The 288358-nt window shown below is 41.3% G+C and overlaps 14 protein-coding genes across 22 annotated transcripts; 7 read left to right on the forward strand and 7 right to left on the reverse strand.

Annotated features, from left to right (window-relative positions):
* Positions 1–28273: 28273 nt before the first annotated feature.
* On the reverse strand, positions 28274–58498 carry LOC113136552 (eukaryotic translation initiation factor 4 gamma 1-like). Its single transcript, XM_026317464.1, has 31 exons — positions 58424–58498; positions 57878–57964; positions 57104–57136; positions 55209–55229; positions 54411–54605; positions 53961–54063; positions 48598–48737; positions 43131–43223; positions 42666–42756; positions 40839–41834; positions 40560–40648; positions 40099–40291; positions 39446–39579; positions 39153–39278; positions 38625–39035; positions 38184–38330; positions 37659–37895; positions 37423–37527; positions 35779–36069; positions 35493–35604; positions 35261–35375; positions 32042–32289; positions 31698–31825; positions 31241–31413; positions 30192–30317; positions 30002–30083; positions 29707–29805; positions 29237–29368; positions 29018–29099; positions 28696–28836; positions 28274–28455 (listed from the first exon to the last, which is right to left on the reverse strand). Exons 1-31 carry the CDS (start codon positions 58496–58498, stop codon positions 28274–28276), a joined length of 5187 nt encoding a protein of 1728 aa, XP_026173249.1.
* A 6148-nt stretch (positions 58499–64646) lies between these two features.
* psmd2 (proteasome 26S subunit ubiquitin receptor, non-ATPase 2) lies at positions 64647–72824 on the reverse strand. The gene is made up of 21 exons (XM_026298807.2): positions 72618–72824; positions 71749–71805; positions 71486–71650; positions 71240–71361; positions 70763–70987; positions 70503–70661; positions 70246–70390; positions 69533–69593; positions 69225–69371; positions 68921–69027; positions 68275–68402; positions 67968–68055; positions 67725–67887; positions 67439–67540; positions 67089–67240; positions 66922–67005; positions 66215–66383; positions 65845–65939; positions 65626–65752; positions 65358–65476; positions 64647–65162 (listed from the first exon to the last, which is right to left on the reverse strand). Exons 1-21 carry the CDS (start codon positions 72738–72740, stop codon positions 64980–64982), a joined length of 2721 nt encoding a protein of 906 aa, XP_026154592.1. The 5' UTR covers positions 72741–72824; the 3' UTR covers positions 64647–64979.
* A 953-nt stretch (positions 72825–73777) lies between these two features.
* prss59 (serine protease 59, putative) lies at positions 73778–82936 on the forward strand. The gene is made up of 9 exons (XM_026299047.2): positions 73778–74012; positions 74217–74398; positions 75108–75340; positions 76484–76619; positions 79289–79403; positions 80781–80982; positions 81841–81931; positions 82088–82290; positions 82639–82936. Exons 1-9 carry the CDS (start codon positions 73821–73823, stop codon positions 82746–82748), a joined length of 1464 nt encoding a protein of 487 aa, XP_026154832.1. The 5' UTR covers positions 73778–73820; the 3' UTR covers positions 82749–82936.
* Positions 82937–84937: 2001 nt separating this feature from the next.
* Positions 84938–92233, forward strand: serpine2 (serpin peptidase inhibitor, clade E (nexin, plasminogen activator inhibitor type 1), member 2). Its single transcript, XM_026299041.2, has 9 exons — positions 84938–85136; positions 87049–87327; positions 87540–87767; positions 88375–88572; positions 89480–89678; positions 90036–90133; positions 91181–91267; positions 91444–91527; positions 91697–92233. The coding sequence occupies exons 2-9, from the start codon at positions 87066–87068 to the stop codon at positions 91732–91734; spliced, it is 1194 nt and encodes a 397-aa protein (XP_026154826.1). The 5' UTR covers positions 84938–85136; positions 87049–87065; the 3' UTR covers positions 91735–92233.
* Positions 92234–93235: 1002 nt separating this feature from the next.
* wdfy1 (WD repeat and FYVE domain containing 1) lies at positions 93236–106855 on the forward strand. 2 transcript variants are annotated; one of them, XM_026318760.1, is made up of 12 exons: positions 93236–93434; positions 94572–94639; positions 94769–94842; positions 95035–95089; positions 97568–97718; positions 97820–97932; positions 99919–100045; positions 101369–101474; positions 101782–101883; positions 101964–102094; positions 102225–102333; positions 103448–106855. In XM_026318760.1, the coding sequence occupies exons 1-12, from the start codon at positions 93298–93300 to the stop codon at positions 103505–103507; spliced, it is 1233 nt and encodes a 410-aa protein (XP_026174545.1). In that variant the 5' UTR covers positions 93236–93297; the 3' UTR covers positions 103508–106855. The 2 variants fall into 2 exon arrangements, with proteins under 2 accessions (XP_026174545.1, XP_026174552.1); XM_026318767.1 differs by lacking the exons at positions 101369–101474; positions 101782–101883; positions 101964–102094; positions 102225–102333; positions 103448–106855 and adding an exon at positions 100214–101361.
* A 52-nt stretch (positions 106856–106907) lies between these two features.
* Positions 106908–114420, reverse strand: dhrs12la (dehydrogenase/reductase 12-like a). Its single transcript, XM_026318779.2, has 10 exons — positions 114280–114420; positions 112366–112499; positions 111668–111750; positions 111474–111569; positions 111243–111324; positions 111080–111141; positions 110507–110611; positions 109890–109980; positions 109634–109771; positions 106908–107859 (listed from the first exon to the last, which is right to left on the reverse strand). The coding sequence occupies exons 1-10, from the start codon at positions 114333–114335 to the stop codon at positions 107744–107746; spliced, it is 963 nt and encodes a 320-aa protein (XP_026174564.1). The 5' UTR covers positions 114336–114420; the 3' UTR covers positions 106908–107743.
* An 802-nt stretch (positions 114421–115222) lies between these two features.
* Positions 115223–131445, forward strand: ap1s3a (adaptor related protein complex 1 subunit sigma 3a). 3 transcript variants are annotated; one of them, XM_026318800.1, is made up of 6 exons: positions 115223–115358; positions 116346–116524; positions 116657–116765; positions 118040–118177; positions 118266–118340; positions 131400–131445. In XM_026318800.1, exons 1-5 carry the CDS (start codon positions 115356–115358, stop codon positions 118299–118301), a joined length of 465 nt encoding a protein of 154 aa, XP_026174585.1. In that variant the 5' UTR covers positions 115223–115355; the 3' UTR covers positions 118302–118340; positions 131400–131445. The 3 variants fall into 3 exon arrangements, with proteins under 3 accessions (XP_026174585.1, XP_026174575.1, XP_026174594.1); XM_026318809.1 differs by lacking the exon at positions 131400–131445 and adding an exon at positions 115915–115997 and having other exon boundaries at positions 115243–115358; positions 118266–118554; XM_026318790.1 differs by lacking the exon at positions 131400–131445 and having other exon boundaries at positions 118266–118554.
* scg2a (secretogranin II a) lies at positions 119025–122201 on the reverse strand. Its single transcript, XM_026318749.1, has 2 exons — positions 122157–122201; positions 119025–120925 (listed from the first exon to the last, which is right to left on the reverse strand). The coding sequence occupies exon 2, from the start codon at positions 120915–120917 to the stop codon at positions 119025–119027; it is 1893 nt and encodes a 630-aa protein (XP_026174534.1). The 5' UTR covers positions 120918–120925; positions 122157–122201.
* A 22473-nt stretch (positions 131446–153918) lies between the features above and the next one.
* kcne4 (potassium voltage-gated channel, Isk-related family, member 4) lies at positions 153919–155885 on the reverse strand. The gene is made up of 2 exons (XM_026312349.1): positions 155824–155885; positions 153919–155413 (listed from the first exon to the last, which is right to left on the reverse strand). Exon 2 carries the CDS (start codon positions 155386–155388, stop codon positions 154864–154866), a length of 525 nt encoding a protein of 174 aa, XP_026168134.1. The 5' UTR covers positions 155389–155413; positions 155824–155885; the 3' UTR covers positions 153919–154863.
* A 1416-nt stretch (positions 155886–157301) lies between these two features.
* On the reverse strand, positions 157302–179780 carry acsl3a (acyl-CoA synthetase long chain family member 3a). 3 transcript variants are annotated; one of them, XM_026298893.1, is made up of 15 exons: positions 179659–179780; positions 175289–175804; positions 172730–172907; positions 169601–169710; positions 168952–169090; positions 167232–167379; positions 166268–166391; positions 165978–166049; positions 163500–163639; positions 163180–163352; positions 162048–162122; positions 161324–161515; positions 160799–160913; positions 159069–159226; positions 157302–158962 (listed from the first exon to the last, which is right to left on the reverse strand). In XM_026298893.1, the coding sequence occupies exons 2-15, from the start codon at positions 175661–175663 to the stop codon at positions 158805–158807; spliced, it is 2157 nt and encodes a 718-aa protein (XP_026154678.1). In that variant the 5' UTR covers positions 175664–175804; positions 179659–179780; the 3' UTR covers positions 157302–158804. The 3 variants fall into 3 exon arrangements, with proteins under 3 accessions (XP_026154678.1, XP_026154677.1, XP_026154679.1); XM_026298892.1 differs by having other exon boundaries at positions 167232–167382; XM_026298894.1 differs by lacking the exons at positions 157302–158962; positions 159069–159226 and adding an exon at positions 161043–161165 and having other exon boundaries at positions 160828–160913; positions 167232–167382.
* A 1400-nt stretch (positions 179781–181180) lies between these two features.
* Positions 181181–194346, forward strand: farsb (phenylalanyl-tRNA synthetase subunit beta). Its single transcript, XM_026296565.1, has 18 exons — positions 181181–181317; positions 181695–181750; positions 181912–182066; positions 182356–182428; positions 182560–182675; positions 183133–183283; positions 183380–183488; positions 183745–183815; positions 183899–183960; positions 184424–184475; positions 184608–184669; positions 185104–185311; positions 185439–185519; positions 185608–185700; positions 186276–186393; positions 186683–186835; positions 192334–192481; positions 193348–194346. The coding sequence occupies exons 1-18, from the start codon at positions 181260–181262 to the stop codon at positions 194129–194131; spliced, it is 2550 nt and encodes an 849-aa protein (XP_026152350.1). The 5' UTR covers positions 181181–181259; the 3' UTR covers positions 194132–194346.
* Positions 194347–194934: 588 nt separating this feature from the next.
* On the reverse strand, positions 194935–204236 carry sgpp2 (sphingosine-1-phosphate phosphatase 2). The gene is made up of 5 exons (XM_026296981.1): positions 203909–204236; positions 202969–203130; positions 198052–198231; positions 196149–196238; positions 194935–195494 (listed from the first exon to the last, which is right to left on the reverse strand). The coding sequence occupies exons 1-5, from the start codon at positions 204134–204136 to the stop codon at positions 194949–194951; spliced, it is 1206 nt and encodes a 401-aa protein (XP_026152766.1). The 5' UTR covers positions 204137–204236; the 3' UTR covers positions 194935–194948.
* A 5323-nt stretch (positions 204237–209559) lies between these two features.
* On the forward strand, positions 209560–210330 carry rnf228 (ring finger protein 228). Its single transcript, XM_026299170.1, has one exon. It carries the CDS (start codon positions 209560–209562, stop codon positions 210328–210330), a length of 771 nt encoding a protein of 256 aa, XP_026154955.1.
* A 5957-nt stretch (positions 210331–216287) lies between these two features.
* On the forward strand, positions 216288–239726 carry pax3b (paired box 3b). Of its 4 annotated transcripts, none has more exons than XM_026296451.2 (9): positions 216288–216386; positions 217116–217351; positions 217587–217716; positions 218089–218232; positions 230110–230309; positions 230910–231075; positions 231805–232013; positions 234875–235154; positions 238043–239726. In XM_026296451.2, the coding sequence occupies exons 2-9, from the start codon at positions 217214–217216 to the stop codon at positions 238075–238077; spliced, it is 1302 nt and encodes a 433-aa protein (XP_026152236.1). In that variant the 5' UTR covers positions 216288–216386; positions 217116–217213; the 3' UTR covers positions 238078–239726. The 4 variants fall into 4 exon arrangements, with proteins under 4 accessions (XP_026152236.1, XP_026152228.1, XP_026152209.1 ...); XM_026296443.2 differs by having other exon boundaries at positions 216297–216724; positions 234875–235159; XM_026296424.2 differs by having other exon boundaries at positions 216297–216724.
* Positions 239727–288358: the final 48632 nt, after the last annotated feature.

A 288358-nucleotide genomic window follows, 5' to 3' on the forward strand; every position in this document is an offset into this window, starting at 1 on the left:
ATTCTTTAACCACACATTTTAACCCATTTATCTACCATCATTTAGCACTGGGGCTGGTGCTTACATTTTCATTGGGCTTATAACACACACACAAGAGTTCTCATTCACACTGATCTTCCCATTTCATTGTATGGTCAGATCTTATCAGACAAACACCAACTTTGGGTAACTTTCTTCAGCCAGGTAGTTTGTATGACACTTTCGTTCCGAGCAACGTACCCTTATTGTACACACATTGTGCATACAAGACACTGAAGGAGTCACCACAAAGCTTATAAAATTATCACCTCATTCATATGCCCAGTTCATGATATGGAACAAATTCTAAGGTGGTTCTTATAGACAATAATAGTTCACTTCTTATAGACAATAACATCTTACTCCTCATAGACAATAGCATACTTCTCATTTAACAGCTTAGTTCACATTAACAACATTATCGAACTTCTCATTAACAATGAGAGCTTACTTCTTCAGTACTGTCTTAATTTTTCATGTTTTCCACGTACGGGTCAGTTCCTTAACCCTCTGGGGTCGACGCACGCGCCGGCGCGTTTTGACGCATCTTTTTCTGATAAGGCCGAAACAAACTTAAATTACTCCGTCAATTCTGATCGTACAGATAAAAGAAGCATATCATTCGAATCTGTAAAGGGTCTAGTTTTAGTGGTATACCATCATAATAACAACAAAACCTTGTGCTTTTTTTAAATAAAGAAAGCCGACAGGGTGCGCTCTCGGACTTTTCTGTCTCTGCCATTTCTCTTCACAGACGTGTAAATAAAACAACCCGAATCTCAGCGAATACTTGGCTCCTAAAAATAAGAATTATATGGCTAGAAAGCTTTAAATGTTTTCTTTTGAGTGAAACAATTCAAGTCAAAAACAAATCATCACTTTTTATTTAATCCGTATGAATGTAAGGAGAAGTCCGTTTTTTCCCGTCTCACCTCATTACAGGTAATGCGGTCCCGCCTTGTACACTGTCCACATGTAAATAATCTCAGGTGAACCAGGTAAATATGTGCACGCCCCCGAGAAATGACACAAAATATCAAACTTCATCATAGAATTTACTCACTTTTTCGATGCGTTTGGATGATGGCACGTTACGCACGTGAAGCGGCGCTCCTTACATTCCACACAGAGACAAACAGTTTAGCTTGTCCTCAGAGTAAAAACACTGATTTTAACTCAAATGAGGATCGTTTGCTCCTCATTGTGTTGTATTGTACAGCACTAATCCGTCCCATCTACATTGAGTGAAAGGCTCATTATGCGCGCCTTTGTCTGGACGTTCAGTGCATCTTTTGTGTTCTCAGGTAAATCACATGACTATTCATCCTCAGACACACCCTCTTGCATATGGCCTTTCTGGACAAAAAGTGTCTTAGAAAATTTAAATCAGTGTATTGTTTTCTGTGAATGTGTGAACAAGATGACATTCACAGCACTCTGAAGTAAACACTTTAGCCTACAACATGCTGGTCTCCAAAGTCTTGTGAACCAATGTTCTGTTTGTGTTTTATGGTCTTATTTCAGTGAGTAAAAAATTGTAGTTTTTCACTAGCCATGCATAAACACTTTTTTCTCAAAAACACAATCATGTATAAACTTGAAGCTCACATATTATTGTAGCCAATTTTGTGCTGATTACAGTGTTATCAGACTTTAGACATTAATATGTTTAAAAAACACTGAAAAAAGCACAAATGTCAGGACATGTCAAAATTTGTCCAGGCCCCAAAAACCCCCTCAGACCCCAGAGGGTTAATAAACCATATGGCTTCCCAAAGGAAGACTTACGTTTGTAATCCTCAGCCAGTGGGGTTTTCTCGTTGTTTCTTTTTTTTTTTTTCTTCTTTTTTGTTTTTTAGGATTATTTTTTCATCATCTGGCGTCTGTCCCTCAGACACACTGGTCTCATTACCAGGAGGGATTACAAAGATCACGTGATTACCAAACACACACACCTAGGGTTTTTCATTTTGACGCAGACCAAAAACATAAATCAACACTTAACAGACATATACAAAAAATGATTCATAACACTGTACTCACTTATCAAATGAATGGAGCATCCACTGTCCGCCACCCGTTCTGACCTCAGGCGGGATTCCAGCCCTCTGTTTGTCAGAGCGGAACTTTCCCTTCATTTTTAAATTTTACCACCGGTGGTTCCTTCGGTCCAGAACAGGCGCCGGTCAGTGGCCTGTCCATCCCATCCTCGTCGCCAAATTGTGGTAGAAATTTCTTTAAGTTTGAGAGTTGCTAATCCTCAGAAAACAACCACAAGTGTGATGAATCATCTCAGGTTTAATCACGGGCCCGGAGAGGACGTCCTTGCAGAAAGTCCTCTCCCGTCTGTGTTAAAAGACCAGTTTATATACATTTTGACAAGAAAGGGGTGGACTAATCTTGAACAGACTCCACGTTTGTTCAAGTACTATATCCAGTCTTCTTACCATCAAAGAAACAAATTGTTGGCAGTTATTTACAACTTCCTACCCTAAAACACTAAACCAATAAAACAGACAGAACCACATACCATGAAAGGGTCAAGCAAACATTCAGCCCCCACATTGGTTTAAGTTATTGACCATTTGCTCTGTTGTAAAATCCTCACATTTGCCAGAATTTCTTTGGGGCCGACAGATAGTCCTTCTCCATGGCCTCACCGAACTCCTCCCATACCTGAGATTTTGCTGCCGTCACCACCTGGGCTGCAGCACACTTGGCCCTGCGGTACATGTCAGCTGCTTCGGGAGTCCCACAATCCAACCAAGCTCAGTAAGACCCCTTCAGCTTGACGGCATCCCTTACCACCGGGTTCGGGGATTGCCGCCACGACAGGCACCCAAAACCTTACGGCCACAGCTCCTAGCCATCGCATTGACAATGGGAATGCAAAACATGGTCCATTTGGACTCAATGTCCACAGCCTCCCCCAGGAAATAGATAAAAGCTTTCTCAGAAGTGTGAGTTAACGTCCTCCCTGACAGTGGGTTTAGCCAAACATTCCCAACAAACCCTCACAGGATGTTTGGGCCTGCCAAGTCTATCCCGCTAAATCCTCCGTCAGTGGATCCAACTCACCATCAGGTGGTGATCAGTTGACAGCTCTGCCCCTCTACACCCGAATGTCCAAAACATACAGCCAAGGGTCAGATGACACAACTACAAAGTTGATCATTGACCTGAGGCTGGATTTAGGGTGTCCTTGTGCCATGTGTGCTGATGGACACCCTTATGCTTGAACATGGTGTTTGTTACGGACAAACTGTGACTAGCACAGAAGCCCAGCAACACAACACCACTCAGGTTTGTATTGGGGAGGCCGTTCCTCCCAATCACGCCCCTCCAGGTTTCACTGTCACTGCCCCACGTGAGCGTTGAAGTCCCCAAACAGAATTATGGAGTCCCCAGTAGGAGCACCTTTCAGCACCCCCCTCAAGAGACTCAAAAAAGGGCAGGTACTCTGCACTGTTGTTCAGCCATAAGCATTACTATTGCAACAACATATCATCAGTAGAATAAAACTAACCTGTCTCATGATGGTCTAATTCCAGCTCACGTTCCCTATTATGGCCATAGGAAACTACTAATTCCCTTATGAATAGTCAAAATGATTACTGTGAAAAAGATGTACTGAATGAAATCATCAGCTTTTATCTAATCCACCTCTTCTTTACATTTTCATTTCATGACTCACAATCCGGAAATCCGATTTCCGACTGCCAAATTCCAATTTGCCATTTACAAAACTACAATCTGGAACTTCCAATTACTGCTTCAGAATTGCATATTTTCATTTCATAACTTACAATCTGGAAATTCAAAATACAGCTACCAAATTCCAAATTATTGTTTAATAAATCACAATCTGGAACTTACAATGACTACTGCCAGATTCCACACTTTTGTTTTAATAACCCAATCTGAAAATTCTAATTATAGCTACCAGATTCCACACTTTCATTTAATAACTTACAATCTAGATCTTACAACGACTGCTACCAGATTCCATATTTTCATTTCATAACTTACAGTCTGGAAATCACAATTACTGCTACCAAATTCCACATTTTTATTTCATAACTCACAATCTGAAAATTCAAATTACAGCTGCCAAATTCCACATTTTCATTTAATCACTCACAATCTGGAAATTCCAATTACCACTACCAAATTCTACATTTTCATTTCATAAGTTAAAATACATAACTTACAATTAACATTTCAATGTTACGTTTGCTTATGTCATTCATGTCAAACTGGAAATTTTTTGACATCCCTTTTCACTATATATATATATATATATATATATATATATATGTGTGTCTCTCATTTCTATTAACACTAATGCTAATGCTCTCTATTTATCAAACAATCTACAACCTTACATTTTTTCCAGGAATTACACTCTCACCTCAAATTATTCTTCACCTATAAGCTGTTCTTAGTTGCTTGCCTTATAGTTCCTCATTACTTGAATGTACACTGATGCAACTGCCCTGCGTTGATTCAACAACAAATAAGCTTTCATCTGGTCCTGAAATCACCCACACACCTCACACCCTTGTTGAAATACGAGCCCTTTTCTTAGTTTACTTATAGATCCTCATTATTTGTATCTACAGTGATGTAACTGCCCTGTGTTAATTCAACAACCAATAAGCTTTCATCTGGTGCTCACCTGGGTGTGCATGTAGCATAATGAATATTTGTGTCCTTATTAACTTAGAAATACAGGCAAATTGTGGATGAGTGACCATGGGTCTGTAGGCTTCTTGTTGCTGTTGTGCACAAGGCTGATAATGGATGTTTGTACCTGAGTGACCATTAGTCCAAAGATTGTTTGTTGCTGCTGTGTACAAAAATGCTAATGGATGTTTGTACTGCATAACCATTACTCCATAGGCTGATTGTTGTCGCTGTTTAAAAGTCTGGTAATGGATGCTTGAACTTCTGTGATTATTTGTCCATAAGTTGATAGTTGATGCTGTGAACTAGGATGGTAATGGATCTTTGTATGTTACTCACCATGGGTCCATAGGCTCACTGATGCTACTATTTAAAAGCCTGGTAATGGATCTTTGTACCTGAGTGAGCATTAATCTATAACATAACTGTTGCTGCTGTATACAAAGCTTGTACCTTAGTGAGCATTAATATATAGATTGCTGCTGCTGTGCATGAGGCTGGTATTGGGTGTTTATATCAGAGTGACTATGGGTCTATAGATTGATCGGTCCTGCTGTGTACAAGGCTGGTAATAGATGTTTCTACTTGAGTGCCCAATACTCCAAAGACTGATTGTGGCTGCTGTAAATAAGGCTGGTAATGAATTTCTGTATCTGAGTGACCATTATGGCATAGATTGATACTGATGTGTACAGAACTGATAATAGATCCTTGCATTTGACTGATTATTAGTGTACAAAAAGATTATTTCTGTTGTGTACAGGGATGGTAATGAATGTTTGTAGTTTATTGAACATTAATCCATAGGTTGATTGTTTCTAGTGAGTTCAAAGCTGGTAATATATGTTTGTGCTTGACTCACTATTAATCCATAGGCTGCTTGTTGCTGCTGTGAAGAAGGCTGGTAATGGATGTATTTATTTGACTATCACCCTGTATGTTAATTGTTGCTGCTGTATACAAAACTGATAATGTACATTTTTACTTGATTAACTACTACATAGTTTGTTGCTACTGAGTACAAGGCTGGTAATGGGTGTTTGTGCATGACTCAACATTAGTCCATAGGCTGCATGTTGCTGCTGTGTACAAGACTGTTACTTGATGTTTTTACTTGAGTATTACTCCATAGATTAATTGTTGCTGCTGAGTACAAGGCTGGTAATTGATGATTGTACTTTACTCACTGTTAGTCCATAGGCTGCTTGTTGCTGCTGACTACAAGGCGGGTAACAGATGTTTTTGCTTGACTCACCATTAATCCATAGGCTGCTTGTTGTAAATGTGTACAAGACTGGTAATGAATGATTGTAGCTGACTGACTATTACTTGATTATTGCTGCTGTGTATAAGACAGGTAATGAGTGCTTGTATCTGAGTGATAATCCATAGAATGTTCGGTACTGCCATGTACAAGATAGGTAATGAATATTTTATGCTTGACTGACTATTACTCCATACGTTCATTTTTACTGTTGTATATGAGGTTAAACTTGAATATTTTTATTTTGCTGGTACTACATAGTTTCATAGTTGCTGCTGAATACAAGGCTGGTAATGGATGTTTGTACCTGAGTGACCGTGGATCCATAGGTTGCTTGTTGCTGCTTAGTACAAGGCTGGTAATGGATGTTTGTGCTTCACTTAACATTAGTCCATAAGTTGATTATTGCTGCTGAATACAAAGCTGGTAAAAGACGTTTATATCAGAAAGAACATGAGCTTGTAGACTAACTGCTGCTGCTGCTGTATACAAGGCTGGTAATAGATGCTTTTACTTGACTGACTACTACTCCATTGGTTTTGCTGCTGCTGATTATAAAAGTGACAATGGATGTATGTACTTCAGTTATTACTCCAACCATTGATTATTGCTTTAGGGTACACGGCTGGAAGTGCATGTTAGTACCCGAGTAACCATTAGTCTAAAGACTGATTGTTGCCGCTGAGTACAACGCTGGTAATGGATATTTGTACCTGAGTGACCATGGTTTTATAAACTGCTTATTACTGCTTTGCACAAGGCTGGCATTGGACATTTTAGCTTGACTGGCTGTCATTTAATAAGTTTATTTTTGCTGCTGAATACAAGGCTGGTAATGAATGCTTGAATCTGAGTGATTATTATATCATAGGTTGAATGTTGCTGATGTGTACAAGGATGAGAATGAACATTTGTATCTCAGCCAACATGGGTCCATAGGCTCATAGGCTGCTTGTTACTGCTGTGTACAAGGCTGGTAATGGATGTTTGTGCTTGACTCACCATTAGTCCAAAAACTGATTGCTGCTGCTCTGTACAAGGCTGGAAATGGGTGCTTGACTGACTGCCAATCCACAGTTTGATTGTTGCTCTTCTGTACAAGTCTGGTAATGTTTATGCTTGACTGACTATTGCTCCGTAGATTGGTTGTTGCTGCTGAATACAAGACTGGTAATGGATGTTTCGGCTTGACTCACCATTAGTCCAAAAACTGATTGCTGCTGCTCTGTACAAGGCTGGAAATGGGTGCTTGACTGACTGCCAGTCCACAGTTTGATTGTTGCTCCTCTGTACAAGTCTGGTAATGTTTAAAGCTTGACTAACTGTTAGTCCATAGGTTGGTTGTTGCTGTTGAATATAAGGCTGGTAATGGATGTTTCTGCTTGACTCACCATTAGACAATAGACATTTCTGGTAGGTTAACTGTTGCTGGTGTGTACAAGGCTGGTAGAAGTTTTTATTTGACTGAGTATAACTCCTTTGGTTGGATGTTGCTGCTGAGTACAAAGCTGGTAATTGATGTTTGTACCTGAGTAACCATAGATCCATAAGCTTATTGTTGCTGCCGTATTCAAGACTGGTAGTGTATTTTTATGCTTGACTGATTGTTATATCATAGGTTGATTGTTGATGCTGTGTACAAGGCTGGTAATGGATGTTTTGGCCTTAGTGACCATTACTCAGTAGGCTGCTCGTTGCTGCTGAATACAAGGCTGTAATGGATGTTAGTACCTCAGCCACCATGGGTCCACAGGCTGATTGTTGCTGCTGTATACAAGGCTGGTAATAGATGTTTGAATCTAAGTGTCCATGGTTCCATTAGCTGATTGTTGCTGCTGTGTACAAGGCTGGTAACAGACGTTTGTACTTGAGTGAACATTAGTGCATACTGATTCTTGCTGCTGAGTACAATGCTGATAATGGATGTTTGTAGCTGAGTAACCATAACTCCATAGGCTGCTTGTTGCTGCTGAGTAGAAAGGCTGGTAATTGATGTTAGTACCTCAGTCACCATTAGTACAAACACTGACTGTTGCCTCTTGAATACAAGGCTGGTGAGGGACAGGGTGGTAATAAACGGTTGTATAGTATGACAGCTGTCTATATGAAGATGGAGCTTCAAGCACTTTTTGACTTGTGGATGAGTGACATTAGGTCAATAGGCTGATTGTTGCTGCTACATAAAAAACTGGTAATTGATGTTTGTAACTGAGTGACCATTAGTACAAATACTGACTTGCTATTAAATACAAGTCTGGTAAGAAACTTTTGTATCTGAGTAATCACTAGTACATAAGTTTATTGTTGCTGCTGAGTACAAGGCAGGTAATGGGTTTGCACCAGAGTGTCCAAGGTTCCATAAGCTGATTGTTGCTGCTGTGTATAAAAATGGTAATGGGTGTTTGTACCTGAGTATTCATTAGGCCAAACAGTGACTGTTGCTGCTGAATACAAGGCTGATAATGAACATTTGCACCTGACTGATCATTAGTCCACAAGTCAATTGTTGCTGCTGTGTATGACGTTGGTAATAAATTTTTCTACTTGACTGAGAATTACTCCATTGCTTGTTTCTGACTGCTGACTGCTGGGTAAGCCTGCCTGTGGAGGCCTGCTGCCGGTTGAGCATTGGGCTGTGGACTGGTTGGTGCTGCTGTCTACAAGGCTGGTAATGAATGCTTGTACCTGATTGGCAATGGTGCTCTGATAATGAATGCTTGTACCTGAGTGACCATGGTGCTCTAGGATGAAGATTGCTGCTCTGCAAGGGTGGCTGTGGATGCTTCTGGCTGGGTGAGCGTGGAACAGTGGACCGGGGGCCGCTGGGTAAGCCTGCCTGTGGAGGCCTGCTGCTGGTTGAGCATTTGGCTGTAGGTTGCTTGTTGCTGCTGTGTAAGGCTGGCTGTGGATGCTTGTGGCTGGGTGAGCATGGAGCAGTGGGTTGGTGGCTGCTGGGTGAGCCTGGTTGTGGAGATCTGCTACTGGGTGAGCACAGATCTCTTGGCTGCTTGTTGCTGCTGTGTATGTGTGATAATGGATACTTGTGTCTCTATGAAGATTGAAATCCAAGCAACTTCTGACTTGTGGAGGAGTAACCATGGGTCCATAGGCTGATTGTTGCTGCTGTGTAAAAGGCTGGTAATGAATGCTTGTACTTCAGTGTCCATGGTTCCATAAAGGGCTTGTTTCTGCTGTGTACTAGTTTAGTACAAGGCTTGTAATGGATGTTTGTACCTGAGTGAAATTAGGTCCATAGGCTGCTTGTTGCTGCTCTGTACAAGACTTGTAAGGAATATTTGTACCTGAGTAAATATTAGTCCAAAGGCTGAATTGCTGCTGAGTAAAAGGCTTGTAATGGATGTTTGCACCTGAGTGACCATTAGTACATAGGTTGCATGTTGCTGCTGAGTACAAAGCTGGTAATTGGTGTTTTTGCTTGACTGACTATTACTCCATAGATTAACTGTTGCTGGTGTGTACAACACTGGTAAAAATTGTTTTTGAGTGACTATTACTACATTGGTTGATTGTTGCTTCTGAGTGCAAGGCTGCCAATGTATATTTGTACTTGAATGATTTACTCCATTAGTTGATTGTTGCTGCTGAGTATGAAGCTGTTAATGGATGTTTGTATCACAGTGACCATTACTCCAATCACTGATTGTTGCTTCTGTGTACAAGGCTGGAAGTGAATGTTCGTACCTGAGTAATCATTACTCCAAAGACTGATTGTTGCGGCTGAATAAAAGGCTGGTAATAGATGTTTGTAACTGACCATAGGTCCATAGGCTGCTTGTTGCTGCTGTGTACAAGGCTGGAAATGGAAGGTTTTACTTGACTGGCTGTTACTCAATAGATTGATTGTTGATGATCAGTACAAGGCTGGTAATGGATATTTGTACCTGAGTGACAATGGTGATCTTGGATGAAGATTGCTGCTCTGTAAGGGTGGCTGTCAATGCTTGTGGCTGGGTGAGCATGGAGCATAATGGATTCTTCTGTCTATGAACATAGAACTCCAAGCAACTTGTGGATGAGTGACAATGGGTCCATAGGGTTCTTGTTGCTGCTCTGTACAAGGATGGTAATGAATGTTTGTACTTCAGTCACCATGGGTGCATAGGCTGATTGTTGCTGCTGTCTACAGGCTGGTAATGGATGCTCAAATCTGAGTGATTATTAGTCCATAAATTGATCATTGCTGCTGTGTACAAGGATGGGAATGGATGTTTGTACCTCAGTCACCATGGATCCATAGGCTCATTGTTGCTGCTGTGTAAAACACTGGTAATGGATATTTATACCTGAGTGACCATTACTGCATAGACTGTTGCTGTTATATAAAAGCCTGGTTATAGTTGTTTGTACTTCAGTGACCATTACTCCATAGGTTGATTGGTTCTAATGTGTATAAGGCTGGTAATGGATGATTGTACCTGAGTGACAATGGTGATCTTGGATGAAGATTGCTGCTCTGTAAGGCTGGCTGTCGATGCTTGTGGCTGGGTGAGCATGGAGCATAATGGATACTTCTGTATATGAACATAGAACTCCAGGCAACTTGTGGACGAGTGACCATGGATCCATAGGCTTCTTGTTGCTGCTCTGTACAAGGATGGTAATGAATGTTTCTACTTGAGTGCACAATACTCCACAGGCTGATTGTTGCTGCTGTAGACAAGGCTGGTAATGGATGTTTGTAACAGAGTGACTATTATGACATAAGTTGTTACTTATGTGCAAAATTGGTAATATGTCCTTGTAATTGACTGACCATTAGTGTACAAATGGATTGTTTCTGTTGTGTACAACGCAGGTAAAGGATGTTGGTACTTGAATGAACATTAGTCAATAGGTTGATTGTTGCTGCTGTGTAGAAGGATGGGAATGGATGTTTGTACCTCAGTCACCACGGGTCCATAGGCTGATTATTCCTGCTGTACAAAAGACTGGTAATGGATGTTTGTACCTGAATGACCATAGTGCTCTAGGATCAAGATTACTGCTGTGGATGCTTGTGGCTGGGAAAGCGTGGAGCAGTGGACTGCTGACTGTTGGGTAAGCCTGCCTGTGGAGGCCTGCTGCCAGTTGAGCTTTGGGCTGTAGACTGGTTGGTGCTGCTGTCTACAAGACTGGTAATGTCTGCTTGTAACTGAGTGACCATGGTGCTCTAAGATGAAGTTTGCAGCTGTGCAATGATGGCTGTAGATGCTTCTGACTGGGTGAGCGCAGAACAGTGGACTGCTGACTGCTGGCTGCTAAGTAAGCCTGACTGTGGAGGCCTGCTACAGGTTGAGCATTGGGCCATACAGTGGTTGGTGGTTCTGTCTAAAAGGCTGATAATGAATGCATGTACTTGAGTGGCCATGGTACTCTGGTATTGGATGCTTATACCTGAGAGGCCGTAGTGCTATAGAATGAAGATTGCTACTCTGTAAAACTGGCTGTTGATTCTTGTAGCTAGGTGAGCATGCTGCTGTGTAAAGCTGGCTGTGGATGCTTGGGGCTGGGAGAGCGTGGAGCAGTGGACTGCTGACTGCTGGGTAAGCCTGCCTGTGGAGGCCTGCTGAAGGTTGAGCATTGGGCTGTAGACTGGTTGGTGCTGCTGTCGACAAGTCTGGTAATGACTACTTGTACCTGAGTGACCATGATGCTCTGGTAATGGATGCTTATATCTGAGTGCCCATAGTGCTCTAGGATGAAGATTGCTACTGTGGAATGCTGGCTGTGGATGCTTGTGGCTAGGAGAGCGTGGAGCAGTGGACTGCTGACTGCTGGGTAAGCCTGCTGCCGGTTGAACATTGGGCTGTAGGTTTGTTGGTTGTGCTGTCTACAAGGCTGGTAATAAATGCTTGTACCTGAGTGACCATGGTGCTATAGAATGTAGATTGCTACTGTGGAAAGCTGGCTGTGGATGCTTGGGGCTGGGAGAGCGTGGAGCAGTGGACTGCTGACTGCTGGGTATGCCTGCCTGTGGAGGCCTGCTGCAGGTTGAGCATTGGGCAAAAGAGTGGCTGGTGCTGCTGTCTACAAGGCTGATAATGAATGCCTGAGTGGCCATGGTGCTCTGGTAATGGATGCTTGTACCTGAGTGGCTATAGTGCCATAGGATGAAGATTGTTACTGTGTAAAGCTGGCTGTGGATTCTTGTGGCTGGGTGACCGTGGAGCAGTGAACTGCTGGCTGCTGGGTAAGCCTGTGCCTGTGGACGCCTGCTGCCGGTTGAGCATTAGGCTATAGAATGGTTGGTGCTGCTGTCTACAAGGCTGGTAATGAATGCTTGTACCTGAGTGACCATGGTGCTCTGGTAATAGATGCTTGTAGCTACGTGCCCATAGTGCTCTAGAATGAAGACATCTAATGTGTAAAGTTGACTGTGGATAACGGGCTGAGAGAGCGTGGAGCAGTGGACTGCTGACTGCTGTGTAAGCCTGCCTGTGGAGGCCTGCTGAAGGTTGAGCATTGGGCTGTAGACTGGTTGGTGTTGCTTTCTACAAGGTTGGTAAAGACTGATGGTACCTGAGTGGCCATGGTGCTCTAGGATGAAGATTGCCGCTGTGCAAGGGTGGCTGTAGATGCTTCTGGCTGGGTGAGCGCAGAGCAGTGGACTGCTGACTGCTGGGTAAGCCTGCCTGTGGAGGCCTGCTGCAGGTTGAGCATTGGGCTGTAGAGTGGTTGGTACTGCTGTCTAACAGGCTGGTAATGAATGCTTGTACCTGAGTGACCATGGTACTATAGGAAGAAGATTGCTGCTGTGCAAGGCTGACTGTGGATGCTTGTGGCTGAGAAAGCGTGAAGCACTAGACTGCTGACTGCTGGGCAAGCCTGCCTGTGGAAGCCTGCTGCCGTTGAGCATTGCACTGTAGACTAGTTGGTGCTGCTGTCTACAAGGCTGATAATGAATGCTAGGATGTGAGTGGCCATGGTGCTCTGGTAACGGATGCTTGTACCTGAGTGGCCATAATGATGTAGGATGAAGATTGCAACTCTGTAAAGCTGGCTGTGGATGCTTGGGGCTGGGAGAGCGTGGAGCAGTGGACTGCTGACTGCTGGGTAAGCCTGCCTGTGGAGACCTGCTGCAGGTTGAGCATTGGGCTGTAGACTGGTTGGTGCTGCTGTCTACAAAGCTGTTAATGAATGCTTGTACCTGAGTGACCACGGCACTCTAGGATGAAGATTGCTGCTGTGCAAGGCTGGCTGTGGATTCTTGTGGCTGGGTGAGCACGGAGCAATGGACTGCTGACTGCTGGCTGCTGGGTAAGCCTGCCTGTGGAGGCCTGCTGCCGGTTGAACATTGGGCTGTACAGTGGTTGGTGCTGCTGTCTACAAGGCTGATAATGAATGCTTGTACCTGAGTGGCCATGGTGCTCTAGATTGAAGATTGCTACTGTGTAAAGCTGTCTGTCGATGCTTGTGGCTGGGAGAGCGTGGAGCAGTGGACTGGTGACTGCTGGGTAAGCCTGCCTGTGGAGGCCTGCTGCCGGTTGAACATTGGGCTGTAGACTGGTTGGTGCTGCTGTCTATAAGGCTGATAATGAATGCTTGTACCTGAGTGACCATGGTGTTCTTAGATGAAGATTGCTGCTGTGCAAGGCTGGCTGTGGATGCTTGTGGCTGGGTGAGCACGGAGTAATGGACTGCTGACTGCTGGGTAAGCCTGCCTGTGGACGCCTGCTGCCGGTTGAGCATTGGGCTGTACAGTGGTTGGTACTGCTGTCAACACAGCTGGTAATGAATTCTTGTACCTAGGTGACCATGGTGTTCTAGGATGAAGATTGCTACTGTGTAAAGCTGGCTGTCGATGCTTGTGGCTGGGTGAGCACGGAGCAATGGACTGCTGACTGCTGGCTGCTGGGTAAGCCTGCCTGTGGAGGCCTGCTGCCGGTTGAACATTGGGCTGTACAGTGGTTGGTGCTGCTGTCTACAAGGCTGATAATGAATGCTTGTACCTGAGTGGCCATGGTGCTCTGGTAATGGATGCTTGTACCTGAGTGGCCATGGTGCTCTAGGATGAAGATTGCAACTCTGTAAAGCTGGCTGTGGATGCTTGGGGCTGGGAGAGCATGGAGCAGAGGACTGCTGACTGCTGGGTAAGCCTGCCTGTGGAGGCCTGATGCAGGTTGAACATTGGGCTGTAGGTTGATTGGTGCTGCTGTCTAAAAGGCTGGTAAGGAATGCTTGTACCTGAGTGACCATGGTGCTCTGGAAATTGATGTATGTACATGAGTGCCATGGTGTTCTAATATGAAGATTACTACTATGTAAGGCTGGCTGCTGATTCTTGTGGTTTGGTGAGCATGCTGCTGTGTAAAGCTGGCTGTGGATTCTTGTGGCTGGGTGAGCGTGGAGCAGTGGACTGCTGGCTGCTGGGTAAGCCTGCCTGTGGAGGCCTGCTGCAGGTTGAACATTGGGCTGTACAGTGGTTGGTGCTGCTGTCTACAAGGCTGATAATGAATGCTTGTACCTGAGTGGCTATGGTGCTCTAGAATTAAGATTGCTACTGTGTAAAGCTGGCTGTTGATGCTTGTAGCTGAGAGAGCGTGGAGCAGTAGACTGCTGGCTGCTGGGTAAGCCTGCCTGTGGAGGCCTGCTGCCGGTTGAACATTGGGCTGTAGACTGGTTGGTGCTGCTGTCTATAAGGCTGATAATGAATGCTTGTACCTGAGTGACCATGGTGTTCTTAGATGAAGATTGCTGCTGTGCAAGGCTGGCTGTGGATGCTTGTGGCTGGGTGAGCACGGAGTAATGGACTGCTGACTGCTGGCTGCTGGGTAAGCCTGCCTGTGGACACCTGCTGCCGGTTGAGCATTGGGCTGTACAGTGGTTGGTACTGCTGTCAACACAGCTGGTAATGAATTCTTGTACCTAGGTGACCATGGTGTTCTAGGATGAAGATTGCTACTGTGTAAAGCTGGCTGTCGATGCTTGTGGATGGGTGAGCGTGGAGCAGTGGACTGCTGACTGCTGGGTAAGCCTGCCTGTGGAGGCCTGCTGCAGGTTGAGCATTGGGCTGTAGGGTGATTGGTGCTGCTGTTTACAAGGCTGATAATGAATGCTTGTACCTGAGTGGCCATGGTGCTCTGGTAATGGATGCTTGTACTTGAGTGGCCATAGTACTCTAGGATGAATATTGCTACTGTGTAAAGCTGGCTATTCATTCTTGTGGCTAGGTGAGCATGCTGCTGTGTAAAGCTGGCTGTGGATTCTTGTGGCTGGGTGAGCGTGGAGCAGTGGACTGCTGGCTGCTGGGTAAGCCTGTGCCTGTGGAGACCTGCTGCAGGTTGAGCATTGGGCTGTAGACTGGTTGGTGCTGCTGTCGACAAGCCTGTTAATGAATGCTTGTACCTGAGTGACCATAGCGCTCTAGGATGAAGATTGCTGCTGTGCAAGGCTGGCTGTGGATTCTTGTGGTTGGGTGAGCGTGGAGCAGTGGACTGCTGGCTGCTGGGTAAGCCTGCCTGTGGAGGTCTGCTGCCGGTTGAACATTGGGCTGCAGACTGGTTGGTGCTGCTGTCTACAAGGCTGATAATGAATGCTTGTACCTGAGTGACCATGGTCCTCTGGTAATGGATGCTTATACCTGAGTGCCCATGGTATTCTAGTATGAAGATTACTACTATGTTACGCTGGCTGTTGATTCTTGTGGCTAGATGAGTGTGCTGCTGTGTAAAGTTGGCTGTGGATTCTTGTGGTTGGGTGAGCATGGAGCAGTGGACTGCTGGCTGCTGGGTAAGCCTGCCTGTGGAGGTCTGCTGCCGGTTGAACATTGGGCACTAGTACTGGTTGTTCCTGTTGTCTACAAGAATGCTAATGAATGCTTGTACGAGTACACATAGTGCTCTAGTATGAGGATTGCTACTATGTAAAACTGGCTGTTGATTGCTGTGGTTAAGTGAGTGTGCTGCTGTATAAAGCTGGCTGTGGTTTCTTGTGGCTCGGTGAGCGTGGAACAGTGGATTGCTGACTGCTGGCTGCTGGGTAAGCCTGCCTGTGGAGGCCTGCTGAAGGTTGAGCATTGGGCTGTACAGTGGTTGGTGATGCTGTCTATAAAGCTGTTAATGAATGCTTGTACATGAGTGCCCATGGTGTTCTAGGATGAAGATTGCTCCTGTGCAAGGGTGGCTGTGGATGCTTCTGGCTGGGTGAGCGTGGAGCAGTGGACTACTGGCTGCCGGGTAAGCCTGTGCCTGTGGAGACCTGTTGCAGGTTGAGCATTGGGCTGTAGGCTAATTGGTGCTGCTGTCTACAAGGCTGATAATGAATGCTTGTACCTGAGTGGCCATGGTGCTCTGGTAACGGATGCTTGTACCTGAGTGGCCATAATGATCTAGGATGAAGATTGCTGCTGTGTAAAGCTGGCTGTGGATACTTGTGGGTGGGTGAGCGTAGAGCAGTGGACTGCTGGCTGCTGGTTAAGCCTGTGCCTGTGGAGACCTGCTGCAGGTTGAGCATTGGGCTGTAGACTGGTTGGTGCTGCTGTCTACAAAGCTGTTAATGAATGCTTGTACCTGAGTGACCACGGCACTCTAGGATGAAGATTGCTGCTGTGCAAGGCTGGCTGTGGATTCTTGTGACTGGGTGAGCACGGAGCAATGGACTGCTGACTGCTGGGTAAGCCTGCCTGTGGAGGCCTGCTGCCGGTTGAACATTGGGCTGTACAGTGGTTGGTGCTGCTGTCTACAAGGCTGGTAATGAATGCTTGTACCTGAGTGACCATGGTGCTTGGGCAATGGATGTTTCTACATAAGTGCTCATGGTGATCTAGGATGTAGATTGCTACTGTGTAAAGCTGGCTGTGGATGCTTGTGGCTAGGTGAGCGTGGAGCAGTGGACTGCTGGCTGCTGGGTAAGTCTGCCTGTAGAGGACTCCTGCTGGGTGATCATGGAGCTCCAGGATGGTTGTGGCTGGAGGTATGGCTGGTTGTTGATGCTGTTTAAGTCTGGCTGTGGACGCTTGTGCCTGGGTGAGCATGGAACTCCAGGCTGGTTGTGGCTGCTGTGTAAACTTGGCTGTGGATTCTTGTGGATGGGTGAGCACAGGGCTGTAGGCTGGTTGTTGCTGCTGTATAAGGCTGGCTGTGGATGCTTGTGCCTGGGTGAGCATGGAGCACCAGGCTGGTTGTGTCTGCTCTGTACTTTCAAGGCTAGACTTAAAACCTTCTTCTTTAACAAAGCATATAGCTATGGCTGGCTTCAGGTAATCCTGAACCATCCGCAGTTATGCTGCTATAGGCCTAGACTGCCTAAGGACCATCAGTCCACCAAGCTCCCTTCCCCTCCTTTTTGTTTCTGTAAAGTGCCTTGAGATTATTTTTATTGTGATTTGGTGCTATACAAATAAAAGCTGGCTGTGGACGCTTGTGTCTGGGTGAGCATGATTGTGGAGACCTGCTGCTGGGTGAACCTGGATCTCTGGGCTGCTGGCTGCTGGCTGCTGGCTGCTGCGTGAGCCTGGTTGTAGAGGCATGCTCCTGGGTGAACCTGGAGCTCTAGGCTGCTGGGTGAACCTGGTTGTGGAAGCCTGCTGCTGGATGAGCATACAGTGGAGTTAATCAAAATTCACAGAAATCAAAATACTTGCACAATATCTATTAATCCTAATTTTTCATTTGAGGTCACCACACTTAAATGCCAAAGAATGAAATACCAACAGAAATAGCACAAAACCAAACTACAGTGGATGTTCTTTCATCCACTTATGTCAATCAGAAATACCTTTGGCTCCCGTGGATCATGTCCTTCGCCAGTACCTTTCTATCTGAGAGACACTTTGCTTAAACTGCACAAGAGATAAATTTCCATTAAAATAAAAAATTGAACAGTAAATAAGAATTTTTAATTTCATGGGTCAGTTTATTTAGGTGTGCTGAAACAAAATTTAGGTGTGTTTGAGCACACCCCCTGGCGGTTTTCTGTTTAAATTTGCACTCTTATATACTGTATATACTTTATATATTCTATATTTTTAAATAACTTTTTATAGTTTTCTTTTTCTTGTGAAATTTGTGTTTATGTCAAGTGCCTGTAAATTAGTGCTGCAACAGTGGAATTTCCCAGTTTGGGATGAATAAAGTATTTCTATCTACATCTAAAAAGGGTCTAAAATCACCCCTGCTAAGAAACTGTAGTCACTGTGATAATTCAATCCTATATAGCTTTATACCATTCGAATCATGAGACTTTAAGGTTATATTTGGTTTTGTCAGATGTTATTCAAATTATCCAGACGATCTTTGGTGATTTATCTGGAAATACAATTATTGGTTTGAAGCATAATGTTTCATCTCATATTTTTCTAAAGTTAGTTAGCCTCCACTTGTCATTTTACAATGTGATTGTCAAGGGGCAGCATCCCACAGGTCCCACAACAACACTGGGCTGCCCACACATGAGCCTGTCTGTTAATCAGCTTAATATGCTCAGCAATAGGCTGATCCATGTTAAAAATGGCTATCAGCCAATTGATTAATCAGTCAACATCTGCTTGTGAACATGCTCAAATACCTAAAAGTTCATAAAGCTACTGAATGTTATTAGTTTGAGTAAAACAGTAATTCAGTTTGTCTTGTCAGTGTACATCATATGTATGACTACTTTTTATAGTACCTGTTCATCAAGTCACTCAAGGTAAAACGTCCTGTGCCCCCCAATAATGCCTTCATTTAAATGCTGCTGCTTAAACTCAACTATAGTAATACATTTTATTTATACTGCACTTTTTTGATACCAAAATCTCAAAGAGCTACAACTTGATTAAAACCACACATACAGTAAAACAATACAGCATTCAAACTAAAATGCTTTTTGAAGTAAAAGCGTTTTAAGATGCTTTTTGAAAGATTCCATGGTCTGACACATTTCCATCCTGCTTCACTGCTAGTACCCATTCAATTTTCATCATACAACACGTGGTTTGGGACAAAAACTTCAACATAACTTTGAAGAATATTTATTGGGGGGAAAATATTCTATAGTTTTCCACTTACTGGTTTGTGCTATAAGCAACATGACGTTGCTGATGTCCAGGCTGGTGCTACTACACAGGCTAAAAGCTATTATATTTTTAAAAAACAGCTTTTCTACCAGCTCTACTCGGCTCGACCAGACTGTTTATCTTTGGTTTTCCATTATGGGACAGTACCTGGGAGCAGGTACGTCACCAGACTGCGGGTCACCGATTGGGCAGGGAGTGACGTCACTGGACGAGTCCTGAACGCGACGCCCGAGTCAAACCCGCCATTTTAAAAACTAGCGTTTGTTTTCCATTTAGCGTTGTTAGCAAATGGCTAACGCTGCTCCAAAAACACCGTGGCCCTAAAGGAAGCACCGCACCGCCTCGCTATGACGGTCCAGTACTCAATTGTACTGGAAAATGATCTAACACGAGTCGAGCTGAGAAGGGCTAAACCTGAGTATTGGAAAAGCGGCATAAAATAAATAATAGGACACTGATGATGTGCCAAATGAATTTGGTGACAACACAGGATAAAAGGTGACTCAATAAAGGCTGAACTATAAAAATTCACAAAAGTTAGGAAACCAAACGAACATTATTACTACTGAATCACAATTAATTTAACAATAGCTGCGTGTCTTACTTTACTGCAGCTGGAAACAGGCGCCGTCAGTGCTTTGAAGTGTCGCTTCGGACTTATTGATGCTAACCCGGCCACATTAGCCTGTCCCGCTTCAGACACGATACTAATGCTTGTAAAAATGTCCAACAACACGGAAACTTCCACAAACACGACACTAACCTTCTTACAAATGTCCAAACACAGCATCTTCTCGGCAAACAGCAAACTTCTCTTCCGAACGTCAGCGTCTCTGCCCCAGCGTCTCCGTCACTCAAAGTGTCACAGCGTTGCGCTGTGATTGGCTGGAACCAACCAGACTACTGTCACTCACTGTTGCCTGTCAATAGACACTCACCTCTCCCAATCTATTGCAATCAGTAATGCAAACAAAACATTTCTGAACAAGTATTTGCTTAACTAAAGACTGAGGCTCTCTAATAAAAATTCTTTGCCCCCAGAACAAGGTTGCACATGGTTGCAATGGTGTTCCTTTTTTTTCATTTCGGTGAATTAGCACAAAATTAAAATGCACCAAAAACATTAATACATTATTTATGGTATTTCTCATGCACATTGACAGTTCTGTAAATTACAAAAAGCAATAAAAAGTGCAGGCCATGGAGGTTAATCATCTCTGACTCAGTGGCGGCTCCTGACAAATCTCTCTGATTACCATGATGGCTAAGATGACCCATTAAATGGGTAAATGAACAGCTAGCAAACTACGCATTGTCACCACGCACTGAACAATTAGTTTTTCTGATCCCTGCATATATGAATACAACCAGACAAACCACTAGATGGAATCAACGCAAAATTTTCACCATCAGCTACACAGTCTACAGTATTTTGTGGACAGCTACATCCTGGAGTTCATTGTCAATGTCTTGAATAATAATTCGGCTCTACAATGAATGAACATACCAGTGATCATCTGCAGTGGGTTGCCATTTATTGGTTCACCCTCAGAGACATGTTTGGATGTAAAAGCAACACACACCTGTCGTTGTCCATGTGGTGTCCGTGCCGGTGCCTCCATCAGGATGAAACAGAATGCAGGGGTAGCAAAACAAAGCGTTAGCTACTTCACAGCCCGCTAGCCATGTTTTCCGCTCATAACAGCTCCGCGAAAAACCCCGATTATACATTTCCCCCCTTTATAGATACTTGTTTTGGGTTTAAATTTGGTCGGGGTGGTCCTGATTCTTTAGTTGCCAATTTATCCCGATTACTACAACGACTGAATGGTATTTCTCTTAACGATTTGATTGTGTTGCTCTGAGATGAGGTGATGTTAGCTATGTTGACCGTGAACCCCGCTAGCTTGCTACTCCCGCGAATTGTAACACCGGGTTACGTATGACGAAAGCACGTTAGTGCAAGCCCTTCCGGAATCCATACAGAATACATTGCAGCGTCTAACGTTGGAAAACAAATTAATATGACAGTCTATGAGAACTATCTCGGCGATTTTCACCCTGACTGAAAGCAGCACTGCACGGAACAAGCCTTGGCGCTGATTGATGTGATTAAAAACAATGTAATTTTTTTAAAATCCTCTCTTTAACCCTTTGGTGGTGCGTCGCCCAATCGCCCTTAGGAACAAACCGCCCATGCTCTGACTCCTCATTGCTTCAGTCAGCAGCTGTCTGACATTGAAATGCTGCTGACCAACAACAAATGCACTGTGAACGGCCATTCGTTGACCACACCTTTTGATTGGTTTTGACGAGCGTGAGATGGGGGGAAAATGACATACACAGAGAGAAAAAGAAATTTGGTGCAACAATGGGACCAAGGAAAATACTTAGTCACAGTTTAATTTTCAGTCACACTCTGGAGCTCTGTATTAGTAGAATTAAAAGTGTGATATTACAAGTCTGTGACAATTATCCACAACTTTGTATGAAAATAATGTAAAGACCCTGCATCATGTTACATTGATATTTGGTGAGAATGCTCTTTTGGATCTGTTGCATCCCCCTAATGATGAAAGCATCGCTAATACGGTATGAAAAATTAAACAAAAATGGCTCTTACACTCCTTCTTGCACTATTTCATTGATTACATTACATATACTAAAATATTCGTCAAGAATATTGTACATATCAAGCCTATTTTTTTTTTGCATACCTTCTATTTTTAAAAATTTACTTTTATGTTAAGATTTGTACATAGAGAGCTTTGAATCAAATTCCTTATTTGTGTCCACAAACTTGGCCATAAATTTGATTCTGATCCGTAGGATTCACTATGAAGGACCAACAAGATGAGATAAGGGTTTAAGGATTTCTGAAAGTACACAAAAATACTGTTTTGGGTGGGGCTTGGCCTTTTAGGCACAGCATTTGGGATGGAGATGGGTATTTCTTTTGGGCTACACAGAAGGTTCCTAGCAATATTGTGCAAATGAACACTACAGAAATGAAAACTAGAGCCTTTATAAACATGCTGCCAAAAAAGTATGGTCCAATAACAGGGGGTACATATATTATTAATATTATACTGTACTTAAATTGTCTGAAAAGAACATGTCCACCAACAAATCAAAATCCAAATCTTAAGTTTATTACTACTTGTTTTGGTGTTATTTCAATAAGGCACATTCAGAAAATCTTAAAACATTCAAATGTCAAAAAATGGTGACAGATGAATAAAATGACTTCTAAGCGGTGTTGATATCTTTTCTGCTCATGTCAGCCACTCAGACACTCAAAGATCCTGCTTCACTGCCAATTGCTGAATAGATCTGTGTATAACCAGCCAAAGACAGCAGACTCATTGGACAAGAGCGCTGAAAATAAGCATTCAGTTAATGGTGAAAAATATGGCAGAAACACAACAAAAGGTCAACATCATCAAGGTCAGCTGAAACTCAAGCAGTAAGCTTTCTCAAACAAACATATTTTATGATAAATAAACCATGTGAAGTGGGCAGTCAATTTAAAAAAATGTGAAGATTATACAGTTTGTATTATTACTCAAGTATGGTATATTGCAGTTGTCTTAAATATTATTATAATATTAACTCCCTCAAAACAGTGGAGATGATTGTGGACTTCAGGAAGGACCCAGCCCCCCTCCAACCCATCACCCTCTATGATTTAACACTCTTAAAATGCACTATACTTCATGCACTCTTAATTTTTCTGTATATACCATAGTATTTATTTTATTGTTATTCTTTATTCTTTCTAGTTTATTATAAAACTATGTACATACTCCTGCATATATGCTTGCTCTAGACACCAAGACAAATTCCTAGTACTGTAAAGTGTTCTTTGCTGTACCTGCCAATAAAACCGATTCTGATTCTGATTACCCTAACTCTTGCAATGCCCAATGCTACCACAGGAGGACATATATCCACTGTCAGCACAGCATGACTTGCAACCACATCTGACCTGTAGCCATCCATCCATATTTGGCTTCTTTATGACACACACAGCCACTATTTTCATTTCAAAAGAAAACAGATTCACTCTTGTGAGATACTAGTCAAAATGCAGGTCTGAAATAGATGGAATTTATATACGACAAGCTTACACATTTTTTAAACTTTTCTTTTTCATCTGATATACTTTGATTCCCTCTCATATATATTTTTTAATTCATTTTTTCTTCAGTACATAATGTTCTTTTGCTTGCTTTTCAATTCACACAGTGCCTCCTATTCACATGCAACTCCGCCTGCCTGTCCTCTGCGCTCCCTGTCTGCTGATTTTCAAACTTCCTTCTGACCAATCACAGCCACTATGCAAATGAGAGTCATTCTAATGAGAGTCATCGTGACTTTCACCCTCTATACCTAGCTGCTGAGCTGGGGTTAACCCTCAGCCCTCATCCCTTAACTCCAACCCTGGCTCTCACACAGCAATGACTACAGTCTGCTTCTCTCATCATTCAAACTCACTTCTGCCCATTTTCACACACTAGGCACTCAGTCTACTCACAGTCACTCACACACACATTATCAGCCACTAACCCTCAGCCCTAACCCTTACAATGCCCAATGCTGCCACGGGGGGTGCAGATATACTTGTCAGATCTTGCTAGAATCTGCAGATTATAGCAGGATCTGACAAATGGGCCTGCCACCACAGCATCACCTTCAAAAACCTATTTTATTACATATCTCACCTCTCGCCATCCTTCACGTGCACACCACTTCATGTCTCTTCATATTTTGCTTCACTATCACATGCTCACACACTTCAACACTAACTTTTCATGCATTTCTCTCTGCAGGAAAATCAAACTCACCCCTCCAATGAGTGGAGTCTCCCTCTCTCACACACACACAACAATCAATGCAGCCAGTCTGTCGCTCACACAATCAGTGTAGTCTGTCTCTCTCATTCAAATACAACTATGACAGACAGCAACCTCTCGGTGCATGTCCAAACTCACTTCTGACCAATCACAGCCACTGTGCAGTCAGACTACTCACAGTCAAATCCATTTTCAGCCACTAACCCTGATCGTGATCTTCATACTAACCATAACCACTCCATATCAGTGCATAATATTTTACCTTGTCTCCTTATTTCATTGCTCCACGTTCAACCCACAAGGCCTTCGGCTCTGCTCCACACGCCGTGATGAATCTTATCCCAAAGCTGCTGCTGCTTCTGCTCTCACCACCCAGGACGCTGCTGCCACATTTATCCCACCGCAAGTAAGTCCCTCACCTTACCTGCCGTCCACCCCCCCCCAAAAAAAATCCCTCCACATGCATTCCGCCTTGACGTGGCGTGGAGGCTTCCCACTAAAGAATGCGCATTGAATCTTATCTGGCCCATAACTCCGGAACGGAAGCTCCTATCGAAATGGGAGTGGGTGGCGCCTGCCCTAATTCGGGCACGCCCTTTCCCTAACCCTAAGTCAAAATCATCACTCTATGACCTTCCTATCAAAAGTTATACGCAAATGACACATTCCTGAATAAGCCACGCCCACTTTTTCTAATCTTTGCACTTAAAACGCTGTAACTTTTGATCTAAACTAGTAAAACCATTAAATGATATATCATTCGATCATTAACGATCTCTACTATCCATTGGCATCATAAACAATTTTTTTTTTAAAATCTGTACCATGACTGACATTTCTCTTTTTACATGTACTGTTATACATGTATATGAGACTATAAGTCTTGCTTTCACTTCCTTTCCAGAGGATTATCAAATGATAATCGTGGCTATAGCCCTAACCCTAACCCACTCGTGAAGTGAACTCAAGTGTGAAAATGTCATCTGAAAACCAGGTCCAACTGACTGTGGTACTGTGAAGTGAAAGTAGGTTAAAGATAATGTGATTCCCCCCTGAGGCTCTGTGTGTCAGCAGTGAGAGACCAGACCTTTCAACTACTGAGATAAGCTGATAAGGACTATTTAAAATGGCCTGATTCTAAGTTACTCTGGTTTAGGGTTAAACCGAGGTGGAATTACAGTCTGCAAAGCCTTCTGGAAGGAAGTGCTGCTGAGCAGAGAACACCTCAGTTTGAGTGTTCAGAAAATGTATGGCATGCCTCCAGAAGGCTGTGGACTGTGATGTAGAGCTCTAAACTTAAAAAGAAAAACTGCAAACATGGCAACACTGAGGTCCTGTCCTTTTTTTTTTATTTGTACAAGCAATGTTTGCTCAGCATGCATGCTCTTTTGGACCAAGTTCCATGTAGAAACTGTACAGCACAACCAGTTTCTATTTCTGGCTGGTGTTGAGGGCTGAGCGGTCAAACTAAGAGCCAGGTAGTGAAGCCCACTCTTTCCAGCACTGATACTGCTGTTACAGTCTTGGAGACTTGAACTGGCAACTTCCTGCCAGTGTGTTTGCCTCTGTGCCATAAGTATAAAGTATGGTCCTACTCACAGACATGGATTATGCGTAGTCCTTGTAATCAAATACAAAGAGCAGCTTACTGAAACCGAGCAGATGTGCCAAACCAGTGGTTTCAGTGTTGCTGCTTCAGATAGTGGTTTATTTCCAGGAGAGTCTCTGTCTAACTTGACCTGCGTGTTTTAGGACTGAGAAAGGCAACTGGAGCATCCATAGGGGGCCCACATGAATGCAATTCTGCACACTGGATATTCAATATCGTTCTTTGAATTTAGACATCTGTTTGGCACAACACTGGTACAATACATGTTTTATACATTTAGGCTACGCATATTTATTTTTACTGCAGCCATGTAAATCTGCACTTATGTCAACAGAGGGTAAACTGAAGAGTCTTGGTAGTAGGAAGCTATTTTAGGATTTTTGACATTAATCTCTTTGACCTTATCGCCAACATTGAATATCATGACCAAGTTGAATTTGATTCTCCTTTAAATATGAGAGTTGATAAAAACAGTTGTACTTCCAATTAGAGGAACATTTCCATTGTGTTAAAGGTTCTTTAATAATTTGCACTCTGGTTTCTAAATGTCGATATTTCTTGTATATGTAGTAAAAATGTTTATATATTTAAAGGTGCAATATGTAAAAAAATTGAAAAAAATTTGCTTTAAAACAAAATGTAATCCCCAGTCTAAAGTTAGTGTTATTTGTCTGTTCTGGGCTACTGCAGAAACATGGTAGAAAACATCCATGAATGGAGATCCAATTCCTATGTAGAATATTCATTCTAAGATTAGGAAAATACAAAAGTTTGTATTTTATGGTAATGACACACTGACAACACATTTATAAATACTATCCACTTCTGTTAAAAGATCGCTCTAAACATTACATTTTGAAACTTTTAAACCTTAAAATGTGTATATGTTTACATACAAATAAAGAGCCCACACCTTAAATTATTGCATTATACTGCTTTGTGGCAATTCGCCCTTACAACTTACAGCTTTTAAGAGGAAAATGTGTTAAAACTAGTACAAAATGCACTATGATGGTGTTTATTGCACCATTAAAAAGAATAACTAGTGATTAAATATAAAAAATTATATGTATTGGAACTTTTGAGAGGATGGAAATAAAGAAAACAACCTAGAGCTTTGCAGAATCAGTTTCTTGGACTTTTATCATCTAATAATCCTGTAACTAACTTTAATGATGGCCACGTCTCATTTTTCTGGAGTTCCCCAAAAAGTCCACTACAACATTGCTGTGTGAAATCTAGTCTGTGAATAACAATAACTTTAGAAATATGGGAGTGACATCATATGGTCTTTGCTACAGTCTACTGCTGTCCCAGCTACCACTCACGTTTTCTCTCAATGAGCCCTCACACCTCTTTTTCGTGGGTGACTGAACAGCGGCAGTTTTAAACAACAATTTTTTTTTACCTTGGTTGAAAGCCCAGCCCAGAAGTTCTGTTTAAGCTTTTCAGACTGATAACAGAATATGGATAAAGGACTGGTCCTGACCTGCTCAGGCCGTGTCTGTATAAATGGAACTATAACAGAGTTTTTCTTGTATTTGCAATGGTCTTTATTATCTCTTCCAGTTTGGATGTGAAAAGAGGCATTAATTTCCTTTAATTAAATATCTTTTTAATAAAGTAAAGCAAAAAAGTATGTACACATTTCAGTTAAATTGTAATCAATGAATTGGGTTGGATAATTATAAGCACCTTCTGCCAGCCAAGGAGAGAAAAATATAAATACAAGGAAAAACTGCCACTTCGTTTCAGAAGAGAGGAAATTACATTAGCATTTAAAAACAAACGGAAAAAAAAAAAAAACCCTATCCATCATATATTTACAGAACTCTCCTGAAATGCATTTCCACTCATGGAAGCAGAAAAGGCCTTAGGATTCGTACTGTTAAAATTTAAATTTTTAAAGTCCTTTTTCACTAAAGTAATTTGTCTGTATACTTCTTTTCTTTCAAGTTTGAATAATGATATCTAATCTTTTAAAATCCTACAACAGACTCTGTAGGAGCGTGCAGCCATGAGCCCTCGCTCATGCTGTCCCTTTTCTCAGTCCAGAGTTGGTTTTTTGAAGCACGAGACATGAGTAAAACAGACACATGGGAGTTTGGGGTGTCAGGATGAGTGGTGTCAGGAAATAATCATCACCCCTTCAGCAGCAAAACAGTCAATGTTCATTGCCCATGTCCTCTGCATGAAATCCTCAGAAGTCCACAACCGCTACTGTAACTTCTGTCTGAAATGTCAATTCGACAGCTCTCATCTGCTTTCTTTGTAGTTTTCTATTTTATTATAAAACACACTCCAATCATCCAACACTGGAGAAATGAAACAAAAGCTAGTTGTTGACATAAGTGCGTCATGTAGTTTAAACACCATACATGCAATGTAGCTGTCGTCTCCACATAATAAAAGATGAATTCATCAAAAATATAGATGTGAACAGCCTTTTAAAGTATTTCATGTCATTAAGCAAAGTTTCTTGAATAGTGTTGCCGTGGCGAGGAAAAGCCATTTGGGATAAAAAAAAAAAAAAAAACTGAAGTAAACAGCATTATCTCCCACTGCTTGCAACTGCTTAGCATTCTCTCTCATACCTACTCTGTATTTCATTGTGTATTCTGATTTATTCCAAAAAAGACATTCAGTTGAGCAAGGAAAACTCAAAAAGCCCCCCCCCCCCCCCCCAAAAAAAAACATGATCGAACGTTCGATCCGTAATACAATCTTCCCAGTTGAAGAATTTGTGTCTTGCTTTTTTTCTGTTTATGCAGAAGGATTTTGCTGATTCAGACTGGTCTGAATTAGCCACATTATCCCACAAATCCTCTGAACTCCCACCAGTTCTCCTAGCTGTTATCAGACTCGTCCTCGGCCTCACGCAGCCAAGTGAAGAAGGCGGTGACGGACTTGAGGGCCACACCCTTTCCCTGCTGCTCAGCGGGGTCTTTGCTAGACTCCCACTTATAGAAGGCCTCTTCTTTGATCACGTCCTCGTCGTAAAGGGCGTCAAAGAACATCCGCAGCAGATCTAATGGAGGGAAGAGAAACAGGAAATGTTCACAGATAAATAATAAATTCTAAACATAATACTAAATTAAACTATATAATCAGGAACGTGACAAAACAACAACCATTTATTGGAATTTATTTTATTTTGTCGGTATTATTTTTGCAGGTAACTAATACAAAGAAATTTGGGGCATCTAAAAACAACAAATGTCATGTCAGTGGTGACAAAGGAAAACATGAACTTGAATGAGCCACTCACTGGCAGGTTGCTCCATCTGCACCATTAGGGCCTGCAGGGCGTACAGAGCCTGCAGCTCCTTCTGCTCATCCTTCAGGTATTTCTGCAGCAGTATGGCCCTTTGTTTGATTAGCTCATTGTCCACCTTGTAGGGATTTTCACCTAGAGGCAAATGTTATAAAATTTAATTTAACAGCAATCAATTGGTGTAGTCTGTGATCAAGAGCTAACATGACATGCTGCAACAGCCAATGTCACATATTTTACTCTAGACTAACAATTTTCTCTTTCATATGTCTGGACCATTCTTTACTGACAAATGTAAAGAGAAAAAGTGACTCACAGATGATTGCTGACTGGCAGATGGAGGTCATCAGGGCTCTGACAAACATGGTAGATGAGGTCTGTTGCTCATCTAGGCAGTTCTACACAGAGAGATTTATTAACTATGGGCAATCTGAGTTTCAAAATAGCATACAGAAAACAAAATTGAACAACATAATAATAGAACCTGCAACTTCAAAAACCTGATGAAGTGGAAAACAAAAGCAAGAATACAAACCTCAATCCAATCAAAGATCCTCTGGTTGTCAGCCTTGTCCTGGATCAGTCTGTCCAGGTGTTTGGTTAACTCTGCAGAGCTCAGCTGCTTTTTGCTCTTCTCTGACTCATCACCCAGTGTGAACTCCACATTCTATAAACACAGAGAGGTGTCACTCATATATTCACCATAAACCTCTCTCAATAAGCAGATGAAAATACCTTTCACATTATCTTTTTATGACAGTATGAATAGGCTAAGAGGCTACAGACCTGACCTTCTGATCTGTTATTTCTGTTACACAGGAATTGAAGCTTATTGTAATGTCGCATTTCTGCTTCAGTCTACACTTGCCAGCAAATCTTCTTGCTCTATCTGTCCTATACTGAAGCATGCTATAAAACAAGCTAAAAGTATGACTAGGTGATTGATTAGACACAAATTATGCATGGATTTCTCAGTTAATGATGGACTAGTGAGTGACCTCTTACCTTTTCTGTCACAAACTTGTTGACATCTATATCTTCAGGGAGGAAGTCTTTCCACTGAAGATTAGCCTCCCTCCACATAGTACCTGCCTTTTTATGACTCTGACGGGGGTGAGACAAATAGTTATAGACTGACGGACAAACACATTTACTGATCACACTCACATAAATGGATTGACATTTACACATTTCTTTAGTGCTGCATGTTTCACACATACATGTTTTTGCCCCCACCCAGCCAAGAACATACTCAGTGCAAAGTACTGGGTATATAAAATGGATTGTAACTTTCTCTCACCATTTCTTTGCAAAGTAAAGTTAGAATGTGAACCAGCAGGACTCCTGCTTTGCCCAGGGGCACCAAAGGCTTAGAAATCTCCCTAGAGACCAAAAGTTTCAGGATTAAAAATCAAACAAATTAAAAACACCTCCTCTTGCTGATTTCCTATTTTAGCTTGGTCAGGTTCCAAGTGAGGCCCAGGACTAACCTGAAGAGTTCTCCCATTGGGATGCCTCCCTCATGAAGCATGGGAGTCATCAGCTCTGCCAGGTACAACCAAATGTGGGGTATGTCTATCGCCATGTCTTCAGCTACCTCCAGGATTTCCTGGAGCCTGAAAACACATTGCACCAAGATCAAAGTTTATTCAAGGAAACAAGAATAAAAAAATGAAATTTACTCAAGAGAAGAGGAAATTAAGGGTATTTCAAATCTACAGTTAGTTTGCTCTTGTCAAAATCAGTGGATCAGTTTGTAAACTTTGTATATTTTCACTTCGGTTCAGATTCTTTTCACACTGGAAAATCCAAGCAAATCAAAATGTATCACTACAGGTCATGTGAATGTTCATAGACTGCTCATTTGCTAAACAAGTCCAAGGCAGGAACAAGAAAGTAAACACAGGAAGAAGATCTTGTTCTGGACTAGTGAAGATTGCTAGGAGACATTATCTGGCAACATAGTATAGAAAACCATGCCAGCAGAAGGCAGAATACACAAAACATCTTGAAAACACAGCATTGCCTCACATTTTGCAAAAAAAAAAAAAAAAAAAAAGATCTGTTGTCTGCTGGCAACTTTTCATCTCGGATCATGTTTCCACCACAAATGGATCACTCCAGAGTAATCTGGCATGAAAACTGACACTATTTGTTGTTTATTGTTGCTGTTCTTTTCTCTCTCCTCTATCCATTCACCCCGAACAGTCGAGGCAGGTGGCCGCCTGGTTCTGCTGGAGGTTTCTTCTGTTAGCAAGTGCTGCTCATAAGGGATTTGTTGGGTTCTTTTGTTTTTTGTAAAGTGCGTTGAGATGATTGTATTGTGATTTGGTACAAATAAAACTGAATTGAATTGAAACATATGGAAAATGATTTTTTTTTTTTTTTCTTGTCAGCTGACACTAAAATCTACAAAACGCATCTCACAGCAGCTGGGTCTATTTGAATTTACTCTTGGCTTCATATATTTACCTGTATGTAATTTTTGATAGTTTTACATGTGCTGTATGAAAACATCTCACTTGGACTCAATACTGACCCTTTATAGTACTGCTGTATTGGAAGAATGTTGGTCTTAATGAGTTGATGCAGCAGCAGGCCCATGTGTTCCCTGGCAATTCTGCTGCGCTCCAGCGTTGACTCCAGCCCATTTCGTACAAACACAAAAAGTAGCTCAGTACTGTTCATCTCCTGCACACACTGCACAGCCTCCTGTTGAGAGGGACACAGACAGTGATTGTCAGTGTATGCCAGCAGATGTCAGTAATGATGTACACATACCAATCATATATAAATACAAACAAGGAATTCATAATTTTTTAATTTTATCTCATGACAGCCTAACTTGTTACTGCTAATACAAAGTGAACATTTTCACCTGCTGCTTCACATTAAATTGTTCAACAAACAGAATCACGGGAAGTACAGGTAAACTATCATACAATTGAACATGGTTTGAATTTATGTTTTTAAAACATTGCAATACCACTGCATACCTTCATGTCATTGATATGGAGGTACTCCTCGATGATAGCTGTGGACTTCTTGTCCAGCTCTTCCTCGGTCAAGGCAGGCCTGGTCTGGATCTGGGTAGGTGGAGGGGTGGCAGATGTCTCTCGCTTCACTGTTTTCACATGCACACACGCGCGTGCGCGCGCAAACACACACACACACACACACACACACACACACACACACACACACACACAATATATATATACATATATTCTAGAAATCTGAAATAAATCTCCAAGTTTGAGTTTTCAAAATATAGTGGTGGTTGATTTTTTTTTTTTTTTTCTTTCACTGGATGGATTTGCTGCTACATCATGCCACCAACCATTCTCCTTGCTCCTAGCTCGTTCTCTGCTGCCTCGGTCTCTGTCGTCTGTCATGCTTGCTACCCGGCGGACAGGATCGGCCAATCCGCGCTGTTCTCTCTCCCTGCTCCTTTCTTCATTCTCCCGACTGAAGCTGCGCTTGGTAACCTGCAGCCGGCTTCGATCGCGGTCATCCCTTCTGTCAAATCGGTCACTGCCACGATCAGAGCGGTCGAAGCGGTCACTGCGCTCTCGACTCGAGCTGTTTCTGCAGAAGGACAAAGGGAATGGCAGATTCAGGGAGAGGTACACTGCACTGAGCCCAATTTAATGTATACACCATCAAAAAAATGGTAAAAATGATCTCTGCATTGTTAAGGCAACGCAAGTTTATTTACATAGCACAATTCATACACAGAGTAATTCAAAGTGCTTTACAGAAAAAAAAAGACGTTTAAAAGTACATAGGCAAGAATCAAAATAAGAAACAGCAAATAGTGAAATTAAAATGAAAGGAAACTGGGTGCAGATAAATCACTGTCAGTTGTCTCATGTTATATACCACGTTAAAAAGAAAGGTTTTTAGCTTGGACTTAAACATTGCCAGAGATGAGGCTTGTCTAACATAATCAGGAAGACTATTCCAGGTTTTAGCTGCATAGAACTGAAACGCTGCTTCTCCCTGTTTAGTCCTGACTCTGGGCATGAGCAGAAGGCCTGTCCCTGATGTTCTCAGAGTTTGAGGTGGTTCATATGGCATCAACATGTCAGAGATGTAATGTGGTGCTGAGCCATGAAGGGACTTATACACAAGCAGTGCTGTTTTAAAGTCTATTCTCTGAGAGACAGGAAGCCAGTGCAGAGATCTGAGAACAGGAGTAATGTGGTTATACTTTCTAGTTCTATTCAGGACCCGAGCAGCAGTGTTCTGAATGTACGGCAACTGCCTTACAGCTCTTTTTGAGAGCCCTGTGAACAGGCCGTTAGAGTAATCTAACCTGCTAGAGATAAATGCATGGATGTCTTTCCAAGTCTGGTTTAGACATGATCCCCTTGACTCTGACAATGTTTTTGAGATGATAAAATGCTGACAATGTTATCAATTTAATGTGGCTGTTAAAACTCATATCTGAGTCCATGATTACTCCTAGATTTCGAACTTGATTTTTAAATTTTAGAGAAAGAGACTCGAGGTGACTGCTGACACTTTCTCTTTGTTTCTGTGGCCCAAAGATGATTATTTCAGTCTTGTCACTGTTTATTTGGAGAGAGTTGTTTTGCGTCCACAGAGTGATCTGTTCAATACAGTGACACAATGAATTGACTGGTCCATATTAACCAGCTGTGAGTGAAATGTAAATCTGAGTGTCATCTGCATAGTCATGGTAGGACACATTATTTCTGCGTATTAACTGGCCTAAAGGAAACATGTAAAGATTGAACAAAAGGGGTCCCATGATGGACCCCTGGGGGACCCCACATGTCAACGCCATTTGGTCTGAGACACAGTTACTAACTTCAATGAAATACTTCCTGTCTTCAAGATAGGACTTAAACCAGTTAAGGGCAGTACCAGAGATGCCTATCCAGTCCTCTAACCTTTGTAACAGGATCATATGGTCCACTGTGTCAAAAGCAGCACTTAGATCCAGCAGTACTAAGACAGAGACTCTGCCAGCGTCTGTGTTCAGACGAATGTCATTTGTCACCTTGATGAGCGCAGTTTCAGTGCTGTGATGGGGCCTAAAACCTGACTGAAAATCATCAAAGCAGTCCTTTAGCATGAGAAAGTCGGTAAGTTGTTGGTAAACAACTCTTTCAAGGATTTTACCTAAAAATGGCAGGTTTGATATGGGCCGGTAGTTGTTCAGTGTTCAAGACTGCTCTTCTTCAGGAGAGGCTTGATGACAGCAATTTTCAGGGCCCTTGGGAATGTTCCAGACTGTAATGAGTTATTAACTAATTGAGTGAGTTGTGGTAAACTGCTTAGTGCTGATTTCAGAAATCTAGTGGGTAAAACATCGAGGCAACAGGTGGATGAACTCAGACTGGAGATGGTCTCTTCAACTGTTATGTCATTTACAGGTGTAAAGTGTGTCAGTTCTACCAAGTGTCTCCTGGATGGCTGCAGAGTTGTTATCTACCCTGTGGAATTTATTGCTTGTTTAATACCCTAAATCTTGTCATTAATACATAATACAAATTCATTACCTTTAGATGTTGAAATTAGTTCCAATGGCAATGGAGACGGAGGGTTTGTTAACCTACTCACTGTAGCAAACAGGACACGTGAGTTGTTACTACTGTTGTTGATGATGTCAGAAAAATACATTTCTCTCTTTCTACGTAGAGTTTCATTGAACACACACATCATCTGCTAACAAATATCATAATGAACCTGGAGCTTTGATTTACGCCATCTTCGTTCGGCCTTCCGGCACTCCCTTTTCTGTGCCCTGACCAAGTCATCATTTCTCCACAGTGGCTTTTGCCTGTTCCTGATTAATTGATCTTTAACAGGAGCAATCACATCCATGACATTTAGAACACTTGAAGTATATGAATTCAACAAATCTTCAACATGAGAAAAAGTGGTATTTTCAAACCTAATCATCTCCATAAACAGTGTCCTGGTGTTATCATTTATGTGTCTTTTCTGAACAAGTGTAGGTCCAGTTGCATCTTTGGGAATTATGGACAAATCAAAAAAGACACAAAAATGATCAGACAAAGCAACATCAGTCACAGTGACATTAGAAACGTTAACACCCTTAGTAATGACAATGTCCAGAGTGTGACCTCTGGTCTGGGTTGGCTCACTAACATGCCGACTAAGGCCGTACGTTTCAAGGACAGAAAGTTCTTTGGCATATCTGTCACAGGCCTTATCCACGTGAACATTAAAATCACCTGTAATAACCAAACAGTCAAACTCTGTGAGAACAACTGAAAGCATCTCAGTAAAATCATCAATAAATTTTTGACAGCATTGGGGAGGTTTGTAAATGATTATAAAATGTACAGAGGGAGATAATTTTTGCTCAATTTTTAAAGATATATATTCAAATGATAAAAACTCCCCAAATGACAGCCTGTGGGTAACCACATTATCCCTAAAAAAAAGGCACAGATGCCACCACCCTTTTTGTTTTCTCGTGTTTCTGATAGAAATGTAAAACTAGGTCGGCTGGATTGGTAACTGTATTGGCTGCCTCATTAAGGTGTGTCCTGATGCTCACCTCTGAGGAACTCGTCTGTCTGTGTCCAGTGGGGAGCCTGAGGAGGATGAAGGCTGCTGCAGGGCTGAGAACCTGTTCAGAGTGCTGGTGGTTGAACGGCTGCCTGACTCTGAGCCTGGGGGAGAAATAACACACATATAGCACAGACTAAGCATTAGTTTTTAGGTGTATACCTGGATTTTTTATTTTGATGTACATGACCTCATCACCACCATCAGTCTAGGAAACCTACCAGAATCTGCTGGTTTGGCACTAGTGCCACCACTGCTGCCCTTACCCCAGCTCCCCCATGTCCCTTTACCTCCAGGGGCAAGTAACTGATTGTTGAAGTCAAGAACAGGAGTCTGAAAGAAGAGTGTCTGTTAAAAACACAGCTGCTAAAATGGAAAGGAAACATATTTAATATATAACAGATGTCTCATCTGAAAACATGATGTTCTGATGTGAAACAAGTGAGATGGGAGATAAAATCAAAATATCTTAGCCGCACTATGTGAAAATTTGTCTCCCTCTCCTACCTTAGTGATTTTGCTAAGGCGTGAGGTGTCAATGGGTCGGTTCTTGGAGATGGGCACTGTGTTCCAGCCCTCGTCCTGGGGAGGAGCACCGCGACCTGGTGTGTGAGGGCCCCCACGTCCCCCAGGTCCTCCACTACCCATCCTGCCCCCTGGACCTCCACCTGACTCCTTCTTGGAGATAAGGGCTTGCTGCACTTTCATCTGCTCCCTGTGCTCCTCCAACTCAGCCTCTTTGTGGATCTGGTCGATGGTCTTGGGCCCCTGGTCGCCCCGTCGAGGAACCCAGTTGTTCTATGATGGGGGTTGGGTAATGGGGGAGAGCTTGTGAGTACATGGTTGATGTGAGTGATGGCAAAATAATTAACTGACAGCTGCAGTTTCATTCATCAGTTTTGTAGAACGTTTTTAATGTTAAGATACATATTTATCTGAGATATGAGATAAAATTATGTATTAAAAAAAAATCTCTCAATTCTTCTCTTTCATTTTTGCTTAGATAGAAAAGAACAGAAGATACATTCTGTGTTTCAGTTAAATTGGGCCAATGTGCTGACTTGGAGCAGCAGATTTTTGTTTGCAAAAATACTGAAGACAGCAGGTTTTGTAACACTGTGTGGGTGGGACTGGGAGTCTAACTACAGGACTGCAGCATTCCTTCAGAAAAATAAATTTTGAAACAACTACACTCAACCGGCTTTACAAAGCAGCACTGAAGTAAGATGGAGGAAGTAACTAAAACAACTTAACAACCAATGAAAACATTGAGCCAAAAGTAGATGGAATTAACTGGTTGCTAGAATTGACTCTGCTACTTGAAGATATGGTGGAAGTTAGTGTTGGACATCCTGTTGTCTCAGCCTATGGCACAGAGCAGCTCTTTGTTTGGGAGCTGCCCTGCATTAAAGAGCTGAGGAAGACACTTCTTTCTTAGCCCATATATGAGACTCACACAGGCCAGGGCTAGAGGACCAATGTGAGCGCCACTGGGGCTTTAGGTAGCACCATGCAGTCTCGGACTATGTGCACTATAAGGCATGTACCCTGGGAAAGGTTCTCTGTTCACATTTAACTACTAAAAAAAAAATAAAATGAGGGAAATGTAATAAATTATAGGAAATATGCTTTTTCAAGTTTAGCTGGCTTACAACAGACAGTCAAAAACTCACATTTTGTACTCCAAAAAACAATAAATTTGCACTACAACGTATGGCAACTAATATGCTGATTAAACCCTTGGGTCAGTGCTCCTTTAGCAAACAGGACAGAGTTTAGTTATCATACTTAAACAAGTATTTCCAAGTAATATAGTGCAATAGTTTGTTAAATTCTACTGAACTCATACAGGGTTGCTAAAACACTTTGCTGTTAAGAGTCCAGAATAAAAATGCCACATATTCCAGTCAGTGTTTATCTTTGATATGGAGTTGTTTTGATAATTTTTTTATATCTGAAATCTCACAAGAGACATTTTGACAACACAGTTTGACAGCTCTGGAACATTGTCAACAAGTTCATGTGTTTTGATTGGCTCTCATGTAACTGTGGAAAAGCTAAAAAAAACAAAACAAAAAAGAAAACGCTTTGTCATGGCCATATGGTATAACACGTGTCAATTAATGTATTTTTGTTGCATTTATGAATTACCCGCCGAAGGTCCAGCACATCCTGCAACATAAAACGGATCCTAGAGGTGGTTTTTCTCTCCTTGATTATTTTCTCCATCTGATTAAAGTACTGGTCCATACGAGGCTGAAGACACACACAACAGGTGGGTGAGTGCATTGTATAACTACCGCACATTTATCAGCATGCATATGTGCATCCACTTATGAATACTATTCTTCCTCATCACGAGTATGTGTGTGTATTTGTTTTTTTACCTTGGCCTTCTCAAAGTCCAGGTCCTTGCCGATAGTGGACAACAGTCTACATAGGCACTCCAGGGACTCTTCGTCATGGTTTTTGAGCAGCTTTACAATGCAGTCATGCATTATGACCTCTGTCAGCATTTTAAGCTTAAACAGCTCACCAATGAACTTGATATTGCCCAATGAGCGCCTCCTGGCCTTGTCTTTAGCCTCTTCCAGCTCCTCAATGAGTTGCTGCTTCTCCTCCTCCTGTCAGGGAAATGATGTCACATCAGAAAGATGAAGCAGGGCAAACTGTTGACAAAGGTGTGCTACTTCACAGTGAATATCGACATAACTGTTCAGATATTCTGAAGCAAACGTAATATTTCTTTTATTTTTTATATGCTATTTGTCTCAACTGAGGGACAAATAAGGGTTCATCTTATCCTATGTCTTCCTTCCATAAAATGAGCACATTCAAACTACCCTGAGACAAAACATTGGCATTACCATGACTTCTTCTACATAAAATTATTTTTTTAAGAAGTATTATACCCCAGATGCAGCCTCAAGCTCTTTCTGCTTTTTCTCAAAGACCTCATCATCATCTTTATCCTTTTCAAACTCTTTCTGGCATCGATTTAGTAGCAGCTTGCGAAAATTCACAGTGGCTCCCGGCTTATCGGTGGTTTGGACTCGAAGCTAAAAAGGAAGAGAAGATTTTTGTTAGCAAAGAGCAGAAAAAAAACGTATGTCAGCTTTTGTACTGTAAGTGGCTCTGTAGTTCCTCACTCCATTCATTTAGATCAGTGGCTCAGACCCAAGCTTGTGTACATTCATTTTAAATTAATAGCCAAATATATTCTTTTAACAAAAAGAAGTTTAAAAACATCAAGCATGTTTATGCTATTTATATGAAAAAATAAATTTAATCAATTATAACAACAGCAAGAATTCCACATATTATTTCTATAATATGTGTTTAGCATCACTTACCCCCATAAGGCAGCGGCACATGTTGGCATAGGCCACCGAAAAATCTGGCTCAGAGATGGCCTTTTCAAAAGTGAGGTCTATGACTCCTTTCAACCTCTCTTCTGTGTCAATAGTCAGTTCCGTCACCTGTTTCATTAGCTGTTGAAACTTTTGGGGGGTCAGTTTGTTCAGGATGCTGCGAACTCGTTTAAACAGCTCCTGGGTCTTAATCTGCTCTACATCATTCTCCTCGTTGTCTTCTACTCCACGGCTGCGAACAGGTTTCTTCACTGAAGGCTTCCAAGCCTTCTCAGCCTTGTTCAGCTGCACATCATCGCTGAGTGACATGCTGGTGATGATTTTCCTTTGGTCTTTCCTCTGGACCTGCTGAGAGCGGCGTGGACCACCAACCCCAATGCCCATCCCTGGAGGCTGTAAAGAGAGAAAGGAAGAAAGATTGGAGGAAGGGGAAAAGATGTAATATCATTCTTAGGATATATACTCTTAAGTGCAGATCACTTAAAACTTGTTAATAAAACGTTAACATACCGGTCCTCTGCTTCCTCCTCCCATGCCAGGCCTGCCGAGGTTAGCAAAGGCAGGTGTGAAGTCAGGGCCACAGTTCATCCCTGGTAGACGACTGGGGTCCAGCTGACGTAGAGGGATCTTATTAGCCTAAACAGAACAAAGCAAAGACTAACAAACTGATGATAAAACAAAAGTGAACAATATAGAACTATTTTCGTTGTAATCAAAACCCTAACAAAAATATGACTCAAAATACATTAAAAATACATTTTCTAAACATATACTACATATATTACAAGTGTACATGGCTGCACCTTGTCTAAGACAACATCACTGATGGCTGGTAGACCCTCGGGCTTGTTCATGCTAGCTGAGATGAATTGGAAGCCCAAAAGGAACTCCCTGTCATATTTCTTCTTCTCTTCCGTATTGATTGGTTTCCATTGTTCTGAAACAGAAACCTGAAAATGACTCGGGTTCTTCAAAGTAAGACATGGGATGAGATAAACTTTATTAATCCCCAAATTGAAATTCATGAACATTTGACAGCATTTAAGTAGTTTTTGTAATGAATATCAAAACAAGCATAATGAAGTCATGGTGTCACTCTCCCTACACAACTGAGCAGTACTGCAGAATAACGATCTGGGTTTAACTACAGATATTGCCATGCCTCATTAAATGAATGAATACATATCAAATAGGTATGATGAGGCATATGTAATCTGTGTACAAAAAGCACATCTATGGATACATATGCAACCTGACCTGTTTATTAATCACTACTTTAATGTGGCTTAGTGTTTCTCACTGAACAATCATATCAACAGAAGCCACATCTGGTAAAATACCACTCACTCACTTTCAGTGAAGCAAACCATAAACACAGAATGAGCAAGATAAGACCATTGTTTACACTGACTCGAACATGGGCCATTGAAAAGGATCAAGGTATAGAGAGACGCACCCTCTTTGTACTGGTACTTTTTGTCAGTGGTTGTCGGCTTGGGAGAATCTGGCTGAATGTTCTCGGCATCCAGCTTGTCCTCCTTGTCCTCCCAAGTCAGGTCTGCTTCCTCTGAGGCTGGAGGGGAAGCAGCAAGGGGCTGGGTCTCTGGTGCTGGCGCAGGCTCTGGCTCTGGTGGGGCCACAACCTGGTCCTGGGTCAGAGATGGAATGGGGATTAGCACAATCAGAACAGTTAAAAATTTATAAATAAATTTAATTAACCCCAAGAAGCTAGATTAAGCCTGAGTGAGTACTTATTACTGGATTGAGAATTTAAGGGGTTGATTTGAACTCTACACTGAGGAAAAGACTATATCTGTCACCCCAATATCAGGAGGTATTATGTAACTGTTAAATTAAAACAGATAAGAAAAGCATGGGAAATAACATATAAATGCATTACTGGCCAGCCATACAGACCTCTTTAAATGCATCCAGGAGGTCTCCCACTGCCTCTTTTTTGTTCAGATCCTTCATCTTCCTCTTTTTCTTTGGCACAGACACAGCAGCTACAGAAAGGAGAGACCAATACCATCAGCCTCAGATAAGTTCAAACATATCTGACCATCTTGCCAAAATAGAATATTTTCTTTAGATGATAAAAATGGAGCATTACATACTTAATCATACTTAAAAGATTTGTGATAACTTGTAGAAAGCAGAGATGGAACAAAAGTCAAATGTAGGTAAGTGAATGACCTTGCATAGTAGTTTCTACATGGGCAGGGGCGACAGTCAGCGGAAAAGAGAAGTCCTCCCTCTCCTCTGCTGTGGGAGGAGTGGGCACTATTTCTGGGGCACTGTCAGCTATGGAAACGGTCTCTGCAGGAGATGGTGCTTCTTCCTTGGCAGTGGATTGGGGAACTGGGGTATCTTCCTTGATTTCAAGGACAAGTGGAGTAATCGTTTCTTGTACCTCAGTCTGGGATGGTGCTGCCTGCATGATTGGTTCACTATCAGTCTCCTGAACAGCAGCGGCAGACATAGGCTTGTCAACAGTTGCAGTTGTGGCTTGGACAACTGGTGTAGGCTCTGCCAGTTCGATGACTGTGTAGGTCGGTATGACAGACTGGCTGACGTCAGGCTCAGCGATGGGACTGTCATCACACTCAGCTGTACTGATGGCATGGGCCTCAGGGTCTTGTGGAGCTGGCAGCGGCAGGCCATTTGGAAGGCAAAGCTCCTCAGGCTGTGCAATGGGAGACTCCAGCGGGGCCTCAGGGTGACTTGATGGCAAAATGACAGACAAACCTTCCAGCTTCCCTTCTGCCACTCCATTAGCAGTAGAGGGAAGAGCAATAGGTGTGTCCAGAGAAGGAGTTGTGTCCTCTGCTTTAGTCTCCACATCTTTTTCCAGCTCTTCTGTTGCCTCTGTGGCTTTCATGTCTGTTTTGTCCTGTGAAAATGAGGTGGGGACAGGGTCAGGAAGGGGTGCAGGGTAGGCAGGCACCTCAGGAGCAGTTTGGGGGGTTGGAGTGGGTTCTCTTGGAGGTGAAGGAGCATCCATCATGTCTGCAACAGGAGCACTGGATGCAAGGGAGGAAATAGTGTTGAGAGGGGTGTCCTCTGCTTCTGATAAAGGGGGTCCAGAGGGTTTAGTGTTCGTATCAGAGATAGTCTCTGTGGGGCTGGGGTCACCCTTAGCAAGTTCAGGATTGTTTGATGAAGGAAGAGATGTTGGTTTCCCTCTGTCATCTGGAAGGTCAGAGAGAAAAACGTTATTAAAACTACTTTCAATACGTGGGCCTCACACTTTCAATAACTTTCTGAAAACAGACATTTTGACATTCAAACAACTACTGGCCAGCTGTGGGGAGGTGAGAAAACAAGCAGGCCAAATTCATTCAATCATTCTCTTGTTTTACAATCTTTATATATCTATTTATGCCCATATTAAACAATTAGTGTCTTTTGATTGTTTTTACAACTACTGGCTTTTACTCTGCTTAAAAGTTTTTCAAAACAGCTATGAACACATGATTGGACATGCCACATGAAAATTTCTTGTCCAGCCTGACCTGAGTTCTTCCACATTCCCCACCTATTGCCTGTAAACAACTTTAAAACTACAAAAACTACATATACTCTGCTAAATTTCCTCTTGATTTTCACAGACACTAAGAAAACAAGCTACAGCCTGATATAATTGCTGCCAAAGATGCACAGCATGTCCAAATTACACAATGCATTTGTCAACAAGAAATGTAATACCCATAAGCAAATAGCTACAATATTCTTGATCTTGTCCAGGTTCAACTCATTAGCGCAAAATAATCTAGAGGTGCCATTCCTGTATGCATGTTTCTTGCTTCTGTATAGGTACCCGCATCAAAATAAAAAGGAAAAAATAAAACATCTAACAGCTAACAACAGCTAAATACGAACAATATCAAAATGCGTGTGAAAAGTTTTCTGCTCAACTGCATTACGTTTTGTATTCTGCACATCATGTTCATGAGATCCGACAGTCGAGCACAAGGAGTTACCTGGCTGAGACTGTCCTTACGTTCTGTTCATAGCACTTACCTGGTCTAACCAGTGCTGGTGTAGCAGCAGCTATGACACTTTCACCATTGGGCTGAGCCACTGCTGTACTTTCTGATCCAGATATGGCTGTCTGTTAGGAGGATACACACCAAACAATGAGGTATGACCTTTGGAGTCAGAACAACACTTTTGTTAGTTGATGAGGGAAAGAGTGGCTTTATGTTAGGCAAATCATAGATCAGTTTGATTTTGACAGATTGCTGTGTAACAGATGTAAGCAGATATAGGGTATCTAGTCAATACATATCAAACAAACTGTCATTATCTATGGTATTAGCTAATAGTACTCAAAAAGAAAAACTAAACATGACGCCAAAAAAAACATCTTAGTGACGTCAGTTAAATGGTTTGTCTAACGTGTCTAAAAACTAAATTGAAAATGTGACAGTGTGCTACTACGTTTGCTGTATCGACTGTGCTTGGTGGGAAAATTATGTAGCTCACTTGTGGTGGGGTTGGGGTAGAGCCACTGCGGCCTCCTGACATAATCTCTTCTGTAATGTCTCGACCTCCTTGGTTAGGGTCTCTTATTCTGATCTAGGGAAGAAAGAAGGCAGGTGAGTTGTCAAGGTGAAACATCAGGTTGGTCAAACAAAAAAAATGACAGAACTAAGACAGTGCTGGGGGGGAAAAGTACATGAGGAATGAAACTAGACTATTTTTCTTACCTCACAAGAGCATTTTCAGGGTCAGGAGTGTAATGCAAATTAGGAGATGCCTTGCAATGATGTAATACCTATAGTCACCAGCCCTTTCTGTGCTTTCTCTTTGGCTATGACTCGCTAGCTGTCTCTCATTCAATGAAAGCGACATTTCTCACATTCTGAACAGAGGCACACCAAATCCAAACACCAACTGCCTTGCAAATTCTTCTGCTGCACAACTGAACGCACTTCAATCTCTTAGTCACCAGTAATGTTGCGTGACTAAGACAGAACCAAGTTAACTAAATTGAATCCATATTATCAAACAAATTTCACTGCTGCTTTACATTGTGACACACAAAGCACAATCAGGCTTGACAACCGAAGACTTTTCTGTGAACACGCACAACGAAGGCTCATACTATACATTGCAAACATGTTATTTTTATTCAGAACACATTTCTCTCACTCACACTCTACATTATTAACTTCAGGAAGTCAGAGCTGGCATTAAAGTGGACCAGAATGTTACTAAATAAACTGAGTCCCTAGAATTAAATGTCAAAAGTCAAAATGAACTGGAACAAGAATCTTGTTCTCTGGCTCTACTTTTGACCAAAAAAAACATTTGCTCATTTTTATTGACTTTTACCTGGTTATGTCTGTCAGCACCTCCTCTCCTCGTGCCTTACAAACGCTTGCAGGCCTCATCCTGGAGCTGGAGTAGCTGTTCCAGCTGCTTCGAGCTGGACCTTAAACCCCACAAAGCAGGATGGTGGATAGATGTAACCAGCGTAGCTGATATTCGCTTAACTCACACACATCCAGGGTGAGCAACTTGGAGGCAAAACACGACAGACCAGGGCTGGGTCTGACTGTAACTAAGCTAGCTAGCAACTTGACTCACTCTGTCCTTCTTGCATACACTGAACACAACAAGGAGGGGGGAAAACGAGGATAAAGCGACTGGCCTTGTAAAGCTATGGTACTGGAATGCAAACCCCCACCCACAGAGACTAACAGACAGTTAAAGGGGCCAGGGAGTGAAGGAGAGGCAGGGAAGGGGGAATGAGAGTTTCCAGGGAAAAAAAAAAAAAAACTTATCAAATGAGCTGCAGCTACCATGAGAAACTCCCCCGTCTGTCTCTGCTCTGTCATTCTGTATGTAAATTTTTTTTTTTTTCCAGGCCTACTCCGTCTGAGAGCAGAGGAAACCAGCACAGGAGGAGGAGACAGAGGAGGTGGGGTGTGCCACAACAGAAGAGGAAAACTGGTTGGTTAGCCCTTCCGGCTTAGAAGGGGGGTGGAGACCAGTGGCCACGTGGAGCTGAGTTATGTGCTGACACGTCCTTTACCTCCCCTCTGGATTTTCTTTTTGAAACACACAGCCAGAGCGAGAGTGTAGAGAAAGAAAATAAGGCAGTTCACAGAGTTACTGTTTCTGCCTGTCACTAGATAGAAAATGGATTAAAAAAAAAAGAAGCTGAAAACAGAATATCACCTTAAAATCATTGACCCAAGGGAGGGTAGCTGATGATCATGCCCATTCTCACCATCTGTTTGCTGACAACAAAACCGTAAAATTAAAAGGCATACAATATACTAACTCAACATAATTTAATCTTTATTATACGTAGGATCCCTACAATCCACTACAAGAAACTTTTAACATTACTAATGCATTCTCCAAGAATGTATTAGTAATATTGTATTGAACCACACAATAAACTAGTACATGTCCACCATAGTACCACTCCAACTCCACATACAACAGTAAATACTTAAGTTTTATCATATCCCCACACTGTCAAAGTCCTTAAACCTCAATTACACCCCTGTTAAAAAAAAAGATGTATGATTTCAAACATTCGTCCAAACTCCCACTGTCTCTCATTGGCTGAATCGTTACAGTTAAAATGAAAGCTCTCAATGCTTCCCACAACATCTCAGATGAATGATTTAAACCACTTGATTTATTAATTTCATAGTCTTACTGGAAAAATAAGAAACCCCAAATCTCTCTATCAATACTTGAAAAGAAAAAAAAAAAGAATATCACAATCTCCTCAACTGACAACCTGCTGGACAGCAAAACAAAAACAAACAAACAAAAAAAAACAACAACAAAATCATCACTAACAGCATGTAGGTACACTCCAATCTGGTACAACCCTTGTTTTCAACTACACAACACTGTCCAATTCCCCAGCAGAACAGAATCAACCACCTTGTTAAAAATAACCAGTTTGTTTCATTCTATATACTAGTTCCTAAGTACAACGTTGGTGGTGCACCAACACCAAAAATTCACAATTAAATCACAGATGAATATAATCAGCAACACACATTATATGAAGAAATAACTTAACTTTTAATAACTTAAAACAATAATATCCATACCCTGCAAACTCATCTCAAATAATACAGCAGTAACATTACCACAGCCCAGTGTTGTTAAGGAATCTGTGTGACACTGCCCCTTGTGTCAATCAAATTGTTACTCTGAAAGACCTCAGTGGATGTGGACAAGTAGGGGCCAACCAACTTTTAGAAGAGTGAAAAGAACATCATGGAAGAAAACAACAGTTTAAATTGTTATTTTTCAAAGCCATATATATTTATTTAGATATTAAATGGGGGCACTTTTAGACCCTTTTAAATTTAATCTCAGCAAATTTAAAAAATAATAAATAATAATAATATTACCTGTCTTGATACTAGTATAGTGTGCTTTGTGTTGTAATAGGTGCATCATTCATTAAAAAAAACAAAGCAAAGCTTTTTGTGTATTTACGCACACACAAATGCCTTTAAAGCTGAAGCACAATCAGCAGACCCAAGCAGTGGATATTTCAGTGTCTATCTTAAATTTACTATGGGAGTTTCATATGTTGTTTCGGAGTATGTGACCCAGGCAGTGAGTGAACATGGACCTTAAAAGCCACTGTTTTAGCATGGCCAGGGCTCATGGGAACAGGCCAAAGTCCACCGCAGGCGACTACGTCCGCTTCTCAACGGCGGAGAGGGACCCCCAGCAATAAGGACCCAGTCATCACACCTTGATGCAAAAGTCCTAGTCGCATTGAATACTTGGAGCTTGTTCATGTTAATACTGATAATACATTACAGGATTCATACTTTACAAATATATGAATCATTCCAACGAATAATAAAAACTAAAAAATATATTTCTTTTAGCAATTTTTGGAACACTAACCAGATGAAGACAAAAAAAGGTTTAAGTTCCAGTTTCCATGAAGTGAAAGAAACTTCACTCAGCCAAGCCAAAAGTTGAACAATGAAAAAGCTTCAAACTAGCCAGAACCAGTTTCAAAAGAGACTGATGCAGCTCATTATTGAAAATGCAGCCCCCTTGATAAACCTGTTCACATAGCAGGCTTATGCCTCTCATGTATTCATCAGCTTTTCCACTTGAGACCTTAATGTAATGATTTGGAGAATACGTTTGTTTTGCCTCAAAGAAAAATCTAGGGAATGACCTTTCAGAATTCACAAAGACCTATATATAAAAATAAAAAAGTATGTGTTGGGCTGCAATCTGTGGTTGCACAAAAAAAACAGATATTCTAACTAGACTGAAGAGCCACTGAGGAATCAAAAATGAGTCATTTCTTGTAACCATCAAAGTCTCAAAAATAAAAATGATACGATGAGAGGTACAAACTGGGGCTTCAGTTCACAGAGAGCTAACACATACCACATGAAGGCATTTTAAATGGGAAAAATGTCTTACAGCAAGTTAAGGCAAAGCTCACCGCTTTTTCAAACACTATTTCCTGTCAACAATGACTCACTGGATATTATTACTTGTTAACATTTCTGCACTGGTAATTGTCTTTACACTAAAAAGGTCCATCCAAAATATCTATCCACCCAACATTTTTTACTTTTCACTTTTCTATTTTGGTCTACATTGACAGTACTCAGAAAACTGACCATTTATTACCTTTGGTTAGCTTGGACACATGTTATATGAGTATTTAGTATTACTCTGATGTGGCATCAAAATTCAAATTGAATTTTCAAACAAACCCAGCATTATTTAGCATTGCAGTCCTGTAACACTGCTAGACTGACAGTTAAAAAAGGGCCACGAGCAATGCAGCAACACAGTAAATGCAGTTTTGGTTTTTTTTTTTGGACCGTTTTTTTTTGCCATGCATGTTCTCCCTGTGCTTGCGTGGGTTTTCTCCAGGTACTCTGGTTTCCTCTCACAGTCCAAAAACATGTATGTCAGGTTGATTGGTGACTCTAAATTGCCCATAGGAGTGAGTGTGAGTGTGTGAGGTTGTTTGTCTCTATGTGGCCCTGTGATGGACTGGTGACCTGTCCAGGGTGGACCCCTGCCTTTCACCCAGAGAGAGCTGTGATAGGCTCCAGCAGATCCCTGGGACCCTGGTTAAGGAATAAGCGAACGTAGCCTCAAACCACTAGCCTGAAGCAGAGATGAGGGGTGGGGCCTGGAGATGTCTGGTATGCTCACTTCTTTATTGTAATAACCAAGTTCATGCTCATCTAATAAAACTTGCTGGTAGCCTTGAAATACAAACACCAAGTATGTTTTGACAGACAAAAAGGTGGGTATTTCATAGCTGTATTCAGAGGGGATAATTTACAACAACTAACCCAAATGTATCTCCTTATCTACTATCTCCTTGACTTCAGTCGGTGGAAAGTATGACTATTGGCTGTATTAACTCTCATATATGGTCACGCAATCAAGCAAATTTAAGCAACCATAAGGCTGCTGTATTATCACAAAATACTGTGCAGAACAGCAATGAAACCTTTTTTCTATAATTCAAGAGCCAAACATTATTTGGCTTTTAATATGCTATATCAGTAAGTTGTATATTCAGATGTCTACACTGACACAGGCAAAAGTTATCAGAGGAACCCTGAGTTTATCTCGTAGTAGCTGTTTGTGGCTGGAATTTTCTCATGAGTACAAAACACGTACGATATATTCACATAACATAAAAGAACTGTGCATGTTAAAGTACCTGACCTACCTCGATAAAATGATGCTATCCAAAAAAGAGACATTTTCCATTTTATGTGAACTGTTATTATAAGTCTGTGTTACTTTCTGATTAGCATTTCCAACATTTTTAACAATATGAAAGGCCTATTCTAGCTTTAGAAATGGTTCATTCTGCTTGGTACTTCTGAACCAAATATATATTCTCAAAAAGCCTGTCATTTTAAAGTGTAACATGTTTTATGTTGTGGAATACTGACTCTACCTGTTTGCGTTCCCGTTTGGTGGGGATATGCTGGGGAGGTTGAGGTGGAGGTTGCTGCTGTTGAGGGGCAGGGTTCATAATCACGGGTGCTGCCTGCACCGATTGGGTGAACTGAGGCTGGGCGGGGTAGTAAGCCCCTGCTGTGAATCAGACAGAGAGAAGAAGGTTAAATACCACAATATGACTTTCTCCTGTAGCCATAAACACATCTATCTGATGTAAATACACAGGATGTAGACAGAGGACATAAGCTGTTTACGTAATGAAAGAATACTGATGTTTAAAACATTCTGCTAATCTAAGTTTGAAAATGAGGTCTGGTTTGCAGAAGAACAGCTGCAGTTTTATGTTCACTGCAAAGTTATGAGTTATGTCATTACAATGACGTAATTGCAGCTTAAGTACTTAAGTCTTCTCACTGCCAGCTGATGATATGTTTGGCTTACTTTTAGATTTTAGGCATTAATCTAATGTTCTTAAAAAACAAAAACAATGTACCTTGTAGGTGTAAACACACCTGATTCAGTTCCTAGATTTAAAAAATATACTCTAAATTAATGTTGAGTCGGTGTGTAACTTTGCCAAAACAATGTCAAACTCCATAATTTTCTCTGGGCTTCTCCCCAGTCTGACCGACAATGACATGTTTAGCTGCATGTCGTTGTTCTATTAGGGAATGTCTAGGTGGTGTCCAGCAAACAATGTGGGCTTCATAGACAATTAGGCCACTTCTGGGGAAAACCTGGTCTGATAGCAAGGGACAACATCTATCCCACTTTGAATGGTGCGACTCTCCTCTAGAAAAAATCCGAAAAAATCCCAGGTTTCTTTTCAGCACTGTAGCCAGGCTGACAAAAAGTTACAGCTCTGTAGAGCCCAGTGTTCCCTTAGCTCTCAGCAGTGATGATCTTGAGTTTCCTTACAAATAAAATCACAAACATTAGAGATAAATTTCATCAGATGCTTCCGATAGCTGCCATAAATGAAGCTTCTACTAGAGTTGCTCTTGAATCATCTGTAAGACTACAGTTACGTTTAGACTGCTTCTCTCCCATAGATCTCTCTGAATTCACGTTAGCAGGTGCTTCATCTAAATCATCAACATGTCACTTAGACCCCATCCCAACTAGACTGCTTAAAGACACCCTGCCATTAGTTGGCTCATCTCTATTAGACTTAGACCACTTACACAAAAATCGACTATGTGAAGATTTTCAATCAGGATTTAGAGCACCAACAACCTTCTCTTAGACTCAGATAATGGACTCGTTTCTATACTTGTCCTGGTAGACCTTAGTGCTGCATTTAATGCTATCGACCACATGATTGGAATCAATGGAACAGCGTTAAAGTGGTTCCAATTTCATTTATCGGACAGATTCCAATTTGTTCATGATCATGATGAACCTTCCACAAGCACAAAAGTTTGTTATGGAGTTCCACAAGGTATTGTGTTAGGACCGATTCTGTTCACCTTGTACATGCCTCCTTTAGGCAATGTTATTAGCAAGCACTCTACTAATTACCACAGCTATGCAGATGACACTGAGCTCTATCTATCTATGAAAAATGATAACACAAACCGGTTAGCCAGACTTCAGGCGTCTCTAAAGGACATAAAGGCCTGGATGACCAGTAACTTTGCACTTTTAAAGAGTTTTTCCTCTCTACTGTTGCCAAGTGCTGCTCATAAAGGATTTGTTGGGTTTCTATCTAAAGTGACTTGAGATGATTATATTGTGTTTTGGTGCTATACAAATAAATTAAAATGAAGCTTGAGAAAAATTTGAAAATTCACATTCTTAATGTTACTATCCTTTCATTTATTCTATTTTATTACATTAATGACTGAATAAACAATTAAATGAAGGTGATAAAGTGAGATGTCAGATGCAAGTTGAATTTCCTCTTTTACTTGAGTAAATTTGACCACCTGTAAAAGGCAACAACAAAATATTTTCATTGTGTCTTTTGCCATTTTGTCTCTAAGATGTCAAAAGACCATTTCTCAGAACCAAATGTAGCATACCAATTCCTTGAATTGCTATCTAAAAAAAAAAAAAGTTTGCTATCACGTTTGAAATCCAAACTCTCACATTTCATGAGCTGGAAATGGCTAGCATTTCCCCTTTTTAGCATTTTAGCCTAAAAACTTTGTGAAATTACTATTTATCACAATAGTTGCGAATCTTTTCTGTGAACTGACTAATTGTTTCGGTTCTACACTTCTTTGGTTTTGCAGCCCATGCTTGCATTCTGATTAAAGGTGATGATAAACCTCTAAAAAAATACCTCAAAACTTTTCTTATTGCCTGTCTAAATATTAGTGCAGTGAAGTAATAAATCTTAAACCGCAACTATCAACTTCTCAAACATGATAATTTCAGAACTAAGCAGATATCCTCTTGAACAGAGAAGATTGCATAAAATCCACATTGCTCTTTGTACTCTTCTTCTCGTCTTCTCTAAACCTCACTTCATGTTATATCTGAATGAACAACTTAGAGGCAGACATGGCATCGGGAAGGTCCAACAGGTAGGCCTTCATACTATGACACAGCAGTCTCCCACTTTGCCCAGCCCTGCATTGGTGCCAATTATTTAAGGCCATAAATATTTTTTACATTCACACATCTATGTGCTGCCAAACTGACCAAGTTTAAAAAAAAGGAATTTCTATACACCTACTGGTCAATAATTTCAGTTAGACATCCAACCATCCTGTGATATTACCTGGCCTTGTAACTGGCCTCAGCTACAGTTCAGAACCAGTTGTAGCCCACTTTCAAAGACCTGGGTTAAAAAAAATCCTCAGATTGAAGAGGCTCTCTTTCAGCTCGGCGGTAACTAGCTCCTGCTCTGCCTCTCTCGTCCTCTGCATGCATTTCAGTCTAACTCACATTACTGAGTCTGCATTGTTGATCAGCAGCACAGACTAAATATAGTCAAAAACCCACACCGGCTGGCGGAGAGAGTGAGCGAGGGAAAGGGAGGGAAGACAGAAAGAGAGAGAAGGGCAGAGAGAGGGACAAGGGGAGCATGCTGGGAACCAGCAAGCCAGAAGGTAGAATGAAACTTTTCTTGGACAGCGTCCTAATACTGTAAATAACAGACTTAAGATATGACTCACAAATTGAGTGAGGAGATTGAAACAGCAATGAGAGAGAGGGTGCTGCAAAGAGGCACACTGTCTAGACAACACCTACCCTCAGTGTCCTGCTTCTCTTGGGACCCATGATTCCCCATTCTGAATGCAAAACTGCGTTATGGACAAAAAAAAAAAAAAAGGAGAGGGGCGGGTTTCTGTTCAGACCCCCTCTCAGACTTCTTGTTCTCTCAATGAGTGCCCTCTCAGAATGACTTCTTTTAATGCTCTTCCTTCCTCTTGCAGTGTGTCCATTTTGCTCCTCCCTCTGACCTTCCTGATTCCTCCCTGCCTTTCACTTTTTTTCTACCTTCCTCCCCCCTCCAGAGTGAACTAGCAGGCAGGCTAAACTCTTCAGTTACGTCATTCAGAGTCTCTCTGACAACTCCCCTATCTCTCCACCCGGAACAAGTGATTTGATCCATGCTGGTGAAGACTTCACAGCCCACTACAAAGAGGGTGGGCTGTGTATATGTGCATGGGATGAGTGAAGCAAATCACTCAACTTGGGGGGCAGCAGCCTTAAAAATAGTCACCAGTTATGTATGTGTTTTCTCCCGACTACTAGAAAAGGAATTAGTGGTCAGACAGAAGGCACCACTGAGAAGACTGGAGGGGACAGACATACTGTGTATTTGTAACACTTTCCTGCCTCTGCACAAAGAAGATGGTAATGCAACACATCAAAGGCAGGAGTTTCAGAGAGCTATGTCTCACTGTCACATGACCTAGCTGGTCAGGGTGATATGCTAACTTGACATCATAACATGTGACTTCCAGCATGACTGACGTGACAACAAACCTTCTGATACAAACACATTGGGAATTAGAGAGACGCTCACTTCATACAACTGGTGAACAACAAGATGTCCGAAGTAAATTCAAAACTCGCAGACTGGGTCAAATTATTTTCAATATGCTGTCAGTCACCCTTAAACAGCTTCCAAATGCACTGTCAGTGTTAAACTGGGGCTGCCAGTCATACACAACACAGTCCCCTTCAAGGGAAACACTTATTTGAAAAGCTTCATAAAGATTTTTCCTACATTACTGTTTCTTACCACACAGAGAGCAATTAAAAAAATCTGAAAATACTGACCAGAGATTTGAATATGGAAAAAAAACTCTGCAAATAATAAACAATAAATTAACTTAATATTTGCCACTATTTTATTTCTATTTTAAAAACGGGCAGATCCAGGTGCAAAAATATGTGTAGGTATTTCAACTGCGATGCGCATCATTAAGTGCATGACAGCCTAAGAGAAAGAACTGAAGAATTGTTTTTACAGTCCTGTGTATTCTATTGCTGATAAGGTCCACTTTAAACAAAGGCAACACATAGTTTGGATGCCTGATGTGGGGGGTCAACAAGTTTGTTGAACAGCTTTGTGACTTCTTGTGATGTACTGACACTTAGCCACCTCTAGAGGGTGGGAAAACACATGAAATCAACAGCAAACGTTGTAGTGTTACTGTATTTAGCAGATGTGATGAATTTATGACAACAGAGTTTGACAAATTAAGAAACAGGAAGCAAAAAAACTGAAATATGTTAGAACTTTGTAATAGCTAGATTATTGTATATGACATATATGATGGACACAGACCGACCTAACGTCATAAATACAGATGCTATTTATGCTCACATAGTAACTTCTAACACTTTCCAGAATTTAGCCCATTACTGACAACATATCTGCAATTCATTATAGCCATCTGGTGAATGTTGGTTGAGAAAAAGTAATCGCTGCTGATTTCTCCCTGTGTGACTGCTCAATGTCAGTGCAAGATAGACAAAATACATTCTGCCACCTCATCTGGCTTAAAACAGAACAGTTCTGTGTGCACAAATTGATAAAGCTGCTGCAATGACGGATAATTGCCCAAATCTAAACCTACTGATCTATTTCTTAAAATTTCATGTTAACCAGAACTGTCCTGAGCAACCACCCGTGTCCATGTACATTATTCTGGGGTTTAGTAACTTACAGTATGTCAGCTTCCCATACTATTTGCCCTTTGTTGAAACATTTGCCTTAAATTCCATTAAGTGAAATGTCATGTGTGCCCTGTGACAGCACAATAATTTACTTTCTGAAATGTTTCGCAGAATTATTTCTTGAACCAGTGCCTGCTTTTGTGTCAGTGTAAAGTCATGCTGAGGGTTTTACTATGTGTGAGTGGCTCAGGTGAGGCCCCAGGTAGAGCCTCTTACCATAAGTACCATATTCAGCAGGACTGGTGCCTGGGTAGAAGCCTGGGGTGCCTGTTGGGACTGGGTATTGCTGGGGTGTGGGCACATAGGTTGCTGACCGGTACTAAAGAAACAAAGGGAAAGGAAAGCGGAAGAAAGGAAGAGAGGAGAGACAAAAAAAATTGTTAGGCATAAAAGATACATAAGTGTAAAAGAATTGAACAACAAGATAGACTTCCTTCTCTTCACCATAAACAATACAGTCATGGTTCAAACAGAAATAAAACATAAGAACTTTCAATTTGTAAACAGCTTTTCAGTTCTAACATAAATGCAGAGCATGGCAAATTTTCCGTATTTGTATTAGCATGGGGGTGCCATGCCAGCTCAATTATTTATACCATCTGCTTCGTGCATAAAGACAATCTGGCAATGCCACTCAAGGACAACACCCCAGTCTGTGGCTCCTACCTGTCCTGATATGAAGTACGCAGGTCCCTGTGGTGAGCTGGGGAAGGGCAACTGTTGCCCAGGGATCATCATCATCTGGGAGCCAGGGCCTGGCTGGTAGACGTGGGTGGGCGTCACAGGGCGAGGAGCGGTACTGGGAGGGACACCCCGAGGCCCGCTGCTGGGAGGCAGGCTGGCCCTGTTGGTGTAGTAGGGCTACAGAGGAGGCAAGGAAGTATATCAAGGATGCAGATGACAGACGTGTGGAGGGTGACAAAGAAGATCAGGAAGGTGATGAGACGCCAACGAATGAACAACGATTGAGGGGAAAGAAAAATGTAAATTATTGTGGGAAAAACAAAAGAGGAGGCAGGAATGCATGGAAAGAGGGATAGGATGGAAATAAGGGTAAAAGAGAGAGACAAATGAGGACATTATTAGTTACCTTTTTGAAACCTCTGACATACAAAACACCACCCATGACCTTGTATGATTTTATCTCAAGGACCAAGTGGAGCTAGCTTGTCCAGCCTATTAGCTAGACTCATAGTTTGTCCATGAATCTGTGGCTAGACTCCAATTGGAAGCATATTGGCCGTGCCTGCCAGAAGAGATAAAGCAGCGACTACAGGTTCATTCAGAGCCTCCTCATTGACATTCTGGTGCTGGCCTGGAAGCTAACTGCCATAGCCAGCAAAATGACACCAAGCCAACAAAGCACAATACTGCCAAATATTAGACACACACAGATATGCACTCCTCAAGATGGTGAGAAAAAAGAAAAGGGGATAAACTGGAAGAAGGAGGAAATTCAATTACCTGCAGTGACCTGAAGCTTCCCTTCAGCAGCGCAAACATAGATCACACACACAGACACATCAAATGGGAGCAACAAGAGGATGGGAAGAGAAAAATTCAGAAAGAGAGAGCACCACAATCAGTTAGAGCAAAGTGCCCAGGAACTGTCTGTTCTGAACCAGACAATGAATTAACAAGCAGCATGCAGAGAATAAGCAGAACGGTGAATCTTAATAAACTAGATTGAGTTACTTGTAGATAAGATGTAGACTAACATTTTAATGGAGGTTAGTGAAACTACTAAGTATACCTTTACATATGACATTCAAATGCTCATCTTTGCATTTAGCTACAGCTACACTGAAGTAGACTATGGGGTGTTCACTTGCACTAAATTAAATACTAAATGAAATACGTTATATAGTATAATGTTAAATATTTACTACTGTAAAAACACTAAAACAAATACTCAGTATTTGTCTCCGACACAGTGTTCTTATATTACTTATATTGCTTTTAGACTTTATGACTAATAATCCTGTATTTGAACATTTCCAGTCTGGTTTGAGAACCCAGGATAGCACTGAGACTGCCCTACTAACGGTGGCAAATGATGTCCTTTCAGTACAAGCCAGATGTCTGTCTATTCCAGTCATTTTAGACCTCAGTGCGGCATTTGACACAGCTGAACGCTCCACTTGTATTAACCTACCCTGAGGAGTGGGAGAGAGGTCAGAGGTACAGCTCTAGGTTTAAGTCATACCTCCAAGATTGAGCTTTTTAAGTAGACTGGAGAGCACAGGTTCACTAATTTAAAACCACTTTGAGAGGCTCATCAGGGTCCAGTGCTCTGAGCTATTTTATTTTCAATCTACATGTTACCTGTACGACATCTTAAGTAAATTTAACACCAGTTTCTTTTTTTATACACATAAGAGTCCAATCTATTGTACCTGAGATCCCCAACAATTTTAATGAGATTTTTTGCTTTTAAGCTGCCTAGAACACATGGACAACTCCTACAACTACTAATTTTGAAAAATTAAACCCAAAAAACCTGAAATATTTTTAATCAGTGCAGCTGTTGCTAACCCAAAAATGATTTGACAGCAACTTCAACCTCATCAGTCAGATGCCAAAGCTTAATCCATTTTTATTTACCATAAACCTAGCAAGGGCTGTACATGCCTGAACTTCACTATGCCTTGATTACTCAAAGGTTAATCTCTTCTTTCTGTCTCTAACAAATAAATAAAACCTTCTTACACTGGAAATTGGTGCAAAGAACAGCTGCCAGATTTTAACAAACAAAAAAAGAGCACACCTCACCTATTGTAACATGTTGGAATGACAATAAATGAACCCTGAACCATATTTGCGCTGGCTTCCAGTTACTTTTAGGATTGTTTTTGTAATTTTACTTATTACTTTTAAAGCCAGGATAGGGCTGTCCCCTAGCTACATCGCACATCTTCTAATCCCACTCCTTTAGATCCACAAATGCAAACTAAGACTAAACTAAAAAAAAAAAAAACAAGGTTTTTAAGGTTTTGCTATCAGAGCTGAAAGACTACATAACAGCCTCTCAGAATTAAACAGGTTGGCTGAGATTATCATCTTTTAAAATGCATCTTAAAACTTTTTACAAGCTAGGCATTCAGTCATCTTTTATCATAATTTTTGAATTTCTGTTTCTAATTCTCCTTTTAATTGTGGTTTTATTTTGTCCTAAGGTTTGTGCTGTTTCTCTGACATGTCTTCATTGTACAATTTTATTGGTAATCTTTGTGAAGCACTTTGTAAACCCTGTTTTAGAATGGTGTCTATGAATGAAAGTTATTATTATTATGTGCATTACAAAATAAGAAATGCACCAAGTCATCCCCTCTCACATTAGTCATTTGTGCTGTTAGTACCTGTTGGTGTATAGGCCGGGGCCCTGGGGCAAACTATAGGAGAGGCAGACAAGACAGAGGTTAAAGAAAAAAAGCTCAAGATCTATGCTTCACTCTCCACTGCCAGGCTCCTTCCAGTTCTGCACCTTTAGAACACCAGTTTAAGCCCCATATAAAACTGTAGTAAAAATAGTAGAAAATAAATGCAGCTTACATTTCCTCATTGAGTAGTCATTCAGCAGCATTAAGGAATAATAAATAAATCATGCATAAGGGCTGTGTTTGGTGTGGTATGTTGCCCACTGTTATAGTTTATGTGGTAGAGTACAAAGAACAGGCTGACAGAGACATTTGAAAATGGTACAGAACTGGTGAGAAGAAGGCAAAGAGACATGCAGGCATTCAAAAAATTTCACAGATGGATTCGGGAGACTGTGCACTCTGTTTTCCACTGGGAAGATTTCAGATAGCCACAGTGAGCAGCAATTATGCCAAACTTGTACACAGGGACATTTGCAGCAGGAAGACAAAACCTTGGCGCTCTACTGAAATCTTTTACCCTGACTGAATTGTGACTCCACAGTCCGAAGTGAGAGTTAAGAATAAAAACAAAACTTAGATTTATGATGTGCCACAAGGTATCACCTCAACCTGTGTGAAAGGAGATGATTACCTGTACAATTCACATGCTGGTTAGTTGACTGCTTTAAATATTTGAGAACTACTGTCTGAGATGTAACGGAAGAAGGAAAGAACCAATGCAGGTGTGCTGAAGAGTGAATGAGCTGGGCCTACCTGTCGGGGCTGTGGTGTTGGGTTCATTTGTGGAGGCGCTGGGGTGGCAAACACAACAGAAGGCGGCTGCCCAGGGGGAAATGAGGGCTGCAAGAGACCGGAAGTGATATCAACAACAGATGACTGGCACACAGGAGGAAAAGGGAATGAGTGAGATGAACGATACAAAAGTAGTCAACAAGTGCACTGATATTCAAAGGTAATGAGGAGCAGACAAAGGGCACAGAAATCGGGTCTTTAGAATACACAGTATGCAATGTAGGGTTTTGATTATACTCATTTCAAAGTAGATTATGGGGTATCAACCAGCATTTTTGTGGACCTTATAAAAAATGGTTTGCAGGACTTTACGTTACAAAGTTGAGAGTTGTACCAAAGAAAAGTTTGTGGATACTGCAACCATTTTCCACCAGGAAAAATGCATTATTGTGTTATCTACTTGATATTATATCCACAAAAATTCAGTCCTTTTTTTCTGACAAACAAAGCTGAACAGAGCAATCAGAGCTTAAAGAGCATAGAAAGCTAAATTATTGGGTTCCTTACCTGTGAAAGACCAGGGGAGGGGGCAGGATGGGGGGTGGAAGGGGGTCCTGTTATAGGCTGTGGTGCTTTATTCATTTCATGGAGTGCTGCATGGGGAGGCAGATATGGACCTGTGTACAAATCTGTAGAAAGACAGAATAGACAACAGCATAATACAATGTGTAGCTAAAACAGTGTGGGATGTGTATCATTTTATTTTCAGAAATGTTGACTTGAATAAGTAAAAAAATAATGAATAGAGTAAATTTATATAAATTATAGTAACATAAATTAGTTAGGTTCAGATTTAACTGGAAGATTAAACTCAAAGTTGACATTTCCTATAAACCGTCAAAGATTATCGGTATACTTACATTTATAAATCTTTTTAGGTCCTAAGTATGGTTACACTGACAACAGTTTGTCCTACATGGCGGAGAAAAAAGAAAAAAAATGTTATAACAAAGAGCCTGAACTAACTAATAGCATATTTCCAAAACTTTACAGCATCCATCATACTCTGATTTAATTTTTTTCCTTTAAATCAGAAGCTTTAATATGTGTCACACCAGACAGGAAGGGTAAAGGCTAGTATTCTATTGAGAAGAGAGCTTAACAGTTTCTGATGATACAAGTCCATAGTTTTATGGTGCAATATCTTATGATGATGTTAAGACCATGTTAAAGAGAGAATAAAGGATCATACAATAAATGGCACAAAAAATAAGCTTCAAAAGTGTTTTAACCAACCTTTTATCAACAGTAAGCCTAGAAATATCTATTTATATTGGTATAATTAATTACAAGAGTAGAGCAGCATCATAACTGATATACTGATATTGGGTATTTAAAGGACGATGAAACAATGATTCATTTTGTTGAAGGGAAGAAAGGAGACAAAGTTTAGGTATGTTCCTTTTACCTGAATATGTGAAAAAAAGGGGGGGGGGGGGGGGGGGGGGTGTAATGGCTTGTCTGGTAAATCGGCACAAAGAAATGCATTCATCTTGTGATGTCCCCTAAGCACTCAGAGGATCTATATCGCATTTGCTTATCACAAGACTAGTGGATAAGTCAAGGTTTTCTCATTTAATCCTATCACATTCACAACACAATCCATGTCTAAACAGCTGCATGACACTGTCTGTCACGTATAATGCTCCTTTAAAAACTAAACTTTGTCTGCATGGGGTCAAAATGGTCAGTTCTGCATTAGTAACCCGACAGTTTTGTCAAAGTGGCTGCAACTGGAAAGAGAATTTTTACACAATATTGGGTAATTTCCTGATTCCAATGTAATCATCTTCTTTAGATTATATAGACCTTGCAGCACTAGTGACACACTTGGTATTTATAGCTGAAGCCAACGTTATTTGCCACTGATACACACATACACCCCCTTTCCCTGACAACACAGAAAAGCGGCAGTGTAAAAGCCTTAGTCATGATGAATCAGCTTGTTTTTTTCCTTTTTCACAGAAGAGGAAATCACGCTGCAGAAATGGTTGTAATCACCATTGTTACCATGACTATTTCAACACACAAATAGAAAGAGACAAAAAGACAATGGATTTTAACTGAGGGAGGGTTTCCATACAGCCAGATAAAATCTGGAAAAACATCAACTAGCATTGATCGTAGGCTCATATCCAGTGCACTGGAGTCTTGGAGCTTAGAGAATGGCGGCAATATAAGTCAGGGTAAGGACAGACTGAAGAGAGGTGACAGGAAGCAGTTCAAAGGCTCATCCACAGGCACAAAGATTGTTAGGCTGACTGGGATGAAATGCTAAGCAAACAATCTCAGGGCTAAAACAGGCTCTCAGACAAACAACCTTACAGACTTTGTTCATCTTACTCTGGAACACACTAACAATAAACTTTAGGAAGTTGAATGAATACATTGCCCTGAAGTAGTGAGACATGGTCTGTCTCTTAATCATCTACTGTGTCAGTGACAATTGCTGTCAACACCACATAGGCTAGTCTGCAGAATTTATAAAAACAAAAAATTTGTACAAATCCAAGGTTCAGCCTGCAGCACTTCAGAAAAAGAAGGGTGTCCCAGAGACCCTAATTTTTGCACAATTCTGTAATTTGGAGGAGGAACGCAAGCTAATGCAATGTACTCCAGTCCCATAATCACACACAGTCCAGTCATTAGAACTGGTCTGACAAACAGTACCATGGAGAACCAGCTACCAGGACCACAACAGGTTAAGCATGCTCCTTCAACTGTTACATAAACCTCTCACTCCCAGCATCCACTAAGGAAAGAGGGAGAAAATCTGCAAAAGTTTGCTAGAAAAAAAATAAACTGGCTATATGTCATTACAGTGCAGCTTTCTTGTTACATGTGTGCTTGTTGCTTCTACCAATATTATCTATGATGAAAACCACACAAATTTTACTATCTGATTACATCAGTGAGTCTGTAGCTTGGTGAGTTCATTGCCTGTAGATTGCAAAATAATAAAAAAATACATTTAAAAAATCTTAACCATGGTAACCATGCATTGGACATGGTTAACATTAAGTACTACTTTTTTGCACATTGACACCTTAGCTTTTGCTAAAAGTATTATGTTAAAAGCTTATGTTTTAAGTAACATCTGTCATATACAGTTCTCTGGCCTGCAGAATGAGCTGGCAGTCTGTACCTGCCATAGCCACACTGTTGGCTGTGCTAGTAACAGTGACACAAAAAGCTCCAGTTATGGAAGGCTTCACTTAACTCAGCTGGATCACTTTAACTGTGGAAAACCATAATTTAAATGGTCCTGCAAGCCAGAAAAGGGGAAGCAACATGCCTGTTATGTAAAACTGAGTATTTTGGTCCACCGTTCATAGACAGAACCAACACATTTTGAACAAATAAGGCCCATATTCAACTCTATTGACCTAAGATGAAAGGAGTCAGATTTATCAATACTAGTGGTTAGGATGCTGCAGTATCATTCTGTTTCTTAAAGGGGTAGTCCACCGATATAATAATTAGAGATCTCTCAAAAGACAAATTCTTTATCATTTTCCACAACACTGCATATTAATGTAACTTAATAGCACCTGACATTCCTCTCTGGTAAAGGCCCACATCTTTTGAACACAACACTCCTGTTTGAATATGCAAAGTGTGTGACAAATCTGAAGTGTTAAGCCCAACATAACTCGTCATATTTAAGTATAATATGTAATTATATATTTTTTCAAACTTTAGAAAAGTCTCTTCAGAAGCACAGAAGGCACTCTAACAGTTTTTTAAGATGACAAATTTTCATGACAAGTAATCCTAAAATTTAAAATGAGTGAAGCATCATTTCAAGATAAAATTACATCAACGTAAATGCAAAACATGTTTTAAAGAGAGAATTAACAGTACAGGTTTTACAACATTGCTGTCTACTACTGACACTAATACTTCAAAATTAAATGGTATTTTTAATATCATATTTCCAGCCACCTGAACAGCATTTGTAACTTCAATCAGACATTTGAAGCTGAGAAGGATGTAAAGGCAGTGAAAGTGTAGATCCACTGACACAGCATCACAACAGCACAGTCTGTTCTGCCCAACACTGTGCCAGAACCTACACATGCCCAGACCATAGGCTTTCAAGTTTCACAACAGGAAGCTCAGCAGTGTACTTATGTCAGGCAAACTGTGACCGCCTGGCTCTGACACGTCATGCATTTATCCTGCATTTGCACTTCTGCTTTTAGTTTCATTCATTTCCTGTGGCTAAGGCATGTTTGAGGTCACTGCATAATATTCTCCAGTACTTAAAGATGGTACACCAAAGAATACTTGCAGACAAATGGGATAAACATCTGCCTATATCAGCTATATGGTGTCCCTGAGACATACTAAGGTTGCATATCTGCAGTCCGCACCATCTGCCCCACGCCTGCTGCAGCAAACCGGATGAAGTGATCGACAAAAGGTTTTGCTAAACGTGAACATACAAGTAAACCCGCCCTCGCGAGAAACGAGATTATAAAACTTCACTGTTAGAAAACAACTCGAGCTAACTCTCCAGCGGGACATTAACACATGTGTTTAGGTGACACTTTTGCTACGACATAGGGGTGTGTCTGCCTGTCAGACACAACATACAGAGCACGACCCAGACAGCTATTTGTTATGACAATGTAATGAATACACGCGGACACAACGCTCGGTTTGCCCAGTACACCTACACATATGGAGCGAAGGTGTGGTGCTGCATGTTGTGCTATTAGCCATGTTGCTAACCGTCCTAGGCCCAACCTGGATTTACCACGTGGTTTCCTTGCTATTGGCGCGATGCACGTCCCAGCTGCCGGCTTCATGCCAGCCACACCTCAGCCGGTGTCAGCCCACAGAGCCTCCATCAATTTCATGTACATCACGGCGCACACACGACGTTAGTTTGTGAAGTGCACGCGTCAATGAATGGGAGCACCAAGCAGCCACGCGCGTAACCAACATGCTGCGTTAACTAAAGTTGTCTTTGGCTGGACACGCACAGACGATGTCGTGACGATGACAAGCACAGGAACCAGCCAGAATTAGTCAGACAATACCCGTTCGTTTCGCAGCCAAAATATTTCGCCCAGTTTAACTGCAACATCAACACCGCGATAACACACGTTTTCCTGGTCTGTTACACAGCTCGCTGTTTGGTGCTGGGAAATCCCGTATTTACAAACTTCGTAGCACCTCGGGCTGAAGGACAGCGACCCGTCAGCTTAGTCCGTGGGGCCCCAGTAAAAGTGTCACAGGCTTCAAAACAGCTGTCCTGTCAAATCCGTCTCCGACCCCCGATTCATTAACCTGTTACATATAGGAGCTAGCCTAGCGAGCTAGCAAAGCGTTGGACAGCTAACAGCGTAAATTACGATAACCGGCGAAAACAACAACACAGTGACGAGACAGTCTGTTTACCGCTTATCACATTTCACACAGTCGAACACGTTTCTAATCGCAACCTCAGCGAAGGCTCCTCTTGGCAGCATTATCGCAGTGTTAGCCTGCTAGCTGGACAGCTAAAGTGAAGAAAGAACACCCACGTCGTCTTAGCATGGGATGCTAGCAGCCAGCTAGCTAGCTAATCCCTGAAAACACAGCAGGAGCACCAGTCAGCACAAACCACCACAGAAAGTCACCGCAGCCACGTCTGTGTTCAGGCTAAACTCTGAAACGCATATTTGAATGTTCATCCAGAGTCTCCGTGTAACGGCCACTTGACACTCGTCGGGAAAACAAATGATTTTAATAAAAATTTCGCTGAGGACCGCATTACCTTTCTCTCCTTGAGTCCGCAGAGCCGGACGGACGGAAAGTCTTTCCGGAAGCCGGTAGCAAGGTAATTCCGGCAAAATCCCATCACGTGAAACTTTCCTAGTAATCGTGTTCTTCTGGGCTGTAAATACTGTATTGTTGTCTGGCGACGTTTCGATATATTCATATCATCCAATGCATTTAAACGTTGTTCTAAAACTATATCAGAATATCAATTTCCAATACCCATCAGAAACATTTGATTTCACTGAAGTTTATATTAGTCACAACAACCCCAGCTCCACGAGGACTGAAAGGCCAAAAAAGTGAGTTGACTAAGGCTTCTAGATATTTCATCTGTACACGTGTGCTGACTAATGGAGGACCAGGATATCTTTAGATAGGCAACTGTCCATTAGCACATTTAACTAAAATAAGATGAACCGCATCAATTTGCTGAAATACATATTTAAGTCTTGCTAAAACGCTACAGCTCCACTGATATACATTTATATTTATTAACTATTGCTGCATGTGCATACATGTGAACGTAAAGAATACACATACGTGTCCATAGTACTTAACCTTTTCTCCCTCGGTGGCTCCCCCGTGTGGAGAACCTGCAGACAGCTTAATTTGTATAATTGCTTGCGAGTTGGGAGTAAATTATAACCAAGATGAAGACGTGCTCTGACAGACTAAATCACCACAACACAGAATTTACATTTCCACCATGTGGATATGAGCTTTTAATTTTGATTCAACCTTATACAGTACTTTAACAAAAACATCAAAAAAAAAAAACATGAGAAAAATGTGATGAATACATACTTTTAAATGCTGTAATTACAAAACATGACCAAGTATGTAAGTAGTTGGGTAAAAGCACACTTGAAGCACTGATGTGGACCTGACTGTTATTTATTTACTGACGACTGAGATGACATCTAGGAGGGTGGTGAACAGATCCCATTTTTGAACTGGCCTGGGGTCAGTCAAACAGCTAGTTCAGTAATGTGGGAGAGGTGGATCAAAATTAGAGCAATGAAGAAACCCTCTATGTAGAGTAGATGAGGTCCCAGGTTAACCCTCCCTGTATCATACTCGCCAAATGAACCAGATTCCAACAGTCCATTTTTGACAGCTGGAGCTGGGCCACAGGTGACAGTGAGAAGACACAGTAAGGAAGAAGGATAGGCCTGCCTTGCTCTTTTCAGTAATGCAATAAACAACTAAATATAACAACTGCAAAGAGCAATGGGCAATACCCTTACAAACAGAGGGAGATACCAGTAAGAATGTGCTTCGTGGGCATAGTCTAGGTTTCATAATTGGGGTTCTTGCGAAGGATAACAAAGCCCTCCAGGATTGGGGTGACAGGAAGGTATTCCTCCGTGGCCAGCTCAGCCCTCTCTCCATGAGCCAGCAACACCGGCGTGGTGTGAGTCTGGAAACCTGTGATGGCCTTCGGTTTGCCTGCCTGGCCCACAACATCCACAGCCTAGATCACACAAACAAACTCATGAGATTAGGAGTTATTTTTCTTTCAGCCATTATTTCAAAATTGTGCTTATTGTAAGCTTGAAAAAAAAAAAAAATGTTTTCCTGATCTTTACTGGAATTCCAACACCAGAACACTAACTTTCACTAATATTCTGGCCTTTATGTTTGTCAGAAAAATTATGCTCAGTTTTACCTGACCAACTCTGACAGATATGGGCAGTGGTCGCAGTTCCTCATCAAATGTGACCAGCATACGTGGCTGCATGGCTGCTACCAGGCCATAAAGAATGTAGTGAGATTTCCCCAGGATTACTGTAATGCACACAGGGAACGGGTGGCAATATTAACACCGGGAAATCATGACTGAATACAACCTTTGTTTGACAAAGCAATAATGGACAATGTCAAGTGTGTGGAAACAGAGAGATAAGGCAACTATAGAAGGAGGAAAATTAACTGACTGTTCTTGACGTCAAGGAAGGAAACAAGCACGGTGAGCAGTCCAGCCACAGCGACCTGACTCATCAGCTGCCTATCGCTATGGTAGGGACAGAGTGTCAGTGTACCTTTGCCCAGGTGAGTCAGACCCTGTGGAGGCACAGAGTCAATAATCACATTTGCGCACACAAACACACAAAGAATTTTCAAATAGCTCACTTGTGTCTCATACAGTCACCCACCTGAGCCAGTCGGACCATGAAAAGATTGTTGGGATCTTTGGCGTGATACTGTGCCAGCTGCCGCAGCATTGCAGCCAGACGGGCATTATTTGTGCCTGAGGAAATGGAAAAAACAAAAGAGCCAGTTTAAAATGTTAAAGATGTTGACACTAGAAGTACTTCCAGAGGAGATGGCTCTGTGCATCACTGAAAATGGCAAACATGTACCATGCAGCCTCAAGTCCTCAAGTATGCAACCATTTCCAGTGAAAAACTACAATGGGATCATAACCTAGAACATTAATGTATCTTTATGCTTTAATAAATCTTATGCTTTAGTCATTAACACACTGTTAACATTTTTCTATTGAAAAACTAAAACCCAGCTTACCACTGCCCACCATGCCCATAGCGAAGATGGAGTTGTGGGAGACTTCTGGGTCAGCATCATGGGAAAACTTGCTCAGGGTGTCCAAGATGTTCAGACGAGGGTTGGACACTGAAATAAGAGCCAGTGCTAGGGGAACCGCTCGCCTCAGTGTGGGCTCACCATAACGCAGCTTATGAATACAGAGAAAATAGAGACCTCATGAGAATATGAATTCTTCACCAAACTGCAAAGCTCAAGACAGAAACAAAAATGTGGCTCTAATTATTTTAATTGCCTTCCTAAGCTGTCATACCCCACTACACATACTTGATACATGACAGAAAAGAACTCTTTATGCTGTGTTCTTAGTCTGCTTCATTAATAGTTTTTGTGCAAGAACAGGGTAATGAGTGACAGATCACAACACAGTAAAAACGTAGTGAGAAATCTATGGAGAGGGATCTAGCAATCTTGCAAGGGATAATGTGCATCACGAGGGGGAAAAAAAAAAAAAAAAAAAAAAAAAAAGGGAGAAATGGCAAGGCCTGGAAATACGAAAGTGCTCTTTAGTCAACAAAACCAAATAAAGAACCTTTCTTAATAAGACTCAAAGGAAGGAAATGTGATATAGAATAAGAAAAGAGGAGGTGAGATGGGGAAAGTATACCATGTTCAGGAAATGTAAACAAAGATAAAAGTAGAATCAAAAACTGAGCGGTACTACTGACCAGATGTCCAAATGTTCGCAGTGCCATTTCAGAGCCAATCTCCTCCCCCATGGCAATCAGGGCAATACCAAGGACAGCTACTCCCTTCAGGAACAACATTAGAATAAGCTGTTTGTTGCCTAAAATTATTAACACGAGGATAATCCCAATAGTAAATTATCCCTTACCTGGTGGGAGCCCATGTCAGCAGCAGTCTCCTTCTTGTCTTTGTCCTTCTTATCCTTCTTGTCTTTGTCATCCTCTTTTTCTTTCTCCTTAGCTTCATAGTGCTCACTGCAGATATGCAGAAGTTGTTGCACTTTCAGGACATTACCAGAACCTGGGACAGAGGGGGCAACAAATTATTACAGTGAGCTGTGGGGTAATGGACAATCCAAGATTAAATCACTAGGTATGGCAATGTAGGTAGGGCTGTATAACACCATCTGAAGGAAGGGGACTTGAAGGATATCAAGTGATCAATCAATAAAAAGTTGTTTTTTTTTTTAAAAATCACTGGATTGTCTCAAAGACTGACCTGCATATGCACAGATATCAACTAGGGTATTGGCAAAACTGCGGAAAGGTTCAGGCACAACCTGTAGAGCTGCCAGGGTTGTCTCAATTGCTTCTCCTTTACCTAAGAAAAACAAAATAATTATCACCGCAGCCACAGCACAAGGTAAAAAAATGAAGGCAATGGATTTGACCTGTTCAATCAAAAGATTCTGTCACACACTACACCTCAGTTTATTTTACTGTTCTGAACAGTCTCTAGTTTTTATTATAGTTATGAACTATAGCATGTGACTACCCATGCTTACCCAAGTGGTTGAGTCCCAGACCTAGCGGCAACCAGCGGGCATATGTGTCCTTCAATTCCTGTTCGTTCTTCTCCATGATGGTCTGGACAATGGTGGAGGTGACGTCACCGTTGCAAGATCCTACTGCAATCATACCGCATGCCAGCGCTGTCACTCCAACCACCTGGTGATCAAACACACATGTTTAGATGCATCTAAAATGACTATAGGTGCAGACATTTAACACTACTTACGCATCCATACCTCCATGCTGGATTTGGAGTCTCCCATTACAGGAAGAAGTAGAGAAAGGACATCTTCTCTGTTGGAGCCAGAATAAGCCAGCCCCAGTCTGAAAACAAGACAACAAGGACCAGGACACAACCATTATCTACCTTCTTAAGATATTTTAGGGCAAGATATTACTTTATCTCCATAAGAGAAAATATTTGGGTGCTACAACAGCACAAACAACAGATCAAAGAAGAAGGCACGGGCACTTTAGCTTGCGACAGCAGAACAAATATTCAACTCTGATATTTAACTTTCTACACAAGAACATTCTCCTCACCCAAAGATGGCTCCTATCCTCATGACATTGCTGTTGTGAAGGACATAGTCAGAGAGCAGAGCCAGGGCTGGGTCACATTCATTCCTCACACCTGAGTTTACAATACCACAGGCCAAGAGAGCACCAGACTGTATAGACAGAAAAAACACAGGTTTAAGAAAAACAAGGAAGATTTTTTTTTTTTTTTTTAATAATTTTGCTTTTATTATAGAGGACAGTGGAGAGATGACAGGAAATATAGAAGGGAGAGTAAGGGAAGGGAGCTAGCACAAAGGATGCCTGGTCTGAGAGTCAAACCAGCATCTGCACATTCATGGTCGGGCAGGCTAACCACCACACCACACATAATCCCAGAAAGAACTCATTTTTATAGATTTAAATTTAGATTTAGGGATATAGATTATCCCCAATAATGAGTCTAAAAAATAGCTGACATACAGATCATCAAAGTCACAGTTAAATTAGAGGTGCACTCCAGTCAAATTAATACATTTGGTTGACTGGAAGATAATGCATTCTAGTAATTTTCTTAAGAACTTCAGATATTTGGGGTGTTTAACATTTAAAAAGAGAAATGAGACTGACAGCGCTAACGGCTAATGACTTTTCATAGTGACTGTAAAAAGGTCAGTTATATACACTTTACCTTGATGTAATCCTCAGAGGAATAGAGGTATTTGTCGATCTGAGTCAGACCACCATCCACATCCCACAGCAGGATCATGCCCAGGGAGGCTGCAGCACTCAACATGCCTGAGGTTTAATTTATACCATTGTTAGTCAACCCAAAATCAAATAAAATTCAAGTCCAAGATCACAAAATAAATCATCATGAATGTAAGCATGTTAATAAATCAGTAAGGTCAGAACTAATCTAAAACTGGTACAGTGGCCGGTATGGCAACAAAGCCTATTGACTATTACATTGGTAATTATAACTGTATAAATACCATGGTCTTTATTCTTGTATAGCCACTTGTTGCCATCGTCAGTAAGCAGCTTGTCTTGTCCAAAAGCTGCATTGACAAAGCCGTTCACAAAGGAAGAAGCCAGGTTCATACGAGCAGAGTCCACCTGGGAGCCGCTGCCTCCAAACCCTGTCACACACAGCATAAACACCAATGCCACATGGCTAAATTTTCACCATCAGTGCAAAGGGGTGGGGGTTGACCAGTAGCTCACAAAATACAGTATCCAAGTTCATTTCACAACAGGTAATGCACCTATCTAGATTAAAAACTACTGTATATGAACTCACTGTTATTTTCCAAGTGTGTTTTGTAGATGTCATCTGGGACTTTAGGTTCCATGATGTCCAACTGGGGAGGAGAGGATGAATATGTTATTAATGAAGTGGAAATCTGTTGCATTGTACCAAGAAACTGAATTAAAGGCTGTTTGAAAGTGACCAGCCAAATTTATAATCCCTCATCTGATGCTGTTGTTTATAGATCATTATTCTTTCAGTGAAAAACAGTAATTTCCTTTTCTCAGTTTCAATGGTAAAAGTGGTCTTCATTCATTTTCTACATCCATAATCTTATGACAACCTTACAATTCTACTGCTCCTTCCCATATTATCTTTGTTTCTATAATAGAACTAACAATATATTAACAACTAACTATATAGTATTCTCCTAGAGTGTTGTTTCTATAACATCAATATTTGCTTTTCTATCTAAAAATTGATTTTGATTAGTAAATCTAAAGCCAGATACATTTGCCTCAATAATAATAACTTTACAGGAAGGAATTCATTCAATTAAGGTCCATTTGATATAGTGTTGTAACTTAGTAATGATGAAAATATATCATCAGTTTGTTCGTGGTTTGAAAACATGACACTGAAAATTAACATTCTTTGATGTCAAATCTACACCACTGAAGTCCATGGCTTTACAACTAAGCAGCTGAAATTTTCAGCTTATCCAAAACTATTATATTTGTTTACCCACTCCTATTTTCCCATACCTCTCTGGCCAGGGCCAAAAAGTTGCTGTTGAGCTGTACGTTGGACATGATCTCTGTCAGGTCCTCGTAGTCCTCCACGTCCTCATTAAGCTCCAGGAACATGCCATGGCGCCCCAGCATGAAGGCCATCTGCTTCTGGATGACTCTGCAAGGAAAAAAAAAAAAAAAATACAAAAATTCTGCCTTTCATGGAAACCATCCACTAGGACACACCCAGTTGAATTCCCAACATAAGCAGGGGGAAAAAAAGTACTCACATGTCTTTGCAGGATGTGAAGATGTTTTCTACTAGCTCCACATCGTTGAGCATTAAGGCCAGTCGCAGGGCCTCTGGATAACGGTTAAATTTTCTGAAGATGTTCAGGGCACATCTCAGAAGTGCTGAGTTTTCTGGCTCAGGAACATAACTTACACAACTAGAGGAATGATAATTGAGATGACAAATTTAAGTGCTTTTTGAGGGTGCTCAAAAGTCAGATTTGTTTTTTTAGTTTTTGTATATGAAACCTGAACATACCTGGTCAGGTAGAGGCAGACTTTGCCATAAGCATTTTCATCAATGTAATCCTCCAACATATCTAGCCTCTCAATCTCCATCAGCAGGTCACATGCCTCATGCTCAGCATTGTGTGCCATGTTGTACGGCACAATCTCCTTCACTAGTTTAAGGAGTGTCTCTTGCTGTGTCTTATCATTCTCCTCGACCTCCTGCCACTCTTTAGCCACCTCACCTGCCAAGTGCCTGAAAGATGATGGGCAGAAAAATATCTGTCACCAAGAAAAGAAGTAAACAACAAATGATACAAAACTTTGCTGTTCCAATGAAAAGACAACTCCAGCTTCTTTATTTATTTTTTTTAAATTTAACACCATAAAACACAGCATGTAAGAAAAAAACACACACACACATCAAACATACCAATTTCCCTTTGTTTATGTTGCAGCTTCACCAATAATCACAGGACTTCTACATATGTTGTTTGTAGCTTTGTACCTGACATATTCATGTCCCCATGAGGCCAGTTCCTCCTGTGACCCCAGCAGACGGTACTTCAGACACTCCCTCTCACCACTCATGGTCATGGCCAGCACTGACACCACATCAGCACAGAAACGCTACAAATACAAATGCCACCAACAGTTTCAACATGACTTCTTTCATTTTAGCATCATTGTTTGAAAAGTAACAAGTTCAACATTTACACTGATAGTTTTTGTTAATAGCATGCCAGAGCCTTACCTTGTTCTCTCCAGGTGCCATGCCCTCATAGATCTCTTTGAGCTTGGCATAGTGTGGGCGCAGGAATTTGAGAGGTTTGGGCACTGAGGTCATGGAGGTGGTTGAAGAGCGGATTTGTCTGCGCAGTTCTTCCAATGCAGGACGGTAAAGGGTTTCATTCTTCTCCTACCAACAAGCAGAAATATGAGTTATTGAAGTTGTTTTCCCACCTTCGTTAATGGCTTTAACTCTTGATAGACAGAGGAGTTATATCTAATACTCACACTCAATCTCTCCACCATCATCTCCAAGTCCTCTTGCAACTGCTTGTCTTCCTCTGACTGAAGTTGTGAATGAGAGTAACTTTATTATATAACAGATGCTTAAAATTTAAACCAAGATTCATATTTTGGCCCCAAAAACTAAAGGGATGACCATTATTTCAACTAGCTAATAATGTGGTGATGGCAATAATTATATACATTATCTTAAACTGTGCATTAACAGTTTTAATTTGTGTAAAACTACCTGACTACTGGCTGGTGCAATAAGAGCCACTGTAACCTAAGACTTAATTAATATTATACTGGAAATTACTGCAATTATTTCAAATTCAACCATGCAACTGGTTTACTCATCTATGATTAAATTCAATATAATGCATTTTGTGAACTATGATATGTAAATGCTGGCATGAATCGTTTATCTCTACATACACAATGTCATGAGCCAGTATGAACAGTGAGTTAATGTTTTTGTGTAATGTTATTTCACATTAGCTGCTGTGTCGTATCATAACCCTAACTAGGTGTATGTTTTGAATATGATAGCAATATTCAGGGAACAAGGCTAACACTAATGACAGTGAAGACAGGAGCTAAAAGCTAACGCTAGCTTACCGGCTAGGCTAGGCTAGGCTAGGCTAGGCTAGGCTAAAAGGAGCTAGCGGAGGAGTACGCTGCAGGTTTTTAAAAGAATCACAACACATAAGTCAGAAGGGTTGCGTTTCATGTGAGTAATTTTCAAAGTTAAATAAAAATTAATTTCTGTGTATCTTGACAGTGACTAAGGCCTGCTCGACCATGTTGTCAAAGCGGCAGTGACTAAGGCAAAATATCGCTTAGCATCTGAATGAGACAAAAGTTCCAGTTACCAGCTCCTGCTCCTCTTTCTTCTCCTTATCCTTGGCCTGCTGGCCCTTTTCCTTGTCCTTCTCCTTCTCCTTCTCATCAGTCTTTTCGGGCTGCTTATTCTCTTTGTTTTTTGCCTCCTCCATAGTTACGGCTCTGAATTATCTGCTAACAGACGGAACTGAGGAAAACTGTTGTTGGGCCGGTTCTTCTTCCTCGGCACAGAAATGTGCTGCTGTTTGTCTTTCGCGCCCCTGCTGGCGGGCAGTTGTTATGGTTGTTTGTGGGTAGTTCAGGCCCCATGGGAAACCTGAATAGCGTCGCGTTATAACAGTAAACCTGGTTTGCTTGTTTTTAAGTAGTTTGCATAAACACATATGACTGTTTTAATTTAACTTAAAAGTTATGTCTGACAACTCCCTAAATGTGGGTATATGTGCAAATTATATACTTAAGTAGGAGTACAGATACCTGCGTGAAATAAGACTGGTAAAAGTAGAAGTACTGACTCAACTCCTTTACTCAATTAAAAGTAAGAAAGTACAGGGTCTGAAATTTGCTTAAGTAAAAAAGTAAAAATGATTTTTTGCCGTGAATGATACACAATATATCCTTTGATATCACAAAGAAGGAAATCACACTTCTTTTATTAACAAACTGCATAGTGTTGGTACAGGGAACAAAACACAAATCATTCACCTTTAATCATTCTTGAACAGTTATTTTAAAAACAGCCATGGCTGGGGAATGTCTTGCTTTTCTGAATCTGCTGCATCATCGACAACACTACCTGGATCCATTTCTTCCTCCATCTCGCACTGCAAGTTAGTCTGTATCATAACTTGTGAACACCTGTACATTTCTCTCCCTAATTAGTTACGTCTTTTACGTTGTGTCATCATCCACAGAGACTGAAAAGGTAACGAGCCTGTTTTGATATTGTAAGGAGTAGAAAGTAGAGATATTTGTGTTGAAATGTAGGGATTAAAAGTAAAAAGTCGTCAGAAAAATAAATATGTATGTACACATACCTGAAAAATCTACTTAAGTACAGTAACAAAGTACTCGTACTTAGTTACTTCACACCTCTGCATACGTGTGAACTGCACATTAATGAGGAAACTCATATTTCCCACACTTTGTGTGTCATTTAAAGTAGCACAAGAACTTGTCATATGACCAGATTGAACTTAATCACATGTCCTTGTTTCCTTGTTTGTAAAATCATGTCTTCTCAAATGTGGAAAGTCCTCTCGGTTTTATGGATTTCGCTCCTTACCTTTGGAGAGGGGTACTATAAGAGCTTTGGGAGGTTTAATCATGTGCAGGATGTCACGCACAGAGCTGCTTTTGATGAGCTGTGGTTCACTCAGAAATTGGATCACTTCAATGGTGCAGATAGGAGAGTGTGGAAGCAAGTAAGTGTGTTTGAAAAAGTGTGTTTGAAATGTGGTTTTACCAATCAACACCAGAGTGATCATATATGGGTTTAATGTAAGATGTGAAAGAATTTATGTAGTCAGTCAACCTAAATGTCTCTATGTGTGTGGACACAAACCTACTAGACCGTGTAATTATTGATTTCCCAGTCTAAGTAACACTTTCTTCTTATTTCCACTCAGAGGTACTTTTTAAATGAAGCCTTCTACAAGCCAGGTGGTCCAGTGTTTCTGATGATAGGAGGGGAGGGTCCAGCAAATCCAGCATGGATGCAGTATGGTACCTGGCTCTCCTATGCCGAGAAACTGGGAGCACTCTGCTTCATGCTGGAACATCGCTTCTATGGAAAGAGTCACCCAACAGCGTATGTTTTACCTTGCTGATTTCATTTATTCTCTTGTATGAGGGTGGATTCTGCCCAAGCTTCTTTAGGGCACTTTATACAAACCTGGGACTACTTTTCCTGTGGCAGGTTAATATAGTGTTTATGTGTAGACAGTAGAATTTTGATAATCATGTTTAAAACCCAACAGAACTAAAAAGCCTTAAATGATCTCTGTGTATTCTGAACTAAAGTGAACACCAGCAAAGAGCAATTCATTCTTAATTCATCATTCATCTAAGTTGCATTGATTCCTTCATTTTTTGTTTGTGTGGAGTTAGTGTAAGCTAAAATAAACCAAATGCTCAAGTATAATAATTGAGTTATGTTTGGAAGCTGAAAATGGTCTTAAAATAGGTTTCAGTCTGCTACAATGAAAGACAGAGCAGTAAAAGTGGCTCTTAGTCAATCTTATTATAAAGTTGACTCAGTGAGTATGACTTTATAGGATATCCCGTGGCAAACAGCACTCATCATGTTTGTACAGCACAGCTGCACAAAAAGCATCAGCCCACCAGATTCAAGTGCAGTTTGTTGATGCTATTGATGCTGCTGTACCATTAGATGGCAGCTGTGTATCAGAAAAGACAGTCCTGAACTTAGCTCGTGTAGGACTGTATAGAATGGATGATGATTTTTAACTCAGGCTACTATATAACTTGAGCTTTTGTCTTCTTGTCTTCCATTCCAGTGATCTCAGCACAGATAACCTACGTTTCCTCAGCAGTCGACAGGCGTTAGCTGACCTGGCTCACTTTCGCACTGTGATAGCCGAGGACCGAGGTCTGAGCAACAGGAAATGGGTGGCATTTGGTGGGTCGTACCCGGGCTCTCTCGCTGCTTGGTTCAGACTGAAGTATCCTCACCTGGTCCATGCTTCAGTGGCTACAAGTGCACCTGTTCATGCCACAGTCAACTTTCCAGGTATACACATACTCACACTTACTGACTTTGCCCTTCATTTCACTTCAAGATGGTCAAACTCTTTTCAGAATTGAGGAACTTAAGTTTGATTGCAACACGGTACAGGAAACAAACTGAAAACATCAAATAAAATATTACTTATTTCACAAATAAATTCAGCACTAAACCACACTAATTTAAAAATCTGAATTATTATTTATTGACCAAGAATGTTTGGCGCACAAGGAATATGAATCCAGTAGAGCAGCTCCCAATGTGCTTTATAGGCAACAAGAAAATGAATTTAAATAAGAAAACAAAAGAGACAAAACAAGTTGCAGTGCAACTGAAAAGTGAGGACACAAACAAAGCACTAGAGAGAAGTGCCATCTCTGGAATTAATTTTGTCTGGATTTCCCTACAGCATGCTCAGAATCAACACCTTTGGTAAACACGTGAAGTTTTAAATTGCACTACAACAGATTTTCTGTTTTGTTCAGTGTAGTGGGTATAAGAGTCCCAGACAAATCACAGATAAAGAAGGGTTCATTCTGTATCTGTGTTGTGTTTCACAGAGCCTATTGTTTTCCTCCAAAAGGTTGTAGGCTGGAGTCAAGGGCAGAGCTGAAATTCAGCTGTTCCACCTACACACTCCTGCTGTCTTAAAGACACTATTGCACACACTTGGGACATATTCTTGTTGACGTTGGGAAGATATCTGAGACAAAACACACAGTTTGCTGACATTGGGTATCTTGTTTTTCCGTCAACCCTGTGGCACCACAAAGTTCTTTCCCAAAACAACAGTGCACTTTGTCAGCATTATTACCATTGATCCTGGCTTTCATTTTAGGTGAAAATGGTCCACTATTTTGGAATGGAAGACTTTGTCCCCTGAGAGCCTGCTTTTAGAGTTTCATAAACTGTGAAAGTCACTCTTCATTTCACTTCCAACCTCACTGATACCTTTGGAAATAAATACTTTCCCAAGCACTTGAATAAAAGATGATTCACATGCTTTTTTGAAGATGAGTTGCTGCTCCTGTGGTGCCTCAAAATAGTCCTGTCTGCTTAACTGGGTTTTGTGTATTATTGTGTATCATTTTATAGGTTTTATATTTTATATAAGTGTCCACTCCTCCCTCTGACTTTTTGTTTCATCAGAGTATTTGGAAGTTGTGTGGCGTTCACTGGCATCAGAAAATGCAGAGTGCCCACTACTGGTGAAAAAGGCTTCAGATACCCTTCTAGAACGCCTGAAGGACCCCAAGACCTACGACAACCTCACAAAAGACTTCAAGTACACCATATTTACTCTTTGCAATAATTCCTGCATTATCCTGTTACTTCCTGTAACATTTGTACATCATCCCAAAATATGGGATTACAAGATCTCTTTCACATATTAAAATCTAAGTCCAACCAGATAAAAGGTCATAATAATTTATCCCAAGTCAGCTAGTGTAAGATGGAGATGGGAATTTGACATGATAACAAATTATACTGCAATATATGATGTATTTCATGGTAATAGTGTAACCGACACATCCCTGAATTGGAAAATTATTACCAAACTTCAAACTGCATTTGTAAAAACTAAAATTCCACATTTCCTCCACAATAATCCACCGCTTATCACTAGTAAATCCAGGGTCACACGGGACTGGAGCCAATCCCAGCTGGCACTGGGCTGCCCAGGGTATGCCAGACTATCTCAGGGCTGACGCATAGAGACACTCAAGAAAGGAGTTCAACCAGGTTTTGAACCCAGAACATCTGAGGATACAGCGCCAACCACTGTATCATGGTGCTGCTGCATTGTACATTTCATATTCAGTTTTTTTTTTTTTTTTATCTCAGCCTGTAACTTTTCTGGATACTGCTAGCAGCTAGTTAGCATAGAGATCTAAATGCTGGGAGCCACCAGCACCTCTGGAATTAGATGTCAATTATTCCATTCAATAACAGAACTGTTTGTATCCATGTGAATACCAGGCTTTTTTTCATAGTCTCTGTTGGCTGCCTGTAAGCTCCACAATGATAATATTAGCTATTCTTATGCTATGCTAAGCTAAGCTAATTGCCTTCTGGTTCCTAACTTCACATTTAGCATGCAAACATATGAGTGGCATTGATATTCCCACCTAACTGTGTCTTCACTGGAGAATGAGTATGTTTCCCAAAATGTCAGACTATTCCTTTATACTTGCTCATTTTACACTGTGAGCAGTGATGTGTGTGTGAAAAGCATTGTAGTGATGTTTTGAGCTATGTGAGGTTCAAAGGGCAGGAGGGCTGTCTCAAGTTATGGTTAGAGTCAGGTCCTGTTAGAGGTTTGTGAGGGTCCCTAAAGCCTTTTCGGCTAGAGTTTGGGGTTGGACATGCTCTGTGCTTCAGTCTTTGTAATACAGCAGGAGGATTTATGAGTGACAAGTAATGACATACCCATAGAGAATTATCATCCCAAGCTACAGCCTCCCTCAGCTGGACAGTCATTTTTTTAGCTAATTTAGATCATTTGTTTTTCTGGCTGCGAAATTTACCCCAGTTTATTTTGGTTTCTGCTGGGCCAAGCAACTATTTTCAGCATAACTTCACTGATAGACTGACATTACCTGTCCAGCATCAAATTGCAATCAAATGAAGTTAGCAACTAGCTGGAGAACAGTAGCATTTTAGCATTTAGCTGCTAAAGACACAGATATTCTCCTTAGGAGCTGATGAATTCCAAACCTGATCTAAAATAAGCAATGATATTGGATTTGCATGCTTCTAGTGGCTGGAAACCTGAATATTGAATTGTTTGCTAACATGGCCAGCTGTAATAAGGCCAAAACATACCACCATGTGACAGTTTTAGTAATGAATTGTCTTGTATGCCTTTTAACTTTTATAATTTGGGGGAATAACTTTTAAAAGGCTGCTGGCCTAGACGTCAGCCAATATGATATAACAGTTTCTCATTCCCTTTTTGCATTACTCTCGTTCCCTTTTCTTTTATTGTTTTTTTTTATTTTAGGTTGTTATAGTGACTGTAACGTCAGCCCACATGATGAACAAGCGGGCTTAAGTTGTTTTGTTAAAATGTGGTTAGTCTTACAGAACTAATAATGTCATGGAGACATGCTAAAGCCTTGCCTTTATGTCTGCACTTCCCTGACCACATTGGAAATATTTTATTTTAGCTTGCAGATGATGCAGGCCATAGATGTAGACATGTGCTCATGCAGGCTGAAACACACAGAGGTCACACAGGTGGTTTGGTGGCTTGTCCAGCTTCCAAACCGCAATGTCTCAGAGAATGCAGGACTTGCGTCACAATTTCATCATGAAGGAAGCATTGTTCACTGCACACAGGCTCACATATACAGATGAGTTCTTTCTGAATAAGCATTTCATTCCTATAGCATATTACCTAAATTTACCAGTGCAGACAACAAACAGATGCTTAATTAAGGAAGCTGTAATTTTACTACCTCAAACTTTATCACAAACACATGTAAGTTTTTCAACATTTATATAAGCTCTTTGGAAAATATAAAAAAACATTTCTACCTTGATGTTGCCCTTCATTACTATAAAAGTGACAGATGACCCTAATCAGTATGTGTGTATTATTGAATGAATAGCTATTCCACTAAGAAGTGGAATTTTCTATTCATGTCCCAAATGCTTGTGGAAAAAACAGCTTCATGAAAAGCTGTTAACACAACTTCACCAGCCACTGCTGTGAAGAACTGTAACTGTTTTGTCTGCTATAGCTGGTTATCACAGATAGGAACAAGCTCTACATTTTTCCTAAGAGTGGTGTGTGTACTTTCAGTGAGTTGGAGTTCTTACCTAAGTACACAAGAAATGAAAAATGTGTCAAGATGCACTGTGTTATTGCCAAAACATGTTCTTGTCTAACTTTCTTCCCATTGTCATCTGTCTCTGTCCTCCTTCTTCTTTTGTTATTTCCCTCTCAAGCTTGTGTTCCAAACTACAGATCCAGACAGAGATGGACTCTGCCTACTTTTTGGAAACGTTAGCTGGCACCTTCATGGATGTGGTCCAGTACAATGAAGACAACAGGGGGTTTGAGGTGAGAGAGTAGATACATACCATCACGCACCAGTCGTTTTCAGATTTTTGTAGTCACACACAACTGACTCGATTCATCAGTAGCATTCTACCCTCTGAAGACACAGTGTTTTATCCAGCTTTTTTCACATATGCAGAAATGCTTCTCAACACCTTTAAACAGACTTTGACATATATTATCTCTGGAGTTTATTGTTGAATATATTCCTGGTTAACTAATGGGGGACAAAAGGTAGTTGTATCCAAAGCAGTTTCATCCTTCAGGAGTTAAAAGAAGATTGAATCTTAAACTGTGTATCACACTTCACATCATAAAAAATGTAATACAATTCTACAGCCTCAATTCAATTGAGCTGGGCTAGTACCAAACTTTTGGAAAATATTTAAGTTCTCTCAAAGAAGTTCCCATTTTGGTAATATACTAATCACACTTACAATATCCCTGTCCTTTTTCTTTTCATATCATCTGTTACTGTACATTTGCCCCATTTTATGTTTTTTTTCTCTGCACTCTTTCTTAGCAGTTACCCCTCTTTTCCTTTCCCCTTTTTTTCATCCCTTTCTGTCCTCCTGGTGCCTCGAGGAGACGTGAGTCCGGTTACCAATAAGCTGATGTGAAAAGTAACAAAAGACTCTTTGGTCTCTCTGGTTTCCTGTCGCCCCAAGCTAAAGAGACTCATAAAAGAACTGAGAAGAGTGGTGGGCCACTGGGTCCACAACACTAACAGACAAATCCAGCCAACAGCTGCCTCTCTGACACAAAAGACTGGGTATAAAGCAAACTACCAGGTTTTAGATACCACTGAGGAATCTGGGTAAGAACTAGGAGGATGTAACCCAATCAGAAGAGTCAGTGGCTTCACAGTTGAGGGGTTATCAATGGGGTTCTTTATAAAATACAGAAGAACATTATATAATGGTACAATGTGTACTGCAAGTGCTAACACCTCCACTTTCACACATGGAATTGTAGATATGAGGAGCACTGTGCATTAAAGTGATGTCAGTGTTGCCAAACTGCCAAAAAGATTTCAAACATATTTTCTGGTAACTTCTGAATGAGTGTTCAGTCTTGTTACTGGATGATTATATTATGCATTATATAATTAGTGCTTTTAGGCAATTTCATTATATAAGATTGTGCATGATACCATTTCTGATGCAGCGTATTTTTATGCTTATCAAAACCCACCCTGTCTTATTCATGTCATTGTGTTGTAGTCATGGAAAGCATTCATAAATTGTGAATGGAAAATGGAAAATGGAGATCCAGATGTTTGTCATGAATATGCTTCAAACTGACATATGAGAAGGTAGTAAAAAAAATTAAAAAGTTCATTCATACTTTTTTTGACTTGTTGCTGCTCATTAAATGTAGGGAGCGACAGGTACCAACATCACCATCAAAGTGCTATGCAGTGTGATGGGTGACGCATCACTGGGAGAGCCATATGCCCGCTATGCTGCTGTGGCGCACCTCATGATGGACACCTTCTCAATGAAATGCCTGGATGCCAGCTTCAGTACCTACCTCAGAGACATGACTAACACATCCTGGGAAGGCCCAGCAGCAGGGGGAGGTGAGCATGCTGTGGAGAGTGGCTTCTTGCTTGTATAACTAAGGTTATTTTAGTTGGTTCTTGTCTTAATAACTTTGCAAAACATCTGTTTTTACATTGCTTGTATTTTTGGGTCCATTTTGTGGCTGGGTTTTCTGGTAGTGTGTTTTTGCTCTTGTGACAGAGGAAAACACAGACAATCTAATGTCTTTGAAATTTTCCACTGTCACCCACCAGTAATCAACTACAGTAGACACAGAAACCCCTATTTTTCCACCACAGCCACAAGACAGGCTATGGGTTGAATTGTTATACTGTGTTCGCGGATGTTATTGTAATGTAAGAAACCAATTTTGGGTGCTGCTGGAAGGCTTTTTGTGAAATGTAGGTTATTACTAACTTAAATATAATTAGATTAGACAGTATCTGCCAAACAATGTGCACCAAAAAATGTCATTCTGTCACTTTACAACTTCATAATGTCTGGAATCATGTGAATATCCTTAAATAATGTTCTCCTCTTTTTGCTTCTTCTTTTTAAATCAAAGTTTAAAGCATCCAAGGCCTATATACATCAACATTTTACAGTGGAAACTGACTAGTTTTCAGCTTTAATTTCACAAGTAGGGGCCTGGAGGGGGCTCACTGAAGTGATTTTTAAAAGCCACTAGAATGCATCTGAATAAACATCTCCATTTTGGGTTTTGTACTGTACTCTTTCCTCTTTTAATTGGAGCTGAAATCTGACAGTGAATTTTTTTTTGGGAGTAAAGCCATATTAAATAAACTGTTAGTGTCGCCTGTCCTGTTTTGTAGATTTAGTTTGTATGAACCAAATGAATATGCTGGTTTAAAATGTCTGTTTTTGTGTGTTGTCAGAGAGACAGTGGGTCTATCAAACCTGCACTGAGTTTGGATTCTACCAGAGCACTGATTCCCCCAACCAACCATTCACTGGCTTCCCTCTTGTGTGAGAACAATAAACCTTGCCTTTCTGCTTAATAGGCTCACAATTATGCTTTTCCCCCTTTACCCGTTCCCTCTTTACCCTGTCTTATTATTTTTATTTTTTAAATTTGCAATCAGTTTCATTGAATGCTGCATTGCATTGTGTTTTGTGATCTAGATATCATGTAAAACAGTGTGCAGACTTCTACAATGTCAGTGCTGAGCAGCTGGCAATGGCTGTTGTCCAGACCAATGAATATTATGGAAGCTATGACATTGGCTCTTCTAGAATAGTTTTCCCCAATGGCTCCATTGACCCCTGGCATGCCTTAGGAATCACACTGGACATCACCCCTGACCTCCCTGCAGTTTTCATCAATGGTGAGAAAAAATATTCATTATACGAACAACCACACTTGTAGACAGTCAATGAGCTTTCTGTTTGAAAGCCAAGCATTTCAGGCCATAATCTTAAGGATGAGTGTATCTACAAACTGTGTTTTCAGCTGTAACCTCTTCTCACTATATAACAAGCTGGCTGGGTAACTAAATAACATGTTTGACTTTATTCCAGTGTAGTAGGTCCTAAGCATGTGTTGAAGCTTCATCAAAACCATGCTTGTTGAGTTGTGCTGCTTAGTTCAGTATATTTCTAGTGTTAAAGTCATTTTTTACCACTTTTTACCATCCCTGCCATGTCCATTATACATAAACGTCTCTCTTGTTCAGGAACAGCCCACTGTGCCAACATGTACCCTGCTAGGAGTGAGGATCTCCCCCAGCTGGCTCTGGCCCGTGACCACATCTTCTTACTCCTCCAACAGTGGCTGAAGCAGTGATTGACAGATGAGTAGACCAATCAGTGGCCTAAGGAATTTGACGCAGAAATATTATTTTTGGTAGCTTCTTTTGTTGACTTTATAAGGAAACAGCTTATTTTACTGTCACTTTGATACAAGCATGAATAAGTACAATGTTCAGTTATTTTAAAGTGATTTACATGAATGAATAAAAATGTTTATATTGACACTGTATATTTTCTTTTATTCTGAGCTAACACAGAAGAGGTAAACCATGTAATACACATGCACAGTATATATTTAAAGGAGATATTGCATTTTTAGCCATTGTTCAATTCAACTTTTTAAATAAGAGGTTTCTCCACAAATCTTCACATTATTTCTATCAGTGACTTGTTTCAAAAATGGATTTGTCTCCTAACAAATCCATTTCATATTGAATAACGGTCTTTACAGCAACCTTTGGAAAATTTGGAGCTTTCAAAACTAGGATTACCAATAAGTTTATCAAATTAGGTCTGTACAAATTCCTCTGTCACTGTAACATCTGATGGTTCCATAACACACTGAAACTCAGGTTTAAACAGATAGTCAGCACAAAACAACAACTTGTCAACAGGTTTTTCTAAGTAAGTGTCTTTACATGCACACATCTGGTCTTGTGCAGCGCAGGTTTTGTCTTGTTTGATGATAAGAGATTACCTAAGATGTTTTCTGCTCAGCCTGAGCAGGACAATATCTCTAGTAGAACATCTACTGCCTTTACAAAAGCGTCTTTGTCACAACACAAACTTCATCCAGATGTTATCTGGACTACATATTGCAATACTCTCTTGTCTTGAGATGCATAGATAGTTTAAAGCAGAATCTGAAAAAGAAAAACAGTAGTTGCCTTGCATGGCATAATTAGAGAACACAGCTGTGTGTTCTTTCACTCCTTCCTAAAACTCTTAAAACAGACATACACAATGACTGTCCATACTTGAATTAGCAGTGTTTGTTTTCACAACACACCCATCTCTGTATGGACATTCACGTTCCCCACTCTAAGCAAAAACCACACACAATCCACAAAGACTGTTGACTAAACTTTGTCCTGAGTTCATTCTCACTCTGTGTCCCATGCTGTGACATCGACTTCTTGAAACCTCCACATGGGTTTTGAGTCAGAGGCTATGTGGATCTAATCTGTTAAAGTGGAGTTTCACAAGATGACAAATTATATATTTATTTGCACAAACCATAATCCACTTTTTGCTGTGATAGATTTTGTCATAATTACTTGTGCATTCTCACTTAATTCCTGGTAATTCAAACCGTAATGCACCTACTCATAATCCCCTCTTTGGCAGCAGGAGGGCTGTAATTGAATCTCAGTTGTATGTGTGTGTGTGTGTGTGTGTGTGTGTGTGTGTGAGGGTGTGTGTGCGTGTGTGTGTGTGTGTGTGTGTGTGTGTATTTCTGTGTCACCACCCAACAACACCTTACTGCATACAAAAGCATGGGCCTACATTTCAGGCAAGCTAAACAAAAGTTTACCTGTGTACTTTTTATCACATGACAGTTATAGTTTTAAAATCTATATATATATATAATATAAAATCACATTAAACACGCCTCAAACACTCACCTTAAACACGGTATAACAAGTTTGATGTTGATATTTTACCTATGCTTATTATGTTTAGAAAAGAGGCCATTAGACTTTTAAAATGAAAGGAAAGGAAACCAACTGCTAATTTTGCTGGTGAACGTCATCAGTCATTTTCTATTGAGTGTAACACAACATAAGTAAGATGATTGCTCTCAAATAGTGTTTCTTAACATTCCCTTGATTGCCATTTCCTGTTGTAAACCTACAATCAAGTTGGCTGGAAAACAAAACAAACAAACGTTGACATAAACTTTCCTGTTCTTAGAAAATCGACATCAGAAGGAGAAGCAACAAAATTATATCAGAATATCAAGTAAAGTTATACATTACAAAGGATGTGAAACTATATTTGTGTTATGGACAAGATCCATCCATCCATCATCTATACCCCCTTATTCCTTAGCCAGGGTCCCAGGGATCTGCTGGAGCCTATCCCAGCTCTCTTTGGGTGAAAGGCAGGGGTCCACCCTGGACAGGTCACCAGTCCATCACAGGGCTTTATGGATACCAATGGGTAGGCCACTGTATTTTATTTTGGAAGGGTACCGGAAACTCTGCTCTGAGCCCAACAGAGAGACTGGCTTCATGCTCGGGTGTTGGGTTTGAAGGCGGAGTTCAGTTCAATAAATTCTCCAGTCAAGTTGTTTCTCTTTCACGGGAATAAAGAGTTTTTTTCTTTAATTGACATTGCGGACAGAGTTTCGTTTTGGACGTAGAGACACAGTTTCGCCTGCGGGATAACGTTACCTGACACTAACGGCTCCCAGCGATAGGTAGGACCGTTTGTTTTTAACGTTTATATGCACAATAAACTCGCTATTTTCAGTATTTCCAAGCATTATACCCCCCTTAGCATTTAGCACCATACTGCACTGAAAAAAGAAAAGGCTTTTAAATAAGCTAGCTAGCTAAATAACGTTAGCTAACATCAAATAATGATAGCATTTCTGTCAGGTGGGTTTTTGATAAATTAGCTAGCTCACTGTTAGAGTTAGTGTGTATTGGGTTGAGCTGCTGTTATAGGGTTAACTGGATTAGTTAATGTTGGACTGAAAACAAGATTCATTGCCAGTGCGAAATGTTGAGACGCTCATTTAAAGGAATACACTCTACAGTATGCAGTCATCACGAGTTGTTTACACTGAGAGTAATGAAGGTGCTGGGAAAAGGAGTAACTCCAGGATTAACCTTTGAACCTATGAGGGGACAGAACAGTGGAAACTGTAGGAGACTGGGAGATGTGGAGATAACAAGTCTAAGGGAAATGTTCTGTGGGTTAGTAATAGTCCAAGTCAGGGTGATGGATCATGAAACTATTAATAAACCTGAAATTAAACGACCTCATTGTCCCAGGATGTTAGGGAGGAGTAGGATGGTTGGCGACTGATGAGTAAAAGAGACTTCAGGGCCTGAGAGCTGGAGAACATTACCTGATAACCTGATAGGAAGATTAATGCAGCTGTCCCATCAGGGGCAGAGGGTATAAAGGTATAAAACCATCCTGAAGTCCAGTTGTTGGCAGTTGCTCTTGAAACAGTTTAATGTGTCATATTGCGTCTTGATTAAGCATTCCACTTCTCTGAATATTTATTTTAACTTTCTAACGTGTATTGAAGTCAGATTGGTGTAGAGACTCAAAAAAATCAAGCACACTGGTCAATATAAAGGATGTTTTTTATGTGAGTGGTCTTAACTTGGAGATCTGACAGTATAATAAACTGTAAAAACTGTTGCTATAATTTATACATTTATTTACTTTTTAATATATCAACAATGTGAATTTTCATAATTTGGTCAGGTTTCCTGCACATTTTGCATCAAAGAAAGCTACACTATAGATTATTTGCCTGCCAGTTTTTATTAAATCCAATACTGGTCGATCATATTATGCCAAACTCCTTGAAACACTATTATTCATACTGGGATCGCAAATCACTATGACATAAGACTAAATGCAGCTTTATTCACCTTAAAACACACCGGGTGTTGAGGCAGTTTCACTGTGTTTCCCAGAGGTTTTGAGAACAATCTCATATCCTGAATTTCGCTTCAGGGATTAGTGAAGTTTCTTATCTTAGATTTAATCAACTCTAATCAGTGAATAAACCATGAGGGCTTTAGCCAATAACCTAAACACATGCACAGTTTGTACTTTCTTTGGAAAAATAAAGCCTGATTACCAGTAATTCCATGTACCAGTAATTCATACATTTCACATAGATGTTCTGTGTCCCTTCAAACAAGCTAGCAGGCATTCTGGCTCTATTCATTCTGCTTCACTGAGTAAGGAGCAGGATGAATCATTTTCCTAAAATGGCTTGAAAGGTTATTTTAGTCTAAAATGAAAATGAATAAAGAGAGAAGTTTCAGTAGGATGGTTAAATATTTAGACAGTGTGAGTGAGTGTTAATCAGACCCTGTAGCACTGGATGAAAGGATTTGTTGAGAAAAGACATCAAAGATTCATGTGATTAATGTGTTTAGCTATAGTGAGTCACATGAATGACATATCCAACTGTTTGGAAGTAATTCTAAGGACAGTTACTGGCTGTAGATGAATGTTTACTTAAATTAGTAGCTGTTGAGGTTTCAGGGCTCATAAATAAATAAATATTCTCTAATGAAACCAAATCGAGACACTTCAAGGTTCATCCAACATGTGTGTGCCATTCTTTTTCTCACTAGATGCTGTGTAGATCATAATGAAGCACCTCTCCGTGTTGTGCCTCTATGCCCTGGTGACCTTTTATGGCCATAAGAGTGTACTATCCCATCCTCAGTCCTATGGTGAAAGGGGCTCAGATCTTGGCATAAAGGTGTTTCAGCAAGTAGTTCAGTCCAAGCCCTTTGAAAATGTGGTGCTGTCACCTCATGGAGTGGCATCCGTCTTAGGCATGCTGCTGCTTGGAGCCAGTGGAGAAACACGGAAGCAGATGACCAGTGCTCTCCGTTACAAGAAAAATGGTAAGGGCAATTTCAGGCAGCAGAAATTAAGACACTAGTTGGAGTTCTGCCGTTGAACCTTATATGTATTTGTGTCTCAGGATTCTTTGGTAGGTTTTTTTCTCATTAATTAAAGTCACTGAGACCAAATGAGCCTCTCCAGGTGAGTTTTTTTCATTTAAACTCAAAAGCATGTGTGGTGAGAGAATTCAAAGTGAACTTGGTCTGCACAGGCCCTTACAGGATGTTGAAGAAGCTGCACAGGAACTTGACAGCTAAATCCAACCAGGACATTGTGCTGATTGCCAATGCCATATTCAGCCAGGATGGCTTCCCCATGGATGCAGCCTTTGTGGCCAGCAACAAAGAAAACTTCCAATGTGAGGCCAAGAGCTTGGACTTCAGAAACCCTGATGTGGCAGCTAATGATATCAATCAGTGGGTCAACAAAAAGACCAAAGGTGGGAATCGTGAATGAATGTTTGTATACACAGTATAAACAGGCAGTGAAAAGGCAGGTAAGAATCACAAATGTGAGCAGAAATTTGTTGCAGAAACCTGAAATTCCAGCAATGAGTTAATACGTGAGAGACTAAAACATAGAGAGATTTCGTTGCATGTGAATTATGGGCAAAATTATTTATTGAAAGATTTAACTGTGGTCCTGGTCCAACTTCCTAAATGCATGTGAAAGTTGAAAGTAGCCTGTGACGGACTGGTGAAAGAGAGCTGGGATAGGCTCCAGCAGATCCCTGTGACCGAGGTTAGGAATAAGGGCGTATAGATGATGGATGGATGGAAATTGAAAGTAGCCCATAGTGCTTAATCCCTTAATTGCAAGTTTAGTTTAAATTGTGATCATACAACAACAGCAAACACATATTAAAACTATGAACCTGCGACTTTGGAATGGAGTCAGTTTTTCTGTTGCATAGGTTGGTGTGTCCTGATGTGATTCAGCATAAATACATCCTTATCTCTACTAGAAAGAAAATGAAAGAGATATTTTTGTTTTTTTAATCAAACCTTGTTGACTGAATAATATCCTCATGCTGCAACGTTATGCAGGTCACATCCCTAGCTTGATCAAACCAGACATGCTGGACCCAGCTCTGACTCGTCTAGTTGTCGTCAACTCGATCTACTTCAAAGGCTTATGGATGTCCCGCTTCCAACCTGAGAACACCAAGATGAGACCCTTTAAAGGGGGCGATGGAAATGTACATACAGTCCCAATGATGTCTCAGCTATCTGTCTTCAATATAAGTGAGTGATGATCTGTGAGAGGTTTGTACTGATGACCATCTGTGTGACACTAACCATTTGTACATTTCTAATTCAAGCTAAAATTCACTATTCATGATTTTTATTTAATAGGAATGACTTGTTTACATACAAAGACTGAATACAAGATACTTTTTGTTACATGTCATCATCAAATTATATGTATAGATATTTTGTACTGTAATCAATCAGAGATAGTTGTGTTATTGGATTCAATGTGGTTGAAATAAATTGGACCAATAGTATTTTGTATCAGTGATCACTGCATGACTCAACTGTTTTGGTTTGCTTGAACCATAACCAATACAAGTTTGGACATATACAATAAGAGCTATGATGCAATCCAAGCCATAAAAATTTTATACGTCAGCTTGTGTTAATATTCTGAGGAACCACAGGTATGGACATGCCACGTGTGTAAGATATTATTTAGTCCTGTGTGAAATAGAATTGTATAAAAGTCAGCCATCTATATTTAGATGAGTTGTCAGAGATGTGTTACCGCAGTGTGGCTAGACTAGCACAGCATTAGGCACAGGCCATGCTATGAGAGAACCACAGATGTGTGTTCTTTCTTCAGTACCCTGCTACGTGTTTTGTGTCTGTGACCTGTTGCTTGGATTCTTGCATCCAAATGACTACGCTTAAATCTTAAGGAGGACCCAAATGTAAAAAAGTGAAAAAATCTAATTTCTTTTTTTTTAGAAGTCAAAGGACCCATGTATTCCAGTGCACATGCTGCCATCTGAACCTTCAAGCTATATTGATAACATATTTAAATGAAGAGAAAAGCTCTTTTGGAAGGCTCCATAACCTTAAGTTTTTTTTCCTTAGCCAGATGTATGATAAGCAAACACGTGTACTTACAGTATCTCTCTTCTTATACCAGACACAACCGCCACACCTGATGGGCTGAAATATAAGGTGATTGAGATGCCCTATCATGGCAACGCCATCAGCATGCTGATTGTTCTTCCCTCTGAAGAGGACACATCTCTGTCTCGTATTATCCCACACATCAGCACAGCCACAGTAGGGAGCTGGGCAAAACTAATGCACACAAGGAAATTCAACCTGGCTATCCCCAAGTAAGACACACACAACAGATGCTCTTAAACCATCCATCCATCCATTATCTATACCTGCTTAGTCCTAACCAGGGTCCCAGGGATCTGCTGGAGCCTATCCCAGCTCTCCCAGGGTCCCAGGGATCTGCTGGAGCCTATCCCAGCTCTCTTTGGGTGAAAGGCAGGGGTCCACCCTGGACAGGTCCCCAGTCCATCACAGGGCCACATAGAGACAAACAACCTCACACACTCACCCTCACTCCTATGGGCAATTTAGAGTCACCAATCAACCTGACATACATGTTTTTGGACTGTGGGAGGAAACCAGAGTACCTGGAGAAAACCCACAAAAATTAACATAATCCATGTTGTTTTTAGGTTTACTGCTGATGCAGAGGTAGATTTGGAAGCTCCCCTTTCAGCTCTGGGAATAACAGACATGTTCAGTGAGGGCAAAGCTGACTTCAGCCTCATCAGTAAGTGAACGCAGAGTCAAACCAAATCCAAAAGTGACACACTGCCACTGTAAAGTATTCACAGCTTATTTTAAAACAGGGCACAACTTGAAAAGATTGCTTGCTGTTTACTGCTAAAGGCTAGTTAGAAGTATGAACTGTGGCTAACTGTTCAGTGTGAAAAGCTGAATCACTGCAGTTTCCTTCATCTTTTCCCTGACTGATGGATAGAATGGAGCTCTGAAGGAAGTGTTCTACTGCCATCATGTGGTGTACTGTAGAAACCAGTTATTACTTTTGTAGTCTTAGTTATCAAACAATCTTTGACAACTTAGAATAACATTTTCTAGTGAAACTCATTGTCATTTTACTGTATCTGCATGCAGGTGAATTAAAGCAAAATGTCGTTAACTTAGGCCTTAAGATATGAGATTTTGACGCATCTCACGAAAAGATTAAAAATTAATGATGACTGGATCTCATTCAGCTTTTAGTATTATCTGTGCTAGCTCTCACTTCGATGCTGTTGTATTTATTCTTCTAAAGGTGCATGAAATCCCACTTCATGTCTGTTTAAAGTGCAGTGAGAAGGAAAGATGCTTTTTGGCTGTATTGATTGTGAAGGCAGCAACATAGATTAATGACAGGAAAGTAGTCACTACTTTAAATTTAGCCAGGTGAATTTTGGCTGCACCGTGATTTGAACTGTAATTATCAGGATAATAAGTGAAAACTGTCATGAAGGAGAACCACAGGTGTTTTAGGGCCTTTATGCATTTATCATAAGTAGATGATAGATAGATAGATAGATAGATAGATAGATAGATAGATAGATAGATAGATGCTTTATTCATCCCCCCATGGGGGAAATTCAGAAATATCAGATAATGTAGGTTTGTTCACTGATACTATTAATTACTAACATGGAAACCCATCATATCTATCACGTTAGATGTGAACTGCATTGGCTGCTCAATATCAGATAAAAGTTAATAGCGGCAATGATGACATGGCATACCCATAAACTAATGTGTCTAAAGCCTGAATTAACACTCGGTGTTTCCTCAGGTGATGAGGGTTTGCATGTATCTAAGGCATTACAGAAAGCTAAAATTGTGGTGGATGAAGATGGAACCAAAGCAACAGCTGCCACTAGTGAGTATTTGTTCAGTAAATATTGCCTTGGACTTTTAGCAGTAAGCTAAAAGTCACTTTTTTAATGAGAATGTTCTATACAATGGTTGGACTTAAGAATGCATTAATTCTGTAACAGTAATCCATGCTGTTATTTACTGAAATGTTTTTGTGATGTGTGTGGTTGTTCTGCTTAGCTGCCGTCCTGATGGCTCGGTCCTCTCCGCCTTGGGTTGTGGTGGACAGACCTTTCCTCTTCCTCATCAGACATAAGCCAACAGGTACAGTTTTCTATTAGCAGTTAAAGCTGTATAGAAGTTCTGACAATCCTGCACCTACATGAAGAAGGAAGAGACGTGCCAATTTGAAGAATCGCAATTTATCACTAGTATCAGACTTCCTGAAAGAAAGTGCCTGACCACGCTGAGCTCTTCTCATCTTTCTCTTCAGGTACCATTCTATTTTTGGGTCAGATCAACCGCCCTTGAGCCCAGCCGTCATTGGCCAGCCCAGGAAATGCTTATACACTGCTACGCATCAGTACACATGTGCAGATAAACACATACAAACACACATACTTTGCTGTAGACCTCTGTACAATGTGGAAATATATTGTTTCAAATACTGCTTTTTATGTCATCCATTTTCTGCCTTGCATAACATTCTTTATACAGTGTTTTTGAAGACTTCATTTTTTCAGCTGTTTTACTTTTTGTATACTTTTTAATACAATTGATTGAAATTTTTTACAGTGTTGAATGTCAGTTGTGTTTTTTCTCAACTGGGGTAGGGTAGTCACTTTATGATGTCACTTTTCGCTCAAAGGCTCTCCATCTCAAGCCATGACCCACTTGTAAGTATGGCGGCATACATTCTAAGTTAGCTCCTTCAGCTACCTTAAAATGTTTGTTTCCTTTTTCACTGAGGAAGCCTTCTGTTATCATACTTGCTTGATATTTGATATAATAAATACACATATTTATAACAGTGCTGGTTTTGCCTTACTTATTTTCCTGACACTATTTCTGACAAGGGAATGTTTGTCTACATGTGACATTCTGTCATACAGTGTTTGTATTCTCAGTTATGTTTGTCATAAAAGAAACTTGGAATCATGCTTCTTACTTCATTCAATTATTAAGCAGCTATGAAAATATATTTTCTAAACCACCCCAACCCTAGTGAGGCTCTTGAATTTAATTATACAAGAAGCAGACGACTGTATGTCCTGGATAGGTTGCCAGACTGTCACAAGGCTTAAACGTAAACTGGTGTTGAGCTAAAGAACAACCCAAATAAATAATGCATTTTTTTGTTCTGCTGTACTCCTGAAAATGTGAAGCTTCACTTAATACTAATTGGTATGTCCAATTCCATGACATTTCTAGCATGGGGTGTGCAATAGGGGGCTGTGTGTGACCTGCAATTCATTATTCATGTGTGAAATGGACATTGGGCATTTTCTTGGTAATGGCTGTTTCCTGCGGGTATGTTATGTTAATGTTGAGAATCTAGATTTTAATTCCTTAGTGTGAAGTTATAGTTCTAGACCTGAGACTTGAGATCTTGACTTTGACATACGATTCTTTAATTATTGGTACCAAATCTGCACCCTTTCTATTCTGCACGTTTCTATTGATGTGCAAATCTGGTTCTAGAACTGTAATTTTACAATTCCAGAATATTTAGTTTCGGTTCTAGAATCGTGCATTTTGTGTTTTCTCTGGCGCTCTTTTCGTAATTCCCTTTTCTACACAGGGTCTTTGCTGAATCTTTCACGAACTTTTGAGCTGATTTATTCTCTTCTCACCCACTGGGTAATTTCTGGTATGCAGTGAAACTGACATGAGCCGTTTCATCCATCCATCCGTTATCTAGACCCGCTTATTCCTGTTTAGGGTCACGAGCCATTTCACTTGTTTCCAGTGCGAGTTTGTTGGTCGAGTGTCTCACCGTTATTACGGTAATGCCGTCTCCGGGAGTCAGCTGACCTGCGCTGGCGAGTGAGGACGAGAAGCAGCCGAAGAAGAAGCTACTGGTTTGATCGGACCATGGCTGCGGAGATCCATTCCAGGCCCCAGACCGCTCGGCCCGTCCTTCTCAACAAGATCGAGGGACACTCAGACGCTGTGAATGCAGCCGTTTTAATACCAAAAGAAGACGGAGTGATCACGGTCAGCGAGGACAGGTGGGATTGGCAGCAGGCTAATGGTAGCAGTAGCTAGCGGGCTCGGTCTATTTGCTGGTTGTTGCACTCGATTCGAGTTAAAGGACGAGTGGAATGAAATTTAAAGTGTTTTCTTTGTGATGTTCCTTACCGAGCAGAGGTTGGAGTGGGAGGGTGGGGAGAAGACTGGGTTATTCCCATAAAATATCGAGAACAGCAACAGCAAATAGGGGCATAGCATTTGGTTTGGTTATGGTTTGTTGGGCTGTATTACCTAAACTGCTGCCTTCAGGTACCGCTCCGACTCGGTATTTGTCCCAGGGCTATTAATGAAACACTTTTAATACATTTGCATTGTGGATTTCTTTTATGTGGACGTTGCTTTATAACGCGTGCTGTCAGAAATAGCTGTTTGTTGACAGATTGACTGTATCGACAATAGAGTCAGTAGCACATTTTGGACAGAGCCTGAAGGCAGCAGGACCTTTTCACCTTTTCACAATCTCGGTAAGATGCAGTAATCAAACAGTCCCGTTGGGCAGTTGCTGCTTCAAAAATCATTTTTGCTGTTACTTTGCAGACATTTTACTGGAACAGTGGTTAAACCTTAAACCAAAGGCCCACAGAAATGTCAACAAGTTTAAATACATTAAAGCACAGCCATTACTGAAATAATAATTATGAAATAAGCATTCCAAGTGGTTTATTGATGTGCTGGAGTTTCGTATAGGCCAAAGGTACAGTTTCAAAAGAAGTTCAGTGTTGAGTCATCACTTCTGTAATGTGGTTTTAATAGCAATGTTTACAAAGCCCATGTGCCATGCTAATACATTTTCACCAAGTGAAATTGTTTAAACATTTCGTTAATACATTTTTTTATCCGACCCCTTTCATTGGATTTTATGAACAGAATCAAGCTTTCTGTGCAAAGGGAATTAGAGCTGGTTTCCCAAATGAGGATTAGCCTACTCCTAGATTAGGAAACTCTTGTATAGGTATTTCACTTGACTAAGCCTCTTTCTTACACCACGTTTTTGTCTAATTGCATGGTAAGACTATATAAAAGTAAAAGATTACATTAGAAATGCAGAATTAAACCTGAGCGACATGCAGTTTAGGAGATTACTGTGTATGTAACATTTTGACTTTTTCCTTCAGAACTATCCGAGTGTGGCTGAAGCGAGACAGCGGTCAGTACTGGCCAAGCATCTACCACACCGTGTCCTGTAAGTAAGATTCTTCTGCAACTGCAATAATGAATATCTGTGTGGTACATGCTACAAACCTCTTTGCATCATTGCATGTGTATAGGGATTTCCCTGCTCATGGTGATTGTTTATTTCCTTGTCCTTTAGCTCCATGCTCTTGCATGTCGTACCATCATGACAGCAGACGTATCTTCATCGGACAGGACAATGGTGCTGTTGTGGTGAGTGAAGTGAACTCCAACAAATGCTCTCATGTTCCTGCTGCAGGCTCAATCTTTTGGTTGTTCAAACAGTATAGCTTTTTTTTTAACCTTTAAAAACAGCCACAATTTCACTATGCAGACTCCACCAAATGCCCATGGGGGCAGGATAGTTATTTGATTAGAAACTTCATGTATTTGCTTACCTTCTAGGAGTTTCTCATCTCTGAAGATTTCAACAAGATGAACCATGTCAAAACATATCCAGGTGAGAAAGTGAGACACTTTACACACAACTGTCAAGTTCATGGAACAGCTGATAAAACAATGTTGTTTCATGTATTATATGTTATCATATTATAGCATCCTGACAGAAGCTCCCTTTATTGACAAGTCAGGTGTGTTCATTTGTGTGTAGGTCTCTGTTTGCGGTTCTTACATAACACTGGGGGAAAAAAATTGGGATTTAGGATCTGAGCAGATCAGTCAGTGGAATAGTGTACAATATAATGGTCTATAAAAATAGTTTGAGCATAACATTACATTTACATTAACAGAGATAAGTAAACTGACTGGAAGAAGTGTTTTTTGTCAATATGTGGTCACATTTTGTATTCTCAGTCTTACATTAATACCTAACCTCCCTTAAAAGTGCCCTGTCGAGGTTTCTTAAATAAAGGTATGTTTCTCACTACTCTACAAAACTCACTGTGTATATTCATGACACCTGACAAATGTGTGAAATGTGTTTCCTTTTTTATACTTTGCAAAGCAGATGTTTTTAAGCTTTTCAGCCATGTGCTGATTACATCGACATTTGCTAGTTTACAGTCTTTGTGTCTTTGTTTTTTGTGCCACAAACTCTCGAACAGTGTGATACCACCGGCAGAACAGAGTATTGGAATTGTAATGCATGATAGAAACAAAACAAGGACCTATTCATAAAATCATTTCTTTATAGAAAGTGGTCAAAACTCATCAGGGTTCCATGAAACATTAGTAGGTGTAAGACATTTCTTAATTATTCTTACTTATTGTTGGTTTTTGATGTTGGCAGTGATTTAGCAACAGCTCGAGCAGGCAGCCATTACATACCCATCATTACATACTGATTTCATAAGTCATATTAACCTAATTGGATGATTATGAGGAGAACACCGTTTCTGTGACTGCATCAGCAACAATTTATTATCCTCAGTGGAAAAACTAAGCTCCAATGAAAGATGGCCAGGCCTTTCCTTTACTTGACAAAACTCCACGTCAGCACTCAAATGCTCTGTCTGGTTTCTACTACTTGTGGCCAAATTTGGCAGCACAGCCCTATTGGTAAAACTGTGACTCATAATCAGACCAAACAGGAATTAAAGCTTGTCCATGCACTTCAAAGATACACATTTGGCTTTTGGAAGTTACTTTTCTCAGAGCTGCCATGAAGGAAAGCAGCCAGTGATTAAAAATGACTTGTGTTCATTCTAGTTATAAATTCATTAGACGGAATAATGAAAATCATTTTTGAAAATCTTTTCTCTCTGCAGTTCAGATTAATTACTAAGAAAAGTCTGTTTCATTACTATATGAACATGTTCATGGTGACCTGATGCCGACAAAATGTCTTTTGCAAAGACTGTACAAGGAACAAAAGTTATTGCTCCCTCAAACGCCAAAGACAGCAACAGATTACAGAACACATCATAGAAAATTGGGGGGATTTAGCTGAAAAAGTGTTTCTCAAGCCTGTTTTGCACTGAAAATGGAAACAGGACCAAGAGCACAGGGGAAAAGGAGAGAAGTGATTAGGGTTTAAGCCTCAGATACCCAACCCATGGGCTTGGTTTGGTGATGACACAGTAAAATACGAGGACAAAAATGAAAAGTTTTTTTCTCGCTGATTAAAATGACCACACGGTAACATAGGAAATACAAATAACTTTGTGTGGCATTAAATTGAACATGATGATGAAGTTATTTTGGCTTCAGTTCATTTTACAAATATCTTGTGCACTTGACAAGTACAGTGGTGACTCTTTTTATCTGTGCTTGACAGTTTGATTTACCCAATGGAGCACTTTGCAATGAAGTGTTACACAGTCATACTGACTGTCCCATTTGCATGTAGTGTTATTTGTTACACTGTGCCCCAATAGCTTGGTCCTTACATTTATGTAGGTGGCCACAAGCACAAGTCTTTATAAATGCAAATGTATGTCTGTTTCATGCAAAAAAAAAAAAAAAAAGCCATAGTTTACATAGTTTTGCAGCAAATTTCAGCTTTATAAATGTGTTAACAGCTTAATGTTCTTTCCCACACTGGCCAGAAAATCAATTCATGCAACTTTAAACACCATACAGTAAACTGTATAAATGGCATGTGTATTGACTGCCAGCACGTGGTATTGATTTTGTATTACATCAGTATTTTAACAAAGCAGGGCTTCAAGAGGAGTTAAAACTGTCTGTAAAAGTAAAATCATTGAATATTTGACAAGAAACGTTTGCACATTAGAGGTAATGCCAATACGAACCTTAAAGGCTGATGGGAGCACACATCTTTTGAAGGGATTCATTTGTCTTAGTCTGGATTACTGTGACACTAAGCAGATCAGCACAGGCAAAGGGCAAACGTGTGGTGCTCATCCAAGATGGCTTGGCTATAAAGGTCAAAGGAAGATATGAGGGATTGTTTAATGTTTATCCCACATGATTTGTATCGGATAAACTTTGTGTGTACATTTTTTTTGTTTTTCAGCCCACCAGAACCGTGTGTCAGACATGATATTCTCCCTGGAAAGTGAGTGGGTGGTGAGTACTGGCCATGACAAGAGTGTGAGCTGGATGTGCACCCAGAGTGGCAGCATGCTGGGAAGACACTACTTCACTGCCTGGGCCTCCTGCCTACAGTATCCTCCATTCATACACTGTGCATACTAATACATACAGGTATCTCACCGGTAAGTGGTTTAAAATATACAGCCTGTTAAAGCCCTGACTCTACGCTCAGATATGATCATGAGACGCAGCATGCCTTTGTTGGCGATTACTCAGGACAGATCACATTGCTGAAACTGGAAAAGCAGACATATTCCACCATCACTACACTGAAGGGTCATGAAGGTAAAGACACGTTGCAAACACACCTGCCTAGCTACCTACAATCATGTCCGTCACTAGCACAAAAGTGTTTTCTAACTAGGGTAGTTTCACTTCATTTCACTAGTATTACAATCAGCTCATTAGAATTTCAAAGGTAGCATCATAATGAAATATGCTCGGTACTGTTTCTTTAGTTACTTAATGGAGTTTTAATGCTAAAATTGTGGAGTGATTTGTCAATTTTGTTGAAGCTGCATTTATATGCTAAAATCAAGGTCTAAATTTAAAATGTACTTGCATTAGCTGAACTATGAAAATTCTTGTGAAGCACCATCCATCTGTGTCGAATTCAGATTTTCATTCAGTCACTAGGTGAACAGATCTGAAAGATTCTCATTATAGGTAGCAAACAAAATGGAGTTAGCAAAGAAGTAACATTGCCAAGTAGTGATGTTTCACAATGTCAGGCAGTGAATTTCACAATGAGGAGGTCAGAGGAGAAAATGGTTGCACATAGAATATCAGCTGCGCTGCTGTATTACCAGAGTAAACAATTTGAGCCCTGTGTTGGAGTGCCATCAATGTGGAAAACTCTCTCTCATCAGGACAGAAAAATGTCCAGAGAGGATAAAAGCATTACTGTGATGGGATATGTATAAATGGATCCCACCTCAAAAATGAGCCGCCAGGATTCACTGTGTGACACAAACACTTCCCTCTGTTCTTCTTTGGGCATTTATCAGACATGAGTTCATGAGCCTGTTGAGAACAGGGTGAGACTGAGTCATCTGTCCATGACGACAAAATGTGTGTTTTCGACCACAGCCAAATTGTTTACAGGTTGGTCAGTGGAAACTAATGCTGAATGGAAAGGTTAGACTAAATATCAGCATTTTTCATTTGCTGTTTTCTTTTTTGCCAAACTGTCCTTTAGAAAGTTGCTCCCAAGAATGACCTCCTGTGCATGTAATTAGCAGACTTGAATCACCCTAACACTATAATAACATCCCTGATGATGAGTCTGACTCAGTTTGCATTTCACTCAAAATTTCCTGTTACAGATAGTGACCAAAACAGATTTAAAGCAGGGGAATGTGAAACCAATATTGTTGTTTTTCCACATTTTACTCAAAACATTTCCAGGAAAGGGCATGAATGAAGAATTGTCTGTCTCACATTTTTTCTCTCTCTGAATGTTGTGTGTTTCCCTGTGCATGTGGAGAAAATGATTTTACATGTTGGCTTATCTGGAAAATATGACCCAACAACATCAGAAATGCTGTTAAAGCATTTCACATGATCAAGTGTGAGGTTTAAAATGGTTATGTGCTGTTTTTGAATACAGCCAGAGAAGAATAGTGAGTGTTTAGTCTCTGAGAAGAAATGGCAGATGTTGTGTGGTTGATCAGTTCCCTGCTGAATTAAGGCCAAGGGCCAAGAACAGAACAAAATCTTCCTTTACTCCCCAATGGCAGCATGTTGTTGGCCTCCACTATGCTCAGTGAGATATGCAAGTTATCTTTTTTCTTGTTTATCTAATGGTGCTTCAGCTTTACAATTAGCCATCATTTGCAATGTGCACTGGGTATTTTGATATTCAAATCAATATTTCAAACAATTATTGAGGTTACTTGCCACTACATTTTTCAAATAAATTCAATTAAATTCAGTTCAGTTTTATTTGTATAGTGCCAAATCACAATACAATTATCTCAAGGCACTTTACAAAAAACCCCAATAAATCCCTTATGAGCAGTACTTGGTCAAGACAAACCTTTTACTGTAGAAGATGATGAGATATTGGTATAATTACATTAATAGGCTGTTCAACAATGGAAAAATAGGGCTCAGTCAAAAATTGCCATGTTTGTGCTTGAAAGAGTGATTGTTGTAGCTAGTCTTCTTTATGGCGTTTATTTGGACCTACCTGTTGTTCTCCCAGCATGCACCAGGTGGAGCCAACAGACCAGACCATAACACGAGTGTTTTTTCCCTTGCTCTCTCCAGGCAGTGTGGGAGCCCTGTGGTGGGACCCCATCCAGAGGCTGTTGTTCTCAGGGGCCTCTGACCACAGCGTCATTATGTGGGACATTGGGGGTCGTAAAGGACGGACATTATTGTTACAGGGACACCAGTAAGTCCTTCAGCCTTTAGTATATGCACTGATGCTAAATTTGCTTTAGGGACATTGGGTTCTAATGAAATGGCATTCAGTTGTTGATTTCTCAGAAATACTCACATGTCTGTGGTGTGTCAGTCCTTTTCTCTCTCTGTGACGCTCATCCCTGCACTCTTGTCAAAGGCAGGTCTCAGTGGTATCAGTACCAGCTGTCCCTAGGCATCGACTCTGTTTTCCTCTTGACTTCTCAGGCTTCATACACATTTCACCACCTCCTAGTCCCCTCCACTGTCTCAGGAGTAATCTGCAAGGCACCCGTACAATGATGCATGTCAGCGTAAACCCATATCCTGCAGCAAGATCTACAGTGATCTACAACCAGACTCTTAATCCTGTTTTGACCCATTCTTTACCTCAGGTCTTCTTAGTGTCAGTGTTTCTTTTTTTTTTTTTTTTTTTCTCCTTCTAGCCTCCATTTTACTAATTTATTCAAATGTATTTAATAGAATTATTTCTGAGGGGATTTAACCATTCTATGGACGTGATCTTGTAAAATATTGCATGTCATAGTATGTGTCTTTAATGAACATTGTGTCAGCTCCTTAAAAATTAATACAACTACTGTAATGATCTTTTTATATTGTGATTATTTGTTTTCCGTCTCATTCTAACAAGCTGACTGATCACCGCTGTTGCAGTAAATTCTGATGATATTATAGCTACATGTTAGGACACTATTCTCTAGGCATCAAGCTGACGTGAAATTAGAATTAGTCTGAAGCTGTGTTTCTGTTCTCCTGATGAATCCGGGGGCAATATTCACTCACCATGAAGAACATGTTTTGAGTGCTGTGCAAGGACTAACAGTGTTGTAAAATATAGTTTTACTCCTTTTTCACTGCAGCAGCTACAGGTAGCAACAGCTGCATTATCCAAAACTGATATGAGAACTAAGACTGAACCAGAACAGTAAAGCTGTTTCAGTTTAACACAAGTGACCCTTTAACATTACGCACAGGCATTTCAGCCAATGTTATTCTCCATCCATCCATCCATTATCTATACCTGCTTATTCCAATTTAGGGTCATGAGGGATCTGCTGGAGCCTACGCTGTTATAATATAATAGAAAAATATAAATTAAAGGGGCTTTAAATTAAACCAGTTGTATAGTCTTTGTTTTAGTTTTCACCAGCATTTAAAAAGATGATGGAGCTGCTGAATTAGTTGTTGATCATTTGTGGTTTCTCTGTGATGATATATTGCTTAATACAAGTTTAAAACAGGAGTTGACTCTTCTCCCATTTTGCTCATTCTGTCTAATCTTTGAATCCCTCAGCGAACGTGTTCAGGCCCTGCGTTACCTCCAGTTGACGCGGCAGCTGGTGACGTGCTCAGCTGATGGAGGCATCGCAGTGTGGAACATGGACACACAGAGAGAAGAGGTTTGCATTGTTATTATTATGTTGCTGCACAGCTATGGTTTAGAGATGGATACACTCTTATACATTTTTATCATTTAGATTTTTTTCCTGATGATTTATGTCATTGAAGTTAATATAAAACACAAAGAATAGCCGTCAAAGCAGCTGTTTCTTCCATATCTTTTGCTCTGTTTGGATTTGAATGGCTTTTGCATGGGTAGAGATGATCCTCCTGCACTTTTTTCATTTGGGGAGTTACTATAGTGGGCATCCTTGTGGTGTTTCTGCATGTTTAATAACAACCTTTAACTGTATTGTGTCTTTGCAGGCACCTCAGTGGTTAGACAGTGACTCATGTCAAAAGTGTGAGCAACCATTCTTCTGGAACATCAAGCAGATGTGGGACACTAAGACACTTGGGCTCAGACAGGTACAGAGGTGTCATCAGTGTCCTCAACAGTTGTCATTTCCTTATTCAATCATGTTAATTTCATGGGTTTGTTTCTACAGCACCACTGCAGGAAGTGTGGCAAGGCTGTGTGTGGAAAATGTAGTTCCAAACGCTCCACGTTTCCAGTCATGGGCTTTGAGTTCCCCGTTCGGATTTGTGATGCCTGCTTTGAAACTATTAAAGAAGAAGAGTGAGTGAAAGATTGCTCTAAATGTTCCTTGTTTATTGCTGTCTTCTGTCACCTTTGCTCCACATTATACACTTGTTATCAGTATTGAGTGCAACTCTGATAAAATGCTGTCATTGTGTGTGTGGTACAGTCGAACGCCATTGGCCACGTTCCATGAGGGGAAGCACAACATCGCCCACATGGACATGGACCCTTCCAGAGGCCTGATGGTCACTTGTGGAAGCGACCGCATTGTTAAGGTCAACAACAGCCCTTTGATACCAGATAACTTGTGTGTGTTCAGGCCGTGTCAAACAAATCTTCTGAAGCAAATTCAATTAGTTATGTTAGAATTACATTCTGGGCATGAAATTGGGATTTCTACAATCCTGAATTCAAAGCATTACAAGAATAGAAACTGGTTTAGTCAATTTATGGATCATGTATGATATTAAATATAACAGTCCAGAGCAACGGAGAGTGTGGAAAAGAAGTGAAGAGACGTGTGCAAGCAGGTTGGAACGGGTGGAGGAAAGTGTCAGGTGTGATGTGTGACAAAAGAGTGTCAGCAAGAATGAAAGGAAAGGTGGACAAGACAGTGGTGAGACCAGCAATGTTGTCTGGTTTAGAGACAGTGGCACTGAGACAAAGACAGGAGGCAGAGCTGGAGGTAGCAGAGCTGAAGATGTTGAGGTTCTCTCTGGGAGTGACGAGGATGGATAGGATCAGGAATGAGGACATCAGAGGGACGGCTCATGTTAGATGGTTTGGAGAAAAAGCCAGGGAAGCCAGATTGAGATGGTTTGGACATGTTCAGAGGAGGGACAGTGAATACATTGGTAAAAGGATGCTGAGGTTAGAGCTGCCAGGAAGGAGGCCTAGAGGAAGACCAAAGAGGAGGTTCTTGGATGTAGTGAAGGAGGACATGAGGATAGTTGGTGTGGGTGAGGAGGATACAGAGGATAGGGTTAAATGGAGGCAGATGATTGGCTGTGGCGACCCCTGAAGGGAGCAGCCCAAAGGAAAAGAAGAAGTATGATGTTAAATATCATTATTTAGCTGAGTTGGTAAACATGACCAAGTAAACTCATCAATATTTTTGGATGATCTTTTTTTTTTTTCAGCCGGCTACCTTCACTTGAATAATTTCCCATTGGGCTTATTTGTCTGAAATGGCTGTATTTCATTTAATCTATATTTATTTCAATTGCATATTTTGGTGTAAATTGACTATGAAATTCTTAAATCTGGCAGGATAGTAATGGAAACGTACAGTAACAGACTAACATCCTGTTCATGAGTCCTTTTAGCAATAATGCAGGATCATTAATGCCGCTTTGCATCGGTCCTGTTATTGGCTGTTTATCTCCACAGATCTGGGATATGACACAGGTGGTTGGCTGTAGCTTAGCAACAGGCTTCTCTCCACGCTGATTGGCCCATCCCATTACATGGTCTACCGTGCTCTGCCCACTCCTCCAGTGTCATGGAAACCCCTCTGTACAGTTCATCTCCCCATCACGCCTGGGCTCTTCAGCTGCAACAGGCCTGCTCTTGGTGAATGTGTGTGTGTGTGTGTGTGTGTGTGTGTGTGTGTGTGTGTGTGTGTGTGTGTGTGCGCGCACGCGTGCACGTGTGCACGTGTGTGTGTGTGTGTGTGTCCTTAGTGTTGCCCATTACTTTCCTTTTGCTTTGCTTCTCTTACAAAAAATCCTACTTTAATTTCATTGTCACATGAAAGTGTCTGTGACTTTTGACTTTTAGCTCTGATCCGAAACAGAATCCTAAGCACAACGGTGTATGTGGGTACGTGCGTGCGTGCCTATATGTGTATATAAGTGTGCATGTATCGTAATAGTTTCTCCTATGGGAGAAATGATATTAGTGTTTACATTGAATATCACTGATGCTTCTTTTGACAAAGGCCATTTTTTGTCGCCCTTCGACTGTAAATTTTGGTTTCTTTCAATCTCTGACCTGACCTATTTCTGTAGAAATATTTACTTATTTAGTGCTTATTACTATGGCCCACTAACTGCATATTACTTAATTACCATAACATGTACTAATACACCTAATCATGTGTATATACCCCTGCATTTTATGTATAACATCGAACTGATCAGTCTTTTCTTTCTTTTCTTCCTCTCTTTTTCAGTTTTTTCTCTTTCACCAGTTGGCCTTATATCACTCTCAGGTGGTTTTACATCAGTAGGTAGTAAGTGGGCGGGGGCTCTTCATGTCAGTCGTAACTATTGCTAATGTTTGAAAAAAAAAAAAAAAATCAATAGAGCACTCTCTTTCTTGATAAAGGGAATCGCTTGATACACTTAAAGATGTCATAGAAATTTGTCATCAGATGTTTGCATGACTGACCCAGCCGACATCTTTTAATCCCAGGTGAAGGATCAGAAATTGCAATATGTTGCTATGGTAACAAGTGCTGACATGAGACGTCCTGTCAGTCATCCTGAGGTGGATCAGTGGAATTACAAGAAGATTTGATCAGTGTGACTTGGGATCATTTCAGTTTGTGGCTTCTTCACATCTTCAAGTTTAAAAAGCAGCACAGCATTACAAGTCCTACATATTTATCACTGTCACTAGAAAACTTTAGTTTTGTGAGTTGATACTGTAAAGAGCACTGATGGTGTGAACCTAAGACTTCAATGACTCATGAGTATTACTTTTCATTTGTAACTTAAAAAATATACAAATATAATTTTTTTTTGGTGCAGAATTTGATTTCCTTCCACCAGAAAGGCACTTAAGGTACTGGACAGGTACTTTAAATGTAGCATTAAATGCTGATATGATGAATCTTCCCCAGGTGAATCAGGGCTTGGATCAGGGCTGCTTGTGTTCCTTCAAACGCCTTAAAGAGAGAAGGACACACTCACAAAGCCTTTTGTAGTGGTTTGCCAGTGCGGACGACTGTTCATTCATGCTCATTCATTCTCGTGCACTCACCTCACCATAAAGCTCTTGATGCCTCCTTCCAAATTCTGTTCTAAGCTCTCCTCTTTCCTCTACACATCTGTCTCATAATACTCTCACCACTGCACTGAATTGCACAGCTCGTGGACGTGTTGTTAGATCAAACGGAACATTTTTGTAAATTCAGGTTTAGGAGAAAGAATATCTGTACTCCACGTAGCTTCCTTGTAAATAGCAGCTAATATCTTATAATGTTAAACTAAAGCTTGCCTTATTGTAAGTGGGGAAAAATGACCATTATCATGTTGGAATTCTTGATTTCAAAATGTAGTCACATTCCAGTTTTTTGATCATTTAGTGATTATTTATATTTGTAGTAAAGTATTTATGTTATCACTGTAAATGGTTTTATTTTCTTGTGTCCATCTAGTGATCTTTACTTCATTGTAGTAACAGACTAAAACATGTTAAACACACTGTAAAGAAGCACAGGAGAGTTATATAATGTTGAGATTGACCGGTCAAACTAGTCACAGCATTTGTCATATGGCCGCTGTTTTCCATCATCAAAACCGATATTTAGATCACACAATGTCATACTTGGGGTTGGACTGAAACCTGGCACTGCTTCAGTTTGTCAGTAGTTGGTATTTTACAGTAATGTTCATTATTTTTTCAGTTTTCCCATTGCAAAGGAAAAAATCTGAAAGCAGCTAAATTGTCCACTGTGTTCACACTAATTCTGTCATTATAAGAACTGAAAATACACAGAGAATAGAGTTTGCAGCCAAAAGAAGCTAAAAAGTAGAACTGCATATAGCTCCAGAATTGGGTGATTATGATGTGCATTTGTCACTTTTTTCAGGCTTTTGGCCACAAGTTGTTATGTCAAGCATGAAAGAAAGCCACACATTCTGAGAGAAACTGGCTCTTTAGCTGCAAATGCTTATATGTTTACCAGATAGTTTCTGACTTTTTGTCTACCATGTGTTGCTGAATAGGCAGTGTGTGGGAGATTTATTAGTATTTATTATTAAATGCTTTAAAATCCTTGCACATTACACATAAGCCTCATACTGTAGCTGAATTCCTGCCATATTAGAAATGGCTTCGGCCGTTTGATCAGATTTCACTCAAACATCAGTACTGGCAAACTGATCCATCAGTCCAATCACAAATATCATTGAAAACTTGCATCACAAAGCACCTGGGAAGTACAGGGTTTACGACAATGCTACAGTACAATCAGCAGCCAAAAACTCTCCTTTTTCAATAGTCAACATAATTTCTTCCAGTCATTACTTCTTAACCTTCTTCTTGTCCTTCTGACAGATGGGCTTTGGTGATAAAAGGCTTTATGGCTCTGGAGGCTTAACTCCATGTTGTTAAAGATGTTACAGATGTGATGTATGGCAGGCTTTGCTGTTTGCAGAAACCAGTAGTGGAATAAATTTTGAGATTGCTAGTTCGTTGCAGGATTTTGTCATAATGTAAATGGATTATTTCCTTTTTTACTAGCTGCAGCAGTTATAGGAGTCATTGTATTTTTGTCATCTTGAGTTGATGAAAGACTAGAACGGATAGGCTTCATGTTGATGACCAGCCATGTCAACGCCGAAGATGACCCATGGCCCATAAGCTCAAAGTTTTTCTGTTCAGTTGGACTGTTTCTTTTGAAACTGCTTGTACAGGACACATGCTGTTCCAACATGATGTTAATGTATATCTCAAAATAACTGTATTTTTTAAAAACTCTTGATAATACAGTACTGACTTTAGTCTGCGCCCTCAAACCGGGACGCAGGGAGAAAGAATTTATGCTTAATAAACCTATTCTGATATGTTCATTTGACTTTTTTTTTCTGGAGAATTTCAACTGCATACTGAGACACAAAAACTCAGGCATTTTCTTTATTCAAGCATGCATTTAAAAGTTAAACTAAAGCCAAAGTTACAGTCAGTAAAAAGTTTTTAAAGGTGCTGGGCAGATAAATACATATGCTTTATTGCACATGTCAAGTGATGCTGCTGTGTGGTAGATTTAAGGCACATTGCTCAGAAATAACTCCTCATCCCCAGCCTGGGCTCAGCCTCTACAGTACAGTCACTGGACTACAATACAACACGTCAATTAGTTACTCACATAACTGTTAAACAGACTTCACTTGGCACGTTTATTAGACAACAGATATGAGATTGAACCCATCGCTGGTGTGTGAATAAAGATGGTGTGTGAGTGACTTTGGTCACATCAGATTCCCATCTGATTGACAACTTCCATAAAGTCACAGTAACAGAGTGGGTTGTGTGGGGGTGGGGGGTATAAAGGTGCTCTCTATCCACAGGATAACATCATTTGGAAAGTAATTTAAAGGCAGCATCACTATTAAACACTTCTATAGTAAAATTTTTAGTCCTTATAAAGTTGAGCCCACAAATAAGAAAATTTGTTATCATATACAGTAGATGGTTATAAAACACTACAAATCTTCTAATCCTCAATTACAGGTGAGTTTCATCTGTCATTGTAAGGCTGGGTTTCCTCAAATCTTAAAACTATGACTTTTTATTTGCCCCATTTTAAATCAGTCAGGTGGTGTTATCCTCCAAATAGTTTGGATAAGTTGGGGCGAGGTCTGTCACCTGGAGTATATTTTCAACAGGGAGACATACTGAGCGCAGTCTTGATCAGTATAAACCTGGTGGTGTTAGTGAGGCTGGTGTACTGGCATCTCAGTGTGGCTGAAATGTCTTGGCCAAGTCCTCCAACAGGGACATTAACTTCTGCTCCTCCAGGGCAGAGCTGTGGGTCCAGGCCAGTGGCAGGTGGGTGGACACCATCTTTCGGTCTGTAGACAAATACACACACTGATGTTAATGTGGAGGTGTAGCTTTTTTCCAATGTCCTCTTGCAGTTTTCGGTCCCTATCCTGGTCCTAATGTTAGGGAATACTTATTTGCAGAAGGGTTGGGAGACACACAGTATTGTGTCAGAGGGTCAGTTCTGAAATGGCGCTTGGTGGAAAGGCAATAAAGGCTGTGCATGTGTTCAAACATCAACCTGTTTAAAAGGTGAATGGATGTACAAATGCAAACACTGGATTAATCTTCAACCCTCATCTGCAGACACATACGTCTGCTGATGCTGTAACAAAATTCAAGCAGCGGAGTGTCTGGAAGATTCACCAAGGTATATTGAAGGTTTTTAAGATTTCTAAATATCAACTGTATTAAAGTATTAATGTATGACTGAAAAACAGAATATATCCTAGAATTATTTGTTATATTTTTAGTACTTCCCAGCAGTAAATAACAATAATTTCTAATTTGCTTGATTAACCAATAAAAACAATTAATGTATTGTATAGATGTGTAAATTTTACATACAGCTGGTAATTGGATGCAAAAACATTTTGTAACTATCAATATTGTGAAAATATTTTTATTTTTATTATATTTCAATCTTTGCAAAAGCTTCTATTGTCTTCTGTTGTAAAGAGTTTTCAACAGCTCCAGACACCTTAAAACACAGATGAGTGAGACGTGCAGGTGCTGCAGGTCTGGTTGTGTTAAGCTTCTAATCAATAATTATGACCCTTGTCACTTAATGTGTTAAATGTAACCATGCAACCTTTTTCATATGTACTGCTGTGATTGTACAAGGCCACCCAGTGATATAATGTCAAAAATGTCAATAGCTGCGAGGCCTGAATTAAATTGAACAAAACAAGTAAACACACAGCGCATGTCTGCACAAGAAGTGTCTATATGCTTTCATATTATATTACTATGTTATATATTGTATTTTTGACAGTGTATTTTGCATGTGAAGCCATTATTGGATAATGCATATTCATCTCAAAGAACAGCTAAATAAAAAGTATTTTATATTTTTTACTTGCATGTGAATGCAAAAAATGTCAAAATGTGTCAGCATCACCTTGTTGACAGCTGCCATGGTTTTGTCACCTGTAGCAACATGAGATAAAGCAATGAAAAAAGCCAAATAAATGGTGTGACTGGTATTCAGAGAGACACTGCTTATCCTGCAGCAAAATCCAAACAGACATGATGTCTTTAGTTAGATGTGATGTTCTCTGAAGCATGTGGCCTCCACATCACTGTCACTTCATATTGGTTTAATATAAGCAACAAAGTGGATCAATCTGCCTAAAATAAAAAAATGGGGACACCAGATGTGACTCCCTCATTTGCATCATTGTTAAAAGATGAGTGCAGTATGTTTATGTCTCTGTTGAAGTCTTTTCCTGTAGGCTACACAGCGTCCCTCTTCAGACCACTGGGGTCATTGTGCATGTTTGTGCGTGTGTTCATAGAGGCACTGTACTCTCTGGCAGTATCTGGCACCAAAAGCAGCCCACTCCAGCTGCAATGGACACAGGCCAAATCCTCACACACACTCCCCATGTCTCTCAGCCCACCCACAACTGACAAACACATAATTCAGCTGCCAGTCATCGCCTCCCGTTTTCACTGTGCTGCGCAGTCTTGAAGCATTAAGATTGTATTTTTGTCTTTTCAACCTTTTATAACACATTGATCTCTGATATAGGAGATGAATGGGTAAATGAAAACAATAATTGTTTTACTTTTGCATCATACCCTGATAGAAGCGTCCACTGGGGTTTGTGGTTGCAGCCTCAGAGATAGCCAGCCACACTACGGTGTCAGCCCCCTGCTCTGGGGTCCGCAGACTATCCTTCATAGAGCGATGGAAGTCTGGCATGGCATTGGCCACCGCTGGGACAGACAAAGACGGAAAGAGAGAGAGTGAAACAAATTTTGATTGGTGTTAGGACGAAGTGTGTCTAATAAACGGTTTTGTTAAATTTATCCAAAAAGTGGAAGCAGTTAGTACCTGGAGTGTCCACCCAGCCAGGCTGCATGACAGAGAAGTGGATATTTGTGTGAGCCTTTGCCAGCTGCTCTGTCATCACCACCTGCTGCCTCTGGAGCACACACACACATGAACATGAATACACATTCTGTGGGGTGAGGGGAAGAGTTAGTGCTTCCTATGTGAAAACCACACCTAATAGACAGAGATTTGAGGCATCCAGACTGTGGTGTCATTATAAACTACAGTTCTCTATGATTGTGACGCTGCACTGAAAGTTTCCATTTGCCAATATTTTGTTTCGTATGCAACATGTGGTGCTTCTGAATCTGGTCAGTTAGACCAGAAGAGTAACTTTCATGGAGATTTCTGTGGAATTTGTGTGACCCCATATGAAGTCCTGTGTAGTATTAATTCTGCTGCCATTTGTTTACCAGATAAACAAAATATATTGATTTGTAAATGATATTAGAAAATAACAAATGATCCAAATCAGCTGCAACATCTACTGCAATCTCCAAATATCTGCTCTGTGTTACAGGTTTTCTGTCTCTAATTAATTTGAATGAACTCGTTGTATGATCTGTAAAATCTGCTGTGTCTTAACCCTGATCAGCAGGCCCAGGCTCAGGTCTAACCTTGTGCTGGGCAAAGACCATAGTGCCGTCATAGCGTCCTCTCTCAGACTGCAGGTTTCCCGTCCGGAGCTTCTGCACCAACATTCCCCCTGATGACACAGTGATCTGGTCATGGGGGAATAAAAACAACAGTGAGGGACAGTTTCTTGATACATTATGTGTATGTGCTGTACACTTTATTCAAGTGCTTCAATACAGCAGGTACAACTTTGAGGTGCTGTACTTAGCTTAACCATCAATGGGTTTATCTCAGATATCTTAAGAAATTGTTTACATGTACAGTAACTTTGATGAATATCTATTGGTTAGTTTAGCTTGAATGCAGAAATGCATGTTCTGGGGTATTTTTGTGTTGTGCCTATGGTGCCCCTTGACGTTTAGACATGACTTGAACACGTCTGCCATTAGGTGTCTCAGCCCAGTATCCCAAACCCATTAACTGTTCATTACAGTGATGGATAATGATGACCAGTGCAGCAGTATCTAAAGGTTTTAAAGACAATTACAGTCTATAACAAAATGTGAGCCCAGGCAAAGCTACAGTAGAGCAGACAACAGGAGATTCTGACTCACCACTCTGGGATCTGGGCTCTTCTCCAGCAAGGGAATAAGACTCTTGGTGAGGATGTAAACCCCTAAGAGACAGACAAGGAGGGAAAAAAACACTTTTCATAACCATCCTCATCTTTCCTTCTTTGCGTTTGCCTTACTTCAGCTCCTTACCCTTTTAACTCACCAAGGACGTTAGTGGCAAAGCTCTTCTCAAGCCCCTCAGTGTTCACATCCCTTTGACTCATGATGGAGCCTGCATTATTGATCTGCACAGACATTTTTTATTACTCACATTGAAACAATATTGATCAAAACATGTTACAGAAGAAAATTAAAAAATGTGGAGCTAATATTCTGATACCACACTGTGATATATTTTCATACGACAGTCTTGTAGGTAACTCATGTCACTCACCAGAACATTGAGAGACTTGTACTTCCTCTTGAAAGACTCAGCAAACTCCCAAACCTTCTTGGTCTCAGAGAGGTCCAGGATGTGGACATAGATTTCCTAAAATGACACCAAGCATTTAGACTAATGTCACATCTGGGAGACGAGGCTGTCCCTGTGTTTTTTTTACATCATCTGGGATGTGAGTCATACTGTACTTTATTTCCAGTCTCCTTGACAATATCAGCCCTCGCCTCTTCGGCCTTGTCCTTGTTCCTGCACACCATATGGACTATTCCACCTGTGACAATGACAGAATAAACATGAAATAAATACTAATACATATAATGCATTTGTGTTTAATTGCAGTCTTTTAGTTTAGTTTATATACTAAAAGACCTAAATTGAATATATATGAGCGTGTGTGTGCATGCATGTGCATCATGTCTACATAATTTGCAATATGACAACTATCAACTATTTATTGTTTTTCTATTTTTAATTATATTAATATTTATTTATTATTTTACAATATTATTTAATTAATTTGTGTGTTTCTATATCCATGCTTCTATTTATTCTTTTCTCTTTTTACCTCATTTTTGTAGCCTTGCCATAACATCTATGTATCAGTTCAGTTTGTGTTTATTACTGAAATCACAATTAAAGACAGTCTTGCATTGGACTGGATTATATTCAGAGATATTCCTGATATTCCGACATCCTTATGACTATAAATAAATTAGGAAAAACGAGGAAAACTCTAAAATGTGCTATGATTTGTATTAATTTGAGCAACTGCTACTCTGGTTACTGTGAAAACACCTGACAATGATGTTAATTTTCAATCTCATCATATTTGTTTGTCTTCATATATGAGATGATTAGCTGCCAGATCAGGTACTAGGATTGATACCTCTTTTAGCGATGGCTATGGCGGTGGCTTTCCCAATGCCACTGTTGGCTCCTGTTATCATGAAGGTGCGTCCAGCCACGCACACCTCCAGGTCCTTCTCCACAAACCGCTTAGAGGCTGACAGGAAGCCATTCCTGCAAGATAATCCCATTCACTGCATTATATCCATACCTGTTTATTTGCTCTAGATGCATGGAAGCTATGCATCTACTGCATATCTCTGTTCCTGTGTCTGTGTGTATGTTGAGGTTGTAATGGGTCGGTGTTTGAGGTCAGCTTGCTTAATGTATGTTGCTGCACAGCTTTACTGTACAGATAAAATAAAGGAGAGACTGTGCCTGGCATCGTCTCTGAGGAGAAAGGGTTTGGGTTGAGACTACTGATGGTGACAACACCATTAGTGTGTGTGTGTGTGTGTGTGTGTGTGTGTGTGTGTGTGTGTGTGTGTGTGTGTCTGTATGAGTGAGCCACTAAAGACCTCAATTCTCCCCATTGTCCCGGATGCCATTGTTGAGGGCGGCTGAAGGGGGGGTGATAAAAGGAACAGGGAGGGGGTTAATGCTGCAGCTAAATGATCGCTCTGTTCGTTGGTGTCATGCAGAGAGCTATTAGTGCAGGGTCAGGGCGGGTTTCCAGGCAGCTCTCTGGGAGAAAAGATAACGTAGAACAAAAGAGAGAAGGGAAACAATCACAAAAGCACCTCTTCAGACAATCTTGGCTTGTTGTATACTGATGGACAGCCACATTAGGGCTGCAATAGATCAGATTGGACTGCTCCAACATTTAGAGCCATTTTATGTTAAACAACTGAATTGCATTGTTACATGTCTCTTCCTGAATCATTATCAACTTTGTGTGATTCATAAATCAGTGATATTGTAGGATGCTCTCTGTTTGCACCCTGTTCAGTGATGCAGTAGCAATTAAGGGTTGATAAACTTCAGCTTCTAATAAATACAAGAATTCACCATCAGGGAGAAAAGATCAGCTGAAGTATCACCACTTTCAAAGATCCAGCCCTCATGCAACCACAGCCCTAACCCAACCTTGTATGACTAATAGGCATGGCCTGCTCTGTATTTATTTAGTATTTTACATTACAAATGCAAATCATAACTTTCATTATAGATTAAAGATTGATCTGGCAATTATTTCCTTGACTGATAGTGTAATTGTTGTGTCTATTCAATATCAGTCCAACAGCAGCAGTTCCTCTCATTGGAGAGTTTGGCATTATCAAATATTTGTCATTGAAAAATGACTTAAAGGTCCATTTTAAAACCGGATGGTTATTTACTTTCTGTTGAGCAACTAACAGTCGCTAGCTAGTTTAAACATCAGAAAGTTCTTTAAAATGTTGAATAAAATATTTAAATAAAAAGGCCTGAGACATAATCTTCATTTCAAATAAATGAAAATTCAGTGCAGGACATTAGACAGAATACAGTGGTAAAATCTGCTTATATTAATACATGTGTATGATGTATTTTTCACTAGAAAAACTAAATCCATTTTCAAGTTAAAATTGAGACCTATTTAAATAGCATTCATTGTAAAGATAGAAATGTCACATTAGATGATTTAGTATTAAAGTGCTGCCTGTAAAAGTTAGATGTGGTAACGCTTTACTTGAAGTGCTCTGTGATATTTACTCCCATTAGATTCAGAAGTGCAGTAAAACTTATAACTAAACTAATAAAATCATGAGGCAAAAAAGCAGAAAATTACATTTAGTTGAAACTGCATTACATTTCCTAAATTATACTATGATGAGTTTATGATGCATCTCTTCAGCAAAGTTGTGCCCGTGAAACGACCTAAGATAATTGTTTCTGCACACACAGACACACACTCAGCCCCCAAACTCCACAGCGATGTGCCAGCGTGTAAACTGCAGACCAGGCTTCATCTTACCTGGTGAACTGGGTCAGTCCCTTCAGGAACCAGGCGGAGTTGCGGTACAGAGACATGGTGCTGCTCTGGAAGCCTCTCGCTGAGCTCAGCTGTCTCCTCAGCTTTTACTCTGGACCGAAACCACGTGTGGCACCGCTCAACCAGCACCAGAGGACAGGTCCCCCGGCCCCCCAGCGGCGGAAAGGAAGGATGCATCGTTTCAGGTTACTTGACCAACAGATGAACGTGAACATAAGACAACATCCTGTTTGTTCTAGTTTCTTATAGTGTGCGTTTGGCGAAATGGAAATGGACGGAACACGTTCGTCTATGTTAGAGTTTACCTGACCTTTAGGCAGGGAAAATTAATAACACGCCTCATAATGATAATATTAACGTTACACAGCAAGTGTTGATGCAGGACTCTGCGTTGTATATGGACGGGAGAAGACAGGCTTTGGAGAAAACAAACATATAAGCAAATACTCTGAACCACTGTTGACTTAAAAATGCCACCCATCCCTCCTATGATGAAAAAAAGATTTTAAAAAATTAATAATAAATCGACAAATATAATAATATTTAAAAACATTTCCCATATGAGAATGTTCCTGATTGAACTATTTCATATTTTTTTTAACTGACTCAAGGTTTTGACTTTTTAAATCTCCTAATTAGCCTGATACTTAAACTTTGTCAAAGCAGCATGTAGGATTTATTTTTCTTTTAAATCTACGACACAGAAAAAAGGGAAGAAACGTTATGGGCATTTGAACATTTAATATCACAAAAATAAATCCTACTTAACTTCATGAGTGATTTTTATGATGAGCAGCTCTGCCTTCCCCTTCACCTGTTCGTTTACAGCTGCGCCAGGTGGTGTCCCAGCAGCCAATCAGCGGCTGAAGCGCAGCAGGGCGCGGCTGTGACTGGAGAAGGTGTAAGCGCACTGACTTCTGGGAAAGGTAACAATGTCTCCGCATCTTAAAACGCACAGCGCACTGTAGGTCTGCGGTGCTCTGGGATCCTGGGGAACGCGTAGTTGTAAACGTGCCGGATTTGAGTTTGGGTGACTTCTCTCGGGCGGCTGAGACAAAATGGTGAGTATCCGAGCTCCCTGCTAAGTGCTGAGTTTTGTCCTTATGCAATAAAATATGTCCAAAGATGTAACAAAGTTGCAGTTACATTGCAGTTACTATAGTTAGTCTAAATTAGTGTTGTTAAGATGTGGGAACTGCGCCAGCTAAAAGGGGAATATTTGGCTTTTATAGCTGCACATCAGTTTAGGGGAGGGACTTGATCAAAGGTCATTGAGTTGGAACTGGAGTGGCATTATTCTAACTTGTGTTATGACCCTGAAATTATCTAAACATTTTTTAACACATGGGAACTGTTATGTTTCTGATTGCTACTCTTTTATTGAGAAACCAGAGTGAAAAGCTTACCAAGAGTTGACAGTTCCAGCGTAACAACAATCTCTGAAAGGCAAATGAATGCAAAACTGTGATGGTGTGTCTCATGTAAAATGAGATTTTTACATTTATTTATATATTGCACATTGTAATTCACAGAAAACAATCACATTATCTTAAAAAAGGTACTAGAGGGTACAGCTGATATATTTTACTCCACATGTCTTGCTTTATCTTGTTGCAGAAGCAGTGCTGCACCTATGGGCCAAGAACTAATTACCCTTGCTCAATACAACCACTATATTTAGTGTGTCATTGCATTCAAAGGTGATATTGATGTGTCATGTTTCCATGATGGTCTAGTTGTGAAATCTAATTGCTGCTTGGTGCAACCCTCACAGTGGTGCTTTTGTTTTAATTGCACATTTGTCTGTAGTAGAGGGTAGCACTGTATGCATGGGTGTATCTGCACCTGCATCTGTATGTGATTGCATCATTGTATGTTGACACTCTAAACATTAAGCACATTTTAGTTATATGTGTCTAACTCTCTCAACAGAAGATTGTTCTTCTTGGCTTTTTTATACAATTTTCTGTAGCTGTCTTTACCACTGCACTACAGAAATATCATAAGTCTGAGTTTTCTACTCTTTTTCCACCTCCTGTCCTTTTCAGATGCGCTTTTTGTTACTGTTCAGTCGTCAGGGGAAGCTGCGACTGCAGAAATGGTACACACCATTGTCAGACCGGGACAAGAAGAAGGTGATCCGGGACATGATGATGTTAGTGTTGCCCCGTCCACCACGTTCTTGCAACTTCCTTCAATGGAGGGACCTAAAGATCGTTTACAAAAGGTGCCTCCAAGAGACACAGCTATGTTTCTTTTCTGTTTTCATTAACAGCTATCGTGCTTGCAATATTTTTTGGATTTTTGACAACGTTGTGTCAGCTACTGCTCTAACATTTGACCTCCTCTTCAATGTCAGGTATGCCAGTCTGTATTTCTGTGCTGGTCTGGAGAGCCAGGATAATGAGCTGCTGGCCCTAGAAGTGGTGCACAGATACGTTGAGTTGTTGGATAAATACTTTGGCAACGTAAGTAGTCCTGAATGTCTTGGTGCAAGCAGAATTCACTAGTGATTGAAAATCTGTTTCGTAGTATTTGTATACGATTGTAGTGTTTTCAGGCTAACTAGAATTCTGCTCAGGTTGACTCAGGTTGGAGCTATATGTCTAGATTTGTGTGAGCTTGCTAAAACAAAGCAGCAGCATGAGACAGATGTTGCTAACGTACAGTCTGCACATGCTCACAGCAGTCCTGAGAAGAAGTGATATTGAGCAAAGCGATAACATCTGTGTTGTCACTGTCACTGTGTAGGAGCTCTGAAGTAATTCATTTAACAGAGATGATCTGTGCTCTCAAACATATAATCTCTGACAATTTACAGGCCCCAAAGTCTGTACATTATATTGTGCAGTAGAAATAAGCTTTATTGGTTCATCAGACTGATACACACATGACAATACCAGACATAAGCTATAGCCTACTAATATCCTCCACATGGCAATACACAGATACAAGCTAAAAGCCATTGCCATTAATCTGCTGCTGTCAGCCTCCTCTTTTCTGAAAAAAAAAGTCTACTGGATTTTGAAACCTGATTTAAGGGATTTGCTCCTGTACAACCATATGTGAGGTCCAGCATTGACACTGGGTGGCTCATAGTTCATCCCCACAGGTTCGGGGCTGAGGTCAAGATCAATCATGTTCTTGCACAATGAACTCAGAAATACCTTTTTTTAGGAACCAGGCATTGTGTACAAGAATCATCATCAAAGAGGATCATTCTACTCCCAAAAATGTCACTGTAATATTAAGTTTACCTTTAGCTGGAACTCCATGACAGCTTTTAGCAATATTTGCTTATATAAGTCAGTGTCATAAAGTAACTTACCGTCTCACAGTGCAGATCCATCATTTTCATAAAAAGCAACGAGCACTGCAGTGATGAAAATCAAAGGTTATACAGGTAAGTCTGAAGTTCAACATCTCTGTGTTATACTGTGCAGAAGCAAAATTCCTTTTGTCTCTGCACATCATCATTTACCAGTCAGACTCCCCCTGGTGCCCATAGATTGCCACTGCACCAAAACCACTTTTCTTTCTTGTCATCTTTATTTTTTTTCTTCAACTTGCCATTCCTGTATTCTTTATAATATTCAGTTAGGGCCTGGTCATCCATAGTAGTACAACAAAATAGCTTATCATTTTTACTCATGGCTGAAATCACCTCCCATACCATTTATCAAGGAAGTGTAAGTTACCTCCAGCTTAAATGATGGTTTATTGTTCTGTGTTCCTGTGTCAGGTGTGTGAGCTGGACATCATTTTCAACTTCGAGAAGGCTTACTTCATCCTGGATGAATTTCTGATGGGAGGAGAAATCTTAGAAACTTCCAAAGTGGCTGTGGGTGTATCTTTGGAGGAGGCTGATACGCTCCAGGAGGTATATTAAGCTTTTACAAACCTTTAGTTAATGTTTTCTTGTTATTAGTCATATGAAATGTGCTTCCATACCTCCTCTCTCACCACAGACAATGGAGGAGTACATGACCAAGCCTGCCTACTGAGCCAAGAGATGAGGATGTTTCGAATTTCAGGACCAAAAGGTTCATTATTCTGGAAATATCTGTGACTACAACTTATTTGGCACATTGCTGCAGCCACACAAAAACCACAGTCCAAGTGATTTTTTATGCTTATACTTAAGTTTTAAGAATTGTAATTATATTTGCCTCTCTTCAGTGCCTTTTATGCCTAATATTTATTAATCAGTCTCAGGGTTTGTGTCTTTTCCCCAGGTGTTTTTAATATTTAAATATGTTTTTGAAGTCCCAGTAAGACATGGTAGAAAGTTGTTTCAGTAGATTGTTTGATGATCAATAAAAGAAGAAACACTACACAATAAGGAAAAATAAAGTCAATGCTTTATTAACATCAGGTATGTTACATATGACCACATTTAAGAAAGAATTACCAAAAAACACAAGTGCATCTAATGGATCCAACACTGATTTTGGTTGTGTGTGTGCATTGAAATGTGAGGCTGGTGAGTCACATGTACTGGTGTTAAATGTTGTTGAGCAACATATAAAAAAAGCATCAACTGAATGTCAAAACACTTAGATTTCTGCTAATAAATAGGACTTTTGTAAACTTACAGAATAACTAAAGTTAGGTATATGTTTTGTTCTTCAAAATATTTTATTTTCACCCTTCCTTTCCAAATATCTATATCTATAGATATAGATATACATCTATCTATAGATATAGATATATATCTAAAGCCTTATTTATATTCCTTGGGCAGTTTTGGCATCAGTATCATTTTCTTCAGTTTCTGGGTTTAAATAGCTCAGCAATTTTATCACTGCCTCATTATCAAAGCCTTGCATTTGTGTCTCACTGCCCTTATCATCATCCTCTGGCTGTCTCTTCTCATTTGAATTTTTATCTGAGTCCATTTGATAAAAATAATCCTGTATGGCCTGTTCGAAAGAGCCTGTCATGCTCGGTCCAGCTTCATCACGCTTTTGGCTTGCCTTGTTGCTGTACATGGTGTTTGGATACTGTGCCAGCATCTGAGCTGCTAAATATGCTGCCAATTCATCCTCATCCATGGTGTCGTCATAGTTGTCCTTTAATGAGCTGGGAAGGCGCCGTTGCGTGGGAGTGGATTCCCCCAAATGCCCCATAGGCTGAGTGTGAAGTCGTGACAGCAAGCTTTTGTGCTGCTTCTGCTTCCTGACAGGAGCTTGATCCTCCACACTCCCTAGCCCGAGGATGTTAAGGATTTCTTCTGTCCTCAGCTCTTCTGGGGACTTTTGTCTGTCAGGCAGGCGTCTGTTGTAGAATTCAACTTGAGGAATTTTCTGTGTCTTCTTTAGGGAAATCTGAGAGACCTTATTTTGTGTGCTGGCCATTTTGTTGGTTTTTGGTGACTTGTCTTGATTTATTGTTTCTCCAGTTCTGAGCATGTCCATCAGGTCTTCAGGTGGGATTTGGTATTTTTGTGAGATTTGAATGAGTTGGTAGATGGCCCGTGGATCTATATTACCTCTGTGCTGTGTCTGAGCCACTCTCCTCTCAGCTCTCTTCTTCTCCTCTTCCTCTATCTCTCGTTTCTGCTCTTCTTCCTCACTTTTTTCCAGCACTTTCAGGAGGTAATAGTCCACTAGGTTGGCAACATCATCTGGGTGTTTTGACCTCTTGATTAGGTAGTTTTCATCATCTTCCTCTTCATCATCCTCATCAGCTTCTTCATCATTGCCATCAACATAATCAAGCCCTCGATCAACCTCACGTTTGTTGTCCCTCTCCTTCTCCTCCTCTTCCTCTTCCTCCTCCTGTTCTTGTAGCGGACCCCAGTCTGCAAGGTCCCCACCTATGTCATCGTATGCCACATTCCTCATATTAGGCATATGATCATCTTCTCCTTCATCCTCCTCTTCCATGTCATCCTCCTCATCTTCGCGTTTCTCCATGTTCTTTATGTTAGTCAGCTTGTCCAGTTCGTCAAACACAGACTGCAGTGTTGCCAGGTTCTGTGGTGTATACTTCTCCTCCACGTTCTCATTGGTGCGTTTGAAGGGGTTCTCATGTTCCATATTTGGCCCTTCGTCCTCCTCTTGCACATCTCCCTCACCTTCCTCCTCATCCTCAAACATTAATGGCAGCTTTTTGTGAGGTATAATGCCATGTTGCTTCTGCTTCATGGCTATGCCTTCCGTGCTGGGCTGCAGTGAATCTGGCTTGGAGGCCTTCTCCGTCTGTTGGAGGGTGCTGAGCACGGCCTGTAGCAGCTCCTCACTCTTATCTTCTCTTCCCTTCTCCTCTTCCTCATCCTCATCTTTGCTCTGCATAGGGTTAGAAGCTAGCCTCAGCATGGCACGCAGCTTCTCAGCATCATCCATGTGACTGGCAGAGAGGGGGGCGTGCTGCTGGTAGTCTGGGCCGGTTCTCTGACGGAGGCTCTCGATGTACTCCAAGGCTTTGAGCATGTCAGTATTAGGAGCGTGGTGGACATTTCCACTCTGGGAGTCTGGTTCGCTTCCTCTCAGTCTGTGCTCTCTGAGTGATGCTGCATGAATGGCAGACGAACTGAAGAAGAGGAGGATTAGGAGGAGATTGGCAAAACAGATGAGGAAGGGTTTGTCTTTTGTGAAGATCTCGAGGAGAGATGGCATGGTGGCGCCTGCAGAGGAAAGACAAGAAGGCACAGGTCAGCTCTGACCTTTACACATTAAGGTAACCATTACCGCTCTGGCATTTCTTAAATGCCTTTTCCTTCTATGATCATTTTATATGTCTGCCCTGATGATGAACATCACAGACCATAGAGCCATGTGCAGTGATTTGAAGACCTAAAATAGGTCAAACACCTCATAAATAACAAAATACAGAAACATTGTAAATATATATTTTTATTGAATGTCTGAACTGCCTGAAAAGATCCATTATAGTGATGTATTTTCCAGCTCTCTAAACGACTTTATAGTTTTTTTTTCAACTTGAATTATGTTATTTTTGTTTTAATTTTAGTCATTTGTATATTTCAATTCATTTAATTTTAATTTATTGCGTAGTAGGCTACCTTTTTGTCAAAAAACAAAAAGTTTTTTTGTTTGTTAGATTAGTCATAACACTAACATGGATGCGCTATATTCTGGATTTGTACTGTGAAATATAAGCCACAGTGTTCCCGCTTTCATTTTCCTGCCAGTTGCTGTTGTCTGGGGATCATACTGGGATCTCTCCGCCTGTGTGCCAGCAGCTGTAATAACATTCAGCTCCCGTGCAAACTTCATTAGTCGTCAGTTCGCTGCTCTCCTGTTGTCAAGGTAACCCGGTAAGGCTGATTTTCGCAAGGTTTCTCTAATTTAACCGATGAAAACATCTAAACTCCAACTAGTGTGTTCCAAGCTTAAAAGTCAAATTTAAGGTTTTTTAAAACCAACTCGCCTCCGGTGGGATAAACCGCTGACGGGCTTTAAATGGATGTAAAATGTTTTATATGTTTCATAGGAATTCGTTCAAAGTGAGGTCAAGTTGATGAAGAAGGCAAATACGGACAATGCATCACAGAACAGCAGCGACGAATTGCGGTCATTTTGTTTGTTTACCTTTTCGTTCATTTTTCCAACATGCTTTTAAATTCCTTGAGCCCAGTTATTCATTTTTATGTGTGGCAGACAAGTAGCACATTTCAGCGGCAAGAAATTCTCAACAAAGCAAAAACGAGAACAAAGACCCTGCGAGCGACACAACGCAACCTCTTCGCCTCAACATCTGTGGCGGTGCATCAGGTTGGCAAACAGGAGGCAGCTGAACTAACTTTGAAAGCTTCTATTCATACCAGCTGTGACAGGAATCGTCCTAATAGCAGCGCAATGTGGCTCATGCTCTTAATAACAAGCCGCTCTTACCTTCTCTAACCAGTTTGCTGGGAGGGCGGTCGGTGCGCTGAGGGTCTGAGCTCGGTCTGGTTTCAGCACCGCGGACAGCTCCTCGCGCTATTAGAGGAACCACCTGACTCGTGCGTCAGAGAGCGAGGACATACGCAACACGTGCACGCCCACGCGTGCACGTACAAACACACACACGCACAGTCGTGCTACTATCTCTGTGAGGACATTCATTGACATAATGCACTTCGTACTCGTTATACCCGAACCACAACAACTAAACGTCTACCGCCAAGCCAACCCTAAACCTAATTCTAACCTGAACTACAAAACCAAGTCTTAACCCTGAAATGAGGGTTTCAGAAAGTGAGGACCAGCTCAATTGCCCTCACTTTCCCCTTGACTTCCATTTATTATCTGAAGACACATCCTAAGCTTAACAATAATACTCTTTGCCTAACCAAGTCATCCTCCTATAATTCGGTTGGCCTTGTCCCCACAAGTAGGTCAAGTCTGCACAATGTGAGTAATGCCAGGCATACACAAACACAGAAACACACACAAACACAGAAACATACATCACACACATGCATGCAGTGGATTTGAGTCAGCCAAACAAAACAGCTTCTTTCTTTGAATATGAGCTGAAACTAGTTTTGACCCAGTACATTTCAGTGTCAGTCTTTTGTTGCAGTGTCTGGTGAAATGAATGAATTTATAATGGAGCTATATTTAGGAGCTTTGAGTGAATGAATGATGGGTAAGACTGTTCTGTGAATTTAATATGACAGTGGTGTTCATGAGGTTATTTAACATGAAGGCATGTTGTGGACGTTGTGGTAAAAAATAACTCCTCATGTGGTAGCACAAGACAAGGTGCTTAAACTAAATTAATTCAACCTTTAAACATTTTTTACTATGCTGCTGTGCTTATAAATGCTCAAATCATAGTATTTTCATTTCTTTACTGACCTCATTGTAGGCTTACAGTATCAAAACATTTTCCCACTATAATAGTTCAGTCTGTTCAGTGTCTGCTGGCTGCTGTCTCTGCTGCGGCACCGAGGGGCAGAGACAGTTAAAGTCCACCGATGACTCACATACGGACTCCGCCAAAGCCTGAGACGGGCGGGGTGACAGAGGGACTGCAGAGGGATGCGTGTGTGTGTGTGTGTGTGTGTGTGTGTGTGTGTGTGTGAGGGTGTGTGTGTGTGTGTGTGTGTGTGTGTGTGTGAGTGAGAGAGACAGAGAGAAAGACTTTTGATGCCAACCAGTGCACACTGTGCTCTCCAGTTTTGGCTGCCTGTCAAACCTTGCTCAGTGTGTGTGTGTGTGTTTGCAGTTTCATTCATAAATCCCCCTCATTGCTGTGTTTGATGTGAGCTCAGGTCTCCTCCACTGACCTGCTTGTCTGATATTTTAAGGGGAGCTTTCTTGTTTTCAGCTTCGTCACAGTGGCAACCTATAAATAGTTGTTTTTATGAAGAAAAATTAGTCTTCTTCAGTTTGTGATTTTTAATGAGGCTCAGAAATCATATGATTGTCTAAATACAGTGGAAACAATAAGATCTGAATAGAAAAGCAAGTGTTTTTGGTAATATGTGCATCACTATCTCTGGTTTGGAGCATTATACATTTTTGAACCTATCATAAAATTTCTTTATATGCTAGAAAATGTTCTGAAAAGAATAACTTTCTGATGGTTCAAAAACTGCTGTGTTCAAAAAGACTGTTGAGTCACCCAAGAACATCCTTTCAAACTCATTAGGGAACTTTAAAGGCTCAGTCATGTCACATTCACAGCTTCTGGATATAGATTGAGTCACATAAAATTGTTTGTATTGATGTTTTTTTCCCAAAGGACTGCCGTGAGAGTAACCTTAATTAGAATGAAGACTACCTTCTGATTTTGTTATACCACACATTTAAAGACAGGGAGAACAAGGGAAAACAGGACAAAAGAGCTAATTTTAATCTCATGTCACCATCAGCCTAATTACATTCTCCCTTATGACTAACACCCATACACATACATACACACAGTGCCAGTTTTGTACTGACAAAGCCTGCGCTATCTGGCTAATTGCTCGTGGTTGTGTCTGTGGTAGGATTACTGGTAAACAGAAACCAATTACAGCTCAGTTACACCCCCATTTCCACTGCCTGTCCACCTTTTTTCTCAGGTCAAATGAGAAGTTTCTTACTGGCAATTAGTAGTCTTCCTCTTGTTGTCTAGTGGCATGGTGTGACTGTTTGGGATCAAATTTTTTTTAAGATAGAAAATCTAAAAGTTTTTCCAGTTAGTGATACAGTTACTTTCCTATCAGTTTATAGACTATTTTTAAGATATGTAAAAGGGCTGGTGTGATAATTTGTCTTTCTTACAAGACTGAGATAAGTTTAAAAATAAAAAACCAATGCCAACTATTTTGGAAGGGACATTCTTTCTGTGACCTTGAATGGAGAAGGAAATGATTTGCCATTATTTCTACTGGCAATAATGAAAAGGTTTTTTTAAGTATCCAAGTTCAACCTTGAACTTGGAAAAAGTAGTGTACTATTTCTATTAAGGTCCACCTAAAAGCTTTGTCTGAAACATTATTAGGCTACACAAACTTCAATATAAAAAATCAAGAGTTAAATGTATTATCAGTATTATAAACACTGCTAGCTAATTTAAAATGGTTGAATTCAATAAAATCCTGCAAGTGGAGTTTTAATGCTTAACTTTAGAACCAAGATGGATAAGGAAACCCTAAAAGCACTATGCATGAAAATAACGGTTGCTGAGCGTGAATTCATACTCAGTTTGCAGATGAAGACCTATTGAAACATTTGTTTCGAACACGTGTTCGTAGGCAAAGAGAGAAGAGGAAGGGCAGGAGTGTAGGACTTAGAGTAGAGACTTGTCAGGGAAAACTAGAGGGTTGGCTAATATGATGGAGAGAAGAAAGGTGGATATCTTGTGTGTTCAGGAGACCAGGTGGATTTGTACAGGTTGGCGAGGCAGAGAGACAGAGATGGGAAGGATGTGCAGCAGGTTAGGGTGATCAAGGACAGGGATGGAAATGTGTTGACAGGTGCCACAAGTGTGATGGAAAGATGGAAGGAATACTTTGAAGAGTTGATGAATGAGGAAAATGTTAGAGAGCACAGGGTAGAAGAGGTGACTGTTGTGGAGCAGGAAGTAGCAAAGCTCAGTAAGGATGAAGTGAGGAAGGCGTTGAAGGGGATGAAGAGTGGAAAGGCAGTTTGTCCGGATGACATACCTGTGGAGGTATGGAAGTGTTTAGGAGAGGTGGCAGTAGAGTTTTTCACTGGGCTACTTAACAAGATCTTGGACAGTGAGAGGATGCCTGAGGAATGGAGGAGACTTGTACTGGTGCCCATCTTTAAGAACAAGGGAGGTGTGCAGAGTTGTGGAAACTACAGAGGAATAAAGCTGATGAGTCACACAATGAAGTTATGGGAAAGCGTAGTGAAGGCTAGGCTGAGGTCAGAAGTGAGCATTTGTGAGCAACAGTATGGTTTCATGCCAAGAAAGAGAACAGATGCTATATTTGCTTTGAGAATGCTGATGGAGAAGTACAGAGAAGGCCAGAAGGAGCTGCATTGTGTCTTTGTAGATTTGGAAAAAGCATATGACAGGGTGCTGAGATCGGCTTTGAGCCCCTTCTTGTTTGCTGTGGTGATGGACAGGCTGACAGATGAGGTTAGACAGGAATCTCCGTGGACCATGATGTTTGCAGATGACATTGTCATCTTTAGTGAGAGCAGAGAGCAGGTGGAGGAAAATCTAGAGAGGTGGAGGTTTGCTCTGGAAAGGAGAGGAATGAAGCTGAGCCGCAGTAAAACAGAGTACATGTGTGTAAATGAGAGGGATTCAAGTAGAACGGTGAGGTTACAGGGAGTAGAGGTGAAGAAGGTGGAGGATTTTAAGTACCTAGGGTCAACAGTCCAGAGGAATGGAGAGTGTGGAAAAGAAGTGAAGAGACGTGTGCAAGCAGGTTGGAATGGGTGGAGGAAAGTGTCAGGTGTGATGTGTGACAAAAGAGTGTCAGCAAGAATGAAAGGAAAGGTGGAGAAGACAGTGGTGAGACCAGCAATGTTGTCTGGTTTAGAGACAGTGGCACTGAGACAAAGACAGGAGGCAGAGCTGGAGGTAGCAGAGCTGAAGATGTTGAGGTTCTCTCTGGGAGTGATGAGGATGGATAGGATCAGGAATGAGGACATCAGAGGGACAGCTCATGTTAGATGTTTTGGAGAAAAAGCCAGGGAAGCCAGATTGAGATGGTTTGGACATGTTCAGAGGAGGGACAGTGAATACATTGGTAAAAGGATGCTGAGGTTAGAGCTGCCAGGAAGGAGGCCTAGAGGAAGACCAAAGAAGAGGTTCTTGGATGTAGTGAAGGAGGACATGAGGATAGTTGGTGTGGGTGAGGAGGATACAGAGGATAGGGTTAAATGGAGGCAGATGATTGGCTGTGGCGACCCCTGAAGGGAGCAGCCCAAAGGAAAAGAAGATGGTTTAACATAAGTTGCATCGATGCACATAATTGAGTATTTACAAGTCAGGAAACTCAGGTTAAAATGTACAGTAGGTTGTGTGTGTTGGAACTCCTCAAAACCAGGTTTCAATTCTGAAGTCACATTTTCCAACTGAACTCTGCCCACTTCAGACCAGTGAGAATCGCACAGAGAAAAAACAAAAAAGTGTTCATGTAGGATCTTATTGTATAAAAAGGGAGCTTGATAAACTATGTTTCTGTAACCATGAGTACCCTTTGCACACAAACACTCATGGGGCATCACCTTTTCTCCCATTTTTAGCTTTTCTCTGGTTTGTCCCCTGGCAACTGACCAGCTGCTCCCTATTCAATAATGCTGGACAGCAATAATTCTGCTCCTTAATTCAAGCTGTCCGAGGCTTGGCAGGCACAATGTACAGCAAGAGGTAGACAGAGCAAGAAGGAGAGGTTGTGAATGGGTCTACGCTGTTTGACGTCATCCTCTTTTCTCTAGTCGATTATGTGTGTGTTTATGTGTGTCTGGGAATAAGTGCAATGCATCTTTTTTTTGCTCATTTGTGAAATATGAGATGTGGCACCAGGCTGTGTCACAAACTGTGGCATTTATAGCACACAGGGATAGATATTTTAAATGTTCCCCAACACATTTGTCACCTTTGCCAGAAATGAAAACAATGAAGTCATTCGGTTCTGAAAACTGTGTTTACAGCCCTCACATCTGTCTCGGAGGTTTACACATGACTACGGGAGACTGAATGTGTGATACTGACATTAATAAAATCTTGTTTTTTCTAAGACACCCATTAGAAATTTCCACTGTGCTCATTTTGAAGTGGATTACCCAAAAAATAAAGCTTATATACATTTTCATGTTGTGTTAGGTCCAAATTATTTGTGTACCCACAGGAGCATGAGTCACCAGCTTTTACAGATGCTTTGAGGAGAATTGAGCAGAAACAATCACACCACTCTGGCTGTTTATGAAAACCCAAATGAAATTGGCAGGGTGCTTTGCACGTAGCATGTTAAAACTGGGAGTAAAAGAAACGAGAGGGGAATGGAATATATTATTGTAAAGGTAGAACTGAGATTTGTCGCATTATACAGATAACAGTTTTATTTGAGTCAATGTTATAACAACCATTATTATCAAACAATATTAAATGAATTAAAAATATTGAAATGAGTGGGGGCAGCATGATGGCTTAGTGCTCATGTTTGTTGCTGTCATGTTTGTTCTTGCAGTAAAATGACATGTTTGCAGCACTGTGGGATTAGCTATTCCTTATTAGTTATTCGCATTGATGCCTAATTTGAAATGCGGACCGCTATGCTAGATGGCTAAGGTTGTACTTTATTTTTATATGTTTGGGTCCACTAGCTAGCCCGGTTCGATAGCCTGGCTCGATAGTCCGGTTCGTTAGCCTGGTTCGTTAGCCTGGTTCGATAACCCAGTAATGGTCCTTCTCTGATGTACCTCAAGTCTCTTCTCTCCTGCTTTTCTTGCCCAAGGCAGCTGGTCACACTGAAACAATGGAATAAAGGCAGATATGCAGGATTATAAATAAAGAAGCACATGTTCCCTCGGTTGTTGGCTTAGAGTCCTGTGCATCTTTTCTCCTGTTATTGCTGCTAGATTGCACTGTACGGCCACTGAATTTTGTTTGTGACCAATCTTAAAAGGAAAAAGCAGTCAGCCTCCTCTCCTTTTCATGGCCCTGGGCTTTGATGTTGCTGTTTTGAACAAGGCCTGTGCCTTGGTCCTTCATCTTAAAGTTACAGAGCAGATGTTGTGTTGTCGGCACATAAGGGAGAATTTGTTGTTTACTTCCTCCTGAGAAGGACGAAAATAAACCTGCCCCTCCCTGCTCTGCTACCCCCTGGCTTATCCGTGCTGTGATACACGAGAAAGCAGCAGGGATACTTGTAAAGGAGCAGGGGACTAGATTTGAGGTTCCCCAAATAAACCATATACTGCATTATTATTCATCAGATGATATAATATCATTGTCAACTGTTCAGTGTATCTGTAGGGATAACATGAAAGCTCCAATTTAAGCGTCAGGGTCTCCAGGGTTAAGGTGGATACCGATCAGACCCTGGGAAACCCACAGTCCATGTGCTGTCATACTGAAACTACAGTAGGATGTATTTTGATGTGACGAAAACAGAATCTACGGAATGTGTGAAGGATTTGACATTGCACTGCTTTGGTCTATAATTCAATGTCAGCATTCAAGGAGGAGCACAGTGTAAGCGTCAAATGAGTAATACTGACTCACTTTCTGAAGAGGATTTTTGAGAAATGACTTACCTTTCTTCTTTAGCATCATCAAATGTTTTGTCATTGATGGTGGCAGCAGGGTAATAGGGATGGCACTATTTGTTTGCAGGTCAGTTGGTTTGTTTGTCTGCCACTTTGGTCCTGATGCAGAAAACAGTGACTTTTTTGGGTTTACTTGTGGTCACCCCCTGTGTAACCTCTACTTCTTTAGTCACAAAAAAAAATGGGAATCATGAAAAAGTCAATCTTTATTGGCTTCACATAACCTGTGATTCGTCTATTTTCTAAGCAGCAATTAGTATGTGAAGCAGGCACGAAAGAAATTGGATATGACCTTTCCTTTTCAACCTTGTTGCACTTTTGTAACCTGCAGCTGCTACAGCATTCCTATTTTAGTCGACTTTATAAATTTGCCTCGGATCTGGTCTCTGTTTCTTCTGGTTATTGATTCTCCTCTCTGTCCCAGAGCTGCACAGATCTCTTGAATCATTTATCATCAGCTGTTTCCTTTCTTAGGTCAGAAAAGATATCATCAGCTCCCACTTTCTGGCCTACTACCTGTGGTGCAGATCATCGTCACACCCAGAGGAACTGCACAAATGCAATACTTCAAGTCCTTGTCATTGACATTTATATGTATATATATATATATGTATATATATATATATATATATGTTGTGTTGTGTAGTATATATTGTATATATATATAAATGTTGATGATGATTGGATTGCTGCTTTACTATCTGAGATGCTAAGAAGGATATTGGTTATTATGTCATGCTATATGACTGTCATCTTTAGATAACAAATTTATAACCACTAATCTCCATTCATTTTTTTTCTTAGATGGTGATTTATAATTGACCACAAATTTCAATTATTTTGTCACTTTAGATATAGTACTTTTAAAAGTAGACAGTATAGGTCATTTTCTGAGTGTGTTTCCTTGGTTGCGTTTCTATGCTATTTGTTTTCATTCAGGTCATGGATACTAGCCAACTCTGTAATCAGTGCAATGAGCTTCACGCTGCAACAACTACAAATTATTCCAGCTTTGCAGGGGCGATGTTAGGTGTGTAATTTGTTTACTTTTAACTGGGAATTAGATCTGTGGAAAAGCCAAGTCAAGTTATTATGCAAAAACATCTGCAGCCGTTGTTGCAGTTGATTCTAAATGACTTCTATCAAATTCATACAGAACAAATTAGTCGGGCATTTAGGATTATATCAATAACCTCTGTGTATTTGGTAGCAAGGTGTAATAAGAACAAAGGCTACCTCAGTTTAGATTTGATATACAGGGGTATATGATCTTTCTGCAGGTATTTGATAAGTTTGTTCAATGAAAGTCAGACTGTTGTGTCATGTGGTGCTGGCCTGAAATTCTCTTTATGGTGGCATCTGAACAGACAAAGCAGCTGCTGAAGCTGGAACAGTAACATTAACTGGTTGAAGATGCCATTTCCTTATGACTTTTTAATGTTTCCAGCTTATTGAAGGAATTCCTAAATGGGCAGACTTCTTCTGATACGTGTTAAAAGACCCAGTTCTGCATATTTTGCTGGTAAGCCTACATACTTGAAAAATGCTTTTTGCAAATGTACATTAACACTCAGGTAACATTTGTTGGAGTGAAACTTCCCGAAATAGAATTAAGATTATGACAAAGCTGCTAATGTTGCCCTGAACTCTGATAATGTGGCATTTAAGTCTGTCTGTTATGCTGGGTTAGGTTACAGAAAGTACTGCTGGTTAGCCAGACATGCTAATGATTGCAGCTCACATTAGAGCAGATAAAGGTTTTCATGCAAACCATGGACTCCATCTACTCCCTCACTGTCCCCATATCAGAAGAATAAATAAAGCTTCATCAGGCACTTCATGACAATAGCACACGTTTCATGAAGGTCAAATGCCTCTTTGAATAAGCATAGTTAATGCTTTTTGGTTCTCAGGCTGGCAGGTGTGTCTTCTCACAATGCAGACCCAAAACAGAGTACTCAATACACCGCAGGTACACAAAATGGTCAACTGTTAGAATAAGGGCATTGTAAATTGCTAACTGTGTTATGAGAATTGTCATTTTGCAGACAGATTTATGCAAAGGGGGCAACCAGACATTCCTCAGTTAAGGATGTTCTCTGTTTTTCTGTGCAAATCACCAAGACATGTGAATATATGGATGTGAACTCTGTATGAACTTTGAAGATAGCCTATGTTTCAACTCTCCCCTATTGTGTAAAGTGAGACGGTGCCTGGAAGTCATGTAACCACATCACATATAAATTAAAGTGTGCTAGATTGGACTCTTTGCTGCAGCCGGGGATAACACCGAGTGTGCATCTCCTAAAGTCACGAGCTCAACCTAGAACAAAGAAAAGAAAGTCTCTGTGTAAATGTTTGATTAGAACCAACATTTATTGGTGTTTTTCCGCCCGGTTTCCAATACAGCATCAACGGTGAAGAGGAAGACGAGGACGCTGGAAAACTGTGCACAGTCGGTCCCATAGGGGGTCGGGAAAAATCCACCCTCGTGAATTCGACGGGAGGTCGGTGTCTACTCGCCTGAAATGATCCTCTTCACTTCTGCTGCTTGACGGAAGCCGGACAAGAGACGTATCTGCAGAAATAGGTGAGCTGCGTTGACTTCTATGTCAGGGACATAGCAGTGTCAGGGACACTAGAAAGCAGCTGTAGAATTCGTCAGGGACGAAACCTATGTCAGGGACATAGTAGTGTCAGGGACACTTGAAAAGTAAAAGCGCTATTCGTCAGGGACGAAAAGAAAGTATCAGGGATACTGAAACACGTGTGAGTGAATGAGAACGTGTGACTGATGGTAGTTGACTATTGTCGGCTGAATAGAGCAGTGTCACTACCTTTTAAAAACTGTGTATTTTGTTGGGCACAAGTAAAAATTGAAAAGTTGAGTGTGGTGGACGGCTGTATCCGCAGGTAATTAGTACCTGTAGAAGCTTGATACAGTGGACGATCCCCGCGCTGTTGTGACTGATCGTTTGCTTGTGCCAAAGTTGCAACTATGGGAAAGGGGAACAGTAAACCCCAATTAATGGGGGATCCTAAATTTATGAACACTTATTCTCCTGGATCAGCGAGATATTTAGGAGAATGGAAGAAAAAGTATGAGTTTCCTGGAAAATTGGAAACCTGCGCATGCGATAAATTGGTAACTCAGTTAAAAGCAGAAATGGCCTTAGCAGAACCTAAGAAAATTGATAAATTTAAATTGCAGCTCATTGAGGCAGTAAAATGGCAAGAGCAAGCTCAGAAGAGAAGGCAGAAGAGAAGAGATAAAAAGTCCCTCATAGCAGCCCTCCAAGAGGACCCAGCTGATTTTGTAGGGCGCCCACAAGCATTAATCCAACAAGAAGAAGCAGCGGCTGCTGCAGCTGCTGCGGCTGCCGCACCTGTGACGGGGGCAGCGAAGGCAGCCGTGACCCCGCCTCCTACGGCTGGACCTGCCCTAACTAGTCCTAGCCACACTAGATCAGGAAATCTGTATGGTCCTTTAGTTGATGAGGTCCAAGGACTGGCAGAGGCTATGTCAAAATTAAGTCCGTTTAGGGACCTCCAGGGCGATGGGTCAAGGATGGGGCCCCGTCCTGATCCGCCGCCCTGGCCACCATTGATTGACCCAGCCAGCATCTTTCCAGCCATAGAAGTGCCTAACCCCCATTTTGGAGTAGGGAATGATAACAGGCCCCTTCTCCTGGTAAGGAGACCGTGGTCTTGTAAGGAGCTGGAGGATGCAGTAAAAGGGCTAGGGGACCCCCTCGCTAATGTTCGTCAATGGATTGAAAATTTGCAACAACTTAGACAAACTTACAATTTGGACAGGCAGGAAATTGACTCAGTGTGCAGGAAAGCTTTAGGACACAGATATGGAGGAGTGAGGGGAGGATATACAGGGCGGACTCCAGCGGGGGAGGTTTTGCCCCCTGGAGACCCAGCCTTAGACAACCAAGTTACATTGTTGACAGATAGAGTAAAAAATGCATTTGTTAAACCTCCTGATTACCAAGCTATTGCCCAATGTAAACAGAAAGAAGGTGAGGATGTGCAGGACTATAGAGGACGGCTAGAGGAAGTGTTCAAGGCAAACAGTGGTTTGGACCCCTCTGACACTGTCGCTTCCCCCTATCAGCAACAACTGAAACAGGCTTTGCTGAGTGGGTTTCTTCCGTCCATCACTCACCACATCCGAAAGCTAAATATTAATACACCCACAGATGGAGTGACTCAAATAATGAATTATGCACAGCATGCCCAAGACTTACAGAAACATAAATCAGAACAACAATCAAAAGCTGCAGTGTTTGCACTACTGGATGTCATGGGTGACAGGGGGAGAGGAGGTCCTTCACAGTACAACAGGAGAGGTTTCAGAGGAAGAGGCAGAGGTAGAGGGAGCTCAGGAAGAGGCTTTGGAAATAGGAAATGGAAGGATGATGTATGCTATAATTGCGGTAGACCAGGACACTTTGCCCGTGATTGTGATGAGCAGAACCAGAGCTCAGGGAGAGATGAAGGCAGACGACCAGAAGAGTATAGGAGGCCGGGACCCTTTAACCTCCAAGCATGACTAGGCCCCACTGTAGACGAAATGTTGGACCTTGAAGAAATAGTAGAAACTTATTATAATGCAGAAGGGAATAAGGTAATGCCCATTAGAATGTTAAAAATTAATTGAGTGAAAATAAAGTTTTTGTGTGACACAGGAGCAGACAGAACAGTCTTGAGGGATAAAATTCCTGGAGTGACAAGAGGTGATAAAAATATTTTTGTAAGGTCAGCAAATGGACAGGTCACCCCTTGCAGTTTCTCCCAAAGTTTTGTGATTTTGCAGGGATCCCAGATTATAGTAAACCCTTTGTCCAAACAGTAGATTGTAAAGGGAAGTTCATGACCTCGGTGCTAACTCAGTTGTCAGGAGGAAAGCAGAAGCCAGTAGCCTATTATTCTAAGAGGCTGGATCCTGTGGCTTGTGCTTTGCCTGCCTGTGTCAGAGCTGTGTGTGCAGCTGCAATGGCAGTACAAGCCTCAGCAGAAGTAGTACTTTTTCATCCACTTACACTGCTGGTCCCACACTCAGTTGACTTACTTCTGACAGAAACTAAAATGTCATTTTTGTCACCAGCCAGACATCTGTCAGTCATGGCGCTCCTAATGTCCCAGCCACATTTGACTATAAAAAGATGCTCTACACTCAATCCATCTACATTATTACCCACAGCTGAGGAAGGCACACCACACTGTTGTATTACAAACACTGAGGAGACATGTAAACCCCGTAGTGATTTGAAGGATGTAGCCTTAGCTGAAGGGGACGTGTGGTTTGTAGATGGTTCTTGTTTTAAAAATGACAAAGGAGAAAATATGTGTGGGTTCGCAGTAGTGTCACTACAGGATGTCTGTGCGGCAGGGCAACTTCCTTCACATTTCTCAGCACAGGCTGCAGAAATAATAGCCTTAACGCAAGCATGCAGGCTAGCAGAGGGGAAGAGTGTTACAATTTACACAGACAGCCAGTATGCTTTTTCAACTCTTCATTTCTTTGCTGCACAATGGGCTCGCAGAGGAATGAAGACAGCTGGAGGACAGTCAGTTAGACATGCCCCATTCTTGAAGGAATTATTACAAGCTGTCATGTTACCAAAACGACTTGCTGTCTGTAAATGTGCCGCCCATACGAGGAAACTAGATCCAGTATCCCAAGGAAACAATAGAGCAGATGCTATAGCAAAAGCAGCAGCGCAAGGACAGTTTGGAAAATGTAACCTGTACCTCATGGAAGAAGTGAAACAGCCTATAGACCATGAAGTACTTTCAGACATGCAGAAAAGAGCTCCACCGGCTGAACAGCAACTCTGGCTCAAAGAAGCAGCCATAATAGAGCAAGATCTTTTTAAAATTAAAGACAAACTTTGTCTGCCTAGAAGTCTCTATCATACGGCAGCTATTTTGATGCATGGGCCTTGCCATGTGTCAACAGGAGGGATGGTATATGCAGTGGAAAAGTATTTCCATGCACCAGGTTTTAATAACTACTCAAAAAATTTTTGTAAATCCTGTTTGACTTGCTGTAAGCACAATCCACAGGGAAATCTCAGACCAAAGAGAGGGAGATTCCCCAATCCGGACTATCCATTCCAAGTTATTCACATGGATTTCATAGAGTTGTCACAATGTCAGACATACAAGTACTGTCTTGTTTTGATAGATGCATACTCTAAGTGGGTTGAGATTGTGCCCAGCAAAAGTGCTGATGCACTGACAGTGGCCAAAGCGCTGTGCAAAAGTATAATCCCAGATCATGGGATTCCACAGTGAGTTTACAGTGATAATGGTCCACATTTTGTAAATGAAGTAGTTACGCAGATGTCTAAACATCTGGGTTTTGAGTTGAAAAACCACTGTTCATACCATCCCCAAAGTGCAGGCCTGGTAGAAAGAGCTAATGGCACTATAAAGATGAGACTGAGGAAAACTATGGAGCAAACGGGAAGGACATGGGTGGAATGCCTCCCCCTGGTAAAAATGTATATGAGGGTCACGCCAACAGACAGAGGCCTGACCCCGTTTGAAATCCTTTATGGAAGACCTTTTACACTTCCCATTTGTGAAAATGTGTGTAAAAAACCTCAAGGAGAAACTACTCTAGCTGAATGGATGAGCAAGATGTTGCAAACCAGAGAAGTCATGAGTGCAAATAATCTGCCAAGAGATGTTTTGTCTCCACAGGTGCAGAGAGTCAAACCTGGTGACCAAGACCCGATAAAGGTCATCAAGAGGAAGACCTGGTCCACTCCCAAGTGGGAGGGGCCCTATACAGTGATCCTGACCACTCCCACTGCAGTAAAGATTCAGGAGAGACCCACGTGGATTCACCAGAGCCACTGTAAGATACTACAGCCACTAGGGGCCGAGTAAGGTGGAAGTCGGCCGGTATCAAAACCCTTGGCTGCTGAAGAGACCATCTGATCCTTACTCCCAGCTATGGCTCTCCATTGGCTGATTCTGTGTCTTGGGACACTAAGTATTGTCTGTTATGCAAGCACAGAGGTGTTCGGAAAATACAAAGCTCTGGTGATTTCAGTTCTGACCTCCGTAGCAGTGTTCTGTGCTGTTTTGGTCTTGTGTGGGTGTTGCTGTATCCCCTGCATCCGCTCCCTGGTCGAACGCCTAATACAGCGAGTGTTGGGCCCGGTGGAGCAACAGGTGGATCAGCTGTACCCTCTCCTCACAGCCATGGACCACTCTGATGAAGATGATAATGAACAGTTTGTGTAAATACTGATTATGTGTAACTGATTGTGCTCTGACAGAGGACCAGAGGTGGTCGCCCAGGAGCCTGGGGGCCGGTTGGGAATTTTTCCTTTACAGAAGGTTTTCACCCAACCCCTCACAGAGCCTTGCTTCTCTAAATCTTGTTTAGTCATAATGACGAGTTTCCAGAAAATCCCAAAAGGAAGATGGAAAACTCTGATACTAGGGTGAAAATGACAAACAGGAGGGAAATGTTAGAATAAGGGCATTGTAAATTGCTAACTGTGTTATGAGAATTGTCATTTTGCAGACAGATTTATGCAAAGGGGGCAACCAGACATTCCTCAGTTAAGGATGTTCTCTGTTTTTCTGTGCAAATCACCAAGACATGTGAATATATGGATGTGAACGCTGTATGAACTTTGAAGATAGCCTATGTTTCAACTCTCCCCTATTGTGTAAAGTGAGACGGTGCCTGGAAGTCATGTAACCACATCACATATAAATTAAAGTGTGCTAGGTTGGACTCTTTGCTGCAGCCGGGGATAGCACCGAGTGTGCATCTCCTAAAGTCACGAGCTCAACCTAGAACAAAGAAAAGAAAGTCTCTGTGTAAATGTTTGATTAGAACCAACATCAACAAATTGCTCTGCAAAATCTTGCTACAGCACTAGAAAATCAAAAGTTCTTCAGTCAGAGTTCTTAGTGACTGATGTTCAACCCTGCTGGTCTCCAAACAGCGAGAGGTTCATGAATGATGATGTGAAGGAGATTCTCCTACCTCTTCTGATAAATAAATTATTTTAAATTTGGTTAGCATTGCCACAATACTAAAAATAAGGGTGTTTTTCATTGAAAAATAAATAAATAAATACAACAGTATTATTTTTTGCAGGGGTAATGTAATGGATTACATTACATATAATAGCAATTATCTAAGATGCAAGTTGTCTCAGTCTCAGCTGTTTTGGTGCTGGTTATGCCACCATTATTCCAGTGTACCTGTGGTTTAGTGTCTGAGGTTCACAGTGGTATTTCTTGTTCTCTCTTTTCTGTCTGTGACTTAAACCAAAAATGCTCAAAAAATCATTCTTTAAAAGTACAAAGGTTTGTAGGGTGAGTCTACAGCGCTTTTCGTCATCAACTTAATCTTCCCTCAAGATGGACTATGACCAACAACCTGCCATACCATGTTACATTCACAGCTGTAGCACTTCCTGTTTAGAAGTCAGTATGTGATGCTGCATTCAGCTGCACTGTCCTGACACCTAAGTGTTTACATTGTCTGGCTGAATGAAGGGTGTTAAGATGCTACACTATTGCATAGTTGGCTTAAAGGACTTAAGGTGGCACTTCGATGGCTTTATCATGCTGTTTTTTGTGTTGTTATGAGAAATTAATGTAATAATGAGTATAGACAGCAGCAGTGATATCACACTGTGGGCACAGTGGTGACAGTTAATGTCAGTCATAGTAGAGACTGTTTAGTGCAGGAAGGTAAAAAATCACTAAATTACTAAAAACAGGTAAATAGAATTGATTGAGGATTAATGATTTTAAAGCTACAGGTTGGATATATTTTGCAGTGCCTGATATATAAAAATAATTTTAAATAAAGTTAATTTTACTTTATGTCAGTGTTTTATTTGGGCTTTTTGAATCTTCCATGGAGTGCTACAGCAGAGCTTACATTAAGCTGATGTATTTATAAGTTATGGGACCAGAGGCATGCAAAGAGGGGCTGTTTTCTTTTCAACTTGCAGTTAGCATTAACCTTACCACAGGAGATCAATTCAGGAAACAGCCTCACCAATTTCAAATTCCCATAAAGCCATGAGTCATTCTGACCAAAGAGTCTGCAGGTTTTAATTCCAGCTGAACACTTCTGCAGCTGATTTCCCACATTAGTCCCTCCTTTTGGGCTGGAAATATGGTTGATTGAATTCCACTGGGACATTCACTGTGTCTGTGTAATTTTTCAAAGCTTTTGTTTTGGACTATCTAACCCTGCACTGTTCCTATCATGGTGAGCGATGACGAATTGCACCTTTAATTGCTGGTTAAACTCGTCCTGAGCCTAGCGGTTGCTAAGTGCCTGGAGAGAGACAGGAAGCAGCATTAAGGCTGCGGCTGTCTGCTGCATCCATCTGTGACATCCAGTGGGTTAGGGAGGGAGAAAGAGGGGGGCATCTGAAGTACAGCCAGAATGACTCATAGGTCAGGTCTGTGTGAGTGAAAGAGAGCGTAGATGTGTATATGTGTGGGTGTACCCTTGTGTGCATGAGAAGGCACATCTCTTCCTTTGCACATTATGAAAAGTTGTTCCTCAGTGATAATTTGAGGGAGAACAGGAAGAATTCAGGTCCTTCTGCCCTCTACTCTCGTCTTCAGTCAGTAGAAATTTCACCTACTGTGATTTTACAACACTGATTATAAAAGACATTTCTCTGTAGTGGAGTAATATGTGTCGTTTCAGTTCGTCCATCTCAGTTCACTTCATTCACACTGTTAAGGCATTTAATTTACACACAGAGGGAGGCTTCACTGTAAAACTTGTGGGGGGAGTTCCTTCTGCATATCAGTCTTTATTACTAACTACCCTGATGAACCTGAATTACTGCTACTGAGATATATTTTCCAAAGGTCCCATAGTAAGACATGGGGCAAGAGCATGGATCACAATAGATCAGTGTGCTACCATGGGTGATATCTTGCAGAGGCTTGATTTCTTCCTTTAAACCACGAGGACTCTGTTCCCAATATGCAAGACACATTTTGTTCTCGTAGGTCGAGCTAGGATGACCACGGGCAGAGTGTCTTATTCTCCAACCAGAATGGTTGTTGCAAGGTTAAAATGTCCAAAACTCCTTTCTGATGTCTGACGTTTCCCTCCACCTGGAGGGGTGGTGAAACGTTTCGACTTAAAAACTGAAAGTCCAGTTGCCATGACTCAACCGTTAGACTCTTGATTCTGATCATTTTCTGAAACAATCTGAAATTGAGGAGAGCTTCATGCAGCAGTTGGAACTTATTTCAAGATCTCTTTTTAAAAAAATTTTTACAGTATGATGATACAGTTAGTGTAGAGGAAATAAAAATATTTAAGACTGTGGATCTCAGGTATCTAATTCTGCAGTTCTTTTGGAACATATGTTAAGTATTTAAGTTAGAAAAAAAAACATGATTATTTACATCCAATTGTCATTGTAGTATTATGTGCTGCTTTTGCAGCATATGTGCCTTATTGTGCTATGAGGCAAGATTTTACGCGCATTTTAATGTGATAATGGCACTGAACCCATCCATCCATCATCTATACCCCTTTAGTCCTAACCAGGGTCCCAGGGATCAGCTGGAGCCTATCCCAGCTCTCTCTGGGTGAAAGGCAGGGGTCCTCCCTGGACAGGTCCCCAGTCCATCACAGGGCCACATAGAGACAAACAACCTCACACACTCACACTCACTCCTATGGGCAATTTAGAGTCACCAATCAACCTGACATACATGTTTTTGGACTGTGGGAGGAAACCAGAGTACCTGGAGAAAACCCACACAAGCACAGGGAGAACATGCAAACTCCACACAGAAAGGCCCCTGATGGGTTTCAAACCAGGAACCTTCTTGCAGTGAGGCAACACTGCTAACCACTCACCCACCGTGCTGTCCCATAATGGCACTATGGCACAGTTATTTTTGTAAGTCATACTGGGGAGATCATGAAGTCCTATGGTAAATTTCATGGGACCATTCAATAATTGTTAAGATAGTATATTAAAATCCGAGATTCAACCAGGTGCTGAGGAAAAGTCACAGGAACAGCAAAGGCAGTGGGATTCATCCTCCTGTGACGATGACCGTTTGTACAAAACTTCATTGCAATCGGTGCAGTAGTTGTTGAGATATATTAGTCTGGAGTAGTGTGGTACATCGATCTCCTGACATTGCAATCCACAGAGCCATTCAGCATGATGAAATAAATTCAGTAGTTTGTGTGATTGGTCCCAGAGGGCTCAGGCAGAATCACACAGGATGTCTGTGCTCTGAGTCTGACCCGCATCACGACTAGTTGACACACATACTGTTGTCTCTTCATGCTTCTCTAATCTTTCTCCTCAGGATATTTGGACTTGCTAATCATTTAGCTAACAAACCACCCCCAGCACACCAACAAATTAGTTCTATCTCGGTCACGTCAATTAGTACGCATATCCGTTTCCTCTCCCTTGTCACACATCAGTCGGCTTACAGGCACCAACAGCTGAAAGTTGATATCTCTCTTCATTAGCTGCTTCACCTTTTCATTTTATGTCTCCCTTACGCCAGACAGCACTACTGCAAGAATAATACACACACACATTTTGGTGGAAGGAATTCATAGTGGAAAGTGTCAAAACAACTACATTATCTGAGGTTGTTTCATTGTCAATTTAATTAGCTTCCCTGGCATTAGAGAAAGGGAACTGAGACCCTGTACTTTTTGTGTCACATCATGCTGAGACCCACTCAAAGAGTTCGATTACTGGGAGAAAAATGACTGCAATTATCCTGAGTCAGTGAAGGGAGATGGAGCCGAGAGGGGCAGGTGTGTGTACTCGTCTGCAGTTGTGTGAAAACATGTTAATTGGACAACCCTGTGAGGACATTTCCACATGGTGAGGATAGAACAGAATCAGGTTTATGTTAGGGTAATAGTTAGGAGTAAGCATTAAGTCAATGAGTATCTTCACAACTATAGTCTAACCTCAACCCTTAGTCTAACCCTACCCTAATTCTAACCTTAAGCCTTAAACCAAGTCTTCACCCTCAAACAGCCTGTTGAAGGTGTGCGGACTGGCCACACCTGGAAGGTATCAAAGTACTGTTTGTCCACACAGCAACATAAAGACATGCACACCTGCTAATGTCATCTCCAGGATGAATTTCACTCTCCTCCAACAGTTTATTCCATTTTGTTCAGGTGCACAGCTGGTATCCATGGAGACCAAAGATGGTGCTTCTAGGGAGGAGGGGCTTACATGTAATGTTATTGGATTGGCTGTGAGTCTCACGGGAGGCACAACACACACACACACATACTTACACTAAGGCCTAGAGATGTTTTCACACTCCTACAAATGATTGTGTTAATGCCAAGGAGATAATTAATGTGGTATCAGCATATAATGTAACAGGACAAAACACATACGTTACCCACTATAAGGCAATTTCAGACATTACATGTCAAGTTGTTTTCAGCAGTACCACATCTGCTACTGCTAAATGCGCCACTGTGTTCACAAGCTAGATCCCTTCTTTGTGTATCCACTGTTTGGTGTTGCTCGTGGCTGAAAACAATGCTGATGAGGGCACGGAGAGTGAATAAAGATAGTAAAGTTTTAGGCTTTAAACCAACCAACCAAACCTATGAGCTGAGAGACGCTAAAGTGCTTGTGGTGGATAATTCTTTACACGTTTGTTGCTACAAGTGATTCCTATTATTTTCACAGGGTCATTGTCAATATTATTGAACAGAGTAGCTTTAAAAGGGCATGATGTAAAAATGATGAACAGGCAGTAATCAATCATAGATGATAAAGAAGCCCAGTAAGCATTCTAATAATAAATTACATACTTCAGAGTATGACCCCATTTAAGTCATATAAATGGCATTGGCATTAATTTTTGTCACAAGAATGGTGCTAAAAGTTTAATTTTACTATGCATTTAAAACTATTTCAAGGATATTGCACTTATTCCTGTAGTCATGAGATTTCTGTAAAATGTACCAACGACAAAAAGGGCTGCTTTATACTGACACTTAATGAGCACTGTGGTTATGCAATAATTAAAAAATGATGAATCAGACTATACTTTAAAAGAGAAAGGTGGATAAGAGGCCTTTTCTCCTGCAGGTTAGAGAGCATTAAACACAAAAATGAATGTGAAGAGCAATTGTAATGAAACACTGCAGGATCTGCTGCCCTGCCAATACAGAGACACATACACAATCCAGTAGTTAAACAGTTTTTATTGACATTTTAGTTACTGATTTGGTGTCAAGCTGGCAGCTCCTCCTCCAGTTGCTCATCCAGCAGTTGTTCTGCCCATTGTCCTCTGGCTGCAGCCGATGTCACTGGCCTATTTAGTCCACCCTGGTTCTGTTCCTCCGGTCCCATAGGAGCAGTCAGTGGCATCTTCTCTGCCGCTTGCCCTGATGACAGTGGACACTTCTTCAGGCCGTTTCCTCTGCCGCCTGCTTTGTCCCCTCCAGCTCCTCTCAGTCGCTGGTACCTGTTGTCACTTTGGTCACCGAGTGTAAACCTCACTCATGCCTCTCTGCCATTTGCTGCCACTCGCTGAGGGAGGCTTCGACTGACTCCCCGTGATGTGGGCTGTTGGCTCCTCCCATTAGGTAGTCTGATAATCATGGGGTAATCAGCCTCCGCTGTGGCCATTAAGTCCCCAGACCATCTCCACTGCCACAATGTGAAAATCAGTTCTTGTTGCCTGTGTGTGTGTCAGATATGTGAGTGGTGAAGGTAATTCTGTCTATATAGCACTCTTAAAACCTGCTCTCCTTGTAGTGAACCAGACTGCAAAACTGAGGAACTAAATCTAAGAGAAATGCTGAATTGAACTGGGAACACTTTTGGAAGCAAAAAGTAGTTTTATTTACTACTAAACTGTTGAGAGGATAAAGCAGGAGGATTTGAAGGGTCATAGTCCACCTTGTCAGGGGTCACTGTCAGTAAACTTGTCAGGGAGGAAGTGGATTTCGATTTCTCAAATAGGGGAAAATGCCAACCTACTGAGGGCATCACAACTTATGTTGTTTGGATGCCAGAAACAATGTCATGTAAGTTCTTTTTTATAGTAGAAAGAAATAATGTGTAGGTGTGTTTCCAGGAAGATGCAGTAGAGTCACCAATGATGGTTTGGGTGCTGTCAGTCATAGCGTTAAAGCGATTCTGCATCCAAAGTTTGAATCTTTTGACTACCAAATGCTCATTCATGGTAGACTTCAAAGGTGTCTTTAAAGAATCAGTTCATCCACATAAAGAGAGATGAAGCGGCATGTCCACCTCCTCTCTCAGGTTAATGCCGATGCTCACTCTAATCTTTGATCTGCCTGCAGACTTTATTACCTGCAGCTTGAAATCTGCAGTAGAGCTCTTTCTTCTGAGTGGCATTTTCACTATTGTTACACTAGGAGTTAGACTTTAGTGTGGGCATAAGTGTACTTACTTTTTCGGCGCTATAATATTGAGTCAAGTGTGCATTGTAACAGTCTTGTAATTACTTGACAACTCACTGTAAATTAACACATATAAGCTGATTTGTTATATAAGTCATACTACAAGCCAGAGTAGTTTGTTAGTCTGTAACATATGTTATTTGTAGGAATCATGAGTAGAGTACAGGATGAAATCGGTTGATGTTTTTATTATAGAGAAACAAAATTAGTAGGATTGAAGGGACAACAAACTATCAGTCATTTACACTGGAGAATACTGTTTCATTTTTCCTTCTGACAGTTGATGTTTGTTTACTCACACACATAATCATATCGCCATAACCTATCCAAACCGTTGAATTGTCACGTCAGAAAATGTATATGTTCTGCAATAGTTATTTGTAATTGTTTTGGAAAATAGAAACAAGTAACCCTGCTGAAAATAAGAAAATGCTTCTGTTTGATGCTGGGGCTTGGCTTAACAACATATTTTGTCATTTATTTTGAAGGGCTTGTTCCTCATCCTAAACTCTGAGCTAAGACTACAAGGACAATGTCACATGTGAATTGTCCAGAAGAGATTGGATTAAAGTGCACTTTTACTGTTTACTGTAGTGTCATACAATATCCTGTTTGCATATCATCTGCTACCAACAATCAACAATGGTTGCTCTTAATGGCCGCAAGCTTTCAATAACCTTAACCATAGCAGGGCACAGCAAATACTCATGCGTCATTTTGGAATTTTAATGATTTATTTTAATTATATTTATATTTAATGATCTAATCTCCTCTCTGAAGGCAGGATATTGAATAAAACTGTGTTTCCATGCAACTTATCATTTTATGACATCCGCTCCTCATGATTATCTGTTTTGTCCCACTGTCTATAAATACCCTGAGGGGATGAGTCATAATTTGCTTCTTTCATTGTTTCACTCTATACTGCATCTCGCTCTCTTGTAACATAGATCAGAGTAATCATGTAAACCAAAACTAATAAAACAAATTCATATCTGTGATAGCAACAATAATGTAAGAAGCTTTTTTCACTATTCACTAATTGAGACTCCTGTGATTTCTCTGACCTTGTGTCTCTTTTTAACTTGGTGTTCCAAAACACAAACAGAGTGACAAACACAGGGCTGATCAATTATCTGTCCAGACACATGATAGCAGCCACTGGGAGAATCCACTAAAGATCTGTCCAGAGGCACAGACTGATGAGACAGCAGCCCACACAAACTGCTGTATGTGTATGTTAGATTTACAGTGTTAGTGCTGGGATTTTTACAGAGATTTATCACATTTTATTATGTGTTCACATATATATGTGTTGCACTAGTAAGAATGAAAGCAGAACTTATGTTATCATTCTGTTGCTTCAGTGTTTGTTTTTTGTGCTGCTTTGTTATATTGTGACATTTCTGATATTGAACTTGGTCACCTCCTCTGTTGACCTTTTGCTGCCTGCCCATTTTTGTTTTGTTTTATTTATTTCTATTTTATGTCTTTTAACTTCTGTCAACTAATGCTGGATTATGTTCTCATCAGTTCATGCAGCCTTGTATATATACACTTCTCAATTTATTTTTAAGGAGCTCCTATGTCCTGACACCATCATGTCTGTGTAAGATACTGAAATAAAAATATATTTGGTGCAAAGGTATCAACAGCACACTTTGTGTTGCAGTATATTGAAAAAAATGTCCTTATACTTAATGTGTCAGTCTGATGAAGCATGAAGTTAATAATCTCCTTTACATTTATCATGAAAAAGAACTAAAACTGGAAAATCTGTGCCTGTTTAGGAGAGTTTGAGCTGGACAGCCAGTATAATGACCATGAAATAGTTCCCTGTAGCGTTGAGGGGAACAGCACAATAATAGCTCAGACAGATAATTCTCAGTTGGTTGTCAGAGACACTCTTCACATTACACATAGAGATTAATTGTTAATATATTGTGTATATCACAGTGCAGTGCTTTAAATCTGAATGTGTTCTACCTAAACATAAGGTGAAATGCTTCTGCAGTCCTGACAATGGATAAGACAAAGAATATTTAGAGGAAGAAAACAATGTGTAACTTGGGCATTGTGAATCGATGTGCAAACAGCACAGCTCCTTTGTTGTCTTCATGGGGGAGGAGCAGGTTGATGTACTCCTGCTTCGATTCAATCTCAGTTCCCAGTTCAGCTGAATTAATCTGTATGAGAACAGCCAAGGTTTAATAACAAGGCTGGTTTGTGCTCTTTCTCCTTTATGTTTCACATCTTTAGATTGTTACACTCTTTAATTCTGCTCTTTCTGTCCCCTGTGTTGTCCCGTCACCCCCACACCTCTGCGCTCCCCTTGTTCATTAGTATAAATAACTGCTCTGCAGACCCATCCAGGCACATAAACAACCTGCTTCCACTCAGTCACCACACATACGGTTGTTATGCAGTTAGCCCCCCAAACATCAGCAGCTCACTGTTGAAGGCTGCTAATGAGGGACATGACATTACATCAACTTCATCCCAATTCCCTACATTTTTTGTAATAAATGGATCTTGTACATAAGATTACTGTTTTCTGTAACACCTACTCTTCATTTTTAGTGACTAACATGGCTGTTTTGTCTTTTTGTACTTGTGTAAAAGGGGGTTTACAAGATTTAATGCTTGCATATTGTGCTGTGTTTGTGCTGCATACACATAAATGCATGGTCAGTGTTTATTCTCCCTGCAGGTTGGGTGGCCGGACCACAGTGGTTGATGGGGAACACCTTGTGGTCCTGGCTTATCCTGCCCTGACTGGTCTGTTAGTCTGATTGCTTGTGAATGTCTCTAGGATTACAGGGTCCGTTGTGCTTATATGGTGCTTTGAGGGAAGTCAAAGCACATACAGAGAATTTAAATTTCGTTACTCTCTGACTCTTGCATACAGATAAAAAATGTGTGTGTGGGGCAGTTTTCTTTCTGACTATACATAGGTGACATAATCTTTTGAAAGGCCTGTATGCAAACCAAGTAACAAGCTCAATTTCCAATTCACATGAGTGTTATTGATCCTGTGGAAACAATGGTGTGATGTCTGTGGCTTTCCAGGATATCTTTTAGCTGAAGCACATGTCACATGTTGGAATTTGGAGTTTGAAATACATCGACATTTACTGGACATGCAGGGTTTAGCAAAGAAATGCTATCAAGATACATTGGAAAGAAATGTAGGATGCAGTATTTTTGGAGCTTCAGGGTGTCTTGGCTTCTGTTGCTTCTATTAAGAGTGTTAAGAATCCTTTAATATGAGCAGTGACATTTAACATGAGGAATTAAGTAGCACCTGTCCAGGGTGTACTCCGGTTTCCTCCCACAGTCCAAAAACATGTATGTCAGGTTGATTGGTGACTCTAAATTGCCCATAGGAGTGAGTGTGAGTGTGTGAGGTTGTTTGTCTCTATGTGGCCCTGTGATGGACTGGGGACCTGTCCAGGGTGGACCCCTGCCTTTCACCCAGAGAGAGCTGGGATAGGCTCCAGCTGATCCCTGGGACCCTGGTTAAGGAATAAGGGGGTCTAGATGATGGATGGATGGATGGATGGATGGATGGAATTAACTTCCAACCAAATAGGCATATAATTGAAATAAACTAGAAACAGAAAGAAACCCAAACTGAAGCAGAGACAAAAATGCTGTCAGTATTGAAGGGAGAGCAATAAAAACATATGAGAGGACTGTTGTGCTGACTTTAAAAAGATGCATGGAAAGAAATCACAAAAAATTGTCTGCAGCTTTACTTTTCTTGGTGATTTCTTTTCATTTGCACTCTGGTGGATCATCCCATCAAAAGTGCATTTAGAGACTTTAGCCTGTTGGAAAGAAGCATCTATGGTTATTAGGGCCAGGTTATGATGCATTCTGAATTATACATGATGTTTTAGACAAAGTATTCATTATGGCACTGATTTTTATTGCACATTCTTACCAAACTACAGTACAAGTTTCTAGGGCTTTCGATCATACCAAATGGTCCTCATAAGATTTGAAACCTTTCTAGCATGAAAAGTCCTGAAAGTGCAATAGTGCTGATTGTTGTCAACAGATCGATGACAACTGAGCAATCTGATGAGGACCTAGTGATGTATCTGAAAGCCCGAGAACATTAAGTGCAACATGAGTTTGGATCATTTTGCCAACAAGTGTTTCTAAGGTCAGAAATTTTATTTTTACCCTGAACCAATGGAAGAAAAAAATGCTTTTCCTTCAGTATGAGATTAAAAGTTGTTTTTTTTCCTCTTTCCATTTAGTTCAGAGTTTTTCTTCTAGCGATAAATACGACCCCGACAAAACTGTTGGACAAGTGTTTAATGGACTCAGGCAGTTGTGGAGGTTTAGTTTCAGCTCCACAGTCATCCAGAACAATTGACTGAAAATGCTTCAGGGCAGGAAAACAAACACTCGTGTGCAGAATGCTACTTACTGAACCTTTAAAGGCCAACTGTACATTTAACAGAGCACTTCAATTAAACAACAGGAGCTTTCCTAGGAAATCTGATTATATCATACTGTGATTATTTAATACCTTCCCAAATCTGTCTGTACTAGTCATGTGACTGATATTTTGGGCTAATAAAATGCTTATCACCCATTCATGACATATATTATGTGCATCATTCAAGATGTTGGGTCATTGTATCTTTTGGTAATTAGATTTTCTGTTCAAAAGCAGATATTAAAAAATAAAAAACGAGTGGTTATTTGATTTTCATTTTAAAATACAAAAATTAAAATTGAAATACAAGACATCAAAAAATCAATCATAATAATCATAATAATAAAATAAAATGTGTAGAATAGTGAATAGCACTTCCATTAACTTAACAGGTGAACTAAGGCTAATGTTAGCCAATGAGGACCCAGCAGCAAGACTAGCTGCATTGTGGAGTCTACTTCAAATTACTTTTCTTTAACTGAGAGATCACTCAGGTCTTCCTCCCTAACACACTTTATTGTTACGAAAAACGGTGTATTGCACCATGGCCATACGTCAACAAAAACCGGAAGTGCCTGCCGAAACTACAATGACGTCACATCCGCAGGAACCACTGTAGTTAAAGAACAGCAGAATGCTGCGGCCGGAAACAAGAAGAAGAAGAAGAAATGACAACATCTGGTCTCTGTAGATGAAAAAAATGGCCCTTTTTTAGTTTTTGCCTCTTTGTTATTGTGTATTTTGTTATGATACACAGAGAAAGGAACTCAAACCAGTTTTTAAATTTCATTTATCCCCTTTAGACCCACTAAAACGTTTTTGTATTTTAAAATGAAAATCAAATAACCACAAATTTTTATTTTTTTATTTTTTAATATCCCCTTTTGAACAGAAAATCTAGTGACCAAAAGATATACGGACCATGTTACCACATTAACAGGCTGTATTCAATTCCCAGCACATGCACATGGTACCAACGTGGTAAAACACATTTAGCCTCAGATGTAAAAACATACACGGTGTGACTTAGAAGCTGATCGACAGAGCTCTTGTAACATATTGTACAGGTGTCATTGGCAGTTAATCCCTCCACAAGAGAAACATTTCCCACAAGGATTGTCTAGCACCACATTGTGTACCAGTGTGTAAAATACTCACAAACGTGACTCAGACTTGACTTCAGTGGCAACACACCGAGCAGTCACAGGATCTGACTTCAGTCACAGGAAGACTGTTTTTTTTTGTCTTACTTGTTTGTTAGAGGCACTAAGAAAATGCATGTTTCATGCAGATTCATTGCATCATTCATTACATTGTTTGTGTTGGTAACACACCATGCTTTTGCAGCATGTAACCAGTGTGGCTCAGTCAGCAAACAGGTGTGTTCAAACAGCCCATAGAAATGTGTGTCTTTGATGGTTTGCCTTCAAACAGGACTGTGACACGTGACTGCATGGACCCACTTTGGTCCTGTGAGTTCAAGGGGAAATACTGGAATAGATTTTTGCTTTTCTTCACCTTGACAGTCTAACTGTGCTCATTAATAGTGATCCAGGCAAAACTGGCAGGAAGAAGCAACACCTCCCACTGACTTAATAAAGCTTCACACGCGGTGCTAACAAAGCCGTGACCAAGTGTTTTCAGACCTGGGTAAGGCTTGCCATGCCTGGTTTAATGTCCACACGCCCCCAGTGTATCATGTTAGTCAGACTTTTATAAAAGGAACAGCTCATTCAGTGGGTGATTCCACATCTTTCAGATACTTCTGAGAAGTGTGTGTGTGTTGGAACAATTACAAATTATAAAAGATGGTGTTTTGACAGAAAATGAACTGATATTAACGTGACATGACACAATATGCCTAAATAATCATTGCAGTGTAAGGAACAGGTGTGTAATTTTGGGAGATATACTTGTTCTCTATTCTGAGAATTTGATGAGTAAAATTGATGCTACTCCTGTGTCATGAAGCTACAGCCATCATCTACTTAGCTTAGCATAATTTATGTAAAGACTGAAAATGGGGAAACCAATGAAACTACAGAAAATTATGTTGTCCAGCTAAGTAATAATTTGGCACTTATTTTACAAATTGAATAAACAAGATATAACGTGTTGATTAGTGAGATTTAGAAGTTTTGGTAGATGAACTTTGGTACATTTGTACAGAGCCTTAAGCTGACTTCAACTATGTTGTTCCACTACACTGGCAGGTGGCATTCAGAGGGTTTAACAATCTTTTAAAGGGTTTATCTTATATTGGCTAAATCTGCAGTAAAATCATTTCCAGCGATCCCCCTCCAGCTCAGATTACTAAACTCATAACAATATTCTGTAGATTCTCTTACATTATCTGGGCATTTAAGTTTCATTTCTATTTATTTAATATTTTAGAGGCTTTTCTCTTTCTTGACTTGTAGCACTGATCCCTCCAGACCAGCAACACAGATGCAAATTAGCCTTTGGCTCACGTTGCCATAGAAACACTCATTAGGTAAAAGGCTGACTATAGTGCAACTAAACGCTCTGAAAGGGACAGATTTCCTTTGCTGACAACCAAACATTTGAGCTTATTTGTATTTTCATTTGTTGGTGTTGATGTGCATGTGAGTGCATTTTGGTTAAGGACCCGGGGTTGGGATGAGCATGCCGTCAGCACGCAAACAAATAATATATATGCTACAAGCTTGAAAGGAAAACCAGAGAACCTCTGTGTCTGCTCCAAAACCTCATCAACTCAAGTCAAGGTTAGGTTTCTCACCTGCCAGTGAGTCCAGCAAACCCCTGCGGCGTAAACCACCTACTGATTGATTTCCAAAATTTAAGCAATCGTTAAGCAGTAATCGTTGAGCTGTTGGTAATCTTGAGTCAGGCGGGTTGGCTGTGTGAAGACCAAGTGAAGTGATTTCTTAAGAGATTTTCAGATTGTTTCTTAATCAGTCCTGTTAAGATGCTGAGTGGTGCAGGCCTGCTACGGTGGTGTTATTGTTTGACGTGACCCAGAAAAGGTCATTTATAACATGCAATACTTTGTTCCATATCAGCTGAAAATGACTTGAATTTTAGTAGATGAGTTGATTCTAATATTCACAGTATAATATACTTTGTGCTGAATCACAGTCCAAGGAAAATATTCTATCTAATTTACTATAATATGCTCTACGTCTGTGCAACTCAGTTGGATCAGAGTACTGAGACTGAATGGCCCAGTAATTTGTGAGCAAGAAAACCAAGTCAATGAGTGAACAGCCTGCGTGTAACTGAGGAATCTTGCAGAATTGGGTCATAATTTCCTTTACACATAGTAATTTGGCCCACAGTCCATTTAACTATGCTGGTTAGTGGAGCTTTATATTTGACTATGCCAGAGCAAAAAATATGTTTGTTGAATTATTTCTAAGTGATAGTTGGAAGCACATTGCAAAGGATTTCCACTGACACCCTGTGCCGTGTATATCGATCAGTTGTATCTGATGAAATCTCCACTCATGGAAAAAGTCTAATGAGGAGACAGAAGGCAGGAAGAAAGGAGTGTGGGTATGAATGGAAGCTGGTGGGCTTCGAAGTGACGCATTTCCAGACCCATTAATGGTGTGTATGTGTGAGGCCTGAGGCAGGACACAGGCCTCACATTCAGCTCCCACACAGGGGACACTAATGACAAACATCCTGCTATATGGTGCACAAGACAGTCCATGCATCACATCTGCTTCTTATTCTCACCCTGCTTCCTCTGACTTGCTCTTTTTCCTGAGAAATCGCCCTCGCTTTCTGTCTCACTCTCTCTCTCTCTCTCTCACACACACACACACACACACACACTCGGACTTGTGCACATAAAGCAGTTGTTGAACCATAAAAGTGGACAAGGCAGCTTGCGCATATTTTTCCTGATCATTGCTGGACATGCAGCAGTGCGTCACCCTCCTCATTGGTAATCACCCCATGGTTCACTGTGTGATTGTGTAATGCAGATGTAGTATTAAGTTGGGTGTTGATGATGTGGGCAGCGCAGTGGATGAGTGGTTAGCGTTACTGCCTCACAGGAAGAAGGTTCCTTGTTTGAAACCGATCAGGGGCCTTTCTGTGTGGAGTCTGCATGTTCTCCCTGTGCTTGCGTGGGTTTACTCCGGGTACTCCGGTTTCCTCCCACAGTCCAAAAACATGTATGTCAGGTTGATTGGTGACTCTAAATTGCCCATAGGAGTGAGTGTGAGTGTGTGAGGTTGTTTGTCTCTATGTGGCCCTGTGATGGACTGGGGACCTGTCCAGGGTGGACCCCTGCCTTTCACCCAGAGAGAGCTGGGATAGGCTCCAGCAGATCCCTGGGACCCTGCTTAAGGAATAAGGGGGTATAGATGATGGATGGATGTTGTGTGTGAAATAAGATTTAGAAGGCTTCAACAAATCTGTCAGGGTGTTGCAGATCTCGGATGTGGAGATGGAGAAATCCTTGTCTCCCTCTTTAGCTCCGCGTTTCATAGCAATTCTCACCTTTATGATCTCTCTGTAGGCCCAGTAATACTGAAAGACAATCTCTGTCATCAATATTGGCTGCTTTTATTTTTCAATAGCTCAACTCATTCAGTCCTTTACTGACAGTGCCTATGAAAGTCATTCAGCCTCTTGGAAGTTTTAATGAACCCTTTTTGACACTCGGTACAGCGCACCTAGATTATTTCTGATGCAGTCAGCTAGCTTGAGAAGACACAGAATTTAATAAATAGAGATTACCTGTGTTTAGCGAAGTTGTTCCAGTTCATTGTAATATGAATACAGTCAGTACTATGGCAACACGCACAAGAAGAGCACAGAGGAACTAAAAGTTGCCTAAAAGGACATATCGAGATGTTTTCCAATTTACTGAACATTCATTGGAAGACCAATCTAAGACCATCTTATAGACAGTCTGCCTAGACAGCCATGCTAGCAGCTCTGTGATGCTGTATAGATAGGCAGTCTTTACTTTGCTATCATGTTCACATTTGGTAATTAGTGGTGATTATCAGAAGCCAAAGGGAAAGTCTTCACTTTTGCATGAAATCAACAATTGGACATTTTTAGTGACAATGTAGTTGGTTTCCTGCCCACCATTGTGCCCAATGATGCTCAGAGTCCTTTCATTTTCCAAAGATTTATTTAAAATGACACTATAGAAAAAATGCCTGAATGAAAGAGGCCATAGATATTAAAATCAATTTTACACACATATAAACACAACCACAAGCCCTAAACCTTGCAGATGCCTTTGGGTCCATCACAGCTATTACTCTGTCAGTACTTGTACATCATAAAATCTTTTCTGTGCATTCCCTCGGGCCATTATTGTTGCTTTTGCTGGTGTGGCGAGCTGTTATTGCAGCAAGTGGTGGTGCTGAGAGCTGCCAGCGCTGCTGACAGTCTGTGTCAGTGTGCGAGAGAGGCAGAGCCGAGTGACGCAGCAGAGGAACCAGACAAGCGTCACCACTGAGAACCTGAAACTGCCTCTCTTTCTTTTTTTAATCTCAGAGAGAAAGGCTTCAGTGGATGATTACTGGTTCATCCATGTGAAATCAGCATGTATCTGATGATACAGTGATATCTCAGGGGGTGTTTGCATGACCTGAAGTCCCCACATTAATAAAATAATACTAATTAAAATCTCTGTGCTTTCATATTTGTGAGCAGAAGTTTAGGTTTTGTCAGTTTTAGACATAAAGACATAATTTGGATAATTGGAACATAGTTTGTTGTGTCTCTGTGCAAGCAACAGAGGATTAAAGACACGTTCACTGAGCTACAAATGATGGGCTGTGATACTGATCTAGTTATCTGCCCTATCCTGCGTTATTTTAATGATTTAATGTTGGCTATCTCTAAAAATAACATGATAATAATAGAGCCACTCTTTCGCTCATTTAATATTTCTTTCGTCTCCCTTATTTTTTAAAGGCAACCACTGAGGAAACACTACAAGACTGCCCTCCACTGGTGAAAGATCATAGTACAACAGCAAAAAAGGAACATAAATCTAATTTTAATTCTTAAAGATGAATTTTTCTGAAACACTACAAAAACTACATCTTAAATTAAGCCTTACCAAGTGACAAATAGAGACAATGTGTACAGTGCATTGCTTTCAACAAGTAAACCTACATCATCACTTGTGTATTAGCAGTTTGTCTATCACGAAGCTAAACTGTCTTAGTTTTCAATCCTTCAAGTGGGTTCCAGGTGCGTTTCGGTCCTCGAGACCATGTTGGCAAGAGCAGGTCAAGTTCAGTCCAAAAAGCCAAATAAGCCAGTCTGTCACTCAAAGCCCTGCAGAGTGAGTCACCAGTCCAAACCAGTTGTCCTCAGGAGGGGGCTCCAGCAGGGAGGGGTCCCCACCAAAATGAGCCATAGTCATAGTTGCACAATCAAATAATAACATCCCATAATAATAATATGCATGAGGAGGAGCAGCCAAGATTGATTTGAATGTAGCTATTGATGGTTTTGCATAATTTAATTTATTCTCAGACATGAATGTGTTTTTAAGAGTTCCACCTACAGTGTGGAAGCGTAGCCTTCAGTGTTTTCGCTCTGACTTTTGATGTGTAATTGTCCTGGGACAGATAAATAAAGGGAATTGAATTATTACCATTGATTCATTTAAAGCTTATCTTAACATATAATGACCAGGTTGGTTGTATGTGTCGCTCCACATGGTCATGACTGTGTGTGTGTGAGTGTGTGTTGAAATCAGTTGAACAGAAATGTTCTGGACCAGTTCCTCCTTTAAGCAACTAAGATCTAAAGCATTTCACACTGGCCCAAAGTCTTGACTTCCGGCCCTGTGTGGCTATTTATCGCGGTGTGATGTCGGTGTGGGGTTTTGGACCGGTCGGGCCTCTGTGATGCCTCCTGGTCTTCTCTCCAGCTGATGTTTCTCCCCGGGTCTGTTGGACACGCAGCGGACTTCAGCCCGAGTCGTCCCCGGAGCCCCCCTTCAGGTGGTCCTCCGGTCCCTCCGCCGTGCCGCTGTCCGACTCCTCCTCTATGGTGAAGCGCGTGTCAGCGGAGGAACACAGAGAGCTGATGCTGCTTTGCTCCGTGCACAGCGCGCACGCCAGCGGGGAGGGAAGCGCGCCCTCGCGGTAGAGGTGTCCCAAATGGTCAGCGTGCGTGCCGCAGAAAGGCAGGGCCGCGTGCACGGAGCGCAGTCCCGACACGGCGGCGGGGAAGGTAAGGCTGTGCTTCTTGGGCAGCGCGCCCCACTCCCGCTGCTCCTCCTCGTGCACGAGGCGCGTGAAGATGTTGACCCTCCTCTTCTCCCTGCGCTTGGAGCGGAAGTACCCCAGCATGATGCCGCAGAGGAAGACTCCGTAGAAAGACATGACTATTAGTATGTACAGGTACGCGTTCCCGTCGCTTCTGTCCGCGCCGCTGTGGCTGAGCAGGAAGAAGCGTCTGGGCGATGCTGTGGAGTTTTCCAGGTGCTCCATGATTTTTCAGGGGAATTTAAAATTGCTGAGAAAAGGAACAGAAGTGCAAACATGAAGATATTTTCCTTTGGGAAATGGACCCAGTGAGTATTTTGCTGCAGAGCTTAATACAGAGTGAGACTGAAAACACCTGTGTAGGGATTATACACCTGCAGCTATAATGGCATGGACGAAAATGTTTTCAGACTTTTCACCTGTAACCGAATAGAGAAAAACTTAATAAGCTGTAAAGCATGGACCCTTGGGAAGTAACTTAGACTTTTTGAAACTTTCTCATTATATATTATACCCAGTTTTTTTTAAAGTTGAGTTTTATTTTAGTTTGACATTTCTGCTCTTCTTCGCAGTAGGTTAGAAAAAGTTACACAGAATTCGTTAATATAAATCAAAACTGTATAAAATACGTGCCCACAGTCTCATGATCTGTTAACTCACCAAATTGAAGAGCTCATGTGAACCTTTACAGCTCGTATCTTCTTGCGGCTCTTCTGCAGTTTGGCAGCAACAGTGAATGGGTGAAGTTATTTATATGGAAACCTTGGGGCGTCATCATGACCCATGTGACTAGCTGTAACATGAGACCCGGGGCCATGGAAGGCCAGAAGGGACATTATGCAAAACACACTGAGTGTAATCTGGTGTTTAGGACCAGGTTCTTATATCATCTATAGTCCAACAGAAACGTCCCATAAGGATAGGATTGAAAACAAAAAACACACAATAGGAGAAACCACAACATTTTAAAACCGGTGCTAAATAGTCTCTGTATTTCTGTGGTCATATCTACAAACTGGACCAGCATCCCCGTTTTGCTTCTGTGTAGTCCTGGGGCACATGGGCGTACATTCAGTATGTCTACTGTCCTCATCTCATCACAGGATGTTTTCAGTTTAGTTGCAAATGAACTGAAAGTCTATGAATAAAATTATGCAAAACATTCATGAATGGTATTTTGGAAATAAAAGACAAACCAAAATCAAAAACACTGCATCTATAGTAATAAACCTTCTGCCCATTTACCATAAGTGGAAACTTTTGGTTTAAGGGTGTTTATGAAAGCATTTTTCAAAATGTTGATGATTTTTACAGTGTTTTTTTTCTAATGCAATGGGTGGCACTTTGTCTTTCCTGTAAAACTGTGATCTCCTAATGTCTGAATTAATTTAATATTCTGACACATCTCCACCCTTTTTACAAGACTCAGCTGAGGCCAGGCTTGTCAGCACTGGGAATTTACACTTCAAACCTGTAATCAATAGTTAAATTAATTAATTAATAGTTAAATTGGATTAAGTTCCAACACTTATTATTAAATCAGTGAAGGCTGATTTCACTCTTCAGCCGTTGTTGAGACATAAATAAATGTCATCTGCCATCTTCTAGTCACATAGGCATGAGCTTCACACCCAGTTAGATTAATAAGCTGAAAACAAATACAATGCTTTCTGTAGAATTAATTGAATTAATGATTGTGGCAAATATATAAAACAACAAAACAGTCCTGTGCAAAGACCAAACAATCTTTTATTTCTCTTCATTTGAGTTCTATTTCATAGGCAAATTACAGATAAATAGTTGGATGCACTTTTGTTAAAGGCAGTCTCTCGATAAAAGAGGGACTGGAGCTCAAGAACTGTCTATGAAAAAATAAAGTTAGAATAGGGGCTATACAGGGGCAGCATGGTGGTTTAGTGGTTAGCGGTTTTGCCTCACAGCAAGAAGGTTCCTGGTCTGAAACCCATCAGGGGCCTTTCTGTGTGGAGTTTGCATGTTCTCCCTGTGCTTGCGTGGGTTTTCTCCAGGTACTCTGGTTTCCTCCCACAGTCCAAAAACATGTATGTCAGGTTGATTGGTGACTCTAAATTGCCCATAGGAGTGAGTGTGAGTGTATGAGGTTGTTTGTCTCTATGTGGCCCTGTGATGGACTGGTGACCTGTCCAGGGTGGACCCCTGCCTTTCACCCAGAGAGAGCTGGGATAGGCTCCAGCTGATCCCTGGGACCTAAGGGGGTACAGATGATGGATGGATGGATAGGGGCTATACATGAGCTTCCTCTGTTGGTCACAGCTACATATATACATATATGTACAATTCTAGAGAAACGTTATTACAAGGAATTACAAAGTCCTGACAGAAGAAAAGCAACAGATGTCACACTGAGCGATGCTGGTGCCATGTTTGTGCTGTGCATAGACACACTCAGTCATACTTGTGTAGAAGATTAAAATAGGTGACAAGGCTTTAAGCTGGTAACAACAGTCCTGCAAAATAAATGTCAGACACACAAAGTCACATTTGTACAAGTGTGTTCATTTTTTACTCAGTGAACCCATGCACATTGAAACCTCTTTATTTACATGCTGTCTGTAATCAACTGCCTCACTTGGACTGAAAAGGTACATTTTGAAATTGCACTATGATTTATCAAACGTGACAATGATTATACAGTAATTTCATTTGTAATACAAGCAAGGAAATGTGCATTTTTGTGCACACTGTGGTCTGTACAGCACCTAGAAAAGCATACTCGATCACTGTAGGAAAATTCAAATGACTTAGTGCATCTGTGTTTTCTTTTAAAATGAGGGTGTTAGGTATATTTTTGACCATTTCGGTAAAAAACGCAACAGCCTCATTGAAGAAGATCTATAAATCATTAAACCAGGTGTGAGCCTAGAAATCTTACCAACCTGCTCTCACTTGCCCTCAAATGACTTTCTGCTTTTTGTATCAAGATGTGCTGATGAGAAAGATGTCCTGTGAGAGTCAAAGTCTGTCCGTGGGTGGCAGACAAAATAAACCACTACCAGAACTCAAAACATGTTTTTTTTTTTTTAAGAAATAAGGCAGTTAACCATCTCCTGGCCTCCAGAGAGAATGAATTTAAGTAAGAAGAAGATTATAAAATAATGAAAATCAGTTAAAGACATAATATATATAATCATAAATAATCTAGTAATGTCATTGGTGAGGACAAAGCAACAAGGCAACAAAACTCTTCAGCCTCAGGAGTTCAACATAGTCTGTTTCATAACTCACATCTGGAACAATAAAGACTGACATAAGAGGTCACACACCTGGATGAAAAGAGGGAAAAGGCAGCAGTTGACAGGGTTATGTCATATATTAAACATTTTATCTGCCTGTGTTCAGTTACAAATTCAAGTAAAAACCACACCCATGGAAGGTTTGGTTAATATTTGCACAGTAAAGAAGAAGAAGTTCAACATCCTATCCTTTTCATGCTTATTTTGTGATCTTACAGGAGTGTTAAGACCTCCCACAGATTCAGGTAGCTGTGGCTCTTTCACTGATGGGATAGAAGATAGAGGGGAAGGTGGAGGGAGCACTGAGAGTATTTCTGAGCCAACTGTTGGTCTGTGCTTTGAAAATGAACGATCATGTTCTGCTCCTTGTTACTTCCCACCATACATTCGCTCAATGTCATCCTGATAATGTGTTTTCAGCTCCTTGCGTTTGAGCTTGAATGCTTCAGTCACTAATCCTGTCTCAGGAGTCCAAGGGTCTGGGCTCAGACGGATCTTGCAAGGAATCTCAAAGCGCTCTAGTTGGGCTGCAACAGAAGAAAATATAAAACAAATGGGAATGGATGTGAAATGTGGGGAGGGTTGTAACAACTTGTAACTCACCCGCTGACCAGTTCTTTGAGGCCTTCTTACCTGCTAGTGCAGCCTCAGTGATGACCTTGAGGACCAGCTCCTCCATGGCCTTGCTGTCGCACAGCTCCTCCCATGAGCCTCGGATACTGTACTGCTCAGCCAGAGCCAGCAGCTGCTTCTGATTGGGCACAACAAAGCCAATCACGTATGTCTCATCACTGCCGTGGGGGGAGGAGAGGACATGGGATGATAAAGTGAAAGAAAAATACAGAATAGTTATAAACAGACACTGGCCTTTAGCAAGTGAAAGTTCAGCCAAATACGGCGATGGAGCACAAACCTGCATGCATGTGCAACAGACACGGGGAAGCTATCAACCCTCACCAACTGTCATATTTACACTTGTGTGGAAATGGAAAAAATTCATGCCTGACCACAGTGTTTACAGTTCATGTCCTCCAAATCTCTTTAAAACAGTATCTGTTGTAATGGGACAGAGAAATGAGTAAACATTTCAGCCTGAAGAAATATGTTGTAGATTGTGTAGATTGTGACTCAGAAAGCTCAAACAGGTTTGCTCTCTGTTGTATGACATACAGCAGGAGGTACCCTCACCTATAAATATAACTATAAATAAACATTGAAAAGATCAATGTTTAATAGAAGTGTTATAATGTACTGCTCAACATGGCTTTAAAATTTCATCATTAGGGACCAGAAGAACTACACAACAACAGACCAACACATAGCTGTGACATATAACAACAGACTGGTGTGGCTAATGTGTAAGCTATTATCTGTTTACACACACAGCACACAATGATATTGAGTTGTGTTTCTGTCTACCTCACAAATATAAGTCTAATATTCACTCTTGTATAGCTCTGTTTGGTTCTCCACCAGCTCTTGAGAGAATTACCCGACTTTTTTGCTCTAGCTGTTTAATTTGAAAACCAAAATAATGTTGCTGGCAAGTAAAACCAAGGCAATAACCTATAAAGCTCTGCAGCACTGAAAGAAACTGCAGCTGCTGAAAATTTTCTGACTTAATCACAAAAATGGTCCATTTCATGTTACACACAGAAATAAAATCCACTATTAAAGAACAGGACATACAAATTATGAAGTCTATGCTGTCCTTCTGATAAATTTACTGTAAACCTTTTGAAAATCACTGCATCTCTTTAACACCCTGTTCTCTTAAGCATGAATGTCTGAGCCTTTTCACTCAGGCTCAGGACCTCTGGTCTTCCTGTTAATTTACTTCTGATACACTTTCAACAGCCTGAATACTGACAAAAACAGAAAATGTCTCAGCTGCTCCGTTACTTCTACAGTGTATCCAGTGATGTTTACACTTCACTGGAAGCACTCTAGATATGTAAGCAGTAGCCTTGACATTTGGATTTATCAACACCAAGGTTTTCCATGTTAATATCAAGACCATTCTGTGAGAGGTTGGTTTTATAGTTGTCTGCTGAAAACAGCCACTGGCTGTTGTTGGGTGGGTGTGTGTTTAAGAGAGAAGACAGACTGAACAATTAAGTAAATTTGCAAACTGTATAGCAGTGAGCTATAAGAGGTTAAATGGCATCGCGGAGCTCCAGAGTTATTTATCTGTGGGTTAGTGATTAGAAGTGAGAGGATCTTTTCACATTTACTGCACAGCTGAGGAGACACTAAGCTACACCTGCTACAGCAGCTTATCTAACATTAAAGCGAGCACTTAAACCCATATGAGTAGCACAGTTAAAAAATGTAGTGTTTATGATTCATGCAGTAACACACACCTGTTGGCATAGGCGCATATGTTGTCAACCAAAGGGCAGTTCTTCAACATGGCCTCCACCTTTCCTAGTGAGACATATTCTCCTGCCTGCAGCTTCACCAAGTCTTTCTTACGATCTGGAAACACAACAGAGACTACTGCTTATAACAACATTTGTATCTGTGTGTACCTCTACATGTGTGGATACGTGTCTCTTTAAAAGAAGGGAGGAAGCTGGGAACAGGACTGAACAGTGTATATCTGACCAGCATCTTCAGGGGAAGCAGTCTGACTGATGTAAACAGATCTGTGGAGTCATGTGGGAAGGGAGGTAAAATCTGATTTGGTTCCTGCTACACTGATTGATGAAAGGGGAGCACAGAGGTTGTCTGGAAGACATCCAAGAATAATAATTGATAATTTGTGCTTTCAATGTTACAGTATTTGAACCAGGACAGATTAGCTTGAATGGTTGTCTGCACCCCCTAAACCATGTATTCATAGTCAAATTTAGGCGCAGAGTTTTTTTCCATCCACTTTTCCTCACCGATTATTTTGAGGCACCCGTCTTTGTGAAACTCTCCAATGTCTCCTGTGCAGAACCAGCGCTGGCGGTTTTCATCTACAAAGAAATCTTCTTGGTTTTTAGGATCACTCTTGTAGTACCCCATGGTTACATTTGGGCCACCAATCAGGATCTCTCCTCGAGGATGAGGCTTGTCTGTGCTTCCGTAACCACCTGAAAGCAGGACTTATTACTAGAGAATGCAATGCAAATAAAGACTGCAACCAAACATTTAGGTCTCCTGAGTCATTATATTTTTTGTTAATAAAACCTGACAGTGTATTTACTCTAAAGCCAAGTAAGCAATAAACTCAAATTGATAACTATCAAAATTTAACAGTGTAATAAAAATGAGTAATGATCCCTTGGATAAAAAGCTGGGAGCTGCAGAAGTGGAGAAAACAGTGATATAATTTCCTTACAAGGTTATGAACCAGCTGCAGTGATCTCTCCTGATGTGCAGTCAGTCTGTTTAGTCTTAATGTGGAAATTAATGCAGTGCTAAACTCTGAAGTGTTTCTGTGTGTGTGTGTGTGTGTGTAAGTGCATTAGATGACAGCTTACATAGAAAAGCATAAGGACTCATATATGTTACTGTAAATGCATTTGACAGTGTATTTCATCATGAATTCTGTGTGTAGGTGCATATGTGTGTGTGTGTGTGTGTGTGTGTATGAGCTGTAGCTCCTCTCTGAGTCTCACTCACCCTCCACCCAATCTTTGAGTTTTATCTCACAGCAAACCAGCGGTCCTCCCACTCTCCCAGTGCTGTAATCCCACGCTGGAACAGACAACACACACACAAACTTGATCAGAAAGCACACAAGCATCAAGGCATGACATTTATTACCATAGCAACTCGACCTCACTTGCTCTCTTGCCATGGAAACCTCATCCCAAAGGAATGTCCGCAGATCAGTGTTTTCCTAGTTCAGATGACCACAGCGGTGTTGGTTTAGTCTGCCTGGGAAAGGCTTTCTATCACTTGACAAATGTGCTGGCAATGCAAGGCAGCTCAGCTGCTTAGTTCAAAACAGATAACTGGGGCAGCCATCACCACTCTACATATGAGTGACATCCTTTTACACACAAAAGTGATTTCCCTTTTTACAGGAAGCTGTTAAAATGTCTCCTTTTTTACAGCACAGATTTTCACAGCCCTTAAACTTAATGCTCAGTGGGTTCTCGGTGTAGAGCAACTTACTAATTTCCCACATCACTGCATCTCCTCTTACAAAACATATAATGTACGCTTTTCTTTACGTACTACAGCCCCCACACAATATGTGTTATATCTTATTATTGTCCTGTCACTCATTTTCCCATTCCTGCTTTATGCCTCTTTACACTCCCACTATTTCTATTTTTATCCGTTTGAAGGTTTAGGAGCCTTTCCAGAATCACACGTTAACATGCGACTTTTCTAGTCAATAAATTTTAATTTAGAGAAAAAATACCATTTACCATTAAAAACAATTTACTGTTGATGTATTGAACGTGAATGCAGCAATGTAATGTTGTCCAAGACCAAGTACCCAATAAAATTTATTCTGATTCCATACCAGATGTTTAAAACTTTTTTTACTTTTTCCAGAAAAAATTAAAACATGTGCCTCTAAAAAGAAGTCTCTCAAAAATCTGTGTCATGAGATAGAAGTGTCAAAGGCTTAATACACTGATAATTTGACATGTTTTGACTAACAATGGCAGTAGCATCAGTTTGTGGTAGACGGAGGATATTGGCACTTAGAATCAGATTTGATCTTTTCCTTATATGTGTTTTGCTCGACTGCGTATAGTGTTTGCTTTCTCAATGTATGACTGCCACTCCTGCTTACATTCGCTAATGGTTCCAGCCCCGCAGGTCTCTGTCAGCCCATATCCCTGACCCACTGCGCAGCAGAAACATACATTCATGAAGCGCTGTGTAGTTGCAGAGAGCGGCGCTCCTCCTGATAACAAGACACGTGTCCGACCTCCCAGTAGAGCACGGATTTTCCTGAACACCAGCCTGGAAGGGTGGAGGGAAGATATTTGAGAATGACCAGGTATATGCATACACTATGAACAAGGCTCTTCTGCTGATGTTGAAAATTCTATAACCTTTACAAAAAGATGCTGTCTTATAAAAATGCAACTGTATAAACTCTTCACATACTTGTCACATAGAGGTGTGTTGTATCCTTTGGCGAGCTGCTCCAGCTTGTAATTATATGCCAGAATAAAGAGTGTCCTCTGGATGCAATTCATCTCCTCGACCTTGGTCATAACATTCTTATAAATACGATCCATGATTTCCTGGAGTCAGGATGGAGGATAAGACGAAGGTGAGACAGAAAAAGAAGGATGGATGCTAATTAATGAGTAAATAAGATAAAACTGTGAACAGCAGCTGCAATAGGTAAAACTCCTGCAAGAGAATCCAAAAAGTAGGTGATAAGATAAAGAAGAGAGGGTAAGAGATATGAGTCAGTGATAAACTAGAAATGCAGGGAAAGAAATAGCCAGACACTCTGGCAAGAGACTATGATAAATGTTGATCTGTAATTCCTGTTTTCTAGTTATCTACCCAGTGAAGGACACAGTTTTGTGAAATATGATGCTACAGCTCCTAATATGGAGCCCTGCCAGAGCTCTGAGACCTTAAAGTGGTCTGGACCAAAGATTATTGGTTTATATTTTACACTGAGAGCTTGTTTATTGTTAGCATATGTTTCTTTTTATGAGGATAGTAATGATTTGAAATAGAAACTGCAGGAAACTAAAATTAGGTCTGTTGTCCCAGCTCTCTGCTACCATCCCATCTTACTGGGCATAATGATTGTGTTCTTTTTTTTATTATTATTGTACACCATCATTCCCTTTGTAAAATTCATAAAATGTCACATTTAAGACGGCCAGTGATCACAAAAAAGAACATTTAAAGAACAGAACAACTTATGTTTAATGCCACAAGACCAGAGGAACAAATTTGTGGAGCATGTGTTTTTAAGTTTGGTTGCAAGGCTCCCTAATGGATTACAAATGACAAAACCAAAGTAACCAAAATGGGAATCTCTGGGTAGGTTAAACGAAAAAAGAAGGTTGCTTCTTCAACTTGGATAAATGTACAATAATTGGGAAAATATGAAACATTACAAAAGAATAAGTAATTAGAAACTTTCAGAAAACTGAAGAAAGTCAGTTTGTGCAGTGTGGTAGTGATCACTGTTCTGTAACAGCAAGAAAGTTAAGGGTTTAAACTGAATAAGGCCTTTCTGTGGGTTTTCTCCAAGACATGCAGGTCGGGTTATTTGTGGTACAGGATGGATGGTACTTAGTATTCTACCATAAAGCAGCATGAATCCACCTTTAGCCAGAAGAGGGCAGAAAAAACTGATACTTATTAGATACATCTATCTGGACATAAGGGAATTTGTTTGGCTTAGGTTTCTTATTCAGAGAAAAAAATGGCAGTGTTATTTTGCACACGGACTCCAACATATCTGTGACTCGACTTGGTTGCTGGAATTTTGTTTCATCTGGAAACAGGACTTTAACTGGACTTTTAGTTAAATGGGGGAAATAGGGGAAAGGGCACAAACAAAAAACAATAAAAAGCAGCTGGTCCCTGTGGATGTGTATGTGTGTTTGAAGTTAAAGCAATGAGAGAGGAAGTCGACACAGGATTCATGCAGCATGTCACAGCAAACAGTTTGTATGCATGTTAGTGTGTGTGTGTGTGTGTGCGTGTGTGTCGTGGGGATAACCACATGGGGCTTTCTCACGTTCTGTTTACAGCTGTGAGTGGTTCCAGACACTGGGGCCCTCTGCCCTTTACACAACGACCACTGGGAGATGGGGGGTGGATGACAGGGCTGTGCTCATTGTGTGAGAGAGAGCGAGAATACAGCGGCATAGACAAATTGTCTCCAGCTAGCTGGTCTTCGATCTTTCTGGCTAAGAGGATGGAATATAGTGTCCTATAACTGGAGTCATATAAAATTAAACTGTCGTCATATATACATCAGGCACTTATATGCTTTTTTATATATCAGCATATTGTTTATATGCTTTTGTTTTTGTGCATTTATTCTGGAAACCGTCATGCTGAAACCTAATGGCTTCCCTGACATAGTTTCATCAACCAGTCAGGAAAACAGCTGCACAGAAAAGGTCGACCACTTATCAACTTTTGTTGTTACTTGCTGGCAGGTTGTCAATGTGATGCATGGAGAACAGGTTGTTATATTGTGGTGCACAGTAACCGGTGTGATATTAGGAGTAGAATGTTTGAATGATCACAACTGGCGTATAAATCCACAGCTGTAAACACAACACGTTTTCTGCTTTTAAAACTAATATGGTGAACTTTATAGCGAACTGTTAGTGTCTAAAAATGTTTAGTGAGACAGAGCAGATTTGGCCTGTGGTAGGAGGTAACGATATTTACGTCAGTGAGTCCAGACACAGATCCAGCAGATCCAGGCCTGCTGGACTGTGTCACTGCTACTCTACAGCTGGACTATGAACAAAGACAGAGTAAAATATGATTTGCTGCCAGATGAGGCCAAACATCCTCAAGCCGACATCACTGGTTGAAAAACAGACTTAAGCGAGAGTGAATCAATGACAGCAATGATACAGGCTTACGTACTGGAACAGCTGCCATCAGAGTGGGCTGCAGGATGCTGGTGTCTCCCTTGCTTCCTTTCTTAATCTTGGTTGACTGTGGTGGGAAAAAAATTATATCACAGAAATTGTTGCATACACAGATTTGCAGCTTCCTTTTTGATCCAAGGCTGGAAAAAGGAATGCATTGATTTAACATTTGATACACTGAGATATATATATATATATATATATATATATATATATATATAAGTGTACTTGACGTTTATGATAAAGTATAGGACCAGTGCTGTTGTAGTGTTTTGGTAACTTTACCTGGTCCACAAGAGTCTGAGGTGAGGAATATCCAATCCTGCAGCCATGAGAAATACACATGAGCTCTGCACTGAGCTCCAGTACATGGGCCAGAGGCAAGTAACCAATGTAAATGTCCTCCTCACTGTGAACACAAAGACAGGCTTATAAATAACTCTGAAGTTAATCGGTGTCATCTCGCTCAAGCATCAGACACAGGTTGAAATAAAGTCATTTATACACGTACAACCTGCTGCATAATCGCTTAATGCAAAGTCAGGATCTCTGTAATCATAAATCATATTATTGTAATCTTTAGAAGACAGATGAGAAAGATTATCTGTACAAAATCGAAGCAGTCTTTTCCTTTGCTTGGGCTTAACTATGATCTACTGGCCACATAGATATCGTAACACTAATCTGGATACTCCAGACACTGAAGTGTCTGAAATTCAGCCCATAAATGAGGTTTACTGGATTATATTGCATAATACACAGAGGAAAACCATAATTTTTATGAGAGGTCTGACTAACTTCCCTTCTAACCACCACCCCCCTCACACTGCCTCACATCTTTTCTTCTGCTCGTACTCAAACCCCTTCTTTCTGCATTTGATCTCAGCCACGTCTTGATCTCCAGGGAGCAGGCCTGACTCTTAATTTAAAGCCTTGTTGTTGTATGATTGGTACTAGCTGGCTGACTCATACTTGTGTATGCGCTCACCTGACAAAGACACTCCAGCCAAGAAGTTGTTCAAAAGAGCATTTGGCATTTTTCTGTAAAAACAGTGCTACCACTCAACCTTATAACCAACCTCACAGCTGAAATTAGAATGAGTAAGTAAACCAGGTTAAAAATCATATCACATATTTTTGGTAGAGGGCTGTATGTGTCCGGCCTTACTATACAAGCAGAAAATAGCATAGAAATGTAAAAAGCACTGAAATGTGCCTCATTCACTTAACACAGGTTTGTGCTACCTACCAGAGGTTTGGTATCCGCTCAGCTATTCCTGTGATGCCGGCGATGATGTTACTATGAGAGATCATGACGCCCTTTGGTATGCCCGTGGAGCCGCTGGTGTACATGATAACTGCAGTATCTGAAGGCAGAGGCTGTTTCCGCTCACATGCTGCTTAATGTGAACAGAGAATATACACATACATTTTAAAACACACATGAGCAATATTACAGAACAATACTGCACACAGACATTTTATTTTAATGGAAAGTTGGAACCTTTGTTCTAATTGTTCCATGTGTGCAGGACAAACAGATTTAACAGAAGAAAATGTTCTGGATGTCAGAGGCCAAGGAAATATTTAAACGTGTGTGTAGTTCAATAGAGGCAGTGTAAACGTTCAAACACATGGATGGAAAATCCTCAGCTGTGATATTAAACAATCAGGCCCCTCTTGGTGCAGTGGAGAGTTTGTGTCTGACTGTGCTGGTCCAAAACACCATTTCTCCTTTTACTCTTATCCCTCTTGCTCTTTTTTCTGTTCCCTTGTCATGTCCTCCTTTGTACTGCATTCTGTATTCTTGGCAATGCCATCTATATCTCTCTTTTGAGTCTTTCTTCTTTAATATTTTTATTATTTTGTTTATCATTAAGACTTAAATAGTGTGCATTACTGGCCCCAAGGGCATCTTTGGTATATCTGTTCCTGCATTTGCAATAATTTAGCTCTTCTGATGAATAGTTTTTATTTTTGCCCTGACAAGAAAGGTTGCAGGGCCTGAAAATAACAGATAACTGCATTACAGTATAACTGAAAAGACAGTTACAGATCAAGGCGAAAAGAAAGGACTTCTCCTCTGGGCCTCTGAATAATAAATAAACCTACATGGTTTAAGGTGGTTTTCTAGGCCAGCAGAAGCACAGATTTCATGTAGGCCTCTCTTTTTTTCTCTTCTTCCTACTCGAATGAGAGGCGTGTAGGAGTGTGTGTGCTCTGAGAGTTGATCTCATGTGAAGTTAACAGTGCTGTGTGTAAACATGACCCAGAGCTCCATCCTCCCTTCCTAAACTTCCTTCTTTCTCTATCTGCACATGACTCTACCAGCTTCTCTTATCTAGGGTCACTCACTCCAAGAGGCCACAATAAAAGGCGAGGATTTTTCCTCATCCATCTAGTCCACTAACTGACAAGGCATTTTATCTGTCTTAATCGGACACAGATGTGAGCACTTCCTCATTCACATGACCTAACGGGACTGATCCACACCCGACCACCCTGCCCCGAGAAAAACCCCACTAAGACTGTGCCATTTAGAGTGTTTGTTTATGTTCCTCTTGGGGCTCTCTGTGGCTTTTTTGGATTTGCTAGTTTTCAATGAAAATGGTTTTCCAAGGTCACAGCTAACTGCAGATGATTATCCATGTGCCTCCATCATGGGCCCTGGTTAGCTACAATACTCCCAGGCTGAGCTTACAGAGATGAGGTTAGTTTGAAGGTGGCACAACATGCTTGGACTGAAATGACACATTTGTAAAGTTCTATGCAAATGTACTTAATTTTACAAAATAAAACGATTTAATGGATCGATTGATATATTGAAGCAAAAAAGTAGATGTAGAAACAGCAGATTTTTCACTGGAAAAAAAGCACTAAATGTTATGCAGTTAAGTTGTAAACTGCACAATAAGCATGTGCTGCTGTTCTATGACAATAATCAGTTAAAAACATATACAACAGTTTACCTTTGTCAGGCCTGGCCCCCAGCTTCTGAACAGCAGCCATGTTGTGGATATTGATGCCACGTGGATATCCAGGCCATGTGGTTGGTGTGTTATCCACTATGATGATGTGCTGCAGCCGTGGAACCTCAATTAGGATAGCCTGACACACACACACACACAACACACACACACACTGTAAGCATGAACATGACCACCATACACGTGTTGTGTATGCATTAGCACATGATGAAAACCAGGTTTCTTCTTAGACATGTAAACAGAAAAGCCATATGCATCATCTTCATCAGTATTTAGGCTAAGAGGGGATGTGTTTATACCACCCTGATAAAAGGGGAGATGAAATGCCAGTTCATTATTTGTCTTTGGGGATTAAATTGTAGAAAACCACCCTTAACACACGGGACATCCAATTCTTGTTACTGTTGTTGTCTCTATGGTGACATGTCATCCTCTCTCTCCACAACCCAAAATTACTGTGCCACCTTTTCTTCCGTCTCAGTCATTATACTGCAAACACCTAAATATAGCTGCTGGCTTGTAATAAATGTCTTTGCTTTCTAAAATGACTGTATATGGATGGTATTGCTAAACAAAGATTAGTGGCACTATTGATTTACTTTCCCCTGAATGTGCGCGTGTGTGTTCTAACCTTGAGTCTGGTCTCCAGGAGTTCTCTGCTGGTGATGATGTGGGTGACCTGAGTCTCATTCAGCCCATGAGCAATGGCTGGACCTCCCAGTGTGGAGTAAAAGGTGGCCACTGTAACACACACACATAAAAAACACTTCCTGTCTGAATAATAAAACTTTATTTTAAGATCTAATTAACTTGACATTTCGATTTCAAAATCGTCAAACTGTGCAGGCCTATTTGTATTCTTCTGTAACACTGCATCATTTGATAAACACATGTTTTTAGTTTTCTCTCCATGAGTTGCCTCATCATGATAAACAGTCTCTTGAGGACGTAAACTGCTGGTTTGTGAGGGGGTGTGTGATGTGACTAAGTATTGTATGTCTGATGGGGCGCTGTGCGTGTGACTGCATCCATCCATCCAGGAGCCTCATCAGTTTGTAGAAATCAGATATTGACCAGTCAGTATCTTCAACTAGCACCAATATTGCAACTAACAAACTGAGCACTGCTTATAAATCTGAAAATAACAATCATGTAACAGTAATGAGCCTGCACAGTGTACAGCTGGTAATTATCAAACTATCATCAGCCTGGGGTCTGACTGATTGTACCATTACAAACACTGCCACTGCCTCCCACAAGTTAAAGTCAAAAGGTTTTCATTTTTCTGATGATCTGAACAATTGGCTCCTTACTCAAAGACCCTGCCAGACATGTTTTAAGAGCTATAAAATACTTTGAATTATATGCGTCTGATATTTCTAGAAATACGTGAATACAGATAAACTTTCCCTCTTCTGGACTCTGGGAAATGGGAAACCAGCCTTCTAATGTCAAACTCTGCATATTCATCATTCTGCACAGTGAAGTATAAACATCCAAATGAATTACCAATAAGTAAAACAGATTCCTGTCTAAAAGAGGTCTTTAAATACATGTGAAATAGGCCCTCTCCTTGTTAAGTATACATGGTTGGTAAAACATTTAAGACCCATTAAGTCCCAACTGGCCTTTAGTCAATCCTTGTAAATGAAAAAGAGTGGAAGATGGTTCGGAGACCAAAAGAGGTAGAGAAAGGTGGAGAAATGAAATGACAATAGCACAAGAGAGAGAGAGAAAGAGATTTGGGTGGAAAAACCCTGAATCCCTACACTGACACAGACCCAGGGCTTTGTGGGACAGGGCTTAGTGACATCACTGTCCTGCGTCATGGATCCAATACTTCCTGCTCTGCTACTGTGTGTGTTTCAGTGTGTGGCTGAAGGCCATGACACCTCCAGCCGTGAGATCTAAACACTAGATTGGACCCCAGCTTGACACACACACTCACACACACAATCACACACTGCTCACTACAGGTCAATTTAATACAGAAAACCTAACAAACATCCACGCACCACAAAGTTAGATGAAGAATTTGGGAGATGTTTGGGAGCTGTCAGTCTGCATTTTTCTGTTCAACGAACGGTCTTGCAAGAGTCCCAGGAGTCGAATGAGGAACATATCATGCTTCAGATGACGTTTACAAATAAAAAGCAGCTAAAGCGTTTACATAACAACATTATTTAGATAATGTATGTGGTGTAATTGCTGCTCTTTCATGCCTATATAGTAACAAATGCAGAAAACTCACAAATGATGAGCACATTTGTGTTTAGCCAGTGAGCCAATAGTAAATGCAGCATGTACACACACGCACACACACACACACACACACACACACACACACACACACACACACACAGTGTCTTAGTTCACTGGGGGGCTTTGGCTGACTCCTTGATGCCTCTGTCAACATCAGATGATCACGTACACTCTCAGTGTACGTTATCACTTCTCTCCTTCCCTTTCCTCCCCTCTGTCTCTGTCCTCATTGCTCTTTCCAACCTTTGACTTCCCCCTACTCCTCCATGCACTATGCGTTGTCCCCTACCCCGGGCTTTCCACTGTCCCTGTCAGCAACAGAGAGATGCTTTATATAACGGTGCTTTAGCAGTTTGTGCATTCAGTGTAGTTTCAAAGCAGGACAGTTTAATGGAGTATAAGATAAAGCTCCCAGACAATATGAACAGTCCTACAAGGACAATCAGAAAGATCTAATGAACCTAGAGTGCTGCTGTGGAGCCTCAGTAAAGTATTCTTTGGTACCAAATGTATTAAAGAGTTAATCAGCACAGACTCCCTTAGTAATAATTATCTTTATCCTTCAAAATTAGCATCACAAACATAACAAAGTGAAAAGTCTTCTTTTCAGGTGAACACCTTTTTAAACTGCTCAATGCGTTTAATATTCTGTATAACAATGTAATAGCTGAATAAGCTTTGTGATAATATTAATTTATATAGACCTGTTCACAGAAAGAAACCAAAAATCATGTTGGGGTGAAAGGGACAGAACTTGATATTTTTCATTAGTTTGTTATTGTCCTGAAGGATACAAGGTGAAATAATTTCAAGTACATCTGTACTCTTTTTGTTAGGATCCATCCATATAAAATATGTATAAAGTCAAAATATGCTATTGTGAGTATTTCACTGTTTCCATTACAAGACATGAAACAGATGGAAAAAGACTTGAATGAGGAGAAATGGGACACTTATGTAAGAACGAGGCAAAAGGGACAAATTGACCTTCTTCTGTCTCAGCTGTGCTGTGCATGTTACAAGTTGTCCATTGCAGTCACTAACATTTGTGTGTGAACGCACACATAAACACACACAAACAGAAATGGCTGTAAATCAGTCTGATTCAGACACATTTGGACACATCTTCAGTGGGAAACACTACACTGAAGAAAAGAAGTCGCGGTACAGTCCACCCTAAAAGTGACTATACAGCATGATGTAAAGCACAGATTTATTGCTTTATTGATGATAACACCTAATCTATAGATGCATTTGTAAACAAATTTGATGCATAGTAAATTACAATTTTCTGGTGGGAAACACAATCAGGTATCACATCTCAAACACTAATAGTAACAAATACACAGAAATACAGCATGGCAGAAATTCACAGTATATAAAGAGCTGGCAAACACTTTTCTAGTATTTATGATGCCAATGCAGTCACTACAAATTTCCTTTTCATTAACCATTAACATGATTGTATTTAGGCGTATCAGTATGTTCAGAGACTTACATGGGAAGTTGTACATGAAGCAGGCCTGGGCAGCAATGGTCCACTCAGCTCGCGTCTCACAGAAGATGGCAATACTGTTTTTTGGTTGCTGGCCCAGTGATGCCAGGCCACTGCCCAGTTGGGACGCTGCCATGAGGGCCTCCTTATAGGACAGCCAGTGGTACTCACCCAGAACCACCTGCAGGGTGTGGGAGGAGGGTGAGGTGTGAAAAGTAGAGTAAATCTTTGTTAGCGATGCCGCACAGGCAGACTAAAGAGGCCAAAAGAGAAGAGGAGAGACTGAAAATGAAGAAGGGAAGGTTGCATACTCCATGTATATCGAATTAAAATCACATCAGAATTAAACTAGGTAGTTTTTAAAACGGCTCATTTAAATCAAGCAACCAAAGCAACCTCAGTATCAGTGGGGAACCCTGCTTTTATTGAGTGTTGGAAGGGATATGTTTACTGCAGGAACAACATACACTGTGTTATAGCTCACAGCCGTATGTTTGGCCTGTTCCATATTAAAATGGCACAGGAACAAGGGCAATGGGGGGTTTGCTACTGCAAACAGAACTGCTTCCTCTTCAACTTTCATTTTCTGGCTGTAGCAGTTCATGGAGAGATAACATGGAGAAGATAAATGCAGGACAGACTCTCCAACACTGACGACAAAAAGGCTACAGACACACATTCAGTAGGCGCTTCCTGCATGTGTGTTAGTGAGGTTATACTGGCTCCTAATGGTTAATAAATGGTAATACACATAGGTACTGTAATGAGGACGGTGAAATAATATTTTATTTTACTGTTGCATGAATCTAATAATTCTCTTTCTTGACTAATCTGTTGCTTGTTTAAAGTAACAGCCAGCAGGTAAACAGCATGTTCCCTTTCAGCAGTAAGCATTTCAACAGTGGGGTTTAAATGGATTAGAGGGATCAGGCTGTTAAGATTAATGGGATAATTCAGACATAATGAAACTGCTTGTCAAAGTTGGCTAATTCCTGCACATACAGGAATTAGCCAACTAATTTGCATACTCCAAAACATACAGCTGGCACTGCTTCAAGGTCTTTTACTTGGGTGGCATTTATACTGCATGATGAACAACCTTTGAGATAATTGGTGAATACAAACATTTGTGTGAATTACTAACATTTTCTAACTACAAAGCTATGACATCGCGGCAAATCATGCTCTTAGGTGTCAGCTCCAAAACCGTCTGTTCTTTATACAGTTTTTTGACTTGACCAACAAAATCTGGATATACTCTTGACCAAATATGTCCTCCCTGTCTCTGCTCAACCTTCGTAGGGCTAGTGGAATTTAGGGCGTTTAGAAGAAGAAGAATACAAGCGGCTTTCTAGACAGCAGGTCAAGAAAATATCACTGAGGAATATTTCAGTGCTAAGATTTTGCAGTTCTAAGAAAAGTTAACTAGTTAAAATGAGGCTGACAATCCTGTTTTGATTATTGTCAGTGTCACAAATGCCTGGTACAGAAAAACTAAATCTTCTCACTTGTTAGAAGCTAAAAACTGTAGCTGTAAAACATCTGTATTTGGAAACAGTGGAGACTTTGTTAGATTTATTTCTTCAGCAGGAGCAAACGGAGCCTCACCCTACATATAGTTTTATTTCATGAAGCTGCATGAGTGCCTTTACTGGTGGTAATTTACATCAGTATTCTCTACGCTATATAGTTACTGATTAGAAGTATTATTCTTATACTATATTTTTAATTAGTAGTGAATTTTTAAAAAATATATTAAAATTAAAGTATTTATTAGTTTGCTGGGGATTTATTTGATTTACTATCTATCCTAATCCGTTTAGTTTCTTGTCCAACTCTATCCTGCCATGTTAGATATCCATTCACACTGGTCAGTCATACAGTTTAACCTTTTCACATTACTTTCTTCACACCTTGCAAGACAAATATTACCACAATTGAGTAGTAGCTTTATTAATACTTTTATATTGGCCATGGTTTTCTTTGTAATTTGCATATTTCAATTTTTAAATATATGTTTTGTGTTCATCATTAATTTTCTTTTGCACATGCTGCAGCCTTCAAAGCTGTTTATTTTATCTTATATATTTGGCACATTTGTTATTGTTATTTATTTATTTATTTTTTTATGCTTATTCTTGTGCTCTTATTTCTTTATAAAAAAAAAATTGTGTATGTTAACTGAGGTCATGGGCAGTTGTGCAAGCATTTCACTGCATATCATACTGTGTATGACTGTGTACGTGACAAATAAAAATCTGAATTTGAATTTGAAAAATTTGACTTTGATCTCTTGCTATTAGTGACATGAGACTCCACAATACCACTCACATATCTGTTAACTATAACAACTATACAGCTATGCTAAATATGAAAATACTGGTTGAGTTAACTGTAGCTTCATATTTAAAGTATGAGTATCAATAGTATCATCCATCCAAAATATTCGACTATTCTTTTAAAATACCTCTACTGCGGTGTTTCTGCACTTTTTATTTATGTCCTTAAATGCCATTTCTTTCATGCTACGTATATGAACGCACTTCCCCCATCACGTGTTACCTTCTTGAACACCTTGCCATTGCTCTGCTGCTCATCCTCCTCACTGATCACCTCCCTTGTCCCAAGACAGTCTCTGTGGGGGAACCTCGTGGCTGCATACTCAAACATCTTATCCAGTGTGTCTACTCCCGGGTGCATCGATGTCACTAGCCTCTTGGTGGCCCTCACTGCTCTATAAGGTCCCTCGGGGCGTCCCAGCACAGAACGCGCCTTTACCCGCTTGGCTCGATCTTCCTCTGAGCCGTATAAGTCCCCGTCACCTCTGGAGACCCAGGTGAGGAGGTAGGAGGGCAGAAAGGAGATGATGGTGTAGATCCATACCATGAGGTGGAAGAGAAGCAGCACCATGGGGTGTAGATCCTCCTTCAGCTTCATGTTGGTGAAGCAGTGAAGATGCTGGAGAGCAGCAACAAAAAAAAGTCTCAGTTGTGAGAAGAAGTTTCTACTTTCTTCGGTTCCCTTCTCTTTCTTCCTTGTTTCTTGAAGAGAGCTTGACTTGTAGTCCGCTCACTACTCCTGGAAAATAAATTTAGCATGTAATTCATTTTCATAAGCAAAATAGCTGCAAACAAGATTATGCTCTTACTTGTAATGATCATGAGCTTTTCTAATCTTTTTGTACTAAAAACTCAACTTATTCAGAAACTGAAACAAATCAGTGCCAGAGAAAGCAGAACAGAAATTTGGTTATTGGCAAACCACGGTGTTACACACACACCGACTCTGCTTTGAATGTTCCTTAGCCTTCATGGCATGCCTTACGCAGTGCAATGGCGACATCTTGATTACACCATGACGACTATCAGTGTGCTCTGCTGTTAGCATTAAGGACACAAACAGAGGGTGAAAAGAGAGGGAAACAAAAAAGATTTGAAACCAGAAGAGAAACTGAAAAAATGAAAAGACAAGACCAACTCTAATGGAAGTAAACAACAAAAAGTGAGAGCATGTATAAGAGTTTTCTGAATGAGCATATGTGAGTGTGACAGACACTAGACAGAAGGAGATTACAGAGAGAGGAACAGATAAGTACTCTGAGAAAAAAAAGCTGTATTAAGAGTCTGTTTCCTGCCAAATAGAAAATCCATCAGCCATACTGTACCCATTAGACTCCATGACGTAAGATTTGGAGAGAGAATAATGGGGTTTGCTCAGATGGACCACCACACATACTCCACTGTGGCTATGTTGAATAGGTTAAAATATAGCATGTTATTAAGCATTCATCTTCCTAGATAGTCTAGTCTAGAGTCCCTGAGCTGTCCAGAGTTCTGAACAGAGATGTGTTTTCAGGTTATCTCGTCACAATGGCTGACTGGTTTCCAGTTTCCAACACTATTCTAAGCATTCAAAATGAATTAGGCTTTATCATTATGTAAATCTACAGGTGTATTATCAATAGGGCTGGTATCATTTAAAATATGAAGGTCCTTAAACTGACTTTTGAGGACGCCATTGTAAGACATAGCCCTAATGAACAATGATGTTTCCCTTCAGTTCATCATCTGTCCTTGCTGCTGTGCAGCAATAAAAATGTATCCTGTCAAACTGGTGTGTATGTATACAGACACACACTCCCCCAATAGTCTTTTAGCAGGTATAATCCATTATTCATATGAGGGTGAAGCTCATCTTGATCCCCTGAAGCACCACAACCTTCCTCTCCCAAAACTGTCAGCATCTAACTCCCACGTCCATCAATTGACCCTTTGAGACTCATAAATAAATCAAGACTTTACCAGCAGTGCTGGCCCAGACTACCATCTGTTTCCTTTTCTGTACAGAGTGGTAGTTCTTGGTGTTTTGTGGCCCAGTCAGACTGCTTCTTTGCATCACAGGACGTTGTAGCTTGCCAGTGGAACAGATACTTTACCACATCACATGCAATCATCTAGTATTTGCTGACTGGTTTCACTGTCTCTTGTATTTTTTATTGTTTTTACAGAATGTAGACAAGGTCAATGAAATAAAAGCCACAGCAGAGTAGCGTGGTGAGCCAGGGTAAACAAATTATCGGACTGTAGGGAAAGAATCCACATAGCACGGTGTTGGCAGACTTCAAATTCCACTGCTGTTTTGTGTAGACAATGAACAGAGGTTTTACGTCGAGTGTGAAAAATATTAGCCTGGAATAACAGCTTCAAATACACCCAACGTTTTTTAATATCCAACATTTTTTGCAAACCTTAAAAAACACATCTTACCAACTTATGCTTTCTTGACTGTCATTTTCTTCTCATGTCACGTATCAAAGCACATGATTTTTCTTTAGCTTCCTACAACTATATTGAATGGGTAGTATTCATTATTAATCGCCATGAAGTGAATATAAAGGCTTTTCGAGGTATTAGATGTTGAGGGGTATTGCATAATGAGGGGACGGATTTTGATTGCTTTGGATTGGTCAAATAAATTTTTTAGCTGTGATTTTTACTGCCTAGTATGATCCAAGTATTTCCCATAATTCAACTACATCATGTACTTTGTAAACACCCATGTCTTTCAAACGCCACACTCCCGGTGTGTTACATGTGTATATTTCAATGACAAGACTGTGTTCGGTCGTATACAAGTAACAGATTGTACAAAACATTTCAGCACTAACATAAATAATAGAACAGATGTTACCCTAACTCCTTTGCAGTAAACATGCATGTGTATGAGTAGAACATTTTTCATAACTGATATAACTTAACCATTGAATGACCAGAAAAAAACACCCAGTGGTTTAGACAAGCAGACTGGGGCTTTCCAAAATCTCAAACTACACACAGCCTGACTTACAAGCCCAGCTCCTATTTGTCCATTCAAAAGGTGAAATCTTAGCACACAAGCAACCTCGACTCTAATCTTCGATCTTTAATCACCAGAAACAGTCACAATAGGCAAACAAGCAGTTTCCCAACTTGGGGCTTTATGCAACAATCAGCCGGTTTGCAGGCAGCTTCCACTCGCTGGATTAACTGAGTAACATTGTGGTGTGGTTTGCGTAGTGGTGGGGTGAGCAGGGATGTGAGTATGTTTCTGCGTGTGTGAGGGACTCATTACTTCCTTGAGAGATTGTGTGAATGGGCTCTTTTGTGTGTCAGCGTCATTGGACTTTAACCCACTCTGTTAAGCAGGCAGGCTGAAGTGTTGCAGAAGCTTTGCTATTGTGGCGGAACCAACACACTGCTTGGTCACAATGATGTTGACCTGTGTTCGTGTGTGACAGGAGAAAAAAAGCAATGTGTGCGGTGTGTTTATTTGTGTGGGTGCATGATAGACACATACACAGTGTACTTGTTCTTTTCAAACAGATGACATAATCAAAAGCTTGAAAAACAGGTGAAGAATTTTAAGTGTGATTTCATTGAGAGTGAAAGCACAAAAACAAGAAAAACAGGATTATGTGGATCCAAATACAAAGCGATTGTGTGGTGATACACACTACTAGAAACATGCCAGTCCCCAACATATTCCTCTCTCTCCTTCACACTCTTCATGCTCGAGACTTGGACCTAAAAAATGTATATGGCCACTATAAAGTCTTTAACTGCGTCGGAGTGAGTAGGCATCTGTTACAGATAGAAGGAGAAATGCATCAATTATAGTCATTAAAAATATTTACCACCTGTTAATATAACAACAAATAAACAAAAATAATATATAACAATATCGTACCCTCTTTACTCACACTTCTCAGGAATATGTCTACAGGGGTGTGTTTTTAATCACTTTAGGATTTCAGTCTATAGGAGCAATTCATTTCATAACCATTTCCACAGGCCAGTTCATGTCAGCTGTGTAAACAGACCCCAACAGTGCCAAGCAGCTTGAGGCTGTAAAAGCTGCTCAGACTTTGAGGCCTTTGATTAAACACATGCTGTTGTGCAGATTCATTGAAACTATATGACCATGTGAATTATTCCGTGTTGAAGCGTAACAATGCGAACAAAACACACCCAACACCTTCAGACGCACCATTCAGACACGGTGAGCAGTGACAGATGTTCACGCTGCAACATCCAAGCGAACTGAGCGATGTCAAGCCAGCCATTACGGCACGATGACTTCCGGTTGAGAATTTCAAACTACAGGCATCCAATACTATGAGCGTGTCTGACACTTTTGACTGACGTTACAACAGATTTTATTGTATCAGCCACACACATGTCCAAAGCACCGGCTGCGCTTTATATCAAGAATTATCAAGAAATCGATTAAACCCCATGGGAGCCAAAACCATGTTTGCTTTTTATTTTGATAGAATAAAGTGCGCAACTTCCAGAAGCGCCTGTATCTGAGTAACCTGACGCAACTGCGGCATCCCGCACATCTGTGTATAAACGCGCGTCACGAAACGGCATCTCCGCGGCGTGGATACTTACCGGAGAACGTTTCCGGTCGGCTCTCAGTTTCCCCGGGCCACGGCAGGGGAGCCGCTTTTCTACCGAGCTGCGGGAATTTAACCGGCGCCCTCGGTCCTGCCGTTAATATCACGCTCTGCAGCCTGAGCCCGGAAGTCACACGCGCGTCGTGGGGGGGGGGACAATCCCTGCGTTGTGATTGGACTTCTGGGGGTGGCGCGTGCTAGGGGCCGGGCCGGAGGTGGCGTGGGCGCGTGGGTCACTAACGGTCAGAAAGAGCCATGGGGTCACGCGCACGGCACTCACACCCAACCACGCGCGCACATCGCAAACTGTATGAGTCTACATGTATGGTATAAAACTGTCAGGACAAGGTTAACCTTTAACCTTTCACACTAGAATCCTTAACTGGTTGGAAACCGTCTGCCTGGACTTCACCTGTGACACCAGGTGCCTCGGTGACGCGGCTCCTTCCATGAGTAGTTTCACCTGCTGACAGACTTCTGCCTTCATACATGTGGCCGTTGAAGGCAGCGACTGAACCTGTTATTCAGGTTTTCTAGGGTGTTGAAACTCAGCAAGTTTAATTTATTTCATGCTATACTTTTATAATTTCTGCAGTGTTTTTATTCTCCAGTATCTCTAATGCTTTATTTAGTATCAAAACGTGTGGACTGTGGGATTGTTATAGAAAACTGACTCACTGCAGCATCAGGCAGTGCGGTGACATGTTACACAAAGACACATGGCAAAGACATTAATTATTGGAAAAACGAAACGGTGAAACGAAGCTTGCTGCCTAATGTTTTATCTCTCATATGGGTTATAATGATACTGCAATCCATCTGCACTACATCATCTCATTACTAATGGCTCAGTGTGGTAAAGTCATTGATTCCATGATTAAAATGAAAATAAACTGTCCTCCATTTTAACAACTTAGAAATCGGATGAGTCCAGCACATTCTTTCATATTGATAATTTAAATGCCAACTGTCTTTCAGCCGTCATGCAGAAATCTTTCTAGACTATCCCCTCTATGCAACGCATTTATCGTATTGTGCTACCAAAACAGATATGCAATCCAAGATGGTTCTGGTAAGGCCTTGATTGTCCTGTGAAAACTGCGTGGTCATCACGTGAATATATTTGATCATTTTCAATCTGGTGTTCATCAGAAACACTGAAACTCTGCAAGCTCCTAAAAAGTGTTCATGTTGGTTCTGATGGGCACTGTGCTCCACTGTTACTCAGAAATGGCCCAAACTCCAGAGATCTCTGATATTTTTCTGATGTTCTGCTAGAAAGACAACAAATTTTCAAACAAATACATTTTTATTAACTAAAATATTTCATGACTGGCAGTTAATAAACTTTTAATATACTGTGCTGTGTGCTTATGAAGACTGTGCAGCTGCTGTATGTATTTTATCTGATTAAACAGTGGGAAATAAGTATTAGTATTTGTTATTATTTATCTGAATGTAAGACCGTAGGCCGTATTATAATTTATTTATTCCACAAATTGAAACCTATGCGCTTTTTGCTCAGGCACAGCTCCTGACAGCTACAACCGGCTGCTGGGGTCCTTTTGAGCGGTGCGTGGAGGATTAGCTGCTAGCATGCCGACTGTCGGAGTAAAAAGGGATCTTCTTTTCCAAGCACTGGGCAGAACATACAGTAAGTCATTCTTATCACATTTTCCAGTTGTGCACAAACTATCTGTCTGATAATCTAATGTTGTTTTTATCTGGTAAAGACAGAGGAAGTCAAAACTGTCTGAACACTGCCCGGTAACTTAGCGGCTGTTACTGGGCTCTCTGGCTTTCTTATATCTTATATCGGATTAAATCAATCCAATGATTATTGGAATTTTCACAATCACTAATTTTAATAACAGCTTGTTTCTGCCGGGTTTCATGATGATGAGAAATGTACATCTTCGATTCGGATGTTAGCGTGATTGCATCATTTCCCCCGGCTCGTGTCTGGTCAACCCGAGGTGGACACCGGACAGGTGTGTCAGGGTTTTAATGCTGCCCTTTGCTTTTCTTTAGCTGATGAGGAGTTTGACGAGCTGTGCTTCGAGTTTGGGCTGGAGCTGGATGAAATAGTGAGTAACTGACCTGAGACCAGATCACCCCTTTGTTTGCTCATATGCAGGAAGTGGTTACTGTGGTAACCTGCACATGAATGGACTTAACGTGTGTTTGTTTGCAAGAACGGCCTACTGTCCTGTTCTTCCATATTCATCCATCCATTCGTCCTCCACAGACCTCAGAGAAGGAGATAATCAGCCGAGAGCAGGGCGACTCCAAGGCCTCGGGAGCATCGGACATCATCCTTTACAAGATCGATGTGCCAGCTAACCGCTATGACCTGCTGTGTCTGGAGGGGCTGGTCCGCGGACTGCAGGTGTTCAAGAACCGGTGAGTAGTGTCCTGTTCGGTAGAAGGACTCCGTATGGACAAAACTCCTGCTAGATGCTAGTCAGTCATGTCGAGTGCTAACATAACTCAGAAGCATATCTAAAATCCAGGAACATGCATATGTGTAAAATGTGAAACTGTTTTCAAGGCTAGAAAGAAATCTTGTGAATGAAATGTAGTTTTGCATCAGACTTGAGAGAACATAATGCGCTTTTCATGTCAGGTGTTGCCAGGTGTAGTCATTGCAGACTTGCTTCGCTGTTACTACAGTTTGTATTTTTTGCTGCAGGATAGAGGAACCTCGCTACAGACGTGTCAGCCCTGTCAGCGGGGAGTCTCAGAAGTTGATAATCACTAAAGAGGTAAATGGACATATTCAGGACTTTCAATAACAAACAAAAACCTCATCACTTGGAGCATGTTGCATTAGTTTCATGTACAAATTAAAGTTATTTGCTTTAGCATGGTAACCACTTAGTTACTTTATGTACAGACAGCGGCAGTGCGACCATACGCTGTGGCTGCAGTGTTGAGGAACATCACCTTCACACAGCAACGCTATGACAGCTTCATTGAGCTGCAAGAGAAGCTCCACCAAAATATCTGCAGGTCAGATCAGCTGAACTAAATAAAACTGTATCTCTTGGATATCGTTTGTCACCGTTAGTGTTATTTAAAACAATTGCAGGATAGGGGTTTGTATTATTTGTGTGACATGTTGGCTTAATGTGCTCTTTGTCTTCTACCTGCCCTGTACAACGTGAATAACATGTATGGGTTTCCAGCACTTTGATGTAAACATAAATACACTGAAAAGAACACAGGTGGAAGTATAATGCAGATGCTACTATGTCCTGATGACCTTTTGACCATATTTAAGTGTTTTATTTCAATGTCTTTACTAGAACTTTATTGGTATGTCAATGAAAATCCCCACAGTTTGGCCATGTCCTCATTTTGTAAAAAAAAAAAAAAAATACACCACTTTCGAACCAATTCACCAATTTTTAAAAAAAATAATGGTAAGAAAAGTCACTGTACTAAATGAGAAGGGTATTTTGTGCAGGAAGAGGAGCCTGGTGGCAATCGGGACACATGACTTGGACGCCATTTCTGGTCCTTTCACATACACAGCCAAACCTCCTGGAGATATCAGCTTCAAACCACTGAACCAGACCAAAGAGTACACTGCCACCCAGCTCATGAGCCTCTACAAGGTACATGCCTAACTGATTGATGTTGATCTGACAGACAGCTTGTTTTTGTTTTTTGTTTTTTTGGCTACCCCAGTGTTGTTACTTTGGTTCATACAGACAGACAGCCATTTGAGGCATTACCTTCATATTATTGAAGACAAGCCCGTTTACCCAGTCATCTATGACAGCAATGGCATTGTCCTGTCCATGCCTCCCATCATCAATGGTGAGCCCTTTTCTCATTTCTAGACTTATTTTCTGCTTCTCTCACACACTGTAGCTACTCAGTATTAGACCTGGGTGTTTGGAGCAATCTATTTATAGAAAAAGTTGTTTTGAGCAATGAATATATGACATATCAGCTTGTAAAAATTAGGCTAAAATAAACAAAACTCCACCAGCAAAGTGAATTACAACCTTTAAGATATTTTAAAGACAGTAAAATGCTTTGTAAATGGTAAATGTCCCTTTTTGTTTTCCAGGGGACCATTCAAAAATCACCCTACACACAAAGAACGTCTTCATTGAGTGCACGGCCACAGATGTGACCAAGGTACTGTGGGGAGAACAAATACATCACATTTCTATTTCCTGTTGTCACAAGAAACTGATTTAAAATTGACCATGTCCCTCCAGGCAAAGATTGTGTTGGACATAATAGTGACCATGTTCAGCGAGTACTGCTCACAGCCTTTCACGTAAGTCACATACGGGTCTCAATTACCCATGGAGTGTGTGGAGTCTTAATTACTGGGACTGAGAACGTAAAGATTTTTTTGCTTTATGCCCCAAATTACAAATTGATGTCACAGAATCTGTTCTCCATCACATGTTGCACGCATCTACTGGACCTCCTTTAAGGCATTTTCATTACACTGTAATGCATCTTATCTTATCGACTTTACCTATGAACGTGTTGCTTACTATGTCTTGCTAAATGTGACTCTGCTCTGATATCATCAGTGTGGCTATTACCATCTCCCAGTGAATACTCTGGCCCATCAACATACGGCCATCATGGATACATAACATATTTTTGTGAAAATTATTTTTTAGATCTTGAAAACAGCATGAAGTATACCCTAACCAACCCTGAGCAGCAGTGGTTAGCAGCATTACAGTTACAGTATAGGGGTGACGTTTTTATCTCTCGTTATTCAGGGTAGAGGAGGCTGAGGTGGTGTACCCAGATGGCAAGACCTGCATATACCCAGTACTGTATTCACTAACTTATATTGTATTCTGTCCATATTTTTTTGTGCTCTATTTTTTTTTTTAATGTGACCTGAATTTCTTTTGATGTCTCCTAATTGTCCACTGTTGTTTTCCATGGTTTGACCTTCAGGAGCTGGCTTACAGGAAGGAGAAGCTCTCCAGTGAGTTCATCAACCGCAAAGTCGGGATCAAGTAAGTTACTTGGACCTGCTCAGTACAATAATGAAGGCACCAGATAAAGATTTGGAAACAGACTGAATGTTTAATGCAAATCATTTTTTGATATGGTCACAAGTTTTGCATCATCATTTTAATGTCAAATTCACTCACTTGCTGCTTATTAGGTCCATCTGTGCTAAATAATTAATGTGTAGCTTAATGTTAGCTCTTACACCCTGCCCTTCCTTTGGTTTCACACAGTGATAGTTGAAAACCTTATTGACTGTGTCTAGTTAAAAGTTTATCTTGCTGCATGGTTGGTTGGTTAGTGTCACAATATTCAAGTAAATATGCGACTGACATGACCTAAGTTTTACTTGGAACAGCGCTACCTCCTCCAGTTCCTCAGTATCTTGATAAATCACAACTTTTAATAAATAGTGGTTGTTTTTTGTTTTGCCTGACAGTGAGTCAACTGAGAAAATTGCCCAGCTGCTTACCAGGATGTGCCTGCGCTCCCAGGCTACTGGGTTTGGCGATGAGATTGAAGTTGAGATCCCACCTACACGCTCCGACATCATCCATGCTTGTGATATCATGGAGGACGCAGCCATTGCCTATGGTTTCAACAACATAATCCGCACCACACCACGCACCTACACTGTGGCTAACCAGGTACCTGGATCTGCTTCTGTGGAAGCAAGTTTGATGCATTGAATGTGTAGCCAGTACTATTATAGCTTATCCAATAGAGTTTGAGTTCTGTTCATTTCTGTTCTGTATTTCCTTTCTATGTTCATAGTTCCCATTGAATAAACTGACAGAGCTGTTGAGGCAAGACCTGGCATCTGCTGGATTCACAGAAGCCCTCAACTTTGCACTGGTAAGAGAGAGACACCAATTCAAACACTTTGATTTATTTTTTTTCTAAGAAATGTTCAGTGGAATTCATCCCCATTTCCTTCCCGCAGTGTTCGCAAGAAGATATAGCAGACAAACTTGGAAAGAAGATCTCTGAAACCAGGGCAGCTCACATCTCCAACCCCAAGACCGCTGAGTTCCAGGTAACATAGTCTTTATCAGACTGTTTAAATAAAACTTTACTGATGTGGTAAGCAAGTCATTTAAAACAGTGCTGTCGGTGCTTTGAGCATCATTTGGAGCAAGAACATGGCCAAATATTGTTAAAACATATTCTATTCTTAAAGCAGTGCTTACCTGAAAATAAAAATGTTTGTTTCTGCCTTTGTTAAACTTTGTTAAAATACACAGAGCTTCCAGAAATCCATCAAACTCTTCATCGTCAGTGGGGGTTCATATTACAGGATACATTAGATCAGTCTTAAAAACAGTCTTAAAATTTTCTCAATAAAACAATGTGTAAAAAAAAAAAAAAAAAGGGGTCAGAATGATGCAAAAGCTAATTTATTTTTTTACTTTTTTGTGGTTAACGCTATTGTCTTTATTTCTATATTTTGTTTGCAGCAAATGAATATGAAAAAGATTAATTTGGAAGATATCTGTTTATGTTCCTGCGCTCTCACAACCTGTAGTGTTACTTTTCCAGAAGAGGGAGCTCTCCCCCTCCCTAACAGACTGTAGCTCTGTTTTAAACTGACCTGCTGCGTTTCTCCACCAGGTGGCGCGCACCACCTTGCTGCCAGGCCTGCTGAAAACCATCGCTGCCAACAGGAAGATGCCCCTTCCCCTCAAACTGTTTGAGGTATCTGACGTGGTGCTGAAGGATGAGACCAAAGGTAGGCGTCTGGTTGTGTGAAATGCTGAAGAAAACCATTTAACCTTACTGTAACAGTACACACATGCATATCATGGCTAACACACCCTTAAAATTTGTTTGACCCTGTGAAACACAGTTGCCATAACGATAATTTCCCATGAAATTTCTTATAGCTGCTCACTATATAACTATTTTAATTTGAAATGTTGATTTACTCACCTTTTTCCTGTTTTGACAAAACTGATTAAAGACTCTGATATTTAATCAGATATTTATATATAATATTGACTTGATGTCCCACCAACCAGATGTCGGGGCGAGGAACAGCCGGCGTTTCTGTGCCATATATTACAACAAGAGCCCAGGCTTTGAGGTAATACATGGCCTGCTGGATCGAACCATGCAGCTGCTGGAGGTGAAGCCTGCCCTTGGAGACGGCTACCACATTCAGGCTGCAGATGGTAAGAAGCCTGGGGAGAAGAGGGAATGGAAACAAACAACCAATTCTATAGGAGTATACTTAAGAGCCAGCTTTGATGGTCAGTATGTCAAGACTGGATTTTTACATTTATGAAAAACAAAACAAAAAACCGCTGTGGTCTAGAATGTGTTTATCTAAAAGCCGGTGAAAAAATAATTCTGGTCACAAGTGGTTAAAAGGCAGGTTGTATTGAGATTATGTAAATCCAGTCTATGACAAGCAGCATATTATGTACCCTATTTTATAGGGGGGCACAGTTTCTATGGCAGTTACTTGCAGTTTCGCTTGAGTTTAAATGAGTTTACACTGGTGGGTAGTTTGGATTACATGCACAGAGGAAACAGACAAAGAAACATCTGGAATAAGAGAGAAAACATATTAATTTTAGTTAAGACAAAGGGTTTCATGGAAGCGTCCTTTTGCTCATCATAAACAGCCCAAGCACATACAGTTATTACTTGAGTACAGACGTAAACAGAGTAAATGAAATCACACTTTCATTGTTCCCCTTCATCTGTTATTGTCTCTGTGGGGATGTTGATTCAGACGTATTACAAATGGATGGGGAGAACCATACAATAGTTGTTCCCCGCTCCCACGTTTAAACAAAGTGCTTCCCCAAAGCCATCAGATTTCATTATGAACTGTAAAATTTATCAGGAACAAATCCACTTCTAATTATGGATTGAAATGTTTGTTTAATTGTTTTCTCAGTAGGAGCAGAATTGTACTAAAAATTCGATGGTTCATACGACGTGTTGTGCAACCGTGTGGGACAACAGTTCATAGTTATTTCAAAATCCCATGTTCGACAGCAGCGTGTAAAGATGGTAATGCATATTTTATTAGTGCACACTTTTGCATGTGACAAACAGTAGAAAGCAGAGTGCTAGAGACAAAGCATTTAGCAGCTTTAAAGGTTTATAGTAGAATGTATTACACAGCTACAGAGCTCAAATATTTACATTAGCAGTGTTATTTTACTTGTCAAACTCTAAAATCAGTTTAGTTCAATTTATTTATGTACCATTAACACAGTTAAAAATTAATCTCAAAGAACTTTATATAGTAAGGTCAAGATCTTATAATATTGTAGAACAAAACCCAACCAATCCCCCATGAGCAAGTGAAAAGGAAAAACTCTTTTTAACGGAAGAAACCAACATCTGTGTGAGAACTCAATTTGTCTTCTGTCAAGCCTCCAAACTCAGCAACAGAATTACTTTACCCAATAAATCAGTGCTCTCTCCTTCACACGATGAGGGAAACCAAATAGCAGTAATGTAAAATATTCCTGTCATCATTTTTCTCAGTAAAAATCAAAGGTGTCATATCAGCTCTCATGGGTCATAGATTGTTGGCCAAGATCTCATTTCATGCAGCTTCATAGTGTCTGTAATGATGAAATACATCTGGTCCAGAGTGCAGATTTCACGTTTTTCTCTTCATGAGTGAGATGAGCAGGTCAGTCATGTTGCATCATCACGTCTATTCCTGAAAGGCTGTTTTTACAAGCAAGGTAATTTTATTTTTCACAGTCCAGTTACTTTACCCTGGTGCTGATATGTGGCTGGCAATGCAAGTGTTTAAATGGGAGATAGAGGGTATGACTCAGTTAGGTTTCATCTGTCTGATGCAGCTGACATATTCCTGTGGGATTACAAATCAGAAAAGTACTGCACAGGCCAATCTGCATGCATTTTGGCTCCTTCTTTCCCAGAGAGACTCTTATACAACATGTGAGTTTTACTCTCCTTGCATACTTCTTCCTTCCTTACCCCCTTCCCTCTCAACTCCATCCTATCCACCTCTCCACCCACATCCTTTTCCACTCTCTCCACGGTTTGCACGCTCCAAGGTCACACTGCAGGATATCTACTCTGGCTCTGCTGGCCCATTTAGGATGCAAATCAATGGGCTCAAGTATCAGTGAACCAGCGCAGAGAGAGGAGAGGCTGCAGACAGACGGAGGAGTGGGAGAAGGGATGAAACTGAGAGCAGAAAAAAGCGGTTGGGGTGGGGGATGACAGGAGAGCAATGGCTGGAGGCATAATCAAGAAAGGCATGTGAGCGTGTAAAGTCTGCAGTGTGGAGAGTGCATGGGAGTCACGTCACCCACTGCAGTAGTGAGCAGCGAGACAGACTGGCACATGCAACACTCACCCATGGGTGCTTAGACTGTCCATCTGACAGGCACACACACACTTAAAAGGGAACCGAAATGGACATGCTCTCACAGCGAGCTCTAATGCACAACACGTTGAACACAGACAGACACACACCCATTATCTGCAGTTTTTTTCCACACTATGCACCATTAGCTTAACCCCCCACTCCTTACATCAGCATGTCCTTAACCTCATTATAAGGTCACGACCGAGCTTAAGAGCTCACCTGACACAGACGCACTGCCTCAGGATGCACCAATCAGCAGGGTGAAACAGCACTACAGCTAACTCGCCATCGCTGAGTGCACAGGGTGAGCGGCTGAGGGAATACACATCAGCTGCATTTCCTCAGTGGGTGGGAACAGGGTGAAGTAACGAGTCAGGGGATCAAAAGTGGAGGAAGAAACCACTTAAGAGACAGATGCCCATGTTTCGCTTAACGACTGTGTCCAATGCAAGTTCTTGGCCTGTACAGACTTTGGTACCATACAGAACATGTTCGTGTGATTTCTTTTGTTTTAGTAATTGACCTTTAGTATTTAGATATAGATATATTTTCGAAGGTTGGTGTTGATATTTTGGAATTTAACTTTGGTTAGCTGATATATTGATTGGATTTTGGCCATTTGCAGGAAGTGAATACAAGATGTGAACACATTGTAATATTGACACCTTTTTGTTGATAATGGTTGGTAAATATAAATGTAATAATCACTCTCTTTTAGCTCTGTTTCTGGGCCCTACCAATTCCTGACAGAAGGTATCTGGCTCTTTGCTGCTAAATGCTCCACTACTGTATGTTCCCCAGATAGTCACTAAATGTGTCCATCTGCTATTTGGTGCTGAGCCGGCACTTCACAGAGATCTTTTTAGAACTGACGGTTATCTGTGAACCAAAAGCTCGGTAAAGCTGGGGGGCGCTGAGGATTCAGGTGATAAATCTCTATAGGTTCTTCACAATATCATTTTATTATACATTTATCAATTCCAGCTGTTTGAATGGGTCAAGAAACATCAGCAGCTAATCAAATGGGTTTTAAGTAAACCCCCAAATTATTCATGTTGACCTGGAAGCAATAATGAAAGAGTACAGTAACATTACCTACACAATCCACCATGAACCTACATCACAGAAACTTGTTCAGTTCATCAATGACCTACCACTGAGTGACAGTTACCAACATTATGGGCTACCTCACCTTTACCTCACAATGTAGACAGATGGCTCATATCGTAATAGTTGTAATAAGAAAAATATGGAATATTGTGAGCCTTCAATTTTTATATGTAAACAGATGAATCTGCACATTTGTTCTATATTTTGCTGTGATGTCTCCTGTTTTTTGTTTTCTTCAGGCTTATTTCTTAATGTGTCTGAAGTCAGTGCTCCTTGCATTGTTATAGAGATGCCAGCACGTTCCCTACTGGGGAGCAAACTTTTGTTGACTTTTGTTGTATTTTTGTCGATGGACAAAACAGTAGAAACATGTCGGTTCATTCTGGTAACGATTATTGACGTCACTTTTCAAGCACTAATGTCAATGTAAACTTAGTACATTTGTGAATCTGAAACAAGACATCACCTCAGGTTTTAAGAGATTTATAATTAATTTATTAATAATTATTCTTAATTATTTTCTGACAATCTGCTATGACAAGCAGGAAAAGACTATTAATAGAAAAAATATTAGGCAGAAAATAATTGTTATAGTCTTGTCAGGGTGTAAAATGTTCAGACAATCACAAAACCTAAAACTCAATATTGAAATCCAGACTTATTGTCTTTTACGGTCACTAGTTGTGTTAGCAATGCTTTATATAGACTGAGGCATTGGTTTCCGTTTGTGTTCTGGATCCAATAAGAGCCTGTGTGAACTGTGTGTTCACTGAAATCAGTGGTTATCTGAAGCAGCCATCTAACTCTTTTGCGCTTAAAGCTCTGCTGGAAGTTGAAGGCGAGTGGGCGGAAAGTGGCCTGGCTGAAGTGTAGGATTTTCATTGACTGATTGGTTATTTAAGATGTACCCGAGCTATTTATATAGTTGCCATGGCATCGTGCTCATGGTATAAGTAGATGACGCGTGAGCCGACGCAAACACATTTCCGCCCATTTAACACACCTAGAAGAGACAGAACAAGTGAAATACATGGTAGAATTTCCCTGCTTTAGTTGCCCCCTGACACACACGCACACGCACACACACACACACACACACACACACACACACACACACACACACACAGTCCCTGTACAGTCCGTGTGTTTTGTGAGCCTTCATCCATAGTGATGAGTGAACATCTAAGCAGTGGGCTCTGGAACCCATTAACAAAGCAGCGTGGGAAGAAGCAGTGCACTATGGGAGAATGCCCATGTCTCTGCATGTGGGGCTGTCGTCATAGCAACCCTTGTATCTCGGTAAATATCTGACAAGGCCGTCTTTCTGTTTGCATGTCAGTATTTTTGAATAAAGTGAGCAAACACCAGTCACACTGACAGGAGTATTTTAATCTCAGTATTGATGGTGGTTTTTCACTCGTACGTACTGGACCTTCAGACTTTACTCAGATGGAGAAATGGGCTTTATGTGAATGTGACAGACAAAAATCTGAATTATGCTACACCTGTGACCTTCTTGCATAAGCAGTGTTCATTTTGCTGCTCTGCCATTAAACAATAGGAATCCAGCTTTTACCCAGTGCATGAAAAAATTTTTTGACTTCTGGAGTGAATCTCCTTGAAAAGATTATCTTGTGCACAAAAGGTAATGCCTTTTAGGTTCTGTTTGGACTGATTGATGTGGAGCAGATCATTGATAATCAACGTGGGTGAACTGACTGAAGTGTCAGGAGAAAATCAAGGAGCAGTAAAGGCAGCACAGTACCACCCACACTGAAAGATTTACTCATGATCTCTGATGTGCACGCAACACTAAGCTGAGCGCCACGAATGTCATCAATGCATAAAACTGAATGCATTAGCAGTAAAGTGTAAATACATCTCAAGAGTACATGTAGCAATTATGTGAAGTGGCAGAAACACAATACAAAAAACACCAAGGTTGAACAGATGGCTTGTTAGATAGTAACAGTGATCAAAAATAATTTGTCAGGATGCAAATGCATTGCACACAAGCATTTTTTAAAAAAGATGCTAATATTACACAGGGACATGCAGTACCGTCGAAGTTAAAGCCCATTGTAGCTGTTTACCTTTAAATCATTGAAGTGAGGATGAAATCCACTTGGACGTGTCTTCTCGTGTAAACTAAGGATTAAGTTTTAATATATTTTCTGGTCTCTTTTGTTTTAGATTCCACCTTTTTCCCTGGTCGCTGTGCAGAGGTCTTTGTCCGTGGAAAAAGCGTAGGGCGTCTCGGAGTCCTCCACCCAGACGTCATCAGCCGCTTTGAGCTGACCATGCCCTGCTCCGCCTTGGAGATAGACATCGAGCCCTTCCTGTGATTCCAGTTTCCTAAATCTAAGCCCCTCCTCTGAAAATTAATTCCAGTCTCTGAGTTTAAAAACAGAAAGTAATGAGATTTATTAATGAAATATATATACAGGTGACAAATCAGGCCGCCACATGCCACCAGAGCAGTGCACATCGGTATTGATTCTACAAGTCTCTGAACTGTGCTGGAGGAATGAAAACCATTCTTCCAAAAGAGATTTCCTCATGTGGTGTCATGATGATGATGATGATGATGATGATGGTGGAGGAATCTCCCATAGGTGTTAAACTGAGCTGAGATCTGTGAAAGCCTTTGCACATGCTTTAAACCATTTCATACTTATCAAACCATTCAGTCACTGTCATCCAGGAAGAGACCCATCCAGGTAGATTATAGAATAACAGAGATCACTCAGAACGACTTTAATGATTTCCCTGTAAGAGCCTAAAACATGCCAGCAAAATGCCTCCCACAGCATAACTTGGCCATTTTAAACCCTGACTCTAGGGGTCAGGCTTTCTAGTCTTTCCATTTATTTGTCACCTGTCTGTATATGGATTTTTATTTGTTGATGGGACGATGTTTGCTCTAAGTGTGATGTTAATCATCTGTTTGGCTGTGCACCGACCTTTGCAGCGTCATAATAATGTGTAGTCATTGCATTTTATATTTAACAAGGCAGTTTTAACTGAAGTCAGAAGAATTAAAAATTAACAAGAGCCTATTGTATATGTGACATGAATGGTTTGCATGTGTGTGGGCTTGTATGAACATGCCTGGTCTTAATTCAGGTTGCTTGTGCCCTGGGGTTTAGCGCAGGGTATTTTGACTGTGACTCATTACCTGTTGCTTTGTTGCCTTGGTTCTTCCAGTGGCCACACTGTCGAAACCCCCCTCACACACGACGTCCCCACGCAGGAAGTTATCAAGCACAAGTTCCCCATGCAAGAGGAGTCCTGGAAGGCTCTGGCCTCCTGCCCCACATCTACATCTACAAAAACTGTGTTTGGAGACATGAGCACCCCTGCTGGGCTTAAAGCTCTCAATGATTTTTTGGCAGACAAAAGCTACATAGAGGGCTTTGCAGCATCTCACGCTGACACCGCCGTATTTGATGCCATCTCTTCTGCTCCCTCACGGACCTTTTGCCATCTCCTGCGCTGGTACAACCACATCAAGTCCTTCCAGAGGGAAAGAGCCAGGCTGCCATCAGCGAAGGGTCAGTTTGTCTTCCCAGCTACTCCCCTCGCCTCAACAGACAACACCAGCGACGATGACATTGACCTATTTGGATCGGATGATGAGGCGGAAAGCGCAGAGGCAGCTAGAATCAAGGAGCAGCGCCTTGCTGAGTACACCGCCAAGAAGTCCAAGAAGCCAGCTCTCATTGCCAAGTCTTCCATCCTGCTTGACGTCAAGCCCTGGGATGATGAAACAGACATGGCCAAGCTGGAGGAGTGCGTCCGCAGCATCAGTATGGATGGGCTGCTGTGGGGGCAGTCCAAGCTGGTCCCAGTGGGCTATGGTATCAAGAAGCTCCAGATAGGATGCGTGGTAGAGGATGATAAAGTGGGAACAGATCTGCTGGAAGAAGCCATCACCGCCTTCGAGGAATATGTCCAGTCTGTGGATGTGGCTGCCTTCAATAAGATCTAAATTAGACAGAATTAAGTGACTGAATGACACCATCTGATGTTTTCTGGTCTTACGACAGGCGATGTATGAAAAACAGTGTTCAGTAGCTATTCCAACATGTAATGATGCAGTACAAGAACAAAAGCTCAGGTTTGTCATTTACACAGACTGTTAATCCTTTGAAATGCAAAAGACTGTTCCCTTCAAGCATCAAATAAAGCAATCGTAACTTTTGAGTGCTCGGATTTTTGTAGTACTCGTGTTATCAGGTGAAAAGTATGCAGGTATGTGTGTATTCACTGCATCTGTTGATGCTTTACTGTCAGTTCACAGGGAGATTGATGCAGCCAGCAGCCTCCCCTACAAAAGTCGTGCTGGCTTGTAAATCAAGTCTGACAGGTGCGCTGGCATTCCTTCAAATTGTGTTGAAGCAAAGGGACGTTAACTCTTTCTTTCCTGCTTCCTCAGCTCAGGACCTGTAGCAACCAGGTCAGTTTGGTTTCCAAGGTGACCAGTTCTAAGCTACAGATGACACTGAGGTGAACTTAACACATTTCTGCTGAACTGCTTTTGTTTCCTGACTAGTTCATACTAGTCCTGTTTAAAGCAGTAGCTTCTGTAATACACAATAATTCCATGAGGCTGCTACACAGTTGAGACAGCCTAAAGTCATTAAACCATCTGAGCAAAATACTTTACTTGCTTTTAGTTCTGTTACAGGACAGTTACAGTAAGAACTCCTATACAAAATTAACATGTAAAAAAAAGAATATAAATATGAGGTACATTTTGGAAATTGCAAATTCAGAACCTTGTATATCAGTCTTACATGAATAAATCACAGCAGCCCCAGCAGAATAAAAGCTCTGTTGACCAATATACAGTTAACAAGTCCAACAGTTGTGTATGTGGCAAATTTATAGGGCACTTCAATCTCTTTCCTCCTCCTGGCACTGATGTCACCTTTTGGCACCCTGTACCAAGCATACAACACCTGGAGACTCATTGTTTTCATTACCTGCCGGGTGCCCACTAATGCTACAACTCCCACAAGGAAGCGGGCCATGCCTAGAACCAGTGCTTTTACTGTCAATGTGGGTAGGATTACAGGTAGCACCCCCAGGGGCTCAAATGTCTCCCCCAGCTGCTCATTCACCCAGTATCCCATGGAGCACCCAGCTCCTACTCCCAGGATTGTGATAGTGTCCCCCCTTGTAGTGCTGTAATGGTCCAGTTCTGGGTAGGTGTAGCTGAGGAAGAGCAGCAGTACCAATGCCAGAATGGGGGAGACAGGACTAGTGAGCTGGAAATGGTCAAAGGTTTCCCAGTAAGGGTAGGTGAGCAGCATGAGGGTGGCTGAGATCAAGGTGCCACAGATCACATCCTGGAAGCAGAACAGTGACGATACTTTACCAGGAACATTTAAAACATAGAAACATGGATATACACTTTATTACAGAGACGGAGATGATCCGTAAATAAACAGCTAAACTAGAAACAGCTGGAAACAACTACACTGATGTAACAAGAAACAAAATTCCCTAACAATACCTTTAAAGCTCACTAATTAATACACTGTAAGACATTTATAGTTGTTTTTACAAATTACACATACTAAAGAGCATTAGACACTGCTGTGTGGATTTGTTCAACTTTGCAAAGAGAAATTTCTAATTTTTCTGCAGTTTCTTTCTGACTTTAACATAAAAATGATAATTATTAAATTATCAATAAATTATCATAAATGATAATTTTTTCATATTCAGGGAAACATTACTCATTAAGAGGAGTTTCAGCAGTGAGCCTGGGTCTATTTTTACTTAAACATAACTGATTAATAAGTCTTTTCTCTTTATGTCATCAAGACTTTCAAATTAAAAGACTGCATCCTATGGTGCCTGCTGAATTAAGTCTTGAATCAAAGCTTCAGCCAGTTTCATCTCAAACAGATATGAATAATGAATTTCTTGTGCTTGAATGTTTTTTCCTGTAATTAGTGTGTGCGTGCGTGCACACGTGTGTGTGCGCAGGGACTCACCAAAACTGAGTGCATGCCTGTGTACAGACGGCTCAGACACACCAAGGACGACAGCGTCACCGCGATCAGCAGACCCACCTCAAACTGGAACTGACACAAAAACATGCACGTGTCTCACTGACCATCACAGTGACTGGTAAGTCCATACTACACCCACACAAGGACAAATACTGCTCCCTGATTAGGGCGATTAAAGATGAAAGCTGTTAAAGGAGAACGCTACCTAAGAGACGTCACATTCCTCAGACAAATTGTTTCTATCCTCTGCTATTTCTAAAATCATTTAGTTAGTAATCAAATCGTCACTTCGTCGACCCTGTTAATGTTGACATGCAGCTCCTTTTCTGCCACTTGTCCATTCTGCCTGGTTGACGTACAGCCCGTCATCAAGTCATTGGCTCCTTTCTTCCTCTACTGTCTCTGTCTTCTTTTCCCTCCCTCCTTTACCTATGGCAGCAGGTTTTGTTCCCTCTTCTATTTCAATAACAGTGAGAATAGAGGACTTGTGTATTCATTCACCACCTCCTGTGCCCCCCTTCTCTCTGCCTTTTTTCCTGTGTCTTTTCCTGTCTTTTGCAGCTGGAAGCCTATTCACTGGTAGTTCATGAAGAGAGGTTTTTTATGAATGGCCACAAAAGATGTCAGGGACAGGAGGGGGTCACTCTGTGATTGACTGTCGTGACCTCTGACCTGCTCCGGGAACAGGCTGAGCTGCCCCGAGGCCTTGTGGCCATTCAGGATCCTCTACAACAGCCTGCTAGTCATCGACAGCTATGCATGCTCTTTTCTTTCAGGGGACTCCTTCAGGAATTCCAGGCCTCAGTTAAGTGCTCTACTGTACATGACGATTCCTGTGACCTTGAAAACAGCAGTGTAAAAGCACATGATGGAGAGGTGGCTGACATAATCTGGCCACAAATCAGGCTGACAGCTGTAGAGACCGTAACCTCCTAAGAGATGGACTTAGCATTCCCTCTGTGATTCGTTAAAACACAGTGCTTGATAAAGACAGCCTGAGACTGAGCCACTGAGTGTTTTATTGACTTGGCAATAGAGTGAAAGAGGGGAAGAGTCAGGAGGAGGAGGAGGAGGAGGGAGGTACAGACATGGACTGACAGTCATTGACTCGGTCGAGTCCATCAGAACACTGAACAGCAGCTTGACGGCTGTGACTGATGGTGACTGCTGGCCCCGCCCCTCTCTGCCCATTGTCCAACAGCTCAGTCGGGACTCTGTGATGGACAGCGAGACCACTCCCTTCATCCCACTCAGCTATCGGCAAGCACCCCGACATCCACGGGCTCCCAGTCCCTAAAATTTAACCTCATTCAGCACCGACTTTAAAGAAGCTGCTCGTTTGGATCGACAGCAGTTACTGGCGCCTCACTGATCTTAAACGAATCCATAAAAATGGAAATTTAATAGCACTGCTAATGAGATATCTACTCTCAGATTTAGAGTTCAACACCCACTTAGCCTGTGCTTCCAAGCTCTAATGAGGTGCAAGTCAGTAGGCAGCCATGGTGGTTATATGATTTTTCATAGTAACGAGCAGGGTAACAAGTGACTACTACAGTTACAGTCAGTTACTAATCACGACGCAGTTGTACAGTAGTTGTTATACTGTAATATCACAGGACAGTGATGGTAATGCTGGAAAGACAAACTAAAACAAACAAACAAAGCTCATAGTTTTTAACAGAGGTTGCTAACATGGACATGTTTAGCAGACAATGTTTACTTAGTTTAATACCATGCAAATGTTTTTTATGGAATGATGGAATATCTTTGTTTTGGCATTTATTCATATTCATGAACTACATGAAAAGTCATACCCCAGTAATATGTTTAGTACTTCAGAGCTGGTTTACTATGTTTAATCACAACCATGAGCAGTGCTCACCTGTATCCTCAAAGGGGCGCTGAGTAAAAAGGTGAAGGAGATGGCGGTGGCAGCCATGGCGTGGGTGGACGGCAGCCCGTATTCTGCGTCGACACGTGTCTCCAGCTTAACCACAGGGGGTGAGAGAGGGCGAGGCAGCTTCAGCACATCCTTCATCACTTGGCCGACATACATCACCATCTGAGAGGGAAGGTACAGTACATGTCTGTGAAAAGCTCGGCCGTTTCATTAGTGCCATCTCTCAGTTTTGGAAAAGCTTATTCTGAATTGATACAAAATTCTGGATTTTATGAAATTTCACACACATTTTCATGAATTACTAAATGAAAACAATGCAATATATTTTGTTGTTCTTTAAAGAGCCATTATGGTATCTTTCTAGTGCAACATTAACTTTTATTTAAACAGCTAATACAAAAAGGCCACATAAGAGTACTGCAGTGTACTGATTATAAAGGCAGGAATTACAGATGGGGGATGATAAAATAATGAGCAGAGGAAGTAAAATTCTGATTAGGCTATGCTCTAAAACTCATAAATACATAATCACCATTCCCACTCAACAAAAAAAAAGAGGAAGGGAAAAACTACAGGAGTGGAACTAAAGTGCAGATGCTGCAATAAAAACAGCGGCAAAATCTGTTGTAACAAACTGAGAATTGAAGAAGAGATTGATGACGCAGCGTCTTCAGCTGGTGGGTCCTGACACAATGACACAGTCGGTGAGGTGTGCGTGTACGTATTAGTGTCTGCCTCCTGCCAAATCTGCTGCCTATTCTCTTTCATGAGATCCCCAGCGGCTCTCGGAAGGCCAGCTTGCTCCAGCTCCAGGTTTATTTAAAGCTCTGCCTTGTATATTTAATGAATGGCTGTCTTAGTGAGGAGCGGGGAGGCAGAGCACGGAGAAGAAGCAGGACACTAATGTGTGTGTTTAAGGGAGAGAATAGAGAGGTTGTTATTAGATCTGTACTGACACTGTAATCAGGAAATGCTTGTTACCATGGCAAATAATATAAAAGTATGTCTACTGTAGTACTGACTTGTACAAACAGAGGTACACAGAGAGAAAGGGAAAGAAAGTGACAGAGAATAAAACACTGAAACAGGCTAAAAAAACGAGGACACCAGGACATTACACCACCTCTTTCCAAAACTATTGGAATTAACAGGCTGATATAACTTCCACACCATTTCCCCAAAGAGTGGAGGCAGAAAGTGAACAAATTACTGGCCACAGGGATTTGTTCCCTCTCAGGTGCATTTGTGAGGTCTAACACTGATGGGTGATAAAACCTGACAGATCCACTTCGTCCCAAAGGTGTTTGACAAAGTTCAGATCAGCCAATTGAATTCTCACACACCAAACTGAAAAAAAAAACCTAGCTCTTTATTGACGTGGCAGCATTATGTCGAAATGGACAAAAACACCTAAAATATTATTTTAAGTCATTAAGAATTTCTAATCCTGCCATAATACAGGATGTTGGTTTATCTGAACTTAACTTTTGTGTAGTCCTAATCAGTGAATGTCACTATGCTAAATTAAGACAAAAGTCTTAGGCATTGTGTCAGTGCATTAGCATTCCTAGTTGTTAGCATAGTGGCATTAGCATTTATTTCAAGAAGTGCTGACATAATTTCCAGAAGCAGAAAGCAGTCTATAATATAAGAGTATAAATAAGGGAAATAACAAGATTTATGGTTTACAATAAAGTTCTTTCCAATAACTAAATCTTACTTTTCCACCTCTCCCTGTCCCTTGCTCATGCCTGAATGTAAATGTATTATTCCAATACTGGTGTATGTATCTACACACATGCAACCAGACAAGAAAAACTAGTTCTATTAGGTGGGCAATAAACAGAGGACAGACAATGATAAACCCATTTAGCCCGTCTGACCCCAATCATTCGGCATGGCTGGGTATTCATACATCAAGCCCTTGTGTGTGCACATCAATGTGTCCTCCGGCTCTGCTTCACACAATGAATCTGCCTACCAGTTGAAATGCTTGCATGAGACGAGACGCCCCCCTCCGCCCCCTGCACTCACCGTCCACACAGTCCATCTCAGCTGCCTCCAGTAAAGCCATCATACCAGTCTCACTGGTGTCTTAGTACAAGTCACATCAAAGCACTGACCCAGAGCCACTTAGGTCACATTAAGGCGACAGTTACAGACAGATCAAGAGACATAGACACACAGATAGTAGCACTGTGTGTATGTGTGTGTTTTCATGAATAAGTGCATTGATCAAAGCCCGAGAAACTTTGGACTTTGATCTGTCAACACTGGATCAGAGTGAGTGAGGTATGTTGGGCTGTGGTGTAGTTTGCACAGGAGAGGGGTTAATACACAGGTCATTGTTTGTTTTGGTCTGCAATGACCTGAACTGACTGCCTGCCAAGGTGCTGCAATACAAGATTATGCTAATAGAATCAAATAGGATTTAATATCGTATGATGATAATAATAATAATTTTACACAATGAAAATCTTAACAGTAAAAGTCTTTAGAAGTTTCTTGACTGTAGAACTCGGCAAATAATAGAGCTTGATTTGTATAATGGGCATTTTGGGAGTCATGCTGCTTCCCACTCTTTCAAATCGAGAAGTATTTTCTGCAGATATATAAGAGTTCAACCATAATAAGACTGTGGAGCCAATATGCCAAATCCCCAGGGCATGGTTCCTGCAATTTACTGAGATAGCCTTAATAATGCAGTAAAAATGGTTGTTCTTCTGGGTCCACTTTGAAAGTTGAGATCAGTCATGGCTGACTTTCTCATCGACTTAAAATTCTCTGGTGTTCTTTTATAAATGTGCTGCCAGTTCGTACAGTATGTTTTGCTGAGTATGGCTTCGTTTTCCATTAATGCAATTCACCCACTGTAATTTATAGCCTGTGTTTTTCCATTTATTTATTTTTATATATTATATATATATATATTTATTTATTATTTATCATTTCCAAGTTATGAACTCTTAACCAGAAAGTTGTGTCCTAATCCCATAATACATAATAATTTTAAGCATGTGTTGAATATACCTTCAGTATAATGTGTCCAAACACCAAAAACCAGTGCCTGAAGAATCCTGTAAATGTCAGTCTACTAAGAAAAACCTTAATTTATGAGTGCATTGTTGATTGACTCTACCACAGTGCAATCCAGAAAAACCAAAAAAGACTTTCCTGACGTCCCATCCAGTAGTTGAGCTATTTTGGTCATAGCCAACGTGTTGGACCATATATAAACATGTTTTGTTTATATAACAAACAAGCACGTTTATACAGTCCTGTATAATTTCTGTTTTGCTGAATGGGTCTTCATTATTTTATCAATACAACTCTGTCCTTAACTTTTGTTCTGGGTGTTTCTAAACACTTTTGAACTTGTAGAGAAAAAATGCAGTTATTATGCCAACAAAAACTGCACTGACCAGAGTTCCTTTGTAATGATGACAGAACAGGGTCATGCAGAATGAACAGAAGTCTTTTATTTCCAGACAAACAGTTTCTGATGTCCAGGCCTTCAAAGCCGATGGCTGATTGATGACTGACAAAGACTGTATAGCTGAAAAAGGCTGGTCTTTTGAGAATAAAGTGACTTTCTGTCATTGAATGTGACACTCTTCTGTCATCATTGCTACAAACAAATTAGGATAAAACACCAAAAAATCAGAAGTGGTAAAAACTCTACCTGCTTCTTTCTACACAAAATGTACATCTTAGTGTATGCCCTTTGTGTCATTACGTAAAAGTACGACTTGACCTTCCAGGCAGCGCAGTAGCTGTGTGATTTGCATAATACAACACTATAGTAATACCGTACAACGCTGCTATGTAATTCATGACCATATGGTTAATGACAGTCATTGCTTTCTAAGTCAACCAAAGTCACCCTGAAAGTAAAGGCAGCAGAGGATGGCGAAGGACACAGGTACATGTGTGTATAATGTATGTGTGTGCGCGTCATTCATTGGCCTGCACTGTGGTTGCACACGCTAGTCTTAATTTGCATGGATGCACTTCACTTGTTGTTGTGAGTGTTTTTTCAGTTTGTGTAAGGGAGACACAAGAGGGGTGATGGAGCGCACCGCCCTCGTGAGTCTTAGATAACTCCACCGGCACAGTGGCAGGATGCTGTTAGAAGTCTGAAGTGTGGGGCGATGTGCCCTGAGGGCTGACAGACCAAATGGTCGGTCCAGAGAGAGAAAGCTCAGAGCCCTGGTGAGGCCAATAAAACACTGCTGGTAGATGAGGGGGCAGAGAACAGAGTAAACCTGGTAATGTCTGTCTAGAGGGGGCAATGAGTGTGTTTAGCAGGCAGGATGGGGAGTGTCAGCATGTGAGTGTGTTAGTGTTTGTGTGTGTTTCAAAGGAGTTCACACAAGGGCCTGTTGCAGTCAGGATGCCAAAAGAATGGTATCTCTTCCCCTGAGGGGCCAAACATGGAGTTCAGTCACAGGGCACCCACCAAGTGCTCATGGCAGGGACACAAAGGGCACAAAAACACATCACACACTCTGCAGGGAGTGAATGCTGTCTGTGTGTCAAACACACTCCTGGGATCACATTTGACATGTTTTCAGGGTCTCTTGTTGTAATGTGCTGGATTTTGTCAGAAAAACATCTAAAGGGGACATCCTAGCAGCTTTGTTTCCACTGATGTGTCCTCATATGTGACCTCAGCGTGTCAGAGACACTGGTCAGACTGGCCCCAGTGTCCCCCTGGGGATATATGGACATGGCGGTGTCAGAGACAGGTCACTAAAGGGGGAGGTTGAAAGGTGAAGATGGAACCACACAGAGAAGAGAGGTGGCATTGTGGAACAGACATCAGACCAGAAGAGTTTGTTCGCACTGAGGTGACTCACACGTTCAGACACACAGATTCTCTCTGTAGCTGTGACTTACAGTCCACATGTTGACGAGGCGTCGGCACAGGAAGGGGTCCAGGTTCCAGTGAATGCACGGCAAACAGGTGATGTAGAAGATTTCATGGCCTAGACCTGACGACACCAGGAAGAGAATGTGCAGCAGCCAGTTCCTCACTTCATACTGAGGCCCGATGGTGCCCTGTCAGAACCGAAGAAGCACGTATCAGAACAGCACAGACAGTACAAGGTGTCTGAAGAAGGCTCCTGGACCTCTGTCAGATTTAGATGAACCCTTCTCCCAGCCAGCCTTTGTTGGGAACACACCTTGCACCTTTTTTGCATTAAAGTTCTGCACGTCTACGAACACGACTACAAACAGTCCGAATCAATATAACCCACAATATGGGTCCATAACAAACCAGTATATTACCCATAATGCAACTGCTAAGCTCTTTCATTTGAACCACAGAAGATCTAATACAAGTGCTTTTGTTTTTACAGGGTTATTAGTATATGCCCCTTTCTGGGTTTCACATCCAAATCTACTCAAATCGTTTACTCTTTCCTTTTGTTCTGCGGCTTGAGCTCCATGAGCATTTAAAAAAACCTATATTGCATTTTGTGGATTAATCATTAGGAAATGTTGTCAACACACCCAGACAGCCTACTCCCTTCACATTACTAATGAATGCTAAGTCTCTGGACCTTAACTGTAAACATTTGACATGTCTGAAGATGAGGATCTGGTGTGTGACAGACACCCAGACAAACAAGAAAAGCCAGTCACACTTTGGCTGTAGTCTCCATATAAAACAATAAGAGTTAGAGTTAGACTAACATTTACTTCCCTCATTGCTTTTAAAACAAATCAATCAACAATATCAACAATGATTATACAGATCAGTTTTGCTGTTTTAATAACATCTGGCTTTATTGCTCCGTGCACTTTACATATCGATGAGCGATGAAAGACGTACCCCACCGGTACATCCGTTCTCCTTGTATTCATAGTTGGAGTTGTTGTCCTGATGGTCCCATCCTTTCTTCAGCTGTCCACGTGACTTGTCGGTGAGGTCCGGGGTCCCTGTCAAAGTGTGCGATCCCGATTGGCTGTGATTAACTGCTTCGACGAGGAAGAGTCCGCATCGTCTCTGGAACCGGGCCACGAGCTCCGGGTCATGCAGGTAAGCCAAGAGCTCCAGCATGTCAGGCGAACGAGAAAAGTCAGGACTGGGTTTTCAAAGCAGGTGAGGTAATGGAAACGATCACCAGAGAGGACAGGGTGCAGAGCTGCGCACGGGTGCGGTTGCCGTGCGCCACAGGTGTGAGAAAATGGGGCGGGGCTCGGAGGGGGAGGAACCGACGCTCTGGATTAGCAGTAGAGGTTTGTCCGACCTTTAGACAGGGATGGCTCGATCGTTATCAGAACTCAGACTGTCCACAGCAAGCCGAAGATAAATGTGGTGCTAATTGCAGGATGGAGCTTGTATTAGCCGAGGCTGCTGAGACCTCACAGCAAAGCAGAAGGTGGAGCTACAAAGTAGGAGCTGTGATTCAACTATTAAACATCAGGTAGGCTGTGAGACAGAAACATCTGCATTTAATGTGCAGCTTTTACCTGTGAAAGATGAACAACACAGTTTTTCCTTCCCATGGTTGTTTAATAGTCAGAGGATTTGCTGACTGTACTAGAACATTGTAAATGACATTTACTACATCAGCAGTCAAAAGGCCTCACTGGACGTAGGGAGACTAATAATCCTTGGACTGGATGATGGAGGCTATTAGTAATGTTACAAATAGACGGTTTAGTTTAACAAAGACACTTCTCTAATTTGCTCCCATCATTATTATGTGACTGTGTGAAGCTACTGCAGACAGTTAATCAACTAATTCACACATGCTCTATAGTGACATATGGAGGAGCTTTATAATCCACATCTGTTTCTCTTGTCAAACCTGTAGAGCATCACACAGTGAGAAGGCTCAGGTAGGCTGGCTCAGGTACGCTGGCTCAGGTACGCAGGCTCAGGTACGCTGGCTCAGGTACGCAGGCTCAGCTAGGCTGCTAAATGAACACATGGTTAAGTAGCTTGTTAGCTTGGAGGTTAGATAGCAGTGGATGCTTTGTGAGATATCTGGGGGAGATTCTTTGACTGCATGTTGACAGGAGATAGCTGGTTGTGGTTGGTTAGCGTGCTGTTACCTGTGTGTGTGTTTGTGTGTGTGTGTGTGTGTGTGTGTTTGTGTGTGAGAGAGAGACCCTGTAGTTATGTCTACACAGTAATTTAGTTGAACACCATGTTCCCATAGTGTTTCATTCAGACGCCATGTGGTTACTGGTCATATTGGTCGAAGTACAGTGATAGTGGTCGGACACCTGAGTGGGCCTGGCTCTCGCATGAAGCTGCCTAACTAGTCTGTTGGTCTTCCTGTAGGTACAATAACTGGTTTGGTAACTAAATGCTAGAGAACCATACTGATAGATAACAAACTGAGTTTTTCCAACACCCTGTTCTCTATGTGGCTTAAAACATCATCATGTGTTAAATTATGTCCAGTTGGGGAAATAACTTATCAGGAACTGAATTAACATATACCTTTATGTGTACAGCAAACACTGCCTTTAATCCCACATAAGCCTCTTTCCAGGTTATTTGATATCGTAGGTAACAGACCAGACTTAATTATGTTCCTGGTCTTCCTGAGAGCACAGACCTAAGGGGAACAGTCTTACAGTTACTGGGACACTATTCAAATTCTTGATATGATTAAAATTACCAACAACCTTTTGTGCCCCTTTAAGATAAAAATAGGTGGTTTAGCACAAAGGCCTGACTTCAAATCATGTGACCCAGAGTCATGAGTTAGATGCTGTACTTTACCAACGGATCAAATTATTCCTAATGTTTGGGACTATTTTACTTCAGACTTTCAAAACACTGCACTGAAACATACATGATCATGTTTGTAATGTGTGTCAATCAGTCCGTTTGTCTGCAATGCCTGTAAATTTAAGTCCTTGTTAAAGTGAATGTGACATTTTATGAATTTTACACAATTTGAATTTTAGCAAACACCAACAATGAAACTTATTTTCTAGAAATTTCCAGTTTTCTTTGTAGTGAAGCATTTCTGTAGTGTCCAACATGACATGTTGTTATGAAGAGTGAATCCCAGACCTCAGTTTGGAGACCAAACCGTGTCATTGCGCATTTAAATGTAGAACCTTAGGCTGGAGATGTTCTCCGACAGAGTGGAGATGTTCTTCATCTCTGACTGAGTGGAGGTGTTCCCCGACAGAGTGGAGGAGTGGAGATGTTCTCTGACTGAGTGGAGATGTTCTCCAACTGAGTGGAAATGTTCTCCGACTGAGAGATGTTCTCCGACTGAGTGGAGATGTTCTCTCTGACTGAGTGGAGATGTTCTCTGGCAAAGTGGAGATGTTCTCCGACTGAGTGGAGATGTTCTCCGACTGAGTGGAGATGTTCTCCGACTGAGTGGAGATGTTCTCCGACAGAGTGGAGATGTTCTCCGACTGAGGGGAGGTGTTCTCCGACAGAGTGGAGGAGTGGAGATGTTCTCCGACAGAGTGGAGATGTTCTCTGACTGAGAGGAGGTGTCTTCTGACAGAGTGGAGATGTTCTTCAACTGAGTGGAGATGTTCTCCAACTGAGTGGAAATGTTCTCCGACTGAGAGATGTTCTCCGACTGAGTGGAGATGTTCTCCGACTGAGTGGAGATGTTCTCTCTGAGAGTGGAGATGTTCTCTCTGAGAGTGGAGATGTTCTCCGACAGAGTGGAGATGTTCTCCGACTGAGTGGAGGTGTTCTCCGACTGAGTGGAGGTGTTCTCCGACAGAGTGGAGGAGTTCTCCGACAGAGTGGAGATGTTCTCTGACTGAGAGGAGGTGTCTTCTGACAGAGTGGAGATGTTCTCCGACTGAGTGGAGATGTTCTCCAACTGAGTGGAGATGTTCTCCAACTGAGTGGAGATGTTCTCTGATTGGAGATGTTCTCTGACTGAGTGGAGATGTTTTCTGAGAGTGGAGATGTTCTCAGACAGAGTGGAGATATTCTCTCTGGCAGAGTGGAGATGTTCTCTCTGACTGAGTGGAGATGTTCTCTGACTGAGTGGAGATGTTCTCTGACTGAGTGGAGATGTTCTCTGACTGAGTGGACATGTTCTCTCTGACAGAGTGGAGATGTTCTCTCTGACTGAGTGGAGATGTTCTCTCTGACTGAGTGGAGATGTTCTCTCTGACAGAGTGGAGATGTTCTCTGACAGAGTGGAGATGTTCTCTCTGGCTGAGTGGAGATGTTCTCTCTGACTGAGTGGACATGTTCTCTCTGACTGAGTGGACATGTTCTCTCTGACAGAGTGGAGATGTTCTCTCTGACTGAGTGGAGATGTTCTCTCTGACTGAGTGGAGATGTTCTCTCTGACAGAGTGGAGATGTTCTCTCTGACTGAGTGGAGATGTTCTCTCTGACTGAGTGGAGATGTTCTCTCTGACTGAGTGGAGATGTTCTCTCTGACTGAGTGGACATGTTCTCTCTGACTGAGTGGACATGTTCTCTCTGACAGAGTGGAGATGTTCTCTCTGACTGAGTGGACATGTTCTCTCTGACTGAGTGGACATGTTCTCTCTGACTGAGTGGAGATGTTCTCTCTGGCTGAGTGGAGATGTTCTCTCTGACTGAGTGGAGATGTTCTCTCTGACTGAGTGGAGATGTTCTCTCTGACTGAGTGGACATGTTCTCTCTGACAGAGTGGAGATGTTCTCTCTGGCTGAGTGGAGATGTTCTCTCTGACTGAGTGGACATGTTCTCTCTGACAGAGTGGAGATGTTCTCTCTGGCTGAGTGGAGATGTTCTCTCTGACTGAGTGGAGATGTTCTCTCTGACTGAGTGGACATGTTCTCTCTGACTGAGTGGACATGTTCTCTCTGACAGAGTGGAGATGTTCTCTCTGACTGAGTGGAGATATGTTCTCTGACAGAGTGGAGATGTTCTCTCTGACTGAGTGGAGATGTTCTCTCTGACTGAGTGGAGATGTTCTCTCTGACAGAGTGGACATGTTCTCTCTGACTGAGTGGACATGTTCTCTCTGACTGAGTGGACATGTTCTCTCTGACTGAGTGGACATGTTCTCTCTGACAGAGTGGAGATGTTCTCTCTGACTGAGTGGAGATGTTCTCTCTGACTGAGTGGAGATGTTCTCTCTGACTGAGTGGACATGTTCTCTCTGACAGAGTGGAGATGTTCTCTCTGACTGAGTGGAGATGTTCTCTCTGACAGAGTGGACATGTTCTCTCTGACTGAGTGGAGATGTTCTCTCTGACTGAGTGGACATGTTCTCTCTGACAGAGTGGAGATGTTCTCTCTGACTGAGTGGAGATGTTCTCTCTGACTGAGTGGAGATGTTCTCTCTGACTGAGTGGAGATGTTCTCTCTGACTGAGTGGAGATGTTCTCTCTGACTGAGTGGAGATGTTCTCTCTGACTGAGTGGACATGTTCTCTCTGACTGAGTGGAGATGTTCTCTCTGACAGAGTGGACATGTTCTCTCTGACTGAGTGGACATGTTCTCTCTGACTGAGTGGACATGTTCTCTCTGACTGAGTGGAGATGTTCTCTCTGACAGAGTGGACATGTTCTCTCTGACAGAGTGGACATGTTCTCTCTGACAGAGTGGAGATGTTCTCTCTGACTGAGTGGAGATGTTCTCTCTGACAGAGTGGACATGTTCTCTCTGACTGAGTGGAGATGTTCTCTCTGACTGAGTGGACATGTTCTCTCTGACTGAGTGGAGATGTTCTCTCTGACAGAGTGGACATGTTCTCTCTGACTGAGTGGACATGTTCTCTCTGACTGAGTGGACATGTTCTCTCTGACAGAGTGGAGATGTTCTCTCTGACTGAGTGGAGATGTTCTCTCTGACTGAGTGGAGATGTTCTCTCTGACTGAGTGGACATGTTCTCTCTGACAGAGTGGAGATGTTCTCTCTGACTGAGTGGAGATGTTCTCTCTGACAGAGTGGACATGTTCTCTCTGACTGAGTGGAGATGTTCTCTCTGACAGAGTGGAGATGTTCTCTCTGACTGAGTGGAGATGTTCTCTCTGACTGAGTGGAGATGTTCTCTCTGACTGAGTGGAGATGTTCTCTCTGACTGAGTGGAGATGTTCTCTCTGACTGAGTGGAGATGTTCTCTGTCACAGGAAACAGCGAGCTGACGCCCCCAGTTGACCAAATCAGCGCATCCTATTGTTTGACATGTCCACGTAAGTGCGGACGAGCTGCTCCTGCACATCCAGCTCTCTCTCTCTCTGCAGCGGGACTTTAAGGCGACACATCGCCGCCTCTTCCTCGCTCTCTGCTTTATGGGATGTTCTCGGAGTCACCGCCATTACATCATCCGTTCCCACAAAGCCGAAGACGAAATGGGAGGTTTTTAATATTTAACTGGATCCCAGTCGCTCAGTCTGAGCTGCAGACGGACGCTGTGGGGATTATAAAGGATGATGGCGTTTCAATGAACGCGGAGGAGAGGAGGGGGAGAGGAGGAGAGACGTGCACCGTCATCAGCATCTGTCCGCCAGCTCCCTTTGTGTTCACCGGAGAATGTGAATGGCGAAAGATGACATGGCAGAGGTAGATTTGGCACCGAACGGAGCGGAACCCCCCGGCGAGACCTCCTCGGCGTTTCCCTACGAGGAGTACGAATGCAAGATCTGCTACAATTACTTCGACCTTGACCGCCGGGCTCCCAAGATCCTGGAGTGCCTGCACACGTTTTGTGAGGAGTGCCTGAACACGCTTCACCTCCGGGAGGAGCGGCCATGGCGCATCAGCTGCCCCGTCTGTCGCCACCGGACTCCGGTGCCGGATTATCGGATACAGAACCTGCCCAACAACACGAAGGTGACGGAGGATTTTCCGCTCTACATCGACTCGGACCCCTTGCCTCAGGACGCTTTGCCGCCGTATCCTCCCCCGCTGCACCCAGCACTTGTCGCTCTTCGCCGGGAGGAGGCGTCGGGGACGTCCAGCGCCAGCCAGGCGACCCCGTCCACCACCGTGTCCACGGCCACGACCCTCTCCCAGGACTCGGTGCGGTACGACAGCTGTCAGAGCTGCAAGAGGGTGGCGCTGACTACCGGCTGCGTCTGTGTGATCTTCTCCTTTCTGTCCATGCTGGTGTTGCTGTTCATGGGCCTGATCTTTGTGCACAGTCACAGCATTCCTCCCTCCCCGGCGGGACCCATCTGCTTGTCCGTAGCCAGCATCCTGGCCATGTTCTCCGTGGTTGTCACATGGCTCATCTGCTGGCTCAAATATAGACCCGACCATGAGACAGGCCGCGCATCCGCCACCAGTAACTCGCGGAGAAACGCCTGACAGGCCAGCTACTGATGGCGATGTTGTGTTGTGGCTGTGTGATTATGTACATAGTACTGGCAACTGATACTCCTGCTCCCTTTACTTTTTCTAGGAATACATTTCGTCCAAAATGGCCTTTTATCAGTATAGCAAACACCCAAAGGCCTTCATGTTGTTTGGAGCAATAGGCCACATGATCCTTGATAATCTTTTCCTTAGGTTGTGCACCTGAGTTTGCAGTTGACCTCAGCTTAGTCTGAGCTGTGGCTGGTTTGATGACTGAATGTGAAGTGCTAATTTCCAGGGTCTGACACCCTCCCCAACCGTTTCCTGCTGAATAATATGCATATCCCACTATACCACTCACTGTATGATAACTGTCCACCATGATTCACTCTTATATCTCAACAAAGCACTATTGTATTGTACAGTTATTTGGCAATGTTCACTTTGAGGTTTCGAGCAATGGACTGGCTTTTACAGAGGCCTTTATGTTTATATGAGAAGCCTCCAAAGTGTCATTCAGTTAAGGAGAATCCACAATCCAAACTGTAAATAGTCCACAGAGAAGCGGTGAGTGGTTCTGGGTAGGTGTGATCAGCCTTTCTTCCTAATGCCTGTGCTTTAATTAGTCTGCAGGATGGCACTGTTTCCGTTGTCACAATGAAAACTGCACCTCTTCCAAGAATCGAAGAGATAGCTTGTATTTTGACCCTGTGTTTGGCCACCTTTGTGCATGTTAGGCTACTGAAAGGCTTTTTGTTTTGAATTTTCTAATGGAAGGGACAATGTGTCTCCTGACTTGTGTGCCTCACCTCATTGATGAATGAAGCAAAACGTCACTGTAATCACCGGCCTCCTGGCACTGACAGCATCCAGCTGTGGCGTTGGCAGGGAATTCCTATTCCTGTCACAGCATTTACACATTGGAAATTAAAAACAGGGTTTAAGTGGAGCATCTACTTCTGAAAATGTGGGTGGTTTGCATCTGGTTTTGAGGAAAGGCCAACGAGATATGAGTTTATAAGTATTTTAAGTGATGGAATCCAGGCTAAAGTTCATCTTCAGCTGCTTCCAAATGCATGTCCACTTCTCTGCTTCCTTCAGTTACCTATGAGAATCTAATGACAAATCTCTAGGCCAGACATGGTGAACAACTCGGTTCTGGTTCCACTGAGACTGTCAGGAGCCATAATTACCTCTGGAAACGTAATGAGCCCCAGAGGAGAGCTCAGATTATAATCAGTACTTTATAGAGTCAATTCTTTCACTAACACGATGCAACTATTGAACTTTGTTGAATTAAAACATATAATTTACTTTCTATATGTTTTCTCCCTTGAGATATGCATTGAATTGGCTTTTCAGTGAAATCAGCTCATAACAAAACAAGGCAATCCAACTCCAGAGCCTTTAGCGGGTGGGCTTCTTATTATGAATGTTACTGTGAACTGTTGGTAAAAATCTGTGTATGTAATTCCTTCTATAATCTCTAACTATTTATTTATAATTCTTAAAAGTCGCAGTTTTATATTTGTGGTGCAGTGTAAGGCCATTGTATTGACAAACATGTTGTGGTCCGTGGAGCATGTGAATTGCACTCCTGTGTTACGTCCCGGCTCCCAGACCTTCCTGACAGCATGTCCTATAGATTTCAGAGATGATCTGGACACCAAAGTGGTTAGAACCAAGTGCTCGTCCTTGCACACTAATGGTATCCCTACCTCACTGCACGAGGAAAAAGCAAAAAACGGTGTAATGTGATTATTTACCCCCACTGCAATCTGATTCCCATGCTTGCTTCAGTCATTCTGTTGAACATTTTCCCAACCTCTCGATGCACTTTCACCCTTTTATTTGACACAAGTGATGGGGTTCGTCTTTGACAAATGTTAGCATATTGTATTTATTTCAGAGGACATAGAAGATGTTGGTTTTTATGAGATTCTGTGGTTGTTGTTGAAGTACCAAATGTATTTGCACAGAGAAATGTTCCTTATGTGCTGTTTTACATACATGAACACATTTCAGTAATAAAGGAGACATGAATAACTGCCGCATTCATTATTTGTCTCAGCACAGTGCAGCCAACAGCTGATAGCAAAGCCTGTTACCAAGGCTGTATTTTGTCTTGCCTAGTCTTACATAATGATGGGTAATAAACTGAACATGATCCGAGGTGACACATCTAGCATCCTGCTGTGCATCACATGTGCCCCCTACTGGAAGCCAAAGGATGCTGCATGCTGTTTAAAAAAATAAAGCTGGTTGGGGGGTGTATGGGGAAATCCCAGCCCTCAGTGTCAGCCCGATGCATTTCTCATGTAGGTCTAGTTGTGTAAACTTCTAGTGGCTAAAGCTTGATTAAAAGTAAATAGATTTTTCAGTGTGGATTGGATGCTGATGTGCTGTTAATATCAGAGGTTGGGATGTGTCTGATGTGTTTACCAGTTCATACAAGGCTCCATTTATAGTTGAAATAAATTAAACCATTCAGCAGCAGATTTTCCCTCATAAACACACAGAACTGATAAAAACTACTGTTCACTATTCATCATCTAATCACATGGTTACAATTCAGGGCTCATATTAACTATTACCCCTAAATTAATGCTGCCTCCGTCCTTTTATTTTAATTACCCACTATTAGGCAGTTCTGTGTAGCAACACAACACAAAAGTCTATTATTATTATTATTGTTATTATTATTATTATTATATAGGCCATGACAAACACAACTAGGCAAGTTTTTGCAAGAATGCTGGACTAGAGACGTTTACTGGCTTTCATGGAACTTTTGATTCTGTGTGTAACTACTTCTTAACTACTTCTATTTTTAGTTTGCTAATTGTTTAAATATTGTGTATATATGTATGTATATATATATATATATATATATATATATATATATATATATATATAGATAATGGTGAATTAGGCTTCACCATCACACAAAATTACAAGATATTTAAACTGCATCAGTAAACAGTACATCTGTAGGGTCTGCAATAAATACATTTTTGTTAATGAATAAAGTTTAAATGATGGTTATAAGAAAATTAACTTTGCTAATTATTAACTATTTGCACATTAAAATAAAACAATAGGCTATTAAGCACAATGTCACTTTATATATTATTTAGCTTGTTAGTAGCATCAGTCATATAACCATTATCATGAAATAAATTTTCAAAAAGTATTTGACCCATACAATTCACAATAACACTGCTCTGGTGGTGGAAGTAGAAGTTAAAGTACCAGTACTCCACTAACTGCATTAAAATAAGGTTTCAGCAGCAAAATACGGTATTTCAGGTAAAAGTAATACTCATCATGCAAACTGACAACCATAAACTTAGTCACATACTTTATATTGCTGACACGTGACTGCCTAAGAATAAACATTTTGGTTTTGTTTTATAGGCCATAATTTGGAGTCAAATCTATAGACGCAGTGGAATAAACAGAACAATGAAGTCGCATCTGTATCGTCTCTCTCTGTCAGCCGCTTTATCATCGTAAGGAAGAGATAAAGTTTATTCATCCCCGAGGGGAAAATCATTTTTTACCGCAATAGGACGCATGGGAAACTAATTGATTTGACAAATATGTGTTTGTGAATGGACTGTGCTCATAGCATGTGATGCAACTCATTTATTTCTCATCAACAGAGATTTCTGACTTTGAATTTCATCCCCCGGTAATGGATTGGACACGGAGATTCAGTGTCGCTTTTAAAGAAAGGGCCGAGGTATGTATTATGCCCCTCTCTGTTTTCCATTTGCCCCCTCTGTGTTTTTGGCTGTAATATCCAGTTTCAATAAGATCAATGACACTCCCAAATCGTCACGTTCGTCAGCCTGAAGACCGATGCGTTTTGTCCTTTCAGGAACAGGTCAGTGCGAACTGGGGCCTAACTCGAAGCTTTTGTTTTGTTTAACTCATGTACCCAGAGAAGGTTCATGTATGGAGCCGGTCAAAGACTACAGCTTCTGTAGTCCGCCCGTTTTCGCACTGAAGGACACTTTTTGGTTTTAACACATGTGAAATCAGTCAGAAACAAACTCGCGTTTCCTTTGTCTTTGAATTCCTGCTATGACACTTGCAGGCTTCATCCATCACTGGGCATGATGATGCTCTTCTGTCAGAAGGTAATGCCATTCTCTTTAGCAGGTGAAAGACCCCCCGGTTACCTGCTTATTTTGAACTCAGCGTCCACTCATTGTCTCCGCGCGTCGTGCAACATGTGAAACGCTTTTACAAAGCCATTAAAAGAGGCTAAAGGAGGCGAGTGTTCATTGAAACCTGCTCAGCCTGTGGGAAATCCCTTCCCTGCGTAAATCACGGTGAACGTTCCCCCGCCGGGGCTGCGTTATGGCCCCGTAGCCCACAGGTGAGCGGGTTGGGGCATGAAAGAGCTGATCGGGTGCTGGGGGTGTTTAGAGTCACATGTTGACCACACAGGTATCAGCTTTGATCATAGATTTAGGCATTTATCACTTCGCAGTTGCGTTGGAGGCCTCAGAGGAGATGTAACACCACCTAACGAAGCTGCTGTTCTGCCATGCGTCCAAAATCTAGAATTCAATTAAAATCAACGAGAATTACATCAGACTTTTTAAAACTTTTGCATCAAAGCAGCCTGAAGATTTAATTCTTATAGAAACACGTTCCTTCTCGCGTAGCGGTGCAAGGATCGACTTTGATACTTAGACATGAGCCTTTCTCCGGATGATGGACAGTGAAGTAAAACCAGCTTTTGTCTGCTCTCAAAGCTCAGGAGCGGAACCTTTGCTTCAGTGATTGATTATGGACTAAGGGATGCTGTGACCCAAGATATTCAATGCCTTTAAAAAGAGAGAAGACTAGTTGAACTTTAAAAGAAACAGCTCTTTGCGCCCCCATTCTCTTTGCTGGGCGGTGATTTTATTGATTATCAGACATTTGGGGATGAAAATCCACCCTCTCTCTACAGTGGCACAAAGCTAGACTGGCTTTACGGCCGCCCTGGCGTCGTATCCTGCTGGGGCGCACGTCCCCCTTCAGACTGCTCTCGGCTGGCTGATGCTCAGTCTCAAAACCACAATAAATTCCTAGAGTTGCACACAGTTTAGTGCCATTTGTGTCATATATGAGACCATGGGGTGCAAACAAATTAGGGGTCGTGCACGATAGCATGCATTAAACACTTTAGAGGTTATTTAGTGCACAGCGCGGTGACAACACGAGCAATAAAAGAATCTCAGTGACTGATATATTTTATTTCTTCAGTGGGGTAAACACAAGAGTCACCCAGTGTGGACTAGAGTGTGTAGACTGGTGTACCGCAGAACCAGGCCTGAGTCTACATGTGTATTTCTAAATGTGTCAGTGGGAGCTGTAGTGCACATTGTGTAGATATTTATATGCACAATAAACTGGACACAAGTGAAGATTGTTAGTCATCACATGAAACCATAGCCCCACAGATTCTAATAATTAATAACAGAACAATCCTCAATAAAGCTCTTTGTGGCTTAGAGATGGCGCTGAGCAACGACCTGTTTCTAATGTTCACATATGCGAAGATTCAAATAATACAAGTTGAAGCAATGTGGGTTTTCTTTAATTCATGTCTGAGGTGTCTGTGCATCAGCCCATTATAGTGATCGAACCTTTTTGCTGTTTGATGATTAGAAACATCCAATCTGTCTTTTGTGGGATCATTAACCGACGGTGGGGAAACATCGGGACCTCATCTTCACATTCATGACTCGGTGCTGGTTTTGAGACTTTGTGCGGGTTTGTGAACTGACGCCCAAGTCCGGTCCGACCGGAACTGTGACAGCGTCTCTGATTGGACGAAAGTTTTCACCCTCAGCCAATCCTCGAGCTCCGCTGCGCACCGGGTGTACCAGCTCGGCCAATCACGGCCCTGAGCGCTGACGGGGGGAGAGAAGAGCTCCGCTACTTTGACGGTCCCCCCTCACTTTGAACCGGTGTCAACAAACAACAACAACATCAGGGTCCACTGCCGTGGTGACCGCACTCCCCCAGCCTCAGTACTGGCGAATAACCCCGATGCGACTGAGAAGGTAACAGCGTCCCCACATCTAATTATCACATTTTTCTCGTCCAGTTTGGCTCCTCAGAGGGTTGCGGCTGTCCCGGGGCGCTGGTGCTCGGCTGTTCCCCGGGTGCGGCGAACCAAGCGGAGCTGATCTTCCAGGAGACTTCTCGCGGGCGGAGGGGAGACTTTTAACGACGTTTCCCTGCGCAAAACTCGGTGCTGGAGCAGCAGCCTCCCCGTTAGGTGGAGACCTCTGTTCTCACTGCGGCGGTGGAGGCATGACTGCGTTGGCGGGGTCAATACCCAGGATGATGCGACCCACGCTGGCTCAGAACTACCCCCGCAGCGGCTTCCCACTGGAAGGTAATGCCTCACACCGCCACAGGGACGGCCTACTGCCCCGGCCCGGAGGGTGGCAGATATTCGCCTTTTTAGCCCTAATTAGTCAAAAGTCACAGTTTAAATCTGGCCACAGACCGTCCGTGCGGTTAGAAACACAAACTGATAGAAAAAGACTCGATTCATAGTTGGACTGATATATTTCTAATTATTTGCTCTAACTCGTAGCTGAAGCTGTTTTCACAATGTTTATCATCTTTAGCAAACCTGCGTGCAGGTTATTAACTTTATATTTTGTATTTTAATAATTAATTTCATTCCTTCAGTAAATCAATATTTGTCCCTTTGGTTATTTCGCTTTAGTAAAGAGTTTTAGGAGAAATAAAGTGTTTGTCCCTCTTTTCTTTCACTGCAGTGTCTACTCCGCTGGGTCAAGGCAGAGTGAACCAGCTCGGAGGAGTTTTTATAAATGGCAGACCTTTGCCCAACCATATCCGCCATAAGATCGTGGAGATGGCCCACCACGGCATCAGGCCGTGTGTCATCTCCCGGCAGCTGCGGGTCTCCCACGGCTGCGTTTCCAAAATCCTGTGCCGGTACCAGGAGACGGGCTCCATAAGGCCAGGGGCCATCGGAGGCAGCAAACCCAAGGTATGGAGCAAAGAGCAGAAGATGTTGCTGACAGGAAAGTGAGGAAAATATCCCTGAGATATTTTATGAATCATTTTTATTCCCAGAGTTTAGCCTGTAGCTTCTTCATCTTCTGATATAAATTGATGCATAATAACAACCTGTTGATTTTTAAGTTATCATGGGCCCTGAATGCGTTGGGCCCCACGGGGCCCCAACAACGTGAATAAACACTGCGACTCTTTGACCTTTGAAGCAGGGGACAACGCCGGACGTCGAGAAGAGAATAGAAGAATACAAACGGGAGAACCCGGGGATGTTTAGCTGGGAGATTCGGGATAAATTACTGAAGGATGGAATATGTGACCGCAACAACGTGCCTTCAGGTAAAAGCGAATTAATTTTCAATAATTGTTTTATTATTATTATTATTATTATTATTATTATTATCATTAACAATTATCCTTATTATTTTTATTGGCCTATTACTGCTATTATATTATTTATTGTTGTTGATCTGTGACACAGGATCAAATATGACCTACTAGAGAATGTTTATTTTTTCTTTACAAACTGTTCCAGACAAAAAACTTTAACAATGATCGTTTCTCTCATTATTTTAGAGATTTGTATCCACATACATTTTTATTTATTTTAGATTAGTTACCGACACCGTCTGGTTTTAATGGGCTAATGAGAATAATGTTTGGTATATTATTTTTTAATTTTTGGAACACATTTGTTGAACGAACCTACAGTGAGCTCCATCAGTCGCATCATGCGGAGTAAGTTCGGGGGAAAAGGCGATGAAGAGGAGGACGAAGATGAAATGGAGAAGAAAGATATGGAGGACACCGAGCGCAGGGCCAAACACAGCATTGAAGGCATCTTAGGAGACAGATGTGAGTGAACCCCTCAAGTTTTTGTTGCTGAAGAAAAAAGAAGTGGCTGCTAACTTGAGCTGGAGTTAACTGGAATTATCATTTTCATATCAGTGACCCCGAGTAGACACATTAGGGCCCGCGGAGTCCGGTTTGATCAGATATCTGCTCAGTGAGTCCATATGGGAGGATTTTAAACGGAGTGGTCTTTTTAATCTGTTGGCTACTTTGGGAAATATTAGTGTAGTGAAAATGAAAACTTAACAAGCCGTCCATGTTGGCCTATAATCGAATAATCTGTATCATCTCCAGTGAATTTATTTATAGAGGAATCCAATCTCGTTTTGCAAAAACCCGAGGGAATATGTGAAACGCTTTGCCTCCACACCTGCAACCTGTTGATTGCCTTTGCGCAGGGTGTGAAGGGGAAAGTGCAGCCGTGTGATGGGCCTCGGTGTGAGGCTGTAGCATGCTGTAAACTTGTGCATGGGGGTGGAGAGTGTGTCCTCCTTTGTTAGGAATTCTTTATCGACCATATCTCTCTGGCTAATGCGTTTCCCATGAGGCCGTGCCGTAAATCAAACAGCAGGTGATGGCCCTGTGAGTGTGCATGTGCGCGTCAAGGAGGGTTTAAAAGCAGCAGCATATTAGGACGCACATGTTTTAAAAGTATTTAATCAGCAAAGACAAGGCTCCTCTGCAGACGTATTTAAGTGTAAGGCTTAATAAATCATATTCCACATCGCTCTTGGTGGCAGGTTGTTTATCCTGTGATCATCATTTTATACAGCAAATCAATTTTTATTGTTTCAAACTGCGTCTGTAAAAAAAAAAAAATGGATTATTCAAATTTAAAACTAATCCTCCTTTTAAGGATTTATTTAAAAATATTTTAAAAGGAGCAAGTTATGTTGTGTTTTTATGCAACTTCAATGGTTTTTCTGGTGAATTAAATGAAGTCGAAATAATGACCTATATACCCAAATCACGTTTTTAAAAAGGACCACGTGTCTTATTCTGTGCCTTCATTTTCATTTGCTAAGAAAGACTCTTTTAAAAGTGATATTTGACAGTGCAGGTCGATGCCAAACCGTCTGATAAAAAGTGGCACCGGGAATAAAAGACCGAGGAATGAAAACCACCGAATATTTTCACAGAGTGAAACTTGTTTTGGGCCCTTTGCTCTGCAGCCACATTTGACCCAATTACACTGTTTTTAACGTCGTTACTTTAATTTTAACTGCCCAGAAATTCGCCACTCGGTGAACTTTCCAAATGAAAACAGCCTCCACAACACACACATCCTCCCTTCTAACCCTGGATACCAGGAAACTATCTGTGCTGATTCAATCAATCAGTTTTCGCCCGGGAAAAGTAAATGACACTTTCCAGTCTAGCTCATGGGATCAGTGTGACAGCTGCGCTGAAACGGGGAAAGGTAATTCCTGGGAAAAGGCAGGAATGGCTGATGTGTCACGGCCGTAAGTTAAAGGCAGAAATACCTAAACACTCACTAAACAAATCAGTTCGTACTTGCCCCCAAATCGAAGGAGTGAAAAATGTTTTCAACAGTTTCCTTCTCCACTTTCTGAGGAGCTGGATGTCAACACTCAGCTCGGTTTCTGGCATCGGGGAAACAGGGGAGACAAAATGTCCCAGATGAGCTGATCAAACATTTGTTCAGCGGTTTCCATCTCCGCACAAAGACACGCCTCGCGCGCACAACGGGACGCTCAGGGATGAACTTGGAAGACAAAGGCGCGAGAGTCTATTTGGGGCTCACGCTTGGGCTGCGCGCACACAAAGGGCCAGCTTGGAAACAGCTTTGGCCGGCGCTGAAGAAGAAGGCAACCTGTTTATAATTCAGTGGGAGAAGAAGAAGGGGAGAGGGGAGCTTCTCCCCTGAAAAGGCCGACAAAACACATCACGAGGCCGCAATGAAGGATGAATTATTCAGGGAGCCGCGGGCTGGACAGAGAAAATGGCCGTTTTCACCTACAAAATGTTTCCTTTTGGACTCGGCTGAAGAAGCCCAGGGATGCGTGCTCGCCCCCTAAACCTGCGCACACGCGGTCACGCACACATGCGCAACAATGTAGCCAACATGTTTTTTACTTTGCGAAATGTCGCCTGCGGCGCGTTAATGAGGAAGACAAACCCAATAAACTAACCTCTAACTAATGTTGTTTGTTTGTTTGTTAACGTGAGTAAACTTTGGATAACTTTCCTGCCGACCTGTTGCGTTTGTAACCCCAATGCTTTAAAACAGAAAATCAATATTGTCCAATTCAGTGGAAGCCTAATTGCTGTTTGTCATAATATTCGGTCTCTAATTGGTCAACAAACCAGAGTGACCTTCTCTGCCGTGAGGGATGACACTAATAATACTGAGCCTGTTACTCATGATCTATTATTGATTCTTTGATGAGTCCCGGCCTTGCCCCCTCGCACATTAATAATGTCTTCTAAATGATGTCGATATTGTGCTATGCAACGTTTAATGACGGAGGGAGTGTATTAAAGAGTGTTTTGGTGAATAGGGACCAATGTTCTCCCCGGAGAGCCCCGGTCTGGCCCGGAGCGCAGCTTCACAATGGGGGCCGCGGCCACCCGTCCTGCCCTGCGCACAACTCCGCAAACTCACCCCCCGTCGCTCCTCCTTCACCACTTGCTCCCCAAATCTCTTCAAGCAGATTAAATCGACTCCTTTATTTCATGTCACTTTCATCTGCAGAGCAACACCGCCCCTCTCCCTCTGTTTCCTCCTCGTCTCTGTTTCCCTCAGCCTGCGGCGCGCAGCCCGTTTAATATCTGGGCTGCATCATCCGGAGCGCACAATGGAAAGTCAGTCCACTTCCATGAAGTTTCTAATTTTGCTCTTAGCTAATTTACAGTTTTTGTTATTACAATTAAAGTACATCGTGTCTAAAACATTTTAGTAACTGTCTAATCAGTTGTAAATACAAAATTAAATATTTTTATTTTGTGAATTTGGCCCAAATCTTTATCTTTCTAAACTCCGATTTAGAAACAAAGTTTTAATTTTTAAAACAGGATATTTTGTATTGAAATAGTTTGTGAGCAAATAATTTAACATTAATACATTTCATACTTGTCAGATGATTAATAGGTTAAACCATGCAAACCAAATGTTTTTGCTCTACTTGTTTCTGCCTATTTCTCTGGTTAGTAGCTTTTTTAAATGGTGGCTTCAGACCATTCACATCTGAGTAAAATGGTCATGGCAAATGTTTACAGGAAAAAAAGTCATGGTGATCATTTAATTAAATATTTAAAAAGTATGTGTAAGCTGAATGCTTATCTTTTGACCTGTAAATAGAAATAAGTCAATATGAATTAAAAGAGAAAGATACCCATACTCAAAAGTCCTCACACCCCTTTCATTTTCATTTTATTCACATATTTGGCAGTAGTGCTGCCCTCCAGGCCTGCTGCTGGGCTGTTCCAGACTCCCAGCAGTAAAGAGCTTAACCCTAGAGACAAAGTTAATGATTAAAACCGTCGCTGCGTCCCCCCGTACTCCTGCTTCACATTTTCACAGTGTATCTTTTAGAGCCCGTACTTCGTTAGGTGAAATTAGCCAGATAATACAGAGAAGCCTTGTTGCAGGCCAATACATTTCCATTTAGGCCACTAATGTTTACGCACACACACAGACACACACACGCACATTTCACTCTGCAATGCAAACAGTCAAAGGGATAACTTTATTTGGTGAAAGGGGATCCTGGAAAGGGCTAATTGAATAAGCTCGGGATCTTTGAAAAACCCCTACCATGGTGAGCGCAGTCATCATGTCATAATTAGGTTTATTGAGGCGCATTCCTTCAATCTGCCTCCATTCTCCCGGGCTCATTGTATCCAGGGCCCAGGCCAATGGCCAGGGGACAAAAGGGAACCGTGAGCAGACAATACATGAAAGAGCCATGAAGATTTAGCTGGCTTTGTCACAGAAACGGAGCAGGACTTTGTTTGTGTAAATAATGCGAATGAATGAAGAACTTGGATTTCTTTGCCACTTGGGGTGAAGGATGGCGTGCTGCAAATGTAATATGTGGGCACACACTGGATCAGCGCCAGGGCAGAGGAGGAGAGGGAGGATCGAGGGAAGAGGAGCTATAGGAAGAACAGCGCGAGCACAGAAGGTGCAATGTGTTTGGTGAGGGACGATGGTGTTTGCAGAGGCATTTGAGCAATAGCTGGGATCAGCCGTTTGCAGTTGTTGTGTTCACTGACACGAACATTTTACCTAAATAAAAATATTTGTGACATTTGACCAGTTTTTGCACATTAAACAAACGACCAGTGAGCTTTATAGTTTTTCCTCGTTTCTTGATGTAAAGCAGCACTCTGATATTCACTGTACGCTGCAGTAACTGTGGTTGGCAAAGTTTGCAATTTCAAGACTTTATGTTAAATATAACGATGACTAGTCTGTTGTTTACAGCGATCCACACATGGGCATATTTTAGATTAGTAAAATGTACTAATCAGCAGATTCATTGATAATGAAAATAATCTTTAGTCGCTGCCCTAATAAGCCGCCAGTTGCCATTTTTGTCTCCTCTAATCCGACAAAGACAGAACCAATAAGCGCTTGATGGATCCTATAATAGCTATTGGCTATTACTGGCCTGAGCCAAGTGTCTGGTGAAGAGGGCTCTGTCTGTGCGTTGAAAGAATGAATGTGTCACTCAGTGAGTCCCTGGGCACGAGGGCAAAGGGGGCACAAGGGCCAAGTGGCGAGCACCAAATCACTCTCCTTTACCCTGGGGCTCTCTCTGTCTTTCTGTCCCTCTGTCCTCGTCCCGCACTCCTCCCTCTCTTGTGAGTTTTTTCTAATAAGTCCATGCATGATGACTATCCAAGCATGAAAACATAGTTATCTGCAAATGAATGGCTGCTCTATGCTTCATTAAAGCCTCTTTTTCCTTTCACACTCTTATTGTGACCCTCTGATATCAATTCAAAGGGCAATTAATGAATGCACACCAACTTTGAAGTTAGAGTGATTTCTGAGAGGGAGGGAGCTTGTGCATATGTGTGTATGTGCATGCATGTGTAGTGGGGAGGGGGCAGGGGGTCTTTGGGGGTATTCCCCCTTCAAGACCCGCTGTAGCGCCCCAGCCTTCACCCGTGATGGACTAGCCACATTGAACCGAGAGCGAGCGAGCCCCAAAGACGGGTTGAAGGGAGTGAAAGAGTGAAAAGGCCCAGCGAAGGTCAAGTAGAATGGCTCGCCTTAGAATAAGGGCCCTCTTTATCTGCTGCAAGTAGGCACTATAGGCACAACAGCTGGGGGAGAGGGGGAGAGAGGTTGTTTTTTAATGTGCATGATTGTGTTTGTGTGTGTTTCTGAAAAAGTAAGGAAGAATGTGAATGTGTGTGTTTTAATCTCATATCTGTCTCTGTGTTTGTGAGCATGATTGTTTTCAGTGTGTGTGCATGTGCATGTGGGCGTACTGAGGTTAGGGCTGAGTGTCAAAGTTTGCGGAGGCCAGCCGGGGGCCAGTAAATGCAGCATCTATGCTGCTGATGGGGGACAGGCAGCTGTCAATCACCTGACTGATCAAGCCTGACTTTCTTTCAGAGCTTTGTTAACTAATTAAACCAGGAGCTTTTGTGTTTCATTGGGAAAGAGGCCTAAAATCATGCCACGTATGACTCCGTGCTCACACTTTCAAACCTGAAGGCATTGAGCAGATACAGAATTGTGCTCTTGTGCTGTGCGATGAGAATAATCATTTTTGTTCAGCTTTTCGAATGAATGTACGGCTCTGTAGAACTTGGTTACAGGTATTACCTTGTTGAAATAGGGATTCTCTGCCAAACCATGAATGTTTTATTAATATTTACCATCTGAACATTAAGGTAAAAACTAGGAACCTTAGCTCTACTGTCACGCATATAACATGAATGCAGTTTTATACAGTGTATTACTGCTACATTTTTCAATTTCAATTTTTGTGTAAATTGTACTGGAATAAATTCCTTACTTTATAACCAGGATTCAGCAGCTGGAATATGTACATGTGGTTTGGTTGATAAAAGATATTTGCATTATTTCATGTGGAAGATTTATGGCTGCTGTAGTCATTTGGGGCACACTTGCTGTCAAACTCTGTCGAAAAGCAAAACAAAGCTGAGAATAACAGTGAACTTGCTCGCAGCTCACCTTGTCGGATTTCAACAAGTTTCCAGTGACTCAATTTGAGATGAACGAAAGAAAAGACCTGCAGGGTCACGGGGCTGCAGAGGGTCGCTCTCCCCCCGTGCTACGCAGGAAACAGGGTTAGAAACACATTTAGCTGCAAATGACAGGTAACCATTTCCTGACACCCCACATCCTCAACAGCAGCCACAAGTCTTTGTTGCTGACAGAATCATCCTCTTTATACTGGGATGGGTCATTTCTGCAGCATAACAAGGCTGTGATTGATGACAGTTTGCTAGCATCATTTTTAAAAAGCATAATCACAATCCTGTGCTATAAACACACAGCGTTGGCACTCTCTCACATACAGGGCAGCTGTGAAGGTTGAAACTCCTCCTTAGCAAGTCAAGTGAGTTCGCCCTCCAACCTCCCTCCCACACACATACACACAAACATCCACATGCACTCACACACCATCTTTTTCTTAACCCACCAGAAAGAGCCGCAGATGGGTCCATAAGCTGTCAGTAAAGCCATTATCCGGCCCAGCATCTGCCTGCCTTGACTTCTATATACTGTTTAATGCAGTCGGCCAGTCACTTAGTCCCCCGGCTCCTGAATGGGAGCAGCATGGTTGGACCGCCCAAATAAATGCTGCGTTTGTCTCCTCTGCCTTTTGTTTTGTGTTTTTTGAGAGGGGTAGGTGGAGAGAAAGGGGGAAATGTGTCAGAAGCTCAATTTACTCACTGTTAACCAAAGCCCCAGAAGAGTTACTGGGATGTCCGAAGAGGGGCGTAAATAGTCCACATATGGTCAGTCAATTCCCCCAAGTCCCAAAATCCAAGTTTGACACATCCCCTTTCTCTCATTTTCTCTCTCACGCACACATGCATAGATGCTCAATGCGTACTGTCTCAGTGGACATATTTAAGCCTTTGTGTCCCCATCTGACTGCCCCCCCCTAAAAAAATCTGTCTTTTCAAACAGTCTGTTTCAGCTAAATCCTCTATTCTCCTCGTTTCTCTCTTGCCTGGGATGGCGTTGCACTGCGGGAGCCATTTTGGGCTTTCTTGGCTCCAGAAAGGTTGTTTTGGCTTGAAGTCCCATGCACTGTGTGCCACTCAAGGCTTCAGTTTGGTTAAATTAAACAGTTTTCTTTGCTCCTCTAACCCCTTCCACCCACCCCCTCCAAATGCTCCTCTCTTATTTTGCGGCTTAATGCTCCTCGGCTCCTGGGCGATCTTGCTGCTATTCTAGACCTTCTCCTGCTCAGATAATTTCACCCTCTTAGGGTTTGTATTTTCTCATATTTCAATGAACTGAAAAGAGTCAGGGCCACTTCTGCAACCCCCTACTCCTTCAAGCTGAGGTGCAGCAAAAGTATACCAAGAGAAGTCAAGTGTTTACAGGGGCGGTACATATAGCGTTTTAAGATAGAGCAAATGTATACAGGCAGGGAGCGATATGAGGGCTAGAGTGGATAATCTGATTGGCAAGGCTATTTGACGGTGCCAAATCAATGTGATCAGATCTGGGAGATAGTGAGGCGAAGATGGCAAACAGGGCACTCTGAAACCACAGGTTTACAAAGTTGGGACAGGTCTGGAAAGGTTTCTCTCCATCTACATTTCTCTATCCCCAGTAGGAGATGCAGTAAACGATGCTGATTTGACATTATACCTCAGTTACAAATATCATTCTGTACAGTGAGCCACGTCAGCGGGGAGAGTATTGTTAATTGACGCTGAATTGGAGACGCCTTAGGGCTGACAAGCTCGATTATCGTGGCCTTAAAATGCGCGTAGAATCGGGGGAATCCCAACACCGCATACGTGTATAGAAGGTCATGTGCTCGGACGACTGCAGTCTGTAGGGGCGTATGTGTGTCTGAGCTCCTGAGCCACGCTGTGCGGACTGAGCTTCAGGGGTGATTGGGTGGCTGGCCTCTCTCTTGGCAAACACCAAACACCCCATGAATCACCTGCCACTTTAATTTGCATGACATTATATTGTAGAATTTCAGGCATGTGGTGTGAAGACGTGTGTACGGCAATAGAATCAACTTAAGTCACATTTTTTGGAAAAGAGAACCGCTGGAAAAAAATAGAAAAAAAATATAATATTTTCACAGAAATCCAAGATTTGTTGTACTTCACCAAAAAATGTTCTATTTACCACCTGAAAGCCACAGTGAAGCTACGACTGGTTTGTGTGTGGTGTGTTTCCATCTCACGCATGTAGAGCTGTGTTTTAGATGTAAAACAGCCAGTGCAGAAAATGAACAGAAAATCTAAGAAAGGACTTGAATCTTTTTGAAGGTGCCGGACGTCACTTCCTTTCACCTCAACTAGTGTTCGTTCATACAGCGCGTACAAACCGTGGATGTACCACGCTTCTAACAACAACGAGAACAACAACAAAAACCAACACAGATGCCCAGACAAACTATCCCCATGGGTACATTAACATCAGCAACAATAGCCCTGTTGCCCCTCTGCTTCCCTTCTCCCCCCCTCAGGTGCTCTTACAGTTCCCTCTGGAGGAAGGGGGTGACTGTTTCTGAGGGGGAAGGGGCAGAATGCCCCCGGCTGTGCCCCCATTTACCCCCTCTCCCCCCAAGCCCTGTTCGGAGCCTCTTTATGCCCCCTCCCAGCTCCCCCGTGGGGCAGGTGACAGCCCTCCACTGTGAAGGGCCGAGGGAGCCATGACGGATTCCACAGATGGAGCGTGGAAATCGGCGGCAAAGACCTCAGCTCTGTGGAGCAACAAAGAGCCTGAGAGTCAGAGAGAGAAATATGGGGGAGAGAGATGGGGAGAAGGGAGACAAAGAGGCTGCAAGAGAGGAGGAGGAGGAGAAGAGGAAGGAGAAGGTGCTGCTTGTTTAAAATCTGTGGCAAGCTGAAAGGCAAAAAGTGCATTTGTTGGGCGAATTAGAAGTTTGCTAGTGTTCAAAGTGGTGAAAAGTGTGTAAGTCTGATGTTTTCTTGTCGCTTTGTTATACATGCTGGCAGCCATTAGTATCTCCCAGTGTTTCAGTGTGCAGGACATTTGCTCTTTTGGGATCTTTATTTCTCAGTCATTATTATTGCTTAGTCTCATCATCTTATCTTGTTGTATCTTAACATGGAACAGTTGAACAAAACAGAGTGAAACACTTGAGGCCAATACAGGATCTGATCAGGATTTTATGATGACTGGACTTTGGAGACTTAGGAGGTGCCTCCCTGTCGCTTCTTTTCAAATGTTCTTGAAACCCTGGTAGCAGTCATAACCGATAGGTAATTCCAAAGTGATTAAGGATTTTCCCGGCTGCCTCCGCTTTCCCAGGACCCAAATCCCTGTGAAATGCTGAGGAACGTGCATGCTGCTAAGTCTGATGGGGAGCGAGAAAGCATTCCTAGTGGCCCTCCTCCATGCAGGAACTGGAGGGGGAGGCTACAAAAGGCCTCATCTCTTGTTTTTCAGCCGTCCTGTCCACATTCCACACCCCAAATTCCTGCTCCACCACCTAAAACACAAAGTCCTCTAACCCACTAGTCACTTAAAATGTTGTGTTTGCTTGGTTTTCTTTGGTTTAGTGAAGAATGAGGTGGCCCATAAAGCTGTAGAGGTTGTGTGATGAGAAAATAGTTTAGTAAAATGTTCTAAAACCTGTTGAAGAAGTTGAAATCTTCCACCATTTTGAATTGTCTCAGTTTGAGGAGCTGTATTCTCCCTTCTCAGTCCTGTAAAATTTAGACATACACACTAAATATGTGCTACACCACAAATGCAAAATTGCAAGATATTCAGCAAAGGCTTAAGGCAATGTCTCCATTTCTTTTGCCCCCCCTTTAAAAATATTTTACTTATTGCCTCCCCCATGCTTGAATGTTTCTTTACCAATTTGCTCCTAATGCATGTTAAGTTGACTCCCACTGCTATTGGTGTTGCAAGAAGAAAATCGGCGAAGGGTGAGAGAGGATCAGTTTCACATGAGGGGCCCTGAGCTATTTGGATTCTCTTGTATTTTATTGTTGCTTCTGAGGGGGAACTAATACAGTGTTGCACACAAAACTTCCCCTATGCTGAGGGGGAATTAATTAAGTGTAACACAAAAAGTGGGCGCTTTGGCCTTGCTGAACTTCGAAGTAAGCCAAAGGTGTGTTTGAAGTGCTGAGTTAAAAACCAAGCTGCTGGCTTATCGAACATAGGCCACAATAGCATTAAAACTGATCTGGGACAGAGATGAAAGTAGAGACACAAAGGCTGTCAGGACACATAATATCACTGCAGCTCAGCCAGGCCCGACATCACAGTTGATTACAAATACAAGGTGTGTGGAAATATTTCTCAGATGTTTACTGATATTTATTCAGTCAGTGCTCAAAGATTAGTGGCCTAAATAACTGGCCAATCATTTCAATAAGTTCATGTTTTTTATTTATAAATTGCCAAAATCACTGCTGAAAAAGAATGTGAAAAAATAGACAGACGTGATTTTAATCTTTAAGAGTAAATAAAGACAGAAGAAATGATCAGCCACAAACTTCCTTTTAGCCGTTAGTGTTCCAGTGTGCACTAACTGAGGACATGTACGTTTACCAGCACCAACAGCTCTGTTGCCCCTTTTTACTGAATTAAATTTGTACTGACAGGACTAGAAAGTGAATAAGTGCATTTCTCTAAACAGCAGGAAAATATCATACTTTTCACTCCACTGCATTTATGTGGCAGCTTTATTTTCGCCTACTTTGCATATTTAATTTATAAACGCACAGTAAAATCACCACATAAATTTATGAGGCAGCAATACGGTTTAAGCTACACAGTATTTAAAGGCTTTAAAATTCTTTTTCAGTTTTGGTACTGGGAGAATATTTGATGTAAATACTTATGTACTTTACTTATACAGGACTTTTACTCGTCTACAGCATTTCTATTTTTGCTTAGGTAAGAATCTAAGTAGTTTTTCCTCCTCTGGTGCTTCTCAGTTTAGATTTCAGTTGAACATGGAAGTTGTTAATGATAATATGTGATTCATTTGTGGAGTATAAATTATAGGGCTGTAAAAGAGACAGGAAGAGAGAAACAATGCAGTTCATTCAAGTCCCTTTTCTACTTACTTTTAAATAAGTAGACCAGGATTCACCTGATAGACAGTCAGCCAGCTGCTCCTGGCTATTCAGGCTACCGTCTCCACACACACACACACACACACACAGTCGCACTCGTGCCTGTACACACACACACACTCAAAGAATGGCCCCTGGATCCAAATTAGCCTTTTGTGTGGCTTTTAGTGCACCAGTCCCCCTGTGGCGCCCTGGGAATCTTGTCCAAATGGATTGTTCCCCAGGCTTGGAATATTCCATCTGAATGGGGCCCTTTTTAGACAACAAGACCATGAGGAAGACCAATGCCTGATCGTGTGTGTTTAGCATGTGCATGTGTAAAGTCAGTAAAGAGAAGTTAAAGCAGAGCGAAGTGGTTGACATTTTGTGATTCTGCTTATCAGCCAAAATGATGTTAGTTCCAGCTCCTTATCAGGTGTAAACTGCTTAGCTCTTCAACTGGATTTTGAAGTTTAGCAAAGCATAAGTTTTCTAGAGACACTCTGCTAAAGCTGTTCAGCTGCTGATGTGGTCTTGAGGAAGAAACTTTTATCATCAGAAAGATGATTAAACATGTGGAGGAAACAATCTCATCCAGACCCTGTGCTTCTTTGTCCTGTGCCCAAACAGCAAGTCACTCAGACGAGGGTTCAGATGTGGAGTCGGAGCCTGATCTGCCACTGAAGAGGAAGCAGCGGCGCAGTCGGACCACCTTCACAGCAGAACAGCTGGAGGAGCTGGAGAGGGCCTTTGAGAGAACCCACTACCCTGACATCTACACCCGGGAGGAGCTCGCCCAGAGAGCCAAACTCACCGAGGCCAGGGTGCAGGTACGGGCGTTCACATAGAGTATTTACATCATCGTCATGTTGGTTTTTATGAGCTCAGGGCTTTTACGATTTAACACATCCACAAAAAGAACAATCGTCAAGGGCAGGTAGTCAGAGAAGTGCGTGCAAGTTTTGCAGCAATATTGTGATCACACATTTACCTGTATCTTACCTAACACCCTAAACACCCCTCACACATTCACATAAACCTTGAAGTTTTACTGTCTGAAGGCTGATCTCTGCTTGCTCCCTACATTAGCACGACCCCCCCACACACAACTCTCATCCTCACTCCCAGGGGCCCAATCTGGGTCTGGAGTACAGTAAATTCTCCTCCAGCAGCTCCATATGGGAAGCGTAAGCTCCGAGACCTCCAACCATCTGGACACCGGCCATGATAATACACACATGCACACGTACACACACGTTTTTCTCACATATCGTCTTTCACGTTCCTTCACACCCTGAGAGAAGTTGTCGTTCAGTGCGAATATCAAAGTGTGTGTGTGTATTTACAGCTTGTGGACAAGTGATACAATTGTGTGAAACTGGAGTGTTATAAACATACAACACACACACTGACTGACCATCGTTGTCTAGGTGTGGTTCAGCAACAGGCGGGCGAGATGGAGGAAGCAAGCAGGAGCCAATCAACTGATGACATTTAATCACCTGATCCCAGGGGGTTTCCCACCCTCGGCCATGTCCAGCATCCCGCCTTACCAGCTCTCTGAGAGCACCTACCCCCCCTCATCTATAGCACAAGGTAGGAAAGGCACTGGCTATGTTTCTACAGATCATATTTATGCCGTGAGCACAGGGTTTGTTGTTGCAAGTTACCAGTAATTTTGTTCTGCGATGGACTGGTGACCTGTCCAGGGTGGACCCCTGCCTTTCACCCAAAGAGAGCTGGGATAGGCTCCAGCAGATCCCCGGGACCCTGGTTAGGACTAAGGGGGTACAGATGATGGATGGATGGATGAAAAAAAAAGCACAAAAGCAAAAACTTTGCCTGATCACAATGAATCTTATTCCATCAGTTTTTATTATTTGTTGCAGGAATAATTTTGTCATTTATTTGTAGTTAAAACATGAAAATGACTAAATGATTAAACTACAAATGTTTTACTTGATATTAAAAACTGAATAAGGCTCATCAGCTAATTTGAGACTTTCACCAGTTTCAGTGTTTTTGTGTACTTTTCACTGGTCATTTTAAATAAAAGTATGTTTTGACAAGAAGTACTGATTATTAATACACCATCTGTTTTTTTGTGTAGTGGTTAATTTGGGAAGCGTTTTATGACATGTTGAACAGATGTGTGTTTAAATGTATATATTATATATTGACATTAACTGTCCTGTTTCAGCTTAAGGGGAAATTTGACACAACACATTTGCTAAAATTTGATGTTTTGGTTTTAAAATCTTTCAGTGTCCCAGGACCAACCACTTAGCACTTTTGCATCTTTAACTCTTCTGACTTTTCTCTCAGAGCCCCCCAGCACGGTGCATCGGCCCCAGCCTCTGCCACCCTCCTCGGGCCACCAGGGCTCCAGTGGTGGAGGACAAGGAGAAGGCGGCTCTGCCTACTGCCTCACCTCCGGACGCCACTCCTTCACAGGCTACTCAGACGGCTTTGTGAGTCCCGGGGGACCACCCAATCCCATGAACCCCGCCATAGGAAACGGGCTCTCTCCTCAGGTGAGACTACAGACAGAAATAGGTGTTTGCTTGTGACTCGCTTAATTCTGACCTCAAATGGGAGTAATATATCTCATTCAGTAAAGCTGTGTGAAGTACTAAGTCTCTCATTTAGTAAATTAAGATTAGCTTGAAGAGGAAATCTATTGACTGTGATTTGATGTGAATGTGATTTGTGTTTTGATTTCAGCCGAAAACTGAGTGTGGAAAAACACAAGATTATTTAAGTCAGAAGATTTAGATTTGTGGTTTTTGCAATGCACCGTTTGAATAGGAAAGAGAAGACTATGATAGCTTTAGCTGCATGACTAATATTAAGACATGCCACACCAGAGCTTGGCCGGTTTAAATTTGATTTAGTTGGTCAAAGTATGCGCACTTTATTTTGGCAGACACAAAGCCTCGTGATAAATTAAGTGCTTAAAAAAGCCAAATATGCTTTGTGTCTTTGGCTTTTCACATCATATTTCACCTGGTGCAGACTACACAAACACACATCTTTTTGCACCATAAACTCTGCGCTCTGCACGCGCACACACTCCTCGCATGGGTCACTCACTGTTGGAGGTGAAAAGTGAGATGACCTGAGAAGCACAGAGGACAACTGAGTGTGTGACAAATGAGAAGTGAAAAGACAATTACAGCCAATTATTTGGGCATGAAGTCCCAAGGTCTCTGCACCTACACAGGGTACAAGAGAGAAGACAGAGGACTTAGAGACTCTAACAGGCAGAAAATGAGATTTCAGCCTGGCCCAGTCTGAGTCCTCAGAGAACAGTCCACCTCAGACACACATACTCACAGATTCACATAATTACAGGGACGTGCCATAGTGTAGATAATTGATCAACTCCATGACATTTTGAGGATCAGTTCAGGATTCTGAAACATCTTTTACACGCATATTACACGACATGGTTGACCAGCTTTTCAACATTCTGATTGGATGATTGATTATTGCATTTTTGACTGCATTATTTCAAATCTGACGGCAGTACAAGGAGCAAACAAATTCATACTTTTCGACTTTTGCTGGGTGAATTTCGGTAATTGTGCTGTGAGCCAGTAGCTTTCTCTGAAATGACCTGCTCTTGCATTTTTTACCCACTGAACAATACAAACACTATTGTGCACTGAACAGCCAGTCAGCCACATCATCTTCATGGTCATGTGTACTGTATATGCTCAAACACTGCAACAGCCCACAGCCTCAGGGGATGCGTCTTGTGATTACATTCTCAAAATGTTTGCCTCAACATTCCTCTAACTAAAAGCAAAGGTTCTAATTTTTGTGTATATTTCATCTCAGATGTTTCCTCTACCCCGACATTCTTCCCGACTAACTCCTGGACTCACTGATTTAGGCCGCTGGCAACGGCAGCGCTCCAATGTGAAACACTCTGGACGGGCCGGCCTGCAGCCATCTCATGAGGCAGGGAGAGGCTCGGGAGAAGCAGCGGGATGATGGGGAGAGATAGATAAAAGAGAGCAAGAGCTCAAATCCCAGACGGCATCAGTTTAAACAGCAGTTATTCCTGCTCCCTGCGTCTTGTTTCTGACTTGTTGTTCATTCCTACTTGCTTTCAGTTTAAGCCAAACCTTCCAAATGCAGGTTAATTTTTTAGGAAAATATTACTGGGAATGGGAGGAAACACAACTCCCCTCTCCAAATCAACATGGACTCCTCCATTCACCTCCCCTACTTGGGAAATGATTTAAGCAAGAACATGTGTGTATGTGGATGTAGAATAATATGTCACTTAGAGGGCCAAGAGGACCCAAAGAGCAGCATACCTGCTTCTTATTAGGACAACTGGAGGAGCCTTGAGGTCTTTGCTCTTTGGAGAAGGAGGTGGGATATAATACATTTAGAGGTAGAAGGTTCAGTTAGAGTTCCTTTCCTAAGTCTCAGTCTCAATTCCTTATTAACGGTTTACTGAGCTCTTTAATGATGGACAGGTAATTTCAGCGAACATACGAGGGGGTCTGTGGTATCAGGTCTGTTTTGAAACCAGTTGAAACACTTTGCCCCACAGCTCTTTTCCGTCCTTTGCTGGCCAAGGAATATTCCCCCAAATTCGATTATCTGGTCGCTAATACAGAACAGGTCAAGAGCTAACGGATTTCTCAAACTGCAAATCTATTCTGAGGTTGAACAGAGCCCAGTGCACACAGAGCTTTCTTTTGTGTTATCTTAGTGGGCATATCGCTCTTGGAGATAAGTTGCTATCTTGTGCCATGGATTTTTGGAGCAGCGTCAAAAAGAAATTTTAGAATAAGTGGAGCCGTGGATCTGAGACAAATTGTTTAATTCTTCCTCTTTGGTGCTATCTCTGTCTGGGACGGGCTTGCTGGGAGCGTTTTGATGTCTGTGACGGGGGGGATTTCCTTAGTGTGTCAGAGTGTGTATTTGTCGTGGTGTCTGTGTTGATACTGTGTATTACACACACTCCTGTGCTTATACGTTAAAAATGAGACATTGTCAGAAACTGAACCACAACAGAAATGGTCGTCCACCTGATTCCCCAGCCCACTGGTCTTAGCTCTGAAAACTGTTATTTTTTACAGCTTGGTTAGGGTTAGTTTTGGGGTTGGGGCCAATCACAGGAATTTAGTGGTGAAATTCATCCTGTTTATCATAAATCCATTAATATTATTATTATTATTATTATTCCATTAATAGCATCTACTTAAATAAACAAACAGAAGGTGATAAATCCATAGTCTTCAGCTCATTTTAAACACAAGGTAACTAAACTAACAAAACTATAAATTGTACCAACATTAGAGCCGTTCTCGGTGCTCTGGCACGATAATCCCTGCAAAATAACTTCACCTCTTCTTTTTTATTCTGTCATCAGGTGATGGGTCTCCTAAATCCAGGTGGTGTGCCACATCAACCCCAAAGTGACTACGCCATCTCCCCTCTGACAGGCGGCCTCGAGCCCCCTGCCGGCATGGCCGCCAGCTGCAGCCAGCGCATGGATCACATCAAGGGCCTGGAGGGTCTCACCAGCGTTCCCTCCATGTCGGCTCTGCCCTCCCTGCCCAGCTCCCAGTCTTACTGCGCCCCTTCCTACAGCTCACCGGGCTACACCGTCGACCACGTGGCGTCCTACCAGTATGGCCAGTACGGACAAAGTAAGGTCAATAGACATCACCTTTTTTATTCTCACCTTTTTAACCCTCACAAACAAATTCAACCAAATAATAACATCAGTGATGATTGTCTTCGTTTACACATTTAGACAATCATTAAAAAAGCAATTACCACTGGTTTAGTTTTTCTTTACGTGATGCCTTGACTTGCTTTAAAGTTTCAGGAAGTGTCCTGGTCATGATCTTATAATTGAGACTCTCATTGGTGTTGTGCTTATTTAGCTTTATTCGATGGTAATTAGCACATTTCATACTGATGTCAATGATTTTAAAATGCACTGCAGTAGCTGTGCTGCTGTCAAAATTTCAAAAGTCTTTTTGAGAATATGCTTGAGTCAGGATTGTTTTTCAAATCAATGACCTTATGCGGTTTGCAGATCCAATTCTAGTGCAAAGCGCTGACTGGTTGTATAGTGGCCTTATTTTCACTGTACGGACTGAAATGAGAACATCTGATTCAAATCAGTGGATACTGTACGATTATTGGGCATAAGGTATAAGACACATACCTGGCCTTGATTCCAGGATGGAACAACCTACTTGTAAATGCAGCTGGGAGCACACAGGTAGCTGCTGTACTGCTTGTCACAGGCAGACCCAGGCGTTTTCCCGGGTCCAGTCATGCAGTGTCAGGTGTTGGGGTTAATTGTGCAGATCTGATTTGATCGGCCCAATGCTGATACTGAAGACTGTGGTCAGATACGCTGTAAGGTCAGCTCCCTTCAAAAGACGGTTCTAGGAGAACACTTTCCTCTCCAGCAATGAGAAGGTCTTTTCATTTTACATCACTGCTGCGTTAAGGGTTAAAATCAACTTCAAACAAATCTCTGTCTAACTTTGGAAGACAAGTCATTCTTCGTCACAGCCTGATTACAGCGCCCGCCGTTTCCAATTTTGGTCCACAGGGGGTTGACCAATCAGGTTCATCCACTGACCTTGTGGCAACCTCAAGACAAGCGGGGCCTTCAAAGAGCATGGCAGCGGTTCAGTCCAACAAGTTTGACTGCATGTAGCTCTGTGGGGCGGCAGGTATCAAATGAATATCTAACTTAATATCCGAGAACAGCAAATGTCTAATGAAATATCTCGGTCAAATATCTCAAAGTGGACAGAATAAAGAATTAGGGCGACACACATGAAAAACCACTAGCATGTGGCACTGTGCATGTACGCACACACACTCACATACACCTCCACAGCGTTACAAGCCTGAGCAGTCCATCTTGATGTGATTAATCAGTGCGACTGGATAGCCGGTGTGCGGTTGGGTTTGGAGCTGCAGAGGAAAGGTCCTTTCTGGGGGTGGATGGATCCTAATAGCCTCTGGCAGGGCGGCTATTAGAAACAGGTGCTAGGACTGAGGTCAGTTGGGGAAGCAGTGTTGAACGGTGCTGCTCCAGGTTCCAGCGCAGTGTAAGAAACCGGTCCATACTGCTGGATGTTTTCACGACATATAGCTCTCACCGGACTACCTCACAGAAATTACAGTGGTAATCCACGAAATTCTTGTCTGCTTTTACATAGGTAATGTCTCTGTTGCCAAACAGACATGGCTGTAGTGTTTTTATCAGTCGGTGTTGTTAATACTGTTTGTAAAGACTCTGTAGGTTGTACTCTTTTTTTAACCTCTTCAGCCATATTGAGACACATCTACATACTATATATCTACATCGATTTCACCAGAGCAAACGGCAGCAGCAAAAATTAGTGATAGGAGCACCGTAACAGGGACTTTTCACAACGCGTAGATTATAGTTTGCAAATTACGTGTTATGATTAGGACAATACTGGATGCTTATGTTATGGTAACTACAAGGGGGGACATACAGGGGAGGAAGAGAGAAACAGATTTATTTTTACAGTGGACTAGATCAAAATTATACTGTAATTAGTTTCAAATTACCCAGAAATTATAGAGAAAGAGGGAAACATGACATTATGTCATGTCGCTTTGTTATTTGTCTTTTACAATTGTAATGCTATGAAGCCAAATTTAGTGTGGAATTTATTTTATGTATTATAATCTTTAATATAAATTAGGATATATTGAATCATGCATTATTCTTCATAGCACATGATGGTCAGTAAACGGCTGAATATTTATTTTGCTCCTTAATTGTTTAGGGTATAATTACATGATTGGTCCCTGTTAAACACCTGGTTGTTACTTCTTTAAACTGTTCTTTAAAGTAAGTACCCAGCAAGTATTTTATTGATATTTACTAAAAAGTATACTGTAAGTTGCGGCATATTATTTAAAGAGTTTTCTGCATAATTAAACGATTACATTCTTCATTGGCTTCTTGGCTTCAAAAACAAACAGCTACAAATATATAAATTATTCAGAATTTCTCCAGAATATTATTACTGAGAATATAGAGAAGGAATTAGGCTTTGCTAGGAAATAAAAGTTTAAGAAATCACTTCACTAGGTACATAAAATATGAAAAATACCCCTAAATAAAACATTTTAGAGACATTTTTTGGTATCGGGGAATTAAATGTATAAATAAATTTAAGATCATGGCATGAATGTATAGAGCAATATTTACATCTTCTACATCATTCACAGGATTTCAAATACTTTCAGTTTGTATTTTCCCTTTAATTTAGCAGATTTTAAGTTATAGTTGTATTTATTGAAGGCATTTCACACTTCTGTTCTCACATCTCCCTCCGATGATCTTACACCCCTAACCACATGCTAAGCTAATAATAGCCACATGTTAAACAGAATGGCACGCTAAAACATATGCCCCAAAATTTATTGTGGTCATATATCATGTTTATTATCTTTCCACCTTATTTTTAAACAGCCCCTGTCACTGGTAATAATTTAACTGTTTCATCCTTTTTTCTTCTTTATACAGGTGCCCTTCCTTATCTGAGGCCTGAAATCACCTGATCAGATGCTCCAGACTTCACAGGGGAACATTTGTGCGCACGGTGAAGGAAGTATTTTAATATCTGGACCAAAATTTTACTACCATTTACCAGGACACATTCTCTACTGCAGGACATTATATAATAAATTCTTGGTGTAAACATGGACCATAAAAAGAAGGGACCACGAGCAGGAGTATCTCACCAAAAACTGTTGGCTGCATTAGAGCTGAGATGTCGGCGCTTAATGTCGCTGCAACAGTGGAGTTGCGACCATCTAAAGTGCCATGAAGAGGCACTTTCCACCGACTAAACACATCCATGGACTCTGCCTGTGAGCTCTGTGTAAGAACAGCAAACCCAAATCTGTCGGATGGACCATCCTTCAAGCCGACGCGTGAAGCAAAGTGTTTACATATCTTAGGGCCACTTCAGTACATATGAAATTCGAAATATCTCCAAATTAATCCCCAAATTGTATCTGCTGAAAGAGGGGAAAAGAAAAGGGCTTTGTTGATTTTATTTTTTGAATTTATTTGAGATATGTGCATCCCACAGATGGGTAGAAATTCCAGAGAGAAAGAAAACAAACGAATCTGCGGGTTTTATTGTATCAGAAGCGCTAATGTACACCACAGCTGTACTGCAGGGAAAGTTCATTCAAACATTCCTCCAACCCCCTCCTCCTCTTTCTGCCTCGCTCTCTCTCCTCCTGCCTTTCTGTCCTTCTGTCTCATTGATGTTTTGGACGGAGGACACAGAGGTCCCGGCCTTTTGTAGTTTCAGGAGGAACTCCGAGGAGGTCAGGGGTGACTTTAGGGAAAGTGACAGATGAGAGAGCCGTGGTGGAGAAGTGGCTTTAAAGGCGGGGGGAGCAGGCCAGATCGATCACAGGGTTAAAAAAACCTTTAAAGATCCGCTCCCATCAAGAAAAAGCCACTGGGTCACAAGTCATGACCGAGCTCGTCTTTAGTTTAGACTGAGGACAGCCATTCTCCCAGCTGACCAGAAGTGCAATATGACAAACCTCAGAGCTAACCTCAGCATTAGAGCAATTTTAAAAAGTCAAACGTGCCTCTGAAAGTCTTATGAAACACTTTGGATTCAGACTCTGGATCTAGTTTGGATCTCCGGAGCAACACATGTGCCTTTGAAGGCTTTGGGTCCAAAACAAATAGGAACCATTGGTAACATTGCTAATAGCACAATGAGGGGACAGCATTTGTAAGGACTTAAGTCAGTGTAGTCTCATAACGAATCAAGGGAATGCCAATATAAACAGAAAATTACCAGGAATGAGAAAGCCAAAATTGTATTTTTTATTATTTTCTATTGCTTGGGACCTTTTCTGTTTCCGTTTAGCAAAAGCAGGAAATATTGATTAGGTTTCTGATGCATTCCAGACGTATTTATTGTCACAAATGTACTGTATGTCAACAGTGTCATTGTAAAACCTTCCACAATATACGAGTGACAAACTTTACTTACAGCTCAGAACAGAGTGCTTTCTTAGACGCTCTTGTTCCGTCCATGTGTTTATGTTAGAATGAACCAGTCCTTTCATTCCTTTGATATATTTTTTGTATTATTTGACAAAGCAATATGACATAATGTCATGTGTACAAGCGCATTATCACTACTATTTATAATAAAATAAAAACTCTGAAAATAGCTGCTGCGTAAGTCTTTCTTTGTGTTCATCCAGTGGTAATTACAAAAAGGAGTCTTTGTGGATATTTTTGGCAAAGCGACTGTCACTCGCTCCATAGAAGAACACAAATTCATTTGGAAACAAATATGTACTTTTGAAGGCGCTCATGTGAACCCTCCAACCAAAATAGACCCGGGCAAACGGGGATAACCAGACATTAGATATGACACTGGACACAACAGGCTTTCTCACGGATGGCTGTAAATGCTCAGACATCTGCATTAGTATGTATTAATGCCCCCTCTGGCCCCTGCTACTGTAACAAACTCACTTTTGTTTAACAACCTCTGTGATGAAAAGAACAGGCCTTAAAGCGTTTTGGACAAACAGCACACCCAGCCCCTCCAAAAACCTCTGTGCTTACACACACAGGCCCCTCTGTGAGTGTGTGTTTGTGCACCACATGCATTCATACATTATGTTCATGTTCGCATATAGTGTTGTTTCTGTGAGTGTGTGTGTTCATGCAGCCTGAGGGTATTAAGCCTAATTATAACATTCTTCTGATTAATCGTGTCTGCTCGCAGGCCTCAGAGGGGTGGCGCTGTGTGCAGCTCCTACAGCGGGACCACACACTATAAATAAAGCCTAAGTCAATAACAACGTTAGGGATCACTCATAGTCTTGTCAGCTCTGTTTGCTGAGCCTGAACTTTTCAGCCAACGAGAGGACACCGACACACGTGCCAACCAGCACACACACACTCTATTAAAGGACAAGCAGTGGTGCTCTAATCACCTGCGTGCACATACACACACTCGGGTGCACAGATGTGTGCATGCTGCATGTACACAGACACACACACTGTTTGCTTTCTTAATCAGTCCATAGCATTAAAGATGAAGACAAATCACACCTGCAAAATTCCAAAGCAAGACATTACTTTTATTAATGAACCCTGCCCTGCGCTGAAAAGGCTATTATTGCTTTAATACACCCCAGAGTGTAGTTAAATGGGGCTGTTTCATACTGCCAGATAATGACACATTTTAGGATCATTGGACCTTTGCCTGGCAGCAGAACACGTCTTGTTGCTAGACACACACTGGTATATTCAAATGAATCCAAATTAAATAAATAGATTTTTTCATATAATAATTTTTTCCATTCCAAACGGGGAAAAACACCCTGTATGATCCAAAAACACAAATATGTGCAAATATCTTCCATTTAATCCTTATTTGTTTGTTTTTTAAATAATAATACACAGAATGGAAACATCATTTATTAGTCTGTTGGCTCTAAGTTCACTCCGGTGTGGACCAGGTGTGTTTTCCAGAGCAGGCCTGGATAGGCCCGGGCCTGGTCACACCGACCACAGGCCTGACCAATCAAATCATGGCGACAGGTCGGTTTGCTCTGTGCGCGCCCTGTTGTTGAGGAAATTTGCACATTATGCGGTGAAATAAAAAATGTGGCAGCTAATAAATTAGACAACCAGCACGTCAGGACAAACATCCGGTGGATGTTGTTTGAAGAAAGCGCAGTCGGAGGAGGACGAGGTGCAGCAGACAAGTACAGCGCAGGACGGATTTGTACAACAAACGGGAGGAAAACGCGGTGACTCCTCTGAACAACATGACTGTAACACCGGGACAAGAGAGGCCTGACTGGACTACACTGGACTAATCTTCAGCTCCGAACCTGCACAGGTAAGATCAATGCTGCTCGGTGAGCACCTGGTCAGTAACAAGGATACGATGCGGAAACCGAAGGCGCACGGAGTCTAGAGGTTGTTGTTCGTTTGTCACCTCGTGTTAATACAAATACTGTTGGCTTCGTGTTTAGAGATGTTAAATAAATGCTCTGCTTCGTATGAGGACCTGAGGTTTAAGCTGCTCTGGGTTTTGTTTTAGTGTATTTAAAGGTCTGGTTGGTTTTGGCTTTGTAGACTGCAGATCTCAGCCGTCACTTTTACTCTTGAGGGCTTATCTGAGTTTGGCCTGCCAAGTGCCTGTTACAGCCTGTGTTCGTGATCTGGTTGTAATATTGATAAAAAGAAATATTAAGATTCTTTTGTTGTTTCCAGTATCACTTTAGTAGATCTGGGAGAGCGGGGTGATCATGGAAAATGTAGATTTGGAAAGGAAACCAGAAAGCCTTTTTTTGCTGGACTGCTACAGTGCAATGGTTTCTAATGATTATTATTATTAATGAATTAGTTTTTATGCTCCTCAAAGTGTGAGGTGATGGTTTTAGAGACTCTTCTGCTGAGACAAATATGCTCCTGCTGCTCATTTAGACTTTTGAGGCAAAAAATGGAAAGAAGCAAAACATTTCGAATGCGAAACCTCATTCGCCTTATCTCGTTATTGTTTGTACACAATGAGGGAAACTCTTGTATAACATGTGATGCAGTAACTCATATGTTAGACAACCCTCTGGGTTAAAGAATTTGTTTTTTCTCAGTGCTGTGATCCAACATGACCTCTAGATCATGCCAACAGCTGCTTCTGTCTTTCTCACTCTCATGGTGTGTGTGTGTGTGTGTGTGTGTGTGTGTGAGAACCCTTATTGTCTGTCTCTACCATATGTGTTGTGGTTCTTGGAGTGCACACAGTACAGCAAAACTTAAAAATAATGATGTAGCCAGAGAGAAACATGTTGGCACGTCGACTGTGCTGCTTGCATGGAAAGATTCAGCTCCGATGACGACTGCCTGGTGTTCGCATGGTCTTTTTGCGACTGTGTGGGTTTACCCCAGATGCTCTGGTTCTTCCTACAGCCCAAACACACCGCAGGTTAACTGGAAACTCTAATTCTCATCTAGGTTAGGGTCAATGATTTCGTCTGATACTCAACATGACTAGCAGGTTTACATGCTTGTTAAATGGCTGTTCAGAACCATCGTTTGTTTTACATTTATAATACACAGATTGTATTTAAATGTGAATGAGTCTAAGTCATGACCTGTTTAAATCTAATCGTCCTGTGTCGGTCTGAGAAAGATCTCATCCCTTAAAACTGTTGAGGTTAAAAAACACTAGAATTTCGTGTCCCTTTGTTTTTGGCAATAAGAACCAAACTATAGGACATAACATAGAAGGAAAACATGATCGAGCCATGTGACAATTGAAACGATTCCTCCTTGTGTCAATTTTAATATAAATGCAGTTTTTCCGCCCTGTAAGTTCTGCACAGGAGGAGCCGGGTCAAGCAAAGTGTTTGCCATACAACCCCTGTACACACACTTAACCTATGACACTCCCCGGCTTTCACACACTCTTTCATCACGGCCCGGGCTGCCACTGCCCTGAACACTAACACATGCAGGGCACAACTTGACCTCTGCACCCCGGACGGAAAAACACATCGACAGAGGAGAGGGAGGGTGTTTCAGCAGCAGACAGAGGAGGATGAGGGATGGGTGTGTTTTTGTGTGAGTGACAGGCACAACTGTAAATTGCTATATTCCCACATTATCGCTGTCATTTGTTAAATATTCTGTCCCTTCATACAGTCGCTGTCTGTGCACGCACCGAAGACGGCAGGTTACACGTGTTCACGTCGACTTACCTGGCTTCCTTTGGGTGGACTGTGTGACTCTGGGGCTTTAGAGAACCTTTCAAAACCCATTAGCTGGAAAGAAAAACCCATGTTTAAGTTACGAACGGCACCATTTCACTGAGGTGACACCAGAGGATGTTTGACAGTTATGGAGGGCAACGTTTGCTCCCACTGACCGAGATTTTTCATTTTTCTTCTGCATGTTGTAGGTTTTGTCATTCTTTCTCTCCATTGCTTCTTGTTCCTTCTTTCTTGTCATTTTCAGCAGCATGGTTCTGGTAGTGCTGGTTTGTCAGACTGTCAGCTCGACACTTTGGTCCAGCCTGAAATATCTCAAAAATTGTTCGATGGATTGCCATGAAATTTTGTAGACGTTTGTGGTCTGCAGAGGATGAATCCTACTCATTTTGGTGACCCCTTAAATTATCCAGTGAATTATGTCAATATCTCAGCAGTGGACTGGCACAAAAATGTGCAGCAGATAGTTCTGTGTTTAATGGTATTAGTCATGTGATCCATTGTTAATGAAATAGTTAAAGATTGTTTAAAATTTATTTCTAGAATTAGAGGAATTATAGTTCATGTTTCTGAAGCTGCAGCCACATCCCTGTTTATTTTAGCACTGAGACCGGAGACAAGGGGAAACAGCCATTCTGTCATTCAACCGCAGGTAAAACTGCAACTTGCAATTTGTGCACTTCTTACGAGCTGCAGTGCGTTAATCAGTGAGCTTCAGAGGTAGAGGTGGGAATATTTTTTACCTTTGGACAGACCCAGTGTTGTTCCCTCCGCTCAGCTGACTGGCTCCTGGCTGTGTGGGACGGATGAAGAGACATGAGAGTGCTATCACTCTTCTGATCTAACCCTCTGCAAGAAAGCAAATAGGCGTTATTTCACAAAATTAAACTTTTCCTTGAATGTAAAAATAACTGATTGTATACACCACATCTGTTGTGCCCTTGGAAGATGTAGAAAGTCATATTTGAAATATTAACGGGTGAAGGAATAGCACTGATGGTTGTTTTCATACCTGTTTTCCATCATGGGAAATTGTCACTGTCGGAATCAGTTTCCACCGTCAAGCTAACCACAATGTGAAGGAGGAAACCTTTGAAAGTTACAGGGGGTTTGATACTCAAATGACAGGTTTTATGTGGCGTGTTAGGCTGCAGGGAGCATAAGGTCCATGGCTGAGAGAGACTGTTTTGACAGCGGTGGAGCCAAGCAAAAGTACCACCAGAAAAGCAGGACTGACTTGATCCACTTTTTTATGCAATCACATGATGAGATAGAAATGACGTGAGGGAATGACAGAGAGCAGAGGGCTGCAGACAACAATATGTACAGTGTTTTTTTTTTATGTGTGTCAGCGGAAGCTACATAGAGTCTGTGCTGCAGCCTGCATGTGTTTCTCTGTTAAGGCAAAAGACAATCGGCAGACAGTGACGCAGATTAGAGAGAAAGCGCTGGAAGAATTAAGTCAGAAAGGAATTCTAGGAAATGACGGCTAGCAAGACGAGCAATGTGACTGCATCAATACAAGCGCTGTGCTGCTCTTCAGACACTGGCTGGCACTGCATTAGGGGCTTACTTTGCCCAGAGAAAATCACATGTCCCCCGAGTGTGTGTGTGTGTGTGTGTGTGTGTGTGTGTGTGTGTGTGTGTGTGTGTGTGTGTGTGTGTGTGTGTGTGTGTGTGTGTGTGTGTGTGTGTGTGTGTGTGTGTGTGTGTGTGTTTATGGACTATGAAAGTGTCAGAAGCTGGACGGTGACTTCAGAGTCTCCTGTGAGCCGCGGTGCTCTTGACTTAGAGGAACTGTATTAATATCATGACACAATAACATGCCACAAACAATTTTAATGCAAATAGGTGAAGTTATTGAGCATTGATTGCACAAACAGGAAAGCCCCCCAAAAAATCAGAAGTTAAAACAGACTTCTTGGCAGGCAGATTTTTTTTTTTTTTTTAATCTCCCCTGACAGTCATCTGGACCAACATAGAGACATCTGTCGGCAAAACTCCGCTCATGTGGATTTACTTCTGTCTGAGATGACTTTACCCGTAGCTTCTACTTTTCACTCGGCTCACGGCAAAAAATCAGCAACCATTCATGTCTGTTTTTTTACTTCATCTGCCCCTGATAAAAGCAATTCAAAACCTAGTTTGCTTTTCTGTTAGTAGGTCTTTCCTGGAAACGAAGGCTTCTAGGTCACAGGAAGTAATGCATTTTATGATTGGGATTTGTTGGGATTTGCAAGAACAGTAACTGTCACTATATGAGCAGATAGAAAGTCCGAGTGCATCAGCAGGATAAAAACACAACAGCTGCCATTAAACGAACCGTGCGACATGTTGAGGGAATGTGCTTATTTATTCTTGCCAAGAGTTCGATGAGAACTGCTCTGAATAAACCACAGTTTATTCAGCGGACACGTGCTGTGTTCACTGCCACTGCAGAGAACTAAATATCATTTACATACAACTTATATCCTGCTCTTATTTGGCTTGCCAACATCACCAGCATTATGTGTGGGAGAGTTTTTCCTGTTATATCACACTCGGGGAGGAGCCACAGCAAATCAAAGCACAGAGGAAGTAGCTGAATTTAAGCAGAAAGAGCTGTGTTTACACACAGTGTGAGTTTTGTTGAAAAAATCACCAGCATCATTATCAGAGGTCAACAAACTCTGTGATTGTGTGTACACCACTAAGAAATATTTATGCTGTAGTTCCAGCAGTTGTTGGCACGTTTTGTCATAAAATGGTTTTTATCTGTTTGTGACATGTGCATGTTCCTCATGACTGCTTTAAGAACAAAACTACATTTCCAAAATGACAAACTGAATTTCAAGGCAACTTTTGTGCTTGCTGCGGTTATTCTCCTCCAACTTGGACTATTTTGAAATACTTTGAATTTGAACTCATGTACTTGAAGCTGTAGTAACTTAACTCATGCTTGGATTCCCAGTAATATTTGGGCTTATATTTGGAACTAGTACAGCGTTGTCGAGTCTGATCCCTCATGAACTGCAGTTTCACATTGTTCCAGGGTTTGCTCTATTATTGGCAGCCATATTTAGATCAGTATGAGTCTCTAACATACAATATGGCTTTCACTTCTGAAGAGTGTGTGGACTGCTTGAAGTGGTCTTCTCCATGACTTGGATCATTGTAATTTTACGAGTGAAGAGCATGTGACTCATCTCAGACACATCAAACAAATCTCCCTTCTGTGACTGTCTTCAAATTGGAAACAAAGCCAAATACGATGCCTTTTGGGATATATATATACATACATGCACACACACACACACACACACACACACACGTATGTATATATATATATATATATATATATATATATATATATATATATATATATATATATATATATATATATATATATATATATATATATATATATATATATATATATATATATATATATATATATATAAGTTTACTGGACTGAGAATTCAGTGTTTGCTCTAAATTCAACATGACCAGCACTAAAAGTTGCTTATTTTATTTCTGACTAAATAGCACAAGTTATTTGATCACAGCTAAAGATCAGGAGTTGAATCAGGAGACTTAGACTATTTTTACTTTAAATACTGATAATTTGTGGACTTCACTTTGTAAGTTCATGTTAACGTGTATGTTTTTATTTTTTTTAGCTTTACCACGTGGTCATTAAATCAACAAAGGCAAAACACAGTTTGACTAATACGGGATCTGGGAATAATGGTGACATATAAAGAGTAAATCTTAGTGTTTTTAGTTTAGAACAGTTATATATTAGCTGTGTAAACATCTCACACTGTGCTAGTACAGAAAAGGTAGCGTTCCCATGTGCAGTGTGTTTCAGGCCACATCAGCAGAGGGTGTGAGTCCAATCCAACTGTCAATATCGATTCGTAATTCATGCTATTTGTTTTCTTTTGTCTGTTCTCGGGCTGTGCGGTGTTTCTGCACTATGGACAGGGGAGCTGCTGTGAGTGCATATCTCAGGGTTTGAGTACCTCGTGGCTCCAGCTAGTGCAACAGAATCACCTACAAGCTGCACAGCCAGTGCAGTGAGGTTTGGCAGGGAGTCTGAGGACAAACTGGCAGCTCTGCATCTGTGGTTACGTCATGTTGGTGAGTGTGAAAGCTGAAAAGACAAGACAAAGAAAGTGAGTGATTTAGATGCAACGTGGGAGGGGGAGAAAGGGGGGAAAAACACACATGGAGGAAAGAAAGTTGGTTGTTAGTTGCACACACATGCTTCTGTAAGGATGTGGTACAGAGGGTTTGTGGCATTTGAGGTGTAAACTGGTAATCCCTGCGAGAAGGCACAGGCAGAGGGAAAGACAAAGATGGCCTCTCAGGTCAGGAACAAGCAGGGAGTTCGTTAAGCAGATGGATGGAGGCAGATGGAGACGATGGCCAACGTTTTTTTTAAGGTTCTACCTACTCAGAGAAATATAGTGTCTCTGCAGAGCCTGTCTGGTGGTGGGAGAGTGGTGGGAGCCGAGAGGTATGCGGAGTGTTTCGGAGAAGTATGTGATGTAAAATGGTGGAAGTGGGATAGCAGCTGAGGCCGTCCAGTGCCCATGAATCAGGCTGAGACACCGTGAAGCAGCGGCCCTCACAGGAGCCAGATGGGCCCTGGGCTCAGCACACATTGATGTTGGATTGGAACAAGGGTCTTCTGTTCACCGCAGATATAAACCTGGCAAAATTAATACCTGCTTGTCCACATTTAACATTTAATATAAAAAGTTAATTCAAGCTTATTATTTTATTATTCTTATTTGCACAAACTTCATAGAAACCTGAAATATTAAAGAAAACACATGTGGAGCCCAAAAACAGACAAATTACAGATGTGAACCAACTCTAAGCCTGTTTAAAAGGTTTATTTAATTTGAAGTAAAGACGTTAATCACACACATTTGATATTTGTCTTTCAAGACTTGTTTCCATTGTTGCTCCTGAAGATGAAACTCATATTCACAGATGATGCTTAGAAAACATCCTGGTGTCTGTGAACATCTACACTTCAATTTAACTTATAGATTGTTTGTCAACATGCAGATACAGAAAACTAATAAAACTAAGTAAGAAATGAACCAAAAACCCCACAGACAAGACAAGACAGCAGAGAGCTCTAATGCAACTGATCCTCTGCCCTGAGATCAGGTCAGTGTTTCAATGGGGCTTGAAAAGTGTATGTTTGCTGCAATGAATGGTTTCCTAAAGCCCATCACTCCTGTCTGCTTGACTTACGTTAGACAGACTGTGACTGATTTCAACCCACAGTGAACCCGTACGATCCAAGTTTACATCCAACAAAAGGGATGAGCTGAGGAAAAGAAGCCGTAGTTTATGGTCTCACATAATTATCAGGCATCATGTGATGGAGTCATTTATAGAAAAAGGTTTTAATGATTGTTTATTTACATATTTATATAGACTCATTTTAATCAACACAACAAAACTATCAAACTTTAAAAATTACAAACATAAATACCTTAAATATATAAAGAAATAAACTCTTTGTATGGCTGTGAAAATAAATACTTTTCCCAAGCCAGCCCAAACAAATAGGCAATGGCAGTAATGTATACTGAATATATATTTTAAATAGCTGCCTATTTTCAGTTATTATTTAAAAGGTATCTGGGAGGTCTTTGGGCTCCCACATACCCACACACGTTTCCTTCTGCTGGAAATAAACACACACACTGCACTGTCCGCAGTTTGTATGTAAGAAAAGAAAGGTCTCTTCGTAAACATATGTGGCCGCTCGCGATTCCGCTCATGAACATTTCTCTCATTTTATCTGGCCCTTGTAAAAATCTGTGGGCTCGTCCAGAGCAGTGTGCCACAGTTTCATACGCTGTGACCAGCTGCTAAGTATAGTCTCCCACAGGATAAGCAGGTTTGAAATATGACCGTATTGACAGCTATCTAATTGCTGTGGCAGGATTTGGTTTTTGTGGTGTCACATATCCAATAAATCCAGTTCTCGTGAAGGCAGAACAAAGAGCGATAATTGTGAACAGATAGCAAATGAAACCTTTCAGATGGACGAGGTTGAGTCACGCTGAACGAATGTTCAGCGTCGACACTGAAAAAGGTTTTCAACAACAGTCTGCAACCAAATATTTAAGTACAACCGTAAGAGGAGGGTTTGTCTCCAGAAACAACAAACGGAGAATAGTAAAGATGAACTGTTCCAGTTCAGCTTAGAACTAGTTGTAATTCCACATCAGGTGAATAGAAAAACTGATTTAATTCAAGCTAATGAGACAGAAAACAGGAAATATTCAAACTTCACCCTGGTCGCAGTTATTTAAAGGCTTTCTTTCTTCAATCTCTCCCTGAATTTGAAAGGAATTTCCACTTGTGTTGCCTTTAAGTGCTGTTGGAAACATGACAATTTAAAGTTCAAGGCACAAATACAAAAAAAAGCATCCATTTAACCTGGATGATCAAAACCTTTGATGTGATGTAGAGAAACCAGAGACTAATAGTAAAAGTGAAGCATTTTATTCGCCTCATCTTCTCTCTGTACACAGTTGTTTGAAGTGTAGAGTTAATAACTTTACAAGACTATCTGCTGTAGATAATCTGATTCAGTGGGCTTCAATCTGCAGTCAGAGCACATTAATGTGGATCATGTTGTGTTGCCTTCAACATTAAGTGCTAGGAAATTACAAGGGGACCTTAAAGGGAGCATCGGCCACACCAGCCTGTTTCCTGCTGAGACACATACGCTGCTGAACACAGACCTCTGCTGGCTGCATGTTGGAAAAACCTTTGTACTTGTCCAAACCTCTCACTGACGGATAGTTTTACATCAAGGTCCACACTGTTAGACCTCCACTTATTAAATATGGAATCCAATATACAAGAGCGTTTGTGGTTATCAATAATTTTGTAGTGGAGAAATTGAAGCTCATCCATTAAAAGTATATTTGTCACTGATCTTAATCGGCTGCTTCAGTTTACTAGCATTGCACTTTCAAATAGTTGGACTGAGGAAAAAAAAAGTTAAAAATGCAGCATTAGCATCGTTTCAGCTCTGAAAACAGTGTATTGCACTTCCCATGATGTGTGTTTAAATCAGAGGGACCCAGCCCTGGTCATGAGGCGCATTGCCCTGCCCACTACTGATTACCTGGGTCAGGTGTGTCCAGTCAGTCTGAAGCTGGAAGATACCATCTCAGATTTGGGTGGAGTGGGGACAGAGTGAATTGGTATTTTCAGCTTCTGGCTGACTGAACACACCTTGTTTTCCAACTCCCTTGCCCTACCCACTGCTGATTACCTGGATTAGGTGTGAATATTTGCTACACCAAGAGACGTGGGTTGGGCAGCTCTGGTTTAAATGAAGCACAACATTTTTGAAACACTGACATCATCAAGGTAATTTTCTCAGGCCTGAAAAAGCTCATCCACAGACACAGGCAGACCTTACACAGCTAAGTACATGATGAATAAACTGAAGTTTATATTTCAAATGAGTGGAGTGCCCCTTTACATGTGATGTTATAGAAAATCCTTCTCTGATGTAAGGTTGGTATATTTATGTTTGCTACTCCAGGGATACCCTGCTATCAACGTCCAGCTCACATTGATTGTGTAGTTCAGCAAACAGCCTGTAGCAGACGGTAGGAAATAAATTATGACATGCTCCTAAACTCATCTCCTGAGGGTTTCTACTTTTCACAGACCTAAAATTGTTTTAATTTCCTTTCCTAATGCTCCTGATATTACACCACCTCCGTGTCCATACATGTTCTTCCTACCTCTATTTCCATACAGTGTCGTCACTATGGCAAGGCAGGTTTTTACCTGCCGAGCCCACTAGGTGGCAGTGGTAGCCTGCTGATGACTGAAGGTGATGAACCCATTAACCCCCACTTTCCACCCCAGAGTGAGAGAATCCTCATCCTCCCAGCAGTGTAACAGAGATATAAGCCTGTCTAATGCTGTTTTTAACTCTGACATGCTGTGCTGCCTGACTGGGCTACGGGCTGATTACATATGTATGTATGTGTCTGTGTGTGGGGATATGTGAATATGTCTGTAGGGTGAAGTAAGTTGTCAAGAGCCTGTCTTGGTTTCCTTTCCTTTTCCACTCCTCTGCTTAATGCATGCATGCACACCTTCTTTCTGCACATTGCTGGTTAGAGCTTCATGTATGTATGTATTGCTGTGGTCTCCTGGGCACTGCCAGCCTGCCCAGACTACTAATGCTCTACCTGCTTCTCATTAACATGTCCCGTTTGAGTTCGGCCATCTGCACCAGCTGGTTGGCAAACCCTCTGCCAACCGTTTGATGTCGACGAGGAGCTTAGCGACACCGTGCCCCAGTGCCAGACTTAAAAAGACCCTTTTGCTTTGTAGTTTTCTATTTTAAGCCTGAGAGAAGTCCTGATGTTTTCAGCCTGACTGGCAGGTTTATAGGGGACCGAGGTGGGTTTGGTTGGCGTCAAGTGAAGGTTCTTGTGCAGTTTTAGCAGCCTGAGACATCCTGGATTTGTCCTGGCAGACACATAAACAGCAAGTGGAAGAGGTGATGTAGTGGTAAACAGAAAGGAGGGAAAGTCAGACTGATGGCACCAAATGGCTTTCTCACACTGGCATGGTCAGCCTGTTTTACAAATCAGTAAACTCAGTAAAGAAGGACTTGACCTAGAATTACTCCATTAGCTTATTTATACATAAAAAGTGCACATTTGTGATTTTCTGTAAATATAAAATTTCAGTTCACCCACATATGCATATTTTATTAACTATCTCTTGTTTGGGTTTTATGTATGAAGGTTTGAGATAGGGCTGCAGCTACCACTGAGAAAACCAAGGTCATGTCCTCCATATTTATCTCTGGGAATTTGTGGGGTTCAGCAATGTAGTGAGGTTTACAATCTGCATTAAAAATATACACATTGGGATTTTTTACAGGGTAGCTCCAGTATGTTGAGACTGCAAACACTGTAATATGAATACTTTAGGCCAAATAAATATAAAGAATTAGGGCTGGATGTTGATATTGCTGCCTGGTACTTTACTTTGGGGAATATAAACATTTTTTAACTATATTTAATTTAACAAAACACATAAAACCACTTTTTAATGAATGATTTTAATTAACTTAAACCCATGTAGGCAATAACCCCTCAATATTTACATTCTGTAATTACCTCTTTATATAGTATTTTTTGGCAGAGTATGCGATTCCCATTATGTTCAGATGCTTGACCCTTTTTCATACTTATGCATAGCAGTAAACGTATGAATTCAATGCAAAAATGATTAAATAGTGTGGTTATGTGGGCTGTGGTCAGCTGGAGCAGGTGGTGTCATTTCTAAAATCCTTGCGATATCCACCTTCTTTCCAAAATAATGGAAATAAATGGAATTACTATATGTTTGTGCTGCTCAGCACAGTGAAAAATTCAGCAGCAAAACACTGAACACACTGTCTCGTTTTTCTAGGGACTATTATCAGACAGTGAAAACTGCAGGAAGTGAACTGTGTGATTTATTCACAACAACCACTTGTTTAGATGAACTGACCTTTTAAAACCAATATACGTTTTCTTCTCTGATATTAACTCCTCCTCCTCTAAATAACAAGGTGCGTAAAGTGGCTGTGCTGGGTTTAGCTTCACTACATGCATGTGTGCATGCTGACAAAACCATGTCCTTTATTTATTCAATCACTGGTGTTTTTATCAGCGATGACTACCCTGCAGAATATAAAAACTGACTCTTTTGGCCTGCTCTGAAGTCATTCTGTCCTGAGGGGCAGGCATATCTGACTGAGGGAAATTTGACAAGGTGGCCTTCGGGTGTCTGCGAGATGGGTAAACATGTGTTCACTGATACCAGATACGAGTAAATACACCCACAGGCGCAGGCTGACACATGGCCGAGCTAATCCGGCTTTCGATCTCTTCCTCTACCCCTGGCTCTCCTCCTCCGTCATCATCTCCCACGCTTAGAAAACAAAACTGCACAAACCTGAGGATCTAAATGAGAAACGAGCGGGAGGGGATGGGAGGAAGATGAGAGGAATAGTGGGAGGCAGCACTTTAAACATAGTAAAGGCTGACTTTCCATCATGTGCAGCCTCTTAGGGCCTACAGCTGCCAGACCCACACCGTGAGTGGCCCACTGAAACATCAAGATGAATAAATCATTACCTTTTCTTTCAAGCACCTCTTTGCTTTCTTCCTCATTTTCCTCTATCCCTGCTCTTTTTTAAATTCCTTCATACACACTTTCTACCTTTTTGTATTCTGCCACTTGTTCTTTTTGTGTCAACATTACAGTTCAACCTCCGTCTTTGCAGCAGCTCTTTCTTTTGTACTCTCTTATTTCCTCATCGTATCCTCCTCCATCGCAGCTCAATCCTTCCCTTCCTCCCCTCCAGTGTAATGTACTGATGTGCAGTGCTGACCCACTTTATCTGACGGGAAGCAGGGGAGCAGAGAAGAGTAGGAAGCAAAGACCGAGGGAAGGACTGTACATCTCTCCTCCTCCTCTTCTTCCTCTCCTCCTGCTGCTCATGTCCCATAGTGCTGTGTTTAAGGTAAATATTTTTACAGCACTACTCATCACAAGGACTTATGGGATGGCCCTCTCCACCCCCCTCACCACAAGATTAAATATTCATATGGTCTCCATCGTCTCTCTTTCCCTCCTCATTTCTCCATTACCTGGTGTGTTCAGCCCCCACGTGTCATTTCTAGTTCTGTCACTCCCACCTATGCTTTTTCCTCTTCCCCCTTCACTGTTCCATACTTCATTTCCCATATGTCTCTGTCTGTCCGCTTGCATGCCAGGGTAAGTATGTGTGGATCACATTTCACATGCAGTTAACACATCAGCATGTATATTTTAGTACCGGCAGGTTCCGTCATAGCAATAAGGGAAGGCTGCATGTCAAATCAGGCAAACCTGTTTGATGCTATACAAATAAAACTGAAATTGAAAACTTAAAGTGAAGCTGAAAGAGATGATTGTTGAGGTTGAGCCTGCATAAAACCTGCTTTCTTGCACTCCCTCCTCACCTCCTGTCACTCAACTTCTACATTCCTATGAAACAACCTCCATCTCTATGTGTAGCAGATAGTAATGTCACAGATACCACAGAGAATAGCAGATAATATAGTGCTGACATACACTAGATTTAATGCTACCACTAAATACCACTAGATTTAGTATTTAGATTTACTGAATTACAGGTAACCTGGGGCCAGCTTCCATACCTGTGCATAGTACAACTGTCACAAAAAAAAATCCCTAAGTACTTTACAAACTGGGTGTAGGTGATTAGACACGGCACGGGGGGGAAGGGATCCACCGGTCAAACAGTGTGGGCTCATCTCTGGTTAATCCTGTACCTTTCCTTGTTCAGACTGTGTATTAAACATACACCTGCCTATAGTACTGTTGTCTATAGTATCTATACCCGTCGGCTGCACCTATGCCCGTCGGCTGCACCTACGCCCGTCTGCAGTATCTGTACTATAAGTTTAGAAAGTTTTCTCTCTCCCTTCTTGGCATCTTTTTTGCTGTTGATGACTGAAATGCTGAGATTAACAACAGGGGAAAGAGCCTGAGAGTCAGGGAGACGTGTGGGGCCTCTGAAGAGAAGGATCGACATCAGATATTGGTAGAGGACAGAAGAGCATGTGGTGAACCTGCCTCTCCTGTCTCTCCCCCCCTATGAATATTTGATGTAAGGGACTAAAACCAGCACCAGACTCTGAAAAAGTCTGAAAATACTCGGTGGAGAGCAGCTTACAGCAGATCTAGAAGCAAAACGCAGGGAGAGCTGCTACTCTGAGTGCGAAGAGGGGGATAGCATGTGAGAGAGTAAAAGCATGGCAGGTCTGAGCGATTGCAGCGTGCAGTGTACAGACATATGCCTTTAATGTGAGGGAAAAGGTAGAACAGAATCAGCTGGATTGAAAAAAACAATGAAAATACAATTTCATTTTTCTATTTCATTGTGGTTGTTTGTTAAAAATAAATAAATAAATAGGATTTACCCCTTTCTTTTAGCATTATATTACTACTCCCAGTTCTAATCTGCACTTAAATCTGGTTTTAGCTTGATTTTAATCTTACATTTTAATCTGTGCTCTCACTGTAAATTCGCCTTGTGAAGAATTGACGAGTACCCCGTTTTCCAAGGGTAGGATTTTGTGTATCCTTGTGAGGACATTTAGTCATTATAAAATGTTTCTGAACACACAGAGGCTTGCACACACTGACACTGTGGCAGGCAGGGCCATTGAAATATTGATGGAAGCTCTCCTTGCCTTAATGAAAAATCGTACTCTGATAAATGTTTCATCCCTCCAGATGCATCACCTAGCCATTTTTACCAGATGAGGCAATTCGCTGCAGAAACACAAACTATGGGGAAATAGGTATCACTGCAATTTGTTGCCCTGAGCAAACAGCTGAGACGTACGAGCTGGAGGAGGCTTTGAAAAAGTGGAAGAGGGGAACAGAGGAGGAATGGGCAGAAATTTACATTATTTTACATGCTGATTTCTTCCAAACAGGTTAAACAAACAAAATATTTCCTGTGTATCTGATAAATGACCAAATTTACTAGAGCAGGCATTGTTGCTGTAATAACATCATTACCCAAGTTTGTTTGAGGCCACTGTAATACTCTTGCAATTAAAACCACTGACACAAGTGCTGGAATAAAAGTGTATCGTATAATTAAGAGCAAAAAGTACAGAAGCTGCTAATATGAAGAGAAAGAAGACTAGTTTACGGGCACGTTCAGCTAAATGCTAACATTATCACAGTGACTGCACTTACGTCTTGATGTTCAGCAGGTTGTATGCCTGGTTTGGTGTGTGAGCATGCAACATTTGCTAGTGTAGTGCAAGAACAGCTGAGGCTGGAGCTGTGACTGTCGGTTAATTGCAAATTATTTTCAATTAATTGTTTGTAAAATATTATAAAATCGTGAAATTTGCCTGTGAAAAGATTCTCAAAGTGACCACTTTTTATTGTTGGACCACTAGTTCAAAACCCAAAGATACTCAACCGACTTCAACCACAGCAAAGGGTCAAATTCTGACACTTGAGAAGCTGGAAATTTTTAGTACTTTTGTTTTATTGATTGATCAATTATCAAACCAGCCACCAATTTATCTTCTGCAGTTAGTTAATCATTGCAGCTTTAGGTAAAACTGATGCAAATATTAGTTTTGTCATACATATGTATTAGATGGACATTTTGCTGAACGCACATGAGAGCCTCAGGGTGGCGCTAGATATAAAGCATTTTCAAGATCATTTCGATTGATCCTCTTGGGCATGTGGATATTTGTATGAAATGTCAGTCCAGTCCAGTCCGGTCTGGATACAGTTACGCCACTAGTGTGATTACACAACATGATGTTGAAGCTCAGTTTAGAGGCTTTGATTAAATGGGAACAAACACCATAAATATAACAAGCTACTAACAGTGTTTTTATGCTGCTGCATCAGTCTGGCTGTTTCTGTGTATTGTGATAACAGATACTGTCTCAAACATCATCTCTTCATTTTAGAAAGACTGTAGAGGAAGCAGAGATATCAAATATTCCAACAACACTTTGAATGGGAGGTGTGGCTGCATACTGGGAACTAGGAATTAAAAAAGTGAAATAAAGCTGCAAAAAAACGACCTGACAGAAAAAAGTTGATTCTATCTATTCTAGTGCATATTCCAAGCTGATAATTTCTAAGTGAGCAAGTAAATGTTGGAGGTATGCAAAGTTTACCACTTTGGTGATTACCTCTCCCAGTGCTTATATCATCTCTAAACATGCATAGGAAGCCCTACCTACTGTATACCCTGCTGACGAGGCTTCCACACAGAGCTTGTCAGATGATGAACCCCTGAGAGTGAGTCAGCAAGAATCTCTTCCCTTAAAACACAACAGCATCACAGCAAGACAAACTTTTTCTCCATTAACCATCCCTGAGCAAAAAACATGAGTCATTTACCAAGGGACAATTAGTGTGCGAAAGTGTGTGCCTCTCATTTTGGCCTTACTTTGTTATACCCTTTTATATTACCCCAGTGAGAGCACAGAAGCTCATCTTTTGAGTTTGAATCCAGCTTGAAGACCTGACTGTTCTCCACCATTGTGCGTGAATGTTTTATTACCCCTGTGTGGTAAATAAGTGCTGAAGATGATAATTAAAAGCCGTACAAGCAGCTTGGGTGCACAAAAAGTAGATGTATATATCAGCTTGAACCTCTGACCCTCTAACCCACTTTATGCCAAACCAGCTGGTAAGTTCACAGCACCTGCAGCTCGTGGCTTGGTGGATTGGTGGTTAGCACTGTGGCCTCACAGCAAGAAGGTTCCTGGTTCTCCGGTTCTTGCGTGGGTTTACTCTGGGATACTCTCCAGCAGATCCCTGTGACCTTGGTTAGGAATAAGCAGGTATAGGTGATGGGTGGGTGTGTGTGTGTGTGTTGTAAGTACCTGCTGAAGTTTGCACACAAGTTGTTTCAACTGTCCAACTGTGGTGACGTCAATAAAAACAAACGAATGCATGAATAGTTTTATTTGATAACCACAACAACATGTTTTACTGATATATTGGATTGTCTGAAAATAACATGGAGGTTTTGCTTGTTCATGCATGGGGTAGCTGGGTGTGGCTGCTCTGGGTTAGATTACAGCAGAGACTTGTTTGGGACATATTTTCCTCCTCAGCAGCTGTAATTAGAAAAGCGTTTCTGCTCCCTCACTCATACTGCAAAGACATACTGTAACTAGAATTCCTCTGGGCTATTTTCCCAAACTCTTGCCAGACTTTAAATGACTGCAACTTGTTTGATTGGCAGTGCATGAGAGCTCGACATAGAAAGCAGGCTTATGTGTAGAACCGGCCGTATTAAAATGCATCCGTCCTTATTAAGATTCTGAAAGGATTGGCTGAATCTGTCTTTATCGTACTCTCTGTCTCTTCATTGTTATTGAGCGAAAACCCATTAAAGCTGTGCTAAGACTTGGCATGCTCGCAGGATGCTGCCAATACAACTCCGCTGACATTGTCTGTACCCTTGATACCTCAGTCGTTCACCAGTCTCATGCTGAATGATAGAAATATTGGAATTCAACTGATTTCCCCTGGCAAAGCCCAGACATTTTCCTAGCTGCAGTTTAAACACAATACAAGAGGTGAAACTGCTAAAGTGAAATGATAAAACTGATTCAGCTGGTGTTTTAGAGACAATAGTGCCAATCAGGCAGGGTCCTAAGGCATGAATAAGGAAAGGGCAAAGTCAATGAATTATCCCACAATATCCCTGTATGCCAGCAGGCTGGGAGGAACACAGAGGCAAAATGACTTGTTCCTTTTAGCATTGCAGCCGTGCTTATCCTGATAATCTGCCAGTGTGGGAAGGTCAGTACGACCAGCCCTCCTGGGAAGAACACGCTGCACTTTTAGTTTGTAACTGGCTCTAAGGCGTAACTCTCTGTGCTGTGATTTGTTAGTGCTGTATTAACCATGTCGCTGTTCATCAACTGCCACTGGATCTTTAATAGTTAATTCACTCACCTGCTCTCTGGCTGATCTCTGCAGTGCTGTTCCAAACTAGGTCCCAACAAATACACTAATCAGTAGTGGCGTTGGTCGACTCTCTGCCAGTCTAATGGTCTTATTCTACCCTGCTTGATTTATTTATTTATTTATTTTCTTTACTGATGCAAGTAAATTGCAATTAAAATACGGAGAGAGATATTTGTAGCACCTGATAATGTGGAAACACCTGGCTAAGTTACAAAATAATAATGTGGTTACCTATTAACTGGTAAATATGACGTAACATGTTTAAACCAGTAATCGTAGGAACAGGGCTGCTGACTGGTAATGTTTGATAAAACGAGTGAATAAAGGAATCTTTGATTGGGAAAATGAGGAGCAGGAAAAAAGAGCTGTCCAAGCAAAAGTCATCTTCAAAGTCAAATACAGTGGGTACGGAAAGTATTCAGACCCCTTTAAATTTTTCACTCTTTGTGTCATTGCAGCCATTTGCCAAAATCAAAAAAGTTCATTTTATTTCTCATTAATGTACACTCAGCACCCCATCTTGACAGAAAAAAACAGAAATGTATAAATTTTTGCAAATTTATTAAAAAAGAAAAACTGAAATATCACATGGTCATAAGTATTCAGACCCTGTGCTCAGTATTGAGTAGAAGCACCCTTTTGAGCTAGTACAGCCATGAGTCTTCTTGGGAATGATGCAACAAGTTTTTCACACCTGGATTTGGGGATCCTCTGCCATTCTTCCTTGCAGATCCTCTCCAGTTCTGTCAGGTTGGATGGTGAACGTTGGTGGACAGCCATTTTCAGGTCTCTCCAGAGATGCTCAATTGGGTTTAGGTCAGGGCTCTGGCTGGGCCAGTCAAGAACGGTCACAGGGTTGTTCCGAAGCCACTCCTTTGTTATTTTAGCTGTGTGCTTAGTGTCATTGTCCTGTTGAAAGGTGAACCTTCGGCCCAGTCTGAGGTCCTGAGCACTCTGGAAGAGGTTTTCTTCCAGGATATCTCTGTACTTGGCCGCATTCATCTTTCCTTCAATTGCAACCAGTCGTCCTGTCCCTGCACCTGAAAAACACCCCCACAACATGATGCTCCCACCACCATGTTTCACTGTAGGGATTGTATTGGGCAGGTGATGAGCAGTGCCTGGTTTTCTCCACACATACCCCTTAGAATTAACACCAAAAAGTTCAATCTTGGTCTCATCAGACCAGAGAATCTTATTTCTCATAGTCTGGGAGTCCTTCATGTGTTTTTTGGCAAACTCTATGCAGGCTTTCATGTGTCTTGCACTGAGGAGAGGCTTCCGTCGGCACACTCTGCCATAAAGCCCCGACTGGTGGAGGGCTGCAGTGATAGTTGACTTTGTGGAACTTTCTCCCATCTCCCTACTGCATCTCTGGAGCTCAGCCACAGTGATCTTTGGGTTCTTCTTTACCTCTCTCACCAAGGCTCTTCTCCCACGATTGCTCAGTTTGGCTGGACGGCCAGGTCTAGGAAGAGTTCTGGTCGTCCCAAACGTTTTCCATTTGAGGATTATGGAGGCCACTGTGCTCTTAGGATTCTTGAGTGCTGCAGAAATTCTTTTGTAACCTTGGCCAGATCTGTGCCTTGCCACAATTCTGTCTCTGAGCTCCTTGGGCAGTTCCTTCAACCTCATGATTCTCATTTGCTCTGACATGCACTGTGAGCTGTAAGGTCTTATATAGACAGGTGTGTGCCTTTCCTAATCAAGTCCAATCAGTTTAATTAAACACAGCTGGACTCCAATGAAGGAGCAGAACCATCTCAAGGAGGATCAGAAGAAATGGACAGCATGTGAGTTAAATATGAGTGTCACTGCAAAGGGTCTGAATACTTATGACCATGTGATATTTCAGTTTTTCTTTTTTAATAAATTTGCAAAAATTTCTACATTTCTGTTTTTTTCTGTCAAGATGGGGTGCTGAGTGTACATTAATGAGAAATAAAATGAACTTTTTTGATTTTGGCAAATGGCTGCAATGACACAAAGAGTGAAAAATTTAAAGGGGTCTGAATACTTTCCGTACCCACTGTATTTCCTGTCCTTCAATGATATGGTAAAGTCATAGATACTTAGATGCCACTTTAAAATTGTATTACTTGGCAAGTGGCCTCAGAATATGCAACAGGTCTTTAACATTGATTTTCTCAAAGAAAGATTATTTATATTCATAGAAACATTCAATGAAAATCCAAAGACTTATTTGTTTGGATGATAATATTAAGATATTAGTGTTTGCATGTTGAAATTAACTGACCAAAAAATAATATGCTGCAGTTCTGGTAAATGATCAATTAAATATCACATCTGGTGTAGAAAATCCATTTTGCACAACTTTTCTTTTTGCATGTGCTTGTGTTTTTGTGTGTTTCCTTAACTTTGGCATTTGGACTTTGTATGTTTTGTATGAAGATTATTAGACTTGCGTTAGTAGCTGCATGGATCTGTGAATACCTTGAGTGTAAGACAAACGTGTTGCAAAAACCTGCTGAAGTTTGTTGTTTCCTCTCCAACGTGAGATTTACATTTGACCAGTCGGTGTGTGAGGTGGGCAGAATGTCCTCCAGGGGATGATGCACTACAGGTGACCAGAGTAGGAAAGAACATGAAGCAGAACTGGGCAGCTGTCACCAGGCTGGGAGAAGAATGACAGTCAGACCATCATTTCCCGTTGATGAAAAGGGAAGAAGTAAGAACTTGATAAAGTGGGGAAAAGGAATTTTACTTTCCATTGCTTCTATTCATTCCTAAATTAAATTAAACAAAACACAAGAACAAAAGTCTTAATTAATTGATTAAACAGTATGTCAGACCACCTTTATGTTTGCATGCACAGCTAATGAGCTTACAATATTTTAGGACCTCAGAGTAACTTACAAGGACATGGGGTTCGCATTTAATTAGCTAAATAGACTATTTTGTGGATCTATAAGTGTGCAGATGTTTACAACAGCAATCGTGGTTGAACTGCATTACTGTCTGCGTCATTCAGCCCTTGTAATGGTAAAAGTGAAGCCTACAGTTTGAAAATACAAATGCATGATCCAATTGCTGGTTTTTAGTCAACATAAAGGTCACAACAGATTGAAATAACTGATCTTTTTTGTTTTGCTCATCATACATATAATACACCAAAGAGAAATTAGCCCCTCAGACTTGAAAACATGGCTTAATGAAAATGATAAACTGTATCACCTCATATTCAAAATCTTTAAGAAATTAGTGTGAGCTATCAGCAATCCTGAGGAGCAAACATGTATTGACTTCTCAATATCATATTTATCTCCAAATGTTCTGCATTTTGCCCTTTTGACCTCTTGTTCTCACTTCTTTCCTGCATCCACTTTGTCAACTGGCCTCCTTCCTCTGCAAAACATGCAGGGTGTGAAGGGGGAGGTAAGCTGCCATTGTGTATCCGGCATTTGCCTATGATCCTGAAAACAACCAGAGCCACCAGAGAAGAAACTGCTAAAGTGTCAGTGTTTTTGTTTTGTTTTTGAAGCTAAATCACAGCTGTGAAAATTGTGCAACTGAGAAGAGAGGCTTTGTAGATGAACCCTGGTGTTGAAACCTACTTTAACTTTCGAATTACAGAAACAAACCTTATGAATAAAAACACCAATCATGCAAATCTGAAAATATCCCATCATTCCGCTGTGCATTTCTCCATTCATGCGAGCAGATTGCCAGCAGGCAAATGAGAATGAATAATCACAAGAGGCTGGAAGAGACACTGACATCCCCAGAGGGCTCTTGCAGCCTGAAAGCCATTTTGTGTTCCACTGTTTTGCAGCATCTGACAGCACCCGTGCATTATGACAATACAGCACTGGCACTCTGAGGACATATTGACACAGCAGTGCACACAAGCTGGTAAGGTGGCAATCCTGCCCACACACTGGTTGGCCTGGCAGCAACATGATCTGGAAGTGCAGCTGACTGGGGCCTTGGGCATGGCTATTGGCTTGGCATTTATAGTGCTGGTGTAATGAGTGTGTGATTGATTGGAACCACAATAGGGGCTCATGTACTCAGAGCGGTATACAGCACATACAAAGCGGCTGGCACTCCTGGATTAGAAGCCCCCTGGGTTCCTACCCAGATTAAAGTGTTACATAAAACAGCATGAATAAAAGATTGAAATTATTCTCCTTGGAGCGTACCCACAGGAGAAATGATTGGAGTGTGTTTACATTTCTACCTGCTGGGAAGGATGAAGCTTTTACCATTTCCTGTTTCCTCTGGAAACTCAAACATGCTTACAGGAAATGTCTGTGTGTTGCTTTATGCATCCAAGGACATGCAGAATTTAAATATGTAATTAACAGCTACAAATTGCACAACTGGGACACCGGAACATGATTATACCAGTGTTAAAGGTTACCTCCGTCATTTGGATAATTACATTTACATGCTTGGGGCCCAGATCTCCTTGAGGAGAAGAGGGCATGGAGGGAACAGTAGTGCCACCTGAACTGTTTCAGAGGAGGTGTCCAGAAGCTTAATATTATCATGCTTTAATGAGGACATTTGTGCCCATGGGCAACATAATTTTGCTTAAACTTTAAGAAGGAGGATTGCTGTGGGCGCTTTTATGATTTTAATCTTTCTAATTGGCTCAATAGTTCATGAGCTAATGTGATGAAGGAGGATGGAACGTCTTAATCAACTACAGGAATTGTGGGTAAACCAGTGGGCAGCATGGGCCCCTGACACGGTCCAACCCCCCCCCCCCCAAGCTGCACTATTTCATTGTTAACTCACTGATCACTTAACCAAATGAATAGACTGCTCACATGTGGTCGTGGTGATATTTCACATGTTTTTACCAGCATCATAAATATTACAGCTATTTCCCCCACTCTTCTTTGCTGTGCTTTGCTAATTATTTATTTATGAACCTTACATCTTAAGTTTTACAGTGGTTGGTACCGAGTCTTGCCAAGACTGAACACGTGGACTCCAGGGTGTGAGATAAAAAATGATGTAGATTTAGGGGCATTAGGAAATAAAACCTGGATTTTGTGCCATCCCACTTGGGCATTTCTCAGACTGTTTGCTATTGATTGGTAATTCATCATTCAATCCAGGGCAATGGGCTAACGCAAGCGGAACAAGAGTTGGCTCTGGCTTCAGATAATGACTCGCACATAATCAATGGCTGATAATACAGAGGCCGCCCTAATTATTGACAAACAGGGCAATGCTCCCCCTCCTCCACAGAGGGGTCAATTAAATAGCCGTTTTGGCCTCAGACAGTTGGTTAGAGCAGGTTGGAGTCCCTTGGGAGACAGAGGTGAAAGAGTGACACATCCAGGATTTAGGGCCTGGAGGCACAGCAGTACACAGTTGTCCTTTCTTGCCAAAGACAGATGAGGTGCAGAATTTACTTATCAGTCTGCTCATCAGCCAACAGCCGCAGAATCACAGCTGCAGTGAGCCGTGGGATGGGCTTACAGCACTGTCACAAAATCAACAGTGACTTAAGGCAAGTTACTGTCTCCAGTTACCCATTTTTGCTGCATAGGGTTTGTGTGTGAAAGTGTGTGAGCCGTCGTTAACACTGCACCATGCTTAGTGGCCTGTGGTTAGAAAACATTTTCCATTAATCTGCACTTGGTGTGCTGACAAAGGTTTTCCATAGCAAGCGTTCCAGACATTTCTCTGTCTCACTTATGAGCAACAACTGGAACATGCACTGGAAAAACATCAACACACATCAACAACTGTGTTTTCTATCTCTCTCTCTCGCTCTCTCTCACACACACACACACACACACACACACACTGGACCAGAAGGTGATGCTTGGTGGTAAGTCAGGAAATTAGGTCTGGTGAGAAAGGCTGGTCTGACAATTTTCCTTCCACACCACGACACTGGGACAAATGCACCTCATAAAGCTGAGGGAAATGAATCTACCTGACAACATCCACCCTACTCCCAAAACCACATCAGTCTCTCCCCTCTTTAACTCAACTGACCCAGCCCTGCAGGTACCTCCTTTCTGCACCAGGTGTCTCAAAACCTTGATCCAGTGTCTCATACTGACCTGGAGTTTAATACTGTGGAAAACTCTGTTTGAGATAAAAGGCTGCCATAGCTAGTCTAGAAGCTATTAGCCCCTAATACAAGAAGATCTGATGTCCTTGATTCATTATATGTTTTTAAAAATGTCCATCCATCCATTCTCTAAACTGCTTAGTCCAATTCAGGGTCACAGGGAGCTGGACCCAGTCCCAGTTGGCATTGTGCAAAAGGCAGGGTCCACCATGGACAGATCCCCACTCTATCACAGGGCTGAGGCTTAGAGACAGACAACTACTCACATTCACACCTAGGGGTAATTTAGAGCCACCAATTAGCTTAACCACAACCTGCATCCTGTGTTTGGACTGTGGCAGGAAGCCAGAGAAGAAGAACTTGTGAGCTCCACACAGAAGGGCAGCAGATTTGAACTGGATTTGAACCCGGATGGTGAATGCTAGTGCCACCTGCCACGTCACCGTCTATGTATTAGTTATTCTCAGCATTGGCTTTTTTCAGCTTGGCTCTTTAATAGGTGTGTTTTTTGTTTCCATAGGCATAGAAAGGTGGGTGCTGAGGGTGCTGCAGCACCCCCTGTTGGCTGAGATTGCAACTATTTGACTATCAAATCATTTCTGGATGCAACCTACTGTTTAACATTGTGAAAGTGGTTGATGATGTGAAATTTTCAGCTTTTTAGTGAGGCCAACTTATTTTCCGTCGTGGCCCTGGTGTGTGTGCACATATTTTCAGCAGCACCCTTGACAGGAAGTATGTTCCTGCCTGTCTGCTTGTTTTATGTAATTGATGAGACTTAAATGACCCTCCCCTGCACAAAAAAACAAAGTGTTGCACAGCCATAAAGATGCTAGGTCAAAGTTGAATCAGGAAATGACTAGAGTAAATAATTTTACTCTTCATCTTCATTTGAATAAAGTGCCTGTCTATCTATCTATGTCATGTCATGTCTTTCAAATAAGTTTGATTTGCATTTGATTTCTCTGACTGATTTTCTTTCCCTACTTATTTTTCCATAGGAACTAACTTAGTCTTGGGTATAAAGACAAACCAGATAATATTAATTCATTTCTTGGTCACTTGAGGCAGTTGAACATGTGTAAAATCTACAGCGACACATTAGCGCCTTATAAAGTTATTATGGCTAATCTTTCAGGCTAACGGTTGTCTATTAACATACAGAGGAAACTTTCGGCTCTTGGAAACATTTTTCTGGCTATTCGATAAACGCGAGGTTATTATTTACCTGCTTTTTAGGTCTTTGGTTTTTAAGCAGCTCATGAGAGAAAAATCTTTCTCTTTAGCTGCTAAATTGCTACTCGAGCTAGTCAGAACTTATATGTGCTCTTTGGTGATTTTCTTGTACTGCACAATGGGCTTCTCAGAGCGTTTTCGCTGAAAACAGCTGCCGGCTTTCGCTGAAAATGACACTGATGAGAGCTGTGAGACTAAACCACAACAGTAAAGCTGGAGACTGAAGCCAAACAGAAAGACAGCACCTGTTGGTACACCTGTTAGCAATAGGTTGATTGACACTCATTGTGGGTGAAAAGGATCCACCCATCAAACTCAAGGACTATTGCACACTGGAGAAGGTATAGCTATGCCTTTTCCCTGGGCTCATATGTGACAGATCGGACAAAATAAAAGGAAATATGCACTTGATGAGTGCCCAAACCTTTTTATGCTTTATTGCTATAACCCCTTTCATATTACATTAGCATTTAATGCATTTTTAATATAATAGCTTTGATTAGTGAAGCTTTAGTTTTATGTCTAAAATCCAATATGAAGTTGAAATAGATGCTGAGCTTCAAAAACACCCATCAGTCCTAAGCCATCAGCTCGCTGTGCATGTCCTGTGAATCTGTTTGCTTCCATAGTTATTACACATTTGTCTACGACTGAATGACGAGGAGTGAAAACTGTGATTGTGAGGACAAGTTAGTGTTACGTTTGATCTGCCGTAGGTCAACCTCATCATCAGTGAGCATCAGGGGTCAGCTTTTGGCCAGTACTAACCACTGCAGACCAGCAACACCCAACGAGACGCTCTGGCCTAGTCATCTAGCACAGTCTGGCCGTAGTCAGTCACTTGACTTCATCAGGATAATGAAAATGTGCATCATATCAGTCAGATTTCTATCAGTCTAATCTAATTTTAAGGTGCCATAGTTTAATTTGTGTTTTCAGTGATTCTGTTCGTGCATTTCTCTATTAAAGTAGTGGATAGTCTGGACTCTAGTTCACCTTTCTGAGGTGGTGCATTTCAGTGATGATTTACACCCGCCTGGACCGTGATGTCACTTTTCACGTTTCACATGTCAGTCTTTAATTAACTCTCTGTGATAAGAAGCACAGAGCAAAGACAGAATATCAGCAATCAATCTCTTCTCTCCAGTCAGAAGTGTAAATGTTTAGATGTGCAGCCGCGTTACTTCCCATGTTAACACACACATCCATTAGACAGAGCCAGCAGGTCTATCAAGACTCCCTCTGACCTGCTGGGCCTTTATCAGTGGGAGACTCTGCACCTGGACATTAGACATTTGTGTGTGTGTGTGTGTGTGTGTGTGTGTGTGTGTGTGTATAGGTGGGTATGGGAGTGGATCGATACACAACTGTAATTGTGTGTGTGAGTGTGTATTACAATATAAGACTTTGTGGATGTGATTTCCTGAGCGTGGGCTTGTGTGTTTTTATGTCACAGGTCAGATGGGCAGAGACTGGGAGGTCAAAGGATCATGACATAACAACCACTACATGCCCTGAACACACACAAACACACACACACTCCTCTCCCTTCCACAAGGAATGCCATTTTTCAGCCAGACTGTGACTTTCCTGTTTGAATTAGAGGTGCAAACATCAGCCTACCTTGATAAATGGTGTTTACGCAGGACCAAAGGATCAAGGCAACTGTAATGTTGTGTGAACTGATGAAGAAAGAGTCGGGGGGAAGTAACTAGACCTGTAGCCGGTGTGTGTGGGTCTTGGGGGATGAGGAGTGACTGAAAGATTGAATGTGAAGCAGAAATAAAGGGATAGATGGATTTTAAAAAGAGCAAAGCAGGGGGGCATCAAGAATGTCTGGAGGCCACTCTTATCTCTGAATGAAAGGAATGCACACACACAGACACACAAACAGGGCAGCTAAATTAAGATGTGCACTGAAGGAGAAGCAAGACCAAATCAATAGACAGTTTAACATCCATCTTCAGCGGGATGTAAGGATACCTTTAGGGTAGGGCACAGCCGAGCCTGTGAGTCTTTGTACATGTGCATTGGGTAGCTGTAAAGAACTGGCCTATGTACTTTTAGCTGCAGGGGACTTAGGTGGGAACATACACCCACGCACAACCTCAATCAACTTCCCCCTTCCTCCTCAGACTCCTGCAGCCCAGCAGGCCCGTCAGCCCAATTGCCTGGAACCTCTATTGTTGGGGCGAAAAGACTGTGTTCTTTGGGAGGGGGTACTTAATGACGGAACAGCGGGGTGTCACTAAGCCACCTGTGGGTGTACCTGAAAGAGCATCACCCCCTGCATTAGGCTTGAATTGTGATGACTGTGTCAGCTATGGCTGTGGGGAGAATGAGTGTTTGTGATATGGGGCACCCTGCTTTTTGACTAAATGTATACAATGTGAGGAAAGATTGATTGAAATTCCTGAAAATGAGGCTTGAATATCTGCATAATGTGGTTCAGCCTTACATTGTTTACAGAATAATCTTTTAAATAGTGTTAGTGTCTTCTGAGCCTTTCAGGAAGCGTAACGTTGCTGGCTTACTGAATATCGTCTATGTTGCTGGACACTAAAAACCTGAAATGCCTTTTGAAAGGAAGCATCCATGCAAAATTAACAAGTCAGTAAAGTAACGGCTCTGTCCTCATTTGTCAAGGACAGCATTTGAAGCGGTTGTAAAGTGGTGGGTAGATTCACATCTGTGAGTTTATTCATTTATTTTTTGATTCATTTCATTATTTTAAATTTCCAAATTTTCGATGTTACTTTCATATTCTGTTTTCCGTTTTCTTAGTTTCTATTTTTTAGGATCAGGTCAAAATATTTCAACTTCATTTGATTCTGTTATTTGTAAAAAAACTGTTTTTGTGGTTATAACTATAGTTCTACATTAAATTTAGATAAGAAAAAGCCAGACAAGTGAGGTGAGGATGGATGTGGAAATGGTCTGGTTTCATACATGAAGCATGGAGATGTAATTAGATGGACAATTTTTGGTAAGTAGGGAAAGAGCCACTCCTTTCTTCGTGTCTTTTAACACTCTCTCACACACCCTGGATTAACTTTGCACTTTGTTATCATCCATTAGCAAGTAAGAGCTGTTTCCTAAGTGTGTATCCAGAAAAGCTGTAGGAGAAATGATAATAAATAACAATCAGACTGAACCAATTAAGACTGATTACCCTCTGCATGATGTTGGTGCTGCACACGCACACACGCACGCACGCACGCACGCACACACGCACACACACACACACACACACACACAGATTCATGCTGATATGTGAATATTTATGCACAGCCCAACTTTTCTGTATACACACATGCTGCTGGGTTTCTTCCTAAATAAAGCTAATTCCATGTTCCAATACATAATATTACAGTAATTGGAAACCCCCCCCCCCCCCAAACAGTTGACTCCTCTCAAGGGCTCAGTCTAACTCTGGGCCTGAGCCTGATGCTCTAAGCCCCCTAAGTCTCAGTCTTTAGAGAAGACAAAGGCTGCGTGGCTTGGGGAAGATTAGTAATACCGTTGGAGAGGGTCGACATCCCAAAACGTGATTAAGTGTTTGGTAAGTGACTCGTGAGACTTAAAGTAACGCCAGATCCTTTCTGATGTTAAATAAGGTCGAGAGATGCAGCTCAGTGGGGGAAGTGAGAGCAGGGAGAAGGATGTCAATAAGGAATGCTGTGTCTTATGCTTTTGTTTCTCGGATGTCCTGAGGGTGGACAATAAGAAGCTGTGATCACACACATTCTCCAATCTGTGAAACAAAGATCGATTTGATTAGAAAATGAGAATGTTCTCCCTGACTTAAGCAATCCTTCATGCTGGCCTAATACATTTGTATTTAGCCTAAATTGCTGCAAATAATAATTTGTCTGCTCATGAAATAGTACATATCCCATTACCCAAATAAAGAGAACCGTGCATAACACATACTCTGTACATTCCCCAGAACATTAACAATTGACGCCACCTCTATTTGCTTTTCTGTGTCTGTCAATGGAAGTGAATGGCGTGTAATTGTCATCTGTCAGTGGCTCATGGGCCAGTCCCCAGCGGCTGGTTTGTGACTGACACCCAAAGCCACTCTTCTAAGAAGTGCCATATGGCTGCAGTTAACACTGACATGTAGGACTGTAACAGCCTTATGGGAAGAAAGTGACAGCAGTTGTGGATCCAGTGTAATGAGATCCCACTGTCTGCAATAGAAGGTTAAAGGAAGTGGCTTAATTTGTCAAGATGAAACCATTTTAGGTTAGAAGGAAAAATATTTAAAGTGATAGTGTGGTTGGATGTAATAATGCTCTGAAACGAGCATGAATGGATTAGTAACAGTAAGGCACCGTTGATGAAATAATCAGTCATTCAGTGTGGTGGGAATGAAAAACTCTAACTCATAATAACTTCAATTAAAAGATATTAGGTACATTTGGTACAGCTAATTTTGCTTTATTGTTGTTTGTGCTGAAAATAAAGTAATAAAATTGCTAATGCTGAATATTTAGCAGGTTAACATTTGCTAATTAGGATGCTCAGACATAAATTAGGCTCCGTAATGTTTCAGGCGTGTTATTTTTTGCTTGTTTTTACTTGGAAACAGGAACACAATAAAGGAAACAGAAGGTAACGTGACAGTGGGAACCAATCAATCAATTAAAAAGTAAGTTTTGTAGTTTTTCTGTACTTTTATCTCAACTATAAAATTACTGAATTAAACAAATTTGGCTTTCTGATTGGACAGGACTACTACTGCTAACAACAACTTCATTTACACAGCCCGTTTTAAAGCATCGTTTACAAAGTGTTTTTACAGACAAAAACAAACCTGCCCACAGTCATAAATACGCAGGTGAGCTAGTAAACTGCAGATATTTAGCATTCATACCATATTTGCTAAAATAGCATTATCAGCTCCATTTCATTTAAGTGTACTGATGCCAGTATTGTGCTGGCTCAAAGGCGTGGGTTAATGGCACATAAAATTGGGGAAAGGCCGTTATTAATGTTATTGATGTTATAATGTTGAGACAGAGCTAGGCTAACCATTCTCCCTCACATACCTCAGCCGTTTTTATACTGGACACACAGAGATTAAATTGATGTCTAAATTAAATTCATTTGATCTGTCTCTGGGCTGGACATCAAAAATTAGATTAGGCCTACATAATTTTTAAAAATGTCCTATTTATACATTAGCCTGCCAAAAGATAGAAAATATTTTTTTTCAGTAAGAGATAAGCTTACATGTAGTGAGCTGCATTATCCTTATTGTGTTCACTACTGATGACGGGTAAGGATCACACCCGATGACAGAAGTCACTTTGTTTGCAAATGTTCAGCTCATCAGTTTAGAGTGTCATCCATGTAAAACTGCAAACACACATGTGATTTCCCTGAAGCCGATGCTCTTATAACAAACTACAAATAAATTGCAAATCTTGCAGATCCTGTTAGCAGTGACCTTTGCCTATGTTTCTAGTGCAGGCCGCTCGTACTATTTTCACAGACCCAGTATATTCCAATACCATCAATGGAAAACCTCAAGCAGGAAAGGCGACACACACCGTCAGCCAGTCCCTGTTTCACATTTCACAAGTGCTACTTCTGCCTTCACTGATCATGTACTGGAAAAGTATGTATGTATGTGTGAGATTCTGGCCTGTGCCATTTACTACTGGATTACTGTGATAAATATGAGCTGTCTCTGCTACTCTGGGTCCTGTGCCATTGAAGGATGGCGGCTGTGCTTTGTTACAGAGGAATGAGGCAGGCGAACAGGTCTAGTAAATGACTCTAACCCTGGGAGAGAGCTGGCTTGTCATTAACAGAGCTGCAACGCTGCTGTCGGCGTTCAAGCCCATAACACAGACATGACAAGGACTTGAGATGCTGCGCTACAGGTCTGACCTTGTGTCCGTTCAGAGTGGCTGCTTGGTTGGCTTGTTTTTCTTATTTTTTTACTTCTCTGGTTTGTGTCCTGTACATGTGTATGAATTTCATGCTGTCCATAATATGAGTGCAAGAAGACATGCTGACACACACACATTTTCTCTGTGGCTTTTTGTCAGTTTTAGTTTTTTATCACATCTATTCTTAGCTGACAATTCTTTAGACTGCACTTAGTTCATTTCTCTGACCTTTGCCTTGGATGGCAGTGTAGGACCATCAGTTAATTGGATCGCTTGATACAGACTGAAATATTGGTTGGATGTTGGATGGACTGTTGTCAGGTTTAGTGCATGTTCCCCTCATGACTGTATTCAACTGAATTAGCTAATGCTAGCGTGCTAACATGGAAATTTAAGGTGGTGACCATGATAAATATCATACCTGGTAAACATTAGCATGTTAGCTTCACCACTGTGAGTATAATAGCATGATAAAATTAGCTCAGTCCTTAGATACAGCCTGCGGTTGTAGACTCTTAGTCTGTGTAAAACAAATTACAGATTTCTTTGTGTCATTCTGTCATTTCATTGTTAAAGGACTCCTGTCTTCATCAGAAAAGTGCTGAAGAGCCTTCCTTTTGTGGGGAACCCACCTGTCTTCATTTAACATAAACCTCTGTCATCGCAGTTGTCTTTCTTTCCTCACATTCCTGTCTCTCCGTCCTTTCCCCCAATCAGTTTGTCAGTCCATCACTTTCTAAATAGTCTAAGGAGCACAGCATTGTTGTGGATTTCATACATGTCATACGACACAATTACGTTAATGCCTCCATGAATGGATTTCACAGCGAGTCGGTCGGATTTGTTTGGGAGGCAGTTTAGAGACACAAAGAGGCTGTCATCTCTGTTTGGCCATCAGCTCCAAAGCTCTTATTAGCAGATGAGAGATTTGACAGTGCTGCTGCAAATGAAGTGATGATTTCTTTATAATGAACACATAGGAGAATTGTTGAAGATTAGTTCATGATCATTATTTCTTTTTTCTTCCACCTGTTAAAATGTCAGTTTGTGTATGGCTTGAAAAAAGGTTCTCTAATCAAACTGTATTTAGATGGAAATAGGTGAGCTTCAGATAATATTTCTGTGTGAAGGTGTGTATAGTTTACTTGACCTATAGAGTACCTGTAGACCTACTGTAAGTGGTTTTGTTGAGCTTGGACTGGTGGGACTTAGTGACCTCCTCATTACAACACTATTCTGGGTGTGGTGACATATTTCAACACTTTGCAATTAGCTGGTTGTAGAAGATATTCTGCTTTAGTATTGCTGCTCTGCAGGCACCTTATCTCAGCATTGCTCCTCACTTAACATTTAAATCATCCTCACTGCGCTCCAGCTCCCACGTGTGTGCTCTGCTTTTAGTCATGTTATGTGTCAGTAATTTGCACAGATTTAGGGTAAGGGGTCTGAAAAATGTAAGTCATGTCAAAGAAAAAAGCTCGGGCACTTACAGTACCTGTCTGGCCATTAACCTATTTAGTAAACATGCCTGACAAAATCATTCTCTGAGAACTATTGAAGTGTTTTGCATATAAATCAGCAATATTTGGATGAGGTTCACTTATGCATCGACTCATGTCAGGTTACGATGGCAGAGACTACAGGGCCTTTGGCTAAGATAACTTCTGTTTTCTTCTGTCTGCCTGGAGGTGTCACCGCAGCTCAATCTGCTATCAGAGCTAAGAGCTGCATTTCTAATCGACCTGCCAGTAAATAGAAGTAAACAGTCAACAGAAGAGATTGCTCAGAATTTTCTAGCATGTAATCAGAGTCAAAGCAGCACTGAGCTGAAGCAGCTAAGACAGAGGCAGAGCTCATTGTGCTGCTGCCTGGACAGCAGCCACTACAGCAGCAGCCTGTAGGCAGGATGTTGCAGACCTGGAGCCCAGAGTGTTTGTGCTTTCATTGCCCACCCTGCCAACCAAAACTGAGTCACGGTGCTACGGGGAGTTTCACAGTTTTTATTGGATGCTGTTGCTGACTCCAGTGCAGAGAAACTTCTGGTGTGTGTGACAGTACAGGATTTAAAACCACATTTTTCATGTATAAAGTAAACAAAATCTGGAAGACAACAGCTGACTTATGTAACCCAGTGTTATTGCTGTGTCTAAAATCTCTCCCTCATTCATTCACTGTTTTAAATCTATCTATCAAATTACCCAGAGTAGAAGGTTGTTATGCGTTTGTGCCAGAAAATATGGTATGAAACATACAGGGATTTAATGGAAAACATGTGAAAGCAAAAGACCTGAAGTGTACAGAGCTTCTTTTCATGTTTCTATTGAAGGATCAGGATTGGTGCTGCAGGCAGTGGAACTTCTCTTTCAGTACTAAAGTGGTCACTGAAGTGTTCATGGATTTAATGTATTACACAGACTATCCGCAGAGACATCCACCTAATTAGCTACAAAATGTTTCTTTAATGACTCTGAACCTGAAGTTATAAGTGAAAATGGGCTCTCTCCCTTTCTCTTTCTCAGCCCAAATCCCATTTCTGCCAAAATGTTTAACCATACGTTTTTATACTATAGTAACATCGGAGAAAAAGTTTTGCCTTTTGAAATTGTAGGAATCATATTTTCTGGGTGACTGAAGTAGTTTGCAAATGTGTGTTTGTGTGTGTGTCTGCAGCTGGCAGGGTTTAGTGCCCTTCCTCCTTTAAGATCCCCTTTAATTACTCTATTGTCTCAAAGGCCAGATGCCCAAAGAGCCTTTCACCCTCAGCATTAACTCTCCTTGGGCCCCAGCTGGGCCGGTGAACAGGAGACCACTGCACCAAATTAGTGTGTCTGCATGTGTGTTAATGTTCAGTTGCATGTTCATCAAGAGTGTAGTGGAAACCAAAACGTGACCTGTGGTATCTAGTGCAGGTATATGGTCAAATCACCAATCACCAATAAGCAGCTGTTGTTAAAGAACAGGACATTTTAGAGACATTTCCTTTATTCTTGTGCATGTTCTCCAGAGCCAGAAAAGGACTGGACTTTTTGGTTAAAATCAAGACCACTTCCTGGAGGAAATACGAGTCTGTACAGACATCTCTAAAACACCACTGTTTTAAAGATGTGATTATTTGAATGTATATCTGTGAATTTTAGCTTTTTTCTCTGAGCTTAAGGCAAAACCTGCCACATGTTAAGACAATCCCATGCTCAATGACAGAGCTGGGTTATTATGGAGATTTAAGGTGACCCTGGTATGTGGTTTTGTTGTCTGCTACTAGTCCCAGGCACAGGGATATTTCATGAGGATGCTGGGGTCCTTTCCCAGCATAACCCAGTATAGAGACAACACTCATAAACCATATAATTTTATTTTTTACAGGTAATACACTTTGAATCTTTAAGGAAACAGCATTAAAGGCATTATTTTATGTTATAGTCAGGTAGTAACTGCATTAGCTTGTAGTAAACCAAAAGACGTTTCCTAACAAGTATTATAATGCATTATCTCCAGGAAGTAATAAACACAATGAAGTGTAACTGTCCCAATTTTACACATTCAAATCAGTTTCCTCATCATTAGGATCACTAAATGGCATGTGAAAACATGGTGGTTTTAAAGGGAGAAAATGAAAATGAAAGAGTGATATCACTTTTTTCTCAGACCTTTAAATGCAACTGAAATATATTTATTCTGGCTATTGTAAGAGCAAATGAAAATGTTTAGATGTGATGTGTTTTTAAAAGATATTTCCAATAATAAGCCTGTAATATTTTAGACACAGCAATATAATCCAACACAACTTTATTCATAATTACTTTCAAAATGAGTGATGAAGCGCAAAAACTATTACCTTGACAAATGCACTGAAGTGTAACCATCAATCTCATAAGCTGAGTTGCATTAAATGGCAAAAGATGAAGATAAAATAGACGAATGGGTAAGTAAGAAAGGATGCATTAATTAAACTGACTTGCAGTCTGAGTAAAATCTGGACAGAAAGAGGCACAGACTGATGGAAACCACGTGTGTGTGCGTGTGTTTGTGTGTGCCTAATATTATGCACATTGCGAGGCCTGAAACCTGTTTACATGTTTTTTTGGGACTTGATGCTGGTCCATGTAAATCATTGAATTTTAGGGACGACATGGTTTAAGATTAGGGTAATGGCAAGGAAATGAATGCAAGTCAATGCGAAGTCCCCACAAAGAATCAAAACAAACATCTATCTCTGTGTGTCTTTGTGCCGTGTGTGTGTGTTTATAAGTGTGTGTGTGCTGTGCTGGTGGAGTTAGATGAAATGCCTTCCTCTCTGGTGACCCCACTCCCATCCGTCATGGTTGGTAAACAGCCCTCTGACATCTGCTGACACCCCACCAGAAACCTGATTGCCCCAGCGTGCCACAGGTGGGCTCCTGCGAGTGCAGAGCTCAAGGACAGACACACACATAAGGACACACACAAGCTCACATAGCCACAAACACAAATCTCTGTAGTGTTTATGTTTTCAGCCTCTTGCTACTTTGATTTCTCTTTCACACAGAGATTCAGGTGTAGCTATAAGCCAAACCTTCAGTACGTATCTTAAATCTGTCACACACACACACGCAGATCAACACACACATTTCCTACTTGTTGTGGGATCAGTATGGGGTGTGAGGTGTCATGACAGCAGTTCATGACAACAGTGACGGGCTACTCCACCACATGGCTTAGATTAGCACCCAGATGTGTCTGCAACAGAAGGGAGACAGTCGGTGCATGCTGCAGAATAAGGAGTGGCAGTGGAGATTTAAGCTCAGCACCCAGAGCGTAGTCCAGGACGTAACATGCATGATTGAATGAGTGAAGCATCTGCTCTCCTTCTTGGCCTCCTGCAATAACAAGTCCTGATCTGAAAATCCACTGCCAAAGGCCCCACTTTATGCTTCACACGTGGCATGATATGAAGGAGCTCTGTCTCTTTCTTCCAGTCCTCAGCTGAAAACTTCACCACATCTGAGATAAATGGAGGGAAAATAACTTTTTGATGGGAAAAATCCCTTGGTACGGCGGTACGTACCTTCATTTATTTTAAAGAGTCAGCTCAGAACAAACGTAAAACTATTTTACAGATCATTGACAAAACAACCTGACCTCAAGGTCCATTTGTTACTGTACATGTTCTGGCGTTTTTAATCATAGCACACTGTCTTGGTAGCAGGTTGAGTTTGTTCAGTTGCCATTGAATTTTAAATGGACTTCATGTCCAAATCCTCTTGTAGACCAGTACCAGAAGTCTTTCTGCTGGTGGAGGTAAAGTTACCTGTTACAGTGTTTACAGAGCAGCAGTATTCAAATACAGCTTAAATGTTTTTTGCACTACTGTTATGAAAGACAAAAGGGTGGAGAAAAGCAATCAAGCCAAAGCTGAAGTTAAAGTTGCCAGGAGAAAGTAGGGAACAGGTCTAATGTACAAATTAAAACTCAAGAAGTTCAGGGAGTGTTCTAAATAAGGTTCTTTAAATTTTTAAAAGGGGTTCTTGTATTATTTCTTGTCCAATAACCCCCTGGACTCTCCACTGGCTACCTGGCAGCAGGTCCTGGCCAACAAATCCCCATGGATTATTATTGGATTACTATTAAATGACATCTAATTAATTAGTGAGCTGTAGAGGTGCTGGCAGGCGGACTTAATGACCTTTGGACAGAACCAGGCTAGCTGTTTCCCTCTGTTTTCATTCTTTATGCTAAGCTAAGCTAACTAGCGGCTGGCATATTTAAATACTGACCAAAGAGACAGAATGATATTCATTTTCTCATCGAGTCAAAAATGAGTTAATGTGTTAAACTATGGCGTGCTCTGGTAACCAAATGAGTACTAAAGGACAACTGCAGTGTTCCTGGTTTGCCTCCAGCTGGTGGAACAAGAAAAACCAATGCAGTTGGTTCTGCTTTGCTTTTCCACTGTAGTTTTCTCCGTCACGGTTTACACAAGCCTTACGCTAAGCGCCTCTCATGCACAGCTGAGCCGAGGATATCGAATCACCACAATGCTCGATATGCGTGTGGGCAACAGAACCAGCCAGTAATGAAGACTGCAGTTTATAAAACAGCTGCTGAACTTACAGACATGTGACATCTTCACCCCTTTTCCTCTTCTCAACTCCCTTAAGCCCGTTTCACCTCCAAACAGCTATGACTCACACCATTCGCTTATTCTCCTGATATCTGAGATATGATGATGGTGGTGATGTTGAACAAAATCACAGGCAACAGCCCGGTGAGCGCCGACTGCCTCCCTGTAAACAAATTTGTTGAGCTTTCTCTTCTTTGTTTTTCTGTTTGCCTGTTGTCAATGAACTGTCCAATAATGGGGAAAATCTTTAATCTTTAAAGATGCACAGTGTCTGTAATAAGAATCAAACATTTATGTATTTACATGGTCAGAGCACAGATTTCTACATATTTAAAGCAGTGTGTAATGCAGAGGCCACACGATAGGGAATCATGTATCATGCATATCTTCAGCATTTGCATGTGTTTTGACTAAGGTCACAGTCAAAAAATATAGAAAGAAAGAAAGGAGGAGTCATAGGGAAATGTGCTGTCTCTCAGCCAGGCTGCCTGTGTGTTGACATGATGGGCTCACTTCACAAGCACACGAATAAACAGAAAGACAATCAGAGAAGGAAGTGCACTGATGTGCAATCAAAGTTATGGTGGGACTTCATCTAAAAATATATTCTTCCAGAAGTGCTCATGTAGAGTTTAAAAGCTAAGCCGCTTTATGTGTTTCCTCATATGCCTTAGTAAAGACAAATGGTAAATATGTGAAGCACTATTTCCATAGTGGAAACAGAAACACAAATGACTAACATACCTTATGTGTGGTGGTCACTTGGCTTTACAAAACTGACTCCATACTCTCATCCATAAAAAAATTCAATGAGCTATATGTTAGTTTCAAAGCAACATTTCCAACACTTAAGACACTTTTAATGATCCCACTGGGGAAACTGGGTCAAGAAAGAGAAGGTTGTATTGTCTCCCACAGGAGAATAAATACAGGTGTCCATTGTTCCTACAATACTTTGGTTGGGGATAACACTCTAAGCCTGTGGTGCATTCAGGCTCACACCAGGCCAACTATACCCCACAATGGCCACAATGGCTGCGTACACCCCCCCCCAACACAGCTCCAGTGCTCGACTCGTTATCAAGGTGTTAGTCCTCACTGATCTCCAGCAGCTTCTGTGTAAACCCACCCCCACCTCCATCCGCCCTCCAATAAACACTCCTCTGACGGCAACTGGCACCCTGATCCAGGATCAGGTCCGTTTATCATTTGGTTCTGTAGTTAGAAAACATAGTTCCTTAATGGATGAAGTAGCATTTTTTGCTTTTTTTAAAACAACAGTCAGGGGACGTGCGACCTTCTGGGCACCATGAACGTCACAACTCTAAATGAAAATAACCAACATGGCTAAAAATCCAAAGTATGATTGGATGAAACAGACACACTGCTGTAACAGTCTATAGTACAACAAGGTTAAGAACGAAGAGCTGCTCTCAGATCAGTTCAGTCTGATTTCACTCAATAAACATCTTAGTCAAGTCTAGTTGTTTGGCTCGTAACCATAGAGGATGCTAACTAGAGCCCATGTGTAGCACAGGATAACAATGGGGCAGATAACACTGGCTCTCTAAAGTGAGAGCTGTCAGAGAGTGAAAAGTAGCAGGATGGACCAACAGGGTCGCTGTCACCTACACACCACCAGAGCAATACACTGCACTGCTGTTGTTGTCAGCAAATAAAGAAGAGAGGGGAGGCCTGGCAAAGGGGCGACAGTGTGATAAAGCACTCTGATCTTGTTGACAGGTAGTTGCCCAATGGGCCAGACGCTGTCCGACAGGCCTGCTGCAGAAATTGTGTTGATGTGTGTTGTTCTTTGAAAAGACAGCTGGGATCCTGTGTTGGGTTTGTTGGCGTGGGAAGTAAATGATCATCTCAGGAAGTTCTTGATATGTTGTGATTTATCGCATTGTCTTCTTTTGGACTGATTCAGCAATAGTGAGCACAGGGTGGAAATAACATGTCATGCAGTTCCCCTGTTGTCAGAAGTGGACAAAACTGGGATTAATATCATAGGAAGAGCTGTATGGAGCCCAAAGCCTGGTGTCTAATGTCAGCTCCAAACATGTGCTGTGAAATGTTTTCTGTTCTAATAATCCAAGTCAATGAAGAGACATGTTCTGTATTAGAATTAGCATATGTGCTAAAGCCCCAAGTGCCTGTGTCTTAACATGCTTTTTAATAAGGTTATTTCTTCAACGGGGCTGTGACTTCACAGAAACATTGTTCTATTATTCAGTTATTTCTGCACTGTTGCACACAATCTTGCATTTTTATAAATGAACTGGCTCATTTATTTGCTATGTCTCAACGCAGAGCGACCTTGACTGCACGGTTGGTTGAATTCTTCGCCGGTGATGATGGTTAGAGGTGCTCTGTGGGCTGTGGCGCTGAAACCCAATCTGTGCTCCATATTAGCGGGCAGTGAGTGAAACCTTCACCAGCAGTGTTTGTGGGAAGCAGCAGAGCTTTAACACCTACTGTAACGTCCTTTTCTGCTTCCTGCTCTGGATTACATCTGGGTTAACAGTATACAGGACACACAGTGAAACACACACATACATGCTGAGACTGACTTTTTCCTCCCTGTCGCCATCTCTGCCATCTCTGCCCCCATTTCACCCTTCCCACCCACTCATTCACACTGGGGTTATTCAAATTGCAGGTTGGCACCTACTCATGTTCACAAATGCACACATGCAATGACATTCAAGCTATTTCCTAACCCCCTTAAATTGTACTTAGTATAATCTGTTATGTTAATTTACAAACAGCTAAACAGCTAAAGCTTGTAGCATTAGTGATACAAAACACACCCTTCACAACAGCTATGACACAAACCTTTTGTTGGGTATTAGGGAACTGGTAATGGAAAGACCCCTCCTGTGAGTGCTGGTCTCATTTTAGTAATGCCTGTGTGGAAGGTGTAATGGAGGCCTTACTCTGCAGTGCAAAGTACATACACACATTCAAACACGTATCGATATACGTTCTCCTGTAAGTGCCCTTCTCGGCGTTTATCCTCACTGCAGGTAAAAGTCTTCCTCTGGCTGCTCTGCCTGTCAAACACACATTCATGTGGCTTCTGTCGGACGGCCAGTCCTGTCTGTCCTTAGCGTGTCTTGGCCTGTTGTCTGCAGCCTGTGTCCCAGAATGCTGAAAGATAAGCCTAAGTGTGTGAGTGTGTGTGCACTCTTGAGGGGTTCCCACGTTCCGCTGGGTTAAGCTCAGTCACACTAGTTCTGATTCGTCTGTCAGTGGATCTAATGCATCCAAAAACACACAGGGCCATACATAACACTGCCATATGATGCTGTGAACATCATTACTCATAGATGGATGTGAACATAACCAGGTTTATAAATACAAGCACACAGACACACTGAAAGATGTCACACTGTAAAAATAGTCGGAGCAGTGATACAAGGCGCTCGTTAAACCATGACCATTAATTCTGCAGCGTTTGATGGCATAACTCAGCATGAAATAAGGACTGGCAATTCCAACAGCTACTTGTTATAGGATGAGATGAAGACAGATTTTCTGCAGCATGGGTTTTGATGTGGGGTCACTAAAATACAAGTACATAAACATTAAGACAGCATGTTATGTCATGAGACATGCACTGATCAGCAATGTGGCTATTTTTAACCACACAGCCCAAGCAGTTAAATCCAGGAGCAGAAAGTCATAGTTGTGCATTCCTGTTTCAGCATCTTAGAACGTGTGACATTGGGCAGGTTACTGGAGTATAAAGCCACTGCTTTGCTAAAGGCAGTTTTGCATGTGATCAGACAACAATGTAGAGTTTCTTTGTTGTTCTTTGTGCAAATATGTGATATTTAAATGGATGCTGGCAATGAGAAGTGCAGTGCTGGAAGAGTAGAAATGCAAAGGGAAGAACCCCATCTCAAGGTTTGTTGAGTGATTTGTGGCTATTTTTCCATGTTTACATAAGCTATTAAATTTACATTTACATTTTCAGTGTATTTTAAGTCTGCCACATCTTTTAAACCCCAACATTTCAAGAAATTTTTATCCCAAGTTTGAGCGTAGATACTACTGAGAATTGCTTGCTGTAAGTCTGGACTAGTTTTATCATGCTGGAGCCTCTGTTAGCCTCACCCCAATTTTCTGGGCTATCAGGAAGCAGAATCCTGAGAGCAGGGTGCCAGTTACTCTGTTCTCACCACAGGAACTTTTTAAGGAACCAAGAACCAGTTTAGTAACTCATAAACCTTGAAAACCTTGATTCAGTCATAGCTGCTGGGGCCAAAATCATTTCTGTTCTAGGGACAGTGTTTCCTATGGCTAAGGATCTGTTGTGGTTTGCAGTGCTGTCACAGTCAGTCGCTATTGCTAAAACCAGTAAACACTATTCACTGCTTCTCAGCCATCAGTGTTCAGCAACATTAAATATAAAGCACATTTACCCTGTGCTGTCACTGCCTTCTGTGTGAAGTGTTTTTAATACATCATTGGTGTAACTGGCTTAATTTTCACAGTTCTACAGAAGCACTGGAGAAGCTGATTTAATAGCCGAGCCGAGTTTTGCTAGAATGAAACGACATAAAAAGGAAATAAGCTGCAGTCATCAGGCACCGTCTACCATCATGCATTGCACGTGATGTAAACCCCGTAATACTGTCATCTGCTTAGAAATTATAATAAATAGATTGATTAAACACGCAGCTAAAGTTGGATTTTCATTAGATTTAATATTGTATCAAAGGATAAATATCACACCATCACAAAAACTCTCATTCTCTGTAATTCACTCACACACACACACACACACACACACACACAGAGCAAACAGGAGGGGACTGGAAGACATACTGGTACGTGGAGGTGGGTGGCTCTGCTCAGCGACTCGCAGTAATAAAAGTCGTGCACTATTTGAAAAGACCCTATTGTGGCTTCATTCTGTTTTTCCACGAGGGTAGCATTCCTCCCAAATTGGACAAAAGAATTTTAATGGGGCGGCTAATGGATTGTGATTAGATAGGAGGAGAGGGAGAGCGAGAGAAGGAGGGAGGAAGAGAAGTAGGTGGGTCTTATTTGAAGGGCAGGATGGGGGTCTACATGTTGCGATCGGGGGCTTGTGTTTCATCTATCCAGAAAAAGGGGGCGATGGGCCACGAGATTACCCCATTTACTTGCAACCTCTGAGGGGGAAGTAGAGAGGAGGACTGGGGGCTTCACTGCACAGATTAGGTTGCAATGGGGACACAGGGGACTCCACTCCAGGTATATCTGTACATATAGTGGTGGTATGGCTGGAAGCCCACCTGCTTTTAGCCGTAAGTGGATTCAGTGTGGTTGAAGTGGCTTAATGCAGGTACTGTGTACTAGTGAGGCTGCCATGGGCTACACACACACACACACACACACACACACACACACACACACACACACACACACACACGGATGCTAAAAATAGCACTGGGGTGATATATCTTTTTTCAACATATGAGTGTAATGATGCACAGATAGTTCAGTGTGTTTTTATTTGGCTGAACTTCAGTGTAAAATGTGGCTTTGTCTATTTATCTGTTTAAGCTTCTGTTACTTAAGGTTGGTCTGTACTGCACAGTACATATATAAATATATATAAATTGGCAGTATTTTTATGTTTTATTTATTTACAACAGTGTCAAATGTTAAGAGAATCTTAGCTATAGGTTTTTGCATTGTGGATTCACTTTAGACTTGACAAAATCAAAAGACTTGTGACTCCACTTTGATTTCAACACAGATGCCATGTGACTTCACTTAGTGTTTTTAAAAGATTATATCAGCTCTTCATTTTCATGATGATGGATGAGCCAATCAGCCAGCAGACAATCAAATTCCATGATCAATAAGGAAAGGTTTAGCAGCAGCACAGACTAGCAGGTCATTATTCAAATTGTCGCATTTTAGATTTAGAGGGAAAAATGTGACATGGAAACATATTTTTTAAAAATAATACAGTTTTAAAAGCATCTACAAAAACAGAAAAATAATTTATTTAATAATATTGGTCCCTACATGGAGGTCGACGCAGTGATTTGGTGTGAGCGATAACCGGATCGTCTGTCCATATTAAATATATGATCAAAACTTTCTCACTCAGTGACGTCAGTCATGGTAACTCTGGGCATAGGAGAAAGGTCATAGGGTCATGGCTGAGGTGAAAGGTGGTCTCTTTTTATCATCCACTCGTCTGAACTGACACAAACAGGAGCCTGTGAATGATTAGCCATCCATTGTCGACGTTTTATCCATCTAAGTTGGCAAGTAAACAGTTAATGCCATGTTGTGACTGTGTGCAATGAGGAGTATTAGTCTTCTTTTTGCCCTTCTAGTTTGATTCAGTGAGTAGAATCACTCTAAACAATGTTCTTACTGACCAGATGCCAAAATCCGAGAAATTCTGATTCTAGCTCACTGTCAAACAGCCGCAGTAATTTCACTTTACGAGCAGCAGCAAGTAATTTGCACTTTTTTGCCTCAGGTTTCACATCTCAGGCTACAAAGGGTATTTTTCTACCCTTGATTACTGGACATTATATCTGCTGCCTGAGAGGAAGACCTTTAAGTCAGCACCACAAAAAACATATTTCCTGGTGAAAAAATAATGTATAGTATTACCTGTAGTCGGTCTGGTAGTAGGAGTGTTTTCAACTCCGCTCAGTATTAGGACAGTAAAGGAGCAAATACAATACAATACTCATAAAGTATTGAATCTCTCTTAACAAAAAATATTATAATACCAAAACTGGAATGTATTTCTGATTTTAAAAAATACTTTTACCACTGCAATTAGTTTGTAATGTGTGATAACCAATTTTATTTTGTTGTTGCAGCAGCTAATAGCATTTTCATATTTACAGTTTTATACATACACAAAGATATTGGTTCATAAATAAGGAGAAACAGGTGCTCGACAGTGTGTAGGATTTTTCAGATTCATTCGTGACATTTGCCGTACATTGGAGAGGATCTAGAAATAAAACCTCTGCTCATTTCATCTCTTCATTTCTTAAAACAATTCCTCTGATAGTGGGAACAGCACCTTTTCAGAATCGAGTCTCTTTTCAATAACAAAACCCATTTCTGTTTCAAATATATGGATCTCTTCCCCACGAGTTTCGTCACATTTCTTTCTGCCTCCCAATTCCAGCAGACTGAAATTACTTGAAATCTCTTCTGTCGTCAGAAGTGCTACCACACAGCAACCACAAACACACAAACACACACTCTAACCATCCTCCTTATGCAAAGATGCCTCCCCTGTGTGCGCGCACACACACACACACACACATAGATATATATACATACTGTCATTCTTTTCCAAATTGGATAGAGACACTGCCATGCAATATTTACATAAGTAATAACAGGCGGCTGCTCCGGGGTTCCAGCAGCTCCTATCTCACAGCACAGAATGGGTAATTGCTATTTTGGCACAGAGGTGCTACCAGTGTGTGTGTTTAAGTGTGACTGTGTGTGTGTGTGTATGTGCGAGGAGTGATTATCTGACTATCAATCAAACTTTCAGTTTATTAGGATTTGTGTATGCATGCTTGGGTTCTGACAGAATAAGCATCTTCTTTTTATTTTCAGCACATGTCTAGATGACTGTTCGTGTTAGTTTGGGTCCCGTGGGAGACAGCAGGCTGTGTCTGTAGCTCACCGCTGCCCGGCTTGATATTTGGTGTTGGGCTGGCACAGTTTGCTATCAGCACATATTTTCCCCTGCTGCAAGTGTGCTGCTGTGTGTTTTAGATGGTTGGTGTGACTGCATCTCGCTACCTCCCTGGGTTGTTCACTCTCTAACTCTCTCCCTGTCTGTGTGCATATGTTTGAATATGCTTAATTCAAGCAAATATGTGGGCAGCTGTGAGTTGCTTTAGATGACTCTTTCTCTGCGAATGTGATTATTTTCAATTTGTTTGTTGTGTCTATGCATGTGTTTTTAACCACGGCCTGTATGTCTGTTTTTCTGTGAAGCCAGAACGATGCTTCTTAAACTTTGGCACTGAAACATGACACAAACAAAACAAAACACTGGCACTGAAGCATTTGTACTGGAAAAAAAAGGTTGACACTGAAAAACAGTATTAATACTGGAAAAAAAAAAAACTCTTCTCAGTTTTGCTGATGTTGATTGTTTGGCAGAGCAGTGTTCACTTTAACAAAGATGATGACAAAAAACGAAGGACTAGACACAAGCTAAAACTAATATCTGATGATAGACTGATGAAAATGTATGTTTTTATTTTGTTGTCGGGACAAGACGGGACTAGAATATTAGCCAGATATGGGACATTGAAAATAGGCTAAATGGTCAGTCTGCACTTAAGCAGTGGGTCTGTGTCTCTAGAGATGGTACCAATAATGGCGGTACTGCAACCAGAGGAGAGCTACCTGAGATCCTAGCCAGTGCTACCTGGGTTGAACACCTGTGGGATTTGGTAGGAAAAAAATATGAGACACATGATTTTTCAACTGACTTTAAAATAGCTGCCAAAATTGAGACAGTTGCATAGATATTCTGAAAAAATGAGCATATGTTGTATAACCTGAGCTCTTCGCTGGGTAGCTGGTTAGCTGACCAATGGTTAATGGTAATGCTAGTTAAGGCTCCTGTCCTGTGGTGCCTGTTTTTGCTTCAGGTCAGAGGCCGATGTGCTGCAAAAGTCTCGTAAGTGCAATAACAGAAAATATGTGACGGGCTCAACACCCACAGTTAATGTTCAGGGTTTTTACTCATCTGTCCTGCAGCTCATGCAGCTGCTGCTGTGTACTTGCTCCAGCGACCCTTTGCCAAAACTAATATAACATTAATAAGCTATAAGCTAACTTCATACCAGCCCAGTTCTGATGGGAAAAACAGAACAGACAGATTTATTTTTGGTTTGTGAGCTCCAGCTGAATTCATGCTGCAGTCATGGTAGGCAGCAGGAGTCTATGGCAGGCCATTTTAACATTTACTGTCTGTAATTACTCCTTATATATCCATAACGGTGTTTTTCCCAGTCAGTAGTATTCTCACTATTAGTTGAACATACCCACGTTCTTATTAGTAGAAAACTGTTTGTCTACAACACATGTAGTAATCAGTGGACAGCGAGGCAGTATTCCTTCATTTCTTAATATGCAAAACATACGATCTACATCCCTTAGCCCCACCCCTCAGAGCCCTCCACCCCAAAACAGTGAGAGAAATCAGCGTAAGAAAAATCGTAATCCTGTTCAGTATTAATCCTTTTTAAATGCCAGTGTTTTTCCAGCCCACATGCTTCAGTGCCAATGTTTAACTTTTCAGGTCTGGATTTGTTTTCATAGCCAAGTGCTATTTTTCAGTGACAAAGTTTAATGTCATTGTTGTGGCTCCATATTATTCTACCATTAGCTCATGCTCAGTGTGTGTGTGTGTGTGTGTGTGTGTGTGTGTGTGTTTTTGTCTTATGAGAACTGTTATTTTTAATTTGAACACCAGCAGTCGTTTTTTGAACAGATACAGATCGTGAGGTAATTTTATTTTTTTGTCCCTGTCTTGTTTTACATGCTAAGATTAGATTGAGGTTTAAAGTGATGTCAGTTCAGCTACAAGAAGGTCTTCACAGGTATAGCTCGTCAGATTGTGGTGTGGGTATGTGTACGCACACTTGTGAGTAATGCTTGGTCCTCTTGACAGCTCGACAGCTCTCTCCTCCCCTGTGCAACTCAATAAGCTCTTGCTGCTGTCACTGTGCAGCGGCAGGACACCATAGCAACCAGCCCACCTTTCGGTGATTACCATGCTCAACCCTACCTCACCCTCCTCCTCTATCAACACCCGTGGTGCAAACACAGCCTGCCCTGATGAGGAGGAGGAGGAGGAGGAGGGTGGGAGCAAACTAGAGGGAAAGAATAGCTAGTCTGGTCAAAATACTTCAGTGTCTTTCCATCTATGCACAAGATTAGGCTCCTGCACTGTGGACTTTGCAGATATCTTGTGCTTATAGTAGAGAATAAATGTAGAGAGTAAAGATGTTCAGTTGTTTATCTTTTGCAGATTCTATGAACCAGCTAAATGCATGAATCACACTGGGAGTCAACCAACAGAAAGCTTTAATTTGGCTACTACTGGTAAACAACCAACACAGGCGGCAGTATTGACTCACACTGTGTTTCTGCAGTTGT

This window comes from Mastacembelus armatus, chromosome 13 (genome assembly GCF_900324485.2).
Source record: "Mastacembelus armatus chromosome 13, fMasArm1.2, whole genome shotgun sequence".
NCBI lineage: Eukaryota > Metazoa > Chordata > Actinopteri > Synbranchiformes > Mastacembelidae > Mastacembelus > Mastacembelus armatus.

What these genes read in the sequence shown, in the direction of transcription:
- scg2a (XM_026318749.1), bottom strand. Translation starts at nt 120,917, where the DNA reads ATGCCATCTCTCCTCGAGATCTTCACAAAAGACAAACCCTTCCTCATC.
- acsl3a (XM_026298892.1), bottom strand. Translation starts at nt 175,663, where the DNA reads ATGAAGCTGAAGGAGGATCTACACCCCATGGTGCTGCTTCTCTTCCAC. An exon ending in CTTCATGTACAACTTCCCAT is followed by an intron (nt 169,711 to 172,729) that starts GTAAGTCTCTGA and finishes TGTGTGTTACAG; the next exon opens with TGGCCACCTTTTACTCCACA. An exon ending in CACTGAGGCTGCACTAGCAG is followed by an intron (nt 158,963 to 159,068) that starts GTAAGAAGGCCT and finishes CTTCTGTTGCAG; the next exon opens with CCCAACTAGAGCGCTTTGAG.
- rnf228 (XM_026299170.1), top strand. Translation starts at nt 209,560, where the DNA reads ATGGCGAAAGATGACATGGCAGAGGTAGATTTGGCACCGAACGGAGCG.
- sgpp2 (XM_026296981.1), bottom strand. Translation starts at nt 204,136, where the DNA reads ATGCTGGAGCTCTTGGCTTACCTGCATGACCCGGAGCTCGTGGCCCGG. An exon ending in AGAACGGATGTACCGGTGGG is followed by an intron (nt 203,131 to 203,908) that starts GTACGTCTTTCA and finishes CGGTTCTGACAG; the next exon opens with GGCACCATCGGGCCTCAGTA. An exon ending in CAGGCATGCACTCAGTTTTG is followed by an intron (nt 195,495 to 196,148) that starts GTGAGTCCCTGC and finishes TTCTGCTTCCAG; the next exon opens with GATGTGATCTGTGGCACCTT.
- dhrs12la (XM_026318779.2), bottom strand. Translation starts at nt 114,335, where the DNA reads ATGTCTCTGTACCGCAACTCCGCCTGGTTCCTGAAGGGACTGACCCAG. An exon ending in TGGCTGGGTGGACACTCCAG is followed by an intron (nt 109,772 to 109,889) that starts GTACTAACTGCT and finishes TGTCTGTCCCAG; the next exon opens with CGGTGGCCAATGCCATGCCA. An exon ending in CAGTGGACGCTTCTATCAGG is followed by an intron (nt 107,860 to 109,633) that starts GTATGATGCAAA and finishes ATTTGTCTACAG; the next exon opens with ACCGAAAGATGGTGTCCACC.
- ap1s3a (XM_026318800.1), top strand. An exon ending in CTAAAGATCGTTTACAAAAG is followed by an intron (nt 116,525 to 116,656) that starts GTGCCTCCAAGA and finishes CTTCAATGTCAG; the next exon opens with GTATGCCAGTCTGTATTTCT. An exon ending in TGGATAAATACTTTGGCAAC is followed by an intron (nt 116,766 to 118,039) that starts GTAAGTAGTCCT and finishes TTCCTGTGTCAG; the next exon opens with GTGTGTGAGCTGGACATCAT.
- kcne4 (XM_026312349.1), bottom strand. Translation starts at nt 155,388, where the DNA reads ATGGAGCACCTGGAAAACTCCACAGCATCGCCCAGACGCTTCTTCCTG.
- farsb (XM_026296565.1), top strand. Translation starts at nt 181,260, where the DNA reads ATGCCGACTGTCGGAGTAAAAAGGGATCTTCTTTTCCAAGCACTGGGC. An exon ending in AGTTGATAATCACTAAAGAG is followed by an intron (nt 182,429 to 182,559) that starts GTAAATGGACAT and finishes CTTTATGTACAG; the next exon opens with ACAGCGGCAGTGCGACCATA. An exon ending in CATGCCTCCCATCATCAATG is followed by an intron (nt 183,489 to 183,744) that starts GTGAGCCCTTTT and finishes TTTGTTTTCCAG; the next exon opens with GGGACCATTCAAAAATCACC.
- LOC113136552 (XM_026317464.1), bottom strand. Translation starts at nt 58,498, where the DNA reads ATGAATAAAGCACCACAGCCTATAACAGGACCCCCTTCCACCCCCCAT. An exon ending in CTACCCCAACCCCACCACAA is followed by an intron (nt 42,757 to 43,130) that starts GTGAGCTACATA and finishes TCCTCCTAACAG; the next exon opens with ACAGCCATATCTGGATCAGA. An exon ending in TGCCAAACCAGCAGATTCTG is followed by an intron (nt 35,376 to 35,492) that starts GTAGGTTTCCTA and finishes TTTCTCCCCCAG; the next exon opens with GCTCAGAGTCAGGCAGCCGT.
- serpine2 (XM_026299041.2), top strand. Translation starts at nt 87,066, where the DNA reads ATGAAGCACCTCTCCGTGTTGTGCCTCTATGCCCTGGTGACCTTTTAT. An exon ending in TTCAACCTGGCTATCCCCAA is followed by an intron (nt 89,679 to 90,035) that starts GTAAGACACACA and finishes TGTTGTTTTTAG; the next exon opens with GTTTACTGCTGATGCAGAGG. An exon ending in AGCTGACTTCAGCCTCATCA is followed by an intron (nt 90,134 to 91,180) that starts GTAAGTGAACGC and finishes GTGTTTCCTCAG; the next exon opens with GTGATGAGGGTTTGCATGTA.
- psmd2 (XM_026298807.2), bottom strand. Translation starts at nt 72,740, where the DNA reads ATGGAGGAGGCAAAAAACAAAGAGAATAAGCAGCCCGAAAAGACTGAT. An exon ending in CCTCTGAGGATTACATCAAG is followed by an intron (nt 68,403 to 68,920) that starts GTAAAGTGTATA and finishes CTGTCTATACAG; the next exon opens with TCTGGTGCTCTCTTGGCCTG. An exon ending in ACTCCAAATCCAGCATGGAG is followed by an intron (nt 67,888 to 67,967) that starts GTATGGATGCGT and finishes TTTGATCACCAG; the next exon opens with GTGGTTGGAGTGACAGCGCT.
- pax3b (XM_026296424.2), top strand. Translation starts at nt 216,640, where the DNA reads ATGACTGCGTTGGCGGGGTCAATACCCAGGATGATGCGACCCACGCTG. An exon ending in CAGCGGCTTCCCACTGGAAG is followed by an intron (nt 216,725 to 217,115) that starts GTAATGCCTCAC and finishes CTTTCACTGCAG; the next exon opens with TGTCTACTCCGCTGGGTCAA. An exon ending in TCGGAGGCAGCAAACCCAAG is followed by an intron (nt 217,352 to 217,586) that starts GTATGGAGCAAA and finishes TGACCTTTGAAG; the next exon opens with CAGGGGACAACGCCGGACGT.
- wdfy1 (XM_026318760.1), top strand. Translation starts at nt 93,298, where the DNA reads ATGGCTGCGGAGATCCATTCCAGGCCCCAGACCGCTCGGCCCGTCCTT. An exon ending in TACACTGAAGGGTCATGAAG is followed by an intron (nt 97,933 to 99,918) that starts GTAAAGACACGT and finishes TGCTCTCTCCAG; the next exon opens with GCAGTGTGGGAGCCCTGTGG. An exon ending in TGGACACACAGAGAGAAGAG is followed by an intron (nt 101,475 to 101,781) that starts GTTTGCATTGTT and finishes GTGTCTTTGCAG; the next exon opens with GCACCTCAGTGGTTAGACAG.
- prss59 (XM_026299047.2), top strand. Translation starts at nt 73,821, where the DNA reads ATGTCTTCTCAAATGTGGAAAGTCCTCTCGGTTTTATGGATTTCGCTC. An exon ending in ATAGGAGAGTGTGGAAGCAA is followed by an intron (nt 74,013 to 74,216) that starts GTAAGTGTGTTT and finishes ATTTCCACTCAG; the next exon opens with AGGTACTTTTTAAATGAAGC. An exon ending in AGGCCCAGCAGCAGGGGGAG is followed by an intron (nt 80,983 to 81,840) that starts GTGAGCATGCTG and finishes GTGTGTTGTCAG; the next exon opens with AGAGACAGTGGGTCTATCAA.